The 243,092-nt window shown below is 38.3% G+C and overlaps 12 protein-coding genes, 5 long non-coding RNA genes, 1 other non-coding gene and 1 pseudogene across 25 annotated transcripts; 11 read left to right on the forward strand and 8 right to left on the reverse strand.

Moving 5' to 3' along the window:
- Positions 1–17,182: 17,182 nt before the first annotated feature.
- Positions 17,183–21,118, reverse strand: LOC148844969 (uncharacterized). The gene is made up of 5 exons (XM_088954295.1): positions 21,044–21,118; positions 19,986–20,337; positions 19,368–19,459; positions 18,491–18,917; positions 17,183–17,433 (listed from the first exon to the last, which is right to left on the reverse strand). Exons 2-5 carry the CDS (start codon positions 20,230–20,232, stop codon positions 17,183–17,185), a joined length of 1,017 nt encoding a protein of 338 aa, XP_088810421.1. The 5' UTR covers positions 20,233–20,337; positions 21,044–21,118.
- A 7,769-nt stretch (positions 21,119–28,887) lies between these two features.
- Positions 28,888–44,696, reverse strand: LOC148844970 (B3 domain-containing protein Os01g0723500-like). The gene is made up of 4 exons (XM_088953243.1): positions 44,098–44,696; positions 29,576–29,909; positions 29,303–29,448; positions 28,888–29,204 (listed from the first exon to the last, which is right to left on the reverse strand). The coding sequence occupies exons 1-4, from the start codon at positions 44,209–44,211 to the stop codon at positions 28,977–28,979; spliced, it is 822 nt and encodes a 273-aa protein (XP_088809369.1). The 5' UTR covers positions 44,212–44,696; the 3' UTR covers positions 28,888–28,976.
- Positions 44,697–58,858: 14,162 nt separating this feature from the next.
- Positions 58,859–65,864, forward strand: LOC148844971 (uncharacterized). Of its 2 annotated transcripts, XM_088953455.1 has the most exons (6): positions 58,859–58,996; positions 59,311–59,524; positions 61,233–61,287; positions 61,426–61,494; positions 61,610–61,956; positions 64,635–65,864. In XM_088953455.1, exons 3-6 carry the CDS (start codon positions 61,251–61,253, stop codon positions 65,514–65,516), a joined length of 1,335 nt encoding a protein of 444 aa, XP_088809581.1. In that variant the 5' UTR covers positions 58,859–58,996; positions 59,311–59,524; positions 61,233–61,250; the 3' UTR covers positions 65,517–65,864. The 2 variants fall into 2 exon arrangements, with proteins under 2 accessions (XP_088809581.1, XP_088809582.1); XM_088953456.1 differs by lacking the exon at positions 58,859–58,996 and having other exon boundaries at positions 59,403–59,540.
- Positions 65,865–66,986: 1,122 nt separating this feature from the next.
- TRNAC-GCA (transfer RNA cysteine (anticodon GCA)) lies at positions 66,987–67,058 on the forward strand. Its single transcript has one exon. It is a non-coding gene; the product is annotated as a tRNA-Cys (tRNA).
- A 377-nt stretch (positions 67,059–67,435) lies between these two features.
- On the forward strand, positions 67,436–70,662 carry LOC148844973 (uncharacterized). Its single transcript, XR_016102571.1, has 3 exons — positions 67,436–67,592; positions 69,236–69,316; positions 70,250–70,662. It is a non-coding gene; the product is annotated as an uncharacterized LOC148844973 (long non-coding RNA).
- A 2,385-nt stretch (positions 70,663–73,047) lies between these two features.
- LOC148844974 (uncharacterized) lies at positions 73,048–74,248 on the forward strand. Its single transcript, XR_016102193.1, has 2 exons — positions 73,048–73,505; positions 73,653–74,248. It is a non-coding gene; the product is annotated as an uncharacterized LOC148844974 (long non-coding RNA).
- A 3,600-nt stretch (positions 74,249–77,848) lies between these two features.
- Positions 77,849–79,762, reverse strand: LOC148844975 (uncharacterized). 3 transcript variants are annotated; one of them, XR_016102195.1, is made up of 4 exons: positions 79,649–79,741; positions 78,936–79,053; positions 78,185–78,273; positions 77,849–78,075 (listed from the first exon to the last, which is right to left on the reverse strand). It is a non-coding gene; the product is annotated as an uncharacterized LOC148844975 (long non-coding RNA). The 3 variants fall into 3 exon arrangements; XR_016102194.1 differs by having other exon boundaries at positions 78,411–79,053; positions 79,649–79,734; XR_016102196.1 differs by lacking the exon at positions 78,936–79,053 and having other exon boundaries at positions 79,649–79,762.
- Positions 79,672–96,180, forward strand: LOC148844976 (Saccharopine dehydrogenase). The gene is made up of 14 exons (XM_088954743.1): positions 79,672–80,174; positions 81,151–81,248; positions 82,085–82,167; positions 82,494–82,620; positions 83,080–83,143; positions 84,203–84,300; positions 84,402–84,486; positions 88,672–88,795; positions 94,843–94,944; positions 95,132–95,196; positions 95,369–95,450; positions 95,541–95,620; positions 95,697–95,826; positions 95,924–96,180. The coding sequence occupies exons 1-13, from the start codon at positions 79,966–79,968 to the stop codon at positions 95,752–95,754; spliced, it is 1,275 nt and encodes a 424-aa protein (XP_088810869.1). The 5' UTR covers positions 79,672–79,965; the 3' UTR covers positions 95,755–95,826; positions 95,924–96,180.
- A 1,881-nt stretch (positions 96,181–98,061) lies between these two features.
- On the reverse strand, positions 98,062–114,966 carry LOC148844977 (putative glycerol-3-phosphate dehydrogenase [NAD(+)] 1, cytosolic). The gene is made up of 5 exons (XM_088956365.1): positions 112,994–114,966; positions 111,573–111,794; positions 100,115–100,362; positions 98,574–98,713; positions 98,062–98,365 (listed from the first exon to the last, which is right to left on the reverse strand). The coding sequence occupies exons 1-5, from the start codon at positions 113,646–113,648 to the stop codon at positions 98,242–98,244; spliced, it is 1,389 nt and encodes a 462-aa protein (XP_088812491.1). The 5' UTR covers positions 113,649–114,966; the 3' UTR covers positions 98,062–98,241.
- Positions 114,967–127,520: 12,554 nt separating this feature from the next.
- Positions 127,521–128,955, reverse strand: LOC148844978 (small ribosomal subunit protein eS27y-like). The gene is made up of 4 exons (XM_088955042.1): positions 128,505–128,955; positions 128,192–128,293; positions 127,974–128,002; positions 127,521–127,859 (listed from the first exon to the last, which is right to left on the reverse strand). Exons 1-4 carry the CDS (start codon positions 128,619–128,621, stop codon positions 127,733–127,735), a joined length of 375 nt encoding a protein of 124 aa, XP_088811168.1. The 5' UTR covers positions 128,622–128,955; the 3' UTR covers positions 127,521–127,732.
- Positions 128,956–129,098: 143 nt separating this feature from the next.
- On the forward strand, positions 129,099–132,943 carry LOC148844979 (Pentatricopeptide repeat (PPR) superfamily protein). Of its 2 annotated transcripts, none has more exons than XM_088955040.1 (3): positions 129,099–129,235; positions 129,855–130,137; positions 131,234–132,943. In XM_088955040.1, exon 3 carries the CDS (start codon positions 131,310–131,312, stop codon positions 132,846–132,848), a length of 1,539 nt encoding a protein of 512 aa, XP_088811166.1. In that variant the 5' UTR covers positions 129,099–129,235; positions 129,855–130,137; positions 131,234–131,309; the 3' UTR covers positions 132,849–132,943. The 2 variants fall into 2 exon arrangements, with proteins under 2 accessions (XP_088811166.1, XP_088811167.1); XM_088955041.1 differs by having other exon boundaries at positions 131,239–132,943.
- A 1,303-nt stretch (positions 132,944–134,246) lies between these two features.
- Positions 134,247–149,795, reverse strand: LOC148844980 (chromatin-remodeling ATPase INO80-like). Of its 4 annotated transcripts, XM_088955039.1 has the most exons (22): positions 149,181–149,392; positions 147,996–148,687; positions 147,807–147,904; positions 147,519–147,719; positions 147,306–147,416; positions 145,717–146,147; positions 145,524–145,632; positions 145,354–145,434; positions 145,069–145,241; positions 143,930–144,055; positions 143,391–143,552; positions 143,231–143,288; positions 142,821–143,051; positions 142,519–142,665; positions 141,864–142,424; positions 141,522–141,779; positions 141,320–141,427; positions 137,840–137,934; positions 137,576–137,732; positions 136,158–136,355; positions 135,807–135,959; positions 134,247–134,961 (listed from the first exon to the last, which is right to left on the reverse strand). In XM_088955039.1, the coding sequence occupies exons 3-22, from the start codon at positions 147,870–147,872 to the stop codon at positions 134,650–134,652; spliced, it is 3,738 nt and encodes a 1,245-aa protein (XP_088811165.1). In that variant the 5' UTR covers positions 147,873–147,904; positions 147,996–148,687; positions 149,181–149,392; the 3' UTR covers positions 134,247–134,649. The 4 variants fall into 4 exon arrangements, 3 of the variants coding, with proteins under 3 accessions (XP_088811165.1, XP_088811162.1, XP_088811163.1); XR_016102245.1 differs by having other exon boundaries at positions 135,807–135,977; positions 147,807–148,687; positions 149,181–149,795; XM_088955036.1 differs by having other exon boundaries at positions 147,807–148,687; positions 149,181–149,795.
- A 13,977-nt stretch (positions 149,796–163,772) lies between these two features.
- LOC148844981 (calcium-binding protein CBP-like) lies at positions 163,773–165,478 on the reverse strand. The gene is made up of 5 exons (XM_088952871.1): positions 165,058–165,478; positions 164,895–164,941; positions 164,603–164,778; positions 164,041–164,058; positions 163,773–163,878 (listed from the first exon to the last, which is right to left on the reverse strand). Exons 1-5 carry the CDS (start codon positions 165,476–165,478, stop codon positions 163,773–163,775), a joined length of 768 nt encoding a protein of 255 aa, XP_088808997.1.
- Positions 165,479–170,194: 4,716 nt separating this feature from the next.
- Positions 170,195–172,559, forward strand: LOC148844982 (calcium-binding protein CBP-like). The gene is made up of 5 exons (XM_088956356.1): positions 170,195–170,673; positions 170,783–170,829; positions 170,934–171,103; positions 172,195–172,213; positions 172,338–172,559. The coding sequence occupies exons 1-5, from the start codon at positions 170,250–170,252 to the stop codon at positions 172,440–172,442; spliced, it is 765 nt and encodes a 254-aa protein (XP_088812482.1). The 5' UTR covers positions 170,195–170,249; the 3' UTR covers positions 172,443–172,559.
- A 10,170-nt stretch (positions 172,560–182,729) lies between these two features.
- LOC148844983 (anthocyanidin 3-O-glucosyltransferase UFGT-like) lies at positions 182,730–188,156 on the forward strand (annotated as a pseudogene).
- Positions 188,157–193,956: 5,800 nt separating this feature from the next.
- Positions 193,957–195,228, forward strand: LOC148844984 (uncharacterized). The gene is made up of 2 exons (XR_016102489.1): positions 193,957–194,483; positions 194,640–195,228. It is a non-coding gene; the product is annotated as an uncharacterized LOC148844984 (long non-coding RNA).
- Positions 195,229–199,888: 4,660 nt separating this feature from the next.
- LOC148844985 (calcium-binding protein CBP-like) lies at positions 199,889–202,071 on the forward strand. Its single transcript, XM_088955387.1, has 5 exons — positions 199,889–200,769; positions 201,156–201,202; positions 201,275–201,450; positions 201,640–201,658; positions 201,795–202,071. The coding sequence occupies exons 1-5, from the start codon at positions 200,241–200,243 to the stop codon at positions 201,897–201,899; spliced, it is 876 nt and encodes a 291-aa protein (XP_088811513.1). The 5' UTR covers positions 199,889–200,240; the 3' UTR covers positions 201,900–202,071.
- Positions 202,072–210,734: 8,663 nt separating this feature from the next.
- Positions 210,735–211,693, forward strand: LOC148844986 (uncharacterized). Its single transcript, XR_016102239.1, has 2 exons — positions 210,735–211,206; positions 211,305–211,693. It is a non-coding gene; the product is annotated as an uncharacterized LOC148844986 (long non-coding RNA).
- Positions 211,694–234,973: 23,280 nt separating this feature from the next.
- Positions 234,974–237,302, reverse strand: LOC148844987 (anthocyanidin 3-O-glucosyltransferase UFGT-like). The gene is made up of 2 exons (XM_088956353.1): positions 236,705–237,302; positions 234,974–236,020 (listed from the first exon to the last, which is right to left on the reverse strand). Exons 1-2 carry the CDS (start codon positions 237,219–237,221, stop codon positions 235,149–235,151), a joined length of 1,389 nt encoding a protein of 462 aa, XP_088812479.1. The 5' UTR covers positions 237,222–237,302; the 3' UTR covers positions 234,974–235,148.
- Positions 237,303–243,092: the final 5,790 nt, after the last annotated feature.

The raw sequence follows: 243,092 nt of genomic DNA on the forward strand, positions 1-243,092 counted from the left end.
AGACAATTACCTAGGTATGATTAGCTCTATCTTGTTTTAAGATGTATTGATCTTTTCAATGGGTTGATTTACAATGTGATATAGATTTTGGACGATTTTCTATTCTTTGCTTAAAATGTTTGGAGATGTATTGTTCCAAATGCTTTTGAATCATGCAATAGTTAAAATGCATTCTGCAAGTTCTTTTCAGTTTATGAAAGCTTAATTTAAAAGAATATCACTTTGGATCACGGAACAGTAGGTTTTCTTGTCACCATGTGAATTTGTCGATTCTCTTTTGGAAGGTAGTTTAGTTTCCATAGTATTATGCTCTATTTAGCTTTTAAACAAAGTCATGAATTGTTCACCAAAAGTTACCTAGTTAAATGTAAACAATGGACAATTTTTTTTCATCAAAACTTAATTTAAAGGAAAAGCCTTTTGGATCTTGGAACACATCACCATGAATGATTCTACAAAAACTCATTTTAGATTCGTTTTGAGCAGGTAGTTGAAAGTTCATAGTACAATACTTTGTCTTAGCTTTTAAACAAAGCCATGTGGGGATGCTTATGCTAAATTGAAAAACTGATCCAAAAAAAGTGGTTAACTGAATTGATTATTTCAGTTTTGGTTTGTTTTTTTTCTAAAAAAACCGGTTTTTGGTTTGATTTTAATTAACTTATAAGAAAAACCGGTTGTTAATTGAACTGATCAATATATGTGTTAAAAGAAAATCAAGTTAACTTGGTAGGCTTAGCAACTTTGAAGGTTGTTACTATTTGCAATTTATAGAAGAAGAAATTTGGTCATGACGTAGCATGAAAGGAAAGCTGTAGTGAGGAAGGGAAAATGCTGGGTTGTACTAAGATTAGAGATGATGGGGGATTACATTAATTAGCTAAAGAAGACCAATGTGGAAAAGTTTCAAATGGAAAAGGAAAAAATATTTCAGTAGAACCTAACGAAGAAGAAAAGGGGGAAGGATATGTAGGGGAGAAGAGTGTGAGGCTTATTGCTTAAAGGTCTATGAAATAGAAAGAAAGGATTTATTGATCAAGGCTGTTAACTGAAGATGATAAGTCTAAGGCATCACTTCTTTTTTGGATTTTGAGGGAGTTGGTCATTGGGGTTATGGTTCCCATTGCCTACATTTCCCATGTTCACTTTTCATGTTCATGTAGGTTCCATTGAAAAATGCATATCACTTACCCATGTAAGTGATACCCATCTCCTACGTGGGTAAGTAACTTTCCCACCTTTCTCAAGTCTGGCTAGTATGTGTGATTCTCTTAGGGCAGAATTTATGGCCATGATAGAAGGACTACAAAGGGAAAAACTGTTGAATATCAGGAAACTAATTATTGAAGGAGATTCGAAGTTGTTAGTGGGTTGGTTAACATGTAAAGAGAAATGGAAGTGTTGGCAAAGCAAGGGGTATAGGACTACAACAGTGAAAAGAAAAGGTTTAATTGGTTAACCAAGGACATTGAAGTGAGTGTACAATGGGTATAGAGAAATGCAATCTTCTTTGCAGATGTGTTGGTTGGCAAAGCAAGGGGTGGAAAGAGAAAATATATTCTGGGTGCAACTGTAAAAATTTAATGGGGTGAGATAAGAGAGTTTATCTCCCGGTCTCTGTATTTTACACTGAACACACATTTTTTCATCTTAATGGATCTATAGTTATTGATAGAAAAGAAACTTTCCCACTTGGGGGGAAAGGCTGACAACATGTGTTAAGACAATTTTGCCCACTGACTTTTTTTTGTGGATAAAAGAGTCATTGTATTATTTATCTAAGAATTAAATGAATGTAAGTAATTTCACTTGCCCAAATAAGTGTTTGTAACACTTACCTGGGTAAATAGCTTTCTAAAAAATGAACAAGCCTAAAAGAGGAAGAAGCTGAAGAAAATGAACCAGATGAAGAAGAGGTGCTTTTAGACAGAACTCATGATATTGGAAGATATATAGATTTGTGGAGTTTGCAAGGAAAACCTTCAAGACGTTGGAAGAAGAATTTCCTATGGAAAATGATAGTGGAATGTGAAGTGGAAGTACTTAGGGTAGAGGGAACTCAAGCAGAATGAAAGGTATTTGTCTAGCAAGGGACAATGACGAAGAGGAGGATGAAGAAAAAACTTTTGAAAAAATATGGTTTTAGTTTTCAGAATTATAAGGGATGATCTCAAACCCTACTGATTTTCAGGTTATTTTGAAAGCTCCCAATATAATGAGAAGTTTTAGCCAGGGGTGGAAAGGTATGAGCCTAACATTGTTTCGATATGGAGATTGGAGAAGAAGTTTGAGAGAGCAAGAAGTTCTATCCATTGCCACCCAAAACTCGCTTTGGTGGAGGTGTTAGCATGAAGAAAGAATTCAAGAAACTCAAAACAAAAAGAGAAGTTTCAGCTAGAGGTGGAAAGGTATGAGCCTAACATTGTTTTGGTATGGAGATTGGAGAAGAAGTTTGAGAGAGCAAGAAGTTCTATCCATCGCTACCCAAAACTCGCTTTGGTGGAGGTGCTAGCATGAAGAAAGAATTCAAGAAACTCAAAACAAAAAGAGAAGTTTCTCATTTTAGTTTCTCTTCTTTTGAGGAGGGACTTCTTGGGAGTTAAAGCAAAAGTTAACGAGTTAATGTGAAGTAAACTAATTATGTAGTAATATATATTGTTATTTGTTAGGATGAAAAAAGAATTCAAAAGACTTCAAAAAGAGACGATTAAAATATAGAGTCTTGTCACAAGAAGTGTGAATAGGGTAGCTCATAGTTGGGAGGTAGGTAGGTAAATTAAAATATATAATTAATAATATAAGATATAATTAATTACATTGATTGTAGCCGGAGGGGGATTGGGTTGGGAATCTCGAGTAAGGTAGGAATGCTCGACTGAGTAGGTAAATTCATTAAAAGATATAATTAATAAAATATATATTCAATGATATTTTATATGTAAACTTACAACAGTATACATGTATCGGTGAGCTTGTTTAATCATAGGTTTTTTTAATAAGTTAACCGAAAACGAACTGACAACCTGTTATTTAGAAAAAATAAAAAACTGAAACTGAATTGATCAATTCAACTTATTGGTTTTTCCGGTTTTTCTTGAGCACCCCTACATGGCTTTGTTTAAAAACTAAAACCAATTATAGCACTATATGGAGCTTGAACTATCTAGTTAAAGTGAATCTAAAATGATTTCATAGGTAGAATCAGTCATGGTGATGAGATTACTTATTATTCCATGATCTAAAGGGTTATTTCCTCTAAATTAAGTTTTGTTGAAAAGAATCCATTGTTTACATTTAAAGATTTGTTGAAAAAGAATCCATTGTTTACATTTAAAGATTTGTTGAAAAAGAATCCATTGTTTACATTTAACTTTCTGTGAACAATTCGTGACTTTGTTTGAAAAGTAAAATAGAGCACTGAAATAGAGTATAGTACTATGGAGATTGAACTATCTACCTAAAGCGAATCTAAAATGAATTTATAGAATCAAACAGTGCAAAAATGCCTACTATTCCATGATCCAAAGCAATATTTCTTTCAAATTAAGCTCTCGTAAATTGACAACTACTTGTAAAATATGTTGTAGCTATTACATGATTCAAAGGCACTTGGAGCAGTACATCTCCAAACATTTTAAGCGAAGTATAGTGAATTGTCCAAAATCTATGTCAAAATGTAGACCAATCCATTGATCAATACATCTCAAAACAATATTAAGCTAATCATGCCTTAATAATTATTTAATATTTGATTAAGATGGTGACAATGGATTTAGGTATTCACAATTGCCAATTGTGAACTTCCAAAATAGAACATAATAAATGTTTCAAATCATTTTAACACTAAAGTTAAACTACTCGATCTACATGGATTCATGTTTCAAATCTTTAATTCTCTCCAGGCCATTTGGCATACTCATATCTTTTCTTTCTAGGTTCCAACACCTTATAAGCATTTCAAATGCATACAGAGAAAATGTCTTAATTTAAAAACTTTCTTGTGTCATTTGCATTTCTTTGATTTATGTGGTGCTATTGTTTTCAACTTTTAGCTACGACCTTTATATATCACTAACCTTGAGGCTTCTGCTTCTTTCTTTCCTTTCATTTTGGGAAAAGATTAGTTGGATGTTGTAACTCTTCAGCAGGCCGTGGAACCAATAATAATGTTCCATACCAATAATAAAATACATAGGATTCCTAACCATTTAACTTCTCATCACTATAGGCCCATTGTTTTTCAAAACTGTTGCGGGGTGTTATCATTGGTTCAATGTTCTATTGAACAGTCAACATGTTGATCGGCCCTACTTTATCACCGCTTTGTCTTCCTCTCCTACCCTACCTACTCATGCGTACTCAGCATCTCCAACATTTTTCTCCCCCTCTATTTTTCTTCCTTCTCTACTTGACAAAGAAGGTCTGGATGTAGGGTTAGAAGTTAGACCCCCCCTCTCTCTCTCTCTCCCCTCTTCCTTCTCTTTCTTTTCTCCCTTTTGCTCTCCCAACCCCTAGCGTCACATTTATCCCTTTACCATCTATTATGATCTAAACCCTAGTATTCTCCCTCTCCCTAGCATTCTTCTTTCTCTCTCTTTCAGCCCTTCTCTCTCTCTCTCTCTCTCTCTCTCATTGTTTGGCATCGATGGCTAGGGAGTTGTTTATTTCGATTGAGTAGATCAATTCTCCACTAGACTACAACCCTAGTTTGTTTGATATTTTAATAAAATTAGCTTTTGGAGAGAAAAGAAATGAGAATTTAGAGATGAAAAGGAAGGATATAGTAAGGGTTTTAGCACGGAGGCATAGGGGTTTTGGGTGAGAAAACAAACGAAAGAAGATAGTGTAATTTTACTTAATTTAATTTTGGGTAAATTTCTAAACCCCCCCCCCCCCCCCCCGAAGCATCTGACCATTGCTGAAACCTCCCTTGAAGTTTGGTAAGTATAGTTACCTCCCTTGGACTTTCTAACATAGTTGCGAGTTGATCCCCTTTGCTAGAATCCTGTAAAAACAGACATGGAAATGTCCAAAATATTCATTAGTTACTTTTGACCAAAATATTTATTTTCTAAATTTTCTCCTCGTATGAATGGCTAGCCCCATGGTTTTTGATCCGTCGTTGACCAGAATGGTCGGACCATTCGGCTGTGAGCTGTCCAAGTAACCAGTTTCGTTTTACTCCAAACCCAGTTTTTAGCCAAAAATTGTTGAATCAATCGAGACATTGACTCAGGTGGTCAAACCATCAACCCGTTCAATGGTTTTAATCATTTTTTATTTTAATTTTTTTAGTTTTTTGTTAGAACGGGTCATCTATTTGAACCAAACGGTCGAATCGTTAACCTAGAAACCAGTCGCCAAAATAGTTCCAGTTCGAAGTCATTTTTTAAAACATTGGCTAGCCCAAGCCCTTCAAACCTCTTTTTGAAAATAGATTCATTTTTCAAAATTTCCCTTCATATCAATCACTCAAAGGTAAAACTAAAACTTTAAATTCTCTCTCTCTCTCTCTCTCTCTCTCTCTTTGTTGTTTATAAAGTTTGTAATGTTTTTTCTTATGTAGAAACCAACCTCAATAGTAATTGCATAGATATTTTGGACATTTCATGCCTTTTATTAGGAGTTTGGATCTGCTTCTCACAGAGCGCTCCTCACACTAACCTGACAGCATGTTCCAGCCGTACATCAGGAACATCTCTTGTACTTGTCTGTTATTATTCGTAGGAGGTTTTCCCATTACATGGTGGGATGTGGCTATGAGGTTGGTGTGAGGAGCACTCTGTGAAGAGTAGATCCCAATTCTTTTAGTAGAAGTTCAGGACTGTTATCAGTCTTGAACCCTAATGGATTTCAAGTTCGAAAATAATAAGAAAGGTAAAGAGAAGAGAGGAGGAAGAGGGAGGAGAAGCAGTAGAACATAAGAATTGAAAGGAGGAGCACAAGCTTAATGTTTTGCCGCCGCCACTTTAATTAATATTTATAGGTTATGCTCATTACATGGAAATGTCATATTTTCCTTTAGTCTTTACATAACATAATAGAGCAAATAAGACTGAAATAAATAGCAACTAAAACAACTAAATGACCAACGACTAACCCTAGGAAGACTAGAACACCTTCTACCCCATGAACACAGTGGGACCGTAGCTGTGGGGCCCACATCAGTATTCTCTACACTCCCCCTCAAGTTGGGAATAAATGTTTATCATTCCCAACTTGAATAGATCCGCCTCTAGCTTCTTTCGTGGTACAACTTTGGTGAGGATATCTGCCAGCTGCATGTTGGAGGTGATGTACGGGAGGCACACTTATTGTGATGAGATCCCCTCTTGTACAAAGTGTCGATCAACTTCAATATGTTTAGTTATGTCATGCTGCACCGGGTTGTGTGCTATATTAATAATCGCTTGATTATCACAATACAACATCAGGGGTTTCTCATACTCAATACCCAACTCCTCAAATAGTGATTTCAGCCAAAGAATTTTAGCCACTCCATTAGTTATTGACCTGCACTCAGCTTCAGCACTAGATCGGGAGACAACACTCTGTTTCTTACTCCTCCAAGAGACTAGGTTACCTCCCATAAGAGCACAATATCCAGAGGTAGACCTTCTATCATCAACACTCCCGGCTCAATCGGCATCCGTATAGACCTCCACCTTTATGTGGCCATTGTTCTTGAACAATATACCTTTACCTAGGCATCTCTTCAAGTATGCTAGTATTCTTTCTGTTGCTAGAAGATGCGTGGTTCTAGGAGAATGCATGTACTAACTGACAACACTAACTACATAACTGATATTTGGCCGAGTGTGGCATAGATATAGGAGCTTTCCCACTAACCGCTGAAACATAACCTTGTCTTTAAGCAACTCTCCACTCTCTGCACTAACCCTGCGGTTATGTTCAAATGGGTGTATCCGCAGGTTTGACACCCAGCTTTCCAGTTTTTGCCAACAGATCTAGAACATATTTCCTCTTAGAGACAAAGATCCCCTGTTTAGATCTAGCAATATCAATACCCAAAAAATACCGCAGTGTACCCAGATCTTTCACTTCAAACTCTTGATGAATGAGCTGTTTGAGGGATTCAATCTCATGGCTATCATTTCCTGTCACCACAATATCATCAACATATACTACAAGTAGTGTTAGAGAGGACTCCACCCTCTTGATGAACAGTGTATGATCTGACTGGGCCGGTACATAACCGAACTTCCCAAGGGTTAGTATGAATTTGTTGAACCAAGCTCTAGGTGACTACTTCAAACCATACAATGTCTTATTGAGCCGGCAGACCTTTTTACTTGCCTCTGTATCATAGAATCCAAGAGGCAATTACATGTAAACCTCTTCCTACAAGTCCCCATTCAGGAAGGCATTTTTAACATCCATTTGGTACAAAGGCCAAGTGTGGCTTGCTGCAAAAGATAATAGAACCCGAATGGTGGTCATCTTGGCTACCGGGGCAAATGTCTCCAAGTAATCTATACCATAAGTCTGAGTGAACTCTTTTGCAACTAGCCGAGTTTTGTACCTCTCAATGGAACCGTCCACATTATGCTTCATAGTAAATACCCATCTACATCCAACTAGTTTCTTTCCTTTGGGCAAATCAACTAGCTCCTAGGTATTATTTTTCAACAGGGCATCCATTTCAATTTGCATTGCACCTCTCCACTCCGGGACTGATAGGCTTCTTGCACTATTCTTAGAATAGGGACATTAGCAATGGAAGTGAGATAGGACCTGTAGGAGGGAGATAGGCGATCATAGGACAAAAACTGGGAGATGTAGTGGGTTGTAGATGTGGTGCAATGTCGTTTTTCTTTACGGATGGCAATGGGAAGGTCAAGGTCATCTGTAGGGGGTGAGGTAACAACAATGGAAAGAGCCTCTGTGGGTCCTAGGACTGTAATATTTGAACTTGGAGCTGCAGAAGAGGTTGGAGTTGGTTGGGACTGCTGATGACCGAGATCAACCTGCCTGCATCACTTGTGATAGACTCTCAACTTCCGATCCCCTTGACCACCTTCGCTACTGCAGCCCTCATCACCCAATGGAATAGGTAAAGGAACAGCCCCAAAAGTATTAACCCTACCCTCACTGCACTCCTCCTGAAGAAAATGACCCAAATCTCCACACTCACTACTCTCCCCCTGAGGAGAGACCCGAGAATAGTAGGGTGTCTCCTCAAAGAAAGTGGCATCCATAGATACAAACTTCTTCCCTGAGATAGGATCATAGTAGCAATAACCCTTTTGAGTTTGTGCATAACCAAGAAAGATGCATTTGGAGGCCTTGGGTTCGAACTTGGAGTGATGGAAACCGAGAAGCTGAACAAAACAGGTACAACCAAATGTTTTGAGGGGAATAGTAAACAACTTCTCATTGGGGTATAGAAGTGAAAAAATGAGGTTTCATATCAAGAACCTGGGAAGGAACCCGATTAATAAGATATACCACCGTAAGGATAGCAATACCCAGAAGCGAATATGGACATTGGAGGTAAACATAATACTTTTAGCCACCTCCAAGATGTGCCTATTCTTCCTTTCTACAACCCCATTCTACTGAGGTGTATGAGGGCAAGTGCTCTGGTGGATAACCCCATGATTAAGAAGGTACGATGCCAATGGCTTAGCAAAGTATTCCTTTGCATTATCAGATCTAAGAACTTTGATCATGGCATCAAACTGGGTTAGGATCATTTGGTAGAAGTTTTGGGCCAGGGCAAGAACCTCATCTCGTGAACACATAAGATAAACCCAAGAAAACCGGGTGTGATCATCAACAAATAACAAAAAATATCTGTACCCACCCATAGAAGGAATGTGATATGGCCCCCAAACATCAGTATGCACAATATCAAAAGAACTATTACTCATTTTATTATTCAATGAATAAGAGTTTCTACAATGTTTAGCAAACTCACAACTTTCACATTTCAACTGAGATGACTCAACAGACTCAAACAAAGTAAGAAACAGACTCTTTAAGGAACGAAAAGACAAATAACCCAATCGGTTATGCTTTGGCATAACCGGACTCACAACCTGAGAAACAAGTAACTTCTTATCCACTGACTCTTCCCGACGAGAACTCTCCCTGAGCATATAGATCTCATTCATCTCACGGCCAGTCCCAATCACCTTCTTTGTCTCCAAGTCTTGAAAAACACATCGGTTAGGGAAGAAAGTTACTGAGCAGTTCATATGTTTGGTAATACTACTAACGGAAAAAAGGTTAGTATCATGTTTAGGAACATGCAAGACAGAAGACAAGGAGATAGTATCCGACAGTTTGATGTCACCCTTGCCAGAAATAGGGACAAGAGAGCCATCAATAATAGATACTTTATCCCTACCAGAAGATAAGTGATAAGTAGTAAACAATGAAGGCAAGCGGTGGCATGGTAGGTTGAGGCTCGAGTACCTGAATGTGCAAAGCCGATGTGGCAGGGGCTGATGATGACTACGGTGACTGAGTTGAACTGCCAACTTCCTTTTCCAATTATATTAGAGCAGCCTGAACTACAACTAAGGTCTCTAAGGGTGTGCCTCTTGTACCAAACGGGGATGCTGAATCAGTAGCCACAACCACATGAGCATTAACCCTTTTTGTTTCTCAACTTTGCCGGGATCAAATGTGGATGCAGCTTCCAACATGTTTCTTTTGTGTGTTTAGATTTCTTACAATGCTCACACACCACATCCCTTTTATCTTCCTTCTTTTTGTCCCTCTCTGAATCACCCCATGTTTTGGGTTTGACAACTACCAAGGCAGGTGTAAGCGGCTGAGGTTGCATCATGACTTTCCTCCTAGTCTTTTCACTGTGCACTAAGAAGTATGCCTGAGAGAGGGTCACACTATCTCTGGTCAAAATCTATTGCCTCACAATATCATATTCTAAATTCAGTCCTGCCAGAAACTCAAACACTGTTTGTCTCGATGTGCTTTCTATGGGTCTGAGCATCTTTGGGACTCCCACTCAAGAGTCTCTAAGTGATCAATCTCATGTCACAGGGACTTCAAGGTAGAGAAGTAAACCAAAACCAGTTTCTCTCCTTATTTAAGGGTATTCACCTCACATTTCAATTCATATGCTCTGGCAACATTAAGGGGTTTGGAGTAAGTTTCTTTCATCACATCCCATATCTCCTTGGTTGTCTTTGCCCATAAGTAATTTCGACTAATATGAGGCTACATAGATTTACACAGCCATGTCATAACCAAGTAGTTTTCTTGGACCCACTTGATATACATAGGGTGTCCAGTGGAAGGTTTTGTCACATCTTCCAAGAGATACCCTACATTGCCCCTTCCCCCAATAGCCATCATGGATGATTGGCCCATTCCAAATAGTTTGATCTATCAAATCTTACAGTTGTAATCTGAAAACCTGTCTCAAAACCACCACCATAACTGCTGTTCCCAAAACTATCTTCTGCCTGATTCTTAAACTCCATCTTAGTCAAGAACCAGAAGTCTCAAAATTAGGGTTGCTACAGTCAAAACAACACTTGGACTATCAACCACAATCACAAAATCAGTATAGAACCAATCTGTACTCATAGTAGATGTGCATGAAACATGTATAAAACTGATCTGAAACCAATAACCACACACAACAGCAACAGTCCGAACTGTTTCCACCCCCTTAGAAGAGTTCGAAAACCCCAAAAGAAAACTGAAAAACAGTTTGAAGAACAATCTGATATGCTGAAGCTGAATTGGGGTTTTAATCAGTCCTAAAAGCAAATTCTCAGTCGTACACTCTAGACAGTACCGTACAGATAAGGCTTGTAGTAGGGTTAATATGAAACCCTAAAACTGATCAATGTTGAGGAGAACTATTTGGGTTTATCGTAGTATTAGATCACAAGGTTCAGTCCAGTATTAGGGTTTGCCGTAGGGTTAAGACAAAACCCTAGGGAATAGAAAGATAAAACCCTAGAGTGGTTCGGCCGCTCTTGCTAGATAGGTCCAACCTATCTTCTCTAATATTACTTCTCTCAGAAAATAAAAAAACTTACAATAACATGTTGTTCACTGCCTTCCAAGGTTACCCGAACCCTAGCCTTCTCTGATTCTTCCTGATCACCAACACGCTGCAACTGTGGCAATTCTTCAAATAGCTGCTAAACCCTCTGGAGATCTCCAAGAACCAGTCAACGAACTCTATATTCTCAGCTTCCAGCCTTAGATGGTTCTTATGTGGTTGGCCGGACTAGACTCACATGAGAAACCCTAGCTCTAATACCAAGTAGAAATTCAGGACTATTATCGGTCTTGAACCCTAATGGATTTCAGGTTCGAAAATAAGAATAAAGGTAAAGAGAAAAGAGGAGGAAGAGGGAGGAGAAGCAGTAGAACACAAGAGTTGAAAGGAGGAGCAGAAGCTTAATGTTCTGCAGCCGCCACTTTAATTAATATTTATAGGTTATGCTCATTACATGGAAAGGACAGATCTGCCCTTAGTCTTCACATAACATAATAGAGCAAAATAAGACTGAAATAAATAGCAACTGAAACAACTAAATGACCAGCGGCTAGCCCTAGGAAGACTAGAACACCTTCTACCCTATGAGCACAGTGGGACCGTAGCTGTGGAGCCCACATCAGTGTTCTCTACACTTTTATTATAGGATTCTAACAAAAGGTGTCTACTTGCAATCATGTCAAAAAGTCCAAAGGAGGTGATTTTATGAAACTTCAGGGGAGGTTTCAACAATCGTCAGAAACTTTAGGGGAGGTTTTAGAAATTTATCTTTAACTTTTGATAAATTAAAACAATAAAAAAATATAATGAGATAGACATCCAGTAAACAAGTTCCATTGCTTGGCCCTAGTAAGAATTTAGATGAGTGGCATCCTAGCTAGGAACGGATGACCAAAAAGTCATTTTTTGATGCATTCGTATTAAGATGGGCATTGATGACAATTCCTCTTTCTCGATTATCCAGAAATTAGTGAATTTTGAAAAAATCACCAAAAATTGTCGTTTGGTATCATTTATGTCATGTAAGCAGTTTGTTGGGTACTGATTCTCAAGGGTGATTATTTTTCCTTGGAATAATCTTTTTCTGGGAAACACGTCATTGCCATGTCATCCTCCAAAAAATCAAAATCACCTAAAAATCAGGGAATCATTGAAAATGGCGATCCCTCAAGATGGGCTGATTTCAGGAATCATTCTTCTGTTGATTTCCCAAAAATCTAAAAAAAATCAACCAACCAAAAAGATTACAGTCCTTTATTCCATGCGGCTCCGACGTGGCACAGATTTTTGGAAAATCAACATCGATGCCAAACATCACCTAAATTTTTAGTCTAATAAAAAAACGTTCATTAGAAGTTGCCTTAAGTTTAATCTCGGGTTCAAGGATATGATACAAACCTCTAAATGGCTTTTGACTTCTCATTTGCAAACCCATCTACCTTCATTAGTTCCTTAATTTGTTTAGGCATTGTAGCTAATAACAAATTGAATCAAACATTCAATGTATCATTTGCAGCAGTGGGTTAGATGCCATTGACTGGAATCTGTTCAAGGTTGCCTTTTCTTGATAAGAAGAGGTTTTTGTCCATGCAAACCAAATTAGTAAAAGGATAATAAAGGGAAAAATTGAAAAAAAAAAACTTAAATGGCATATCCCATTCTAAACAAAGAGTTAGCCGATAAAGGGTTTTATCCATTGATGTCATATGAGAGGGAAGGTACAAGTCCAATTTGGAAAATGAAGGAATGTTTCAGTATTTAGGTGAAATATTGGGGGATATGCCATGAAATGAAACTTTACAGGGGTGTAAAATTACCTTTTTCTTCAAACGCTGATGTATTCATATTTCATTGGAGAGAGAGAGATGTATGGTATGATACTATTATCTAGACATGGCAATTGGGTTGGGTGGGTTGGGTCAAGGTATTTCGGGTCGGGTTGAATTTTGGGTTGGGTTGTCAAATGCTAGACCCCAACCTTAAATGTTTGGGTTAGGGTTGATCCATGGGTCAATTCGGATCATTCCAAAAAATAATTAAAATAAAAAAAAAATTAAGAAAAAATTATATGAAAAATGTCAAAATTAAAAGAAATAACCTTAAAATTCTAAATATAAAATAAAAAGCTTGAACATTTAACAATTTAAAGAGTAAACAATAAAAAATAAAGGCTAAATAGAAAAAATTAAAGAGTAGAAATTTCTAACAATGCATAAATAATCCCAATTAAACTTGACAATCGGATCAACGGGTTGATCCATGACCCAACCCAACCTAGTTTTTTTCAGGTTGGGTCGGGTCGGGTCATTTTCACATTCGGGCAGTTAAATATAAGACCCTAACCCTATTTTTTTTGGGTTGGGTTGGGTTGAATCAGGTTCGTATGTTGGGTCAACTTTTTGCCAGGTCTCCCTTCCCCATCTCTTATCCTCTCTCCTCCAAGCCCTAATCTAAGCATCCCGCCGGCCATTCACCACACACGAACGTCCTTGATTGTGGAACGACGACAAGAAATCTGACATTCCAGAAGATACTCTCCCTTATTGTTGATTCGTTCCATTGTACAACACCTAAACCCAGCTCATTCAAGTAGACTCCGCCATTCCTTGGCAGTCCTCTCTTTATCCAAAACAACAACATCATTTCCATGTCCATGACAAGTCTTGTACTTATAAATAATTCATTATCATGGGCCTCCAATGCATTTTCATCATCACTACTATCACCCTCCATCACAGTTTCAACGATTACAGCCTTCTCTCCCCTTTTTGGTAGTGTTTCGAATTAGGGCTGTTCATAATAAGGCCCAACCCGACCAACCTGGACCGATCCAACCCGAATCGACTGGGTTTTCACCAGTACATGTCGGTTTCAGGTTGTGCAAATTCCTAAACCGATGATTTGGGTTAGTTTCGGTTTTCACACAAGAAAACCAAAATTGATCCAAACCGAACTGACTTAGTTCCTAGTTCAAACATGAAGTTCCAAAGTCCATTAGGCCACCTAGTTTTTTAATGGTTGCAAGAAACTTTGGATTAGTGAATAGTGATTAATGAATAACTTTTGTAATTAACTTTTTATTTACAATTTATCATAGGAGATGACTGAAATGATGTTCAATTTATGACTGTTTTTAAAATTAGCAAGGTTTTATCATAGGGATGAACTTAGAACCGAAACCGACCAAATCGATTTTGCTTAACACTGGATCAATTCGGTTTCTATGTTAGGTAACCCAACCAGATCAGGTCGATTAGAAAAACTGCAATAAACCAATCCAACCCGACCCATAAACAGCCCTACTTCGAATCCTTGCACCATTTGAGGATGACTAGACAGTCTTCGTCTCTATAGTTATGGAGGATCCACTGCAAATTAATTAGGAACCAAGAAATTAAGTTAGTTGAGGCATTAAATTAATTAAGAAAGACATATCGAGACGGATATTGCAATAAGCAATTCAAGCAATCTAGGTTGGCATTTTCGACAGGGAGACATGCAGAAAGTCGTGATACTACGATGGGACCCCATGACTATGTATGATGTCTGGGATTCCCAGTTCAATTGCAGACCTCAGAGCAAACGAATCAAAATAGGAGTAGATGTAATTCCATATCTAGGTTGAGCTTGCATTTCCATCTCGTTGCCTTGCCCCATGTCTTTTGGACGGCCACCTGAATTTTACTCTCTAATGGTTATATATTACTTATACGGCCAAATTTTTGCATTGATTGCTTGCACGTGGGTCTGAGCTACCATTTTGTTTAAGACCATGCTCTTGATGGAGTATTGACCGCCGGTTCTTCGATATGTTGAGAAGATAAGAACTACAATAAAATGAGGATACAAAGAAGAAGAAGAAGGAGGAAGTGTATCTACCAGAATGCCGGATTTCTTGCCGCCGTTTCACAGTGCTGGCGTGTGGTGAGTGGCCAACGGAATGTTAGAAGATGAGGGAGGGGAGAATTCGAATAAAGCCCTGCTTTTTGAGTTTTGTCTTTTTGCGGGTGGTTTAATCAGGTTTAGCTGAACACCCGTTAAAGTTGGTTTTTTTCGAAATGCGGACGTGATCGCCTGTGATTGGCGGGTTCACGCATCTAGTGCACCCAAGGGTGCACAGAACGTGAGCCCTGAAAATTAAAGTTTTAATTCAACTTGGACTCCGAATCGGTTTCTAAATTCAAAGTTGAATTGGAAATAAAAAGTTGCCAAAGTTGGGCAAAGTGTTTCTATTTTTATTATTATAAAAAGCCTTTCCTCCTAAATAAACCTAGCTGGCTAAATCAAAATCTTCCAGTCTTTGTTAGTTGCTTCCTTTCATTACTTTAAAGTTTAAACTGTGTTTATACAGGGAATACCATGATCTCTCAGGCACACTCCCATTGTCTATAGCCTACTCAGGGTCAACCATTTCTTCCTTGAATTAGTCTCCCTCTTGACTCGGGCCAACAATCTAGAAGAATCTATGGACTTTACATTTGGTTTAGGGGTGATAAATCTCATTAAAATCTTGTCTGTTATTATTAGAGGATTCTAACAAAAGGGGTTTAATTGCAAGAAGTTCAGGGGAGATGATTTTGTGAAACTTTAGGGGAGGTTTTAGCAATTTATCCTTGGACTTTTGATAAATTAAAACAATAAAAAATATAATGAGATAGACCTCCAGTAAAAAAGTTTCATTGCTTGACCCTAATAAAAATTTAGATGAGTGGCATGCTAGCTATGAATGGATGACCAAAAAGTCATTTTTTGATGCATCCATTTAAGGTGATGTTTTGCATTGATGATGATTCCTTTTTGCCAATTATCCAGAAATTAGTGATTTTTGAAAAATCACCAAAAATTACCGTTTGGTATCATTTATGTCATGTAAGTAGTTTGTTGGGTATTGATTCTCAAGGGTGATTATTTTTCCTTGGAATCATCTTTTTCTGGGAAGCACATCATTGCCATGTCATCCTCCGAAAATGGGAATCACCTAAAAAGCAGGGAATCATTGAAAATGGTGATCCCTCAAGATGGGCTGATTTCAGGAATCATGTTTCTGCTGATTTCTCAAAAATTGCAAGAATCAACCAACCAAACAGTTTGAAAATCACCAGTTCTTTATTCCATGTGGCTTTGACGTGGCACAGATTTTTGGAAAATCAACATCGATGCCAAACATCAACTAAATTTTTAGTCTAATAAAAAACATTCACGAGAAGATGCCTTGAGTTTAATCTAGGATTCAAGGATATGATACAGACCTCTAAATGGCTTTTGACTTCTCATTTGTAAACCCATCTACCTTCATCATTCCTTAATTTGTTTAGGCATTGTAGCTGATAACAAATGAATCAAACATTCAATGTATCATTTGCAGCAGTCGATTAGATGCCATTGACTGGAATCTGTTCAAGGTTGCCTTTTCAATGTTTCATTTGCCTTTTCTTCTACCCATCACTCAATTGGAGGGTTTCTCGATCTTTTTAATTTCTTTGGTGACTTCTATGGCATCTTTTTTTGAGAAAATCATTTCCAATTTTGACATGAGAAGGATTGAATTTGCAGAGAGGTAGTCTTGTATTTGAAGCTTATTTTGGAGCTCATCTAGCTACTTGAAAATCGAACATGGAGCATTAAGTGGAGAAAATTTTCTAGTTTTGTAGCTTCTTTCTCAAATTCAGGAATTGGGTCTATTATAGGATGTGACAAAGGTGATTTTTTTCTTATTATTTGATGATCAAAACCGAAGAGGTTCAACACTTCTCCAACATCCATTAATGGCAGCAAAGAGAACATGGTGAAATGAGTCCTTCGAAGAAGGAACAGAACAGAAGAAATAAAGAATAAGAATCAGTTCCATAGGCGCCTAAATACACTATCTCCCATTAGGCATATGTCACTACTGGGAACTTGTACATGGGGGGATGGCATGATCGCAAATATGACATGGAGGGCCGTGATTGGTTTCATTGCTCTCTCTACAATGATATTTGTTTATATAGCTAATCCAGACTCCAGCCTTTTAGTCCTCTCAAATGGGTAAGAGTGTTCACAGTTCGGTTTTGTGTGGCTTAGAGAAGATCTCAAACCAAATTAGTAAATTACAGTTTGAGAAATTCTCAAATTAAACCAAACTATTTTGGTATGAAAACCAAACTAGACCATACAGTTTGAGAAATTCTCAAATTAAACCAAACATCTAGTCACCCTCCCAGAGGGCAATATTTCTGTGTACATATAATGGTGAAATAGAATAAGAAAATGTATTTCATATACAAATGTAAGAAGAACACTCACCACATAAAACGGCTTGTCGACACAATGTTCTTTCATTTCAACTATGAAATAAGGTTTTTTAAATGTAAAAGCAGCCTCCCATTCTTTTGACCTTGAAATTTCATAGTGCTTAACAGAATTTGGTGATGATTTCCTTTGTCCTGTATCATGAAACAAACAAGAAATGCTAGAAGATTGGATATTATTTTCTCTAATTTCTTTGTGAAATATATGGTAGTTTTCATTAAATTCCAAATTTTTGGATAGAATTAAATGAGGATACTCAGATCAAGGGAAAAATTAGATGCATAGATCTAAAACCAAGAGGTTTTAAGATATGTAAGATAAAAAAAAGGTGTAAAAAATTAGGATTAGAGATCAAGAAATACCTTAAATGATCTCTTTAATAATCTCAGTATAATAACTCAAGATAGAGGAGAGACTTAAGAAGATGTTCCCCATAGAATTAAAGTAGGATGGGTGAAAGGGAGGAATGAATTTAGAGTACTATTCCATTGGAGAATAACATTCATTCTAAAAGAAAAAATTTTACAAAACAACCATAACGATTTTGTATGCTGAATGTGATAGAAACCCAAATGTTGAGATCGATGGATCCAAATTGAAAAGGGTAGAATTTGAAATGGGAATATTATGAGAATTTAATTAGTAGTCCAATAGGTGATAAAATAAGTAAAAGCAGATCAAGATGATTTGCTCATAATAATAAAAGTGCTCTATTGCAAGTTTGAAGAGTCTAAAAAAGCCAGGGTAGCCTAAAAGGGTAGTATGGGTTAAGTAGCTACTGAGAAATGTTTTGAGGTTACATAATTAAGGAATTATATGGAACTAAATAGAGTGGGATGATGCAACAAGATTCTTTTAGCCTACTCCATATATCTGGGATGAAGCTTTATTGAATAGAGCTAAGTTAAATTGTATTGCAGTTATTTGAATTTCACCATTACATCCTCATGGGCATACATATATTAAATATATTAAACATACCCATGGGTTGATCTTGAATTCCTTTGTTCTTACTAAGCAATATGTTAATGGAGGACTTCATGTCAGAAACCAATGGAACCAAGGGTAGTTAACTAGTTTTATATATCCAAAGAATAGAGAAAGTTAATATAAAGAACATGCCAAGAAAACTTCAAAGTATGGATCCATTCAAAGAATATTTGATTCAGTTATGAGAAGCAGAATAGTCACCTTCAGTTCCTTGAAATGAATGGAGAGGGTCATACTGATTTGGATTTTGCAGTCCAAGAAACCTGTTCCTCCAAGGTTTCTCAGCAGTACCATGTTTATTTGTTTCAAAAGACATTGATGGATTACTTCCTGGGTGGTTTGCTACTTGTGAGGAGGGATTATTAACTTCAAATGAATCCTCACGCCAGCATGCACTTTTGTCAAAAATTGTTACACTGAAATGCAAATCACCATTGTATCTGAAAACCAAAAACTCTTCATCCCCTAAGGATTGGTCCCTCAAAAAATTTTCCCAACCATCTTCAATGAACATTCCATCTGCTCTTCTGGATAATTTGGCATGCCATATATCTCCACTGGGACACTCTAAAGTCACTCTTTCAGATGATTTTTCTGAAACGTGCTTGACGAAAGCAGGTGGAATCCGCTACAAGATTACAGAACTGAACTTTATGCAACTAGAATGGTAATAACAAGAACTTTGTGGAGAGATTGAAAAGTAGAATTAACCGAGTATAAAACCAGTATTGACCATTTTCAGGTAAAGCAATCACCAGTTTAGATAAGTTAATTCTAATCCATAGCTCGAGTTTATAATTAACAATTGTTCAGTATTTGTCATATATCATCCTCTAGAAATCAGACTTAGGACCATAAATCAATGAATTTTTTTTTGAAGCAAAGGTAACTTTTTATTGAAGAAGAGAAAAACAGAACTACATAAGAGGATGTACTGAAGCCAAGAGTGGCTTGGCAGGATTTGTTTCAATTTAGAGGATGTAATTCATTGACCATAAATCATTGAATTACATGAATAATTTTGGAAAAGATGCATTTGTTTCAATTTAAAAATTGGCAGAAAACTTTGTTCGCTTACCATCTTCAGCATTATTTGATCTCCAATAATGACCTTGAAGAACTCTGGTTTCACATCTAAGCAATTTGGACAAAGAGTCTCCATCTCTTGCTCTGTTAAACATGGCAACAAGAAGTGAGGTTATATTATTAGCAATAAAATCTTTATCTAAAGAATTAGGAAAGAATCTTTGAAAACACAAGTTGAATCATGATCAATTAAGGTGGCAGTGAATGTCAAGTAAACTTCAAACCTTAAAGTTGTGTTTGGTTTGAAAGAAAAGCAGTGCACCCAAAAACAGCCTAAAGAAAAGGCAAGAACCAATTAATGTGGAAGAGATTCTTACTTTTTCTTTCAAACTAAAAACAGCCTAAAGAAACAAAAAAGCAGTGCACCCAAAAAAAAGAGAAAGGAAAGCAGACTATGTCCAATCAGGGCATATCTTAATCTAATTTATAGCACCAATGGGAAAAGGCAAGAATTTTGTAATCATTTCTTAAGATGAAACTTCTAGTGAAAAGATTAATTTAGTTCTGCTAATATAAGGCAGCGTTTGGTTTGAATCTAATGTATAGGTTTTCCTACCATTTCCTCCAAACCAAATGCAGCCAAAATACCTTCCTTGTTCTCAGTTCTCACCTTGTTTCTCGGTTTTGGAACTCTTTGGTGGCTTGCCACGTTTCCTTCTTCCTTGGACGTAGGGTGATTCTTGTGAAGATTTCACACTGAATGAATCCTCTCGCTTGCAGCATGCGCTTTGACCAAATATGCGAACACTGAAATGCATATCACCTTTGTATTTGAAAATTAAAAACTCTCCTAGCCTTAAGGAGTTGTCTGTTGAAAATTTCTCCCAACCATCTTCAAGGAACAATATTCCATTCATTATTTTGTTTAATTTGACATGCCATATACTATGATTAGGACCCTCCAAAATCACTCTTCCTGATGATTCTTCTGAGATATGCTTGACAAAGGCATATGGGATCCGCTACAAGATACAAAAAACTAGAGTTTAGTTGAGTTGCAATTGCAAAGACTATTGAATGTAAAGTCTGAACTTGAGTGACTAACAAGAGAGCACACACATCAACAATCTGGAACTAGGGACATAAACATTGATAGACAATATAATCTGGAGTTTGTAACTGTATTTGCATTAAAAAATTTTATATATAATGTCAAGGTGAAGGCCTATGAAACCAGAGAGGAAGTTTTCAGAACTAGCTCAGTCAAATCTACAATGTGGAACTCCATCTTCATTAGAATTATAGGGTTTTGGGGTTTGGGGAGGGCTATTGGAACGTAACATAGGGAACCTAATAGTTCATTTTACCAATCCTCGCAAAACAGGGTACCTTTCAGAACACCCACGCCAAATCTAACATCTCTGTGAAGGGAGTTTTCTCAGTTAAAATGGAAATCACTTGAACTCCACAAGTAACATTTCATACATGAAACACAAGATCATATTTATTGTTGCAAAAGAAATCCAACCCAGAAACCCCAACAAGGAAATTAGTCTTTGAGCCCCTACTGATTATCGGTCAACTTAGAAGGTTGAGATGGTTTTGATATTTGACCCAATGAACGACTAATGATTTTGATATTTCCGTGGAAGTGGTTCCATGGAGAAGCAGTGACGACAGGAACTAGCACTATAATATCAAATTTTTTACATGGAGATCAGTACATACCAGTCGCTGCTTAAAGTCCCCGATGAGAGCTTTAAAGAACTCCGGCTTCGGTCTAGAGCAGCTCCGGCAAACAGTCTCCAACTCTCTCTCTCTCTCTCTCTCTCTCTCTCTCTCTCTCTCTCTCTCTCCCTCCCTCCTTGTGTGTGTGTGTGTGTGTGTGAGACGTCTCAACCAAAGATTTAAGAAGAACTACCAACACAGCAACTGGAGCTTGCAGTTGTGTGAGACGTTATATTGTTTTTATAGTTTTCTTCCAAGTGATCGTGCAACAATCCTTTTTGCTCGCCAACGATATACCTTCTTACTGCTAGAAATCAACTGATCAAAAGCCTGCTCCTTTTCGCTTAAAGCTGCTTCAACAGCCCACCTGCCCAGTAGTTCACCCGTAAGAGTTGACTGAAAAATGCTGCTTCCCATGATCTGCTCAATCTCAAAAGCTTCGAGTATCACTGAAAATGTATGCATGTTTTGATGAAGAACAAACTGCCAACTTCCGTTTTTGGTTCTACCAGTACTTCTGTACGCAGCTCTGAACCTATCTGCCCACTTTCCTCTCTTGGTTTCTTATCAATATCCGGTCCATCAAGGTTGACCATCTTATCTTGCTCCGACAACTGAGCCTGACCCCTTTCAACGAAATTACTATTCTCGCCGGAAAAAATAGAAAATAGCTTCCTATTTTATCTGACTTCATTCTTCCTTCTGTAGCTGCTAAGCTATCACCAGATGATTCCGACTCCGCCTCTTTTTCTTATTTATATACTTGTATTAATTCATCTATCCGCGCAGCAGTTAAAATCTAATCTTCGCTTGTTGTCCTCCTCCACTTTTTCCTCACACATTTGTTCTTGAGATGTTAAGAACATCTGAATCGGAATTTATATACTGAATCCGATATGAAAGGGTGCTCACGGATCGGTGGGGCTTTTTTTAGATCCGAACCGCTACTACCGGTTTTTAGAAAAACCGGTAACCGAAACCAGTCTGTTAACCGGTTGACCGCTTCAGTTAACCATTGGTTTAGTTCGTTGATTTTTCAGTTTTTTAATTTTTATAATATATATTATAAAAATATATAATAGAAATTATAAATATATATAAAATATTATATTTTAATTAATAAATAATATATCATATATTATAAATATAGAATCATATATATAATGCATATTTATTAATATAAAATATATAAAAAATATAAAAATACATATAATATACATAAATATATATAAAATATATAGAATATATGTATACCGGTCAGTTCAATTAACCACCGGTTTTTTATATTGGTTAACTAAAACCGAACTGGTACCTTTGGTTTTTAAAAACATCGAATCGAAACCGAACCAATCGATTGGGTTTCGGTTGTTTTGGTTTTTCGGTTTTTTTTTTTTTGCTCACCCCTATATATGATAATATTAATTCCATATTGGTAGCAAGTATATCTAATTCCGATATATAATTATAAATGGAAAATTATAAAACATTTATTGCAGAATTCTAAATTACATTGTAGACCTATAATAATTCAAAATGTCAAATACCCCACCTTAAACACCAATATCCACACTAATATTCGCATCAATTCCAAGCTCGCACCAACCAACTATACTATGGGGCTAAGAATTCTGGCGGTGGGCTCAATTATATAAATCCCCTCTAGGTGGAGCAGATTCAAATTAGGTTATATCTGAATACGATTTAATAATATAAATCCATGAACCAATTGGATTGGATTTTACAAGTAGTTATTTGAATTCAAATCTGTTCAGTGCAATATCCTATTTGATTAATTTCATTTCTAAAAATTTAACAAATTATTAAAAAACATAATAGTTTATATAAAAAAAATAAAAAGCATAAGTATTTTTTCAACTATTTTCATCATATGTATTAATATATACATATATTTTCTATAAAAAATACAAATATATATATACATATATATATATATATATATTACAAAAATACAATAGAATATATATGTCAAATCAATCTAGGGGTTATTTGACATTCATTCCAATCCGAAAATCCGTTAGGGGTTATCAGCATCAAACAAAAATAGGGTTGGATTCAGATTGGATCTGATCCATTTGTGTACCTTTTCAAAATCTATGCATCCCAAAGAGCCATAGGCACCTTGCCCCATCATTTTCACAAAAAAAATCCCCTTTTTTTGCTTCAAATTGCAATTTATAATATTTTTTTATAAATAAAAATTACAAAACATAAATTAAATATAAAATAATTCACATATTACATAGAGAACGTAATTATACAATAAAATACATGTGAGAAGACAATTTCTCATAAAATTTATATTTATCAAAAGAAAAGGTTGCAAGTAGAAGTGGCCAAGGTTTTTAAAACCGAACTGGTCAGGGGTCTGATTCTTGGGTCAAATGGTCCGACTGTTCGAATCGAATAGACAACCCATTCTAACAAAAAAATAAAAAGTAAATAAAAACCGCCAAAGCAGTTGGACAGTTCGAACAGTTCGAATAGTTCGACCGCCTAGGTTAGTGATTTCCTGACCAAATCAACTATTTTTGACAAAATTACGGTTCTAGGATAAAACGGAACCAGTCACTTGATGGGTTCCCGGTTTTTCCAGTCTGACAGTCCGGTCTAGTCCAAATTGACAACCGTGGAAGTGGCAATGATGCCAAACACAACCTTAATTACACAGTGGTCGGCAAAAATTTTCCGTAGATCTGGATCATTTCTTGGAAGACTTTTATCTCTTCCTTCCAACATTCAGATTGAACAAGTCATATTACACTTAGTCCTAGTCCCTTATAAGAATAGAAAGTTAGAAACTGAGGGCTCTACAGCAAAAGTTGAAAGTACCCTTTTTAATGGGTCTTCTGTGTGGAACATCAATGATGCACTCAGAGAACTATGGGTTTTATGTTATCCTGATAGAGAACTCCCATCTCTCAAGTCAAAGGTTGGGAAGGAGATGGGTTGTAAAAGACCTGATCCTTCAACAAATTTTAGGGGCGCTGGATATGTATCATTGGAGAATCCCTTCTTTTTTGCCAAGAAATATATATCCGGTTTCATTTTGCAGGCATCAATGTCTTTTATGTTAGCACAAAACGTTGGAACTACAATCAAGAAAGCTAACTGAATAAAAAATTTCGGTTAATTGAATCGGTGTATTCGAGTTGGTTCAGTTCCAGTTAACCAATATAAAAAATCGACAATTAATTGAATAAACCGGTATATATATATATATTATATCTAAAAAACTGATGAACCAAACCAGTTGGAAACAGAATCGATTAACAATGTGCTTCGATTTGGTTTTAAAAATAGGCCCCCGATTTTCCAAACACCAGAAGTAATGGTTTGATACTTCGGTTTTAAAAATAGCCTCAATTCGATTAATCTAACTATAAACACAACTAGATGAAATGGCATTTGATAATTGCCGTATTTCAAATTCCAAATGCCCATTGGCTTGCAAAGCGTGCATATTATTTGGGATTCAATGAAGTTCTAAAGTTTGCAAAAACACAATTAGAGCATGAATTAGCCTACAAAAAAGTTGGCCTATACTCGCATTTTTATTTACTGTCATAGCACAAAATTTTCCACTAAGACCCTATTCCCTTTTTGGTAAGTTATTTATCTAGATAAGTGTATTTACCTATGTTCTTTTATTTCCCAAGTAAAAAAGGAAATGACCATTTTAACCATAAAAATCCATTATTAAAAGGGGCATTGTTGTCCCATTCAAGTGTTGGAAACTTCCCCCTAGTGGGAAAGTTATTTATTCACCTAGGAGATGGGTATCACTTACCTAGGAAAGTGATATCCAGAAAAATAAACTTCCCTGATCCCCATATTAATCTGAAAAAAGAACATAGGATTCTTGATCAATGGGAACCAAAATCCCATTGACCAGCTTCCCCCTCTCAAAATCCAAAAATAAGAACACCCCATAAAATGTCTAAAGAAATGGATATACTTCTGCTACTAAATTGTGTCAATATAACATATAATGGCAAATAAGACATCTGCAGCTAAAACGGTTTTCTTTAGCGAGGGAAGTTCATCAAAGGGCGGTGGAAACATTTACCACTTATAAAAGCATGAAATTTGTTGCAATTCAGAGTGACCATGGGCCGAGGCTTGGTTCGGCTCAGTTTAAACCGAGCTTTAAACCGAATTCAAATCCAATATATAGGCTTGTTTGCTAATTGAACCAAGCTCGAGCCCAATGAAGCTTGGTTCGTGAGACTCATGAGCCTAGTATTAAATAAATAATTTTTATTATATACATACATACATACATATAATAAATAATTTTATTATATACAATAATATTTTTATTTTTATGTATAATAGTAAAAAATTATAACTCTTAATTTTTTATCTAAAAACTAAAAAGATAATTTTATACATATAATTTTTATTTAAAAAAAAAACTTAGCTTAGAGTTGAACTCGAGTCAAGCCGAACTTAAGTCTTTAACTTGAATAGAGCTCGAGTCTAATACTATTAGGCTCGAATAGCTAAATATTCGATTCGGATCAACTCGAATCCACCTTTAATTGTAATAATTTATATAACAGTGGATAATCTAGCAGTATAGTTCAGAAATAGTGATAAATGTATATGGTATGATGGCATCTATAATTGCCACTAAATGCAGTAAGTAATTCAGCATTTTGAAAACTTATAACGGTGAAATGACTGCCACTATAGATTGTAAATTGTGGTAAATAAACTAAATATAGTGGCTGCTATATTCCTTGCCGAAAACATTTTATTCAATTACAGCGATGAATATATATAACTGCCACTAAAAGCCTAAAAAATTGTGAAACATTAAATAGAAAACACCACTAGAAGTTTGTACCAGCAGTCATAACCTATTCATGCAAAAGGCCATTTTTTTCTATTTTTAAATCAAAATGACTAATAATTCAATAACAAAAGTGAATATATATTTCCTAATTGAGAGTTTTCATACATCCATTATAATAAATGTATTGTAATTGGTTGTCTCATTACATATTAAACAAAAAAAAAAAAGAAAAAAATGATATTTCTTCATCAACCTTACACCCATATGTCAATTGTTGTGTCTTGTATATATCTCAATCTAAAAAATATAAATAAAAAAAAGTTAATGTCAAGTAGTGGACCAAGTTACATATTAAATATCATTTAAAAGCAAGTAATAATTAAAATATCACTTAACACAAATTGATAGTCAAGTGATATTTGTTCTAATGGCATCTTCAATTGTTTTAAAATAACTGTATGGTCGAACAAAAGCTTTCTTGTGCATAACTATTCCTTAATCAAGTAAAATGCCAAATACCCATTGTGACTTGATAGGGTTTTTATGGATGATTAAGGAAGATGTATGTAGTCTTAACTGTGGACTGTGATAAACCATGCAAGTTTAAAGTTTAAACAAAAGTAAAAATACCATGGACTATAAATATACAACTAGAAGAGAGATGGGTTTCTTTTCCCTCTATTTAAATAAATTATAAAGAGAAACCTGAAGGAGAAGAAAGCAAAGAATGTTCTTGATATATGCTATTGTTGAAAGGCCTTTCAAATCTGAAGGTTCTCAAGTGATTTCCTCATGAATTTGCTACTGTGAGTTACTTTTTCAGACCTAAATCTCCCATTTTGGTCAGTATATATGAATCTTGCTTTGTTTGCATTTAAGAAGTACTACTGTTTATACCTTTCAAATATAAAAGTTCTCATGTGATTCCATTTAAGGGTCCATTTGGTTTGCAATCAAATTGGAAATTGCAATTGAAATTGTTTATTCTCAAAATCTGTTTGGTTCAGACAGGAATGTGAATGGAAATTAAAATTAGCAGGAATATGATTTCACTCCCAAGGAGGTGGGGAATAGTCATTCCCTCAAATGGGGGAATGCCATTCCAGCAAGAATGGGAATGGGATTCTGATTCCACCCAATCAAACAGTTGGAATCGGAATAGCCCATTCTGATTTCAATTCCAGACCCCTGTTCCCGTGAACCAAACGGAGCCTCAAAATCTTCCATTTTGCTCTGTAGAATGACTTATCAAAAAGAAAAAGAAAATTTGCTCTGTAGAATGGCCTGCATCTTGCTTTGTTTGCATATAATATATTCTATTATTTAATTGAGCAATCAAATATGAAAATTTTCATGTGATTCCACCATGAATTTGTTATATGAATAAATTTTTTCAGACCTGAAATCTACTATTTTTCTTTGTAGAATGGCCTACAAGGTTTTTAAAACTGGACCGGACAGGGAAAAAAATCCAAAAAACGGCTAAAAACTATTCCCAGGTTGAACGGTTCAACAGTTCAACCACCTGGGTCAGAGATTCGCTAACCAAATCAATGGTTTTTGGCCAAATAGAAGTTTTGAGGGAAAACAGAACTGATCAAGTGACTGATTCCTGGGTTTTCCAATCCAACCATTTGGTTCGGTTTTCAAAACTTTGATGGCCTGAACCTTGTTTTATTTACATATGTTATGTCCTACTATTTATGATTCTCCTTCAATATCTTCAACTAACTCCTACAAAATATATTGCTTTGTAAAACTATGGTAGTGCAAATGATTTGGGTGCAAATCTGAATTATTTTTTAATTCAAAATTTACTTTATTTTGTTTGCTTGAAGTAAAAATGAAGTAAAATAAGACTAAAAGTAGAATAAAGTAAAAACCAAACCATAACCAAAATTTGCATTATTTTCATTTTCACTATCCCATGCATTTGTAGTTTTGTACTAGTGCAAATAAAATTTCATTGCAACCATGGAGAAAGATCTCAAGGCTGCAGAGCAACCAAAACTAGAGCTATAATTAATTCAAAGAAAAACAAAAAACACACAGATCAGAAATAGAAATATAACAGCAGAGAATCTCATTTTTGCTAATCACTTGATATAATCAATTGGGTTATGATCAATGATCAGCCATAAGGTGCTCGGAATCTCATTTTGGCCAAGAAAGTGGCCAATAAGGATACGAGACAACAATTAATGGTGGAACTAGTGAATGGAAGAGACAAGTTGATGCAAGAGATGAGTTTATTTGGTTTTGAAGATTCAATTGTTTTGCCAAAACTATCATGTTTTAGAGCTTTCTTCCTAGAACTCCTTTTGTCCCTTATTTTTTTTTTTAAATTTCCACACCTAGTAGCTATTTATTCCATCCAAGATGGATGCATCTGTTTAAAGCAATGTCAGCCTGGCAACCAGAAGCATGCACATGCACAGGATATTCGAAAACTAGACGCTTGGTTTCAGTGAGTCCAAGCATTCATTTGGTTCTGGAAGTAAAGAGTTTCAGAAAACTCAGACTCACCTAGTATATGTTTGGCATCAATGTTGAATATACAGCACCGTTTTCTCAGATAAAATATAAAAGAAAATTATAAAATTATCACTTTTACTTTTCAACATATTCATTGATGGCTCTTCCATTGAAGAAACTAAAAGGGAAGCTTCGAGCTTATAATATTCTCACCTGAAAACAAGTTTGAATGGTAATGGTTAATGACACACACCCAGCTTAATTAATTAACAATCAGGATGAAGTTGAATTAACTGGGCTTTTCAGCAAAATCCAGGTTAGGTTGGGCAACTTGAACAAGGCACACTAGCTCTAATTTGTTGTTGTGTTGCACTTAAAGATGTTTCCATGTAAAAGGATTTACCAGCTGACAACCTGTTGAGAATATAGGTATACCTACACCATCTTGTATAAAAGTTGTCTATCTATTCTATGGACATTGTTACAGAAATTCAATCAAGATGTGTAGCTTATAGAAAACAGAAAACTATACTGTGTAGCAGAGTGGTGTTACATGAAGAGAAAATAAAAACAAAGAACAAAGACTGTCAAGTAACCTACATTTTTCAAATTGAAATTCGTACTTCCAATTAATATCCATCAACGAAAAATGTAAACCATCATCTCTAATTCATTTACAAGCTCAAATACACAATAATCTCCTTCAATAAGATTGTTGTCGCGGGAAAATGCACTCCATCCACCGTATAAACCCTTATTTCTTTCAGTATAGTAGTAATTCACCTCCCACCTTCCACCTTCTGGAACTCGTAAGACAATCTGTTCTTGATGTTTTGGGAGATACTTTGCAAAAGACCTCTTTATATGCTGTATCAACAACATCTAGTCAATAAATGAAAGAACTAATTCTTGGTAAATTATTAATTCTTAACAAGAGCATACAACAGGGGAGAGAACCAACTCACAAAACAGCATGGCATGCCTACATTGGATGCTTTAATTTCAGCCACAAAATAAGGCTTATGGGAGTGAAATGCATATGCTTTTCCCCTTGCAATTGCTCTTACACTCTCACTAGACTTATCAGGATTCGGTGATGAAGCTTTATCTCCTATATCACAAAAGAAAAAATTCATACATATAATATATATATATATATATATATATATATATATATATATAAAGATAATGAATACATTAAATATAATCACTACTATCAAGTTTAAGAAGCTTCTTACTTGTGGTCTTATTATTTTGTTGTTCAAACCAGTTGGAAGCCAAGTTGTTGGGTGGTTCTTGTGAAGACGTGACAATAAAAGCATGCTCATCCCAACATGCTCTTGTATCAAAGATTCTCACTGTAAAATTCATATTTCCTTCATACCTAAATACCAAAAAGTAACCAACATTCAAGCAATGGTCCTTTGCGAAAATCTCCCAACCATCCTCAAAAAAAACTCGATGTACTTCTATTTTTATTTTCATATGCCATAGCTGACCACTAGGACCCTTTAAAGTAGCTCCTTCAGACCAGTCGCTTGCTATTTGCTCCACAAAGGCGGGTGGAATGCTCTATAAAGAGAGAGAGTTAAGGACAAAAAAAAAAAAGGAAAAAGAAATTTTAATTTCAGCTCTAATAATCAAGTATTAATAAAGGAGTTGAAAGATAATTAAGAATCAATAATGGCAAAAAAGTACTTTTGGCAACAGTATCAATAAACATTGAAATTATGCAGGTGACTACCTTAATAATTTATTTGATCAACATTTGAAATGACTACCTTAATAATTTGGAGTAGTGGGACACTAGTCCTAAGGGATCATCAAACACATACTTCTCACATTGTACTGATTCTTCACAATCAGTACTCCTAAAGATTCATCTGAGAGATCAAACTGCCCCCCACCCCCAGAGATCAAACTAAATATTCACCTAAGCTCCTATCCTAATCTAACCCGTTGAGCTTCAGAAAACTATTTCACTCTTCTTATATGACATTTAACTAGAAATAGATGTCAAATACATTGATGAGATTGTTGTCAAATCTAGGGACGAGGATAGTGAAATATACCCTGGATGGATGGTGTTAACAATCCTACAAGAACTCCAAAAATCATGAAAAAACTGACACAACCTTTACAAATACATCCTACCAAATGATTGCAAAGATCTCATTCACTGAAACAAAATCCACATGCGTTTGAAGACATAATTAAGGATCTTATTTGCAAACTAAGGTATTATAAATATAAGAGGCAAAAAGGATGCTTGTAAGGATGTTTACAATCAGAGAGATCCTAGGCATGGAACGCAAAAGGAATTGTTGCTACTCGGATTAGCTAAGGGCAGAGGGGTAAATTCTCTCCCAAGTTCCAAAAGCAGGCTTAAGACTTTGAGGGCTCTGAAGAGAGTAAGCCGAGGCCGAAGATCGTAGGCCGAGGTGAGGTGCTCCCTTTGAGGAAGGTAGAAGCTAAGGATTGTAAGTTGTCGTTTTGGTAAAGAGGTTCCTAGAGATGGCTTAGATCTCACTAGGTCCAGACGAGGCCTCAATGGTGGTCCTCAGGTGCATTGGGTCCCCAGAAGTAAATGCTAAGGAAGTGAAGTAGGTGCTGGAAGTAAATGAGAGAGTTGTACCAGAATTCTGGAATCTGGATCCCTTGTCAAGGGAGAGTTACCTCATATTTATACTTGAGCGAGCTGGAGGTAAGTGGAGATGAACGCACCAGATGAGGGTCGTACGAAGTCAGGCAACAGGTCATTGCGGATACACCTAACTACTCCGCGGTTGGCTCCGTACGAAGGCAGCGGGGCTTCCCCCCTACTGTGGCTGGTGCTGTTAGGCGTTAGTGGGTTGGGCCTCCCAGCTCATAATGGGCTGGGCCTGGCTAGCCCACATCACTTGCCCCCCACTCCCGAGGCCGAGGCGAGGTCTTGGCTTCGGTTGGTAATGAAGATGATAGTTTGGGTAAGGCCTCGACTTTGGTCGTTGGGAGTAGCAATCGCTATGCCTTCGGATTTGTCAGTCGAGGGGTAGCATGCAGTGGTGTCGTTTTCACTTTGTGTGTGTCTTCCCTCCTCATTGGTTTGGAGATGCATGTGGTGTGGATGACTTGGTTTAGCGGAGATGTTCCATATCACGTACGGTCAGGCCACGTCAAGGGCCTACCGTGTGGAGGATGGTCACCCAGATAGGTGCACGTTTGTTGGGTTGAGCAGTCTGCCCGGTGGTTCACAATGGGCAAGCCTTGCGGGCTGTGGCAGGCGAACCTCGCGGTTCACCCAGCATTGTTTCATCTTTTGAGGGCACACGCTGAAAGTTGCGGTATAACTGGTTTGTAGAAGCAGAGGGTTCTTGTGACCGTTGGATCTATGGTGATCCGAGCCATTGCTTGGGAGTCGTTTCACCTTCCGATGATGAGCGTCGGGTGGCGCATTATGGCTGGATGGTGGAAGTGGAGGTTCCTCAGCCGTCGGATCTAGTGAGATCTAAGCCATCCATTTTCCTTTAAATAGGGGCCCCAATGGTGACTTTCCCCATCATTTGAACTTAGACACCCTTGTTATTGAGTGAACTCAGCTCTCAAGCTCTTGATCCTTCAGGACTTTCCCAGGTTCTCCATCCTTCGGGACACCTCGTCTTCACCTCCTTCTATTTAGGTAATTCACTATGTCATTCTCAGACTCCAGCCCTGAATGCCATGAACTCCTGAACACCTCGGGAGGGAGCTCTCCTGAAACCCCTTCTCCTCTCTCCTCCCTATGTTCTTTATCCGTAGACCCCCTATGATTGGAGGTGGCCGTACTAAGAGAAAGGGTAGCCTTGGGGGGTGCCGTGGGCTACCATCGGGGTAATAACTCTCCCCATGAAAGTGTCATGTCAGCATCACCAAGGGAGCCCAAAGGGTCTCCTCTCTCTAAGGAGGAAGATGTCGTGGAGGTTGTCGTCGGACAGGTGGAAGGAAATGTTGCCCGAAGGGTGGCTGACGTTGGTTTACCACGCTCAGAGTTTGATAGCTCCTTGGATGTGAGCCAGGTCGAATCCTTGGCAAGATGTAGGTGATTGGCCGTGGACCCCCGAGGAGGGGGAAATCTGTGTCTACCAACATTTTTTAGAGTCTAGCCTTAGGTTTTCCCTCCCTTCTTTAATCTCTGAGTTGCTGGAGTGGTATGGTATCACTATCAGTCAACTCATCCCCAATGCCCTTAGGACCATCATAGCAATGTTAGTATGGGCTCGGCTTTGGGATTTGGAGCTGACATTAAGGATGTTTCGCGCCATGTTCGCACCAAGGAAGCACGCTTCTGAGGCCAACATGTATTACTTCCACCCTTAGAGGGGGAAGCCAGTGCACAACCCCTCCTCTCATCCGTCCATGGGTGGAAGGACAAGTTCTTCTATGTCTCCTGTCCCAAAGGCTGAAGGTTTAGGTCTGACTGGGGGGAGGCTTGTGTAATCATCAAGAGATGTCCCCCTCCGGTCCGAGACAAAGTGGCTATAGCCATAGCTCATCTTCTAGTGATGGGGACATTCCAGGCAAATCCGTTGGTGGAGGAGGAGGTCCCCCTAGTCTTCGTTGGGATTAGCCCTGCCCCCCTTGATAGGAGAGGCTTTATAGTTACTTAGCACGTCTTCCATGTTTTTGCCTTGGTGTACTAACCGCTTTCTTTTGCTATTTCGTAGAAGCGTCCATGGATGCCAAGCAACAATTGCTCGATAAGGCCCGAGCAAAGTAGGTCGGGAAGAAGGCCGGAGGACAAACACCGAAGTGACCCGGTGAAGAGGTTGCCCCCTGTCCCGGCAAAGGGGGGGAAATTAGTAGGTCCCCACTAAGGGGAAACAACCAATGTTGGCACCTCGGGAGATTACCAGTAGGGTGAAGAGCCCTTAGAAGGGGCCAAGAAGTCAACGGAGGTGCCGAAGAAGCCAATTCATAGGGCCGAGGTGCCGAAGAGGCCCACCGTAGATATGCCAAGGGAGGAGCCGCCGCGGAAGGTGGCCAACACGGAGTGCCAGGCAGAGGAGGTGGTGAGGAGGTCCATGCTCGGGGAGCACCCATCTTTTCCTTCTTCAACTTTGCCATTAGTACAGGGGCTCCCTAAGAGAGCCGAGGGGGCTGAGAAGATCTTTCGTCCACAGTGACAACTCCAAAAAGGGGACTCCATCTAGGACGAGGGGGTCAACCAGGTCCTGGTGAGACGGCGATCTTACCAAGGGACCGCTACCATTTTCTGCAAAGGTAAGACGCACACATTTTTGTTTTGTATTTCCTTCTCTTCCTGCTCTTTCATTCACCAGCTAGTTCTATTATAGGCCTGCCTACACTTCATCGGCTTGGGGGACCGGACAAGGCTGGCGATGTCCTGTATCGACAAGGTGGAGAAGGAGAAGAAAACCGTCGAGGAGAAGCTCCAAAAGGAATGGGAAAAGTTCCAAAAGACAGTTGCCGCTTAGGAAGGCGTTATTAGACAAGTAGTCAATTCGGGAGCGCCTTGAAATTCAATTGAAGGAGGTGCGACAAGGTCTTTCCAAGGAATAGGTGGAAAGAGTTCGGCTGGAGAGCATTGTCTCTGAGGTAGAGAGACGGGCAGCCAAAGCTAAAAGAAGTGCTACCAAGGCCATGGTGTCAGTGGAGCAGTCTAGGAAAGTAGCAGCCGAAGCGGTGGAGGCACACAAGAAGTCCTTCGATTATTAGGATGCGCTCGTGGAGTATTGAAGACACAAAGAAGGCACTCCTATTGGTGATGTCAGATTTTGACGTCGAGGGGCTGTAGGTGATCCCCGATGCTCCAAGCGAAGCCCAGCCTACCGATAACTCTCTTCCTCCTCCTACCGGTGGCAAGGCTTAGGCGTTGATCTCCCCCCTCCCCCCTTCTTTTTGTTTAGCTATTGTTTTTGTTGTTCTTCTTCTCTCTTTTTTCTGTGTGAATGTACATATACTTGGCCTACGAGGCCTTGAAAAACTTTTTGTAAAGGCAATACAAAAGATTAACGATGAATGAAGCCATTTTTTGTATGCGTTGTGCCTTGTGTATGTTGTGTCTTTCTCCTTTTTCTTCTTTCTTCTTTTTTTCTTCTTCTTTGAGAGGTCCTTGCCCCTCCGAACAACGGGACCACAACACACCATGCATGCACGGTTCACTCATAGTACACATACTTGTTTGCATGCTTGCTTTAAGTAATTAGGGCATTGAGAGCCAAGGCGGGGGCCACACATCTGAAGTGAGGCTCACCCGGCTCTAGAATTCCTTAAGCGTAAACTTAGACAAGGCCGAGGTGACCTGGCACTGTAGCTGAGGTCGTTGGCCGAGGTACTAGGGAAGATGAGGAGTAGGGGTGGAGCAGCACTATCGGGGTGTAGTTCACCTGGCTTGTTTCTCACCAAGTGTTCCCTCAAGGGAGGCCGAGGCATCCCACCGACGAAGTCGGGGGCTCGAGCTCGCTATTTTCATTGCGCTAAGTATAGGTAGCCGAGGGGGACACCATACTTGAAGGTGGCGAGGTGTGTAGGGTTCTCTTTTGTCCTAGCATGCCGAGGGGGCCACCGTCCATCGAGGAGGTGATGAGGTGTAAAAGGCCTCGCTCGCCCTGGCGTGTGTGCTCTTAGCGAGGTGCTCGTCCTAGGGTCATCATAGTTTTCCACATTGGTCCGTGCCGAGGGCTCATCCCTCGGAAGGGGGTTTCGCGCTTCAGCAGGTCGCGAAGCTGTAGGTTTTTTAGGACTAAGGACACATATTTATTCAACATCTGAGGCAAAGAGGAAATTTTTGCTTCATTCATTCGTCACTTACCCAAAAGCAACTACATTCATTGGAAGTACATTTAGAGGTTCTCCGAGTTCCATATCCGGGGGACGGGTCTTCCATCCAAGTGTTCCAAGTGAAATGTTCTGAGACCGAGGACTCGCTTGACTGCCCAACTTTCCTACTCCTGGTTCAGGGACCATGACATTTCTAAGGGCGAGGTCCCCTTCTTGAAAGTGTCTTTCTTTTACTTTTGAGTTATAGTAGTGGACTACGCATTGCTGGTAGGAAGCTACCCTGATCTGCGCCTGCTCCCGGGCTTGCTCTAGCAGATCCATGTTAGGTTTGAGGGCTTCGCTATTCTTTTCATTCGGTTGGTCGATCACTGTTGGTATTACTCTTCGGTAACGTAGGTCAGGCCGAAGGGAGTTTCTCCCATGGCCATCCAAGGTGTGGTTCGGTATGCCTAGAGTATGTTGTTCAGTTCGTTGGCCCATAGTCCTTTAGCTTAGTTTATCCTTCTTTTAGTCTGTCTAGGATGGTTTTGTTGGTGACCTCGGCTAGGCAATTTGTTTGGGGGTAGCCCATTGAGGTGTATTGCTATTTGATGCCAAGGAAGGCACACCATTCTCGAAACTTGGCGTTATCGAACTGCTTCCCATTGTCGGTGACTAAAATGTGAGGGAGGCCGAAGCAACATATGTTGTTTTTTTAGAAGAAGATCTAGATTGCCCGAGCTGTCATAGTGGCTAAGGGCTTGGCTTCAACCCACTTCGTGAAGTAGTCCATAGCGACGACGAGGTACTTTTTTCCCTCGTTGCTTGTGGAAAAGGGCCAAGGAGGTCCATTCCCCATTTAGCGAAGGGCCAGGGGCCGTTGAGGGCTAAGAGGGTTGTCGCAAGCTAATGGCTTATGTTGGCATGCCTCTAGCATTGATCACATCTTCGCACAAGTTTGGATACATCTTTGTGAAGTGTTGGCCAAAAATATCCATGCCTCGATGTCTTCTAGGCGAGGGCCCTTCCACTGAGGTGGTTTCCGCAGATGCCTTCTGAATTTCTCTAAGCATGTACTCCCCCTCCTCAGGACGAAGGCATCAGAGGTAGGGCAAAGTGAAGGATCTTCTATAAAATTTTCCTTTGAGCAAGGTATAGTGGGCTGCCTGACGCCGAAGTTGTCTAGCCTCGTTCCTATCATCTGCAGCTATTCCGTAAGGAGGAAGTTGATGATGGGGTCCATCCATGATGGCTTGGCTTCTATTGGTAGTACTTGAGCTTCTTCAATGGTCGGAAGAAGTAGCTTCTCCACACGAACGGTATGGCCAAGGACCATGCCCGAGGTGCTTGCCAGCTTGGATAGGGCATTAGCCCTCGTGTTTTCGACTCGCGGGACTTGGTGTAGGGTAAAGCGCTGGAAATGGTGGGCTAGCTCTTGGACTTTGGCGAAATACTTGGACAAGCTTTGCTCTTTGGCTTCATACTCACCGTTCAAGTAGTTGACCGCCAATTGAGTCATTGAAGGCTTTGATATATGAGGAGTCAAGGTCCTTTGCCAGTTGCAATCTGGTGAGGAGGGCCCCGTACTCGATTTTGTTGTTGGATGCTAGGAAGTCAAACCTCAACGCATATTCGATGGTTGAGTTATCTAGGGTGAGAAGGATAAGCCTAGCGTCACTTTCTTTGGCATTGGATGACCCATCTACAAAAAGCTAAGGATAAGTCCAGCGCTGCTTCCTTTGGCATTGGATGACCCATCTACAAAAAGCTTCCAACAAGGGGGAGCATCTCCAACGGGGCACCCTTCTCCCAGTTCATCTTCCAGGGGCCGGGGGAGAGCTCGGTTGAAGGTGCACTCAGTCATAAAATTTGCGAGGGTTTGTGCTTTGATGGCGGGCCTCAGCTGGTACTGTATGTCAAATTCGGAAAGCTCGATGGCCTATTTGATCAGATGCCCTAAGGTCTTGGGCTTGGCGAGGACAACTCTGAGGGGCTGATTTGTTAACACCGTAATGGTGTGAGTTTGGAAGTATGGCTTAAGCTTTATGGCTGAAACCACGAGAGCGAAGGCCAGTTTCTCCACTTTGGGGTACTTGGTTTCGGCATCGCATAGTACTTTACTGACATAGTATATCAGTTTCTGTGCTCTGTCTTCTTTAATCAAGACTGAGCTGACTGTTTCATCCCCGACTGATAGGTATAGGTATAGAGTTTCTCCTAGGATCGGGTGGGCCAGGAGGGGAGGCGAGGCGAGGTACTCCTTGAGTTCATTGAAAGCTTGTTGACATTCCCCCGTCCATTGAAAGTCTTTCAGCTTTTTGATGGCTCGAAAGGAGGGAAGACATCAGTTAGTTGACTTTGACATGAAGCGGTCAAGTGCCGCCACATGGCCAGTGAGCTTATGGGTTTCTTTCATCGACCGAGGAGATGCCATATCCAATATGGCCTATATCTTCTAAGGGTTGGCCTCGATACCTCGTTAAGTGATGATGAAGCTTAGAAACTTGCCCGAAGTGACGCCAAAGGCACATTTGTTGGGGTTTAACTTCATATTAAACTTCCGCAAGGTGTCGAAGATCTCAGCCAGGTCCGAAGTGTGGGCCTCGGATTTCAGGCTCTTCACCACCATATCATCTACATAGGCTTCAACGTTCCTCTCATATGATCCTTGAACACTTTATTAACAAGACGCTGGTAGGTAGCTCCTACATTTTTAAGCCCAAAGGGCATCACCTTGTAGCAATACGTACCATGTTTGGTGGTGAACAATGTCTTCTCTTCGTCTTTGGGATGCATCTTTATTTGATTGTATCCAGAAAAGGCATCCATAAAACTAAGCAATTCATATCCTGCAGTGGCATTGACAAGGTGGTCTATTCTTGGCAAAGGAAAACTTCCTTAGGGCAGGCTTGGTTCAGGTCTGTAAAGTGAATACAAATTCACCATTTTCCATTATCTATCTTAACCAAAACCACATTCGACTGCTCGTTAGGATAGTATACCTCTCAAATGAATTCAGCGTTGAGTAGCTTGTCAACTTCCTCCCCTATGGCCTTCCATCGCTCTGGTGCAAAGTTTCTCTTCTTCTACTGAACCAGCCTAGAGCTAGGGTCCACACTTAGCCTGTGAGTAATGACCGAATGGTCAATTCCGAGCATGTTAGTGGCGGACCAAGCGAAGACGTTGGCGTTAGTTTTAAGAAAATTTAATAGTTCGGATAGGCTCTCTAGGGGAAGGTTGGACCCGACACAAACTGTCTTCTCAAGATTGTGCTTTGATGGTGGGCCTCAGCTTGCCAGTTCCTCCCTGAGGTCAAGGCCCTCAAGTGGCAAGGCTTCTTTATTATTGCTTTTCAGCACCGCCACATAGCACTGACGGGCGACATGCTGATCCCCCCGAACGACTCTAATGCCATGCTCGGTTAGGAATTTGAGGGCGAGGCGGTAGGAGAACATGGTGACTCGTAGTGCGTGAAGGGTCGGTATCCCCATGATTGCGTTGTATGGAAATCCAATCCTCACAACAAGGAACTCCATCATCCTCATCACCTGCCGAGGCACGGTTCCTACCGTGATTGGTAGGGTGATCTTTCCTTCCAACCTAACAACATTGTCAAAGAAGCCAACAAGTGGGACATTGGTAGGCTGAAGATGCTCTGGCTCTATTTTCATCTTTTCAAAAGTTTCATAGAAGAGGATATCTGTCGAGGAGCCACTATCGACGAGAATCCTCTTGACTAGGAAGTTTGCTACTATGACTGAAATTACCAACGCATCATCATGGGGGACTGTAATCCCATTAAGGTCCTCATCCATAAAGGAGAGGTCATCGTGTTGCTTTGGCCTTTTGGGAGCTAGCCCCTAGATGTTCAACTGCCTAGCGTAGGATTTGCAGGCCAAAGCTGAGGCTCCACTTGAGGCTGACCCCCAACGATGACGCCAATGGCTCTGATGACTTGCTGCTGGTGCTGCTGCTGTTGTTGTTGCTATTGGGAGGATGAAGCGCTGGCTTCACCTCCGACGAACTACTTCAGGTGTCCATGGAGGATGAGAGACTCTATTTTATTCTTCAATTCATAACAGTCCTCAGTGTCGTGGCCGACGCCGCGGTGAAACTTGCAGTACTTTTTGGGGTTCCTCTTCATCTTTTCTAGCCACTTCACGAATTTCTCCTCGCCTATTTGCATTAGGATCTGGGTCCGAGAGGAGTTGAGTGGTGTTTATTGGCTGTAAGTCGTGGCCAAGGCTGACGACTTCCTGTTATCTTTGTCGCCATCACCGTGGCCATCTTCATTCTTTCTTTTCTTCCTAGACGGCTTGTTGTTGCATTCGGTTTCCTTCTCTTGGTGGTCCCTGTCCAAAGCCTATTCGGCCACGATGTACTTTTGGGCCTTTTTGAGGAATTCTAGCTTCGTCTTCGGCGGGGTCTTGGCAACAGAACACTTGAGGTCGGAGCCAGCTTGGAGTCCGTTGATGGCGGCATGCATTAAGACCATGGGGTCGAGGTCCCTAACCTCGAGCTCCTCTTTTTTAAAGCAGTCAATGTAAGACCACAAGCTCTCACCTGGCTTTTGTTTAATGGACATGAGCGAGACGACGCTCTTCTGGCATTGCTTGCTACTGATGAAGCAAGTGAGGAACATATTGGTGAACTGCTCCCATGAACTGATTGACCTCGGGGGGAGGTTGGAGAACCAGCGGCGCGCTGCCCCCTTGAAGGTGGCCTGGAAAGTTCGGCATGTCAAGGTGTCAGAATACCCGTAGAGTATCATGAGTGCTTGGAAACTCCCCAAGTGGTCATCAGGGTCTGAGGAGTCATCGTACATTTCCAAAGTGGGAGCCTTGAAGTGTGGGGGGAGAGGCTCCAAAATGATTTCCGGGGTGAATGCGTCCATGCGGCCAACAGAGTTGCCGTGACTGGATGAGGCATCGGCTCGACTCTCCTTAACTTGGTGGAGCTCATATTTGACAGCCCCAAGCTTGGCTCGCAATCGGAAAGCCTCGGGTCAATGGGGCATGGGTCCCATTTCTATCTTCACAGAATTAGAGGGTGCCAGTTGGGATTCCCGAGTACTCCAAGGTTGGGTCGTGCACTCCTCTCCGGGTGCGACAATCATTCAGAACATCTTGGAGATTCAAGATAGGTGGTGGAGTGGCGCAGCATCGGCTCAGACATCAGGAGCAAACTCTGGGGTGGCTGAGGTGCCCGTCATCATCCTTGGGAACCTCCTTCTAGGTGGTGCTGCTGCTCCAAAGGCTGGTGATTGTCTTCAGATCGAGTGGGCACTTCTTCCCTTTGGTTGGAAGGTTGGATGTTCCTTCAAGGTGAACTAGGGGGTTGGTTATTGCCCGACTCCAATGTCCCTTTGCTTGCGTCGGCTCTGATCCTTTGACACCCCAACGAGGCGATTGCCTCAAGAGGGACCACCAGCAGGCGGTCCAAACGATCAAGGATAGCCTAAAATTGCTCATAGGTGACCAAGTTCTGGTTAATCCTAGTTCTTCGCACCACAACTTTCGAACTTAGGAGGGTTTAGAGATTATATATTTTTTGTTCTTTAAGGGATCATCTTAGCAACGGTTCCCATAGACGGTGCCAATTGTTGCTGCTTGAATTAGTCGTGGGCAGTGGGATAAATTCACTCACAAATTCTGAAGACAAACCAAAGACTTTGAGGGCTCTGAAGAGGTTAAGCCGAGGCCGAAGACTATAGACCGAGGTGAGGTGCTCCCTTCTGAGGATGGTAGAAGTCAAGGACTTTAGGTCGTTGTCTCAGTAAAGAGATTCCTGGAGATCCGAGGTACTGCAAAACAAGGGATGTCAGAGGCCCTAGGTGGAAACCCGAGGCTGATGCTCCAACGCTCAAGTTAGTATGAGGTGTGAGGTAGGAGAAGGTGTAGATGAGACCTCAATGGTGGTCCTTAGGTGCCCTGAGTCCCTAGGAGTAAATGCTAAGGAAGCGAAGTAGGTGCTGGAAGTAAATGAGAGAGTTGTACCAAAAGTCTGAGATCTGGATCCCTTGTCAAGGACCACCTGCTCGGGGGCAGACTTCTTCAACGCACTAAGGGAGGCAGTCCAAACGATCAAGGATAGCCTAAAATTGCTCATAGGTGACCAGGTTTTGGTTAATCCTGGTTCTTCGCACCATGACTTTCGAACTTAGGAGGGTTTAGAGATTATATATTTTTTGTTCTTTAAGGGATTGTCTTAGCAACGGTTCCCATAGATGGTGCCAATTTTTGCTACTCGAATTAGCCGTGGGCAGCGGGATAAGTTCACTTACAAATTCTGAAGGCAAACCGAAGACTTTGAGGGTTCTGAAGAGGGTAAGCCGAGGCCGAAGACTGTAGGCTGAGGTGAGGTGCTCCCTTCTAAGGATGGTAGAAGCCAACGACTTTAGGTCGTTGTCTTAGTAAAGAGATTCCTAGAGATCCGAGGTACTGCAAAACAAGGGATGTTAGAGGCCCCAGGTGGAAACCTGAGGCTGATGCTCCGACGCTCAAGTTAGTATGAGGTGTGAGGTAGGAGAAGGTGTAGACGAGGCCTCAATGGTGGTCCTTAGGTGCCCTGGGTCCCTAGGAGTAAATGCTAAGGAAGCGAAGTAGGTGCTGCAAGTAAATGAGAGAGTTGTACTAGAATTCTAGGATCTTGATCCCTTGTCAAGGGAGAATTATCTCATATTTATACTTGAGCGAGCTGGAGGTATGTGGAGATGAACACACCAGATGAGGACCGTACAAAGTCAGGCTACAAGTCCTTATGGGTATGCCTAATTGCTTCACGGTTGGCTCCATACGAAGGCTGCAAGGCTTCCCCTGCTGTGGCTGGCGCTGTCAGACATTAGTGGGCTGGGCCCTCCCAGCCCATAATGAGCTGGGCCTGGCTAGCCCACATCAGGAATGCTTTCTGTAATCCATATCTAAGCATCAGAAATGACCTCTAGCACAATACAGGCCAAATAATCTGGGGGATCAATGGACCCAAACACTGCAAACCGAACTTCTAGCTACTACAAAAGCCAAAATATTAGATGTGTCGTGTTTCCTGCTCTACAAACATCAACAGTCTAGGCATTGAACTGTATTATCTCTGGGGACCATTATTTTGGAAAATTATCCAATGGAAAAGATGCTTGTGTGGATCATAAATCATGGGAGTTTCTTTCCCTTAATATTAGAAAATGGGCGAATTCTTCTGTACCAAGCAGTTCAATAATAGGACTTAGCATTAAAAATCAAGTTGATTTCCCAAAAAAAAAAACAAAAAAGAAAAAAAAATCAAGAGAAGCTACTTCAGGAATGGAAATGCCTGAATCAAATGATAAGCTGAGATCCATAGCAAGGTGATAAGAATAAGATGTGGAATGGTAGATAGGGGAAAGTGTAGAGTTCTTGTCATTTTCCAATGCTACTATGAGACTTTCTTACGTGTGGTATATAGCCATCAATCCAAAGATGGCCCGTTGCATTTGCAGCAGAGTTGTCCCCACAGTTTCAACAAAACTAATAATCTGTTTGTCCATTAATGTCTATATATGTTTACAAACTCAGGGTTGAATCCATATTAAGTTTAATAACTTGACTACTAGGAATTTCTGAATAGCATTCTGGTTTGCCAGTTTCATCAAGAATGTGGGCATGAATGTTATTCTGCACCAATTTTGAATCATTACAAAGTTTTTCAACGGGATGTTCATATTGAATCTTTGACCAAAATTCTGATCTTATTTGTGATTATTCCTGATGAGAGATAAAAATCATAGTTACAGTTCTTATATCCTGTGTATTTTACATGTGCAGTCCTTATAAGAATGTGGGCATGAATGTTATTCTGCACCAATTTTGAACCATTACAAAGTTTTTCAATGGGATGTTCATATTGAATCTTTGACCAAAACTCTGATCTTATTTGTGATTATTCCTGATGAGAGATAAAAATCATAGTTACAGTTCTTATATCCTGTGTATTTTACATGTGCAGTCCTTATTGTTGTATTTACATGCCCATGTTAGGCATCAGTATTTGTTGACAAGCTGCTGCTATATTCATAGCTTTAGTTTGAGAGGGAGTGATGAGAGATAATAAATCATACTTGTATAATTATTGTATTCTATTTATTTGCGTGCTTAGTGGTATTCTTTTAATTCCTTTTAAATTTGTAAACCCTTCTCTAAGCGAGAGGCATTGTAAATAAGAGAAGTTTACCCTCTCTCTATCTATCTTTATATGTGTATCCATGTATATATATTAGCCAGGACTTTTGCGATATACGAGTTTTATCAAATTAAATTAAGAAAGAAGGCGCCTTATAACATTCCAACGATTTTCATGTTGAAACAGGAAATACTAACTTGTTTTACAGGAGGAACCCCTAATATGTTTGTAGGGGAAGTCAAATACCATAGGATCTCTAGGGGAGCCATAGGAAGTCAAACACCATACAAGCCATATTTCTTTATAGGGGAAGTCAAATACCATAGGATCTATGAGATTCTAATGCCTTGGCCTCTTGGGTGAGATGGAATGGTCAATGGACATGGGTACAGGATTCAAAGCCAATAAAGGAGGTTTGTATGTTGGCACCCAACACTAAAACTGATGTCAAATTTTTACGGACAGGGATCCTGAAATTGGAGGTATAGGATTCATGTAGCCAGCCTATATACCTGGTACAAGGCTTAGTTGATGTACAGGCTTAATCAATCTTTATTGATGGATTTGTTGGAGTTTGAGCGGGCTAAAGAAGGTGCAGTGAGAAGAGTCTATGACTCGAAAATAATAATAATAATAATAATAATAATAATAACAAATTTGATAACTAGAAAGTAGAAGAGGAGAGCAGGCCCAATGGGTAGCTAAGATGCCGGCCACCGGCCGGAAACATATGGAAACACGTTGAAAGTACTCTAATCTCAACCTCAGGCTCTGATTCACGATGAAAGTATTCTAGTTCATAGTTCACACAGTTCAGTAGCAGAAACAACTGATATATATAGAAAAATAGATTTCATTCTCTTTTTACCAGTCGTTGCATGCAATCGCTCGCAATAAGGACCTTAAAGAACTCCGGCTTCATTGTTGAACGTCTCCCGGTTGGCATCCCATGTTCTGCACAGCGATGAAAACCAGTTTCCATCCTCTCTCTACCGCGTTGAGCCAGAAGACAATCTCTCTCTCTCTCCCAGGTTTGAACCTTGAACGTTGAACTAAAACTTTGAGCCAGAAGACTCTCTCGCTCTCTCTCTCTCCCTCTCTCTCAAGTTTGAACCTTGAACAGTTAGAACTAAAACTTTGAGCAACAAAAGCAAGGAATGAGCTTCCCAAAACAGATATGCAAGTACGAGCTGGCCTCTTAATTACTTGAAACTTGAGAGTAACCCATTCAGTCCTTTTCTTTTCTAACTCGTGTTGAAATTCTTCTGAGTCGAGGACAAAGCCGATTCTGCATGACTGACCAGACAGCTTCTTGCATCTCAACGTCTGTTTTTCTGAATTCCAATTCCATTCATGGGATTGTTTGAGGACCAAATTAATATGAAGCAGGTTTTTCAAGTTTAAGTATGTGTACATTTCAGCCTTGTTCTGGGATTGCTCATCACGCCAACAACCGAGCTCTGTGCCTCTGTACGATGCAAATGGGGACGAGAGAGAACCAGATATTCAGAAGGTGGATCAACAAGTACACAGGTATCTGCCCTTCTGGGGATCCGTGTCGTACTCAGGCAATCAGGCCCAATTGTCCAAGCTCCCCCTAGCCCAACGTCTACTTAAACTGCCCTTACATTTAATTAACAGAGCCAAAAGTTCTAGCCATGAAAATAATTTCCAACTGTCAGCATACGTGGCATTATCTTATTAAAGAATGTTTGCTTTGTCACGTATCGTAAATCATGGTTTTTAAAACCGGACCAGACCGGATGTTAAGATCGAAAAAATGATAACCAGTCAGGTGATTAGTTCTGTTTTACCCAGAATTGTTATTTTATCAAAAACTATTGATTTGATCAACAAACTGCTGATCCAGGCAGTCGAATCGTTCGACCGTTTTAGCCATTTTTATTTTGTCAGAATGAGCCATCCATTCAGTTCGAATGGCCAGACTGTTCGACCTTATCAACCTTATATATTTTTTTTGATTTATTGGGCCCAGTCATTCTTCCTCTTCTTCTTCTTCTTGGCCTTAGTTATTCTGGCTTTTAAAACAATCACCTTAAATTCAAAAGGTATTCTCTATGCAAATGCCATCTGAAATCTTAAACTAACACTAACACTAAAAACACATATTGTATCCACATCTGTTTGTAATTGTGATTTGCACTCCTATTTGATATAATAGTAGTGTAAATTTACATCCCAAAAACTGATGCAAAAATTTGCATCACCTTCCTCCTACCACAATTCTCTCTCATGTAAAATGGAAAACATATCATCTTTCTTCTCCCCCCCCCCCCCCCCCCTTCTCCCAAACAAATAACCCCCCCTTTACCTCCACTCTCTTGCATATAAGATGAGACCACACTACTTTTCAAAAACAAACAACATAAGGTTAAATCTAAAACAAACCAGAATTTACATTGCACTCCCATGCAATACACTAGTGTAGCAACCAATTTTTTTTGTAGGGTAACCTATCCCAAGTCAGTACCTAGTTAGTCAGAGATCCTACCATCTGACCCACCATCAATTGACTCGTCAAGGACAATACTTACATCAAAATTTATAAGTCAGGTGTTATTTTTTTTAATCCATATGGCTCCAATTTACACAGGTTGACAAAAATATAATTTGAAAAGTGAGCATAACTATAATAGCGAGCTGCTTTCCAATTAACAAAGGGGTGTCAATGGACCAATTTTGGGTTGGACCCCATGATTCCATCCAAATCAAAATGAAGTTGAACAAATTAGATGGACCAACAAGATATTGAATTGGACTAGTCCAGATTTAATGGTTCAAAATATTTATTGGATTGAATTAGGCCTAGTCTGACGCAGCGTGGAAGCAATGAGAACCGGAGCTGGCTATGCAAGCACCGGACGTTCGCTAGCACCTAGCGAAAAACACCAATTTCTCTAGGAGAGAGAAAAGGTGGCAAAAATAGGAAGAAGAGAACTTGAAGAAATTCTAAAAATCTGAAGTATGAATTGATGAATAAATTTGGGAAAATAGCAATATTTATAATACATTTGGAAATTGTAAAAGGACTAGGAAAGAACATGAATCTTGATCTTGATCTTGATCCTCTTGGGATGTCTTGATAAGGTCAAACCCTCTTGGATTTCTTGGGCTTGATCTTCCACCGTTCGATCTCCCTGGCTCTCCTTATGCATGAATTTGGGAGTCTTGGATTTCTTGATGCTTCTTGGAGTCTTTGTTGGATCTTGATTGGAGTCTTGAGCTCTTGCTAATCTTGGAAGAGTCTTGATAATCTTGGATTCTTGATAAGTCTTGGAGTCTTGGATTAATTCTTGATGGATCTTGAATTATCCTTTCTTGACTTATCTTGAACTCTTGACCTTATCCTATGGGCAGCAGCCTTGGGATGAGCCTCCATCATTCTCCCCCACTTGGAGAGAACTCGACCCCGAGTCGTGACGAGGATAGGCAAGTGTTATCTTTGGCAGGTACCTGTGAAGGACAGCAACGTTGAAGGTCTTGGATAAACCCATATGATCTGGTAGGTCCACTATATAGGCATTATCATTAATCTTCTTTAGGATCTTGTATGGACCATACTTCCGAGGCTTCAACTTGTTGTAGGTACCTACGGGAATTCTTTCCTTCCTTAAGAAGACCATAACCTCATCACCTACATCAAACACTTGAGGTCGGCGGTGTTTGTCTACGGCCATCTTGTACTTGACGTTGGATTGCTCTAACTTCTACTTCACGGTGTCTTGAACGAACTGGATTTGTTCTACCATTTGCTCTGTTGAGATACTAGCGTTGGGTACCTTGGGTAGTTTCACTAAATCCAGCGCATGGTTAGGGACCTTCATGTACGCGATGGAGAATGGGGATCTGCCTGTAGAACTATGCACTGCATTGTTATAGGCGAACTCAGCCTGGGCTATGGCGAAGTCCCACTGTTTCGGCCGTTCCCGGCATATGCTGCGAATTAAATTCCCTAAGGTTCGATTTACCACTTCTGTTTGTCCATCTGTCTGCGGATGGGCTGTACTGTTGAAATTAAGTGATGAATCAAACAACCTCCACAGGGTCATCCAAAAGTGACTGAGGAACCGTGTGTCACGATCTGAAGTGATGGTCTTGGGTACCCCATGTAAGCGAACAATCTCCCTAAAAAATAATTTGGCTGTTGCGGATGTATCTGTTGTTTTCTTGCATGGGAGGAAGTGAGCCATTTTTGAGAACCTATCAACCACTACAAAGACGGAGTCCATGTTCCTCTGGGTCTTTGGCAAGCCTAGCACAAAATCCATGGACAAGTCTTCCCATATAGCAGTAGGAACGGGTAGGGGCATGTAGAGACCTGTGTTTTGGGTTTGTCCCTTAGTTGTTTGACAAACATAGCACCTGCTTACAATGGTAGACACGTCCATTCTCAATTTCGGCCAGTAATATCGCCCCTTAACAGCTTCTATTGTTTTGTCCCTTCCCAAGTGTCCTGCTAGTCCACCCCCATGCAAATCCCTAATGATTTTTTCGCGGAGGGAGGTGCAAGGGATACACAGTTGTTCCCCTTTCATAAGGAACCCGTCATAAATAAAGAAGTCTTCTGCTGGCTGCTTATTCACACATTTCTCCCATACCTGTTAGAAGTCTTCATCTTGGGCATATAAGTCTTTTAGGCACTCAAATCCCACAATCTCAACGCTGAGGGTCTTGATGAGAGCTATACGCCTACTAAGTGCATCAGCCACTTTATTTTGCTGTCCTGTCTTATACACAATTTTATATGGAAACTTGTCTAGGAAAGCAGACCATCTGGCATGTAAATCACTTCTTAATTGCTTTTGCCCACTAAGATATTTTAGGGCATGGTGGTCAGTATAGAGAACAATTTCTTTTGCAATTAAATAGTGTTCTCATGTTTTCAAGGCTCTTATCACAGCATAAAACTCCTTGTCATAAGTAGACCACTTTCTCCTAGCTTCACATAATTTTTCACTAAAGAAAGCAATGGGTCTTTTCTCTTGGGACAATACAGCCCCTATGCCAACTCCACTGGCGTCACATTCAACTTCAAATAATTTATCGAAATCTAGTAAGGCAAGAACAGGAGTAGTACATAACTTTTCTTTTATGAGAGCAAAACTTTGCTCTTGTTCTTCTCCCCATTGAAATTTCCCCTTTTTCAAGCATTCAATAATGAGAGCCATGATACTACTAAAATTCTTAATAAAACGCTTATAGAAAGTTGCCAACCCATGAAATCGCCTGACATCTGTGACAGTGGATGGGGTCGGCCACTCCCTAATGGCTTTCACCTTTTCCTCATCTACTTTCACACCATCCTTGCTTATAATAAATTCCAGGAATAATAAATTATCATTCATAAAGATGCATTTCTTCAAATTAGCATATAATTTATTTTCCCTCAATGTTTTCAGGACCTCCCTAATATGTCCCACATGCTTAGTGATCGATTTGCTGTATATCAAAATATCATAAAAAAAGACTACCACAAATTTACCAATGAAGGGGCGCAATACCTGGTTCATCAGCCTCATGAAAGTGTTGGGTGCATTGGTTAGTCCAAAGGGCATGACCAACCACTTGAACAAGCCATCTCTAGTCTTGAAGGCTGTCTTTCATTCATCCCCGGAACGGATCCTGATTTGATGATATCCACTCCTGAGATCTATTTTTGAGAAAACTACAGCTCCGCTTAGTTGGTCCAGCATGTCGTCCAGCCTAGGAATGGGAAATTTGTACCTAATGGTGATCTTGTTAATGGCCCTACTGTCGACACACATTCTCCAACTGCCATCCTTCTTAGGTGTTAATAAGGCAGGTACTGCACAAGGACTCATGCTGATTTGAATGTGTCCCTTTTTCAATAATTTTTCTACCTTTTCTCATAAAATTTCATTCTCCTTAGGACTCATCCTGTAATGTGGGAGGTTAGGTAGACTAGCACCTGGAACAAAATCAATATGGTGTTGTATATCTCTCATGGGAGGGAGTTCATTTGGTAACTCCTCTAGAACTACATCATTAAATTCATCCAGTAGTCCCTGTATTTCAGCTGAAATTGTATTTTCATCATTAACATCTCCTTTTACTACTAACAAATGTATCTCATGAGTACCCTTACATTCTTTAACAAATTCAGCATGATGATGGGTGATGATAAGAAAATTTTTCTCATGTGCCTTTGGAGTATTTGTAATACTTTTTTCTCTTATGGGTAACAAAGTATAACGTGTACCTTCTTTTTCAAGTTGGTAGGTATTCTTCCTACCCATGTGCCTTGCATCTGTATCAAATTGCCAATGCCTCCCTAACAAAATATGGCAAGCATCCAAATCTACAATATCACAATATGCTTCATCATGGTACTTACCAATTGAAAAAGGTACCTTGCAGCGTTCTTCCACTCGTACGCCGCCTCCTTCCTTGATCCACCCAATTGTGTATGGGTTGAAATGTTTTTCAGGAATCAGCTGTAATTGTTGGATGACATCCCTGCAAATAATATTTTCCTGACTACCACTGTCAATAATTAAATTAAATAATTTTCCCTTGACAATACATCTGGTACGAAATAATCTGTGCCTTTGAGAAGTATCCTTATTTTTCTGGGACAACATTAATTTTCTTACCACACAAGTATACTCCTCATGTTCATGTGGACCCTCTTCATCCTCCCCATCAGGTCCACAATATACCTCTTCCTCAATATCTTCTTCCTCTTCCCTTTCTACCATATTAACTGCCTTCCTCTTGGGACAGTTACTGGATCTATGTCCAACCTCATTACATTTAAAACATTTAATAGGAGCAGGCCTTGCATAAGGGTTGCTGGGTTTAGGAGGGTTGGAAGGATTACCTCGAGTATGTCCTCCTGTAGTAGCCTTACCGGCGTTACTGGTACTTGCCGGGTGAGAAGGTTGTGCTGCCGAAACTGACTTATTCCTGTCGACAGTTGCCGGTCTGTTGTCGCTTCCGTTGTACCGGCGATAATTATCACTGCGTGCCTTATCCTGGAACATTAATTCTGCTTTCAAGGATAGGTTCCTTGCTTCCTGCACACTAAGAACCATCTGTACCCCAATTTTATCTCTGATAGACGGTCTTAAACCGCTTAGATAATGGGCTGCCTGCTGGTTATCACTTTCAGATATATGATTTCTTTCAGCTAATCTCAAAAATTCAGATGTATATTCATTAACACTACGGGAACCCTGCGCACACCTCTGATAAGATTCAAACATATATTGTTCATAGTCAGGAGGTAAAAATCTACCTCTGATTAATTGTTTCATGCGCCTCCAGGTTCGAACAGGACCCCTTCCTTCTCTCATCCGGGTCTCTCTCATCCGTTCCCACCAAACAGATGCGCCTCCCTTTAATCGGAAAGCTACTAATTTTACCCTTCGTTCCTCTGGTATTTCCATGTAATCAAAGAACCTATCGACTTTTGTGATCCAATCCAAAAGTCCCTCTATACCAAGATCTCCACTAAAAGTAGGAATATCTACCTTGAGTTTAAATTCATCATTATTCCTACGGGGGTTGAAATTACCTTGATTGTGCCAATTTCTATCGTTTCTGTCGTTGCCGGGAAGAGCTGGAGTACCACCAAATTCGAAATCGTCATCACTGTCGTCAAGAACTGGACGTCGAGACGCAGTAGCGACAGGTGGTCTGTCGTAGTCGTCTCCTGCTATCTGCTGTGGATTTTCCCGGATTCGTGGGACAACCTCCCGTAACAAGGTTTGCAGTTGTTCAGTCACCTCTGCCAACTGTCGTTCGATGTTACGTGTAACTGTACACTGCTCTTCGATTGCTCTCCAAATAGCTGGGAACCCCTGATCTCCGTCACGCGGTGGGTTGCGACTGCTACCGTCTGGGTTGGACATGACTGGGTGAATTCCCTGCTCTGATACCACCTGACGCAGCGTGGAAGCAATGAGAACCGGAGCTGGCTATGCAAGCACCGGACGTTCGCTAGCACCTAGCGAAAAACACCAATTTCTCTAGGAGAGAGAAAAGGTGGCAAAAATAGGAAGAAGAGAACTTGAAGAAATTCTAAAAATCTGAAGTATGAATTGATGAATAACTTTGGGAAAATAGCAGTATTTATAATACATTTGGAAATTGTAAAAGGACTAGGAAAGAACATGAATCTTGATCTTGATCTTGATCCTCTTGGGCTGTCTTGATAAGGTCGAACCCTCTTGAATTTCTTGGGCTTGATCTTCTACCGTCCGATCTCCCTGGCTCTCCTTATGCATGAATCTGGGAGTCTTGGATTTCTTGATGCTTCTTGGAGTCTTTGTTGGATCTTGATTGGAGTCTTGAGTTCTTGCTAATATTGGAAGAGTCTTGATAATCTTGGATTCTTGATAAGTCTTGGAGTCTTGGATTATGTATTGATGGATCTTGAATTATCCTTTCTTGACTTATCTTGAACTCTTGACCTTATCTTAGGAGTTGCCGCCCTTAGGGGTGAGAAGGGCCTTGGGATGGGCCTCCATCATAGTCCATCCCTAATGAATTTATATTAGATTAGGTTAGATTGTGGCAATGTCTGATCCATTGATAGAAGATAAGATAATATACGGGTTCAAACTGGTTGGGCCGTCAGATTTTTTTCAAATTATTTTTGTTTTAATTCCCCTTTTCTCGTGACTGGTTATTCAATCAACTCTGTCACATAAATGGGCTTCCAGTGTTGTGGTATAATGGTTAACATCAGAAACGATTATGATCGAGTGAATGAAACCCCTTGACACACATAGAGACGGCAGAATGACCAATCAGCCTAGATCAGAATTTTATAGCCCCAAAGTAGGGGGAATGCATCCTGACCGTGAATTGACGTCAAATTCATGGGCAAGATGTGGTTTATAGGGGAGAGATGGCTAGTAGTAGAGGGGGCCGGAATAATTCTGCATGGCGTGCATCCGTTATTTTTTATTCTGATTCCGTATGCAAGAGAGTACTTCAACACGAGGACATCGGAGAGACACTTTCATGTTAATGGAACAACAAATCTCTGTACTAAAACGTACAGAATTGATTAGGTTTCCTTGGAAGGAAGATACTTTGATCTCCTTCTCTTTTTCAGCTTCTCTGAACTGCTGCTCCGCTACTTGCTATAGCGTATTAACACCTTGTTAATATGGTTTCGGAACCCACAGTGGACTCATGGACCAAGTGCTGGAGCAGAGCAGCAGCAGCAGAAGCGGGGAGAGAGAGAAGGTGATTGACAAAAACAAGGTACAGGAGATTGCTTTTCATCTCTGAGATTTGCTAAGTTAATTTTGTGATTGGCTTATATTTCGGTGCATGATTTGCGTAGATAAACCACCGGTTCTGGGTTGACCTTGGCCAGTGGAATACTTCAGACAGACGTGTCTTCAGACCTTACTTGAAATTGACAACCCAGACTGGTCAAGAGCTCCAGACTAGACCTCATGGTGGTTTGACCACTGGTAACCAAGAGGACATCTGGTTGCTTAATCTGGCCAAACCACTCGCTTCATTTATGCATTTCCTAGCTGTGGGTCAGAACATTTATATCGAGAGTCGAGACCCGACCATGTGTATGAAAATAGTTAGGCAGCAGAAGTGATGCAAATAGGACCAACTGGACTTGAGTTGAATCTTTGTATGATCTTATGTGTTAAAAACTAACCCTAACCTTAATTAAGATTCTCAGCTGCAATTCAACCCAACCATGAAATTGGGTTGGTCGAGTTAAATTTGGATTAAACCCATACAAGACATTATACAGTCATTCTATACCTCCTTTCTCCCTTTCCTCTAGCATAAATATAATTATATGTATATAAATCATTACATAGATTGCATATAATATACACTTCTTCAATTATAAGTGTATTGATCCATGACCATAAGGCTTTGATGATGATTTATAAGTGTATTGATACATCAGGGTTGGGTTGGGCTTGTGAAGGAATCATTCATCTAAGAGCTTGAGGTCCTTAGAAAAGTTTATTCCCTGACACGCCTTTTGTGCAAAAGCCTATTAGGCTTGAAGTTTGAATAAACATTTATAGGTCTATTCATATCTTGTACTGAAATTTAATTAATTATAATATGGGTAAGGGGATTGAAAATCACTTAATCAAACAAACTCTGATACCATGCTAATTAATCATTCAACCTAAAAACTTAAGCCTATGATCCCTGAATAAGATTCTACATTAATCCAACTTGCTGATTCTATTCAGAGTGCCATTTTCAACCCTAGCCCGATTTTCAAGCCAAGCCTAATTTTTTTGGGGTTTTGTGATTGGCTTCACCTCGGATGCATCTCTAGGCAGGGGAAATAATTACGCACAGACCAAATTTGGCCGTAGAATACTAGAATTTGCAGACCTCGAAGGAGCATGGCTTGGTCTAATTAGAAAACCAAAAGTACACAAATCTCAAGCTTTAGAGGTGCTGAAATCACCGGTCTAATTCACCAACAAAAATGTAATCTTGCATCTACTATTTTATCAATCCGTTTCATTTAATACCAGTTAACAGGAAGTAGCCAAACAGGTTTCAGCACTCGGGTCCAACCAGGTCTGACTGGCATTTTTCACTCAAAGACCAGCTCATTGGATCTGGCTCACCCATAATCCAACTAATGTTAAAACTCAAAAGAGAGAAGTAACAAGCAGATGAGGTACGTATGAATCCCATGCTGATGATGGGTCCTAAACATCACATCACTGGATCACAGTACCATGTAGGCATGTAATAAACTAAAAACCATCTAATCCCTTGAACCCGCACCGAAGAACAAATTGGTTTTTCCATAATTTCAAAGGGTAATAACGGCAAAAAAGTACTTTATGGCAACAATATCAATAAATATTGAAATTATGCAGCAAAAAGTACTTCATGGAGAAAAGTGTTATGAGAAATGGAATAAAAAACACAAGAAAGCACATTACAAAGAGCTGCTTCACTTCACACCCTTTGATGATTCATCCCACAATAATCCAAAGTGCCAATGACATCATAATAGACATGAATCAAATGTAAATCATTTGATAGAAGAGGGGGCTGGCCCTCTCCCAATTAGTTACGTTCATAATAACAAATGCATCAAGGTTATATTGCAAGTCCAAGATCCATATATATGAAAAAAACTAAAGACTAGTGATGTTTATAGCCCTTTAATAAGGTCTTGTCACCATAATTAATGTATTTGTGCCAATTATTAAAGTCACTAATTGAATCTAACTCTCTTTGGTTCTTTGCCCCTTGGGTAGTCCCTTCAAGTTATGATAGAGATTCCCTGCTGTATTAAGAAGGGTTGTGTTTGCTTGTTTGTATCTTCTTTTCCCTTTTGTGTATATAATGTGATTGAAACTGACTCAATACTTTCATAAATTGAAGATCAGAAAGCTATTTCATGAAAGTAGCTTTGCTTAATGAAAATAATTTTCATTGTATCATTGTTGATTATTGTACAAAACAGTCTGATCTCTTTATGCAGTCATGTACTGACATAATAGGTTTTAGGAACTTCCATTGAGTGCTAAATGAAAGACGATTTTTTTATTGATTTCATATTCCAAATATATTTTTTGTATAACTTTCCCTGTTCTGTAGAAATCTCTTTAATTTGTGTGTATACAGTATATATACATATACAATTATTTATTAAAAGTACAGAAAAAGAAAAATAAAAGATAAAATCACAAGACCATGTAATTTATTATTACTTTTGTGAATAATATTTTAGTATATAAAATCTACTCTGATATGAAATATGGATTAATTGGAGTTAACATATACTGCTTAATTCATTTGGAAAGGTTTTCCTTGGTAAACAAACCAGCATATCATCACTGTTTCTATAATACTTTACTTACTGATACTAACTTAGGTCTACAACTTAAACAGCCTAAGCACATTAAAAAAAAAAAGAGTGGCACACCATTACTTTAATCTCTTTATGATAAACAGGGAATCTATTAAGAACCCATGAATGACTTGTATATATTATTGATTAATTTGGGTATATTTCTCAGATTCCTAAATGCACTTGGGATAAAAAGAAAAGAAAAAATGTAGTCAAAATACAATTTCAATGGGACCAAGAACAAATTAATAATATATAAAAACATTTAATGGGAATTCAGGGCACGGGAGTAATCTGTAGATTATGTACTATAAATAGTGGGAATACCCTGGATTAGTGTGATCAACTATTTTGCTTAGTTTCAATATGGAAGGAAGAAAAACATATATAGACTAATTAAAGTTCAAAACATAGATTAATATTATATAAATGCTTTGATTAGAGATTCAAGCACAGTAATTACAAATAACAAGCTACAGTCGAGATTACTAATCCTGACACATTTTATTTCCCTTTTTTCTACGTTTCCATGTGTTCAAAAGGGCGGCAGCTGATAAGAGGGCGGACTAAAGGCCTAAGCCAGTGGTCATTGACCGTTTTTCTTGTTGTGGCTCGACTCAAGCCGAACTTAAGTCTCTAGCTTGAATAAAGCTCGAACCTGTGCCATTTTTACGAACTGAGCTCGAATAGCTAAATATTCGGTTCAGTTTAGCCCAAATCCACCCCTAATTGCAATATTCTATATTAAAACGGTCTTGTAGTGGCTCGACTCAAGCCAAACTTAAGTTTCTAACTTGAATAAAGCTCGAACCTGTGCTATTTCTACGAACTGAGCTTAAATAGCCAAATATTCAGTTCAATTTAACCCGAATCCACCCCTAATTGCAATATTCTATATTAAAGCGGATAATCTAGCACTATAGTTCTGAAATAGTGATAAATGTTAATGTTATAATGGCATTTATAATTGCCGCTAAATGCAATAATTCGGCATTTTGAAAACTTATAACGGTGAAATGACTACCACTATAGATTATAATTTGTGGTAAATAAACTAAATATAGTGGCTGCTATATTCCTTGCCGAAAACATTTTATTCAATTATAGCGATAAATATATATAACTACGACTACAAGCCTAAAAAATTGTGAAACGTTAATTAGAAAACACCACTAGAAGATTGTACCAGTAGTCATAACCTATTCATGCAAAAAGGCCATTTTCTCTATTTTTAAATCAAAATGACTAACAATTCAATAACAAAAGTGAATATATATTTTCAAATTTAGAGTTTTCATTCATCCATTATAATAACTGTATTGTAATTGGTTGTCTTATCACATATTAAACAAAAAAAAAAAAAAGAAAAAAAAAATGATATTTCTTCATCAATCTTACACCGATATGTCTATTGTTGTGTCTTGTATGTATGAACTCAATCTAAAAAATAAAAATAAAAACAAAACTAATGTTGAGTAGTGGACCAAGTTACATATGAAATATCATTTAAAGCATCCAAAAGACACTCACCCAGAATATGTTTATTGATTTAGCATTTTCATACATGACCAAAAAATGTCAAGTAGTGGACTAAGTTACATGTATGTTTATTGGTTTCAATGAATCCATTTACCAGGTTCTGGAAGTGTACAGCTTCAGAAAACTTAGACACTTAGCAAGTATATTTTTGGCATCGATGCTGCATATATAACACCATTTTCTCAGACAAAAATATAAAAAAAAAATTACAAAATTACCATTTTTACTTTTCAACATATTCACCGGTGACTCTTCCATTGAAGAAACTAAAAGGGAAGCTTCGGGCTTATAATATTCTCACATGAAAACAAGTTTGAATGGTAATGGTTAATGACACACACCCAACTTAATTAAATTAAGAATCAGGATGAAGTTGAGTTAGCTGGGCTTTTCAGCAAAATCCAGGTTAGGATGGGCAACTTGAACAAGGCACACTAGCTCTAATTTGTTGTTGCATTTGCACTTAAAGATGTTTCCATGTAAAAAGATTTACCAGCTGATAACCTGTTGAGGTATACCCACACCATCTTGTATGAAAGTTGTCTATCTATTCTATGGATTTTGTTATAGAAATTCAGTCAAGATGTGTAGCTTACAGAAAACAGAAAACAATACCGTGTAGCAAAGTAGTGTTACATGTAGAGAAAATAAAAACAAAGAACAAAGGCTGTCAAGTAACCTACATTTTTCAAATTAAAGTTCTTACTTTCAATTAATATCCATCAACGAAAAATGTAAACCATCATCTCTAATTAATTTACAAGCTCAAATACACAATAATATCCTTCAGTGAGATTGTTGTCACAGAAAAATGCACTCCATCCTCCGTATAAATCCTTATTTCTTTCAGTATTGTAGTAATTCACCTCCCACCATCCACCTTCTGGAACTCGTAGGACAACTCGTACTTGATGTTTTGGGAGATGCCTTGCAAAGGACCTCTTTATATGTTGTATCAACATCTAATCAATAAATGAAAGAACTAATTCCTAATAAATTATTAATTTATAACAAGAGCATACACCAGGGGAGAGAACCAACTCACAAAACAGCATGGTATGCCCACATTGGATGCTTTAATTTCAGCCACAAAATAAAGCTTATGGGAGTGAAATGCATATGCTTTTCCCCTTGCAATTGCGGTTACACTCTCACTCGACTTATCAGGATTTGATGGTGAAGCTTTATCTCCTATATCACAAAAGGAAAAAATTCATAAATATATATAAAGATAATGGAGACATTAAATATGATCACTACCATCAAGTTTATGAAGCTTCTTACTTGTGATCTTATTATTTGGTTGTTCAAACTGGTTGGAAGCCAAGCTGTTGGGTGGTTCTTGTGAAGACGTGACAGTAAAAGTATGCTCATTCCAACATGTGCTTGTATTAAAGATTCTCACAGTAAAATTCATATTTCCTTTATATCTAAATACTAAAAAGTTACCAACATTTAAGCAATGGTCCTTTGTGAAAAACTCCCAACCATCCTAAAAAAAAAAGACTCAATTAACTTCTATATTTATTTTGATATGCCATATCTGACCAGTGGGACCCTTTAAAGTAGCTCCTTCAGACCAATCGCTTGTTATTTCCTTCACAAAGACATGTGGAATGCTTTATGAAGAGAGAATTAAGGACAAAAAAAAGGGGGAAAGATACTCCAATTCCGGCTCTAATAATCAAGTGTTGAAAGATAATTAAGAATCGATAATGGCAAAAAAGTACTTTATGGCAACAGTATCAATTAAGACAGTAGAGTAGACCCTCCTGAGTCAGTTGATGACTCGGCTCAATTAAGACAAGATTCAACGATGGAATGGTCCATCCTATCACGTGTTCACACGTGAATCCACAATCTCAGTTCAGTTCAGGTGGTGGAAATCAAATCAGCCTCCCACAAGATTGCCCCGTATAATGTCCCACCGCACATTCCCGCCGTATACTGAAAAGATCTCCCGATGATATACCAAAAATGATAATGTCATCATCGTCGGGAGCCCAATACACAACGGAGATGTGGTGTGGGACGTTGTGGGGGCAATCTTGTGGTGAAGCACGAAGCTTCACATTCACCTCCTTCTATAAAAAGCACGTTTGAAGTTTCGTGCGCGCAAATTACCCGACACTAAGAAATGATTTACACATTGCCATTTTCCTGCACTGAAGCCCGAACACTCGTCGCTTTCGTTGCCGCCCTTTTCCGGCTCCGTTAAACGGACTTTCTCTCTCACAGATTTTCTTTGTGATAGATTTTAGGCCTTTCAAACCATAGAAACCGATGCTTTCTTGGACTCTGAAACAAGAATTCTCACTTTTCCATGATTGTCGTCTCGTTTCGTGGCTTTGCAGAGGGGAAGGTATGGTGTTACTCGTTCTTGCTTTTCTTTTCTATCTTTTTTATGAATTTTCGAGATTAATCTCGTGTTGTTTCCAACTTGATGCTATTTTCTGCACTTGGGAAGTTAGGAGGTGTCTGCAATTGAGTCCGCAGCGAATTTCTATTCTTGTTTTGGTTCTTTGAGCTACATTTCGTTATTGCTTCTTTATTTTTCGGGGCAAGCTGCTGTATGCAGTTCGAAGTTCTATCAGTTTTATTGGTTTTACAAGTTTTGATATAACCTGCATCGGTTACTCATTCTACCTGATTTTATTTCTACCATTTCAATGTTAGTGGGGGTTCGATTCTTTAGGTGGCCAGCGTTTTGTTATTACGTATTGGCTGGGTTAACTATCACGACTTCCGGAATGACACCTGCTGAATTATGAATTCAAGATGATGGGCCCGAAACAGTGGCACCCGGCTGATTAAGGTTGAGACGAGTTGCAATCGCTGTAGCTCTGGTCCATATTTCTTGGTTTGAAGCACAGCATTGATCAGCCCCCAGGTAAGGGAAAAAATAGGTGAGCGACTTGCTTTACCGACTTGCATTGTACTTAGGAGATACTTATAAAAGAATGTAGTTACGAGATGACATTACACTAATGCGTTCAGTAGTTAGTTGGATATTGATGATATAAAAGCCTTTCAACACAATAATTTAATGTGCTTCCATAAATCTTGAATTACTTTACTTAACCAAGTTTTTTTTCCATTGATAAGAAAACGTAAACCCTTTTGTATTCACTGAACATTCAAATTGGCACATCATTGTCAAATAGAAAAGAAAAAATTCCCAATTAGTACCCTGTAATTTGGGCCTAGGGCCACTTGGGTCCCCAAACTTTAAAACGTGATAATTCAGTAACTGAACTTTCAAAATGTGTCAATCCATTGAAAAGACACAAATGCCCTTTGAGTGTCATCTAATTTTCTTTATCAACCATCCACATGTTGATAAAAATGAACAGTCTCAAATCCTTGCCTCTTCTGTTCAAGAAAGTTGGGGTCACCAAAATGCCCACTAAGATATGACCCAACTTTCTTGAGTAGAAGAGGCAAGGATTTGAGACTGTTCATTTTTATAACGTGTGGATGTTGATAAAGAAAATTAGATGACACTCAAAGGGCATTTGTGTCTTTTCAAATGTCATTTAACGGTTGGTTAACGACAGCTAATGGATTGACACATTTTGAAAGTTCGGGTGCTAAATTGTCACGTTTTAAAGTTCAGGGACCAAAGTCGCACTAGGCCCAAAGTACAAGGTACTAATCTTCCCAATAAAAAATGTGTAAAAAAAATTTTGGCCCCGTTTGGCACATCTTAACGCACGGTCTTTTGGCTGTTTACAAACCGGGAAGACCGATTTTTGGTCTATTCCCGTTTGTCTCGCAGAAGATCTAGCCACCAAAAGACGGTGCACCGAAAAGACGTGAGAAGCCCATTTTGGGCTGATTTTGGGAAGCTTCATTTGAAGCTTCCCGTGTCTTTCGTGTTTTAATCTTGCGCGGAAAGACGCGGGCAAACGCATGGAAAGACGCGCGTCTGCCAAACTGTCTTCAGGCTGCCCAAATCTTATGTCAAAAGCTCAATGTGTCTTTTGACTGTCAGAGCTACAAGATCTTCTCAAAAAGACACGCCAAATGGGCCCTTAATCATCCGCAGACAAGATTGATGGGTTAGATGATAATGTGTTAAAATAAGGAAAATACCAAGGCAAGGTGGTCTGGTGTCAACAGACATCCCAGTCTCCAGGTGGAATATGCATTTTTTATTTTTTGGAGCAGGAGCATTCTGCATGATCCCACTTAGGCAGTTAGTATGTGCTCATCCCACCATACACAATCACTGAGTACTTCCTTAGTAGTACTAAATTTAGTATGGTTTAGAAGAAACGGTACATCTGGTATAAAGCTGATCCTGATAGCTGAGACCAGGAATACTCTGATATGGTAGTAATTGGAATGATAAATTCTAGGAAATTACTAAAAATTCCTTAGTAGTATGCTAGTATTTGTTCGATTCTTAGAGTAGAGAATTTTCTCTTCTTTTTGTGGGTTCATAGGAAGGCTGCAGTATTTCAGCCTTGATAACTAAATGAATAAAGCTCATGATTCTGAGTGGAACTCGAATTTCTATCTTTAGCCAATTATATGTAACATTCCCATCTCTTAAATGGATGATAGTATGGTGATATTGATATTGACATTTTCAGGATAAGGTGCAAAAAGTTATGGATTTGAATAACAAGAGTCCACCAGAGAAGCAAGGTTTGTTAATTTTAGTTATATGTTTTACTTGAAGTGCCTTTCTTTTCCATTATCTTTGAGCAAAGTGTGGCTTGAAAGAATGAATTGCCGTATATAATACCTTATACTGTTGTTTCCAATGATGTAACGACTCTTCAGATGAACTAGAATACATGTATTATGTGGGACATGAATGGGAATATGACTTCAACATTGGTTATGGTGCAGGTGATTTGGTTTTACTTGTTTACTTCATTATCTACATATTTAAATCCCTTATTGTCACTTGCACTACTGTTATTTCTAATGGTTCATAATTTTGTTTTTTTTTTTTTTTGGTAAGACTTGCTTGAAGAAGATGTTTTGAATGTGAAATGTTGTCTAGAAGTATTGAGAAGATTGATATCAAAGGCAGATGCTGAAATTGAAGAGTTGGAAGAAGATCTTGTGATACTTCAAACCCAGCTAGAATGGAACGAACAAAATAAACACGAAGATTGTTCTGAGATATGCTGTAATGCTTTGAGAGAAAAGATCCATTTCCTAGAGTTATCAATTCAGTGTCTGAAGGGTGAAGTAATGAGGAAGGATGATAATAGTATTCCATCACAGGACAGAGAACCTGCCAAGAGAATTCTTGAAATAATTAATGCTCTGTTAAAAAATCATATCCATAAGAAAGATGAACAGGTTTGACTCTTAAAGCTCTGAAAGCATTCATTTATCCACATCCAAAATTCTAATTGGCCATCATGTGTCCCTATCTCTTCTTGTTATTTCTCTACTGAAACTGTTCTTGATTGCATTTATATGGGGAAATTACTGGAAATCAGCCTAAAATTTTGTGTATCAGAAATATGTTTGGCTATCTATCTCATTTTGTGTACAATCAACTCTCTCTCTCTCTCTCTCTCTCTCTCTCTCTCTCTCTGCTTTGGTGAATACAAGACTTTCTATAGAATGTTTTAGGATTCCTTGGTCCCTGTTGCTTTTGCTGACATAAAGCTGGATATTGGCATCATAAGATTCCTAATACGGGTCATGTTGGGGCTATAATCTTTAATGATATGAAAACTTGCACTTGACTGTTAAAAATACCCTAGCCAGTGTATGTTGAATGCAGTTCTAAGTTTGTGTTGAAAATATTCTCAATTATATAGCAGGTAGATGAAAAATAAATCCAATAAAAAAGCAGATGAAAACAAAAAAAAAGCAAGCAGATGCTTAAAGCTTTAGGAACTTGTGTTTGAATAAAGGTTCTGCAAACCCAGTTAACAAGCTAGAATTTCATAGATTTCTATTGAAATATTTTATGAGATTTGCGGAGAATGACCATGCTTTGTTTTTGTTACTTAATTCAACAAAGCCTTGTCCCAACTATATGGGGTTGGCATCTTGGTGACATAAATCCCATTCTGCAATTACACTCTGTTCAGTGCCATGTCCGTTGTTAAATTATGGGCTCTCATTTCTCACTATTTTAAACCATGTTCATTTATGCCTGCCCTTATCTTTTCTAGACCTTTCAACCTGTAACAGTTCACTGTTTATAACTCAAGTATTAATTAACAAGTCTTTATTAATGTGTGCCCTTATCTTCATTTTTTTTATATTTTCTTCCATAAATGAAGTGAGTCCATGTCATTCATACTGAATGATTTGTAAGTCTCAGTTTGGAAAGAGTGCAAATACAAGTATGTTCAGTACAAAACCTTGTATGCAGCATGGTTTTTAAAACCGACCCGGAGATCGAACCGGTCAGGGGTCCGGTTACCAGGTCGAACAGTCTGACCGTTCGAACTGAACAGTCGGCCCGTTCTGACAAAAAAATTAAAAAAATAAATGAAAACCGGTCAAAACCATTCGAATGGTTGACTGCCCGAGTCAGCGGTTTGCTGACCAAAATCAGTGGTTTTTATGGAAAATCCGGTTTTTCCAGTCCAACTGTCCGGTCCAATCTGGTTTTGAAAACCATGGTATGCAGTATTTCTGAACCATATATTTTGGCTATTTGCACTGTACATATTTCTATTTGCACTCTTTCCAAAACTGAGCCTAACTTGTTCAAATTGGCAGGTAAAGCAAATATAGAAATTTTGCTCTTGCAGATACTTTGTTCTACATTATATAATATTGTAATTTTATTTCTTTATTGGTGTACAAACAATGCTACTGCTTGGTCTAGAGTTGGAAAATTGTATAGTCACTGAGAACTTGAATTCAAGTTTAACTATCCATGTTTATTTGCTTTACTAGCTTGTTTGATGTTATAACCAAACCTAGCCTGAATGGAATGGAACTGACCTGACCTTGTAAACAACCATTACAAACTTTGCTCTGAACAATGATCATCAGCATAGTTGCCAAGCTGCCAAGGAAAGCTAGGTGATAGGGAGTGCCGAGGCACCTAGGTGATGCATTTTTTTCAACAAAAAAACCTAAATTCTAGGATAGCTCCCTAAGATTCATAGCAGCAGGCAATCATCTTAATCAAATAAGTATAAACTTCATATCAAAACATAGAAAATCAACATATTCATAAGAAGAAAGATAAGAAAGAAAACAAAACTAAGAATTTATAATTATTATAGATAATAAAAATATTATATACCCACAAAATGAATAACTTAGTATAATAACGTGTGTTGTAATATTATAATCTCACAAAATATAAAAATAGAATATGGTGCCTTGTACAAAAACAACTAGGCTTTTGGATGAGGCAACCCTCCATGAGTGCCTTTCTCCTAGGTATCATCACCTTGACAACTATTATAATCAGTTTTGAACCATCACCCAGTCTTTTCTGAATACAGAGGGAAAAACATCTATGGTTATAGAAAACATTGTTCTAAAGTTTTCAGATTCAATAGAGACAAAGCAACCACATTGCCAGTTGAAGTTGTAATTAATGGAGAAGTTTCTGACATCTTCTCCATTCTCTTTGGGACGGACATGTACCTGTATTAAAAATTTCTTGGGCTGGGGGTTTTCCATGTGCTGGAAGTATGACCCTGCCCTATGATTGAAAAAGAATGAAACCCATGTGACAATCCAAATTAACAAATTGTCAAAGTGAAATAGAGAACCCTCATATTCTATTTTCCACCATTTGTCAATAATGAATCATACTTCACATCTTCAAGAGTTCTGTATCATAGGGACACTTGCAACTTTTGTTCACATGAGTACTTATTCTGGAAGTTAAATATGGTGCAAGCTGTAAACAGTGATTTCAATTAGCTGAAACAGTTTCTCTCCTCCAATAAATGAGTGATTAATTGCTTTGCTAATAATAGTTGAAGATGTCACATATAAGCTTAGGGGCCTTGATTAACTGAAACGGTTAATATTTCTTGTATGAACAGCCTGAAGATGTTGCGGTAAATGATTCCAGATCTGATTTTCATGAACTTGGTGATCTTGGTGATCTTCATACAGTGAAAAGGCTAATCAACTCAGATTCCCAGACTTGCTCGGTTGAAGAAGGCAATGAACTTGGTGATCTTCATACAGTGCAGAATTTTGATTTATATTTGCCTGTGAAATCAGATATAGTGACAATGAATAATAATTCAGAAACCGTGAAGGTCCAAAGAACTGGTTGTGTCACCACTGGAAATACTGATTCAGGGTCACCCTTGAACTTGCAGGGTCACTTCACTGAAGATGCAACAATCAAGTCAGAGGCAAAGGAGATGCAAGCATGTGGGACCTCTGTTACTGACAACGATGATAATGTGAGATTGTCTTTAGAGTTGCGAGAATGGAAAAGTAAATCACAGTCCGAACAAATAATGGCCCAAGTATCTGCTCTTGTTCCTCCTTTAGAGAGCAATTTTGCCATGTTTTCACAGTCAGAAGGGAAGCAAAAACAACCCGGAATTCCTCCTTACCACCTGTCAAATCCTAGATATCCCGGTAAGAAGGGTAGGAGAACAGACCAGCCAATTCCCTCTGTGGCCGAAATGCTCAATTGTGTGGCATACAGTGGTAGCAAGATCAGCTTAAATCGACCGTCAATATCACAGGTTAAGAGAAGTAAGTGTGCAATTTTTCCACCCAGAGGAGAGGAAGAAGAACCTAATGCCAACACTGGGCCATTGCCTGTTCCTGGAGTTAATGACCCAAACTCATTGACGGTAGACCAGTTGAAGAAATATGCAAAGCATCAAGGATTAAAGCGCTATTCAAAACTGTCAAAAGCTAGTCTCATCGATTATCTCAGAAAAATGGGTTATCTGGGTTGATATACCATGTTCAGTTCATGCATTTTTGTTCTCCTCCTTGTCCTCTTTGCATCATACAGCGTCATACTCCTCTTGTAAAGTTGTAATGAATACATCAGGTATACCATATACAAGTGCTTATCAAATGTCCGATTTTTTCGGTCCTCTTAGACCATCCTTAGCTGTTGAATAAGTCAACTTCTATGATGCCGGAAGATGATGAATACATACCAAATTGAATTGTGTGAGTGTGTGTTTCTACGGGATACAAATTTGTAATTGACAAGTGAATATGTCTAAATATTTGGATACGTTCTGTTGTCAATGGCGCATATTCTGGGGTTGCCAGAAGGACAGAAGTTTCATTTTGCTTCGCAAATCCTAACTGGGTGCAAAATTTGTACCTAATTCAGTTTTGGCTTTTGTTTGTTTGTAATTATGACTCCATTACTACCTGATAAAAAATTTACACATTTTGTCTCGTATGCACTCACTGACAATATAAATTTTCCATACCAAAACTGATACAAAATTTGCACCACCTTTTCCCACTTCTATTCTTTCTCATAGAAAGTGGGGACTGCATCATCTTGTATCCTATCTTATGTTTTCTAGACAGATAACCTCCTCTCCTACATTCCTTTTCATTTAAAGTGGAAATTACTTTATTATACTTCCTATTTTACTTTTCACAAATAAAAAAAAAGTCAAATATGAAACAAAAAATAAAGCAGAATTTTCACTAATCCTTTGCACTCTTATACATCCACATGAGTGCAAATGGAATTTGTAGTGCAACCAAACACAGCCATTGGAACATTGCAACATTTGCAAAATGCATTCTTGGATACTGAAGGGATGACAAAATGGCTGCAATTTAAAGCAATTGAATGATCTCTACAAATTAAACTCCTGAAGAGCTGGTTATTGACCTCATGGCTGGATGAAGTTGGAATACAGAGATGGTGCAGCCCCGTCCAACCTACCCGGAAGTCGGAACTGTTGGCAAAATGGAGGGACAAATTCTCTGGGTTCGGATTCCATACTTCGAATCCATCTCTGTAACAGAATTCGATGGTGGATTGGGTCTATCTCAGCAACATAACAGAATTGGGCGGTGGAGTTGTATAACCGGATTTACATTTCCCGATGGGATGGTTGAACTAATGAATCTGGATCTGTTCCTCACATGCGCCTCACATGCACATCCTACCATGTATTGGGAACATCTCTCGTACTTATAAGTTATTATTCACGGAAGATATTCTTAATGCACGGTGGATGTACATGTGAGGCGCCCAAACGTGAGGAGCAGATCCCGTCTCATTGGGATGTAGCTGTGAGGAGAACAACGAACTATAAAATGCTTTTCAATGGGTTATATATATGGCTCTATGAGCCCATGATCTATGATCCAGAAACACTTCGTTAAGCCCATAATCAAGGATCTTGTAAATAAGTAATTAATAAGATATGAATTAACACCTCGTTGGGTCCATAGTTCAGTGGTAGAGCATTTGACTGCAGATCAAGAGGTCACCGGTTCGAGCCCGGTTGGGCCCTCAGAAGTTTTCAATATTTTTTTTGTTTTTCCTCATTTTTCGTGACTGGTCATTCAATCAATTCTGTCACATAAATGGGCCTCCAGTGTTGTCGGATCGGGTATAATGGTTAACATCAGAAACGATTATGATCGAGTGAATGAAGCCCCCTGACACACACAGAGGCCGTACTAATCTCAAGCTGTTTGGTTCGGAAACCATTGACCTTTTTTTCTTTTTATTCTGATTCCGCATGCACCAGAGTACTTCAACACGAGGACATCAGAAAGACACTTTCACGTTAATGGAACAACAAATCTCTGTACTAAAACGTACAGAATTGATTGGGTTTCCTTGGAAGGAAGATTCTCTGATCACCTTCTCTTTTTCAGTTTCTCTGAACTGCTGCTCCTCTACTTGCTACAGCGTATTAACACCTTATTAATATGGTTTCAGAACCCACAGTGGACTCATGGACTGAGTGCTGATGCAGAGCAGCAGCAGCAGCAGCAGCAGCAGAAGCAGAGAGAGAGAGAAGGTGATTGACAAAAACAAGGTATGTGAGATTGTTTTTCATCTCTGAGATTTGCTAAGTTAATTTTGTTATTGGCTTATATTTTGGTGCATGATTTGCGTAGATAAACCACCAGTTCTGGGTTGGCCAGTGGAATACTTCACATAGACATGTCTTCAGACCTTACTTGAAATTTGCAACCCAGACTGTTCCCGAGCTCCAGACTAGACCTCATGGTGGTTTGACCACTTGTAACCAAGAGGACATCTGGTTGCTTAATCTGGCCAAACCACTCGCTTCATTTATGCATTTCCTAGCTGTGGGTCAGGCCATTTATATCGAGAGTCGAGACCCGACCATGTGTGTATGAAGTAAATAGCTAGGCAGCAGAAGTTCTGCAAATAGGACCAACTTGACTTGGGTTGAGTTTAATCTTTGTAGGCTCTCATGTGTTAAAACCTAACCCTAACCTTAATTAAGATTCTCAACTGTAATTCAACCGTAACCATGAAATTGGTTTGGTCGGGTTAGATTTGGGTTAAACCCATATAATAGCAACATTATACAGTCATTCTATACCTCGTTTCTCCCTTTCCTCTAACATAAATATAATTATATGTATATAAATCATTACATAGATTATATACAATATACACTTCTCCAATTATAAGTGTATTGATCCATGACCATAAGGCTTTGATGATGATTTATAAGTGTATTGATGCATCAGGGTTAGGTTGGGCTTGTGACTGAATCAGTCCTCTAAGAGCTTGAGGTCCTTAGATAAGTTTTTATTCTCTGACACGCCTTCTGCGCAAGAGCCTATTAGGCTTGAAGTTTAAACAAACATAAGCCCACTTATACCTTCTACTGAATTATAATTAATTATAATGTGGGCAAGGGGAGATTGAAGATCACTTGATCAAACAAACTCTGATACCATGTCAAGTATTCATTCAACCTAAAAGCTTTAGGATTTTATATTAATCCAAGTTGCTGATTCTATTCATGTTGGCATTTTCAACCCTACCCAGTTATCAAGCCAAGCCTAATTCTTTTGGGGTTTTGGGATTGGCTTCACCTCAGACGCATCTCTAGGCAGGAGAAATAATTACACAGACCAAATTTGGCCGTAGAATACTAGAATTTCCTGACCTCGAAGGAGCATGGCTTGGTCTAATTAGAAAACTAAGTACACAAATCTCAAGCTTTAGAGGTGCTGAAATCACCGGTCTAATTCACCAACAAAAATTGTCATCTTATATCTACTACTTTACCAATCCGTTTCATTTAATACCAGTTAACAGGAAGTACCCAAACAGGTTTCAGCACTCTGGTCCAACCAGGTCTGACTGGCATTTTTCACTCTCAAAGACCAGGTCATTGGATCTGGCTCACCCATAATCCAACTAATGTTAAAACTCAAAAGAGAAGTAACTAGCAGATCAGGTACGTATGAATCCCATGTCGATGGGTCCTAAACATCACATCACTGGATCACAGTACCATGTAGGCATGTAAAAAACTTAAAGCCATCTAATCCCTTGAACCCGCACCGACAAACGGGGGCAGTACTGTATGAACCATGAAGAACAAATTGGTTTTTCCATAATTTCGAAGGATATACCCTTCTCTAACCCATATATATACACCTAAACTGAACTCTTCTGAGTCTTTTGTTTCAGGATTTCACTAGGTTGGAACCCGGAACACTGCAATGGAGGGCAAAATCTCAACCTCAATAGATCTTCCACTTCCACTTCCAGGTCTCTCTCTCTCTCTCTCTCTCATACACACACACACACACTTAGTCTGATTAAAAATAAGTGCAACGCTTAACATTGTCCAGGAAGAGGGGTGGTTTCCACGAAATACTACATTATCTTGGAAGGGGTGGTAACATGGGGCCAGGTGTTTGCCACGTCACCGTTCCTTAATCCTCTATGCATGTGATATGTTCTACCCAAGGGCCTCATTGCCAGGTGGCAAAGGAGGAAAGCTGTTTTGGCATTTTCTTTTTTCTTCTTCTTAACTTTGGATCTTCAATTCCTTTGGTCTTTGGTAGTAGAAAGCACTACTGTTAACTCTCAAGAGGAACACTTGATTTTGGTGTCCTAGAAGAATTTGGCCAGGTTCTAAGTCTATCAAGCCACACACACTCACACAGGATCAAGCTTTACTTTGCAAAAAGACATGCTATTTAAGCCAAAACTTAGCTTTCTGCTTAAACCCATTTAACCCCAGAACTAGCTTGAGTCTTATCCAACAATTCCAACCCAACTAAACCAAGATCTTGTCTCACTTCTTCAACCCATGTCCTGTATTTGACTTTTCCATGTCTTTCCGTATGCATGTTAAATAGTCCCAATGTTCCCTTTATGATGTGATCCTAAGCAATGAAGTATGGAACTTTTGAGGCTCTGCTTTTATACCCAGGTACTAACTGTCCAACCCAATTATGATCAGTACCCAGAATATCATAGAGATATGAGCAGTCCATGTGCTGGCCCAGACAGTCATTTTCCGTTAGTAATCTCAGCTACCAATGGGGTTTTATTGTTGACAAATGACAACTGACTGATAACAGTTCTGCTTGCTTTAGTGCTACTGTCATCACTACTGTTTCCATGTTAGAACTGTTATCTTGTTCTCTTGGCCTCTTTGACAAACTAGTAATGCTACATACAAATCTCTGCTAGGAAATTCGAACAGAAAGTTGTCCGAGTTGGAAAGGCTACAGAAACAGTTGGAGGACAAGGAAACCATGATTGAAGATCTGAAGCGTGAAGTTGAATCAATGGAACTTCGTTTAAGGGATAGCATGCAAGAAATCCCTGAGGCAAAGAAGGTGGCTTTCAGAACCCTGAAAGAGCAATATAACAGGCTTCACAATGAGTATAATGCATTATTGGCTGAAAATTTTGAGAAACCAGAAGAATAGTTGTTTTGGTCAAATGTCTCTATGTTTGTGTTTGAGGGAAAGAGTGTCAATTCATAGACATTTAGCTTTCTTCTTCTTCTTCTTCTTTGGTCATTGAGATCATGGCTACATAATTCAGGGTGTAGTGTGGTAATGCAATGTGATCTTGAGTTTGTCTGGTTTGTTCATTAATTCCTTCCTAATGATTAATACACAATTAGGCTCAGTTTAGGAGTACTAATACAAATATGTACAGTGCAAACACATACAAAATGCATGGTTTTGCACTCTACAAATTTGTATTTGTACTCTTTCCAAACTGAGCCTTAGGAACCTAACTAAAATTTATGAGGGAATACTAAGGTGACATGTTAACTAATGTGTATTGCCAACACATCACCTCCCATCGTTGATATGGAATATTGCCATTCATAACAGGAATTATTTAGCCATGTGTGACCCACCAATAAGAATTTCTTTAAATCCAAAGTTCAAACTAGTTAATAGGGGTGATCGTGGGCCGGGCTAATGTATGCATGCCGCACCGGGCCTCAAGGGTAGGTTGCCCAGAAATGGTCAGTCCCTACCTGTACTAATTTGGGCCGGCCTAATATGTAGACTCGAATCATTTAGGCTGGCCTTTACCCCCTCCTCCCCCCTTTCAGAAAAAAAAAAGAATCATTTAGGCTGGGCTAGGACACTAAATTAGGTTTGATTTGTAATTAAAAAACAATCTTTATGGGGCCTAGAATTAGTAGACTCATAGGATTTGATTTGTGATGAGAAGGGTATGAACCAATAATATGGTTAGAGCTGAAGTAGGACCCATGCTACTTTTTTGCCTTTCTAGGGGGAGACCGGATCTGCTCCTCACACCTGGCGCCTCATGCGTACATCCTACCATGCATTAGGAATATCTCCCATACTTATTAGTTATTAACTTATTATTCACGGGAGATATTCCCAATGCATGATGAATGTGCCTGTGAAGCGCCCATTTGTGAGGAGCAGATCCCGGCTCTTTTTGGGGGGTTGGGGGGTAGACATGAGGACATTGCTTGATGGAATCCTCCTCATAGAAGCATGATCCCGTAAAAGGGGGTCAACTTAATCTAACAAACAAGGCTAGAGCTTAAATGTTTAGGAAAGAAAAAACTCATAAATTTCACAAATGCACCAATATGCAATAATACATTCAATACTAAATCTAATCTAAGGTTCAAATGAGCATTAATAAAGTGTAACCATATGATAAACACATATTTTTATTAGTTTATGTGAAGTATGAACGACTAATATGATATATTTAGGGAAGATTGAGAAATGGAAGAATGATTAAAATATGCACGAATATCTTAGGATACTGATTTAAATTTCAATTCATTAACACTTAAAAATATTAATTTTAAAGTGATTAAATTTGGGTTAATAGTTAAAACTTAAAACCCATGTCATGTTAACATTTATAGTGCAATGTTATGATGAGATTTTTGTTTCTTATGTGGGTGACCCGGATTTATATTTTTTACACATCAGTATCATACAAAAAGGTTAAAGATGCATAGGCTTAGAGATTTGAATTTAAAGATGTGACGATAGGAAATAATTAATGAATTAGAGTGTAGAGAGGAACAGTGTAAATCAAGTATCCATATGCCCGATATTCAAAGTTGGTATTAGTAGTGTATATGGATATAGCTGATGTTTCATTTTTTTTTTATAAGGATTATAGGATACATAGTTTTAAAACTTTTAAAAGTTGTATGCATCAGTATATCCATTCATATTTGGGTGCACTAATATATAGGATTTGACATCTGATTCGATTATATTTTTATTAATTTTAATATATAAATACTATATAATTATATTAAAAATTATAAAAATATATTATATATAATATTATATTTGAATTTATAAATATAATAAATTTAGTATCTTATATTTATATTATATAAATTTTAAAAAGTAATTAAATTTTTATTTTTTTTTGTGAAGGGAGGACTTGATTTCAGGTCTCTACTGCAATCAGGTAGAGATTTCACCAGCAAGTTAATTTGCCTTCAACCATTATACATGTCTAGGGGTGGATTCGAGCTGAGCCGAGCTGAACAGTACGAGACTCGAGCTCAACTCGCCTTGGAAGTACAAGGCTTGAGCTCAAGTTCAAACTCGGTTCTGCTCGAGCTTGATTTGAGAAAAATGTTTTATAAAAATAAAAAATTATATATAAAAATATTTTTTTTATATTTAAAAAATTAAGAATTATAATATTTTTATTATATATATATATATATATATATATATTCAAGCTCGACTCGAAGCTCAGTTAAAACTGAGCCAAACCGAACTCAAATAACTCATAAAGAGCTTAGCTCGTAGCCACCCCTATTGAAATTTTCAACAACTTCAACTTTTCAAGCTTGGGTTAGGTTTTAAATCTGTTACAAATTTAAATTTTCAATCATGTTTCAAAGTATTAATACATTCCATACTCTTTTTTTTTTTTCTTTTTTGAGTAAGAGAGTGTTTTCAGGACAATACGTATCACAGGTATGTTACAATATTTTGAACCTTATTTTCAATTCAACCCAACCCATGTTAGACTGCTAAAGTTAAATTGTTAATGATTATGGAATTAGGTATTTTACTGCATGTTTGACTAATACCTCAAAAGCTTTAAGATTATTGGAATGCATCAAACCAAGCCCTTTAACATTTAGACCATAGCCTATTACCATGCTTTTGCACCTGACATTTAGGCCACTTCATATTTAGGTAGCTTTCTGGCAGACCATGCCCCTCTTAACATTTAAGACCGTAAAATACTCCAATCCTATTGTCCTGTATCCGAACGTTTAGGCTCTTGGCATGAGACGGGCAGGGCTGATACTTTGAATCTTCTTGACAAGCCAAACGGGGGAACAAAGCTAAATCACTTCATTCGTTCTGGTCCAAAAAAGGAATAAAAAAGGAAGTTCTAGGCCAACCATCTCCACACCTTTGTCCAGTCGGTATCGCAAACAAAAAGACAGGTAATGTTCTAGATCTTAATCTTGCAGTGATTTGTGGAGGTCTGGCGTGGACTGGAACCACCAAGTTTTCCGGCACATTCTTCTCCTCCGAACGTATGCTGATTGTTCGACGAAATTCTTCACCCAAAAGCTTGTTCTTATTTGCAGGTTTTTATCATGACGAAACTATCCAGTGCCCAGAAATTTCTGAAGAAAATAGGGTTGGGGAAGGAGGATTACTACTTCTGGAAACAAATTGGGAAAGCTCTACTCTGTACCTACACAGTTTTCGGTGTGGCTTGGTTGTGGAATGAAACATCTCCACTCGGTTGGTGGACGCTGAAGCCTCGACCCAAAGAAGAGAAAGAGATGGCCCACCTGTACGAGCGTCGCAGGTTCCCATATCCAGGCGACAAAGAGGCAGTGGAAGAGTTCATTGCGAGTGGGGGTGCACTCGGCACCACCATTGGTCCAAAAGGGTTTATTGAATCGAGCAAGGACTCCGACAATTTCCAGAAGAAATTACAATCAAAAAAGTTCGAGCAAGAAGCCCTGAAGCTATGGATGAGGATGAAGAACGAAGTCATATCGGAGCTTCAGGAGAAAGGGTACGACGTTGAGTGACCGTCTGCATTACCCTCTATCTGAAATGAATGCTGTTAATTAGACTGCTATTGTTACTATCTTGTCCAGTCTCACTAGCATGTAATCAAATTATTTGGACGACAAAGAACAAGTTACCTGGAAACAAAGTTCACTTGTTACTTGTTGGGGTTGTTTGGGTAGTCCGAAAATTTGGTTCTCGTTGTTACTTGCAGGAATCCAAGTTCTGGGCCGTCCCTACTCCTAAGAGTTAAGACAGATGTGAAGTGGGAAATAGGAAGCAATAAATAAGGTTGCTGGTAAGATCCTGGTTGTTATCAGAGACTTGGGATCGAATCCCACCTTTGCCGGAGGTAGGGGGTCTTGGGGTTGCTTTAAGGAGGTTTTTGCAGAGGTTAAACTACAGTATTTTACCCAAAAGCAAATAAATACAGAGAGAATAGAAGGAAAAACAAACAGCCTATCGGCTATCACCCCCTAGCTAAACAACATTGAATATGTTAAAATCTCATGATTTAATGCATTAATGTTTAAGGATTGAACAAATATTTGTAATTTCTGTGGGAATGCTAATCAAACTATCAAGTGTCAATGCCATTATGTAACTACAGCTAGTGCATTGGTCTCTCCAATCTTGCAGTCTCCCTCCCTCAGTGACCGAACCAGATGGATTATTCGATACTGGAGCTTTGTATTTTCAGCTGTAAGCTTTTCTATCTCCCTTGCAGCCTACACATTATGAAGAAAGGTTACTTTTCTTCATGGTTTGCAGAAAGGTTAACCTTGCAGCCCCACCTCTCGCCCTGATATTGCTCTGCTTTTACATCTTCTAACCCTGACTGGAGTTCACTTACAAGCTTTGATAGTAATTTATTTCCAACATCTGGATCAAATAACAAAACTAAATAAGCCTGTTTTTATTTGCCAAGACAGAATTTAGTTGCATGAATGGGCTTGGGGCTTACCTCTCTGATCTTGACACCTTTTCAATTCTTGCTACACATTGCTTTAGTGAAAACAAAATACTAGTCTGACAGGAGATGGGGCTCATTTTCTCTATAGAGAAATTGATACAGATAATGGAAAAGAAAACTGATGCAACTGTTGTGTTAGCCACATTAATTGCATGGTCTTCACAGGAAAAGTTGCATGCATGCTTAACCAAACTCATTTAACCACATTTGAGTCCGGATCTGTTCCTCACAGAGCATGCCTCACACTGACCTCACAGCATGTCCTGGCCATATATCGGGAACATCTCCCATACTTGTATTTATTATTCATGGGGAGATGTTCCCAATACTGGGTGGAATGTGGTTGTGAGGTCGGTGTGAGGCAGTGAGAAGCAGATCCCAATTCCACATTTACGTTATTATTAGCAGAAAACAAACCTACCTGAAAATTACAAACTAGATATCAGCAGAGCAGGGCTCCTCCTAAAGAGTCGGTAGATATTTACGTTATTACAAACTAGATATCCCAATCACAAGATGCATTAAGAACCTATTTTTTTGGTAAATAATGCACTAAGAACCTCACTGTGGAAGTATAATTACTCTTAACAAAAAATTCGATTACCCCACTTGCAAAATACCTAATCCTGTAAATTTAAACTGCAGATGACAGTTACCCGAAAGTATCAACTAACTGATACACTCCATGGTTCGACCACAATCAAATTTCTTTACAATTATGATGTAACATGGCAATGACTAGAAATTAAGAAGGGAAGCCCAGTTTTGTACTGAAAAATAAAATGCAATATGAATGCAAAAGAAAAATTGGCAATGTCTTCCTCCATTTTTTCCCCTTAATAAAACTTCTTTTTATTTATTACCGAAAAACAAAAGAAAGTTAGTAATGGACTAATTGACGGTGTTAAAACAATATAATTTATAGTATGAGCAAAATATTCAGTTAAACCCGCATTATAGAAAATCTCCACCATTGAATGGCAATGCATGAACAACCACTTGTACGAATAAAATAAGTTTTAAATGAAACATTTGATTGTTTACTTGCTACATCTCGTAGCTCATCAAAGCAAAATAAAGGTTCAAATAGTGGATCAGCTGAGAAAAAGAAACCTCTAATAAGAGTGACAGAGTCAGAAATTAAAGCCACTGCGACATTGTTTGGAGCATATTTTGCAACTCCAAGCCAATTGAAGCAAAATAAAAGTTCAAGTAGGGGACATACGAGAAAATTATGCATGGAAGGTCATAAGCCACTAGAACATTGCTTGGAGCCTATCTTACAACAGATGGAAGGTCATAAGCATCCAAGTATTTATTGATCACATGAACCATTAAGGCCTTGTACGGTTCATGAAATGTTAAGTCCAGTTCAAGAAGTAAGGTCAGATTTCCCTGAGTCCAGATTTCCTACCCATGACAACGCTGCCCACATCTACCCACATAACATTGCAGTCACACACAGGGAACATCTCATCCCCTTACATGTTATTATGCACAAGGAGATGTTCCCAATGCACGGAGGTAGTGTTTTGTGGGCAGGCATGGGTAGAGTTTTTGTGGGTAGGAGATCCAGAGTCGATTTCCCTTTCTTCCCTTTAGTAAACTTAATCTTTAGTTTTTCTTTCTTTTTTTAATCAGTTATCTTTAGATAGAACTCTCTATTTTTCACTTTACCTAAAACTAGTCCAGGCAGTAGCTGTTTTTATTCAGATCCTTTTTACCATTTTGAACCTATTAAAAAGCCAGTCTATTATATATATGTTTTTTGATCAATAAGCCAATCTATTGTATTCAAAATCCAATAACCCTCTTCACGTTGTAGCCCCTTCAGATTTCAAGTGTCATCAAGAAAGTCCAGCAAGAATAAGTTGGTTATCCATTTTAACCCTAACAATCTCTGCAGAGTTGATTTGCATGATTCCTAAAATAGTCTAGCTTGTCCTATGTAATTACAAGTAAGAACAGGTTTCGCAAAAATGAATATAATTGTTGTTATTATCCAACTAGTGTTAACTGTATCATTGTGCAATATAAATCATTACATAAAGGAGAGCTTAAAAGACAAGTAAAAGGACAATTATGCAGCATGAAACTTGAGAAAGATTGGCAAGACAAAATGGAAACAAAGAGCATGAAACCCTGAATATGCCAATAGAAAATCTGTCAAAACAGGTAAGTTGCCTAGTTAGCAGAATGAATCCAATATAGTCTAATAAAATATACAATTTATGCTTCAAACTATCTTTAGACATCACGATAAATAGTCATGCATATAGAAGAATTGTAGACAACATCAGAATCTGAAGGGGAAAAGCATATGCTGATATTTGGCATCATTGGGCAACCATGCATCTGGAGGGTATGGGAGTCCACACTTGATCTTAGCTAAAAGGCTGAGAAAAGTAGGGAAGGCTACTTCTAGGACTTGTCCCTTAAAATGTACCTTCTTTTTTTTTTTTAGTTTCTTTCTCTTATGTTGCCTTTTCTTTCCCCACAACCTTCAACCTATTTATACTTCCATAGTTTTCAAAACAAGCAGAGTTCTTTCAGGGAGTCATCAGGGAAAGAGGTGGTTGTGAATCTTTGACTGCAATGTACTACGGAAATTTGTTTCAGTAGCAAAAGGAGATCTCAATCCTAAGTTATTTCTGGTCAAGTGACTTATGAGACACAATCAACAAAAGAACACCATGAAATACATGTTGAGAGTTGAGAGATAACACTCTTGGAACTGTCATAATTGATTGTTTGTTAGCTCTGCATGCAAGTCTTAGAGCATAGAAATGAAGGAATGAATGGCATTTCTTACATTTTCAATTTTGCATTGAATTAGCCTAAATTAGGCTGAAACTTCTAGTCAGAACTCAAAAAGAAACGAGATAGGAAAAAATAAATTTCTATTCCTCAAAATTGTTCATCGGTATTAGTACAAAAGAAAATACCCCCAATAACATAGTCGCAAAAATTTGTTTTCTAGGGTTTGCACTAGATTGAAAGTGGTACTGGAAATCCTGCAACAAATTAATGCATAACAGCCTTGTTTTATTATATGTGTCTTAAAGCTGTTAATCTTGAAACTCAGTAGGGAAGACGAAAATCAGTTGGAGTACATTCACTTACCACTTAGGCATGAACATGAGCATACCCCTGGATCTCCCTTGTCACCATTTCCCAGCTTTTGTTAGTGTATATTCCGTTTATCCCTTTTTCTTTGATAAGAAACAACATTTTAATTGTTAATTGAATTAAAAAGAAGAATGTAAGCATAAAAGAAAGGACAAAAGGCATAAGGTTCACAGAAATGACAAAAAGAAAAGACATCTAAATGCTTTAAATTGTTTCTTACCATGTAGGCAAGAAAAGCCATTAGTTAGCAGCAAAGTTGGTGAAGACGGAATTGAAAATACAGGTTGTGCTAAGTATATCGATAAGTCAATAACCTCATGCTCTAAGCAAACTGGCATCCTTATTGGGTTAAATACATATGGGTGGTTCAATTTCCTGTTTCTTTGGAAGAAAACTGATGAGGGGTGATTTGGGCCGACACGTGGATGTGACCTGATGACTGGACATCAACTCAGCACTTTCTACCACCTCAGCAGGACAGGTCACCTCGGTTAGGACCAAAGTCCGAGCAGCTCGTAGTGCCCTGAACTACCAAGGTGATACATAGCCAATTTCTAAAAGCATGCCAGCTGTCTCTTCGGGATCACACCGCATGACTGTGGGTTTTATCCTTATCCCACCCGAATGAGACAGACATGATAAGCTTTATCGACTAGTACAATATCCACCTCCAGGTGCAGAACAGACTAGGCTGAGGATCTCGGAGGTATTTCGTAAAATAAAATCCGCGTGATTTAATGCTTACTAGCTCTTATACTCTCAAGCTTTCAGTTGTTAGTAAACACGCAGGATTAGCCACCCCTGATTCTCTTATCCTTCTTGTCTTGCAGTTCCACGGGTTAGCTAGGCAACCTACGTCCAAACTGCCATCCAAATTACCATTCAAATAGGAGCAATCAGATCGCGCATCATCAGGCAACAAAAAAATCTATTAGGAAACCAAACTGGGCAACTTCCACTCTTTTTAAAAAACAAGCGACTTTCTAACATGAAGTCATGAACAAGAAAAGAAAAAAGCAGTTCTGCATTACATAAGAAAAAAATATATATTTTCCAAAACAGTTGCCAACACTATAATAAAGTTTTCTTCCAAGAGAACCTAGTAGAAGCATTTTCGCTTTGCCCCGTTATGATCAGAACGACCAAAATTTTTCTCGTTTTCTAGATTTTTTTTTGTCTATCGTGTTGCGTAAAATACAAATCCTAGTCTCCAGCGACATGAACACCCACTACTCCATCTCCAGTGGTTCAGTCAATCATTCCGTCACCAAGTTAAAAAATAAAAAAAAGGAAAATGAAATACAAATAATCCACTTGTTGCAGAAAACGCCACTTGTGGGTCTTTAGACGCAAATTCAACAACAAAACAAAACCCCAAAATATTGCCAGTACAAACAGAAAATAATAATATCCATAAAAGGAAAACAAGGGACTAGACCGAAGATTGAATTCTCTAACCTCAGCTTCTGAGCACCTCTAATGAAATGGTTTCAATTCAACAACTCCTTCAAACCGTTCGGTTTCTCGGTTTCCGCCATCGTCGATGCCCTTGAAACCTTTGGACCAGATTATCCTTTTAAAGTGTGGTCAAAGCCCGGCCCATTTGGATAAAAAAATGCGGCCCATTAACATAACTGAATCCGTCCACGTCATCGAGAACGAGATGCGAACACGTCAGCGGAATGCGGGAAACGATAGCACTGGATAAAATATGAAACAACGACAAAGCAAAACAATGGTGGAGGGAAGAAGCGGTGGCAGAGAAAGCGAGAGATATGGCGCGAGCTCCCCTTCATTTGAAGTTAAATCGGAGTATCGTCGCCTGTGCAAAGGAAACTGAACCAAGGGTTCATCTACCAAACAAGACTCCTCTGAATTCTCGGGTTTTGGTTCTCGGAGGAACTGGAAGAGTTGGCGGATCTACTGCTACAGCTCTTTCTAAACTCTGTCCTGATCTCCGAATCGTCGTCGGAGGTAGAAATAGGTGATTCTGAGAAATCCTAGTGTTTTTCTTTACTTTCTCAAAATGCCTTCTGTTTCTCGTACCAATATGGTTGGTGTATGTTGTTAATAATCTGAAATTGTAATTAGCATAGGTTTGGCATAGAAGTGTTGATTACATGAAATGTTGGTGGAATCAAAATTAACTCTTAGAATTTAAGGTGACTGATGTAATTCTGTCCTAAGATTGAAAAATCTACTTCTGCGAGCTATTTTTCTCTGCAATTAGTGCAACAGAACTGGTCAACAAAGAAATAGATGTATAAAAGTTCCAAGTTGAAGAATGTCAGTACCCCTTGCTGTTCTGAAACTTATCTGACTTATTTCCTTCGTTTTTTCATTATTTGTTTGCTTGTCTATGAAATATAATTTCATTTTTTCAGTTAGAAGGTGCGGAATCATGAATTGAGAATGGGCGCATGATATGATACTCGATTTTGTGTTTCGACACTATAAGGAGAAACTTGTGTTTTATTCGTCACTGATAGGACAAAAAGATATTGTTGGACATTCCGTTTGGTTGGATGCGGATATTCCACTTTAAGATCTAAACTCAGATAAAATATGGAACTAGTCAAATGAAACATATCCACTGTTAGGTTGTTATACTGAATGCTACAGGATCATGAGGGGGGGGGGCGATAAATTGTTCATGTATGGACTTAATTAATTGTTCAGTTTCATTGAGATTGTTTTTCTTCCTCTCCACATGCATGACCCATTTATCATTAAGTACTGTGCAGTTTGATTGTGGTTTGTATTGATTTTTATGACTGCTGGAAGAAGAAATAAAAGATGCTGTTAAGTTAAACTTAGATGATTATCATAAAGTGCCACCCTCAGTGAGTTCTGTTCTGATACTGAGTTCACTAATGATTGTTTAAGTTTTAAATAAAATAAAAATATAATTCAGAATTTTCTTTCCATTATCCAAATGCATAAGTTGTGTCTCTTGATAGGGAGAAAGGTGCTGCTCTAGTGGCTATGCTTGGTGAAAACTCTGAGTTTGCAGAAGTCAATATTGACAATATAAAATCATTGGAAGCAGCTTTAAAAGGTACATGAACTTTTCTAGTAATCTTGGATTTTCAACAATCAACATAAATATCTTATAGCCTAAAGCTCTAAATCCCATATTCTTTACTTCTGTATTTATAGTTATTTTATATATAAAAACTTTAGTGAGATTTTTTTTTTTCGGCGAGAAAATTTTCAGTGAGATTTCCTTTCCTTGGTTCAGTTGGTTGGAGTATATTATTTATTTTTTTGGCATCTATTAAGAACAAATCATTGGTACTATATTTCCTCATTTTGACAACTACATGTACACATTTTTTTTTTCTTCTGTAACACCGCTGTACATGGGATCTGGTTTTCAGGATTACCATGTCTGTTATGTTTTCTCCAAGTTACCTTTTTTGTTTTCAAAAAAAAAAAAAAAAAAGGATGTGATCTCTTTAGTCAACATTGTCAGTTTTTCTGTCAATACAGGTTCTTGGGTGAGAGGTTTATCTAATAAACTAAGTCCATCTGTTATCTCTAGCTCAGGATTTCCCAAGATGTGTTTCATGTGTCACCAGTTTTACATTGCTACTATCTTTTCTTTTTTTTCTCTTTATAGAAATACTTCTTAGTTCTTCCATTGGCTATCTGAGTCGAAATCCCATCTGTCGAAGGATTTCAAGTGTTGATTCTGGATGTTCTTTATCAGTTTCTTATGCTGAAATTATGATAAACATTTTAATTTGGAAATGCCAGAATATTATCTATGTTGAAATTTAGATAAGTTGGGGATTAATGAAAATGGTTGCTAAGACTTCCCAAAAGAAGAATGGGAAAAGGGGGGAATCCTAAGAGCATGTCTTTTAGTTCACCACACCTTTTCTACTGCAGATGTGGATCTTGTAATTCATGCAGCAGGACCCTTTCAGCAGACGGAGACATGCACTGTACTAGAAGCTGCCATATCTACCAAGGTAAACATTGGACTTTCAATTTCCTGCCCACTTGAAAGAGTTAATTTATTTATGGTATTATTTTATTGCCCATTGTTATGTACTGTAAGGGCCATTGCTTGGTGCTATGGTAAAATCTCAGGCTGACAAGCTTGAGAACTTGGGTTAGAGTCTAAGAACAGCCACTTTGTGCAAGAAAATGCCAAAGGTTAGGTCTGTATCCAGTTCACCCCTCATAAGACCCTAGGTAGCTGGGAACAACGTTGGGTAATTGCTAATTGTCATGTCTTGTATTTACATCTCATGTGTATAACCATGTTCTAATGTATGCTCTCTTTCTAAAACAGACAGCATATGTGGATGTCTGTGATGATACAAGCTATGCATTGCGAGCAAAATCTTTTCACAAGAAAGCAGTAGCTGCCAACATTCCAGCCATAACAACTGCTGGAATTTACCCTGGAGTGAGCAATGGTGCTACTATATACATTCATGATCAGTCTGCACTCCATGCTCACATAAAAATACATGCAACACATTCAGAAGAAGATAAAATTAACTGTCCTCTCTTTTTGTTGTGAGAACTTTAGGCATTGCATGCACATTAACTTTTAGAATTCAAATGTCTGTTATGAATGACATGGATTGTTATATCAACTTCAAAAACCAATTGAGTAACATCTGTCAGAAGACCTTTTAGGTATTTAATCTTTAACGTCATTTTCATAAAAGATTGTGAATATAATACAGAATCCATTTTCATCACATAACTGTTCTCTCCCTAACCTTGTTTCTCTTCAATTTTCTGAATTTTAAGTATTACTAGGAAGCAAAAACTCCTTTGTTTTCTGTTTTCTCGTTCTTTTCTGAAAAATTATGTTTAACATTCTCTGAATATTTCTGAAGTCTTAATTCTTCCCATTATCATGACAGTGATGGCAGCTGAGTTGGTTCGTGCTTCTAGAGGTGATGGTAGAGGTGAGCCTGAAAGGCTAAGGTAACTTTACTAAACCACTTATAAGTTTGTTTTCTATGCTTTTAAAGTTTAGAGAAAAAGCTCAACTTCAAACCCTCAGCCGAACCAATCAGCAAGAACTTAAAGATCATCCCTAGATAGTGGCATTTAGCAAACTAACCTAGACTCTAATTGGACAATATTTCGATCATGGTAGAAATTCAATCGATGTTATTTTTTTATTTACAATACAATCACTTAATTGGCTCTTTCCCACCCACTTTCTAGTTGTATCGCCTTTCCATTTTTTTTTTTTCTCTTTTTTGGATTGGTATGCTTCCCATTGAATTTCTCATTTCAATCCCAATAAAATGTTCATACTTCTAAAAGAAACAAAGAAAACAAAATCTAAATCTAAGTTCTACTGTTGTGTGTGTGTGTACAGGAAATTTTAAAAAAATAATCTAAGTTTTAATTTTACTCCAACTTCAATACCACTGGCTGGTGGCTATTATGTAAACAATATAAGACCTCGTTTGCAGTGTTTGGCAGGCTATTGTAACCTGGATCTTGTCTTAGATCACTAGTCAATTCATTTGGCTTGTAAAAGAGCTTAAAGCATCTCCTGCATCACATGTATTGTTGGGTCTTCAACAGAAACAACAAGAATAAAGAGGAACAAATTGATCTTACTAACAGAGGCAAAGTGATGATAGAGGCCTTAGCTTTACATCTCCCTCTACAGTGTGGGTTCTGTAAATTGTTGCTTTCCTATTTGATAGTAGGGCTGGCATGGCTTATTTAGATAAAATACAGGGACTCTTAATTATTCATGCTTAGGTTTCACTGAACAATAAAAAAAGGCCATTACCCATTGTTAGCTGGGGTCTTGGGAGGGGTAGACTGGTTATGGTCAAATCTGCATTCTCATGATGGAAGCCCGAGATTTTTCCATTAAACAAGTAATAGGTTTTACTGAATAATAATGTAAAAAATTAATTTTGCTTTTATGAATTCAACTAGACATTGTAAAGATGCTCTATAATCATATCTATTTCCAAGCATATTTAACTGACTATAATGCTAACATACCTTCTTCAGATTTTTCTACTACACAGCAGGTTCTGGTGGTGCCGGTCCAACAATTTTAGCAACCAGCTTTTTGCTTCTTGGAGAAGATGTGATTGTTTACAATAAAGGTTAGTTATTTACATTGTTCTCTCATCAAGTTTTTTTTTTGGTTCTGAACAAGGTTTGATCTTTTACTGTGATTCCTCTCTCTTATTGATCTTTTGACCAGGAGAAAAAATCAAATTAAAGCCTTATAGTGGAATGCTCACCATTGACTTTGGAAAAGGGATTGGAAAGAGAGATGTTTATTTGTTGTAAGTTCCATGAACAAGAATAGAATAAAAAGAAATCAAGGATTCTCAAAATCATAAAATGCATTTTTATGAGTATATTTCTCATGTAATAAGAGGAACTTTCTTCTTTGTACATGGGTGTATTTACCAAGGGAGACTGCACTTTTGAAGGAATTCTCAACATTTTTTTGGATCCTCTGGAGAAGTTATATTAACTTGGTCCATGGATTTCTATCCAACTTTACATATAAATGGTACTTTTAATCTTTTATCAAAATCCTTATTCGACATACTAGTCAAGAATTGTCTTTTCATTTCGTAGCATACCAAACCCATAATGTGCACCTTAATGTTATCAAGTCAACCTAAAACAGCAATTCAATTTTCAAGACCGGTGTTTATTAAGTTGTTAGCTACAGAACAGATACCCACTTGTGTTTGTCCCTCTAGCATAATTGGTTGATGCATACATCATACTTGAAGTTTCATGATTTAGTTCACCTTACATAACTAACCATAAAAAAAGGAAAAAAAAAGAAAAACAAACTAAAAAACAATAACATTAAAACATAAGCCTAAAAAACAGAAATAGGACAGTTTAGAAAAAAACAAAAAAAAGAAAGATGATCGCTTAACATTATCAAGGGCAGTTGTTTGCTATTGTTCATTTTTTCTGATACTAGCATACAAATAAAAGAAATTTCCAATGTACATTAATGAATTGTAATCTCCATCTTTCCTATCATTTTTCTCCCCTGCCCCCCCCCCCAAGAAAAGAAAATAATAATAAAAAAGGTACTAGTGAATATGGTTAACATATTTGTGCATGTATTCAACCTTGTTTTCTAAGACATTATTTTGTTTCTCCAGTACTGTCAAGAATTTCAAACGCCATCATGTCTTCTTTTCCTCTTATACAATGTAACAAAAAGATAAGGAAGAAAAATGCAATCCATCAAAAAAAAAGAGATAAGGAATGAAAAATGAAGAACTGTGAAGTTTTGGCTAATAAAGTGGTAATGAGAATGGCAATCTACTATTCCACTCTTAAACTTTGTAAGGCTGATGCACCAAATGCCACTGGGACCTTTAGTGTTCTGTTTAGACCATTTTTAATGGAGGCAAAGAGCTAAAGTGGCTTAGCTGAAAGAGGGGGACAGGAATACTCACTATTTTCACAAAATGGCAAATGCCAGAGCTAGAGCTTCTGTAATTACCAGGCTGGAGGGAGAGGGCAGGGTAGGTATCACTGAGACTAATATGAAGCTAGTGGCAACTAGCTTCTATAAAAAGATGTACAAGGAGTCTTGGTCCTTCAGACCTTTTCCTATATCCCTTTCTTTTAATCAGTTGAGTGATGAGCAGTCATCCCTTATTGAGAGACCTTTCTCATAGGAGGAAATAAAAGAAGCTATTAAGTTGTTGGCTGATGAGAAATCTCCAGGGCCTGATGGCCTTACAAATCTTTTCTATATTAAATGTTGGGATGTGGTGAGATAGGACATTCTGAATGTCTTCCAGGATTTCTTTGAAAGGGATTCTTTGCAAAGAAGTCTGAACACTACCTTCATAACCCTCATTCCAAAGATTGAAGGTGCAGTGAATATTAAGGACTTCAGGCCGATTATTGTTCTGCATAGATTCTACAAAATCCTTGCTAAAGTGCTTGCTGAGAGAATGAAAGTAGTCCTTGGTAGTGTTATCTCAAATAACCAAAGTGCTTTTGTTCTGGGTAGGCAGATGCTGGACTCTGTTCTCATTGCCAATGACCTCATTCATTCTAGGAAAAAAGAAGGTTCCCCAGGGTTGATTTGTAAACATGATACTGAAAAGGCCTATGATCATGTTAACTGGAGATGTATTGATCTTGTGTTACATCAGATGAATTTTGGGCAGAAATGGAGGAATTGCGTTAAAGTCTGTATTACCTCTCCAAAGTTCTCAGTCTTGGTTAATGGACAGTCTACAAGTTTCTTTGATAGTTCCAGGGGTCTTAGACAGGGAGACCCCCTATCTCCTCTTCTATTTATATGTGTAATGGAGATCCTCACTCTGTTCTGTAAGAAGGTTGCAGTTTCAAGTGGGTGGGGAAGGTTTTGCAATTGTGCCGGGGGGAGAGAAGGTGAATATTCTTCAATTTGCAAATGATATGTTGTGCTTTGTGGATGCCTCTCCCTCTCAATAGGCCATGTCTCCAACTTAGCAGAGTGTGCTGGTATTTTGGCTTGTCGGACTGAGTCCCTTCTAGTCAAATATTTGGGAGTCCCTCTGGGGGTGAGTGGTGGTTCTTCTGCAATTTGGGACCCGGTTATTGAGAGATTGGAAAGGAAATTGGCCTCTTGGAAGGCAAAATACCTCTCATTTGGGGGTAGGGTGACTTTGATTAAGAGTACTCTCTCCAATTTACCTACCTACTTCCTGTCTCTATTCTCTATTCCTAACAAGGTTGCAAATCAGATTGAAAAGCTTCAGACATGTTTTCTTTGGAGAGGCTGGGAGGAGGAGAAAAAAGTGCACTTGGTGAGTTGGGAGCAAGTTTGCCTCCCCAAAGTTGAAGGGGGGTTAGGTATAAGGAAGCTGAAATCTTTTAATTCTGCTCTCCTCTGTAAGTGGATTTGGAGATTTGCTGCAGAAAATGATGCATGGTGGAGATCTCTCATTGCCAGCAAATATGGTGTGAATTGGGGCAATTGGAGAACTAGGGACTCTCCTCCCAATTGGGGTAACTCTCTGTGGAAAGGGATAATGAAGAAATTTTCAGCTTTGGCCATGGGGTCTCAATTAGGGTTGGTGCTCAGATGAACCTCTTGCTGAGTCCTTCCCCCTCCTCTTCCAGTGTGCTTCGGATCAAGAGGCCTCAGTTGTAGAGTGCTATAGTATTTCTGGTGGTTCAGTTCTTTGGACTCCCTCATTTGTTTTGATTGGGAGGTAGAAGAGGTTTTGAATCTGTTGACCTGCCTTCAAAACCAAGAGTTGGATTACAGTTCGGAGGATAAGTGGCATTGGAAGTGGAACTCTGATTGAGTGTTCTCTGTTAAATCTATGGCTGCTAATCTCAGTAGGAGGGGTGTTCCTGAATTCCCAGATCGGCAAGTGTGGAATCTCAACAGCCCAACAAAAGCCAACTTCCTAGTTTGGACTATGGCTCTTAATAAATGTCTTTCTAAGGAGAACCTAGTGAGAAGGGGAATTCAGGTTTCGGACTCGTCTTGCAGTCTATGTGGGAGCAGTACTTAATCTACTGATCATTTGTGTATCCATTGTCCGTATTCTGCTCAGTTGTGAAACCATTTCCTCAGCTCCTTGAAGGTATGTTGGGTGATGTCGAGGTTGGTAAAAGAGCTGTTGTGTTGCTGGCAGCTTATGGGTTTAGCAAGAAAAAGAAGACTGTCTGGAAGATAGTTCCAGTTGCTGTAATTTGGTCCATCTGGATCAAGAGGAATAGAAGGATTTTCAGTAACAAGACTAAGTCCGGAAGAGTTAATTCAGAAATCAGTGGGCAAGCTGATTTCTTGGGTGTCTGGCTGTGGACTTTAGAAACTGTAATGTGTCAGATGTATTTCTTTCTAGCTCTTGATGGAAAGTGCATTTGCTGATTTGATCAGTCAACCTGTTCTGGGACTGATCTCAGCCTCCAGTGTGTAATTTCTTATCAATAAACATTACTTTACCTTTTTCCAAAAAAAAGAAATTAATGAAAAATAAAGACCTTCAAGTTGTGGGAAATGCAGGGTTCCCACATCTCTACTCTGCATTATTTAACATGTCCAAGTGAGAGCTGCTAGGAACAGTTATTCAAAACTTGTTGGAACTACATGATAGAAGAACAACTACCATCCAAGATCAAAACAAGGGAACTTATTTCTTTCTAAAAAGTAATTTAAAAATTTCTAGCTAAATCTATTCTAAGACATTTTGGCAGGAAGTCCTTATAGCCCCTGCAATGTCAATTTGTGCCAAATTAAATATCCTAAAAAGTTTCTCACCCTACGCAACTATAGTAAATTTTATAACAAATGTGATGCTATGGAACAATTTAGGGAATAATTATCTTCCACCTTGACTTAAATATTTTGAGTAACCTTTTAATGATATTAATGATATAGTTCTTACAACCAAGGCAATCTATATGTATTACTTGGCTTGGATCCAACCACTACTGCAAACACAATGGAGCTGTTTCATACTTGATATTTTATGTTTCAGAAACTTGCCTGAAGTAAGAAGTGCTTATGAAATCTTGGGGGTACCTACTGTTAGTGCTCGATTTGGCACTGCTCCTTTCTTTTGGAATTGGGGAATGGTTGCCATGACAAGTCTTCTTCCTGCGGTATGTTATAATATTTTTTTCACATTTGGTTATTGGTTCAGTTTCAAAATCTCATTACAACATTGAGGATGGATTGTTCAATAAACCTGTATTAACAGTCACATCAAATTGGTGAATGGAGATTCATTGATAATCTTTGTTAGAATGTTAGAGTGATGTTCGGCTGATAAGAGTTCTTATTAGCCCATTCGTATGTTTAACTTATCTTGTAATTGGGCTTGTGTTAATGGGCCTGGGCCTAATCCTGTTTAATAATTTAAGTCATCTGGGTGTCCCATCACTAATCAGGGGCATCCCAGTAATTTCTTGTACTTTGTACCATATTCATCTATAAATAAAGGACTGGTCGACTGGATAGAACAGTTCGACATTCTCTTCAGTTCTGTGGTTCTCTTCTCCTCCTTGCTACTTCGAGTATAGCTCTTCAAATTACATGGTATCAGAGCATTAGCTCCTTCATGGTTTCAGCAGGCGCACTCTTTTCTCTTGCTGTCCTTTCATCTTCTCTCTTCCTTTTCTGGGTTGCTGCAGTGAAGACCTAGGAGTGTAAGAGAGTAAAGCAAGTTCGAACCTAGGGTTTCTCTTGGTTGTAGGACTCAAGAGAAGTAAGACCCAGAAGTAGATGTCCTACTAGATTACACCAGCAAGTAGTAGCTATTGGGCTACTAAGAGAGGTCTGTATAGGACAGACCTGGTTGAGGGCTGATTCAGCAGTCCTAGCACTAGCCGAGAGGGGGAGAACTTCCTCTACAGTTGTAGCTTCGTGCTCCAGCAAGACTTGTGCAGAACAAGTGGTAAAGACTTAGCTCCTTCAACTTCAGTTGCAGTTTCGGTGCATCAGCTTCTACAGTTGTAGTCTTGGTGCATCAGCAAGACTCTTACAGAACTGCGGCAACTTCAGTTACAGACTTTCTTCAGGTCGGTTATCAGCCCTACTCTTGGACTGAACTGGTTCAGTTACAGACCTTTACCTTTTACCAGAACTGCGACAACTTTTGCACCACACAGTTGCAGCCTTAAACTTTTACCAACACTGTGAACTGGTTCAGTTACAGACCTCTACTTGCTTCTGTACCCGTATTGTGAACACAGTGACCGATTTGGCCAGTCCTTAACAGAATCACCTATAGTACTGTGAACAACTCTTGGACTGAAGTCAGGATGTCCTCACTATCTGGTGAAGTTTCCTCTAGAGATAACAGACCTGTTACAAGGTCCTCAAACCTGGAAAACCCTAATCTGCACAGCTTGCAGATTACAAGTGTGCTGCTAGATGAGTATAACTTCAAAGAGTGGTATGTCACAGCAATGTTGTTCATTACCTCTCGTGACCTCACAGGCTATTTGGATGGAGACAAGAAACAACCCGAAATTGGCAGTCCTGAATACACCGTGTGGCGCAAGGAAAATGCCACAGTCATGTCTTGGTTGCTGGCCTCTATGACTCCTAGGGTGGCCAGAACTGTTCATCACTTCCCCACAGCTGCTAAAATTTGGGTGAAAGTATCTAAGACATATGGCCAGAAAAAGAACAATGCTAGAATCTACAAGCTGAACCAAGACATTGCAGCCCTAAGGCAAGGAGACATGTCCGTGGCAACCTACTTTGCAACACTGGAAGGCCTCTGGGAAGAGCTTGGCCACCATTTGATCTTGGATTGGGAAAATGCTAATGATAAGGGGAGGCATGATAAGCAGATTGAGGAGGGCAGGGCCTTCAAGTTTCTGGCGGGTCTTGACCCTGTATATGAAGGTATAAGGTCACAGATTCTAGGGAGAGATGAATTACCTGAGCTTCACCATGTCTACTACCTGGTGAGGAATGAAGAAGTAAGGAGAAAGGAGATGCAAGTTGACTTCCAGACACAGTCAACAGAACTACCTAGAGAACATTCAGCCTTAGTCTCCACTAAGGGGAATAAATTTTCAGACAAGAAGTCCCTCAAGTGTACACATTGTGGTGGTGAGAAACACACAAAGGAGAAATGTTGGGTCCTGTACCCTCATCTGAAGCCAGCTGCTCTGAGAAAGGACAAAAGGCAACATAAGGGCCACACAACAAGTGGGAATCTTGCCACCAACAACAGTAGTGACAACTCACAGAGTATTCAGACAGTGTCATCTTCCACCGCAAGGCTTGCTACCGACTCCTCTGGACCAAATACTTTGGGCTTCACAACTAGTGAGGTAAGGTTCTCAGCCGGGCATTAGCCCGTCTGAAGAACAATTCTTTAGCTTCCACCTCTCTTGCCAAATCAGGTACAACCTCTGCATTTAGTGCATCTAGTTCCATTAATTCTACCTCTTGGGTGATTGATTCAGGAGCCACTGACCATATGACACATATGTCCTCCTTATTCTCCACATATCATCTGTTGTCTGGCCAGGATAAGATGAGAGTAGCTGATGGGTCCCTCTCCACCATCTCTGGAAAGGGGGTGGTTGACCTAAGCAAGGATCTCTCTCTTAAACCAGTCCTACATGTTCCTAGTCTTACCTCAAATCTGTTGTCTGTTTCAAAGCTTACAAAAAACTTGAACTGTAGTATAACTTTCTTTCCTTCTCATTGTGTCTTCCAGGACAGATTGACGAGGAGAACGATTGGGAGTGGTCATGAGTATGGGGGCCTCTACTATTTTGATGAAGATGTCAGCTCAGCTTTGCAAGCTTCTACTACTAGTCCGGAAAGTGTGGAGTCAATAGCTAGGCTGCACTTGTGGCATGCTAGGCTAGGTCATTTGTCTTTTTCTTCCTTAGCAATGTTGTTTCCCGAATTATGTAAGGGCATTCTGAGTCAGAGTTTAATTTGTGATGTGTGTCAAATGTCAAAACAATGTAGATCAATGTATCCAATTTCTAGTAATGAAATTCAAGCCCCTTTTGATTTGGTTCATTCTGATGTTTGGGGTCCTTCACCCATTGTTTCCATTGATGGCTTCTGTTACTTTATCAGTTTTATTGACCATTATTCTCGGTGCACTTGGATTTATCTGTTGAAAGGACGTGAAGAAGTTCCCCGGATAACTATGATGTTTTGCAAGATGGTTGAAACACAATTTGATAAAAAGATCAAGCAATTCCGTTCAGACAATGTAGTTGAATACTTTGAAAGATCCCTGAACTCATTCATGGAAGATGCAGGCATGTTACATCAATCATCATGTGCTTACACCCCTCAGCAAAATGGGGTTGCTGAGCGCAAGAACAGGCATCTATTGGAGACAGCTCGAGCCCTTCTTTTTCAACACAATGTGCCCAAGCAATATTGGTCTCAAGTTGTTCTTACTGCATCTTACCTGATAAATCGGATGCCATCTGAGGTACTGGGTATGAAGACCCCTTTCTCTGTTTTGTGTCCCACTCTTCCAGAATTTCCTCTTCCCCCGCAGGTTTTTGGTTGTACATGCTTCATACATGTGAAAGATCCAAAGAAGACCAATCTGGATCCTAAGGCTACAAAGGGAATATTTTTAGGGTACTCTCCTACGCAGAAGGGGTATAAGTGTTATGATCCTGTCTCCAAGAAAAAATATGTCACTAAGGATGTAGTCTTTTTTGAGTCTCAACCCTATTTCCAGTCTTATCAGAATCCTCTTCAGGGGGAGAGTAGTGGGTTGGAAGAGGATTCTCATTCTCCCTTCTTTTTTGTTCCCATTTCATCACCTTCCACTACTACTAGCTGTAACATTCCGGGTCAACCTAGTGAGACTTCCACTGTGCCAGTTGCTTCTCCAGATTCGGCTGATGCTCCTGAAGGTTCCAGTAAACAAGAAAAAGAGATACTTACATACAGTAGAAGGAAGAAGGCCCCTCAACCTCATGATTGCAACCAGTTGAACTCAGATCAATCTGTCTCTGCAATCCAAGGTAATTCTGATTCACTCAATTCAGATTTGGATCTTCCTATTGCTCTCTGTAAGCCTGTTCGTTCTTGTACCACTCGGCATCCCATAGCCGATTATGTTTCTTACTCACACTTATCCCCTGCCTATCATTCCTTTGTATCTGCCCTTTCCTCTGTATGTGTCCCTTCCAGGTATTCAGAGGTGGCATCTGATCCGAGGTGGAAAGAAGCCATGAATGAGGAGATGAAAGCCCTAATGAAAGCAAGGACATGGGAATTGGTGGACCTGCCAGAAGGGAAAGGCACTGTTGGGTGCAAGTGGGTATTCACAGTAAAGCACAGGGAAGATGGGTCAATTGAGAGGTACAAGGCCAGACTTGTGGCAAAGGGATTTACACAAAAGGAAGGAATTGACTACAAGGAAACCTTTGCCCCAGTAGCAAAGCTCAACACAATCAGGGTTCTACTGTCACTAGCAGCAAAATTCTCTTGGGAACTTCATCAGCTGGATGTGAAGAATGCCTTCCTAAATGGTGATCTTCATGAAGAGGTATTCATGGAACCCCCACCTGGATATGATGTTGGAAAGAAGGTATGTAAACTAAGGAAAGCATTATATGGTTTGAAGCAATCTCCCCGGGCATGGTTTGAGAGACTTTGTTTGGCCATGAAGAAAGTAGGGTACACTCAGAGCAGTGCAGATCATACATTGTTTACAAGGAGACAGGATGACAAACTTACAGCACTCATTGTGTATGTGGATGATATGGTGATTACTGGAAATGATGTGAAAGAGATGAAGAGGCTGAAGGAGTTCTTAGCTTCAGAATTTGAGATCAAAGACCTGGGAAATCTGAGATACTTTCTTGGAATTGAAGTTGCTAGATCAAGAGAAGGAATCTACATATGTCAAAGAAAGTATGTGCTAGATCTCCTAGAAGAAACAGGCATGATGGGGTGCAGGCCAGCAGACACTCCAGTAGAACCAAGCCATCGATTACAAGAATCAATGGGTGAGGAATACTGTGATAAGGAAAGGTACCAAAAGTTGGTAGGAAAACTGATATACTTATCCCTTACTCGGCCAGATATTGCCTATGCAGTGCATGTTGTCAGTCAATTCATGCACTCACCAAAGGCCCCTCATATGAGAGCAGTGGAAAGAATCCTCAGATACTTGAAAACTTGCCCAGGGAAAGGAATTCTATTCAGAAAAAACAGCAGACTTGAAATTGAAGCCTACACTGATGCTGATTGGGCTGGGTCCGTTGGAGACAGAAAATCAACCTCAGGTTACTGTACATTCTTGGGAGGAAACCTAGTCACATGGCATAGTAAGAAGCAGAATGTTGTGGCTAGATCAAGTGCAGAAGCAGAATACCGGGCTATGGCACACGGGGTTGCTGAACTCTTATGGCTCAGGACTCTCCTTAATGAGCTTGGTATCAAGACTGAGGGTCCTCTCAAGCTGTATTGTGATAATAAAGCTGCTATCAACATTGCCAACAATCATGTGCCAGCATGACAGGACAAAACATATTGAAATTGATCGACACTTTGTTAGAGAGAGAATTATTTCAGGAGAACTTTGTGTGCCTTATACTCCATCAAAGGTGCAGATTGCAGATGTATTAACTAAAGGGCTGGCATCAACGAAGTTCATGGACATACTTGGCAAGCTAAACATGATTAATATTCATGCTTAGCTTGAGGGGGAGTGTTAGAATGTTAGAGTGATGTTCGGCTGATAAGAGTTCTTATTTAGCCCATTCTTATGTTTAACTTATCTTGTAACTGGGCTTGTGTTAATGGGCCTGGGCCTAATCCTGTTTAATGATTTAAGTCATCTGGGTGTCCCATCACTAATCAGGGGCATCCCAGTAATTTCTTGTACTTTGTACCATATTCATCTATAAATAAAGGACTGGTCGACTGGATAGAACAGTTCGACATTCTCTTCAGTTCTGTGGTTCTCTTCTCCTCCTTGCTACTTCGAGTATAGCTCTTCAGATTACAATCTTCAAATCCATTTACATGTCCAATATGAAGTTGCCAATAGCATCCTTTTCCTATTCCACATTGAACATGCAGGACTATGAGATATACCTGGTATAAACTAAAGATAGCTTTCTAATGTGAATAATTTTTCACTTGCTCCTATCACCTGTTGACATGACTATCAAAGATATAAAAATTCCTGCAGGAGTTTTTAAGAGACAGGAGCAAAGTACAGAAGTTAGTTGAATTGTTTGATCCACTAGTCCGAGGTATTGATGGGATTGCAGGAGAGCGTGTGTCAATGAGGGTAAGAAACCACAAAATTAGAAATAAAGCAATTTTATATATTTAAGTTCTGGTGTGGTGTTGTTTTTCCAATATTATGCACTTTCATGAGTGAGGGAGAGTAAATGAAAGCATGAATCTAGTTCATTCATGTTTAAAAAATCTTGAATGACATGGATTATTTTGTCCTTTCTCCCTTTCGGGGACAGGTGGATTTAGAGTGCTCAAAAGGACGCAGTGCAATAGGTATATTCAGTCACAGAAGCCTTTCCGTGTAAGTCTTGGCTTTTTAGAAATTTATACGACATTCCTCACTAAACCATGCATCATCTGATTTTACATTTTCTTCTCTTTGTTTTGCCTTTGTTATCCTTTATATTTTCACTGTTGGGGCTGTTGACTGTGATCATAAATTAGACATCTTATTCTAGAGTCATGATCTACAGATCAGTGGGAACTGCCACAGCTGCATTTGCAATGGCTGTTCTCGAGGGAAGCACACAATCTGGGGTTTGGTTTCCGGAAGAGGTATGTGCTTGAGGTGTTCATGTGAATGATATAGAGATACAAAATGTAAAGCTACCCTATACTCAAACTTCTTTCTCATTCTCCATATAGCCCGAAGGAATTGCAATTGAGGCAAGAGAGGTGCTTCTCAAACGTGCAGCACAAGGAACAATAAATTTTGTTATGAACAAGTAAGAATTTTGTTCCTGGATTCAAGTCTTTCATTCCACTTATTGCTATTGTGTTTACTTAAGTTTCTTTCAACAGGCCTCCATGGATGGTGGAGACCGACCCAAAAGAGATCGGGTTAGGAATATATGTTTGAGGATACTCAAATTCAAAGCCTAAGCACCGCTAGATTTAGCTTCAGCAGCTACCTTTTTGCAATATCAGAGAGGTAACTCTTAAGAGCATTCTCTGTTAAGTAGAATCAATCTGAGCAGGCCATCTGGATACTGTTGCAGTGTCACTAACTTAGGTATTTAACCTCACAGGTGTCAAAAGCTGCATGGTCTGTGGAGTGGATTGTGAAGTTTGCCTTTAGTGTAGGATCATGCATTACGGAGAAATTAGTGAACACCACTAGTTCATTGGTCTAATATTCCCCTGGTATTTGGATGAAGCATATAATACACATTTATAATTGTCTAAAGCAGTCATCAGAAACATAATTAAAATTGTCATTCTTTTTTTTATAAAATTTTGATTCTTTTAAGCGAAATAAATCAAAACAACCCTTATAATATTGGCACCATCAGGTTTATGATTCTTCATTTGTTCAAGAAAAACAAATTTAAATACCTCTGATCAATTGACATGAAAACATTTTTAATATCAAGTTTAGTCAGATTATGTGTTGACTATTCCCTTATTAAGGTTGGACTGGGATTGGTCTTAGGTCGGTGTACACAAGGTCCGAAGTATCAGAAAACAACTTTAAGAGATGTACCAAGATGTGCTTCGAATATGAATGGTTTTCAGTAGAAAAATTAAAATACACATGCTAGGAAATTCGAATTGCCATCTTCATCATCATTATCTAGTCCTAATCCCAACTATGGGGTCAGCTACATGAATCCTGGTGTTATCATTCTGTTCTGTTTAATACCGTATCTATTGGTAAATTATGTGCTTAAATCATTTATTACGACCCATGTCCCAAAATTCATTAATTACACTACATCTTTTTTGGCATCAATTACACTTAGATCCATGGTATGGATAAACTATAAGAAAGGTACATATAATATACACACTTTAAAGTCCATTGTAACCTGGGTGACAAGTTCAAATCTTGCTGTCTCTCTGTGTATTTGCAAGGGCTAGGCTGCATATATCTGTCCCTCCCCAGACTGCATTGATGGCAGCCTTGTGCACTGAGCTACCCTTTATCACACTCGAGGTTTAAAGTATCTAGCCAAAAAGAAAAATTGTTTAAAGTATTTCATATGTATGTACATGTATTAGTATTAGGTTATTAGCAAGCATCATGGGTGGAATAGCCAAAACTCCATTCTATTCCACTTTATCCACACTGATACAGACTTCATATGGCCCGATACAAGTATCAGTGTGTTCTGAATCATGTGTCGATTTGCTAATAAATGTTAAAATTTATTAGTAAAAATTTATATATCTATAATAGCACAAGCTATAATGGTTTTTGAAAATTGGGTCATACTCAACATACATGCATATTTCGTATTTCAGTTCTTCCATCTTTTTTTTTTTTTTACATTTACCAACCCTCATAGTTCACATTGCATACAACTGTGTTTCCTTTGTGTATATAGCTAATTTTTTATAATCCAAAACTCATGTTTAGTGTTACTAACATATTTTTTGAGAGTTATTTGAAGTTTTTCCTTTGTATCCATGTATGTTTTAAAGTTTTTCACCGTATCTATGCATATCCAAAGGTCAAAGCATTTCATGATCATGGTTCAAAGTACCAATATATATTATACTGTATTGTATGATACATATTAATAATTCTATATACCAAGGATTAAAATATTGATATGCACTACCCGATACATATTATATGTATTGTATTATACTCATTTTTTTTATTTTTTTAATTTATAATGATTAGGGGTTTGGAAAAGTGACCTGAGACCATTTAAATATTTTAAAACACTTTTATATCGTGTATCCATGTGCATCTCAAATTCTCGATGAAACGATACAGATATGATATGCCCGATACCAATTCTACCAAAAAAAGGCTATATACTAGGATGTAAGAGGTTTTTATATGTTCAAACTTTAAACATTAAAAACCCTCTCTGAAATAGTCAGAATGAAAAAATGAGAAAAAAGCGAGTCACTGCTTGAAAATTTGAGATACGCGATTTTTGCATATATTTATACTTGAATCATGATTATGACACATCGTTTTCGATATTTTGAGCCTTGATCATACTTGGCCAAACCAGACAAATTCGTCCTGATTCAGCATGAACGGGGTGGAGGCATAGAACCATAAAGATATGTACTAGCACAATGAAGCTCCAAGAATTGTACCGGAAGACCACATCATCGTATGACCTCTAATCCATGCGGAAACTAGCCCCACAATATGAAAGAAGATACCATGGAGAGAAATTTATATATGCTAATAAGCCTAATATAAAATAACAAACAATTGAATGAATTGAGATACATTATCCATTACAAAACCCTAATCTCATTAATCATGCAGCTCCACACTTCCACGGTCCACACAATTCAAGCTTTTTAAAGCTATTTTATCCCCCCCCCCCCCCAAATCATCTCGTATCATTTCAAAACAACCATAATGCTATGTTAATCAAGGCTGCCCAAGAAGTGAAGGTCTGTAGAAAGCATGGCTTTGAGCTATCTCAATGCGATCCCGGGGATCATTCATGGCTTCATCCCTCAATGCTTGTAGAATAGCCTGTGATGGGAGTTCCCTGCACACACAAAGAGGTCAATAATTAGATGGTAGGATGGGCCATTAAACATGGCCAACCTTGGACGGCCAGTTTAACAAGAAAGATCTTCGAAACACTAGACAAATCTGAAAGCATCAACCATTTTTTCTGGGTGGTTTTCTTTTTTTCTTATGGGGGAGAGAAGGTGGTCTTGACCATCTGCAAAGAGGGTAATGGGATTATATACCTTTTTATTAGAATTTTATATAGTGTCTTCAAGATGGGACAAAGCTCAACAGGAGCGACAGATCTGTTTTCATCTGGATGTAATACACTTAAGCTGGACTGACTTAGCAACTCATAAAATGCTCCCACAGCAGAGACTCCCTGAGAAATTCAAGACAGTGAGAATTCTTACTGATTATGCAAGTATAAAAAAGAAAAATCATGATGGGGCATTTATAAATTTGGATCAGTTCAAAGATTTACAGTTTCTTGGATGTGCTTAACCAAAATATCCAACCTCATGGGGAAAATTTTATTCTACATTATGTTAATATGCTGGAAGGTGTGTATCAGGTGTTTCGATCACACACCTCCCATTTTTTTGTTTTATGTTTTTCAAAAATAGGTCAGGGGTTTGGTCTTAGGCCTGCCTACCCCCTGAAACTGATCAAAACCCCAAAGTCAATTTATTAAAAGTATCAAGGGCTTGCCAATATGAGGCATATTGTATTGAAATTTTGAACCTTGATTGCAGGTCATTCATCTCATTTATTCCCCAAACAGATTCATTCAGGCAAGTCACAAGACAGTTGAGTCACAAACTATGATTTTAACTTGTTATCTGTCATCAGAATTTTCATGTCTATAAGTCCAATCAGGTGTGCAGACACTGCAAGGGCTAAGGTGGTGGCTACTTAAAGGTTCCAGGATTACAAAAAGAATACAGCCCCTCTTGCCTTCAGTTTGTAGTGACTGGAAATGCAGTCAGGCAGTAAAATAAATAGGCTCAAACTTGTGGAGAGATACTGATCTCAGTGAGATTACAGACAACCTGAACGCTATTACTCTTATGGCCTTGAGATTGATCCCTAAAATTCCAGATTTCATATATAATTGTCTAGCTAAAAAGGGGTTATTGCTTGGTGTACTGGCAAAATCGTGGGTTGAAAACATGAGAATGCAGGTTCAAGTTTGAGAGTGTTCACTTTGTTGGGTGGGGGTGGACCCAAATAGCTGGGACAGATTTTAGGTAATGGCTACTTTCTAGCTAAAACAGGTGATGGCATTTTAGTTTAGAACATTCTCTTATGTGTGTATTTCCCATTCATTCTTCTGATACCCAAATCACAGATTCACTACTAGAAAATTCAGAAGCTATTTTGTAGAACAACAATAACCAAAAAGCTTATCAAGAAAATATATAAATGCAGAAGGTAGATAGTTTATGCAACAAAAAAGCCAAAAACTGCATCAAATTGGGCATACCACATATGTGAGAGAATCACAAGGTATCCATTTTTGGTATTCCAACAAAATATACCACCTTGCCTTATACCAATAATCTGTCCTTAACTAATCTTAACCATTAATACCAGTTAAACTGAATATGGTAACATTAAGCCAGAATGAGCATGCAATCTTTATGGTTGAGATGCAGTACTGAAACAAGGTGCAGTAAAATGTATATTCTTTGTCAGACATGTAGAGTTATAAGTCCCAAGAGTTGCAGTTGAATGGATACGGAAAATTATTCAATCCAGGGAAACACTAGAATCTATATACCTGAATCATTCCTTTGCCCTTGATATTATCCCCCATATCAAGGCTCAGCTCACCCTTGGCTAACATGTGGCCGTACCATGCATTACGACCTTTTAACAGGGTTACATATGTATCAGCAAGCAAAGGACCAGCAAGCTTCTCTGGTTCTTCTGCCAATAGATGAGTAATAAATATCATTTCTGATGTACAGTGAGCAAAATATACTGCTTTGCTGGTAGCACTCTCATTGGTTAGAGCTGCTGTCATTCCTGTGGAAACCAAATTGATAAAGTAATTATGTAAACATTCCAATTCTGAATCTAAATATTTTCAAGACAAGCTAATTTGTTAATTCAAACACCAATTCAAACTTTCAACATCTTGTTTGGTAAACACAATTTTACAGGTCATTATTCTCGACAAAAATTCTACATAGATGACATATGCACATGTTCATATGGCTTGTATCAAACCCTTTAGTAGTAAGGGTATAGATGTATACAAGTGGTGACAACTAAGCAATAGGTGAGTTAATTTAATCCAATCACTGGGTTAATTATTATATTGATTAATAGAACTTATATTCAATACAGCAGAGCCCCTGTACAAAAGATGATGTACAAAGGGAATACACAAAACAAAGAAGTCCATGATTATCCGTTCACAAAAAGAGTTTCAAAATCAAAAAAGATGTATGTTACCACCCTGAACCTCTTGTGAACCAACACCATGAAAATATCATACCAAAAACCTTTGTAAGCAGCATATCTTCTGTGAATGCATTGTTATCAAATATTCTACCATCTTTTTCAGCCCAAATGACCCACATAATACCCGGGGCGGGGAGTTTTTTTGGCAATAAAATAGAATTATTAAAAACAAAAAAGAAAATTACAAGGAAAGTGACCAGAAGTCACCTGAGAGAGAAAAAGAAAAAGCACACCAAAACCCAGACACAATTCCTTACCCAAATAGACCAACCAAATAACCAAGAAAAAACATAACCTGATTCCCAAAATTTTAAGCTTCCATATAGCAAAAACAATTCAAACATCAACCCCTCTCAATAGTCAATAAAAGACAAACAAAAACAAATGCTGAACTTCCAGCAACTCAAGAAAATCAGACTAGGATTAGAAATCACTACTTTTCCCTTAGAATTTTCCTTGATTTCATCATCTTCTTGTTTGGCCCTAGCCCAAAAGACCCCCACTTAATCTATCGAACGCTTTTGACACCAAGACATTTGCGATGCTTTCTCTGACTTCTGAATCTTCTAACTGCAATAGTAGCCTTCCTGATATCTTTCAGATCCTTAGAATCCTCATTAATCCTTTCCAATTCCAAGACTGTGTTCTTCTCAAGAAAAAAAAAAACTGATTTGCACCCACTTCTTCACCCTTTTCAAGAGCATCCCCTACCGGTCTTACTAAACTCCAAGCCTCACAACTATATTCACTTTTTGAATAATTTCCAGCTGTATCATTTCATTCATAAAACAGAAAAGAACCTTTGTACAGCTGTACATTGGGGATGTACAACAAGAAAAGAAAAAACAAAAGATTTGGACCACAATGCCATCTGTATTTACAAAAAAGGTTTCCAAAATCAAAAAGAGAACTGTAATTTGATCTGTCCAAGTTTAGCCGAGTTGTTGACCCAGGAGAACAGCTTGCCCACTATTTTCTGCCACAAGTTGACAACCTTTTTTTCTCATCAGCAAATAAGACTTCTATTAATTTCAAAGATAATAATATAGGTACAATAATTGAATTTCAGCACTGCAGCATCCCAAAATACAAACAATTACAGTTTGGCTTTGTTTTGGAATACCCTTAAACTCCTTTCCTGCCATGCAATCCAAAATACTGCTCCTGGAATCATTTGCCAAATGGCTTTTCCTCTTTGGACAAGTCCATCTGAACCTGCATCAGAGTTTCTGATAGGCATCGGAAATTTCTCTTAATTGAACATCTTTCTAGTGCTTTCCTTCCTCCTATGAAAACAAGTCCCAATGACTTACTCACTTCCTCTGTTTAGTACCTTTTCCATATCAACTGACCATTCAATTATATGAGTTTCATTGGCATGAATTTCATCTTCGCTTAACTCACTTAAATTACCCTCGACCTCAAGTGCTTCACTGTCAAGCCCTGTGATATTGCGATCTTACAATGGCCTTGTCCTTTAACCCTTTTTCTCCACCACAAACTTGCTTCATTTCCATTCCTTCCTTCCCACTAATATAACTTCTAATTGTTTCACCATTATCTTCTAAGAGTTCACAAACAATTTTCCTTCATTCCAGCATAGAACCTAACACCTCTTTCTCCTCTAATGAAGTTTTCTGCTCAAACCCTTTAACATGCAAACCTCCTGCAATTTACAGACAATGAGAACCAATATTCTCTTCCACCCCTTGCCCATAATTTTCAAGGCATCTAGGCGATTCTGGGCGACACTGTGGTACCTAGTTGCCTAGTCGCCTAGGCGATAAAAATTTTATAATATAAAAAACTGACTTTTGGCTAGTTTCCTAGTTTTATATACCATTCAGTATGTATGTTAATTGAAAAAATAGCAAATTCTCTTTATTAAGAACATTAAATTTCCTCTAAAAATGTGGCAAATCATCACATCTGAAAGAAAAAAAAAAAAAAAACCTTTCACAGCATTCGGCGTCCCTCCCCTTGGTGTTTTCTGGGCCCACGACCAAGAGGGGAGAGGAAGAATCACACAACAAGCCTCCTCACGTCAACCAGAAGTCCCTTTTCTTTGATTCGATCACCAATGGACAAAGAAAGCAGCTGGAGAAAGAAAAGGACTGATTGCACTACTACTAAGACTTGACCTGTTGCTCTGATACCATGTTTTCTTGGTAAACACGCAGCAGGATCTCAGAATAGTGAGAGAAGAGGGAGAAGAGAGAAGAGAGAAAAAAGAAAAAAAGGTTTTGGAGATAAAAACCTCAGCTGGTGGTGCCAGCCTTTTTGATATTTATATTAGGGCAATCACTCAAATAATAAAACAATGTAAAATTACATGTGTGCCCTTGCAGCACTAAACTAAAGTAAGACTAGCTTATTCAACAGTAACCATCAGAAACAAAACTAAGCTTCTTTACTTCAGCATCGTTCTTCAAACTCCGACTTTCACTCACATCGGGGGCATTCATTGGTAACAAATAACACAAATAGGAGATTTTCCCTAGAGAAAGGCAAGGACATTCCAGCAGTGAGCCTCAGTAGGGCATTGGAGATCCTCCATGAGAACTCAAACCAAAGCTAAAGCATGAGAGAAGAAAGAAAGGAGAGAACCAGAAGTAAGACTTAAGTTAGACCATATGACATGTACCACTGCACAACAAAATGATTAAGTGTGACTGCGAGTGCCAAACTTGTTCTTAATCTAAATGTCTTCCTTGGGAAATGGATCTGGAGGTTTGGAATGGAAAGAAAAGAATGGTGGAGGACTCTAATGACAGCCAAATATAATACTGACAGTGGGGATTGGATCACTAGCTCATCTTTCAATTCTCTTGGCTGTTCAATTTTTTAAAAAATCATGGATACTCTTCCTGTCTTTGGCAGAGGACTGAGACCAAAGCTGGGGAAAGGGGATAGATTGCTTTTTTGGAAGGATCCTTGGTGTGGGAAATCCACTCTCTCAAATCAATTCCCACAGCTTTTCGAGATTGCAGAACCCCAGGATGCGTTTATCTGGGAGTGTAATGAAATTAATGAAGGATCTGTAATTAGGTGCCCTTCCTTCAGAAGGAATTTTCAAGATTGGGAGATTGAAAGCTTCACCAAGCTTCTGGAACTGATTTACCTTCAGTCCCTGGATCGGCTTGTGGAGGATAGTTGGGTATGGAGTTGGAGTTCAGATGACCAGTTCTCTGTCAGACCTTTTGTTCGACATTTGTCGAACCTCAGTCCAGTGGATTTTCCGGATGCAAAAGTTTGGAATGCTGTAGCCCCCTCAAAGGTTAATGCTTTAGTTTGGGCTGTTTCTTTAGACAGATGTTTAGCTAAAACACATTTGTTAAAAAGAGGTATGTGGGCAAAAACAAGAAGACAGCAGCCATCTGTTAATCCACTGCTCAGTCTCAACAAAAATCTGGAATCACTTTCTTTCAGCACTGGGTATTAGTTGGGTCATGCCAAGCACTGTGAAGGAGCTGCTGAATTGCTGGGAACTGCAGGGACTGTCAAAGCTTGCAAGAAGTATCTGGGAGACCATTCCGGCTGCTGTTATTAGCTCTATATGGACAGAGAGAAACAAAAGTATTTTCTGTAACTCATACAAAGATTCAGAAGATCTTATTGCTTTTGTCTTTGAAAAACTCCTGTCTTGGGTCTCAGCTGTCAAGGGGTTTCAGACCACCCAATTGGGGGCTAGGTTGGGTTCTGGGAATTTCAGGAATTTGTAATGGCTTGAATCCCATGTTGTCTTGTCCCAAAAGATAATTTTGGGGGGACCCTCTTGTATTATTATCTCTGATTTAATAAAATTTTGCCTTATCTTTAGTAAAAAAAAAAGTGAACAGATGGGAGTTCCACCAATTAGATTGATTAAAAAAAAAAAGGTAAAACCATTTTACCTTCTGGCTTTCTTAAGGATTGCACTCAAAGTTCAGTGACTAATAGAAAAGGTCTGAAACTAAATCAAAAAGCATATTTTACCAAGTTTCCTTTTGCTGAAAAGAAAGTTATTTCAGAGTATGACTAAAGGAACACCTAACATAAAAAGATTAAGAAGACTTTTTTCTATTGATGCAAAAAGTAAAAAAATAAAAAAAAAAAACATTTTAACAAAGAAAGTAAGTTGGGAAAGAAATACCATTTTGATGGTGTTGGTCAACACCTATTTACTAGTAAAAAATACAGCTTTTAAAAACAGAGTACCTCTACGTAGTATGTACTATCATAAAAATTGGCTATTTATTGTCTTTCCACTGGTGATATTCCCAATTTATCAGTCCAAATGAGTCCTCTAAAGGGAGAGAGAGAGAGAACAAAGCTACAGACTCCAAAAGAAACAATAAACCAAGATACTAAATACAACTACATTGCAATGGACTTTTTCCAAATCACACATAATCAGGTGACAACAGTCTTCACAAAAAGACCATTTTTATAGGAAACTACAACTTTCATTAATTAAGAGATTTCAAAGTGTTAGAATTCAGCCTGCTTTTGAGTTTTGTTAGTCTGATAACAGTCAAGAAGAGAGAGGAAGAAAGAGGGAAGAAAGAGAGAGAAAAGAGGAGAAAAAGAGAGAAGAAAAATCTGGTTCGAATTAGGGTAAAAGTTACTCCCCCATTCGGCCAAACATGTTTTTATATTATTAACAGAATGGAAAAGACACATGTGCCCTTATTTAAGTGAGAGGCACTAGTTCTAAGTATAAAGACAGAAAGACCCCTACACTAACACTCCCCTCAAGCTGGTGAGTATATATCATACAATCCCAACTTGTTACATATGTAGTCCACTCTTCCCCGACTCAACCCTTTTGTAAATAAGTCTGCCCACCGGTTCCCTGTATTAACGTATGCAGTGTCTATCACTCCATTCAGCACCTTCTCTCTCACAAAGTATTCATTCATGAAACACCGGATTAGAAGAAATATGAACTGCAGCCTGATTGTCACAATAGAGCTTCAATGGAGTATTAATGTTGTATCCTATCTCTGTAGAAGGCTCCTTAGCCACACTAATTCACAAGCAAAATGTGCCATAGCTCTATATTCTGCCTCTGCACTGCTTCTTGCCACGACTGTTTGCTTCTTACTTTTCCATGTCACCAGATTACCCCCCAGAAAAGTACAATAACCTATGGTAGACCGCTTATCAGACATAGAACCAACCCAGTCAGCATCAATATACCCTTCTATTTCAAGTGTTCCACCACCTTTGTATATCAAACCACAACTAGGAGCCCCTTTTAAATACCTCACAATTCTTAGAACCGCATTCCAATTTGGAACCAAAGGTTTTTGCATGAACTAACTTACCACACTAACCGCAAATGAAATATCTGGCCGAGTAATGGTTAGGTAGTTTAGTTTACCTACAAGTCGTCGGTATCTGCCAGGGTCTTCAAACACTTCACCCATATCACTGCTAAGCTTAGTATTTGTTTCCATAAGTGTTTCAGTTGGTTTAGCACCTAACATACTTGTTTCCTCCAACAAATCAAGCACATATTTCCTCTGACACAAATTAATACCATGCTTAGACCTTGCTACTTCTATCCCCAAGAAATATTTCAATTTACCAAGGTCCTTTGTTTGAAAATGTTCTTGTAGAAAAGTCTTCAACCTGTCAATGCCCATTTTATCATTCCCGGTAATAACAATATCATCTACACACACCACCAATAGTATTTTTCCTGCCGGAGAGTCATGACTGAAGACGGAATGATCAACTTGGCACTGTTTCATACCAAACTTCTTTACCACCTCACTGAACCTACCAAACCATGCTCGAGACTATTTAAGCCCATATATAGCCTTCTTGAGTCTGCATACCTTGAGCAACAAACCCTGGAGGTTGCTCCATGTAGACCTCCTCGAGCAAATCACCATGCAAAAAGGCATTCTTGATATCAAGCTGATATAGGGGCCAATCATACATAGCTGCAAGAGAGATCACAACACGAACTGACCCTATCTTAGCAACTGGGGAGAAGGTCTCTGTGTAATCAATACCATAGGTTTTGGAGTACCCCTTTGCAACCAATTGAGCTTTCAGGCGCTCAACACTACCATCAGGCAAATACTTAACAGTATAAATCCACTTACAACCGACAACCTGCTTCCTAGGAGGAAGAGCGGTGAGTTCCCAAGTATGATTATGAAGTAGAGCTGAGAGCTCTTCTTCCATTGCATGACACCACCCTGGAGAGGCAAGGGCTTCCTGGACATCCTTAGAAACAACAACTGAGGATAACAAAGAAATAAACTGGCGATGGGAAGCAAAAAGGTGAGTGAGTGAAACATTATTAGAAATAGGATGAAGGGTGCAAGTGCGTTTACCTTTCCGCAAGGCAATGGGAAGATCAAGATCAAATACTGGGTTTGGGGTTGGTGTGGAGACAACTGTCAGATTTGTCGACGGTGATGGAGCCAGAGGAGTAGTAGCCGATACACGTGGGCGATGTGTATACACTTGACGGATAGGTGGGCGTTCAACAAGTGGTGGCACCGGAGGCAAGGACTTGGTCACTACTGGAACAAGGGGAACAAAATCAGCAACTAAAAGTGGAAGAGAGGGAGATGATGAGGAGGAAGAAGCATCATCGGACCCCAAGAAAAACGGAGTAGACTCAAAGAAGGTAACATCAGCACACACAAAGGAACGTCGAGAACTAGGATGGTAACACTTATACCCTTTTTGGGTCCGAGAATAGCCAAGGAAGATGCACTTAAGGGATCGTGCATCTAACTTGTCGTTCCCAGGGTCCAAATTATGGACGAAGCAGACACACCCAAATACCCGGGGAGAAAGAGGAAATGGAAACAAGGTGGGAAACAAGGTAGTAAATGGGGAATGACCAATAAGGATAGATGTGGGCATCCAATTAATCAAGAAGCAAAAAGTAAGCACCGCATCACTCCAAAAGGGTTTGGGAACATTCATGTGATGCATGATGGATTAGGCTATTTCCAAGAGATGATGATTCTTTCTCTCAGCCGCCCCATTTTGTTGTGGAGTGTAGGTACATGAGGTCTGATGTATAATGCCATGTTGGTCCAAGTATTCTTGAAATGATGAAGACAAATATTCACGGCCATTATCGGAACGAAAAATTTTAATATAAACACCAAATTGATTGCGAATCTCAGCATAAAATTTTTTGAAGATGGTAAAACAATTCACTTCTTTCTTTAATTAAATAGAGCCACGCCATTCTTAAAAAATCATCAACAAAAATGAAAAAATATCTATATCCATTGTATGACATCACTTTATAAGAACCCCAAACATCCGAGTGAATCAAAGAAAAAGGACTTGACACACGATTATCAACTCTAGAACTAAAGGGAACACGATGGTGTTTCCCAAACTGACATGACTCAATCTAAAACAGAAAGTTGGCTCAACGAATGAACCAAAGATTTCAAAACTTTCAGCGAAGGATGACCAAATCGACAGTGCCACTGGAGAGGAGAGAGAGATGATTAGAGAGTTGTTGATGTTCTTCCACCACCGTCAAGATAATACAATCTACCAGCTTCATGCCCTCCACCAATCTTCATCCCCGTCTTGAGATCCTAAAAAACACACATAGAAGGATAAAAGGTAATGGAACAATTAAGTGACTTGGTCAGCTTACTAACAAACATAAGGTTAAACGGAAATTTAGGGACATACAAAACTAAGGATAGGGATACAGGGTCCAAGTCAACATTACCAACACCACAAATGGAGGATGTGGAACCATTAGCAAGGGAAACAAATTGTGATGTTGAACAATGAGAGAGGGAAGAAAACACACCTGGAGTTCCAGTCATGTGATCGGAGGCTCCAGAGTCAATAATCCAGAGATTGGGTGTGGATGCCAAACAAGCCATACCTAAGCGTGCAAAGGTAGTCGTGTTCTATTGAGATGTGGATTGGACAAACCTCTCATACTCATCATGTGGAACACTCACCATCACCTTCGCAGAACCATCTGTGGATGTAAGAGGCATCTGATTAGCTGAACGATTCTCCTGTCTGGAACTGGAACTGGTGTCACTAGTCATGGCATGATTGGCCCAGGTTGAGGGTGGACCATGCAAGTCATGGCAATAATTAATAGTATGTCCATCCATACCACAATGAGTACACCTCCTCGGACCTGAGCCACGTCCTCTACCACGGGCTCCCCTTGAATCTCTACCTCCAGTACGACCACTACCACGGTTATATGTAGGTCCACCACCACCACCACTCCGGCCATATACCAGACCACTGCTACCACCACAGCCAAACTGAGCTCCCCGAGCTCCACCTCTAACACCATGGCCCCTCACTGCAAAGGCTTATCTATCTGAGACATTAGAGTTCTCAGTAGATCCAATAGAAGTCTTCCGAAGTCGAGCAAACACCTCTTCTAAAGAAGGGAGAGCTGACCCTCCTAGTATCTGAGCTCGTACTGGTTCAGACTCAGACTTCAGCCCCACCAAAAATTGAGTCACATCAAGTTGTTCTCGATGTTGTTGCTGAATTTTGACATCAAAAGTGAGGGGTGATAAACATTCAACTCATTACAGATGTTTCTCATACTAGCATAGTACTCCTCAAGACTCTGATTGCCTGTTGCAGATTAAAGTATTCCTAATACAACTGATATACTCTGATTGTATTGTCTTGACCAGAATACAACTTCTTAGCATGATCCCACACATCTTTGGCAGTGTCAAGAAACATGAAATTTACACTAATCTTGGGTTCCATACTATTCCATAGCCATGCGATAATCTATGCATCATCTTGTTCCCAGTCTTCATACTCATGAGAATCAGTGGAGGGATTCTCCTCCCTTATGTGTTTCACCTTCTTCTTTGCCTTCAGAAAAACTTCTACAGATTTAGCCCAAGGTACATAATTCTCTCCATTCAGTTTAATGGAGGTCATTTGAACATTCAGATAGTCAATAGGTATCATCACATTAGATTTTCTATCGCTGTTATCTCCCATTGTTGAATTTTGTTATCACTGAATTCGGCACACTGCACACTGTTTGAGCACACTGATCACACTGGTTTCAGCACTTGTTATTGCTGAAAACTGTACTCTTTACACCACAAACCCTACCCTACAACTACCTGAAATCTCACCACTGTATGAGCACCACTCCTCCTTCGAATCACACAAAAAATAGCATAAACCCTAGCACACTATAGTCTGAAATTCCATCATATGATCCGAAACATAATTCCTATTTGATTCATAACAGAAAATATGCACAAAAATCTCTTACATCATCACTTGAAAGACAAACCACACGAGAAGAAAATCAGTCCACACAAGACACCTACTGCACCACACGAATCAGCCCTCTTCTCTTCATCGATTAGGGGAGGGCTTCTTAGAAACCACAACAACCGACCACACAAGACACAACTGGAGGCATAGAAACCTCCAAGGGAAGAGGGCGACCACTCCTTTTCAGCCCTTTCCCTTATCTCCAATCGATGGCAGAGAAATCAAGGGAAAACCCTAGATTGAGTGTGCAGAGAACAGAAATCTAGGCAGATCCGAGTTGCTTAGTTAGCTCTGATACCATGTTAGAATTCGGCCTACCTTTGAGTTCTGTTAGTCTGATAACAGTCAAGAAGAGAAAGGAAGAAAGAGGGAAGAAAGAGAGAGAGAGAAGATGAGAAAAAGAGAGAAGAAAAGTCTGGTTCGAATTAGGGTAAAAGTTACTCCCCCATTCGGCCAGACATGTTTTTATATTATTAACAGAATGGAAAAAATACATGTGCCCTTATTTAAGTGAGGGACACTAGTTCTAATATAATATTACAGATCAACAACCTCAACATAAGTATAAAGATAGAAATACCCCTACACTAACACGAAGTACAACTATCAACCACAAAAAAGACCATTTGCAAGCATAGACATAAAGAAAGACTGGTAATTCTTTAGCATTGCCCTACATGATGCGATCTTTTCTCTCTTGGATAAAAATGCATTGTTTCTACCTAAGAGAAAAGGACAAGGAGAATTATACAGGTTGAATATTAAGATACAACCACACAAAATGTCCCATGCTATGAGGAAAATCTCACTGTTATAGATCTGTTCATTGATTTGATTGGATAAACTGATTTAGTCACAAAAAAGACAAGGAGAATGAAGCAGTTGACTAAGCACTATTCTCTTCTCTAGCGCTTCCTTTCTAGATTAGAAAGTTCCAGTTGCAAAACTAGTGTTCAAAAATAGATGTTACATTAATGCTCAGAGAACATTGACATTCAGATCAATATTTTTAGCTGTGTTCCCAAACATTTTGAATGTTTACTTCCATTTCAGATTCCTTTTCCTTCTCAAAATTGGTTGCATGTTACAAAGAGAGACTTCAAATCCTTGGTAATTTGACACGACTGGAAACCCAGCAAGACAAATCCTGTCCCACCACTCCACTCTGTCAACAAGCTTTCCATTGGCTGCGAAGTTTCAAGCCCTCAAATATTTCATCATGTTACTTCAGAATGAAAGAACCTAGGTCAAGGCACTAGCAAAATACCCTATTTTCAACATTTTAGTATTAACCCTGTAGCTCAATCAGTACGTTATTTCTTTCTTTTTCCTTTTTTTATTTTCTTTTCAACAGCCCTAAAGCTATCAATTTTAAATATCAGAAATTACCTACTGAAAGAACAAGCAAATGAGGATCTTACACAGAAACAATCCAATTCTCAGATTCTGTTTCACAGATTAGATCCTACTAACAACATACCGATCCACTAAAAACTTACCAGCTCCAATGGCATAAACATTCTTCAAGCCCCCCATAACTTCATGAGTGACAAGGTCACTGTTATCCCATACAATGAAATGGGGCTGCCTCAAGAACTTTGCTAGAGGTTTCCTCCACTTATCAGATCCACATATCCGAGCATTAGCATACTCCTTGTTGTAAATCTCCGAGGCAATATTTGGTCCTCCAAGGTAAAGAATATTCTCCATGGAAACACCAGCTGCCAGGCACATAAATCATTTAGGCTTAGAAGGGAAAAACTGGAAGGTACAAAATAAAAAAAGTAAGTATTATCAACCAAGGAAAGAAATGTCTAAGTCCATTTTTTCATGAAGAATAATAAGCAGAGAGTGAAAAGATAGACTGGAGATAGTTACAGGAAAATCATGCTTTGTGGGGTGGGATATGGGGGAAAGAATTTTCTTTTTTCCTTTTTTTTTTTTTTTGATAAATGAAGTGTTGTCTAATAACTGAAGAGAAGAAATGGTTTAAACTTATACTGCTATTTTCACCACAACAAGTCATTGCAGGCATCTGTGTTATAGTTAGTTTTGGGTTGCTGACATAAGAGTTCATACATCTATCCCATCATAGATAAGCAAAACTGCTATCATAAATCCTAACTGTCAAAAATATTGCCGATAAGGAAAAAAACAAATGAATAAAAAAAAATCATGTATGTGTCAGTATGTCCAGAAATATGAAGATTGTGGATTGTTTACCATCATTTTAATGAATTTATACCATCCTATGACAAAGGGGGGAATCATTTTAATAACAATTAAAAAGAGGAAGAAAGATGGTTTATCATGAAATCAATAAAGCTGGCTAGTTGTGAATAAGTTAAATCAGAAGATTTTGAAAGACTGCCAACTATGCCTGCACTGCAGGATATAACAATCATGAAATACACGGATATCTGAGAAAATTTTCCAGTAGCACCTGATATCCTCTTTAAATACACAATACTTGTTATGATAACATTTCTGCACAAGGTTAAGTTCCCGAGCACTCCATGCTTGTGATTCTAACCTCCTATGCAAGGTTAAGCCCCTAAATAGAGCTACCAAAGCTTCCATTTCTCAATTCTCACACAGCACCCCTGATTACCAGAACTATGATTCTACCATTGCTACTCAACTGTTCCACTACCAGTGCCTTTCATCACTTCTGATTCTCAAAATCCTAAGCTTAGAACAAGACATTCTATTATTATACAAAGATAAAGATAAATTATCAAATTCTACACCTTTACTTAAGCTGAAGATGTTAACCTCTCCTGCATTCTTGAAAAGAACCAGCAATAGAATCTTTAGTTCAAGCTATAGGAAACAACATATACACAAGGCATGCGAAGCAAAAAAAAAAAACAAGTGATCCGGAAGTTGAAATGAACGAAAACATAAAGAAAAGTCTTACTTGCCCGACTAATCATTTGTGTAGGAGTGATTATATGGGGGACGGGATCCAATGCAGCTTCTATACCCTTCGCCAAAGAGATGATGATGGGAGTAGTCCGTCTCTCCTTCCAATACCTGCTAATCTCTTCAAAAACCTCACGAGTTTCCGTCGATGGCAAGCCATTGATAACAATATCAGCATCCCAAACAGCCTCCTGTAAATTGGTGACGACCTTCAAAGGGCAGAGTGGCGTGTCAATCATGTTCAAGCAGAACCCATCTCGCAAAATCTCATCAGCATACAGCGTCCGATCGCCTAGCCGCGCTTCAACGTATTTCAAGTATGCACAGCGCCTGATCAGGCGCCTCAATACATCCTCCCTCGAATTGATCACTTCAAACAGGTGCTCAGCCGTGGCTCTGTCAACGGTCCTTCCGGGCCTTCTCCATATCCTGATCTGAACTTTTTCTCGGTAATGACCATAGCTGTCTTGCAGCAGAGCTGCAAAAACACTACCCCAAGCACCAGCCCCAACACCGACAATCTTCAGCAGGTCGCCGTCAGCTTTGCCCAAAAGGCGACGGAGTTCGTCAAGCTTCTCCTCCGTGACATTACCATTATGAATGGAGCCATTTGAATACCCATTCTGGACTACTTCTGCACTTCCAACCATCCTTTTCAGTAATAGCCAACCTAGAATATTTAGAAATTATACTCGATCACCACTAAATAAGACAGATCCAAATCCTCACACGTATCAAAAGATTCTTCTTTGTGGGTTTTAACAATAAGATGCAAAGCTTTCAGCAGTGTTGATTCGTATCGACCTATCAGCATCAAATTCGTTGAACCCTTGACACTTCTAGCTACCCAAGTCCGATTCTTATATGGGTTTGCTCCTTCCACGCCTCAAGCCCCCACGACACTCAAACCGTTGCAGTAACCAACAAATTTACGCTTCCAAATACTCAGAAAGGGCAAAAAAGCATGCTTTTATTGGTGGGTTTTTTCACCAAAACCAGGGCTAATACATACGATATCAGATTTTTCTTTGATTCTCATTAAAAATCTAGACGAAATTTGAAAGAAAATGAAAAGGTGTTCCACATGGGTCGGTATCTGCTTTCTTCAATTCCCACCAGAACGCATGAATTCAATCGTTCAACAACAGCAACCCTCTGTTTTTCGGTGAGCTACCCAACCAAACCATCCAAAAGAGAATCAAAGAAAACTAAGAAAATAAGAAAATATATATAGAACCTTTCGTGACGCAACTCTTGAGTTTTGACGCGTATTTGGGTGTTTGATTTTTCTTCAATTGGTCTTTAGCCAAAGGGACCAAAACCGAGAAAAGGCTTGAAGATTGCAAATCCGAGAGCCGGCATTACTCAATGCTATAAGTTGTTGCCAGACCAGTTTCTTCAAGTTTTTGCTGAAAACCGAAAGAAAATAATAAAGAGAAGTCCAATTGAGGGACAATTCTGTTGATCTGTCTTTGTGAGGAAAAAGGCAACCTTTGGAGAGAGAAACAGAGACTGTCACAGAGGGGAGACGACACGGCTTCGCACGGACACGAGAAATGCATGCAATCGAGAAAGCGAAAGAGGGGCTCGAATTTGTGTTTATCTGTTCTGGTTCTTCGTGCTTTAAAGTTGATGAGAGAGAGAGAGAGAGGGGGGGGGAGGGGGGCCGCTGGCCGCTGGGACTTGAATTGGGTGCCCGGGATGCAGTGATGTTGCAGTTGCACCACTGTTACGTTTCTTTCAAATCCTTTCGGAAGGAGAAAAATCTTGCACTGTTACTCTCTTCGTTTCTACAAATTGATCCCAATTCTCATTCATTTCAACAAATTCGTTTTTGTATGAACCGATTTCAAGTTTCAACACATTTTTAATACAAATACCCAAAAAAAACACATTTTTATTTTTTTAATACCTACTTGAATGTAAAAAAAAGAAGAAAAAGATTTTGATGAAGAATGGTAGCAAGCCAACAGTATTGTATATCAGACCTTAATCAATACATCAATTTGCTTGTCCAAAATAAATAAATAAATAAAATCAATACATCCATTTGACATCATTATGATCTGGGTTTTGGCAAAGGCAATTGTTCAAGCAAGACAAATTTTGCCTGTTTTTCAAGGAGAAAGAAAACATACATGGTTTGAGCCTTGAGGTCAAAACCTTTGAAAACTTCCTTTTAAAACTTTAAACCGTCAAAACATGAAAAACATTTGTTAAGTACATTATAAATATGCTTCCAACAAAAAAAAAACATTTTTTTTTCTTTTTGTTACCGAAATCCTAACCAACAAGAAAGTTAAACAAAAGCTTCAATTAACTTCTTTCCTCCATAGTCATGTTGAATGAATTTGCTTGTATTTCATGAAAAAAGAGTAAACTGTATAAAGACCCCTGTACCATGGAATCAATGACAAATACTGCTGTAATTTTATTTGCAATAAAGGCATAAAGACTCTGAACTTTTGTGTGCGTCAAATACATCTCTAACCCTTAAATCTGAAAATGTGAAATGTAATTTGGCGTTAAATTATAAAATACCCTCTTCTTAATTTTGAAAATGTGAAATGTAATTTGGCAAAATCCATTCATCTATGCCTTGCCCATTTTCTAATTTTCTATCAAACCCTAACCTACATAAATACATTGTGGAAAACCATTTGATGAAGAAAAAACTTATGTATATATATGTCATGCTAGTTATTTTAACCATATGAGAACCATTATGTATATAAATTGTTGGGTTATCAAAGTGTATGTGAAAGGGTAAAATCATTTGAGCAAATAGTCAAATGAAAATCTTTTTAGAAATTAACTGAGAATATTAAAAGAGGGGGTCTTGGATCTTTGTTGCAAGGTAAAAGTTTGAGGGTCTTTTGTCACAAATAAAAGGACAAGAGGGTATTTATGGCTGACTCCATGTGAGGGGGTCTTTGTAATTTACCTAGCTAGTAAAAGGACAAGATTGTATTTTATGTTCTCTCTCGTATGTTTTGTAAAGTTTTTCTTTCCTTTTCTTTTCTTTCTTTCAAACCAAACATAACCCAATGCATCAACTGGTTAATATTTGAAGTACAATAAGATTGCGTTTGTTAGACGTGTTAATACAAAACTCCATCAATAGAAATAAAAAATGCTCAATGTATCACGGTAAAAAAACCGGCCGAATGCATGTTTTACACTCTTATATGTTTGGCAAAATGGTGTAAAATCATCGGCGTACAAGTATTGAAGAAGCCATTTCAGGAGCCATTGGAGACAAGAAGGGAAGGGAGGAGGTTGAGCAGATTTTTCTGGAATTTGTTGTCGGAGGTATATAGGCGATGGGCGATGGGACAATGAGATGCCTTGATCGTCTGAGCGTCCTCACAGAGATGGAGAAGAAGGCGTTTGAACCTCGAACTTGGCACAATGAGAACAAAGAGAGAGAGAGAAGAGGGTCATAGGAGGATTGAAACCATGGCAAAAACAGGAGAGTTCCAACAAAGATTGAAACCACGATGTTGAGGGTTATACATTTCTGGCGAAGATTGAAACCATGCCAGACCCGGTAATGAAGCTTCTGCTGAACCAGTTCTATTTCTGCCTTTGTTCCCAAGCGAAGGAGGCAGATGGTTGTCGGAGCTGGTGATGAAGCTTCTGCCTCTGTTCTCATGGAACTGTTTCTACTGAGCCGGTGATGGTTTCCATTGAGAATGTAGGTGGGTTCAGATTTGTCGCTTGCAGCGGCGGTAGCGGACAAAAAGAAGAAGGGAGGAAGAAGAAGAAAAGGAGAAGAAAGAGAGAAAGAGAGAGATGTAATTCAACAGTAATTTTCGATGTAAAATTATATATTTACCAAATGCTTGCAAAATGAACCGGGGTGTAAAATTTACCCCGGTTCGATTTCACACCTCTACCAAAGGCAGCGTAAAGGAAAAATTACAAATAAATACTCTATGCTTTGATAGTGACAGTTAAGGGCCTCAACTTTCAAGTGCCACGACTAAGAACTTTGAACTTTCGTAAATCAACACTTAAGGCCAGCACATTAACCAACATTACAATGAGTGAAAAAATTAGCAAACTGCCCATCTTAAATTCCTTCCATACAGCTTTGATAAAGAATTTGTTGATCTGGTTTTGAATATTGAAAATTTGATGCAAGTTCACTTTGATATAACTCAAAAAGAGTCGCTAGGCTTTTGAAATATTTGAAGGCACACATGACATCACATGCTTCAATAATTAATGAAATGCGGCGGGACTTGAGTATAGATTTTTGAAAGTTCATCAATACTTGAAGCCCTTTACCTCACAAACTAAAAGATACTTATCAGTAAATGCTGCCAAACAGTACTTATCAGTAAATGCTCCCATTTACTGGATAGTGGAGATGCATGCTGATTGAGTGTTTAATTTTTTGGTTCTATTTTTTAAATATTTTTTACTATAATAAAGATATGATATTTTCCCTTTTCAAACTTTAATGTATCACATCACATTGGTGATTCAAGAAAATCATTTTTGATGATTCTAGAAACCCAATCCCCTCACGAAACCCAAGGCAAATAATTGCATCAATATGTTTTCAAAGATAGTCTACAAAATGCAACTTAATTAACAATGTTTCCATTTTATCTAGCCTAGCAAATTGATGAAACATAATACTTTTAAGGTCCTGTTCGCTTTTCTTTAAGTTATTTATCCGGGTAAATGTAATTACTTGGTTAAGTTTTTCTTGGGAAGCACTTACTCAGGTAAGTGTATTTATCCATATTCTTTTATTTCCCAAGTTAAAAAGAAAATGACCATTTTAGCCATAAAAATCTATTATTAAATGGGGTTTTTTTGTCACATTTTAAGTGTTGGAATTTTTTCCCCCCAAGTGGGAAATTTATTTACCCACCTAGGAGATGGGTATCACTTACTTGGGAAAGTGGTACTCAAAAAAATAAATTTTCCTTGATCCCCACATTAATCTGAAAAAAGAACATGATATTCTTGAACAGCGGGAATCAAAATCCCATTGACCAACTTTCCCCCCTCTCAAAATCCAAAAAAAAGAACACCCCCTAAAAGACATCATGACAAACAAAACCTATATTCATCATTGGTTGCTTAGGTATTGCAAAGGAAGGATAAATGTTATCTAGGAACTACAAACAAATAAAGATTATCCATTATTACTATATAAAGCATATATTTGTCTTAGGGTCCATGCGGGTCGTAAAAATTAAATATATATGATTAATACTTGCACACATGCACAATACATGCTTAGTTTGAATTCTTTGCAAGTTCTAAGGCCTCATTCACTTTTTAGTAAGTTATTTACCCAGGTAAATGTAATTACCTAGGTCAGTTTTTGTTGGGAAACATTTATTCGGGTAAGTGTATTCACCCATGTTCTTTTATTTCCCAAGTAAATAATGCAATGACCATTTAACCATAAAAATCTATTATTAAAAGGGGCATTTTTGTCCCATTCAAGTGTTGACAGTGGAAAAGTTATTTACCCACTTAGGGGATGGGTATCACTTATCCACAAAAATAAATCTTCCCTAGTCCCCACATAAATATGAAAAAAGAACATGGGATTCTTGGTCAATGAAAACCAAAATTCATTGACCAACTTTCCCCCTATCAAAAATCTCAAAAAAGAATGCCCCCTAAAAGTTAAATCCAAATACCATTTGTTATGCATGGTCAATATTTTATTGTACTAAGACCATATAAAGCGAATACTATTGCCTTAGTTATGGTGCAACTGATAAAAGTTAAATCACATAAGGTTTTCTTATATTTTATCTTTTATATGTATGAAAAAACATATTATAACTATATATTTTTTAATTAAAAAATTTCTATTAATATGATCAATAATTTATGGTTTGAACTATTTTAAAAATAAACATGAACATAAATTTGAGCAAGTTTTATTGAGAAAACGTTTTGGAGTCAAAATACATTTTCTATTTCTTTTTTAACATTTTTGGGCTCTAAATTCTTAAACCAAGAACTAATTCCTATTTTACATATTTTTGTCAACTCAGGTCTTGTTAAAGTGGGTATGCTTTCTGGACAAAACCACTGTTGTTAAACTCTAACAGGACCAGTGGTGCAAAATTGCCTTTACTAGACTTGGAGGGTTGATGATCAAACTTCAAGAAAGAAATTTGGCTCAAAATAGAGATGAGATTTGTTTTTGTTTTCCACTCCCTGACAGACCAGTCAGAAGTCAGAACAAGTGGTGAAAACAATGATACCGATGTATCCATCAAGAAAAACTGCTCAATACATAAAATATAACCGCTTACCCAAGTCATATAAAGAACCATCTTTGAATATTCTTAATCTGCAATTCTATCTTGTACCACAGCTAGGAGTCTGAACAGCTTCAGTGGCCCATAGATAAAACTGGATTACCATTTATTAATGGAACCCAAAATGAGAGAAACACAACAACTTGTATCTGTTGTACCCATTACCTTTAATTATTCGAAAGACCAAATTTTGGTCAGATTGTATCTGCATTTTAAAGGGAAAAAGAGAATTAGCTGTTTAAAATTCTTTAATCTTAGTCATACAATAGAGGTGATTTTTTCTACATGATTGTCTCTTTAAAGGGCATAAAATTTTATCAATGGAACAGTACATAAAAAAAAAAAAGAAAAGAAAAAAAAAACCACAACCAAAGAACAGATCCTGTAAAAGGGCAACGGCAACTGGGGCTGTCAATTATAGGTGATCATGGGTTGGACTGGGGCCGGGCTTTTCAGGCCAGGTTGGGCCTAAAGTGTTCGGCCCAGGCCCATGCCCAGCCCAAAATTTTTCAGGCCGGGCTTAACCGAACTGACCCCATATAGGATTTGGTTTTTGCATTAATGTCCCAATTATAAATTGTGTTGGTTTTGGGTTGAAACCAGATTTTAAGATACTTCTGATATAGTATCTGTGTTTCTCATAATTTTCTTGGATAAGACAATAAAGACAGAGCCCTTTGATGGCAGCTGAAGTGGCTTAACTGAATAACGAGACATTGAAGGGTGTAATAATCAGATTCAAATTTCAAACCCCAACATCAGCTTCGGCCCTTAGTTTCTCATGAAAAGTCTCTGGTTAACTGAATAACGAGACAATAAAGATGTATCTGTGTTTCTCATAATTTCAAACCCCAACATGCTCTCATTGCAGCAGCCCCTCGGATCAAGTGTTGGCAATAAATGTGGATAGTTGGAAGGCCACATAATTGAAGGGAAAGGTGGTAAGCGCATTGGGCCATTTGGGCCGGCCCTGATCTCCTGTCTACGAGAACCTTGCCCACGTTTATTACAGTAGTATATGGATCCTCTGTATAGTATTATGCAGAGGGAGATATTCCTAATTCACAGGGGTGGTGTATTGTGGATAGGTATGGACAGGGTTCTCGGGGACAGGAAACCCGGAGTCATTTGGGCCACCTCAAGCCTGTCACATTCAACATGCTTAAATTTATCTGTTGGAGATAAGTTATGATAAATGCAATATAATTAAGATGGACCCTAACGAGTAAGTTAAAATGTTCATAAATCCACCTACTTGTAACAATATCAATGGGTCAAGTGGTACTAAGTCCAACTCAAATTATTTTTGGGTTACGTGTTGTTAAATAAATTCGTGTTAATTTTTATTTTTATCTTATTTTTCTGTTTTTATTACATTTTATTACTCTTAAATGCAATGCATATATAGTCTTTGTTAAATGACACTTAGATAGCAGTCTTAGGACGTTTTTAATTAATTAGGCAAACTAAACTCTATCCACCTTAGCATTATTAATCTTTGGGTTATGTATTGCCTAATAAATTTAAAATATAAAAAATCTACAAGAGATTAGAGAGTGGGAGAGTTACTTTTTTATTAAATTAAATTAAAAAATAATGTTTTATTGATTTTAATTAAATTATGTTTTATTAATCTATATTGGTTGTCACTAATAAACTAATCTTAGAGTAAGTTAATAAAATTAAGATATATAATTTATTTAGTTAATAAATTAATCATGTAAAGCAAGGTGCTAACTTTTTATTTTCCATTGTTTACATTTTCTATTACTCTTTAATTTTAATATTATATCAATAAATATTACTTTTAATATTTTTAATTAAAATTATCTTATTTTATTAGTTAATTAATTAAGTTTCAAATTTTTTGTTATATTGTTTTTTTTTTATTTTCCTTATTTTATAGGTTTTTCTGTTAATTAACAAAATTGTTATAATTTTTAAGTTATCCTCCCTTTTTTGATATTTTTCTAATTAATAAAATTAATTTTAGTAAAAATTTCTTTTATTTGCTCTTTTTGTTTTCAGAATTGCATAATCGGGTTGACCAATCAAATTAGATTAATCCAATTTAGTATGAACCGGCAATTGAAGCTAGAAATTAAAGGGTTTTTAGGTATTCAAATAACCCAATCCATAAACTTCACCTTCTTGATGCGTAGTAATTTTTGAGCCTTTGATTCATTTCTTCTTTTGCATTTTTATTCTCCTAAAAAATTGGAAAAAATTTAGGAAAACAACCCAATTCATTTGATCTACAACTCAATGTTTCCAAAACTTAAGTTTGCCATCTTAATGGAGTTATAAGATAAATGAGACAATTCATGTTCATAGAAAATATTTTTAGAAAATCAGTAGTGGAATTTCACATATTTATAAAAAAAAAATGGAAAAATTTTAAAAGATTTTTTGAAAATATAACAGAAAAATATTTTATTCAAAACTTAATTAATAGTGAAACTAATGTTTTAACAACAACATGTAAATCAATAGTGAAATTAATAGTGTTTTTTAATATTTATTTTCTAAAAATTTATGAAGTAGATTTGGCAAACCAAATTGGATCAATCAAGATTTGTTCAAATTGGTAACTAAAAATTTATATTTTCTTGACCCATCTTCTTGCTATACTAATTTCCAAATTTAAGCATCAATATAAATCATGGTGTGTGGGGCCCAAAATGTCCCATGGAAAGAGGTATAGATTTTATAATGACAATATAAAAATATTATTTATAATTATAATAAAATTTTAATTAATCATTAAATTTATTACTTTACTTCTATTATTTGTCTTATTGTATTATCTATTTTTTTCTCTTATTATTAATATTTTAAATATTTTTTAACCAATCTTATTTCAATATTTAAGTTTTAACTTAAAATATGTTTAAAAAGTTTTAATGTAAACATTAATGTTTTAATACATTGATGAAAAATTAAATACATATATTTAGAAGGTGGAAAGAGGTGGAGAGAGAGGGGGGGGGGAGTGAAAGAGACCTTAGAATTAGATGGTATATTGGGCATGTGATATAGATTAGGATATGCTTTAGGAGAAAATTTTAAGTGGGGGAGATAGTTTAGGAGAGGAGATTATTTAGGTGCTTGAGAGGAAGAGAGAGATGGGGGAGGGAAAGAGATGTTAGAATTAGATGGTATATTGGGCATGTGATAATTTAGGAGGAAATTTTAAGTGGAGGAGATAGTTTAGGAGAGGAGATTATTTAGGTGCTTGAGAGAGAGAGAAAAGAGAGAGAGAGAGAGAGAGAGAGAGAGAGAGAGAGAGAGAGAGAGAGAGAGAGAGAGAGAGAGAGATTTTTAAGATTTGAATTGTTGAAAAGAAGGATGGTGTGCCCTAATAAGATAGGATAAGCCCTAGTTACTTGACTTAATGGAATGACTGAGAAGAGGGAATGGATGAAGAAGAGAAAATTAAGGGAGAAGGGAGAAAGGAGAGCAAAGAGTGATTATATATATATATGCATAAATCAATTACAATTAGTATAATACACGTAATATATAAATATACAGGATGCATTGGATTGGATTTTCCAAAGACGTTCCTAAATTTGTTTGTCATTATCATAATTATTATGTAAGGTCAATATTTTCATTTGCATCGATACATATAGTCCATAATAGTTAAATCAGAATGTTTTTTATAGTATTGGTACAATCTCAATGTTTGTAAAAAGTAGTTCAAATATTTTAATATTTAAATTTAACCTAAATGGCTTTTCATCTCTTCACCCTTTTATCTTTATTTATACACGTGCATGTGCCTGCTCATGCCCTTGCACCAATATAATTAAGGCTTGACATGAATTTATTTTGAAACATATTTAGTATGTACTATGGGCATAATTTTGAAACATATATAAATATTAGAGACCACTTTGTAATCATTAAAAAAATCGAGTCTTAATTTTGTATTATTCTAAAATTTCTAATCTTATTTGAGAGATAGAGATTAGAGATTGAAATTTATTGGCCTTAAAAGGTTGCTAGAAGGCCTTACATTTGCTTTTATTGCCTCTTTTTCTGGTGTGTGGGTCAATTTTCTCTAAATAGCTTTCATTGTATTGAATGCTGACGCAAAAGAATTCAAGTGGAAATTTATTTCATTTCAATTAATAGCATTCATTAAATGCTACCACAAAAATCTTGGGTTCAGTTGAAAATTTTCGGTGCTTTATTTCAATTGTTGCTCGTACCAATCCATCCTTGTCTACTTGGTGGCTTTTGCCATTGTGATCCCTTGGCTATTCAAATTGGCAATTTTTTTTTTTTTTTTTCTTATCAAAAGAATACTCCTCCAATAGAATAATGTAAAGATTTGAGACTTTGGGTGCCTTTTGTTAGGATCTGCTTATCACACCATCCTTACAGCGCGTCCCAGCCATGCATTTGGAACATTGTCCCATGAATGATAATTATAAGAGATGTTCCCAATGCATGCCTGTGATGCACTTTGATGTTGGTGTGAGGCACGCTTGCTCTATGACTATTCCTCTAACAAATTGGCTATTCAATTCAACTGCCCAAGTCAATGACATGATAAACACACACAAAAAAAAAAAAAAAAACTTATTATGACTATTTTTACCGATGCAAAGTTCTCCTTGGTCAACTTTTAAGCTCCCTGTCATCTTAGTGCCTGGATCTGATCCAACAAAATGTCCCAACAAGCCACTGCAGCCATATATCAACAAAATGTTCTTGATGTGCGGCTGTAGTGGCTTGTTGGGATCAAATCTGAATTCTGTTTTCTCACTTCTTGTCAAGACATGCTATAAAATTTTGGAAGGGTACCACTAAGATTAATGAATTTCCTTTGTTGCTTCTCAATTATGTGGTAAACCCATACTATGTAATGAAACTTGCCGAAAAGATTTCTTAAAAATAAATAAATAAAATTAAATGAATAAACGATAAATTATTTATCCCTCAATAGTCATTCATAACTCTTCGCTTTAGTGGAGGTGATCATGGGCCGGGCTGGGTTGAGCCAGGCTTTGGGCCTAAACCATTAAAATACATTTGATTTAGTATATAATGTTTTATATCATACATATAACATAGGTATAACATATATTATAATTTATACAAATATAAAATATTATGTGTCATTTATAATATATATAATTAAACATATATCGCAGGCCAAACCTGAATTATTGAGCGCCCAAGCCCAAGTTCCATAAATTTGTAAGGGGGCCAAGCTTGGAATTTCTGGGCCAAGTTAGTCAAAATGATCATCATTGGATTTACCTATAAACTTATACTCCCTTTGGTCAGATGAATTTGTTAAGAAATAGAGAGAATTTAAAGGTAAATTAGTTCAACATATTATCTAAAATTCACCATGAATTTTTCACATTTGTATTCACCGTTACTTTTGAAAACCTCCAAAGACCCCATGTCAGTGACCTATTGTTAATAGATTAAAGGTCTGATCAGACTTCTCATACTACCCCTCAATGCCTCATGATGTCCCCTACAACCAAACAAAAGGTGCTGCTCTCTCTCTCCCTCTTCATATAAAGATGTAGATTGCAGAGGACTCGATTGATGCTGGAAAGACATGATCGATTGATGCTGGAAAGACATGATAGCTAGAAAGACATGATTACTGGAAAATCTATGATGCTGGAAAGACATGATAACTACTCACAAAGGGAACGAAGCAAAGTATTGGACGTTAATCACTAACACTAACACTACTTGGATTCTTATATTCTGCTCTTCTGCTTCCCTACCTCCTCGTTGCCTCTCATCCTATTTGTGCCATCTTCCATCAAATGCTCTAAAATGGTATTTACAAGTTTGAGGACTAGGCTTTGATAAAGATGAGTGGACAATTGGACATTTGCATGACAATGAAGAATTAATAAAAACTCTACTCTCATAAGTGAAGCTTTGGCAACAAAAACTGTGACAGGGGGCTGTGGTGCTTATGAAAAGTTGCGATGAACTTAAGAAAAATGCAAAAAAAAAACAATCATGAAAAATTATAGATAATATCCTGAAAATATATAAATGGATTTCTTTCACAATAATAATAATAATAATAATAATAATAATAACTCTCGAGTCTGAGCGATAGTTGAGGGATCTTGCTTGGAAATAGAAACAGACACGATTCATGGCCGGCTGAAGTTTTATTTTTCTTTTTTTTCTGACGCAGAAGAGCAAATTTTAGAACACAACATGCTCACTACAATCATTGTAGTTTGCAGTACACAGCAGGGTATTCCCACCCCCCACTCTCCCACACGCACACATTCGGCAAGAAACATAATAGCAAAATCTAGGACACCGGAACATTGCATCAAGAGTTAGGATCTCCAAAATCTACAGATATTCCATTTCCTAAGATATCACATGATTGTTTCATCGAAGCATCAACGCAGTAGAAAGTGAGACATCTAATACAAAGATTCCAAGTATGATTACTTAACAAATTAATCAGTGCAGTTTAGCGGGAAGGAAAACACTGACAAGTTTAAGCACAATCAATAAAAAAGTGAACAAAATTTTCTAGTCTAATTGGCGCGAATAATCACCATGAACACATTTTTCCAGTGTAACTGGTTGCAAACAGAGTGCAAAATGAGCACGGCATGCCATTACCCGACTAATTTGGGGGCTTGAGACGGGTATGCTGATTATATACAAGTATAGAATCCGAATCTTCGAAACATAATCAACGACTGTAAGGATGAATCCGACCATAGAATTGGTCAAGTGATTGAAAACAGAGCGCAAAAGAGCACGGTATGCCAATGAAAACATTCGACAAGCCACCCCTTTTTATAGCAATTTTGACTACACTAGATCATTGAAGGAAATCCTTATAGAGGTACATACCTAGATTCAATGTACAGCAAGCCATCTTTTTTGTTTAATATTGTAAAGAAACTTGAAAAAAAAAGCTTCTATGATATTCCATTAGATTTTGAATCCAAAAAGGATCTCTATTCTATGCAAGCTAAAGAACCTAGGCAATCCAAAGACAAACTTGTAGCTACCAAGCTTTAATCAAAACTCACTTATCAACCCCATTCAAAATTCAATGCCAACTACTAAAAACTTATCACCATGAGACAATATTTTACCCATACAAAGTCCACTTCAACCCATAAATAATACCACAAGACATCTCAACAGCAACACGAAAGAAAACTTGGCAAAGAAAAAGGTAAACAATATCAGCCCGGTCATGATGAAAAAATGAATGGATTTGTTGTGCACAGAAAAAAGGATGGGGCGTATTATAACATCTGAAGTAGTTGAAATGAAAGGCTTAGCAGTTTGTCTTTCTAGTGAATAAGATCCAGGAAGTAGTGAGCTCCTCAATGACTAAAGGCTAAAGCTTAAGTTGGGTTGATTAAAGACCCTTGAACATTTTGACCACTACCAACACAAAGCGATAAGCCATTCAGTTCAGCCACTTTTAACTGTTAAAAACAGATCCTACACGGTGTAAGATGTCAACTGGCTTGCTGCTGGAAAAATCTAGTTCCATTCATGACACTAAACTTTGAGTCGATTTTAGCTACAGCAGAGTACACCAAAAAATGGTCACCAAATACCAAATAGAGGCAAACATTAACGATTACACCTAATGCTTAAAAACACTACATTAATGTTACAATAAAAAAATACTTGAGTTCGGGATGGACAAACCATGACTGTTTTGATGAACACTTCCTAACACAAGAAAAAATAGTAATGCAATTAACTAGACCCGTAGGAAAGAAGTTATCATTCAAAATAGGCAGAAACTTCAAAAGACACATGAAACCATGGAACATTAAACATGCGAGATTGGAAAAAACTTCAAATCTCAGTCTTGCACAAATGTGGAGATGATGATGACACTGATTAACTACCAGAACAATATAAACATAGTAAAAACCTAAACTGTTGTGTTACTGTGTCTTTGGATCAAGCTTCACATACCGTTTACGATTGAGGGTTGATATGGTGCACACCAGAAGAAAAGAACAATCTATTATGTACATATGGAACACTACCACTTCGGATAGAGGCCACCTTTGATGAGGAAAAGCACAACAGTGAATGAAGTTCCATTAATTTTTCACATATAGACAAGATGCAGCAGAATATAAACATTAATCAAACTCAACAAAATAACGTAGCGAAAACAAATTACGTAAACAAATATCATACCATAACCGACGAGGCAACTAAAGATAACCGGAGTTGTGACAATATATATTAACATAGTTCCAAATAAAATCAAATTCCATAAAAAAAGTAAAGAAACATACAGTCGGTAGTAATCTCGGTCACAAATGTTCTCCTAACAAAATTATATCATAGAAACAAAAAACAAAACCGCCTCTTTTTGCAATGAACGCTAAGCCAATACGAATCCTAACAACATTTAGTGATCACCCTCAGTCTCCCTTCCTCCTGAAGGAGCATCCCTCGGTAAGTCTAGCACGCCCTCCCGTCGGCTGACACAATACCGTCTGACAGTTCCCACACACCACAACGGTTTGCGAATGGCTGAAAACAGTAGTTCTGCATTCACAACACACCCATAAATTGCAAAACCAATAACCCAGCTAATTACAAAATGAAAAAACAAAAAAACAAAACGAAGAGACACAGCAGATAACAAATTACAGAACTCACATGTTGAAACAGCCTTGGCACTTCACGTCCTGCATTAACAAGATGGAACAATTAGAGAAAAGATAACTCGAAAGGTTAAAGCAAAAGATGGAAGAAATCAACCCACAAAACCAAATAATCGAGGAACAGAAAATTGAAATATTATATAAATAAATGAAAATGTATACAAAATAGTAATTAGCTTCAGGCAATCTACGAATTTGGATATGTATGATTACCATAAAGAATGAGTTCGGTGATTGCACAAGACGCTTGAGCTTGTGCCTCCTCTTCTCAAGCTCGGCCGGAGGGTTGAGCAAATCAATATCGTTGGGAAGAACCTAACACCATTAAAACCTCTCTCAAAAGGTCATAACCAACTAAAATCTAAAATATGTAAAAAGATAGAAAGCTGTAAAACCTAATGAAAACACAGATGCAGAAAATAGAGGACAAATAACGATCTGTAAAGAATAAACGGAACCCAGAACCGAACAACCAAGATCGTAGCAAACAAGGTACGGACACTTCCAGGTATCAGATTGAACTCACCATTTTGGCGGAAACCCTAGCAGAACCAGAAACCCTAGATAAGCCTCCGAACAGCGAGAGATGTTGCAGGCTCGCAGCTAGTAGACGAATGGGAGAGGAAGAGACTGAAGTAAACATGGTACTTATAAGGAAGATTTAAATAATTGTTAGCCATTGGATGAATAAGTTGTCGATCGTGGCCTTTCGTTCGGAACCCTCTCAAGGCTCTACTCTAGGGAGGTAGGAATGGGTGCTTTTCCGGTTATACCATAAGACATATATCCATTACCAATTACATTCTCCAAATGCAGCCGGCCATGTCAGCGGTTCCGTTTAAGGCCCAACCCGTTCTTTAAAAAAACCGCTGATTCGAACGGTGGAACCGTCAAACCGTTCGACCCGGGTAACAGTTCGCGGGTTGTATAAAACCAAAATAATAGAAAACCCTTTATCCTTTCTCTTTCGTTTTCCCTTCATCTTCCCTCTGCAACTCTGATCTTCTTTCATCTTTTTCACTTTTTTTATGCCTTTTTTTTTCTCTGTCAATCCCATTGTCCCTTAGTCACCAAACCGACTCTTCTTATCTTCTTCTCCTCTTTAATCATCTTGAGTGGTGGTGAAATACGAACAAATGGCGACCAACCTCCGCTGCAACCACTGTCTTGAGTCTTGAGCAAAGAGTTGTTGCAGGCTTTCAGCGGTGAACGGAATCAGCGAGGCATCAGCCAAAATCGAAAAGAAAAAACATTCAGGTACTTATCAGAAATTTACGTTTTTTTTTTTTTTTTGAGTTTTCTCATACATTTGTTTGAACCATTCGTCTTTTTCTTCATGTTTGAATGTTTGATTTATAACTTATTACAATTCCCTGATTCTCTGACTAAACGGAGAATCAACTAGTTGATTTGGTTAAACGAGATTCACTACATAATTAACAGATATTGGGAAAAATATATATTGTTCTTTTAAAGTTTCTTTGGTTTAAAGTCACTATTTGATTTATAACTTGTTACAATTCCTTGATTCTCTGACTAAACGAGATTCACTATTTGATTTGATTTAAAGTCTCTTTGGTTTTCCTGAACTAAAATCTTCAAGTTAAACCAAGGGTTTTTGCCAATAGAAGACAGAGGTATTTTTGTGTCAAATGGTATTTTGAAAATTTGAAGAATAATGAAAGATAAAATAAACATTTCATTGTTTCTGTTAAGATATGATTAATCAATTTGGGAAAACCCAGGGATGCTTTAAGCATTTTACCCAATAAATAAAGGGTCTGTGCTTTGGTAGTATGCATGAAAAATGATTACATAGACACTATTTTTTTGGATCTTTCCTCAATTTGATTTCCCTGGCTGTTCTGTTCCTTAGGTCAAAGAGAGCTGAGATGTCTTACGATGATGTGGAAATCGAAGATATGGAGTGGAAGGAAGAGCTTCAGGCCTTCATGTATCCATGCCCATGTGGAGATTTGTTTCAAATCACCAAAGAGGAGCTGAGATTGGGGGAAGAGATTGCTCGATGTCCTAGCTGTTCACTTTACATCAACGTCAAATATAACATTGAAGATTTCACTGGGGACTCCGGTCGAAATACCAAGAAGAATCTTGAGCCTTAAAAGCAACAACTTATTGCCGTTGCTTAGATATTTCAGGTTAGAGTTCTGAGTTATGGTTTTGTTTTGTTTTTACACGTTTTGTAATCCTTAATCCTTTTTTTTCTACCAGGTTTGTAATCTATATTTGTGAAATTGAGGTTTAATTGAATAATTGCTTATATGAGGATTGAATTTCGGTTTCCCAGTTCACAGTTATCTTGTGCGTCAATTTGTTATTGGCTTTTGGGGCATTATTGTTCAGGCTAATATATGGATTCTTTATTCAAACTTGCTAGAAGGAAGATGGATGTGTGAGCACTGCGATATCTCATGGTAATCCCTCCAGAAAAGGTTAAAAAACTAATAAATGAAAGCAAAAGGAGGGAAAAGGCAAAGAAAGTACCAAAAGAAACAAGTAAAAGGAGCAAGGTGCCAACCAGCTTGTTGGTAAGGTCTCCTGCTGGTCGTAGCGGAGACCTTAGATCAAATTCCACCTGCACCTGGGTTGGGGGATGGAGAGAGAGGGCCTTTTCTTCACTCTTTTCCACCCCTTCCCCAAGCTCTTCTAAACTTAAATTAGAAAATTGGAAGTAGGGTTTCCCTTGCTTTAAGGTTCTTGATGTTTATGGTAGTTCTATATTGATATTGTTGATTATAAGTCAGTAATCATCATTAATTGGATATATTTATGGGCATTTGGTTGCTCAGGTTACTTTGTTAAAATCGGGATCATTCACTCGTGCATTTGAAGCCCTCAAAGGATGCAATTTGTGAATTCCTTTTCAAAATGAAATCTTCACTGTGTTGAAACATTTCGATAAACAGCTAGAAGTAGTAATTTTGTAGGTTTATTTAGATTCTAACTATTCATTCATCCTGTAACTATTGATGTATATTCTAAGTTGTGTACTTAAGGTAATGAAATGTGGAGAACTGGAGATTGATACAAAATAGTTTTTTTTTTTTTTCTGTATATACATTATTGTAAGATGATATTATACGGGACTGTAATCATCATTGTATTAGACCTAGTTTCTGAAAGCACTCCTCATATTGGTAGTATTGTATGTTTTCAATTGTTTCTATGATATGCATAGGGATTACCTTATGTAAGAAAGAGATGTTCATGACCTTGATGTCTTACATGTGGCAGCTCAGTTGGTGACTCAGAAGGAGAATGCCATTCATTGTTTCTGTCTATCATAACCCTCTCCTTTCCTTATCCTGTCATGAAGCTCAGCAGAGTCATTTCGTGTCTATTTAGCATCAACAGTTGCTTAATGACTCCAACAAAGCGACCCTTGGAGAATTTAATCATCAGGCAATATGTGAAGGAGCTCCATACGTACCACATTAGGGATGAAAGTTACAGTGGCCCAGTTCATCAACAACGCTTGCTCTCTCTCTTACTCAAACAGCCAACGAGATGCCAGCGTCTCCAAATCCATTCTCAGTTTATCACAACTGGGTTACACCAATGTAAAATCGACAATACAGGGATGATGATCTGGAATATGTTGCTTAGAGAGTACTCATTGGATAATTTCCCTGAGGAAGCTTTGGAACTCTATAAACAAATGAAAGAAACTTTGGCATCTTCTTATTCTTCAAGCTTGGCTGATAGCTTTACCTATTCTTTCCTGCTCAAGGCATGTGCTAGCTCACACCAACCCATCAAGGGAAATCAAGTGCACGCTCACATTTTCAAAGTGGGCTTTGGATTTCATCTATACGTGCAGACAGCTTTGGTGAATATGTACAGCATTTGTGGTTGTTTGGATGAGGCGAAAAGAGTGTTCTATGAAATGCCTGAAAGGAACTCGGTCAGTTGGAATTCCATGATCACCGGTTTAACAAATTGGGGTGAACTGAATATGGCTCAGGCACTGTTTGATGATATGCCAAACCGAACAGTTGTCTCATGGACTATCATGATTGATGGGTATACCCGGATGAACAGGCCCCTGGAATCTCTCATTTATTTTTGCAAAATGCTGGTAGAAGATGGAATAAAACCAAATGAAATCACAATCTTAGCAATCTTCCCTGCAATTTCAAATCTTGGGTTACTTGAATTTTGTCAATCAATTCATGCTTACAGTGAGAAAAATGGGTTCATGGCATCTGAAATTCGCATTACAAATTCACTTATAGATGCATATGCAAAGTGTGGGTGTATAGAGAGTGCATTCAGAGTGTTTGAGGAGGTCTCAACTGAACGAAGAAGTTTAGTATCTTGGACATCAATCATTTCTGTGTTTGCAATGCATGGGATGGCAGAAGAAGCAGTGAAATGGTTTGAGGAGATGGAGAAGATGGGTTTGCGTCCAAACCGGATCACTTTCTTGGGTGTTTTGAATGCATGCAGCCATGGAGGATTGGTAAATGAAGGGCTCAAGTTTTTCTACAAAATGGTTAGTGAGTATGGAGTTGTTCCTGATATCAAGCACTATGGGTGCTTAATAGACATGTTGGGGAGGGCAGGGAGGTTAGATGAAGCAGAGAAGATGGTTTTGAAGGTGCCCAAAGATGTTATCAATGTGGTGGTTTGGAGGATTCTTTTGGGTGCTTGTAGTTTTCATGGGAATGTGGATATGGGTGAGAGAGTGATGAGAAAGATATTAGAGATGGAGAGAGGCTATGGGGGGGACTATGTGTTATTATCTAACATATTTTCTAGTGTTGGAAGATACGAGGATGCCGAGAGGGTCAGGAGATTGATGGATGAGAGGAATGCCTTCAAAATTCCTGGTCTAAGTTTAATCTGATTTAATATGCATGCTCTTATCTTTATTTTGTTTTCCAGCAAATATATCATTACATTATGGAAATACTATTTGAAGTCTAATGGGTTTGTGGTCAATTCTAAATTCCAATTGAACAGCTTGATGACATGCGGCCACTACCACGCTAGAGAAGGGGCAATGTAGCAGTAAATGAGTTACTGATTCAGGGGATGCATCACATAATGAGTAGGCATCCGAAATTAGGTGGTGAATTTTGGCCAAGACAAACTTTTCCACATTTTTTTTCTAAAAAGAGTAAAAGTTTGAACAGCCAATATCATCATTTCATTTGAGAAGTCCAATATGAGATGGTTTGTGAAGTTGGTGTGGACTGGAAGTGAGGAAAATAACATCCAAAGAGCCTGATTGCCTGGATTTGCTACATGATTTCTTTATATGACACAGAAATAGGTACCTTTATCTTGAGGAAGGCAGGAGAATCCTCAAAGTAAAGCATGATCTATTGGAATAAAAACAAATAAAAACTCCAAGTCAGGTTTTACCAGGAAGATCAAATAAAAACAAGGCCAAATATTAAATAAAAACAAGTCAGGTCTTAGAGATCAGGTTTTGAAGGTTCTTAAAACTCCAAGTCAAAGATTGAAGACCCTCTCTGATATCTGGTTTGGTTCATGAAAAGTTGTGTCAAAGCATTTTCTTGGGACATATCGAACTAAATATGCCTGTGGCATAAATGAGCTTTCTGGGGAAGTGGTTTTATACAAGGATTTTTAGAGTTCTCATGGACTAATGCATTTTGTAACTAGGTGCTCAGTTTTATTTAAATGCCACACTAGGGAAGTGGAAGAATTGGCAAATATATGGCTATATAGTCGAAGGAATTTTCAAAACTTTTATTGAAAATTTTCAGCAGCTTGATACATCACTGGCGTCTATATTTGGCATTAATGGGTGGGCATGGATCTTTGGCCCCCAAGTGTTGATGGAAATATTACTTCGCAGTTTGCACCAACTGTTGATCCAACTTTATGTGGACAATGGACATGCTTTTGATTACCTAGCTTTTGTTTTCAGTCAGTACCTGCCTTTGCACCAATTGCCAACTGTATAAACTGACCCCTGGGGTCAGAAGGCTTTTTCAAACTGTCTGGGTGGCAATAAATATTAAATCTAATTGGGAGGTGAGTTCTTAAAATTTGTCTGACAGATCAATTTTGCCCAACTTCTGGAGTTTGGCAACTTGGGGCTGTGCTACCCTGAGCATTCGAACCCAACCTAAAAGAGGGTTGGGTTGGACTGAGTTGAAGATTGGGAAGTCACATAGGACCAAGCTCATTAAGTCGATTTCTGGGTTATCTTCTTGAAGCAATTCGTGACTTCGTGTAGATCTTATGTTTCATGCACTAACCCTTGAGGTTGTTTGTATTTAAGATGAAACATAATATATTAATATATCAAGCTCCTTGCAATACAATTAACCAATTAGAACGTTCTCCAATAGCGCTGGAATTTGCTAAATGCATGAATTTCCAGATTGCCATTGCTACAGCTATTTCATAATGAGAAATCGATTTTACACGGTACATGCTTCTGGGTTTGCTTGCCTTGATTGGGGGGGGGGGGGGGGATTAGGTCAAAATAATATGCACAAATTATTGTACAGGGTGTGCGCTCTGTTTGCTTGCCTTTGTTTCCTTGTGATGATCACAGCCAAATGCAATCTCTGTAAATTCAAACAGAGAAGCCCAACATCTGGACAATATATGTCCATAATTTTGGGTTTCATTTTTCCTTCTCTTCCCAACTTCTATCAGGTTGGAGACTAGCTAGGAGGTGAGATTCCCCCATCCTCTCCTATAAAACCAGCAGGACTATAATCATATAAAGTGGGGTACTCGGTGGGTTCAGGAGCTACAGTTGTTGCTGTTGTATATACCGGTTCAAGGTTATCATTTACGCTTTTCTTGGGTCTCTTTCGCCTTCTGAGATTCTGATTTTGCAAGCTTGTGGCCCTGACGGGATCATCCCACTCATAGTCCAATGAGTTGGGTTCATTAATCTCTGTATGAGAATCACTGTTCTTGGGAGCCCTCCGTGCTTTTGGGGGAGCATGCTTGTCCAAGCTGTCTTTTCTCTGCAAATAAAGCATTTTAGTGTAAATAAAGCTCTGCAATTTAATAGGTAGCTAAAATCCAATTTTTCTTTAAGATGTGATTTGCTTATTTTTGTGACATTACACAACAATTTAAATAAACATGGCAAATATGGTAGTCATAGGTGAAACAACCAACCAATATTTTCAGCAAGGTATGGGAATCTGCTTAGGAATTGTTTCTGTGGACATTTAAAAGTCTCTACCTCCCTTGGACATTCCATATATCATGGATGCACTCATGCACAATACATGTAGGAATATGGCATCAATTAAGGATTCTAATATAATTCAAACCATATTGATATTCGATAATGTGCTTGTGTGAAGGAAATGTTGCTATTAATGATGTGCAGTCGCATCACATGCTTGGTGTAGATTTATGATACAAAGAGACGTAAGTAAAACTTGGATGGTCAGAATGACCCACCACGTATTGGATGTATGAAACACAAAAGAACGAAGAGACCAAATGATAATTTTCAACCAAGAACCATGGTAGTCAAAGAAACAAGGATTGGTCCGGAGTTACCATGCAAAAAGGTAACGGGAATTCGGAGAACATGATGTCATAGCCAAGGTGGTATCTCACAAATAGATGATACTAATAAGCATGCCAACCCAAAAGAAAAATGTGCATGTAAATAGATGATGGCATAGCCATGGTAGTAGCTCATGGGATGATAAGGAACATCTAGATCATCAAACTCAGAGTTTGGCACTTGGTATTGTATCAATTTACCACCAGGTCCATGACCTTGGCATACAGTCTTTCCTTATTCACTTATTTATTTTGAAGTAAGGTACCAAGGTTTAATTGAACATACCTTTTTATTACTAGTCTTGACACCCTCTAGATCCGAAGTGGGTCCACATCCAGCACTCTGTGATCCAATGTTTGTGAAATCTTCCAAAGATGCATCCCCTTCTGCATCTAGATGTATGGCCTTAGTTCCACATTTCTTCTGCGGATCCTTACCCTAATGGAACAAACACAACTAAAATGGAATGATCTTATGAAGTTTAAATTCTCTGAATTGCAACTGGGGCCCTACCTATAGCTCAGAAAAGATAATGGAAAAACATGCTAAATAGGAATAATCAAAGTGGATTTAATAGAATACAATTAAACAACAAAACTAAGTTTAAAAGTTAAGAAGTGACAATTTAGATCCTACCTGTGGTGGAGCCTCTCTCAATTTTCGCTCCAACTGAGCATCATCAAGAAGTAAAGAAACAACATCTTCAGGTGTCAACAGGTCACCTTGAACATGGCCACCAGTCATAACCAACTGTTGCACAGCATTTTTCTGACTTGCTCTTTGCAGAATCTTCTCTTCAACCGTCTCCTTACAAATCAACCTATACACAGTGACCTGCATAGTATAATATATCCTCTTTAGTTGTAGAAAGTAGTCATCTAAAAACTCCATACACATGAAAGAAACCCAAAAATATGTAAATACATGCACATACATAGAATAAATACTAGAAATACCAACTGCAAATATGAGCAGCATATATTTTAAGGTTTTAGGGTTTTTGTTTGAACTCATTTAAAGGATTAAAAAATTTACAGACAAGATGAGAAAGAAGAGGTTTACTCCAGTGAGAACATTGTACATGCATTATTTTATTATTAATTATTTATGGAGCAAATAATTTTATTTTTCTCACCCAATTGAAAGCTGATAATTTAGAGAGAAGAACTACCTTCTAACAACTAAGTCAAATTTCTTGGTTGGCTATGATGCCCAGACACAGATGTGGAAAAGGGCACAGATATGGTAAACAGAGATAAGACTCACCACTGACAAACCTGAACATGGATTAATGGATGGATACAGGTGCAGGTATCCCATGTAATATGCTTATATCATGGATGCAGTTGAGTTGCTCCATTGCAACCTGGGTGACCGGGGTTCAATTTTTTTTTATTTTTATAGGAAATGGTAACTATCATTGATGATTTTAAATAAAATTACAAATTTACAACCAACAGGATGGGTGGAAACATCAGAACAAAAACCTTACAAACAAGCCCAAAACAAAACCTCCCTAGTAACTCCTTGCTTAGCTAAAGTGTCAGCCAACCAGGGTTCAAATCTTGGAAACAGCTTCTCTGTATGTGCAGGGGTAAGGCTGCGTACACCTGTCCCTCCCCAGATCCCACATTGGCAGGAGCCTAAAAGTCAAATTTTGTTACGAAAATTCCCACGGTCTTTCATAGTTCTTTAATAATATGTTATCTATGACCAATCAGGCCAACCTATATTTGACAAACTGACAAACCCCTAAACCAAGGGGAACTACAAAAACTGTTTGTGTACAATCAAGACCCACCAATACAACAGAACTAGACAATCTCGTCCACTTTCAAATGATATATTTTTAAGTTTCATGCACTGGAGGTGGGGCCTCTTTAAGTCCACAAGTACTGAAGTAGTTGTCAACATCACAAGGTTGCTCCATAGAAGTAGTGAGTAGTGAAATGAAAAGGAACATAAGCAAATGATGAATGAAAGATGGGTGAACCATCAAGCAAATAAGACTGTCCTGTTAGATCCAAGGTATGACAAAAGAAAGATTGACTAACCTCCTTGGTTTGACCTAGACGATGGGCTCTATCCATTGCTTGTAGATCCAGAGTAGGATTCCAATCACTTTCATAGAAGATTACGGTGTCAGCAGCTGTCAAGTTAATACCCAATCCACCAGCTCTGGTACTTAATAGGAATACAAAAATGTCACTCCTACAGCAATAGAGAAGTCACTTTTGGTCATCTCAAATTTGTATGCTTTGACACTTGTTGAGAAAAAAAAAAAAGACGAAAAAAGGGTTCAGAGTAACAATACCCACCGATGTTGGAAATCTCTGACCATGTCTCGACGATCCATGATAGTGGAAGATCCATCAAGTCGAAGATACCGGTATTTCCTATAATTCATATAATCCTGCAAATAAATATATGACATTAACACCAAAACAAACTCCAGGAAAACAGAGGCAGGCTTAAGAAATGAGAATGGAACTATTTGTTGTTTTTTTTTTTTTTTATTGAGAAGAAGGTATTGTATTGAACTTGACAAAAAGTACAAGTGTCAAGTATGCTCCATGTACAGCCAGAAACTATGAAGGGAAGCCACCCAAAAAATCTTGGCTCTCCGAACTAAATACAAAAAATCAGACTGTGGCATTAATTAAACAGAGTGCTATCTCAAAAAACTGATGATGTAGGATGTCTTTGAACAGATTGTTGGCAGATAACCAAGAATGCAAAGTAGCCACAGCCCTAGCCACCACATTATCTATAGGGGGCAGACCATTTTCTTCAGGTTTTGGGCATAACAAACAGCCAAAGGCAGTGGAGCATTAAGGGGTTCTTGGACTGAGTTAGAGCATAGACCTTGTGAAAGAAAAGTATTGTGGTCACACAATACAATTGTCCCAGGAAACTAACATATTCCCAGTATACAAACCATAAAGCATCACTTCCTCTCCCACCGAAGTACTCTTTAGGCTTGTTGGTTAAAAAATGTAACCCTTATCCACCAACCTAAGCCATTTATAAAAAGACTAGCAAAGCTGACATAGGTAAATAGGGAATCAAACCACATAATTAACTCCCAGATGTAAAAACACCATTAGCTATTTTTGCAGGACATGTCCACATTGAACTCTCAAGTAAATTACATCACTGTCAGCACCCAAAAAGTGGACACTTGCCCCCTCTTGCAAATCCTCTTTTAGACACCTTGCACGACTAATCCGACACCCCCTAGGGACTCGAGGTATGCTAAAACCCTCGCCTGTCAAGTTTCATCTCAATGCTCCGCCATTTAACCCTTGATCAAAGCAAAATTCCTTCTTAGCTGTCTTCATTGTTCAAGAACCAGGATCTCGTAAATCCCCTAGATGCAGACCTCTTCAGACCCATTTGACCCCACTAACGAGTTTGGAACCCTTGAAAACCTCACCCCACCAAATTTCGCATAAAAACTCCATTCCTAGCCTTCAAACCAAGCAAGATTCTATTTCACAAGTTGTCATTTGTTTGCACAACCCTCTCATGATATAGCATCAACACAACAACCCTCCTTAAGTAAATCCTTACCACTCAAAAGCTGCTTACCCTTGGATCAGAATATTCCCTTGTTACAGCTTGTGTTAGAACCCCCTCCAAAACTTCAAAATAACCAGCACACCCTTCACACATCTTCCTTCCCAGAATCACCCCCAAATTTACCTCATTTTGACCTTTTTATCCCTGCAAACCATCAAAATACCCCCACACCTTTCTTCCCAAAATGCCCCCAAACTTACACATTTTGGACCTTCTTACCTCTGAAAACCCTCAAAATACCCAAAATGCCCTCACAACACCTTCCTAGAATACCTTCAAACCCACACTTTCGGAATATCTTACCCCTGAAAACTCTCAAAATACCTGGAATACCCTTCATACCCAGAAATTCTCTTCTTTTGGACCTTTCTACCCCTACAAGCATCAAAAATGCCTAAACTACCCCTGCTTGATCCCTATAAATAGAGGATGGTGGGAGGGACCCAAGGCATGAAATCAGCCTAGAAAACAGGCCCTCCCCCTCATTCAAATTTGCTTGCCACATCAGCCGAATCTAATTTCTCTTTTTATTTTAAAATCCTTTCCTTTTTACCCAAAAAAGGAAAGGAGAGAGTTTTCTATTTCGAGCCTCTCTCTTCTTCGTTCTTCCCAGAAATGGCAAGGGAGAAAGAGCTCGGTGTTGCAGAGAAGGGTGGTCGCCGTTAACCAGATTCGACTACTCCAGTTGCGGCTCTTCCACCTTTAACCAACACTGCTCACGATCTCCGGCGCTCGGATTCTGGTGTGCTAGAAGCTCCCAAGTCTGGCGTCTCAAGAGAAGTTCAGAGTTCCTTTCGAAACCCTTGGAGTTCACGGCGGGGTTCTTCTGAAAAATCAAAAGTTCCTTTCGAAACCTTTGGTGGTATTCACGGCGTTGTCCTTCTGAAATCTCTTGGGTGAAGCACTTTCTGTGAATCCTCTAGGCACAAAGGTAAGCTCCATTCGTTCTCTTTCATTTCTCTTTATTTTATTTTTCCTGTTATCGCCTGAAATGAATTGCCAGGATGGTTTGGGGCAATAGACACCAAGGTTCCCGTTCTCCCCAAGTAGGCTATTGACTTCAGGAAAGGTGTGACGGGAAATTACCAGTACCACCCCATTCACTGAAGCTCAGCATGAAGGAGAATGGAGCCCTGGTCTCAATGAGCTCCCAAGCCTGTAATTCTGGAATCCGAACTCACCCCATTCTCTTCCCTCCCCTTTCTTAAGACATTGAGCGGTAGATGTTCTGGTGCCAAGAGAAGCATGAAGGGGGGAACCCCCAGTATTGCACACTCATTGGCTTCCAACGCGAACAATTAGAAATAGGTGAGGAGAGAAAATGGTACCCTGAGTTCAATTAGCTTCTGCAGTTGAATTTTAAGACATAAATCTTATGAAATAAAAAAAAAAGGAAAAACAGTGGCTAGAAGCCGAGTAAACCATTACTGAATGTAGCAGTACATGTTTTTCTTATGCCATTTAGGACCTTTTCCTCACTGTCAAATCTTTTGTTAAGAGGCCTGTTGCCTGCTCGCATGGCATTTCGACTCAGAGGAAGCGGCATTCGCACTAACAAGGGAGAGGGGTGCCTAACACCTTCCCTCTCTCCATCCCAACTTACCTGGATTGCCTTATCCTGATGATTGAGTCACCATAATCAAAAGTTATTTTACTAAGAAATAACATAATCATGTCTAACTACATGCTCCTGGTTAACACGACCATGAATGTTGAACTTCCAAACATCAAACATGTCATGGACTCCCCATTCTTTATGTATTCATATCAAACAAATATTTCTCAGGGAATTTATCAGTCACTTTAGCTATCATTATTGTGGACAAAATTCTATTTCAGGTAAAAGTTGATCGACCATGGTACGGTAGTTATTATTAGCAAGTTGCTTACCTTGACCTACCCAATCAGTAATGCAAAGACAGGTTATCCATTTCTAGATGAGATACTCACACAACTTGAACCAACTATGCTTACCATGGCCTCTATGGTCCCCCTCATGAGGAGAGGAAACACAAAAATAAAAAGGACTAAAAACAGTGACAAAAAAAGGTTCAATGATTCAGCTGTGTCAAGTGTCACTAGTGGTACATGCATGAGTGCAACTCAAGGTAAAGTTGATAATGGATGTGACAGTGACTTGGCCAGATTGAGGCCAATTCTATAGTTTGTAGTGCCACAACATGACTAGGAAAATAGAAAAAAAAAACTACAAATACCTCAAGAATATTCAACATCTTTGTCATTTGTGCAAACAACAGCACACGATGATTCTCAGCTCGCAGGCGCTTCAATAAAATATCCAGTGTTTGAAGTTTCCCAGAATCCTGAATAGAGGTAAAGCCACAATCTTAATAAAACAAAGCTTTCATATATAAAAAACAAGACAAGCTGGCAATAGAAAAGAGGAAATAGCTTTACTGTAAGCATCTTTGCAGAGTCAAAGCTTCGCATAGGAGGAGAAGATCCAAATATTTTGTATGTGAGCTGAAGAATAGGTTGTTCAACAGGTACTTCAGAATCAATTACTTGTATCAAATGATGAGGACCATTGGGCATTCTAGGTCCATTACACTCTGATGTACGCGCAAAACCAAAGAAAAGCCTCTTAACCCATGGGTGGTGTAGTTCTTCTACCATTTTGTATGCAAAGTTTCTATTGGAGCAGTGAACATTAATCTGTCAAGACGAGAAGTATGAGTCATAAAGATAGTTGATGACCAATCTGTTCCTGCAGTAAATTAAAAAATAAATCAAGCTTACAGGGGGAGCTCTGACTCGTGGGATGAAAACATATGTTGAATGAAGGAGCCCGGTATTGAATACAAGCCTGTCCTGATGACAGACAATTAAGGCTTCATATGGGGCATGGCCAGGACCAGTTGCAATCTTCCTTCTAAGCAAACTAGACTTACATCTAGATGGCATCAGTAACATCCTTGTAACAGCTCTCACTGTCCCCCTCTCAAGGTGACCATATTCAGATTCATCAGCCTCAGATTCCATGAAATCCAAGATTTCATCTAAAAATTGTCTGTTCCAAACCATAATGGAATATAACAGCCTTTCCATGAAGGAACCTTTTGCAAGAAAAACAACCTCCCCTGGTGACAAACCCATCAAGTGCGTAAAACCAAATGTTCCACTTTTAAGAGGATAAGACTCATCTGATATTTTATCTTGTGGGAGCACAGACTGATAAACATTCTCTGGAGAGAATATATTGAAAAGCTTCTGAAATAGTTCTTGTTGAACACCATGACAGAAGATTGAACAAGGCATTTCAGAACTTTCAATTGTTTCTTGATGAACCAACTTCGGAACCTAAAGAAAAAAAAATGGTCCACCATGATCAATTCAGGAAGTATGAAAGAATATCCATATGCAATGGTCACAAAGGACAACTTGAAGGAAGTACCTTATATGTTATTGGATTCCAACCCCCTGCATAATGTATGTCCTCCAATTCCCCAAAGGGAGGAGGCAGAAGAGAATTTGGGATCATACCAAAGTACAGGTATGTGGTCCCCTCATTCCTTTCAAACAACTCTGGGTGGTTGCACACCTACCAGAACATACATAAATTAAAAAAAAAAACACACCGTTCGTATTCAACATGGAAGGGAACATTACAGACAGATTGACAACAAAGGAAAGCCACTCTTTTGTGCAAATATCTACTAAAAGAACAGATAGGAAGCCAGAGCAAGACCAAGGTACCTTCCTCAGCTGGATAACAATATTCATCAGATTGAGAATTTTCTTTTCATTGAGATGCCCTCGGCTTCCGTCAAACAACTCAGCAAGAGATATCTTATTCTTTATAGCTTGATAAAATGCTTGCTGTCTAGAACTCAACTTACAATGCACTGTTATCTCTGTTTTTCCAGTCATCTCTGTTATCACATCTTTTTTGACTCGCCGCAACATAAAGGGCTTAAGTACTGCATGCTGTCAAAAGAATAAGAAGCAACAAATCAGACAGGAATCAATTGCATAAGGTAATTTAACCAATACCCCAGGTAAAAAAGGATCTTTTAGGCATGTGATATTATCCCTTGATATTGAGTCATTCAACTTCTCAAGCAATATTCTCAGTGAAATTATCAGAACTGAAAACCTCCACTCACCAGTCTGTTGAGTTGGTGTTCGTTCAAGGTTCCTCCATGTTCTGCATGATTTTCAATGCTGATAATATACAAGGACAAAGAATGAGTAATGGAACCTTGACAGCTATAATGCTTACAAGAATTAAAGGATTAAAAAACAAACTGGCAACAGACAATATACCCTTTCGAAAACCACTCATTGAACTGCTCATGGCTGTCAAATAAGGTAGGCATTATAAAATGAAGAAGGGACCACAGCTCCGCCATGTTATTCTGTATGGGTGTACCAGTCAGAAGCAAGCGATTTCTACAATTGAAACTGAGCAATGTCTTCCACCTTATACTGCAAAACCAATATATTCATCACAACCATCAAGAACATAGGAAATCATGGAGTAAGGGTTATATTTAATGCATATAATGGCAAAGAACTGATGATTGTGATTGGACGTACTTACTAGATTGGAACCTAACTAATTCTTACCTGTGAATAATTTGCTCATTAACATGTAATAAGTTTACTGTGCATACTAACACATAGAGCTAAATAAAACTCATATTTAGATAATAATAAGAACCTGATTAAATTTTAAGTATCAACAAAAAAGAAACAAATCCTGCACCAAGACAATCAGGTGAAATTTATCTGCTAATGCACTATAGAAAGGTTATGAAATTAAAATAATCAGAAGCACATCAATCTGGAAGATGAAGTTAAACCTGTTTGAACTTTTAATAGCCTGGGCTTCGTCTAAAACCATATATTGCCATTTCACACGCCGGAAATACTTCTCGTCGGATACCAGCAGTTGGTAGCTGGTAATCAATACGTGGAATGTGGACTCCCTATAGGGAAAAATAAGAGAAAAGATGAAATAACCAATAAATACATTTTCCACAAGAAAAGGTACGGTACTGATCAAATGCTCCAATTAAGAAGACAACATTAATAAATAAATAAATTTACTGCACAGAAAGTGAAATACAAAATTGAATAAAAATTCTTGACATCCTTGCATAGCCACAAAACTAAATAGTAGCACTGAAGATGGATGCCCAGACAGTTGCAGTATTTGATCGAAGTTAAATATTTTGTTCTGCTGCATTAGAGATTGGAATTTTTGAAGTGCTTGGTTGGTAGGTTCATCAATGCTAATCCTGAGGAGCAAGTGGTGTTGGCAAGAATACTAAATAGTAGCACTGGAGAAGTTTACAAAATTAGGATTGTAACAGAAGGGGAGGATTTGGTAATTGAGAGCCATGATTTGGGAAGAGATGACATGAGAATGTAGCTGAAAGGCAGTGGGGGATATATAAGATACAAGACTGGCAGTGATACCGATATGCATTTTCATTACGGTCAAGTGGTTAAAAATGATAAGATGGGTGGAGGGGCAGAAAAGAAATTTCATCACTTTGGTAAGAAAAAAAGGTAGAACATGGATTTTAGGAAGGGAGATATGGACAGAGAAATGAAGTACCTTGATAATACAGTTGTCTTGCTTAGATGGTAATGTGGGAACAAGAGGTAAATTTTTAGGAGCACTTTCAGATTTTGTTACAGAGAAAGGTACCACATGTTCAATAGAATGTATCAGGAGCCAATGTTCTGAAAAGCCTCCCAACTTTGGAACTGAAAGCATCCTTGTTGTACAGCATAAATTGTATAGCCGTATAGGGGCATATTTTCTATACACTCACAGGCACATCTCCTGCTTCTTCTAATAAATCACTTACTTTTTCCCTAAAAATACATCCAGGAAAGCCTTTTCTATATCTTCTAATTTTGTTCCAAATATGAAAATCATGTGGTTATCCAGAAAGAAGGTGAAAAGAACATTGCTCAGGCAGAAAATTACCTTCTATACAGATGCTTTGGGTTGATGTTTTTCCTCAGAATCACCCTTTCATTAATTCCACCCCAGTATGGAAGTGCTTTCAAGTCAGGACAGAAACGACTAATTTCATCGGCCCAATTGTTCAAGACAGAAGCAGGTGCAACAACAAGAAATGGTCCCCATATGTTTTTCTCCTATACAGAACAGAATTTCCAGGTAAATACAAAAGAGCAATTTTCCCCCTTTTCTGGATAAGCAAAGGATCACAATAATCAAGCAAACACTATTTAATGAAGTATCAACTACCTCAGCTAAATGACCCAAGAATGCCATGGCTTGGATGGTCTTTCCCAAACCCATCTCATCAGCAAGTATACCATTCAAACCCTGAAGCACAAAAAGAGAAATTCCAAAGTTAAAACCAAAAACCATGTAAGGTAGATGAAAAGAAAGTTTATTTAGAAATCACCTACAACCTGCTCATAACAATTAACAAGCCACTGCAGGCCCTTTAGCTGATATTCTTTCAGGCAACCTTTAAACATTTCTGGTGTTTGCACCAATGACATAACAGGCATAGTTGAGCTGAGAGGATGGATAGTAAATTTTAAAGTCATAATCAGGCCAATTTGGGGAAAATTTATTATTAGCAAGAGAAAAGACACTCACGGATGAAGGAGATCTATATTGCTAGATCCTGAAATTGAGGTATCCTTTGGAGGGCCTTCAATATCAGCTGCTTGGCGCAGCTTTAGACATTCACTGTCAAATGCACTTGTTATTTTTCTCTGCTGGAAGACTGCATGTTGAGCGGCTCTAAGTGCCTCCTTTTTTAATTCAGCCTCCTCAGGATCTTCTTCCTCTCCAAGTTTAATTTCTGCAGAGCCCAAAGCTGCTTCTTGGTCATTCAATTCTCCATCACCCATGGGTAAAGCTTCTGATGGGTGTGAAATTGACTTATTTTGCATGAAATGACTATACAGCTCTGTTTGTGACAATAAGAAATTGAATCTCTGCTGTTGTCTCTTTGCTTCACGGAGCTCCTCTTCACGTTTCAAAGCTTCTGCAGCTTCTCTTTCCTCCTTCTTCCTCAGTTCTGCCTGCAAGCGAATAGCAGGGAAAGTGTAATGCACCTTATCAAATTATTCCAATCAAGTTCTTTATTATCTTACATATTCTTATTTAAAACCACAAAGAATTCCATGTATAAATTATTTATATCAAACAGATGACAGAAAGGAAATAAGATATTCAAAACAAAACAATCATTTATTTTCTTGTTTGCAGATATATTTATGTACAAATATAGGAGGCCTGTGAAATGCATCAGGGTTTAGTTAGCAACCAACCTCTCTGCCTATTACTCTGTCCAAACGAGAGAGTTTTAGTTTTTCAAAAATAAACTTTTGCAGATGCTGTTACCTCTAGACATAAAGAGATTATAAAAATCAAATCACCCCCCCTTGTTCACAAATTTATAAGGTTTTACTGCATTATTAATTCTCTAGATACCTTTTATTCCATGCTAGTATAGGCACATAAGCAACAGAACAATGAGTCATTTAAGATTACCAAACTACTTTACAACATGTTGAATGTTGAAATTATAATTTATAATACCAACTCAAAGCCAGATTATTTAATTAACATGTCACATCTGTTTAGTGCCCCTAAACAGCCTAGTAATCAGATGCCAAACCTGCTTGGTAAAGATCAAATGGGGGTGTTCCAGATTTTAGGCTTTGTCAGTAGAAATGCAGCTCAGCCATTAAATGGTTCAGATTGATGAAGTCAACTGTGCATATGACTCAGTATCTAGCACTCAAGAGGATGATGTGACCCAAATGTTGAAATAAGCCCGTAGTAGGACCCAGCTCTTACCAATTTAACAAGTTGGCATCTTAAAACTTTTTGGAGTCTCAACCAGCTAAGCCCGTTTCCAAGTATTGGTAACACTTCCTAGTAGCACACTAAATGCACCTTGAGATAAATGTGGTGTTGTACTTCAATTTTAGATCTTGAGCCTCCAAGTGCACAGAGCTCCCTAATCTATAAAGATTTAGGGTCTAAGAAAGATGATTACATTAAGGTCCAATATGCATATACACATATATTGACCATTACTATTAATTATTAAACATTTTTTTGTCTTGTGATTCTTGTTCTTGGGAGAGAATCCATACAGTAACCATGCTGAACCAAAAACACATCATGTCAAAACATGACCTATGAAATTCCACAAAGAAGAATAATTGCACCTGCTCCTTATCCACTCTTTTCCAGAACACCATCATATCTCTAGCCAGTTTTCTAGTTCGGTTTGTTGCTCCCCTCATCAGTTTAAATGACCTACTCACCTTCAATTTCACCTGGTAACAAGTATCAACTGTCAGTGGTTTTCCAAGCACTAGACAAATTATAAACAACTTTGGTGACAATTACAAATAGAGTGTTAATAAAAATCTACATGCCTCTCTTTGACAGGTTTCAGAACACCTCTTGGCATCAGCTAGCTGCTTCCTGTGGAAATTTGAGAAAATTTTGTGATATTTTGGTATGTCTTTTCTCACAATGTTTACCCAAACCTTCCCAATCTTCTCGAACTCTTCTTTCACAATCATGGTTGGATCTTTCTTCATTGTTTGCTTCTTTGGTAGGCTGCGTTCAATGATCTATTCCCCAAAGTGATAAAACTGAATAAGAAAATAACAATAAAGGAAATAAGATCCAAATAGCTATAGTTCAAGCCAAATACTGACCTCATATGTGTCTCCTTTCTCCAAAACCTTCACATAGTAAACCTGCAAGGTACCTGCCTCAGACATAATTGACCGTTGTATTCCTCCAACTGCCCCCTCTGGGATGGAAGATGAATCCAACCCAATATTAGATACTTGAAGATTGAACTTTTGGACAGAATTAGAAGCAGGTAAGGCTTTTAATCTTGCCTGAAGTGATTCATACTGGGGCTGCAGCTCACCAATTCCTGTCCGCCTTTGAGGCCCAAATCTTCCATCAGAGGCTACTATTACAGCTAAGGAACCCAAATCCAGTGTACCCTTTAAGTAATACTCCTCCACCTGAATGTCTGAAAAGCTTGGCAAGTTCAAGGAAGCTGCCAGTATATCATAAGTTGGAGGAATCCTATAAGCGATCCCTTCCCCAAGATCCAAATAAGCAGAATCAGCAGCTGAAGAGAACCTATCAGTCCCATATTCTGATGTGAGTTCATAGTAACTTCCAGTCTTACGAGGATTAATGTCATTAAGATAATCTGATGGCGTTTCCATCCCATGCGGCACTCTATCCTCAGCACCCAACTTCTGACCCTTGAAACCAAGATTACGCTTCAGAACTGGCATTCCCATTTGGATGGATGCTGGACGAGAGGAGTCTTTGAACCTACCCCTCCTGTACTTTTGAATGTGTTCCCCAAGCATTGACCGGTACCACTCCTCTGAAATGTGTCTCCCGTACTCCCTGTCTTCCTCCTCATCGTCACTGCGGTCAGCGCCTCTCCTACTTGAAGAATTTGAACCAGCCTCAGCCTCAATTGCCCGCCTGTTCTTCTTCCTTCGTCCCAACTCAGAGGATCTCTTTAACAAACTCCCATTCATATGGTCCCTCATGGTTCCTCTACCTGTTCAAACCAACAATGTACATATAAGTTAAAATTGTCTACTCAACGGTGGGTATTAATGATGAAAGAAAAGGCAGGAATTTGCAAATTATGAATGCGTCTTCAGGCCTAGAACCGAAATGAACAATTCTGATTGTGACTCAAAATCTCAGAACGAAAATCCAAAATAGAACAAAAAAAATAGAAAAACAACATTTTAGAATTAATAGTGCCTACCTTGGCTACCTCTGGTCTCTTTCTGACTACTATTCCCATAATTATCAAAATCATCATCTTGTTGGGGAAATTGAAAGTTCATCAAATACCACAATACAGCAATCCAAAAACAAAAAACCAAGAATAGAAATACATAACGTAAACCACAAATTAAACCCTACTTTTTCACAAACTCGTCACGTCCCAAAGACAAAGCTCCCCCTCTCCCCATAAATACCTTGTTCGGATTAAAAAACAAGTAGAACCCATTTGAGAATACCAAAAACCCATCACTAACCTCGAGGTTAAACAGATTGGAGTACGACAAATTCCTTCCTCGAGTGTCGCTTGTGCTCCATCAATTAGGGTTGCGGCCTCTGCAAAAGCAACCCTAAAAACCAAAACCTTAATTGCCGACGGAACATAGAATGTGATATTCTTGAACTTGTTTAGGAAAGAAAAAGGAGAGCTTTCAGGAAAAAGAACATGTGAAACCGCATGGCGCTGTGCGTCTGCGCATGATGAGCAAGAGTAGAAGAAGTAAAGGAAGAGGAGAGAGAGAAAGAGACGAATTGAAGAGACAGACGGTGAACAGGAAAGCATCTCGAATGTGCTAGTGTGCGCCGCTGGGTTATGTTTCTTAACGTGTACTACGTGTTTCATTCGTTCGATAGCCAATTGCCCAATTCGCCACCGAGCTCCACTTCTGTCTCGGTCTCAGACACAGAAACGCAGAGCTTCATTCGAAATACTTCTCCGATACGATACGGCTATGATCTATCATGAGAGGTGGGTCCTCATTAGTTTCAGGATGGAAGGGTACCAATTCAAAAATCCAGACCGTTAAAACTGGTGGGGACTTGCAGAAAATTAGACGTACACAATAATATTAACTTCTGATCTACGTACAGAGCTGAAAAAGTCAAAACTGGTAAGATCAGGGGGCAAAAAAAATCTGGGAAATTTTCCTACAAAAACTAACCTATTTTCAGTATTTTGTTTCAGAGCTTAATGGTGTATAATGTTCATTTTATTTTTCAGACAACTAATGGTGTATAATGTTCATGGAATCGAGTTGCAGGAGCACCAACAACTTGAATTCGCCATGACCATACCTATTGGTAATTGGTTTATAGAAGCTACTATTTTATTATTCAAGTGCTTACCAGAAAACAAAGTTCTTGTTTTTCTACAAAGTTTTTTTTTTTTTCCTTTTCTTCTGAAAGTATTCGCAAGGAAGAAAAAAAAGAAGAAGAAAGAACCGTAACTAAATACATCAAACTAGAAATTTTACCTACTTCTCTGCAAATACAGCTGGAAAGCAGGAGGAAAGGAAGGGTTGTAATTGGGCATTCTCAAACGTCCATGGGAGAACTGGATTATAACTTCAGAATGTGTTTTAATGCATATGGCAATATTCTGGATGGAAAGTGTTGAATTCTATGGAAAATCATTTTTTTCCTTGTTTCTTTAACATGTCATTACAGGGAAATAATCTTTTTCCTTGTAATTGCAGAGAAATAACTGTCTTAAAACAATTAACTGAATTTCTGTTTCATTTGTTCATAAGTAAATAAAGATTCATTTCTCTTTCATTTGTTCATAGGTAAATAAAGATTGCATACAAACTGGTTGAGCTAAGACCCGTTTCAGACCAATACTTAATAAGCTTGCCCAGTTTGGGTTCACTGTTAGGCTCAGCTCGGGTGGAGTACAAATATAAATATATAGAGTACAAAATCCTGTATTTTATATGTATTTATACTGTACATATTTATATTTATATTCTTTTTAAATTGAGCCTTAATACGTTATCAGAGCTGCAAATGGATGGAATTGAATTGGATTGTAATTGGATATTATTAAATAGTATTAATAAAATAAACTTTCTCTCAGAAACTAAATTAAACTAAAAATAATTTTCATTCTTCTTTTATGCTTCCCGGGCTCTTACAAGATTATGCTCTGTTTTGGACAAAGATACATATAACTCAGTTTTTTAATGGTTATTTACTTATTTTACTTTTCTCTCCAATAAAAGGTAGATAAAAAGGATATGGGTAAAAGTAATAAAAAAATTATTTAATTTATCTAAGATCATAGCTAGCGAGGGAGAGCCCTGCCAGCCGAGTCAAGAACTAAACACATGCAACAGGTCTCAGGGATGGTAAGCGCTCCACATTGCCTTGTTCACAAGCCAGTATGCAGCCACATTACCTTTGTGATGGGTGTGATTGTAGGAGATCTCTGATATAGAAGAACACTTATGTTTGGTTTGAAGGAAAAAGGTAAGGATTGGAAGGGAAAGCTAGGGAAATCTTTACAAACACAGCTAATGGTTTTGCAATCCTTCAGAAGAGATAGGCACTTCCACGGGGGATTGATTTGCTCCTTCAGCATTGATGTAGGCGCACATGGCAGGCTCTATGGTGCGTGGACACATGACGTCCACAGATGGTAATGCGCAGCACAAGGCAAATCGCATCCTAACCGTTTGCTTGTAACTAACTCCAAGTAGGTGGAGTCACTCCCTAGGTAACCTGTCTTGGCATTTATTGCTCTCAGCTCTCCAGCTTCTTGGTGACCTCGTTTGAGTTATCCTATTCAAGCCTCGTCCATCCTCTTTGCTACATCCTTACTAACTTGACTGTCAGAGTCTCCACCCCTAAAATAACACCCGAGGCCTTCTTCTTTCATAGGTCAAACTTACAGGCCCTCGACTTCACCAGCCCTTGGACTCTTCAACTAGCCCTTGTCTCAGAAGTAAAGTTGCATTGTAGCCCTCGGCCCATTTTAGGTAGCAACAAGCATTTTGATTATGAGTTGAGAATTGTTGGGAAATGGGGTCACTAAAACTTGGAGGAGAAGTTCTGAGGCGCGTCTGAAGACACCATCTTTAAAACGTTATTTGCCCCCATTCAGTTTCACTAAGTTTGCTATTGGGTTACAGGCAAATCTGTTCCTATGATACAACAGAGCCTTGGGTGAGAATCTATAACCAGTAAAGTTGAAGAGTTTTCGAAGAAACTTTCTCCGAGACTGTAGCAGAACTGGACTGAGAGAGAGAGAGAGAGAGTAAGTGATTTTTGATTTTTTTTTTGTAAAATGCTTGATTCACACTCCTTAAATAGTTTTTGAAGAATTGTAAAAAAGATGAAGGTGTTGATTCAAAGAAAGACACATTGAATAGTCACAATTTTAAACATTGTGACTAAGGTTCAAAATATCAATACAATACGACTTTCAACCTATCATATCGGCACTTAGAAATGGTCGAAACTCTTTTTTTTTTTAGTTTTTTTTTTCAAATTTTGGCTTTTTGGAAAGCTTATAACCTGTTTTTTATTATTAAAAAAATTGGGGGTTCAAAACATACTTTGAATTGTGCCCATTAAAAAAATTGGACCATGACTGTGACTATTTAAAAGGTAGTTAACAATTAATGATTGTTAATTTTGAATTGTGCCTCTTGATCACACTCGATCGAATCGTGGTCGTTGATTATATCAACGGTCAGCATCGCACCAAAAAGACAAAGTTGCCTTTCACGAGCAAAGTGCACCTCATTGCGCCATACATGCATGTGCATGCGTAATGCTACCTAAAGAGTATAAATCAACTCCTATTAAAAGACCCAAAACAAAACTTGTAATTTTTCAATGTGGGACAAGTTAAAAACTGATTTTAATAAGAGAAAGGCTATTTTTCAAAACATGTGTGCAAGTGAAAATTCTCATGTAATTGACCAATCAAACCCATTGGATTTAATGTCTAATGAGATTAAAATCCAACAAGAATCACCTTCTATGATGATCTACGAGTAATCCATTTGCATGGCCAGCTTATGAGCCTCGAATGCAGAGCCAACACAATTGAAGTTGTACCCAAGCTGTCCATTTTTGCATTCACACTTGACCCTTAGGCTGTGTTTGGTTGCTGTGCAATTTTATTTGCACTAATACTAAGGCATGGAAGTGCAAATGAAAAAAAATGAAAATTCTTGTTTAATTTTATTTTTTTGATTTGACTTTATTCTGCTTCATGTCTTAATTTACTTTATTAGTACTGCAATCAAATAAAATAAGTTAAAATTGGAAAGAAAAAATAGGTCAGAATTTACATTCAAATCATTTGCACCGCCATAGTTTTGTATCAATGCAAATTTATTTGCACTGCAACCAAACACAGCCTTATGATTTCTCGCTATGGCATCAAAGGCACATCTTCCATCTGACTTTGTTGAAACATCTAAGTTAATTTCCATGACTCTTGGACTTAACAGTGTCCATTTTATCCAGCTTAAAGCTTTTAGGGGTAGAACTTGGATCAGTATGGAGGTTATTGGCCTCAGAAAACTCCTCTAACCTAGTTACAGCCTTCACTGCAATCTCCTCCGGGGTTCGGGGTTAAAGCCCGGTATTTAAAAACTGTTTCATTTCTATTTTTCCATAAGAATCAGAGGATGAATAACGATGTTGTCTCTTAGTATTTGGCATTCAGTCCTAACAATCTCGTAGCTTCATGGCTTTTATTTTTTTTGTCAATCCCTATATTTACTTTTTATCAGTCATCTTTTACTTTCAATCTAGAGAGAGATGAATGAGATACTAAATATGGAGAGAAGCTGTTGTCGATAAAACAAAAAGAGAGAGAACAATAATATATATATATATATATTATAAATGCAAATACATGATATATATCGGTTATAGTCAGTTTTATATCAGGTTACAAAAAGTACAACGGGAACCAAATAAGGGCATCAGGTTTTGTCATCTTTTAAATAGAGACCAATCGAACTATTTAAAAAACCGACCATCTCGGATCAAGTTGATTGGTTTATAACATCTTGTGATTTGTGAACAACCCTCGCCTAGAAGCCTCTCCGATATAAGTGGGGTGTCTAGTTTATACAGTGATAGGTGGTGTTTTCATTCATGTATCACTATGGTCATACAAGTATAGATAGATGGTGTAAGGGAAGTATTTAAGGCAATGCTGGCCAATTGATTGGTTCTAGTTACAACAATTACAACACCAGCCATATTGCATTGACATGTAATTGCAGGTACATTAATTAATTTCAGTATCTACCCAAAAAGCTACAAAGCACCTTGAATTTTAACACAACACAAATAAAAACAATGTTAGTTGGATATTCAGTTTTCATCACATCAATCTCTTAGGTCATAGTGAGATATGGCATGGTGCAATGTTACCAGGGAAAGTCCAAATTATGTTTAGATATCTCAGAGATAGAGAAGAAGAAAAAAAAAAAAAAAAACATAAAATGATCTTAAGCCCCCCCCCCTCTCTCTCTCTCTCTACCGTATCTCTATCTACGTGTTTGTGGGAGTTGGGATATTTTCAATTCAATTTGTTAATAAAATCAATCCGAGCCGAACTATATCCACTATAACCCCATCTCATATTTTATTTATTAAATTAACCAAAGTGTCACCTTCAACCTTTTATAAGTCCAAAGTTCAATTTCCAATCTTCTCTCTTCGTTGGTTTTGTGGTTTTTCATTGGTTCTGAGATTTTGGTCTCAATTCCTCTGCCTTTAATTTCCATTAGTATTCCATTTGTCTGTTTTTAATTTCTAGATCTCACTTCTGTTACAACTGTAACAGAAGTGGGCAAATCATTGTAGCAATTAAACAATGCAGATCCAGTGTCGCTTGTAATAGAAATGAGGCCTCTCAGCAAACACCGGTGCTTCTTCCTTCTCTACCCTTCCTTTCGGTAGGCTCCTTATGACTTTTTGATTTAGAAAGAGGATATAGGGAAAAGCTTTAATTCCCTTTTTAATTTCTTTTTTTCTCCACCCTTCCTTATAAGGCCCCTTATGACCTTCCTTTTGTTTTAGTAAGAGGATATAGGACAAACCTTTCCTATTTGCACGACCAGCAAACACACCAAAGAAACATAAGAGATTTCTTCTCATCAGTGTGAGGCGTTCATACTTTCTTCATATTACACTTCCATCAATTCATCCACCAGTGAAGTTTAGGGTCCTTGAATGGTAAAGTCAAAAACAACAAAAGCTCAAAAGCCGTTCTAATTAATAAAGTCAACAATATAGACGGGGGTTGCATGAAAGTAAATACTTGGCTCTTACTTAGATGGAAGAGATGTGTCCGACCAAAGCCCTTTTACACACTGATTTTAGGGTTTAAGTTAAGGGTTTGAAATTTGGATTTTAGAGTTTAAGGGTTAAGAATATAGGATTTAAGGATTTAGAGTTTAGATTTGAAAATCAAGAGGTGATTGGATGCTTTCATCATCATATTGGATATTAGGTTTACATTTCTCCTTAATCTCTTATATCATCATATTGTATATCTGGTTTTCCTTTGCATCGCATGGTAAACCATTTTTTATTTTTTTTATATTTTTATTTGCAATAAAAGAGTTTGACTATAACACCAGAAAAACTTACAGCCGGTCAATTAGTATCATAAAAAAAGTGACCAAATTCGCAGGGTGCTTTCATTCAATACCATGTCTTTCTTGTATCATAGATGCTCCCATTAAAAGGTTTAATTCGTCCCATTTGTTTTTCAAGAGGCCACTTACTTAGGTAAGTGAACTTATCTGGGTTCAATGTATCAATACAGTACACCCCTCTTATTCGCTGTACCATACTGTATTCACGGAGTTTCGAAACACCTATTTAAAGGTGTTTTCAAGACCCATTTATTTTATTTCTTAAATAATATAAAAATAATTTTTGAAAAAAAAGTCAAAATCAATTTTGAAAAAAAAATAAAAAGAACATATTTTAAACAGCCAATACACTCCTATTAGTACATTTGAGTGTATTGATACTTTAAACCACTGGTAATTAAGCACATGCATTGCACGTGAAAATTTTTTCTTCATATTAATTAATTGAATTTTAGATATATCATAGTTAAGATAGAAATTGAGAGTTAACAAAAGTAACAATATGATTAAAAATAAAGTTAAATGCTTGTAGTAAATAACAATTATTATTGTTGTTATTATTATTCAATTTTTTATTCTATTTCTATCATAAATAAAAATAGCTTCTATTTTAACAACTATTTTTGTTTAATATAATGAATATATAACATTAGAAATGCTCTCAAATATTTTTGACAAAATTCTGTACATTTTCAGTTTAGTTTGGTGCTTTATAGTTTTTTTAAATATTTATTATTCAATTATGACATCATGGGCTTCTTTGAAAAGTTGGATCATTGACCCACCATCTAGATAAAAAAATAACTTGATTGTACAAGTGGTGTAAGTGTGTAAGAAAAATAAAAAAGGGACGATTAATACAAAATTTTATCAAATTGGTATCATTACACCGATTTGATAAAAATTCACCAGAAACTCTTGACTATGAAATTTACACCAACTTGATAGAATTTTATAACTTGATTGTATAAGTGGTTGGTCCCTTTAGTTCTTTTATACAGTCTTATTAATATTATATAAGTTTGTAAGAAAAATAAAAAAGAAAAGAACAAAAGAGGGAGTGGGATAAAGACTAGGGGAGAATGATAGAGATTGAGGGAGAATGATATATATATATATATATATATATATATATATAAGAGAGAGAGAGAGAGAGAGAGAGAGAGAGAGAGAGATAAAGGTTTTGATTTGGCTACATACCAAAGCTGAGAGAGAATGGAAAAGACAAAGGGAGCAGCAGATCAAGACATGACTATGAGAGTGAGAGAGAAGGGAGGGAAATTGAGAGACAAAGGGAGAAGGAGAGAAATTGAAAACCTATTTTCTGTATAAGCTTTTTGTTGTGTCCAATTAAGAGCCCCATGTTGGCAACAACCACATAAAGCCTCCAATGTCATGGTAGGGGTTTTTATAATTTGAAATGTAGAGCTGGTTGTCAGATTTTTGTTGGTTTTTGGGTCATCCTACAATATAAATAATTTTTACTTGTTACACTTAATTTTTGTTTGTCTATGATATCATTTGACCAAAACCACTAACCACCACCCAAAAAGAAAAATAGTTTGATTTCTAGGTAGACATTAAATTTTGTATTACATTTTTATCATTGATAAAATTATTTATTATATGTAATACGTATTTTTCTTCAATATAATGAATGCATAATATTATATATGTACCTAATATTTTATTTTTTATAAATATATAACATTAGATATGCACACAAAATTTTCCCTTTTTTTTGTGATCCTTTGTATTGGCTATTTTTTTAAAATTTTATTATGATATCATTTCATTTGTAGGTAGTTTTTAAATTTGACATTCCATTTTCATCATTAATAAAAATACTTTTTACATTTCATACTTATTTATTATTTAATTATGACATTATTTATTAATTCATTTGACCCCAAATGGTTGAATTTCTTGCCCATCACCTGAAGGGAAGAAAATGCTTTTGTTTTCAAATTACTTTTCAAAATATTTATTTTTACACTACTAAAATTAATATTGTGGATTTAATTACAAGAATTTAATGATGAGAAAAATATATCTTAAATATAGGATTTAATGAGAGAGAATAGGAAAATATTTTATTTCTTATTGGTTTTAAATTTTATATTCCATTTCCATCATTACTAAAAACATTTCTTATTTATCATACTTATTATTGTTTAACATGTATGTTAAAAATGTTCCCAAATTTTTTTTAATTTCTATTTTTTCATTTTATTATTTAATCATGTTAATATGGATTGACCCATTTGACCCAAAATGGTTTAATTTCTTACCACTACCTTGATGAAAACACTATTTTTTTTCAGGTAGATTTTAAAAGTATAAGCTTTTATGTTATTGAAACTATTAATTTATTAAGTATAGATTTAATTAATTGAACTTAATGATGAGAAGAAACAAAAATGACTTAAATATACGATTCAATGAACATGAATGCAAGTTAATAACTTAAATGTTGAATTTAATGAGAGGAAATTGAATGATTGAATATCTAAAAATTACCTCTTTTCAATTCATTTAATATCAGTAACTGATTACCCTATTTGTCCTCATTTCTTATCAATAAATTTAAATATAGAGGGGTAAATTTTGTCCTAAAAAATCCAGAAATATTATTGAGGCCATTCATGCTTTTTAAAGTAATATAGATGTACGTTATACAATGACTTTTTTACCCATAAAAAAGATATTGTCAAAATGGACAAATTTGTCTTATAATGTTTTGTAAACTTCCCTAAGTGGTAAATTACTTACCCACCTTTTTTAAGGGCTACACAACGAAGAATAGCTCATCCCCTAACCCATAAACCCCCCAACCCAGTTGCAGGTGGGATTCAATCCCAAGTCTCTGCTGGACCTTACCAACCAGCTGGTTGGCACCTTGCACTTACCCACCTTATTGTTGGGCACACAACTTATTGAAAAAAAGAACACAATACAATTATTCAACAAGAAAGTTTTCGTTGACCAACTTTCCCCTCCTATTTCCTTGTAAACAAAGTGCAAAAATAGATTTTCTTAAAGCAAAATTTTACCGTCAAGTCATCACATTATTGGATGTATCATATATGGGAAAAATATATGGTGATGAAAAGACATCATATGAAAAGGCTTTCACCAATCACAATCTTCCCCGAATTTTGATGAAAATCCACCTCATTGTTTCCTACTTTTATGACATGGGTTGATTGATTGTAAGTTTTGCTGGTATAATGTCTTTGTGGCATCTAGGACCAACATTTTTGAACCGCCCTTGACCCGGATGGTCGGACCATTTGGCCCAAGAACCATCGAGGCAATTGATTCCGTTTTACCCAAAACCTGAAATCTGGTAAAAAATCGTTGAAAAAGTCAACCAACCATTGACCCGGGCAGTTGAACCGTCAACCCATTCAATGATTTTTTACCATTTTTTTATTTTTTAATTATTTTTAATTTTGCTGTCAGAATGGGCCGTCCGTTTGAATCGAACAATCGGACCATTAACCCGAAAACCAATGGCCAAAATGGTTCCATTTCCAGGTCATTTTTTAAAACGTTGTGTAGAACCCATCATATATGATTCCACGTATATAACCTTCATTGGTCATTAATGCATATCAATTTTCTATTCGCTCATATTTTCAAAAAGCTTTGGGAAATGCAGTTGAAATATCCATGATTGATAGGTCAGGATAAGAAAATAGGTGAAACCAATGTTTTGAAAGCCAACCTGGAAATGGAACCATTTTCCCCTCCAGGTAACAGGTTAATGGTTCACCATCCGGGTCAACGGTTTAACCTGTAGTTGCGTTATGGGTTAGATCTAGGTTTCCTGGGTTAAAAGGGAAAACAAGATGGAAAGAAAGGGAGGAGAGGTCTATTTGGTAGATGGTATAAGGGGGAAAAAAGGGAGGGGGAAAAATTCAAGCAGCCACAGCCGGTAGGCTGAAAGTAGCTCTCTTGCTCTCCGCTTAGAGACATCTACCTAGAGGGTGAAGATCCATCTGTTCAGACTTTAGAGACATCTCTACTGAAAAATACACTCTTAGGGTTCATTTGGTTCACAGTCAGAAGTGAAATCAGAATCGAATTCCTTTAGAATCAAAATCGCTTTGGTTCCGATTAAAATCAGTAGGAATGGAATTTCATTTCCAAGAAAAGGGTAGGGAATGGCCATTCCCTCAAATGGAGTAATGCCGTTCCAATAAAAATGAGAATGAGATTCCGATTTCGTTCAACCAAACAGTTGAACCATTCTGATTCTGATTCTAAATCTCTATTCCTGCGAACCAAACAAGACCTTCTTAGCTTATTGTTGTAGAGGAATAGTGGTGGCACAATACAGATCTACGGTGGTCATAACTTGTAAAGCATTGATGGTGGCAAAAGGTCTCTAGCGGCATTGAATGGCACCACATAAAGCGGATTTGAGAAAAAAAATGCAAAAGAATAAGAGGGAATAAGAAAATGAGTCAAAAGATTTAGGGTTAGCTCTTATATACATGGTTTAACTGTGACCCGCCAACGGTTCAAATTGTTCACCGGTTTGACCATCCAGGTCAACAGTCTTGACCAAATTCAATTATTTTGGCAAGCACCGGGTTTAATGTGAAACAGACTCACTTTTTTGTCCGGTTGGTGGTCAAACGGTCCAACCGGATGGATCAACGACAGTTTAAAATCTTTATGTGAAATCACAAGGTAGGGTTTGTGGAAACAGTTCGGATGAACTGGAGACAAAATTATAAAGACCCGGCTGAACTACCTATCACCCTTGAACACACCAATGTTTACTATGGACCCCATCTGGACCCAGCTGTACTGAACACTGGCGTGTCCAATGCGATAGATAATTCAGCCGGATGTATATGTTTTTGTTTCCAGCTAATCCGCCCCACAAAACACGAGCAGAAGAAGCAAAAGCTTGAGAAAAAAAGAAACAAGGAGGTTTTCCTATGTGGATTTGTTTGGGACATGGTTTTGGCATTCCGAATTAGGCCTCACACTGAAACATGAGAAGCTATATTTGGCGAAAATCCAGAAAGCCCGAATCAGTGTTCTAAATACCATTTAAGAGATTAAAACATGAAGCTACTCTGAATGGTTTATCCAAAACATGGATGCTCAACATGAGCCGCTTCTTTGTATGCAGAAGCCCTCTCAAACAGGCTTTTATTGCTTCATAGAATTGATCTTTTTCGAAGATTAATTAAGCTGGTTAACCTTAGATGATTCAATGGGATATGTCTAACAAAGAATAATTTCTAATTCCCATAACTTGAGAAAGAAAAACTTTTCTTTTTTTCGTTTAAGGCTCCATTATATTTGGGAAGAGTGTGAATACGAATATATATATAGAATATAAATCCTTGTATTTTGTATTATTTTATATGTATTTGTACTATACATATTTGTATTTATACTTTTTCAAACTGAGCCTAAGTATTAATTTATGTATTTAATCACAAATAGCTTATAAATGTTGTGAAGAGAAATGGAAAGAAACAAAAAAAAAATACAAATACTTGGCGTTTTATGCCTACATCCATGAAAATATCTTTGCAAAATACACTGTTCTCAATAATTAAAATATATGCCAAAAATATTGCTCTCCGTTATATATATATATATATATATATATATATATATATATTCCTTTGACATTTTTAACATTGGACACCATACATCAATAAATTTTATGAATCACTCATACCATAATTTGGAGTAGGCCCTTTGACCGTTTGTAATATTTCAAAGAAAAACACCATGGGTGTTAGAAAATAAAAACTTATTCAAAAACCTCACTTGACAGTTTATACTTTTAGGTTAAATGGTAATTAAATTTCAACATAAGATATGAATGTTAGAGAATAAAAACCTTATCTAGAGACCTCATCAAATAGCTTAAGCTTTTAGGTTGAAAGTTTCTTTGAGAACAAGAGAACATTGTAAAGGTTCCACTGAACATTATCAAATGCTGCGCTTACTATTCCAAATGCTGCGCTTACTATTCCCTACCTAGTTTTGGCAGTTCCTTCATCCTAAAACCCATTTCAATGATTTGATCAAGTTAGGAAAGAATGTCTTTTTATCTCCAAATATTTATTTGGTGATCTTTATACAAAATGCTCAATTTTCATAACTTAAAAAGTACTCTTATCATAGCTTCAATTATCCATTGCCTTCCAATGCAGTTGACTATGGTATATGACCTAACCTTTGGCTTTTTTACAAAATGTTTGTTATTAAATTCAAACAGATCCACACACACACACACAGAAAGAGAGATGAACTATAAAATGGTTGACATTTTTGCTTATTTAGGAGAACATGAGTAGGGGTGGCCACGAGCCAAGCTTTTCACGAACTATTCAAGCTTAGCTCGTGAAAATCTTGGCTCGGATCGGTTTAAACCGAGTTTCGAGCTAAGCTCAAGCCCGAGATATAGGCTCATTTGCTAATCAAGCTGAGTTCGAGCCTAGTAAAGCTTGGTTCGTGAGGCTCACAAGCCTAATCGAGCCTAGTATAATAAATAAATAATTTTTATTACATAAATACATACATATGCATATATAAATATATATAATGAATTATTTTTATTATATAATAATATTTTTATTTTTTATGTATAATAGTAAATACTTTTTATAATTCTTATTTTTTGTATGTAAAATAAAAACATTTTTATATGTATTTTTTTATATGTATAATAATAAATAATTTTTACAATTCTTATTTTTTGTATGTAAAATAAAAAATATATTTTTATATGTATAATTTTTATTTTTTAGGAAAAAACTTGTTTTGCAGTTGAGCTCAAGCCGAGTTGAGCTCGAACTTGCGAGCTTTGAACTGAGTTGAGCTTGAGCTCGAGCTCGAACTCGAGCCTAATGTAGTTTTAGTGAGCCGAGCTCGAATAGCCAAGTATTTAGCTAGCCTCGTCTCGACTCTAATCCACCCCTAAACATGAGAAGTCGAGTAGGAAGAGAAATTATGCAATAAAACTCCTACAACGTGCAATATGTTGAAAAATTAATCTTATATGATGCCTAAAAGCCCAATTGAAAAAGCAAAAGGGAAAAAAGAAATTTGAGCAATTGAACTCTTTAGGGGGTTTACAACATGGTTTGGTTTAGGGGTGTAAATAGTATTCAAAAATTTGATTTCGAATTCGATATTCGATATAATCGAATCGAATTCAGATAATTTGAATATCTAATTGGTCGAATTCAGATATCCTATTCATACTGAATACTTAATCGGATTCAAATTCGGATATGACCCAATTCGATTCGATAAATATCTGAATTCGACTGATTATTTAATTCTTATATATAATATATAAAATATTTTATATAATTTATATATAATAATTAAGTTATATAAATATTTTATATATTTATATACTTTATATCAATAAAATATTTATTAATTATCTAAAATAATTAATTAATCAAATTCGAGTCGAATCGAATATTTGGATATTTAATCGGACTCAAATTCGGATATTTCCTAATCTGATTCGAATTCGATCCGTTTACACCCCTAGTTTGGTTTTTATTTTCAAAATCAAAATCAACCATGTTGTCGAACACTCCTTTAGTGTTCCATTTGAATGGTAACACACCAAACTAGCTACCAGGTAGAGAAGTATGATTCAATAACATTCAATAAGTACAATGTTACTACAGGAAGTATAGCATCACAACATGTTAGTAGGGGTGTTAAATGGATTAGGTTTGGTCTAATCCAATTTGGTCCAAAATGAGTCTATTACAGATGGACCTGACCTAATCTAATATGATGAATACTCTGGGCCATTTTGGATCAGTCCAATTCAATGTGTGGACCATTCAATCTGTTCAAATTGGTTTTAATTTACATTTGTTCCAATTCAAACCTGATCCATTAACACCTGTATTCTTATTTTCTACCAATGGACCAGACCAGATTTATATTCAATCCGACCCAATCCAATAAAATTCTATTATGGATGGATCTGGTCCAATCCAATCCAATAAATACTTTAGATCATTAAGTCTGGACCGGTCCAATTCAATACGTATTATTGATCCATCCAATCTGTCCAAATTGATTTTGGTACATTACATCCCTGCGTGTTAGATAGAATCATTATTGTATTGTTAAATTGTCAATTACATAATACTCCCAAGTCATAATATAGAATTGAAACCTTAGTGGTAGTGGTGCTATTTTATTACTCTTGCTGATGAGGTGAAAAAAAATAATGAAATACAAACCCAGCCCTCAAAAAGCCTAAAGAAACTTGGGGGAAACAGACATTACAACTACAAGTTATTCATACTCTCTTTCTGTCATTGAAACTCCAAAAGAACAAAAATATAGAAAATTAAGAAAAAAAAAAAGACTATATGGAGAACAAATATAGTGCTAACAAATCAACATCTCAGGTTCCTCTCATGCAATAAGGAAAGGCAACACAGTCAACATGAACATGTCGTAAGTGAAAGTTGCAGAACCGTTGAACATGGTGTCTCTTTCCTTGAATTTCTCTGTAGGCCCTGCACATCACCATCAAAAATAAGTTTTTATTTTTTATTTTGTAGTTAAGCTAACTACACAGTTCTAAATAAACAAAAAAATTGAAAACTTGTTTGGTTGCCATGTCAAATGAGATCATTTTAAGTGAAATAAAACACTTTATGTACGAAAAATAATCTGTACCTTAACTGTTAGGCAGCACCTGCATTATCAACAAAAAGAAGATAACAATAATTAATTAATTGGCATTTGAGAAAAACTTAGGGACATGAAATAAATAAAATAAGTAAACAAATTAAAAAAAAAATCCTAACCTCTAATGCACCCCTAATAACAAGAAATCACAAACCAATATAAAAAACCCTTGAACTTGTATAGAGATTTGTTAGCCTCTGAACCAGGCGGGTCCAACTTGTATACATAATATTTCTCCAAGAGGGATGACTGGATGAGTACCATAAATGATACTAATATGTCCAATGCAAATACAAGAATGTAGCACATGCAAATACCCATGCAAATTAATGTATTTGTATTTAAAATGAGAACAAATTGGATGCAAATTTTTGCACTCAAAGTCAGTCAATGTAAGAGTTGTAGATTCCAATTTCAGAATTCATGTTTAGGGCCATCACAGCTAAAAATCGTTCGACAAAAGTATGAAATTATCGTTGGAAAACTAAATCAATTTTGCATTTTTATGAATCAAACATATTTGTCTTTATACTATTGGAAATAAAACATACTCAACGAAATTGTCGTATTCAATCGCCTTCATTTTACCGCCTTTCCTATCAAACTTAGCGACGAGCAAATCCAAGACCGTCGAAGAAACAGCAAACCCAAGGCTGAGAAGCGCCTCTCGCAGCTCTGAGGAGTCAATCTTCCCGCTTTGATCTCTGTCGAACCCTTGGAAGGTTGCCTGATTATTCATGAAGATAATTAAGTAAACAACTTCAGAATTATAAGCAAAGATAAGTTCGATCTGGATATGAACTCAAATCGTTTTAAATTTCTAGCACCAAGCTTATTGCTCACCCTCCAGTTCTGAAGGCTATAAAACACTGTAGTGAACTCCTTTGGCCCTGCATTTGGTAGACAAAAAGCAAAAGATAAAAAATTTAGAACAGAAGTTCTAGCACCAACCCCGTCAACTTGACCCGAAGACAAATATGAAACGCATCGATCGAAAACAGCTTACCAATGTTGTAGGTGTTGGTGCCGGTGAAGAGGTACATGAGGAGGCGAACGGTTCTGATGCGAAAGCTCTGGCTGTACGTAGAGAGTGCTCGCTGCAGCTCCTTATCGTCTATGAATCCACTACCGTCGTTGTCAGCGGCCTGGAAGCACGCCACCAGGGCTGGGTCCGTCCCAGGTGGGAAAGCCGATGGCATCAGAGCGGTAAACGGGTTAGCATATGGTGGTGGTGGCGCCACTGCCGGTGGGTATCCTCCTCCCGCTGCCATCGCATTGTTCTTGTCCTTGGGAGGCTTCTCGGTTGGCGCCCCACCGTAAGGAGCGGCCGGGGCGTATGGTTGTGCTGGTGGCGCACCGTAGGGGGCCGACCCGTTTGGCTGGGGCTGGGGCGCTCCATAGCCGTACCCCGGTGGGTAACCTGCCATTATCTCTGCAAGAGAAAGCTGCTGCTGCTGAGAGAGAGAGAGAGAGAGAGGCTTCTTACCGGCTATGGATTCTGAAACCTGGGAGGTCGTGGATTTTTATAGCTTGTAATTTGCAGAATTATTTATTTTATTATTATTTTAAAATAATTTACTATCTTAACGTAATTCCTAGAAATGTGACTACCAAAAACTCCTAAAAATCATTAAACCGCACTGTACGGTGAGATTAAAGAATTTTGAACTGAACTGATAAATCATTCTTCCTATTTATAATTCATACTACAAATTTATTTATTAAAAAACAAATTTCATTTCTCAACTATGTAGAAAGATGAGATGTTGGAGGACAGGAAATCTGGACTCATTGCAACCATGGTAGTTTTTATTTATTTATTTATTTTTTTTTAAATCAACCACGGTAGTTATTTCACGGTTTAAAGGTAGAGATATTGGAGGAGGAGATGAATCTGGGGAGGAAGGAGTGGAGGATGTTGAAGTAGTAGGGTTATGTTCTTCGTCTTCACAATCACTTTTGTCTGTGTAGCCCTGCAGTAGATCCATGGAAGATTTAATGGGCAAATTACAGGTGAAGGAGAAAGCCCCCTAAAAGGTGAAATAAGATTGATCCTTATTCCGTATGAGCTGAAAGATCATACAAAAACCAAATGTTAGGTTTGCTTAAAAGATATAGAGATAATGCAAATACATCTAAGAATGCTTGTGTCAAAAAAAAAATAGAAATTTTAGCTCTACAGATATTGTGTCCATCAAATACCTAGTAGCTAATGCAAATGAAAAATCCATGCCAGAAGGATGTAAGTAAATCGTTGGATGTCAGAGATAAAGATTTCCAGTTTTAGTTAGGCTTTTGTTGAACAGAGAAAGAAAGAACCTAAATAAGCCTATCCAGTTTACTTTCTTTTTTTCAGTAGTAGAAGGGATCACAGAGCTAGCACTAAGAGGAATTGACATATGCACCTCACAAATGCCCTACAGCATATCCTAATCATGTATTGGGAACATCTATTACTGATAACTTCTGAAAATATTCCTAATGCACGCTGAAATGTGTATGTGGGGCATTTTTGGGGCACAGATGTAATCTCCACTAAGAGAGGACACAAACTGTCAATTCCAGATCCTTCCCCAACACAAGGATGGGAAAAATTTTCTATTTAATTAACCGGAGAGAATTGATAGAAATCCAAGGAGATGCCAGGAGAGGAGGAGGAATCCACAAACCGAGTGACAAGGATGAAGAGTAAAATAAAAATTCAAATTTCTTTATTTGAAATTCACTTAAAGCCCTACTTTGTCAAACAAACCAAAAAATAAACCTAAATCAACACTAAAAACCCAGCAACCAAATTATCACACACCATCCACGTAAATATATCTTAGTCTATGTTTGGTTTGAAGGAAAAGGTAGGGAAAGGAAGGGAAATGTAGGGAGTGGCAATTGAGCGGTTTTGGATTGAACTTCAACTCAAATCCGTATGAGAGAAGAGGAAACCAAGAAGAGTCAAGACTAGGGATGAGCAAATGCGTAGCTTCTACTTGGAATCGACCACATGAATCGGTCTTGGACCAACTCTACCCAATCTGTTATTGATTTGGTTCAAAATTCTTGAAACCAATCCTCATTCAGGCCTATTTTAGGATATAGGGGTTTATCCTATATGAATCAATCCAGAGAACTGGTTTTAATTGGCCTTGGTGGAATCAGACTTGTAACCAAACTTCCCAAAATCCTTTGAGGATCTAAAGATTTGGACCTAAGCACTCATGCTTACAAAAACCATGGTCTCATTTGACCATTTAGTCATTCAAGTAATTTGATCATTTTTCTTCAATTTAATATTTAAATGTATAAAATGATATAAAAGGTCATATTTATAAATTTTAAACTATAACGATAACTTTCAAACTATATATTAATATATTATAATAATCTATAGATTAAATTAAAGAACTTAATCAATTTAGCCAATGAAGAGAATATAAGTTCTGAATATTATTATTATTATTATTATTATTATTATTATTATTATTATTAAAAATTAAGTTTTTAAAGAAAAAATTCCATTTTTAGGGAGCTTAGATTTCATACAAGCAATTGCTCACATGACATCTAGCTTTACATTGGGAATATCTCCCAAATAAAGAAAGAGCATGTTTCATAAGATAATCCCTATAATTGACCCTAGAATCACCGAGGCCATAATCCCTTGGAACCAATCTTGAGAGGGTAGGTTTCGATTCCAAAAATCTAACCCCTACATGGTAGGTTGCTCAAGTTCTACCTTGGAGTTGAACCAAACCAACCCATGCTCATACATAGTTAAGAGATGGCCAATGGGGTGGGGTGGGGTGGGGGGATCAGGGAAGGTTTTGTAAATTCTAGTCCCTAATTGCCTCCCTACACCTCCCAACCTGTACTCGCCACAAAACCTATAATGAGTTGGATTTTCAACCCTTCCCACAAATGAAAATTCAAAATCCTTCCAACCCTACCCTCCTTACATTTGAGGTGGGTAACATCTAGTTTCCTATTATTTTCTATTATATATAAGCAATAAATAAGTAAAATAGTGGGAATAAACACCAAAATTTCCAATTATTTGATTAAAACATGTAGAAAACATATGAACTATTAATTATCCTTCACATAAAATTCAGAATATTATTAAGTTCAACACCTAATACATAAGTTCATGTGCCTTCCAACAATATGCGGGTTAGGGAAGGTTGGGTTAAGCATAATACCATCTCCTACCTTATTCATATGGGTTGTAAAATTTCAAAACCCACTCTACACCTAAATCCACTTTTCAAGAAAATAACCTGTTCCATTAGAGTGGAATCCCACTAGATAGGATAGAAATTGCCATCCCTAAGATAGCCTCACGCTTTCTAACCCAACCCACCCTAACCCTAATGGGTCACTCGATCCATATTGAATGCTATTTAAATGGATGAGTTGGGTGTGCTGGGTCAAATGGGTTAGTTATAAAAATAAAATGGATTGGGATCAAAATTGTCAACTCAATATCAAAGTATAATGCATTATTCTTTGTATTTATATTCTTTAGGTAAATTAGAGCCAACCACTTTGTACTTAGGCCTCGTTCGCTTTTGGGTAAGTTACTCACCCGGGTAAATGCATTTACCCATGTTTTTTTTTTAATTTTTCAGGTAAACAAAATAATGACCATTTTAGCCATTAGAATTTCATTATAAAAAGGGGCATCTTTGTCTCATTCATGTGTTGACATTTGGCAGTTTCTCAATATGGAAAAGTTAATTTACTCACATAGAATATGGGTATCATTTACCCGGGTAAGTGATACCCAAGAAAATGAACTTTCCCTAATCTGCATATAAACCTGAAAAAAGAACATGAGATTCTTGGTCAATGAAAACCAAAATCTCATTGTCTAATTTTCCCCCTCTCAAAATCTCAAAAACAAACACCCCCTTAAGGGCTTAAATATCCCTCTAAATACTTTACCCCTATTGTACCATGGAATTTGTATTAAAAACAAGAGCGCTAGAGAATAGAGTCAAAGATGAATTGGATTGAGATGTGAGAAATGTCAAACACTTACATGATAAGCACGCAGTATTTGATGGGTCCTGCCTAGATCATTTTGTGCATTAGAATCAGTAAACTCAGATTATTAATTATGCACCGCAGTATTAGTTGATTGTTTGTAGAGTAGTCCTGATGGTTTTATGTATTTTTATTCTACTTAAAATAAAGATTAAGTGAACTAGACGAAAAGATTGCAAGAAAAGCCAATAGTGCAAAAGCACCCATTTCTACAGAAAATCCCAGATGGCCCGATCCATGAAAGCAGGACTGATGTACTGTTTCACTTCACACCTTTGGGCTTTGGCATAGCTTTCCGGTCGGTGTTACTTTCGAGATAGGCAAAGCCACATATTTTGTAATAAGAAAAGTTTCCAAGCCTGGCTTTAACGACTTTCCAGGTTTTTCGGCTCACGTAATACCAGAAGCGCTCTGCATCTGCATAAAAAACTTTACCAAACGGGCAGTAAGAGATTGGTCATCTCTGAATTAGACCTCAATTAAGAGACTGAATACCCAAAAGAAACCAATGTGGTCAGATGATTATTTATTTTTGCATGCAATGTGCTTCCACAGTTCCAGTGCATGGTTACATATACAATATGCATGAAAATTAAATATATATGATTGTGCATCCATCATTGAATCCACCTCAGACTCAGATTAAGAGACTGACTCGGCCCAAATCAACCCACTCCCACCACTGGATCTGGATGGACCTCATTGACTCATTAAAATGAAATCAACGCGTACTCACCATTGAAATGGACTTCAAAATGGGCTTGGCGTTATGCTAACACCGCGTGGGCTGTTGTACCAAGCTAGGAGCAACACTTTCGTAGCTCTTTGTATGTTGTTGATCTCATTTGATCTAGTCCCCATACAGAAATAAACCACGTACGGGACACACCATGTTTGGTCTAATACTTGAGACGAGACAAACGGTATTAGTATTAACAACCACAAATCAGACATTCATTTATTCTTAATCAATTATCCTTCATTGATGATCTTAGAATAGTTCATTAGTTTATTATCAGGATCAACGTAATCTGATCAGCTATAAAAGTCCCTGACATCCCGTCATCCCCCACTCTTCAAAGCACAAAAGCCTCCACTTACAACTCGATCGGAGTGTCCTCTAAAGCTGCTCTCTCTATTCTTTCTCTGTGGAAAACAATGGCAGGATTTCCACCAGGAGCGCCTGGGTTCGGCTTCGGGGCGCCCCTGCCGCCCCAGGGCTCGGACCCCTTTGGTGGGTCTCCCTATATACATGGCCATTTGTTGCCAGGTGGCAAGCCTCCAAAGGACATGAACCACCACCACCACCATGCGATGATGGGAATGGGAGGAATATATCCACCGGCGGCATCACCTTCATCATGGCATGCTAACCCTTTTGCAGCCCTGTTGCCCTCGTCGTTCGCACCAGGGACGGACCCAACCCTGGTTGCGTGCTTTCAGATGGCCGACCATGACGGTAGTGGCTTCATAGACGATAAGGAGCTGCAGAGGGCACTCTCTACTTACAGCCATGCTTTCAGCCTCAGAACCGTTCGCCTCCTCATGTACCTCTTCACCGGCAGCAATATTTACAGGATCGGTGAGCCTTCTTTGAGCTAACTTTCAGTTGCACCAGTCATCACTCTGTGACTTCTTCATGAATTCAGTACTGATCCATCTTTTTCTTTTCTTCTACTCATCAAATGCAGGACCCAAGGAATTCAATTTGGTGTTCTACAGCCTTCAGAACTGGAGGGTATGTATTATATTAGAGTTTAGTTAATTGATTATTGTTTGATCGATCAACATTTAACAATTGTTTATTTAATTATCCCCCCACTGCATGCCACATGATATTAGGCCATCTTCCTCAAGTTCGACAGGGATAACAGTGGGAAGATCGACTCGTCAGAACTGCGAGAGGCGCTTCTCAGCCTTGGTTTCTCTGTTTCTCCATTTGTCTTGGATATGCTCGTCTCCAAGTACGACCGAACTGGTAGAAGGGCGATCGAATACGATAATTTCATCGAGTATGTTGAGTTTCCTAAAAGTTTTTTATTTTAGGTACCGGTGTGGCAAGTCTTTTTGGAACAACTTTTCATAGCCCATATGAGTCATTTAACTTTCCATGGTCTTGCTTTAAGGCCTTGTTTGCCTTTTTAGTAAGTTACTTAGGATAAATGAATTTATCCATGTTCTTTTATTTTTTAAGTAAATAAGATAATGGCCATACAAGCGGTAATTTTGTTCCATTCAAGTGTTATCAACTTTTACCTTGGTGGGAAAGTTATTTATTCAGGAAAATAAACTTTTACTGAACATGGGATTCTTGATCAATAAAAATCAAAATCCCATTGACCAACTTTTCTCTTAAAAATCCAAAAAAAGAATGCCCCCTCATCTTTTACTAAGGGGGCGTTTGACAAATCTTCTGGTGGCTTTTTAAAATTTGGAAGACCAAAATTTTGGTCTTTCTCAGCTATAAAAGATAGTAAGTCAAAAAGACCTATGCCTTGGAAAAAACTCATATAAGACCAAAATGGCAAAAATTCTTGAAGATTCATTTAACTGTTTTGTAGACACTATGATACTTATCAAATGATCTAGATTTTTAAAGACAAGACCCTAAAAGATCATTACATCTTTGGCCATTTAAGCTATCAGAAGATCTTCCTAAAAAGCCTTTTCAAATCTCACATAGTCTATAAAACTATTAAACAGAAAAATTTGGAAGCAGAAAGACGGGTTTGGTTTTCTGTAAACTTTTTTGCTTTTTATCTTTCATTGCCAAATTAAAAATGACCAGATTTTGATCTTCCGATCTTTGAAAAGCACAAAAGACTGCACGAAAAGATTTTTCAAACGCCCCCTTTAAATTTCCAATAATAAATTACATACTTTTGCTACTATGCATGTAATTAACAAAATCAAACGGAGACTAAGCCTGACCGATCCGACTATCTCCGGTCAGCATTCAAACCAGCAGGTTCATCCTTGTTTAGAGACACTATAATAGTCATGGTTCTTTTCTTGGTTTAAAATTCTTATTTTTCTACTTGTTTACTTGTTTTCTGTGGCCCTCCACTAATTTTCTTGTCTTTTTTATTTTATTTCCAAACAGGTGCTGCCTAACGATTAAGGTAATACTAGTGGGAATAAGTTTGTTAATTTATGTTTTAATTCCTTTTGCCAGTTTAATTATCTATTTTTCCTTAATTTATTGGATTTTATGTTAAAAATTTTATTTGTGATAATAATGTGCAGGGACTTACAGAAAAATTCAAGGAGAGAGACACCATGTTCAATGGTTCTGCAACTTTCACTTATGACATGTTCATGTTCTCCGTTTTGCCCTTCCTCATTGCATGAAAAAATATACTTGAATGGATGCTTGTTTTTTATGTGTGACTAGATCAGTTTTTTTTTTTTTTAATAAAAATGTGTGTTTCGTTTATTCTTTCCTTTTTTTTTGTGACCTTCTCTGGAAGGGGGAAGTCTGCGTTTGTATCTCATTATTAGATCAAATTTGTTGAATTTGGCAATTGTCACAACATTCTAATTAAATGAAATACGAAGAATATCAATTCTATAGCATGAAAGCTTTATGTGTCGTTTGGCAAGTTGTTTCAGAAAGAAGACATTTAGAGGCTCACTCTATTGGGCTTTTAAAAACACATTTAGAGGCTATATATCACACAGAAAGACTACAAAACTTCATTTAAAGCTTCCCAAAATTCAATATTTTTAGTCTTTTCAAGCGTCTGTTTGACATCCTTGTTGTTGCTCCAAAAAATGGTGATACATCAATGTCATGTCGAAAAAGACGGTGTTCTAGGAAACATTTGTTTGTTTGGAACTGTTTTTCCATAAAAAGCGGTGCTCCAAGACACACCTTGGAAATCGAGAAGGTGTGGTTTGGAGCAATGCCAAATTTTGCATTTCTTGGAGCTGTAGATCATTGTTGTCAATAGGGTCATGATGTGGCACTGGATAATAGGTACCAATGCTGAAAACGTTTCCTAGAGCATTGGTACCAAACAAAAAACGTTGTTGTTGCTATAGGAAACGTCCTACCTGGCAGCAACGTTTACAAACAAAAAAAAAACCACTGTTTTCTCAGAAAGTGGTGCTTTCAACCCACACATCAAAACATTATTTCATACAAATCAGCACCATTAATGACTCAAATTGGATGGTGGCAAACCGTTAATGATTCAAATTGAGAATATCTGGAGTCCCCTTTTTTACTTTTTTACTTTTTTACTATATGGTTCTCTTTGAAACTTTGAAAAAAAAATGATAAAGGGTAAAAACGTTTTTATGGCCACAAGGTATATTTAAGCCTATTTGAAAAAAATCAAGGTAAGTTAATGATGTAGCGCAATCTGGTCGGTCCTAGCTGTCAACGATTTTGCCTCTGACTGGAGCAAAAGGTGCTTGAAACGGGGAAGAAAGCGAGTAGTCTCCGGGGAGGAACCCGGTGAGATTGCTCCGAAGCTCAAGTTAGTATTTTCTCAAAGGCAAGATCAAAACCAGATAGTGCAGAATTATCACCTACCTCCTTCTTGGGGGAAGAGAGCCTTTTATAACCACTTTGCGCACTTACTCCCAAGCTCCTGTCAGGTCGGGTATCATTACCTCTCCACTTCTGCTAATTCGGGTGTCATCACCTCTGCTGGGGCAGGCAACCGCCACTGCTCTCTTTGTCGGAGCCGTCTCTGTGACTAGAGGTGGCTGTGGTAGGTGGCCGTTGAAGTGCAACTGTCAAGCGTCAGATCCTAAGTCAGTCAGATGCGCTGCCTCAGGGTACGGACTCCTTTGGTGTCAGGTACGTTTGTTCAGTTCGGCGGCCTGGAGACGAAGTGCTGGAGTGGTGTGCGAGGTGGTCTTGAGTTCAGATAGAGGTGTGGCATGAACTGCCCTAAGGTGGGCCAATTCGTGTTGTTGCCCTTTGCGCTCCTTGTAAGGCTCAGGGTCAAAGGGAGAGTTCAGGCTCCTTTTAGGGAGCTCGGGCTGCGAAGTGCAATGGGGTGGCCATTCCAAACCGGGTGGGGGATGGCTGCCCCCGATCCTGATGTTATGCTAGATAGGGAGACGACGAAGGGACTCCAGGAATGGGCCCGCCTTGGGCTAAAATGCCACCATTATCTGATGGAGGCCAAGCTCATCCAGGCCGGCCTGAGTTCGGGTAGGTTCCTTGCTCAAAGGCTTGCCTTTTGTTTTGCTTTCCGTTCTTTCGTTTTCCTGATGTCGAGCTCTTTGTACAAGTGTGATGGACGCAGAAAAGACTCACAGTGGGAACCTGTTTCATGCCATGAAGAGGAGGAAGCGAGTTGCCAAACGGAGTCGTGTCGAACTGCCCCGAGATGTGGAGCCCGAGGTACCGAGCTACCCACGAGTGGATCCACCCAGGGAGCCCGAGATGGCCCCTCCTGTACAAGAAGCGGCGGAGGCCCCTTATTTCGAGGCTGCTTATACGGGGGCTCCTCCATACACTGGGACTGCTTATACGAAGGCTCCTCCATATACCGAGACTGCATATATGCGAGCTGGGCCTTCAGGCTCGGGAGGCCAAGGCGAGTTCAGGAGCGTGTTGTCGCTAAAACACGCTCTTCAAAAAAGTAGGGAGGCCGTTTACCCTAAGGAGGTCACGGCGTGGACCGAGCTTCCTTTGAACCATGTAGTCGGGCGTGCTGCCTCTTATGCCATGGTGGTAAGTCAGCGACTTCTTGTTGGGCTCCTTGTCATTACCTTTCTTGCTATTGTTCTTTGAACATTCTCGTTATTTTTCCTTTTGGTAGGTGAACTCCTCCATCCAAAGAGGTTTCCCGCGTTGCCGAAGCGGCTTCTCGCGCTGCACAGGCAGGCTAGCGAGGTCTCAGAGAGACACCGAGGCCATGGGAGTGGTGGTGAAGCACATGGCGGGCCTGAGGCTGGACTTGCAGCATCAGGTCAAATACCTTCAAGAGAACATTTAGGAGAGGACCGAGATCTTTTCTCAGGGCATCGAGGATGCCAAGAAGAAGGCTGTTGAAGACTATATCGTGTCGCCATGCTTTGACGACCTGATGGTGGGCTCGTACGGAAGGGGTTTTAAACTGAGCCAGTGGATGATCCAGAATACGTACCCCGAGCTCGATATTAGTGCCATAACAACTTCGCGCATTACTCAGGAGATGGCCGACGTTGTTGACGGTGAACCAGACTCTGAGGATGAGGCAGGACCTTCGAGTATTGTTGAAGTGCCTTTCGATGGTGAAGAAGTACCTCCGGGCCTGTGAGCTCACTTCTGTTGTTGTTTTTTTTTTTGGAATGTAAACAAAGTATCTTGCAATGGAATGTTCTTCTTTTGGTTAAGTGTTGTTGTCACTCTTTCTTCCGAACTGACCATATGCCCAATCCATTTTTTGGCCGGGTTATTGCACTTGTGCGACCTGTTTTGGTGTCAACACTTGGCCTCTGAGATGCCGATGTCCTTATTAGTTCGCTGTTAGCACTTTGTTTGCCCATGCCAAGGTCCTTGTTAGCTCGGTATTCTAGCCCTTAGGCTCTAGTAGCGATTTTAGTCTACTTCGCTTGATGATTTATATGTAGTATCGTCTCAAGTTAACAACGTTCCAAGCTCGGGGTACTTGTTTGCCTTCTAAAGATTCGAGCTCGTATGCTCCTCCGAGCGCTCTCTTTACTCAGTAGGGCCCTTCCTAGTTCGGTCTGAGTTTGCCGACACCGGGCTCGGTTGCCATGATCTTACGGAGAACTAAGTCACCAACGTGGAAGTTCCATTTTTTTACTCTGGCATTGTAGTACCCAGCTACTCTTTGCTGGTAAGCTGCAGTCCGGATGTATGCGAGATCTCTTACCTCGTCGAGTAGATCAAGGTTGGTATGTAGTTCTTCTCCGTTAGTCTACTCGTCGTATGCTTCTAGTCACGGTGTGGGTACTTCGATCTCCGCTGGTATTACTGCTTCGGTGCCGTAGGTGAGGTTAAAGGGGGTTTCTCCCATGGCGGTTTTTTTTGTAGTTCGATGAGCCCATAGAACACTTGGAAACTCATCTGCTCACAACCCTTTAGCTCGGTCTAGTCGCGCTTTCAGTCCACGGAGGATAGCTCTGTTCATAACTTCTATTTGACCGTTTGCCTACGGGTGTGCGACCAATGTGAAGTTCTGCCAAATCCCCATATATTGGCACCATTCCTGAAATTTGATGTCCTCGAACTGCTTGCCATTGTCGGAGATCAGTACCCGAGGTAACCCGAGGCGACATACTATGCTCTTCCAAAAGAAATTCTAGACGTTTCGAGATGCGATTGTTACAAGAGGTTCGGCTTCTACTCACTTCGTGAAGTAATCCACCGCCACTACTAGGAATTTCCTCCCACCTGTTGCTGGCGGGAATGGTCCTATTAGGTCGATGCCCCACTGTGCAAAGGGCCACAGACTAGTGAGGTACTTGAGGTTGGCGGCAGGCTGATGGTGAATGTTGGCGTGCCTTTGGCACTTGTCGCATTTTCTGACGAGCTCAGTGGCCTCGGCCTTCATTGTTGGCCATTTGTACCCTTGTCGAAGTGCCTTCTGGGCGAGAGCCCTGCCCCCTAATTGTCCACTGCACAGACCCTCATGGGTGTCACGTAGTACGAGCTCGACCTCGGTAGGTCACAAGCAACGCAGATAGGGGAGCGTGTAGGATCGTCGGTACAACCGTCCGTCTATTATGACATACTTTGCTGCCTGGCACTGCACCCTTCTGGCTGTGTTGCGATCTAGAGGGAGAATTTCGTGTAGCAGGAAGATTGCGAGTGGGTCAATCCAGCTTGGCTCTGCCTCAAGGACGGGAGCGACCTCCTCTGCCCCCCTGAGAATACTAGGCCGAGGTAAGTCCTCTATATACACCGTTCTCATGGTGCCACTGGTGCTAGCTAACCAGGACAGGGCATCGACCTCAGTGTTTTTAGACCTCAGGATTTGCATGATGAAGAGTGACTGGAAGTTGAGGAGAGCCTCCTTTACCTTTGCTAAGTAGGCGATCACGGTTGACTCGCGGGCTTCATATTCGCCGACGACCTAGTTGACCATGAGTTGGGAATCACTGCAAACGACTATGTGCTTCACTCTTACTTCTTATGCTAGGGCTAGCTCGGCTATCGGTGCTTCATATTCCGCCTCATTGTTGGATGCCGCAAACTCAAAGCGTAGCGTATACTCCAGTTTTATGCCACTTGGGCCGCGAAGAAGTACACCGGCTCCGCTGCCCTACTGATTCGAGGAACCATCCACGTGAAGGATTCAGGGCTCCTCATCCCAGTTCACACTTGGCCTAACTAAGAGAGATGCCAATCTGGGTATGACCTCACAGTACTCAGACTTGAATTTCCCGAAAGCACCGAGCTCACCTGAACTGGGAGCCTCATGCTCGGCCCAACCAGGAGTCTCGGAGCGAAACGTGCATTCTACAACGAAGTCTGCCAAGGATTAGGCTCTGATGGCAGTTTGGGGCTTGAACTGGAGGTCGTATTCATTGAGTTCGATGGTCCACTTCGTCAATCGTCCAGAGACCTCAGGTCTAAGTAATACTTTCCTTAGGGGTTTGTTAGTGAGGACGACGATGGTATGGGCTTGGAAATACGGGTGGAGTTTGCGGGCCGCGATGACCAGCGCATAGGCTAGCTTTTCTATCTCTGGATGTCTTGTTTCTGCTCCCTGCAATATCTTGCTAACATAGTAGATGGGTCGTTGGACCCGATCTGCTTCCTTTATTAGTACCAAATTGATCACTTCATCGCTTGCCGAGAGGTACAGTTCTAAAACGTTGCCCTCTTTGGGATGGGTCAATACTGGGATGCTGGTGAGGTATCTTTTGAGCTCGTCAAATGCGAGCTGGCAGTTCGTGTTCCACTAGAACCCTTTGCCTTTTATTGCCTTGAAGAAGGGCAGGCAGCGGTCTGCTAATTTAGACATGAAATGACTCAGAGCGACTATCCTATCGTTTAGCCTCTGAACCTCTTTTACTTTTCGTGGTGGTTTAATATCTAAGATGGCCTTTATTTTGTTCGGGTTGGCCTCAATACTGCATTGGTTGACGATGTACCCTAGGAACTTACCCGAGGTGACACCGAAGACACACTTATTTGGGTTTAGTTTCTTGTTAAATTGTCGAAGTATTTGGAAGACATAATGCAAGTCTTGTACTAATTCATGCGGAAATTGTGTCTTGACGACCATGTCGTCTACATAACATTCTATCTTCGTGCCAATTATGGAGTGAAACATCTTATTCACGAGTCTTTGGAAGGTCGCCCTGGCATTCTTCAGTCCGAAGGGAATGACCTTGTAGCAGTATAGGCCGAACTCGGTTATGAAGGTTGTTTTTTCCTCATCGATTGGGTCCATCCTGATTTGGTTGTAGCCCGAGTAGGTGTCTAGGAAGCTTAGCAACTCGTGTCCCGAGGTCGCATCTACTAGGCGATCAATCTTGGGGAGGGGGAAGCAATCTTTCGGGCAAGCTCGGTTCAGGTCGATGTAGTCGACGCACATGCGACATTTGTCGTTTGCCTTTTTTACCAGTACTGGGTTGGCTACCTAGCTCGGGTAATGAGCTTCCCTGATGAAGTCTGCTTTGAGGAGCTTCTCAACCTCCTCATCGACTGCCCTCTAGCGTTCTAGGGCTAGGTTGCGTTTCTTCTGTCTAATGGGTCTGACTACGGGGTCAGTATTGAGCTTGTGAGTTATGAGCATAGGGTCTATGCCAGGCATTTCTGTCGTGGACCAAGCAAAAACATCTAAATTTTGAAGTAAGAAACTTACCGATTCGGATTGTAGAGGTTCCTAGATGGAAGCACCAATCTATAGCGTCCGAGCTGGGCCTGTCGTCGAAGATGGGATCGTGATTGTTTCTTCCATGGGCACAACTCACTCTTCGCCTTGCTCTGTAGAGGGTTCCAGTTCGAGTTCATCGGCCACCTTGATTTTTCCCTTTAAAGTAGCCACATAGCATTTGCGGGACTCGAGTTGGTCACCCCGCGCTATTCCAACACCAAAGTCCGTGGGGAACTTCACCGCCAAATAGTAGGTGGAGACCACCGCCCGTAAGACATGGATGATTGGCCGCCCTACTATGGCGTTGTATGGGAAGGGGGTCGCGACCACCAGGAAGTCGTGGTTGAGTCTGACCGCACAGGGCCGCGTGCCGACCTTGACGGGTACTGTTACTTTCCCAAGGGACCAGACTTCTTCCCCACTGAAGCCCACCAAAGGAGTGTTCGCGGGCTTCAAGTCACTTCCCTGCAGCTGGAGTTGGTCAAATGCCGATTTGAATAGAATGTCTGTCGAGCTGCCTGAGTCAACAAGCACGCGCCTGACTTCGAAGTCGTTGATCCTCAGCTTTATCACAAGTGCATCGTCTTGAGGGTAGTGGACCCTTCGCGCATCATCTTCTGTGAAAAGAATTGGCTCTTCTGTCTTCGGCCTCTTTGGAGGATTTTGGTCTTCTCGGGCAGCTTCGCGAACTGACATCCGGGCCGTTTCCGAAGTGCACCCTGCTACAACCGAACCTCCCACTATGACGTGGATGGTCCCCCGAACTGGCCTGCCTTACTATTATTATTATTATTGTTACTATGCTATACAAAATTTCTTAAGTACTTGCGGCGAATGAGTTCCTCTATCTCGTCGTGGAGATTATTACAATTTTCGGTACTATGACCGTGATCTCTATGGAAACTGCAGTACAGGTTTTTGTTCCTCTCATTTGGGTTCCCTTTTAGACGAGGTGGCCACTTTATGTATGGGATGTCCTTGATCGTCATTAAGATCTCAACCCACTTTGTGTTCAAGGGCGTATAGTTTGTCCGACCCGCTACGGGAGCTCAGAACGGTTGGCTCGATTTCGTCGCCCGAGATGGATCCTTTCGGCTGTCTCCTTGGCTAGGGAGTTCTTCTCTCTTTCTTTTTTCAAACCTGCCCCCAGTCCTTTGATGGATCTCCTCTTCCATCTGCATGAACTTGTCCACGAGATAAACGAATTCGGCGATGGTCGTGGGCTGGTTGTCCTCTCCCATCTTTGCCGCCGTGAGCTGAACTGCGGGGTCCAGGCGTGGGATCTGTAGGCATGTGTCGTTAAATCGCTTGATGCAGCTGCGGATGGGCTCTCCTTCCTTTTGGACCACGTCGAGGAGGCTCCCCTCGGTTCGGGGGCACTATTTGCTGGTTACGAAGTACGCGGTGAAGACTTGTACGAACTGAGCCTAGCTCCTTATTGACCCGGGGCCCAGGTTCCTATACTAGGTGTGAGACACTCCTCTGAAGGTGGTGGTGAAGGCTACGCACATATAGGACTCGCTGGCTCTCGCCAGGTGCATCTGGGACTGGAAGGAATTAACATAGTCGCTGGGACAAAGGACCCGTCGTACTTGTCAAGTGGGGGGAGTTTGAAGTCTCTGGGCATGGGGACTGCAAGGAGTCCTGATGACAGGGAGAAAGGGACTGAGAGGGCAGGGGTATCTCGTCCAAGCTCACTTCTTCTTTGCCTCAGAGCCTGGGTAGGACGCGGGTTGCAGTTCGGCGACTTCGCCAGTGGCGCCTCTGTTGCTTGGAAGGCCCAGCGCTGGCACTGCTTGCCTCGGTGTTCCCGAGCTCGATGGGCCTGAACTGTTGGGGGTAGTCTGTGGCTAAGGCATTGAACCGGTTCTCGGTGTGAAGGAGCCTGTCTTGAGGGTGCCGAGGTGATGTTGTTTTGACATATTGGGTTCCTGACTTGTCGGTGTGTGGCGAGGTAGGGGCCGCAGCTCGCTCTCTCCTACCAGTGGATGAGGCCTGGCTCCTGGAGGGGCTCCGATGCTGGGAGGCCCGAGCTTGGGAAGCCTCCTGGTGGGGGCGCCCGCCTTGAGAGGAGGGCTTGGGTCGCCTAACGGTGGGGTGCTGAGGTGGGAGCTGCGGTTGACTTTAAAGTAGTTGGGGGAACTGCTGCTGGTAGTGGTACTGGGAGACATGGTGTAGCATCTGCTGCTGGTGAATTTTCTGTTGTTGAAGCTACTGCACCTAGGCTTGGATGGCCCGCATGCCATGTATCAGGTCATCGAATTGGTTCTGGCTAGTTGCCGGGGGAACAATGGTAGGTTTAGCAAAGGTGGTTCCAACAGAGGGAAGGAGAACGCTCACGGAGGGAAGATTCATAGGTGCCACCATTCGCAGCGTACTTAGGCTGGGTATCCCATCCACCAGAAGGGGGATGGTGAACTGTTCGATGCACACCATGGGGACTTGAAGTTGTTCCCTGGTGGCGTTCATCTCCGTGCTACGTTTGGCATTACTAGAAGAAGCCATGGGTGTTGGGGTTTCTTGGAAAAAAGGCGGTTATGAGAGTTTTAGAGGGAGGCTTTTAGAAGTGTTTCCCATAGATGACACCAAATGATGTAGCGCAATCCGGTCGGTCCTAGCTGTCAACGATCTTGCCTCTGATTGGAGCAAAAGTTGACTAAAACGGGGAAGAAAGCGAGTAGTCTCCGGGGAGGAACCTGGTGAGATTGCTTCGAAGCTCAAGTTAGTATTTTCTCAAAGGCAAGATCAAAACCAGATAGCGCAGAATTATCACCTGCCTCCTTCTTGGGGGGGGGGGGGGGAAGAGAGCCTTTTATAACCACTTCGTGCACTCACTCCCAAGCTCCTATCAGGTCGGGTATCATTACCTTTGCACTTCTGCCAGTTCGGGTGTCATCACCTCTGCTGGGTCTGGCAACCGCCACTGCTCTCTTTGTCGGAGCCGTCTCTACGACTAGAGGTGGCGGTGGCAGGTGGGCGTTGAAGTGCGGCTGTCAAGCGTCAGATCCTAAGTCAGTCAGGTGCATCGCCTCAAGGTACGGACTCCTTTGGTGTCAGGTACGTTTGTTCAGTTTGGCAGCCTGGAGACGAAGTGCTGGAGTGGTGTGCGAGGTGGCCTTGAGTTCGGATAGAGGTGTGGCTCGAACTGCCCTGGGGTGGGCCAGTTCGGGTTGTTGCTCTTTGCGCTCCTGGTAAGGCTCAGGTTTGAAGGGAGAGTTCGGGCTCCTTTTGGGGAGCTCAGACCGCTAGTTCCTCCTCTCGGAGCTCGCGCCTTGAGCGTACTGCCGTGCCGAGTTGTTGCTTCTGCCACGTGTTGGGTGATCAAGAGGTCGGGCCAAATCTTCCTTCATCAGTTAATTTATAAAAGCTTAGGGTATATTTAAGTCTTTTACCCTTATTTTTATTGATTTAAAGACTAATTAAATTCCAATTAGAAGTAATTAAATGAAATAGTTAGTAAAATTAATAAAACTTACTAATTTAAAAATTTGTTTTTATTAACTTAAAATCCATTTAAAATAATTGCATGAATAAATTTTTAAAATTAATTCTAAATTTTTATTAATAAACAAATTAAGAGACAATGATTTATACAAATTTATTATTTTTTAAAATTGATTTTTATTTGGCTAGGCATAACCCAAAAAATAATGCTTCAGTTGGAAACTAATTGCAAATTTAGCTGTGATTCATGCTTGGCTATGCTCACAAAGTCACAGCACTAACAGTTTAGTTAAGTGCTCCATTCATTCTCTATGATCCAATCTGCTTGTTAAAATTTCTGAATAGATTTAAACTTGGAAAAGAAATATATCAAATTTATTGAAATGCCATAGCTTCCCAAGGATTGCATAGGTTTTTGGTTCTGATGACATGTGGGCCTTTTAGGTCTTAGTGCAATGGCCAATATTGAAATGCCGTACCTACTCAACCACTCTTCCATCATAGATATTGAGGTTAAAGAGGTGATCGCTTCAAATGATGGGAACATCCATCCTATGAAATATTTCTCACAGAATAGATGGAAAGAACTTACAACTGTAGAAATATTTTCTAACACCATTCTACTTAGTGCCTCTCAACCGGACTTGTCAAAATTCCTCCTTTAGTCAAACCCTCCTGAGAGTTGCCACCAAATACAGATTGTAGTTGTTGGCTCTCTTCCTCCCTCTTCTAAAAACAGTACGTACACAGTCATGCAGAGACAATGAAAGCAAAATCAAGACCAACCAACAAAAATTAATCAAACTGGGTTTTAAATAGTACCAAATGACATCGATCGACCTTCTCCCATCGAGGTAGTTTTCACCGTCTAGCCAGTTGGGTTTAAGGATCCCCGACCACTTCGAAATGGTGACTCCACCAGTAGCACTTCTGGATGATGTTGAAGTTGCAGAGGATTGAGTGGAATTGGGTCTGTTACTCTGGTTGAGGGGTTCCTCTGGATGGGTGACGTGGCTAATTCAACCCAAGTCTTTGTTACTCGCGATGATGGGTGTTGCGGTTACAAGGTGTGGCTGTGCCATCATCTTCCCTTGCGTTTCGTGGATAAAAGCCCCCTTCCCTCTCTTTCCTAAACATGCGCATTATTTTCCCCCTTAACATACGCACGCTCTTGCTTCTTTTATTTCTTTCCCTCTCAAGTCTCTAGTCTCAACTCTCAATAATGGGTGAAGTCGATCACAGTTGCTGCAGCAGCAACAGCAATTCCACCAACCCAACCCTCCACATCGCCGTAATGGCGTTCCCGTTCGGCACCCACGCGGCTCCTCTCCTCAACATCACGCGCAGGTTAGCGGCGGCCGCCCCTGAGGCAACGTTCTCATTCTTCAGCACGGCGAAGTCGAACCGTTCCGTCTTCTCATCCAGCGGAGATGCTCTACTACTACGACTACATAACGTGAAAGCCTATGATATCACAGACGAAATCCCCGATGGCTACCACTTTACGGGGAGACCTCAGGAGAGTATAGAGTTATTCCTGGAGGCAACGCCGGGAAACTTCAAGGAGGGGTTCGAAGAGGCGGTAGCGGAGATGGGGAAGAAGACCACCTGCGTGTTGAGCGACGCTTTCCTGTGGTTCGCGGCTGTCATGGCGGACGAGCTTCGGCGTCCCGTGTGTTCCCATTTGGTTGTCTGCGCTTTGCTCTCTGTCCACCCACCTCCACACTGATCTCATCCGCCACAGGATTGGTGTTAGCCCCAACGGTATGTTAGCAAGCAACCGGCTGCAGTGCAATTCGATCAATTTAGGGCTTGTTTGGTCTGTGGTTGAATTCTGTAGAGTGTGTTAGGCACAATAAATGATATATTGTACATCATGGTGTGTTTTTAATAGGATAAAATGTGGTGATGCGTGATACATATGTAACATAAATTGGAGCCATACCCATTGATCATGCATCCATACATATTAATTTATACAAACAAAACATCATAATAAAAATAATTACTAAATATAGTAAAAATAATTATTAAAAAATATTAAAAGTAATAAAAAACTAATTTAAGTAAATTTAATATATAGATATATAATATGAGGAAATCTAATATATATATATATATATATATATATATATATATATATATTTTGGTGTCGTTAGGCTAGTATGAGAGTTTGTGTTTCAGAATCAGCCTAAGCTCGTTTTGGAATGAGCCACACTCATAAATGAAATTGTTTTTTGAACTAGTTTAAACATGATAAAACCATGCTGCTGAACACTGCCTTATATTAGATCCATTCACATGATAAACTGGGTTTGGAATCGAGCCACACTTTGCCTCTTTGTTAACAAACCACATTTAGGTCCGACCCCGAACCCAGTCCTACTATAGGTGTAGATATTGAGATTGAGCCCAACCCTCATATAAAGTCCAAATTTCGACCTAGAAATTAGTCAAGAAAAAAATTTATTGTTTTTACTTGAAATAAAATTGATTTAATTGTATTAAACTGCAACAAACTCAAAAATACTGCAAAAATCTCACTATTATTTAGAAGAAAATAGGAACAAAAAATATATATTTTGTATTATGTATTATCAGGTTGGACTCGAGCTTGTGCCTAACTTATTCGAAAAAGCTCGAGCCCGGCCCAAAAAAAGTGCCCGAACCCAAGCCAACAGGTCTAAAAAGTCATATCTTAACCCAAGAAATAATGGGCCGAGCTGGGTCGGCCCAATGGGCTAGTTTACTCTAAACCGTTGAACGTTGATGAACCGGTTCCTTGAAAGAGTTTAACCATCTGGTTATGTTTTGATGTGAACACAGGTATTGCTGAGCGTAAGGATGAGCTACTTGATTTTATACCCGGGATGTCCAAACATCGTCTCTGGGATTTGCAAGAAGGGATACTCATCGGAAACCTAGAATCACCCTTCTACCGGATGTTACATCGGATGGGTCAGATGCTTCCACGTGACGTGGCGGTTTTCATCAACTCTTTTGAAGAGCTGGAGCCTGCCACCATGGAGATTGGAGCATATGCCTAGCGTGGCTGGATCGCCAAAAGCCGTGCTCCATGGTTTATGTGGGCTTTGGCTCAGTGGTCACACCTCCGCCTCCAGAGCTAATTGCCCTTGCAGAAGGGTTAGAGGCGAGTGGTGCACCATTTCTGTGGTCCCTCGGAGACGACGTGAAGGCGCAGGCCAGTTAGGCTTGTAGAAAGAACACAGGAGAGGGGAATGCTGGTTTTATGGGTCCCACAGAGGTGTGTGCTGGACCATCCGGCGGTCGCCGTGTTAATAACGCATGGTGGATGGAATTCAGTTGTGGAGAGTATATCCAGTGGGGTGCCGCTGATCAGCCGTCCATTTTTTGGAGATCAGAAGATGAACGCACGATTGGTATCCGGAGTATGGGGGATTGGGGTAACAATTAGGGTGGGGTCTTTAGCAGGGAGGGTGTGATGGACGCTCTGGATTTGGTTTTGTCGGAAGGAAAGAACATGAGGGAGAAAAGTGGGACTCTACGAGAGTTTGCAAGAAATGAAGGGATAGGAAATCCATCATACGGACGCCCAAGATTGCGGAATAAAGGGGGCGAATTTCAAAAATTTTTCTTTCCCTTTAACCGGGAATCGAATTCTCTATTTAAAAAATCATATTTTCAAGCATCATTCTTGAACCATAAACCGAATCAGATTTGAACCAAAAGGAGGAGAGAGAGATAATACCTGATACAAAGAAATAATATCTCTCAATGGAGGTGTTCACGACAAAAGTAGAAACCAAAAACTGCTCCCACTAAAGATGGCGCAGTGCAGGGTGGAGCAAAATCAGTAGTGTCCTTCCTAAGAACTTGATTCTTCCCAAGAATCACCTGGACGGCTTGTGAATACAACTCCTACCAATCTTTTTTGCAAAAGATTGGAATCAAAATCTAATCTTGATTTTTCCCAAGCAATGGAGATCAAACTGCTATAGGTGGCAGCTGCAAGAAGGAGGCAGCTAGAGAGAATTTGCAGGGTGCAGAATTCTCTCCTTTGTAATCTCAGTTCTGAAGACTAGACTTGTGTCTGTTGGATGTCTAAAAGCTGCTGCCACCTCTTCCTTTTATAGACTTAAAGGGATCAGCTCCTAATCCCATTAGGAATTGCTAACCCAAATCACATATGGATTAGAAGTTCCTTTAAAATAAGGGATAATCCTTATCTTATCTGCAGATTAGATCAGCTAGCTCCTAATCTAATTAGGAAGTTTCCAAATCTAAATCTCATTTAGATCTTGGACTCTCTGAGTCCCATTAGGAATTGCTAACCCAAATCACATATGGATTAGAAGTTCCTTTAAAATAAGGGATAATCCTTATCTTATCTGCAGATTAGATCAGCTAGCTCCTAATCTAATTAGGAAGTTTCCAAATCTAAATCTCATTTAGATCTTGGACTCTCTGAGTGGATAGGGTGTGGGCCCAATCCTATCAACTAATCTTATCTCAGAATTCGCCCCTTAAAGACTAATCAAATTAGCCCAGTTCGAAATGGGCTTAAGGCTCATTTAGGGTTATGTATTCATCAAGCATTCCAAACTACTGCCCAGTTGGGCTTCCTTGTATGGCGTGGGACCCAAACATTGATCTACACATCAGCCACATGGGTTCAACCCAGCCTTTGTTACAAGGCCTGGCCGAATACACTGTTGTGGACAATGCAACCCCTGAAACCCATCAGATGGGCTCTATGGGCCCAACACTTACCCTAAGTGGTCCCTGGGCCAAGCCACCTTGTAACACCCAGGGACTGTGGGCAGATGCAAAATTAGTCCATCAGGTATTATCGTTAATGGCCTTACACTTAACCTCTCAGCCCATAATGATCATACATTGCCCGATAAGAGAGGACCTCTCCCTCGGTTGCAAGGAACAGTGTTGCACTCTCTCAAGTACGGATCCCGGGAATTAAAACCTTTTGCAAATCATTTCGAAACCATAATATATATACTTTTATATCTCATATAAAATATATTTTGCAAAACAAATCTCAACAATTGAAATCGGCTACCGATAGTCTTGGTTTCCATCAGTGAGAGTGCATCCCCGATCATTACCTTTGTCTGACAAAGGGGCTGATCCTGTCACTATGATCACCCACTCAGATGAATTCTCAAACTGTCCCAACATACCCAGGTTTTGACCCCCGCTAAGGATCTCACTGATTGATACATTAAAGATAGCCCAATCCGACACCTAGTGCAATATCATAATCAAGTCTAGGGGTCGGGTATAATTTTTCAGTTTTGCCCATCAATCTCCAAGGTCCAGGGCAATACTGGAAATCTGGTCCAATTCAAAGATTCAATTAATCCCACACTGTATGTGCCTAGGGTCTCACCCTGGTAGCTGAGACAAGCCACCCCAACCGATTTGGTGGCACCACAGTGTCAGCCTTGTCAGGATAGGTCTCCCCAGACCGACCCACTAGCTGTGAACATTCTAAACTAACACGAGTCTCATTAAGTGTCTAGTTTAAGGGTATTACATAGAAACATACCAAGGGAACATGAATCAAATATGCACTTTTATTCATTTACAATAAATTCATAAAGTACATCATTTTGATTGAAGCTAAGGGCATGCAAAACTGTCTAACAAGAAAAGCAGTTGGACTGGAAGGGAACAATACACTACACTTCACTACTTTATCGGAGACAGTTTGCAGAAGATAAAGGGGCAGACTGAGCAGTATGTTATACTTGCACTCTTCAATCAATCATTAAACATTCTTGCAAAATGCAAATACAAGGTTTTTGCACTGAACAAGTTTACATAAAGGGAGCCTTTGGTTTAATTTGCATTGCAAATTCTATACTGTTGTAAATGCATAGGACTGTAAATTCTTCCTCACTTTATGAGAAATAAATAAGTAAACGAAACAAATAAATAATCTCCATTTTGTATTTGAAGTTAATGGACCTGACTTTACTTTGGGTTGGGTTAGGGTTGATCCCTTAGTCAATCTGATTCAATCCGAACCTGACTTTATAATATATGTCATATATAAATATATATTATGTGTAACATATAACATACATTGATTTGTTTAGATGCATGATATTTGTATAGCCCCCACCACATAGTATTATGTATTTCTTTTAAGATAATCATTTCACTTAATCCTAATTAGAAAGACTAAAACCTTAATAATATTATTTTATGTTTTTTGAAAATTTTATTCTTCATCTCTTCTATATTGTTTGTCGCCTAAGAAAGATCTATTGTAAGTCATAACTCATAATAAATTATAGTCGTTTCTAACACTTGTTTTTCTTAATTTTGTACTAAAAGAACAAAACAAATAACGTCAACAAACAAATACTAATGAAACATATGATTAATATATGTAGTGAAAGCCCAATCCAAAAAAATTGGGTTGGGTTGGGTCGGGTTGATGTTTGGGTTGAAATTCATGAATCTGACTTTACTTCGGGAGGGGTTAGGGTTGACCCCTTAGCCAACCCAACCCAACCTGAACCCGACTCTATAGTACATGTCATATATAACTATATGTTATATGTGATGATGCGCAATCCGGCCACTCCTAGCTAGAGGCGATTGAGCTCCTACCTGGTGACGGGCAAGAGATATCTGCGTGAAGAGAGATGAAGGTACCCGGGGTTGTTGACCCGACGGGAACACTCTGATGCTTAAGTTAGTACTCAGTTGCGAGATGGAAGAAAATGAGTTTGCAAGAAGATGAGAAAGCTAGAGAGTGGTGAATATGTGATACCTTGGCCCCTAGGGGGTTGAAGTTTTTATATACTAACATTCTAGTAGGTTTGGAGGGGTTGATCCCAAATCTCTGCCATAGCGATCTGTTGCCAGGTAACAACCTTGGAGTGATTGGTTGTTATCGTCAGGACTGGGGAGCAGGTGGGTTAATGCGACCGTTGTAGGGTATGGTCCCGCTAGGTAGGAGACAACCTCCGGGGTTGGCAGGCACGATACCACCAGGTGAGAGACAATGAGTGCAGCCCTCAGAGTTGGCAGATGCTGCTTTGCCAGGCAAGGGACGTGGGTGCAGCTTTCAGGGTTGACAGGTATGGTTGTCAGATAGGAAGCTTCTCGCGGGGCTCAGGGCTACCTGATAACGAACCTTGTAGCGAGCTACCTTGTGGCGAGCTACTTGTGTCGAGTTGCTGGTGGCATGCCAAGGTGATTCTTCTCGAGGTGAGTCATCTCCAAGGTGGCCCATTTGCCTAGGTTTAGACTGTCGTGAACTCGGTTGTTTTAGTCCACGAACGGGGATGGACTCAACCCGAAGTACCTTCAGCTTGAGACATTATTGTACCCGAGCTCATTCTGAGGTGAGCTGATACTTCCCAAGTCATCATCTACGTTGATTCATGCCCACGTGCCAATCTGCTCATGTCGAGTTGTTATTCATGTCAAGTCACGTATACGTGTCACCCGTTTATGATGTCGGGCCAAATCACCCTTCATCAATATGTAATATGTAACGTACATTGATTTGTTTAGATTCATGATATTTGTATAGCCCCCATCGTATAGTATCATGTATTTCTTTTAAGATAATCACTTTGCTTAATCCTAATAAAAAAGACTAAAACTTTAATAACATTATTTTATGTTTTTTTTATTTTATTTTATTCTTCATCTCCTCTATCTCCTTTATGTTGTTTGCCTTCCAAGAAAGATCTATCATAAGCTATATCTCATAATAAACCATAGTCATTTCTAACACTTGTTTTTCTGAATTGTGTACTAAAAGAACAAAAAAAAAAGCGTGAACAAACAAATACTAATGAAACAAATGATTAATATATGTAGTGAAAGTTGAGATCTAAAATCGAGAAATTTATGAGTTTTTAAGGGATGGAAAGAAGGTTGGGAAGGGCCCAACCTGAGCCCAACCAAACCTGAAATTAACTTCGGGTTGAGTTGGGCTGGGTTAGGGTTAGGGTTGGGGTTTAGAACTTAGGGTTGGGCTAGGATTGGCCTCAACCTGACCTAACCCGGTCCGACTTGCAGCCCTAGTCCTCATGGATTATTCCTCACATCTTTTTGCAATCATGCATTGGGAACATCTCTGTATTTGTATGTTTTTATTTTTTGGAAGATATTCCGAATGCATAATTGCGAGGGATTAAGGACCAAATTCAATTTCGTGTGTTACAATGGCATTTTTAATGTTATTAAAGTCTTGATGAAAAGTATATATTGTGAAACATGAACCAATGAAAATTATTGGACTATGTGACATCTTTATCATCTTTAACATGATTGATGAAAAGTATCCATTAATGCATGGTAGTTTGACTCCCAAAACCATCCAAACCAAATCTTTTATCCCTTATTGCATATTCACCATTGTTTTATATTGTGGTAAGGCCAGAGGCCTATGCCTTGAGGCAAGGCCGAAAAAAAAAGCCTAGCTTTGATAGCCTTAGACCCCACTAAAAAGGCTTATCCTTGAGTTGTTTGAGGCTTATGCCTTTCAGCATTTGGCTTTGTAATTAGGGTCGTTAATGGATTATATCCAAATAGAACCGAAACCAACCCAATAAAAAATATTAAGGACTTAAAACTATCGGATCTGCAATTTTAAACCTAGAACTAAATTGATTGATTTTTGAGACAATCGAATCTATCCCGATAGACCCGATTATAATAAACCTGCTGAAAAAGGATCAAATTGCTCTTCCTCTGTAAACCACTACAAAATTTATCTCTGGATTTTTCTTAACTAGATTTGGAGCCGTCCATGAAGTGGATTACAACAAAGAATTCAACACACAACACAACAAAAACATTAGTAGCGGGTTTAGAAGTTTTTTCTTTTTTTTTTCACAAAAGAACAAATCAAATGTTAGATTATGAGTATTGACCATATTGTGCATCTTGTAGTGCCAGGCCTAAACGGCCTAGACGGAAAGAATTACGCTTGGATTCCTAAATATAATGGGTTTCTTTCTTTACAGCCATACTTTTGGGCCTTCATAGGTTAGGAGATTCAAAGTATCACCCAATATCTTATGCCCGAAAGATCATGGGATACAAATCCATTGGTGCATCTGTTGCATTATGCAACAAAAGACATGATTGATTGGACATGATAAGTAAATTTTGTAAAATATGAAAGTATAAAAATACATTTATAAAAGATGAATCAATGAAAAGTAAGTAGACTTAACTCTAACCAATATTTAGTGAATGAATGGTAATTTAACCCTACAATTAAAGTTCGTTGGGTTAAGATATTGAACATTTAATACTCATATCCATGGTTTTTAGCGGTTCGAAGAGTCCGATCGTTCGACTTGAATGATCGGCCCATTCTAACAAAAAAAAATCAAAAAGCAATTAAAACCATTCCGGTCGATTCAATGGTTTATTGACCAAAATCAATGATTTTGAGGAAAAACAAAACCAATCAGGTGACCGATTCCCAATTTTTCTGGTCCGATCTGATTTTGAAAATAATACCATGAATCACAGTAAATGAAATGTGTGACAGCAAGTATGGAAATGTGTGAAACTCTTTTTTACAGTTTAATCATTTGGAAATTTTGTAAGCGAAACCACCGGGCACCATCTATAGCATGTTAGGCACATCGTCAATCAGTCGCGTCTGGTTGGGGACAAACCGATTTTTAATGGGGATAAAATGATACATCCAGTACCCACTTGATTATTTATGGGATAATTGGATCTGACCGAATTATAGTGATATCTGTAATTATTTAAGTTAGTAACAATTTAAACCTTTATTGTTGATAATATAATTTTAATAAAAATGATAATAAAATAATACATTGCTTATATGTTAATAAATATTCAAGTCTTTTTAATCAAAATTATCTTATATATTATCTATCAGATTTACTTTATAATAGACATTACAACAATACTAGGAAATCTTTATATATATTATTAACTTAATAATTGATTCGGAACAAGTAAGAACCAGATTTAAATAACAGAATCAGAACTGGTATAATCAGTTAAATCAGTTTGGTTTGGTTGGATAGAACTGACACATTAACAGCCCTATGCACTGGTTGAGGCTTTTGTGTCTTTCATCTATTAATTATAAAGTTAATTAAAAACACATATTTGCATAGGTTCTGTTTCTCAATGTGTATTTTATTATTCATGCAATTAGGTAGACAAAATATTCATGAAAAACCAAGGCCTCATTAGGTTTACAGGAATTCCATTCTCATTCATGCTGAAATAAAAAATCCATTCCTGTTAAATCTAATGAAAATCCATTCCTGTTAATTTTAATTTCTATCTTTATTTTTTTTTTGTTTGAATAAAAAAGATTATAGAAATGGTCCATTCTAATTCCGATTTTAGAGAATTCCAACTACGAACCAGACCCTAATTCTTAAAAGCATAATGATCATCAAGAATTAATTAATCTCTTAGGTATTTTGGTGGTGAAGATCGATCTATAAAGAATTAATTAAGCAGTTATAAGAAAAATTGAACACTAAAAATGAACCACAATATTAAAATAATGAAAGATGAGCGATTTAGAATCCATTTATAAATAGAAGCCAACAAACCCCAAAGATCAATTGTGTTACCTACCGGTCTTCATTGAATATGAAGCTCAAGGTGATAAAGCCAAAGCATGATGTTAGTCCATTATCCCGCCGACAGAAAAAAGGATGTTCTCACATTCATCATTTCATCTCTATAGAAAGCTAAATTTCAATGGATATCGAGGAACTTAACGCCCATTGGAACCAGGAGATGCCACAACCAGGCCATAACCCCCTTGGATTTGGTGAAGAATTATATCCGTTAACGCAACATGGTCCGGGTTGACCTAATACCAAGTACCAACCACACAGTTGGATTGGGTTGGAGGTTAGGTAAGGGTTAAGGTAAAAATCATGCTTTTTAAAAACGAATCGGTGACAGTTATCGGTTTCAACGGTCTGGCTGTTCAATCCGAATGTTTGGTTGTTCTGACAAAAAAATTAAAAATTTATAAAACGGTCAAAACCATTCAAATGATTCGAACGATTAATCGGCCGATTCAACAGTATACTGACTAAAATCAACAGTTTAAAAAAAAAATGGTTTTGGAGGAAAAGAGAGACCGATTGCCAGTTTTTCCAGCCCGACCGTCCGATCCGGTCCGGTTTTAAAAACAGTGGTAAAAATTATAAATCCTTTAACAATCATGAAAACCTCTCCTGAACTTTCTAACTATCATTTCCGTTTGTGCAAGTAGACAAGATCTGCCTCCCTATCCCCACCATCTTAGACCCGAAAGAATCATCTGGGTTTTCTGCAGAAGGCTCCGCAGATGAAGAACAACATTGGCAGCTACCCGTCTTCATGGTTCCAATCAATCCGTCGAACAAGCTGAGGCTGAGGTTTTTCAAAGTTGACCCGTCTCGATCTCTCCTCCTGTCAACTTCGGCTATGACGCAAGTCTCTTCCAATCGATGTACTTACACGTAGGAGTGGACACGTACCAGTACGAAATCTAAGCAACCGGCACATGTCTGTGTTAACCTTTAACCAGCAGGTGTCCATCATTTTTATACGTGGCGAACTTTGGTTCATGAGCCAACATGTTGACTGAATTCCGCGTTCTCACCACAGTGGGCTTTTTAGAATTTTAAGATGGAGGCTTTGAGAGAAACTCTGGGGAGCTTGGATGTTTCGGTCCTTAAATCGTCGACTCCGTTCGATTACTTGTAATGTTGCTCATCGTTATACGACAATCTCAGTCCGCAGAGGGTGAGAGAGTGGATTGCCTACTATGTGAGGCTGTTCCGACCAAAATCCCATTTCGTGATACGCGACGCTGGTGGGGTCCATCCGGGTGTTCTCGACGTTCTAAAGCCATGTATGGAGAAAGGGTATGTAATATGCAGGACATCAGAGAGAGAAGGAACGATTTGATGGCTACTATCACAACCAGTTTCTCCTGGTGAATGACTGCTTGCATCGGTATCGCTTCATTGCAAGTGGATGTTCTTCTTCGATGGGGATGAATACGTTTACGTCCCGCCAAAAAGCACCATTAAATTGGTTCTGGATTCCCTATCGGATTATACCCAGTTCACGATTGAACAGATGCCCAAGCAGAGGACGCTAGAAAAACTTATAGGTACCTCTTCGCAACCTAACCACCTTCTCACTCTGTTTTCCAATTTCACTTAAAACTGAAAATTCAAGAATTTCGTATAATTAAAAACTTCAATATTTTAGAGCAGGGTGAGAAATTAAGAGCACTGATTTGATGATTTCTACTGTGCATTTGCAGTTATGTTTGGGATTGAACAACTGGGTTTTAAGTTTCAACATCACAAATCAATGTAAAATGTCCATTAAATATCCGTTTTAGTCGTAACCTCGGATACTCTAGAGTTTAACCATACTGTTGTGAAGTTGTTAGCATGTCAAATGAGAGTGATACAGACGTGGGCACCTTTGCTTCTTTGGATGGAGACTGATACAGAGTGGTCCGTCCGTGCCCACACCATCGATCTGGTGTTGCAAAGCGAGATGGTGTACTGGATCATCTCTGATGTGAATTCGATGGGTACCGAATATGTGATGTGTCTGGAAGGGGGGAGTGCATCGCCATTCAGCCGCTGTGCGTCTTGAGAAAGAATATGAACAATGTTCGAGGGAGTATGGAGTTTTTCACAAATAGAAGGAAAATTTTTGTTGAATTTTCATTAACGGATGGGAGGTATTTGTTGAATTTTTCACAAATAGAAGGAAATTTTTTGCTGGAAGGTTTACATGATTGTCAGAAACTTGAGATGAGGATTTTTATTTTATCCTTATATTTATTATGTATGCATGTATGACATTTATTTATGTACATATGCATTGATATTTTTAACTATTAAATTTGGGTTTTTTTTTTTTTTTTTCCAAATGTGACTTTAGAGTAAAGTGCTCCTTAAGGCTGTGTTTGTTTATAGAGCAAATTTATTTGCATTGATATAAAATTATAGTAGCACAAATGATTTAGGCGCAAATTCATTTCATTTTGTTTTAAAATTATCTTATTTTGTTTAATTGTAGTATAAATAAAGTAAAACAATAGGTAAAGTAGAATGAAGCAAAACCCAAAACAATATTAAACTATAATTTACATTCTTTTCATTTGCACTCCTATACATTTGTGTAAATACAAATAAATTTGCACTACCATGCATTATAACTTAATTTATTGGTACATTAAGCTAATAAACCCTAAATCACGGGTCAATCAAAAGTCTAATAAGATGTCATTGGTTTGAGTTAGAGTTGGGATTGGAGGTTAACAAATGGGATGAGGCTAAGGTTTAACCAAACCAACCAAATGTAATAGATAAGTGGAAATTTCAAAATCCTTTTCTAACTACTCCCAAAGTTTTCTTTAGTTTTTTAACTTAAAATACTCATCATTTATTTTATTTTCTTTGGTATCCATATACTCTATTTAGTCTTACATTAAGGCTATGTTTGGTTTGAAAGAAAAAGTAGGAAAAAAAAAAAGAAGGAAAGGTATGAAAATTTATACAAGATTTTTTAAGGCTTTCCTAACTTTCCATTTCTTTTCCTATTTTTTCCTTCAAACCAAACATAGCTTAAAAGTAGTATTCTCTCTCTTTCAATAATGGTCACAGACAATGAGAAGATAAATTTCAGTAGCAGTGGCCCCATTTTTATTTCTTTCCTCATCTCATCAATTTCTTGTGTCTCCTTGCCCCATGTATCTATTTGGTGCAAAGAGGAATCTCTAAAGCAGCCATACCAAATGGCAAATTTCGGTTTTGTCATGGAAGCTCATGCAAACTACAACTGTAATGCAAGAATAAGCATGGTTTTTAAAAACAAATTGGTGACCGAACCGATTAGGGGTTCGGTTATCAGTTCGAATGGTTAATCGACGGGTTCAATGGTTTGTTGATCAAAATCAATTATTAAAAAAAAAAAAAAACGGTTTTAAAGAAAAATGGAATCGGTCCGGTTTTGAAAACAGTGGGAACAAGTTAAAGCCGCATCAATTTTCAAACGCTAGTCATTGACTGTATTTCTACCCTGACCACAAGAAGATTAGAGGTTTCTGGATCATTCGAATTTTGTCTTCCCAAAATTGGTCATTACACTGTCGTCAAGTGAAAACATACAAGTATAGGGATGTTTCTGCTGCACCGCTTGTAACTTGTAAGGATGTGTGAGAACCAATTTTGTGAGGATAAAATCCAACTGGAATCTTCCATCCAAAAGGCAGACGGTGATGCTGTCTCATGCCTGCTTTGGCAATTTTGGGGTTGATCGATCACAATCCATTATTTATGCATTTAACAGTTATTTCACAATCCATTATCCATTAATATCTAACCGCAGATAAGTCAAACCAAATAAGGAGTAGAACCTTTGATGCGATTTGCTGAGATTATTCACTCTATTCTCTTGCTTTGTTCTGAAATACGATTTTTTTTCTTCTTATTATTCAAGAATTATAGACGCGTTTGGCAATTTGTTCCTTAAGAATAGGCTTTTGTTGTATGGAAACAAAAATAGTGTTTGGATAGCAATTATTTCTTGCCTGTGTTTTGAATTGTAAATTTTTCATCATTCCATTTTAAGGTAAAGAGTAGAAGTGAATAACATAACTACAAATATAAAATAAATAAAATGGAAATAATTCGGTCACTCCTAACAAATGTAATTAGTTTTGATGAATGATTGGTGTTGCTTTTTTGGAATTTGGAAACAGTAGCGTATTTGCGTAAGAAAATAGTAGAATTAACAATAGAAATAAGTTGTAATTAGTTCTGATGAATGATTGGTGTTGCTTTTTTGGAATTTAGAAACAGTAGCGTATTTGTGTAAGAAAATAGTAGAATTAACAATAGAAATAAGTTGTAAACACTAGAATATCTAGCGCATATTCAGGAAGCTGGAAAGTCAACAGTGGTGTTTCTGGTCTTGTTTAGGTGTTTAGGGGTCGTGCTTGGTTAGTCTTTAGTTGCAGTGTGCTTACTGCTTAGTCCTTAGCCTGTAGTCTTTGTCAAGTGTTTCTTGTGGGTCTATTTTGCTCTGTGTGTATGTGTGTTTTTCTTTTTTTCTTTTTTCTTTTTTTTATATTCTACCATTTCCATTCTCAACTATCAATATATAATTAATGGCAGATTTTTAATGAACTCACATAAAACTATTGCATGACTCTCCCAACTACCAAGCAATAGAAGTCTTATAAATCAATATTGCAAACAAATTTCCTTGTAATTAACATCTAAAGAATTTCTATTAAATTTTCCAAAAAGAAAAACTATTACATACCTCATTTAAAAGACTTTAGGTTGAATTTGCCAAACAAATTAAACAAAGAAGGCCATCAGAAACCTTTCAGCTGAGCTTCCTTTACCTCCAAAACCACGGATTAATCAGCCATGGAAAGGCGATAATTGACAATTTCCCTAAACTTGGGTACACTTTTTAGGTCTACCTTGGTCCCATCCTTCAATGTAATATCTCCCCATTCACCAGTTAAACACGGCACCACTTGAACTTCCTTAATCACTGTCGTAGAAATCGCTCATGTCTTGTCCCGTTGGTAATGCGTTTGCTTTTGCTATTTGTACATGTTGGTTTAGAGAGGAAGTTGGTGGAGGATAGTTTGGTGGACAGATTAGAGGAGATTTGCAGGTAGCTCATTTCTTTCGTTTTATTTTTATCAAACATGTTTCTTTCTGTTCCACAAGAACGTTTGAAATAGCAGAAACACTCTCACGAAACATTGTCAAACAGGTCCTAAGTGTTAGCTCGAGTTGGACTTTGTCTTTTTTTCCTATCATATCAATGTAGACACAACACATCCATATTCTAGTCCAATTATAAATTAAGTCGATCTTTTATAAAAAAAAAAAATCAATCATTTAACATTCATAATGGATATATTTATATTTGGAGACAAAGAGACAATTCAATGTGATCCTTTAAAACACCCTGGTTTAATAATTCGTAACAATAACAAAGAAATTGAGGAAGACGCCACTTAAATCATAATAGTAGGTTGAGCAAAATAGCGGAGGTGTATCTAGATTTTTATGTGATAGGTAAATACAATTTATAAAGCAGTTACAAAGGTAGCTATTGTCATAAACAACGTGTTGGGTAGTAAGAAACATGTCTGAAGCGTAACTTTTTGGAGCACTCGTGATTTCTTACTCACTTTTCCTACAGAAAATCTGGGCATTACGTCAAGAAACATGTCTAAAACATAACCAAGCTTGGGTTAAAGAGAAAAAGAGGTTCGCCATGACCAAGCTTGGGCTCCCGAATGTTTAGTTGGTAATCGCCAAAACAGGGTGGCCCGATGTCGGAGACATCGACTAGATCGGGCGCAAAGTTCGACGGAGAGGAGTAGAAAAGGATTGCGGTGGAGAAAAGGGTTGCGGCGGCGTTCGACGATGTAGCTCGGGCTCATCTTTGCAACAGCAGCCATAGTGAGCACTTGGCGGAGAGGAGCTTGAACGGCGTCGGCGGACATCTTCTTTTCCCGTTCGAAGGGTAACTCCAGCACTCCATTTTGCGACAGCAGCGTTCGACGACACCATGAACGCCATGAACGGCTAATCTGAGTTGGCTTCAAGGATCTCATAGAGAATAACTCAGAAGCCGCATGTTAGGTTCGGATGGTTATTCAGATACCAGTCTAGAGCAAAATGACTGAGAAAAACAAAGCAGAGAATACGGAAAATAACATAGCAAGATGCGGTAATAATCAGGCTTACCTGATCTTATTTTTGTCCTAAAGAACAACAAAGGGGAATACGTCTAGGTCGTTAGTTTCACCTTTCAGATTGCCTGTCTAAGTGCCGGTTTGGTTCGATGGACGAGGAGATGTAGAGACTCGACTATACTAGATTTCAATCTGCACTCAATAGGCCAAACAAGGGAGTCTCAGCCTGTTTCGGTAGCTGACCACTTAAGAAAATAACTCAGAAGCAGTCCGAAGGAATCTATTGAAGAAAAACGAATTTTCAAGCTTGAGTTCATGGAGCTGATGAGCGGAATGTCCGTTGGAGCTAACACGACGTACCACTGTTTTTTCTCTCTCCTCCGGTAGGAATTATGAATAAAGGACTGGTGATTAGGGAGTGGAAAAAGATGAATAGAAGGAATGGCGAATGATGTCTGGGGAGTAGGAAAAAACAAGGAGGACAGATTTCTTGCCGTCTCTATTCTGTTTTTCGCCTCAAGGTGCGAGACGATGAATAGTAACTCTTTGTTAATTTCATTGGAGAAAATGGGAGAACATGGGAGGGAGATGTGGAAAAACGATGAGAGGATCGGAGGTGGAGGAGACTGCCGCTGCCGCTACTGTGTGTCGAAGGCCGAAGAAGATGAACAATGCTCTCTAGAAGGTGAAGAAGATCAAGAGGAGTTTTCAATTTAACCTAAGGGCTAAATGGGCATTTCAGCCCTACTGTTAATATTTTCGATATCATTAGACAATAATCAAGCAATAAGTCTAAATCAATTAACCAAACCATAAGATAGTTTAAAAAATTTACCTATGTTTTAATGGTTATTCTTATCTGGATGGTCCAGCCCGGTCGGGTCATCGGTCAAAAACTATATACTTCGGCAGCCGGCTGCTTCCATAATTAGAAAATCAGAACATGGGATCTATTGACATTATTTTCGAATCGTGAGTTACTAATCCAGCGGTTAAGATATCCTCAGTCCTCACCATGTGGGGGACCCTCATTGAATCCTGAGCAGAAACAGTTGGGTTGTTATTAAAAGGGGTAGATGACCTTGACCTCTCTCGGATCTCAAAAGCAGAAGCCAAAGGTTTCAATTTTCAAACCAAGAGTCTTCCTTTCGCAATAAGTACAAAACTAGAGAATCAATGGCAGGTTATCCGCCGGGGTATCCAGTTCCAGGGTACGGCTACGGTGCGCCACCGGCCCAGCCGTATGGAACGGCCACTCCCTACGGAGCGCCACCGGCGCAACCCTACGCTGCGCCTTCTGCGCCCTACGCTCCCGACCACACGCCAGGGGACAAGCCTTCCAAGGACAAGCACAAACACAAGCCCCATGGAAGTGGAAGCAGCTCGAGTGGTGCTCCCCCTCCTTACTCCGCCTATCAACTGTCTTCGGCACCACCAACCTCTGGCTATCCACCGGCTTCCGCCCCACCGCTTTCCGGCTACCAACCGTATGGAAGCCCGTTTGTCTCTCTGGTGCCGTCGGCGTTCTCTCCGGGAACTGATCCCAACATTGTCGCTTGCTTTCAGGCGGCCGATCAGGACGGAAGTGGGTTCATAGACGATAGGGAGCTGCAGGGCGCTCTATCGTCTTACCACCAGAGCTTCAGCATCCGAACCGTCCGTCTCCTCATGTATCACTTCACCAACTCCAACACCCGAAAGATCGGTAAGCCCTCTCTGAACAATTCTCTTCGCTTTCAGATCGAAATTGCGCACTTTAGCACTAGTTTTTGGCCACTAAGATGCGTACGATAGCAAAATCTTCTCCAGGTGGATATTTCCTTTCGATTTTCAACGAAAGACTCGTTTTCCGTTACCGATGACTGGTTTTTCACGTGTCAAATATTTTTTGCCGTGCCCCGAGCAGTTCATTCCGCGTTTCTCTCATACCTATTTTTCAAATTCCTGAAATGCCCTCGCCAATTTTATTTTTCTTCTTAGATTCTACTGATTTTTTTGCTACTTATATTAGTTATTTTCATTAATGCATTTTCTGTACTGAATTACTAAGATGGCCTTCTGTTTCATTTTAATTACGGAATAAAACAACAGGACCTAAGGAGTTCACATCGGTGTTCTACAGTCTCCAGAACTGGAGGGTATGTCTTTTCTAGATTTTTGTTTTCGCTTTTGATGGAAATTTATATTCATATTCGGGGTATATTTGGCAGTCAAACTTTGAGAGGTTTGATAGAGATCGGAGCGGGAAGATCGACGCGTCGGAGCTGCGAGAGGCGCTCCTGAGCCTTGGATTCGCGGTTTCTCCGACCGTATTGGATTTACTCGTCTCCAAGTTCGACAAGAGCGGCGGTAAAAATAAAGCCATCGAATACGACCATTTCATCGAGTACGTTTCATCTCTTAACCCTATTGCCATTGCCACTAAACTGAAGCAAAAGTACACTACAATTTACACTGTGCCTATTTTGCACTTTCATGCATTTACACCGCTGCAAATTAATTTGCACTATAAACAAAGAGCCTTAATTTATGATATATTTAATAAATTTGTTTTTTTTTCTTAAATTAAATGCAGGTGCTGCCTTACAGTTAAGGTAATAATACCTGCTTCTCTTTTTGTTTTTATCAAAAATAAATAAATAAATACTTGCAAATGTCTTTGTTAATTAATTAATTTATTTTAATTCCCTCCATTAATTAATATTATTGTTTGTGATTGGATTGGTGCAGGGGCTCACGGAGAAGTTCAAAGAGATGGATAAATCATACAATGGTACAGCAACATTCACGTATGATAATTTCTTGTTGACCGTTTTGCCCTTTCTTATTGCATAAACTACAACAAGGAGAAAGCGGAAAGCTTTGGGTAGGGGTCCTGTTTGTTGATATTTGATACTATTTTGCACTTCTTGTTTCAGCCCAATTGAGTGTTTAATCTGTACATTTTTGTTTCTTTCTTTCAATTTTACTACTAATAAAAATGGTGATGGTGATAATAATTGGTTAATTGAATTGTTTTTAAATACAATCTATCTATGTACTGCACCAATGGAAATCAAGCAAATTAAAGGGTCAAAAGGAAATGAAAAAAAAAACCCAACTGTGGACCAATCATATCTTTTATTGCACTATGCATCAGATGGACATTTTCCAAAAAAAAAAACAAAAATAATGAGAAATGGGGTTGGTCTATACAATATCTGCTAGAAGGATGTGTTTACTCATTCTTTGATTCTTGACTAATGACGTAGATGAATTGGATAGAGCTCCTAAATAGCCTGGACAAAATGCAATGAGACTTATTATTTTGTATTATAAATAGTCAAATCAAATATCTGTTGAAGATAAACTTTGACGGAAGTTGAAGCAAAGTCTAATGAAAATTATTATTATTATTATTTATTATTATTATAATATTATGAATAAAATATAAAAAAAATGACTAAAAGGTCAACATTGATTTCAAAGAGTTAAATCATGCAAGCTAATGCCATTAAGTAATATGATATATTACTTTCTTGCATCAAATATTAGGCTCCCGTACCTAGATATCCTACTAAGACATTTTGATCCAATAAACACGTTGGTTGGAATCAGGGACCACAATGGAAACCGCGGCTGTATCTCTTTAAAAAAAACAAGTTGATTGGTAAGAGTAAATACTCTAAATGAGCTCAACTCTGCAACCATGGTTTCGACATTTTTCTTCTTTGGACCGCCAACAAAACATATAAACAATTTCCATTTGTTTTAAATTCAAAATGCTGACGTGGTATTCTACAATTTACAAAGCAAATGGTATTGTCTTCATTTACTTTTAAAATTGCCACTTTATATAAAATAAAAAGAACAATATCATGTTCTTGAATTGTGTTTTTGTTTTGAAAAGTGAAATAACTTTGTTTTATACTAAAATAAAAAAATAATTCATGTTTTTGAAATCATCAAGAATTCAAGATGATGGCTTTTAAAACGAAAACAATTTTTTTTGCATAGATACCGTATGAGTGGTTTGCTTCAACATAGGGACAGATTCGATTCCCGCAACCAGTGACTTTGGAGAGGGAGGCTATTAATGTGATGCATAGTACCAATATATAAAAAAAAGTTTTTGTTCTATGAATCAATTTGTTTTTAAACCAGATGGGTTTGATTTGGTTTTGAAACTCTCCACAAGGAAAACATTTCACATGGGAGAACACCCCAAGTGATCTTCATTGCTAGCATATTCGGGTTTTATTGGGTGGTTGTGAAGAAAGTAGTTTAAATATGGTCTCAGCCGATAGAAATTCAGATAAAAGTAAATACCTCACTTTCTTCAACAATCTCTTGGTCTAGAAAGAAACAACTCCCGTATGGGTCAAGTAAACAGTTAACCTAATTAACTTAACAATTATTCAAATGAAAAATAATTGCATTATTGTTTTGAGTAAATCAACCCAATCAAAAACTTGGCTTCTTCCATCCAAGAATGTCTGATGTCAAAGATACAACCCATTCGATATTGAGTTTGTCGTAACGCAACCCTCGTATTGAGAATTCATGGATTCAAACCACGGAAAGGTAAGAGCACATTGGCTCCCTATACATGCCCCACCACAATACATCTCATCCATGTATTAGGCTTCATATACATCCCGTCATTAATCCACTGATTCGGTCTAGTCTGAATTTGCATTTAATCCTTACAAAACTGTTCTCACAGCTTTTTGCAACTGTGCATTGATAACTTCTTATTACTGTATGTTCTTATTCAAGTTCACATCTCCGCCCATATGAATAGATATTTCCCCTAATGAAAGATACATGCATTTATGGAGATACAAGAGAAGATTCAAAGGATTTAAGGCTCTTATTAGATGTCCACCAATCTACTGCACTTATTTGTCTTTTAATTACAATAGAGCCGTGCTTAGTCTGAATCTATTTCCAGAAAAATTTCGTCTAAGAAGCTAGCTTACCTAACAAATTAAATCTGAAATCTACCAGTCATGCATCTGGTGGAAGTGGAATGGTTATGCATAATTATGATGGATGTATCAGACAAAAATTCTCTCTCTCTCTCTTTCTCAAATCTACCGGTCATGATTGTGATGCCTGTATTGTACACAATGAACTAAAGAATGTTTCTATGTACTGGGATCTTATGTGGACAAGATGAGCTTAGCGGATCTAGGCATAGAACCCACCTTTTCAAATTCTGTTATGTTTTCTTTATTTAAAAAAAAAAAAAACTAGATGAAGCTTAGAAACGTTTTGCCTAATTTTTCTCTTTAATCCTTATAATTTTTTTCTATACTTTTCAAAGATAAAGGTTTCATGTGCCATTTAGGAATTATGAAAGATTTAATTTTTTAATGAAAGTTGCTTTCTTACATTTTGTATTACATGATTTTTTTCCAAAGACAAACAAAAAAAAAAGCTCCTGTTTATAAATATTTATATCTATATATATTATAATATATGATTAATAAAAAAAGTATATATTAATGGTTATGCCAAAAAAACGTGATGTCAGAAAAACTTATGATCAATCAACCAGCATCATAAAAGTGGTGACCAATCAGGTGGGTTTTCATCAAAATTTATAGGGATTTGATTGATCAATTCTTTCCGATATCATGTCTTTCTTACATCATAGTTTTTTTTTTTTTTATATATATTAATAATCTTATATAGATTGGTTTGATTTGGTTAATTGCCAGTTTTTCTTGTAGGTTAATCGAAACCAAACTAAAAACTAATTATTTTGGAATTGGACCAAACCGAATCCAAACTGATTGGTTTAGTTATCAGCATTTTTTGGTTTGGTTTTTTCCGTTTTTCATGAACACCCTTAGAACACCAGCACTTGCACTAGATTCAAGGCATCACATCAATAAAATTTTATTTCGAGTACCGATGTGTTTGCTTTTCACTGGGGCTTGCATGCAATATGGTCACAAGAAATGTTCTCTATTTCTTGTAAGCCCCCTCCCATCCTCCTCCAATCAAATACAAATATTCTTTTGTTTAAAATTAGGCTAAATTATAGATAGGTACCTTATACTTTGGGATAGTACACTTAAAGGACATGGACTTTCAAGTGTGACTTTGAAGTACCTTAAGCTTTTAGAAATATGCACTTGAGTCCAACTTTGTTAAATTGATATGCTAAGTCCCCTTTGCCTTCCAATGAAATGCAAATATTCTTTTGTTTTAAACTAGGATAAATTATAGATACGTACCTGTACTTTGGGGAATTACACTTAAGGAAACAAACTTTCAAATGCACGTTTTTAGTACCCTGAAAGAAATATACACGAGTCCAACTTTGTTAAAATTGATATGTTGCGGTGCAAAAAACAGTCCCCTTTCGATTGTGACATGGTTGCAATAGACGTGATGTCAATCTTTCAAATTTTTGGTTTGATTACTTTCATCTCTTTGTTGGGCCAATGACCCAGTTGTCAATATGGTCATTTAGCACTGTCCACACCCCCAAATATCAGCAATGGGTATTTATTGTGGAAGGGCTCAGTCCGTAGTTTACTTTTGATATTGTGTTTCATATTCACAATCGAAACCTTGCATTTTACCGTTAACCTCTCCACCACCGAAGCGCTCTGCCACTATGCTCTCTACTGGAAAGGGAGGTCTCCTCCACTGAAGCGCTCCTCCAGGCTTTCTCCGTCTTCTTTTTCCTTTGTTTCTATTGTTGATATTGATTCCGGTGGTGTTGCTCCCTCTTTTTCCACTAACGTTTCTTTTTCTTTCCAATTCTTCTTCATCTCTTGCGGTTCTTGTCTTGAACACCCCCACTGAAATACAACTTATAGTCTCCAAGTTCTGCAACCTTTTCGTCTAGAGGCACAATCAATAACACCTTTCCAATTCCAGAAGTCAGAGTTGAATCCTTTGAAGAGAACTCTTATTTGAAAGGCAATCCTCTACTAATGATCCATCACATTAGTAGAGAAGCTTCATGTTATGAAAGAATAATCAAAGAACAATTGCAATTTTATTCATGTTGATTGTTTATGGATAGATGTTGCTTTTCCTTGAAAAGAGAAAAAAAAAAAGGTGATGGGCATTATGAATGAGGTTAGGGAAAACTAAGAAAAACCTGGATTTTAGAAGTGAGAAAAAGATTTGATAGATCTCATGTTTTGTTTTCATTAGTTAATAGAAGATATGTCCCTAGATTGTGCTGAATTGAGGAATAGGACTTCTGCCACTTACACCACTTAGGTAAGATTCAACATGAGTTGTGGTAGACAAGGCGACCAATTTCCATTCAAGTAGAAATTTTAATTCTTCAGAATGAAAAGTTTCATCAGAAATTCTGAGGAGAAACATCAGGGAAAATAGAATGCTTTCTAAAACTTAAAAATTTGTTAACATGTGCAAATTAAATACTTAAAAATACTTAAAAATACTTAAAAACTAACACCAAACAGTAGTCAAGGCAAGTGTCTTTATTAAAGGGTAAATAGAAGATAAAATAATATTTTTATTTTTTTAGATTATTTTATTACAATTTTTGTTGAAATTAAAATAGAAAGCTTTCTAAAACTTAAAAATTTGTTAACATGTGCAAATTAAATACTTAAAAATACTTAAAAACTAACACCAAACAGTAGTCAAGGCAAGTGTCTTTATTAAAGGGTAAATAGAAGATAAAATAATATTTTTATTTTTTTAGATTATTTTATTACTATTTTTGTTGAAATTAAAATAGAATGCTTTCTAAAACTTAAAAATTTGTTAACATGTGCAAATTAAATACTTAAAAATACTTAAAAACTAACACCAAACAGTAGTCAAGGCAAGTGTCTTTATTAAAGGGTAAATAGAAGATAAAATAATATTTTTATTTTTTTAGATTATTTTATTACTATTTTTGTTGAAATTAATATTCAATTATCAAAGTTTTTTTTCAATTTATTTATCATATAAATTTAAAAATTAGACATTTACGATCAACTATGTAGATTACTTCATAAATTGTATATGCAATATGTGGAATAAAAAAAGTGTGGCATAGATTGGTCCACACCATGCCTACAAAATGCCACTATGGGTGTGGACCGGTCCAGCCCACACAATTTGTTCACAATTCAATACAATTGTGAATTGTGGTATGCTGTGGAGTAGTCCACACCACCCAATTTCTTATCTACACTGCAGAACACTCCCTAAGAGGCTCTTTGTGTATGGCTTCTTGTGCACCATGTTTTGTCCCACCTCGGATTCCCCTGTAATGTGTAATATGTAAAGCCAAAAGGAAAAGACAAAAAATATCGTCTTTGTTGGTTTCCATGTCAGAATACATCATAGAGTTGTGCCAAGATTTTACAATATAGCATGTTTAATTTTAAAATTCTTTCTTATGTACTTTATTTTGTATTTCTTCTATTCCATTTTGACAATGTTTTGACATCTTTCTTAAATAAAACAACTCATGATGATGGTTCCATTACAAAGAGAATACCACACCCTTATTGTTTTCATTGATTCTCTTGAAAACCTAAGGGGTATTTCAATTGTCAACACAAGTTTCTCGTCTATAAACGAAAGACAGAAAATGATGACAAATATCAATTCTTTGATATTTAGTAAAATGGAATACAATTCTCTAAGATTTAATATCTTTACAAGGAATAAAAAACTCTCATTCTTTTCTTTAAAGATTCAACTTGAGGGATTGAAAAGTTTGTTCTCCGATGAATTTGGAAGTATGTAGGAATCTTGAATTGGTGCTTGTAGATCTTGTAGTAGTTGTACTTTACAGGCCTCTTGTATAGAAACATTAAAGAATCCTTTGAGTTGGTGAAGAACTTTAAGGCTTTTGTTGATGAAGAACTTTGGATGTTTCTTGTAGATGGAAATCTCTGGAGCTCTCTTCTTGTTCTCCCAAAGATTTCTTGTAAGTTAGAGAAAAGGTCATTTCATTGTAAATGAGAACATTTTTATAGAGGCATGTTGAGAGGGTCTTAATTAATTGGTCTCAATCTTGTTGGTGCAAGCTTATCTGTTAAACTTTCAACTAATCACCATCAACTTATGGGACCCATGTGATTTGTGGATAAGATTTTCTCTTTAACCATAGAGTTAATGCTAGAGTAACCATCTTGAATAGGGTTTACTTAAGTTTATCATTTTATTCAGATTTTTTTTTTCTAAATAATTTGGGAAGTTTAGGGACTCTTTTAGTGGGTCTCATTTGAGTTATTGAAATTAGACTTTGTATTGTAGAATTGGGCTTGGCCAAGGCCCGTTTAGTTTGTAATTTAGTTATTTGTTAGTTTGAGCTTCCATCTTGAATTTGTAGATACAACCCATTTGTATTGTGGACACATGACTCAAAATTTTTTATGCATATATTGAGAATATGGTTGGTTTTGATTTTGAAAACAAAAACAACTGGTACATCAGTAACAACAATTTAATTTTACTATTGTGGCAATTGTTTTTGTTTCCAAAACAAAACCAACCATGTTGTCAAACTCCCCTATGGGTTCTACGACATCAATGTTTTTGTTTTCATTTGTTTTATAAATCACCACGTCAAGAAAAAACATGTTTTTGATCTTTATAAAGGTAAAAACAACTTTTTTTTTCCAAAAAATAATATAGGTTTTGGGAACCATCAAAATAATGTTTTTTTTTTTCTTTTTTGAAAAGGTAAAATAAGAATTTATAAAAAAAAAGAAAAAAAAATACAAGGACAAAAGCATTTATCAAAACAAGTTTATTTTATTCTAGTGTAGAAATTATATGATTTATTTAACATGCTATTAAATAATCAAATGAAAACGTGTTGAACTAGAAATTCAAGAATAGGTATTTATTTTAGTTTTGGAAAAATAAACACATGCAACCAAGAATACGTTTTTTGAGATTTTGTTTTAAAAACCAATATGTTTTCAAATCAGCTGGTTGTTTTTTATGTTTGGCATTGGCAATAAGAAAAGCGTTTCACATTGCATAACAACCCTAACATATTCATTTTTTTTTTTCATTTTCAAATGGGAACAAATTCCCTTAAAATGGAATTATTATATACCGGTTTTTCTGAAGGAATTATGCCAATTCTTTTAGCTTTAATGATAGTTTGTTTTCTTTCTTGCTATGAGCGTTTTCTAAAAATCTTTGTTTTACAAATTATTTGTTAAACGAAATTTAGTACGACTATAATCTGTTGATTACCCTAAAGAAGGAAGAACAAAGGAGATGATGAAGTATTGGGTTACTTTGATACCTGATCATGATTTTGAAGTGGAAAAGAGAAAAAGATTAGTAGGGGCCATGCGATGCACGGGATGAAGCACCCCTTCTTGTCTATCGCCCCATAAGTTAACTCTACCCCCGCTCCAAGTGGCGGGGCAGGTTCGGGGCGAGGCACCCATTTCCCATCAGGGATGGGGAATCTTCAAATTTTCCCCACCCTAAGAACATGGTTTTTAAAACCGACTCGGAGACTAAATCGGTCATGGGTCCGGTTACCAGGTCGAATGGTCCGACCGTTCGAACTGAATGGTCAATCCATTTTGACAAAAAATAAAATAAAAATGATCAAAACCGTTCGAACGATTAACCGCCCGGGTCAGCAATTTGCTGACCAAAATCAGTGGTTTTTGAAGAAAATCCGGTTTTGGGGAAAACCAAAATAGGTCACCTGCTGACCTGTTTTGGTTTTCCTGGTCTGATCATCCGGTCTAGTCTGGTTTTGAAAACTATACCTGAGACAATCATCTAAAAAAATCCAATTTATGGATATCTTATAAATAACATTATAACAATTTAGAGATATTTTATAAATAAAATTATCAAATCCTAAGATTATAAGAATATGAGAAAAACTTGAACCCATCCCACTCAAAAGCTTCATTTAAGAGTATGAATGCGAATCCACAGCTTGTATTGGGTTAGAGTTGGCCTCAATCCACTTAACTTGCATCCCTAATCATGGGAGATCAAACATCCTTTCCATTTCAAAACTATGTGGATGATGGTGGGGAATGCCGTCTATGAGGATGTGATCTCTAGTGCCTGATACAGCCCCTCGGCATTTTTTTAATCTTTCCCATTATATATTTGTTTTGGGACTCAACAATCTCTGATAGTGTCCTCATTGTTCAGCTTTTAACCATCACAAAAGTAAGAAAACAGAGTAAATTTTAAAATTTTTGATATATGTACTTAATTTGAAAGATATTATGACTGGTTTGGGATTCTATTCAGTTCTGTTTGACAGTGTTGAAATGTTTTACTCTTGATTTCTAGTCAATTCTAATTATTGGGGTACGAGCCATTCATCCACATTAAACAGAAGCTATTCACCTCCAGAGCGCTCTCTCTCTCACTTTCCTTGTCATAGAATTGAACCTCTCTATGAAATTGCCAAAAGAGCATATATATTGGCAGTTTTGGCTTTTTGGGCTTTTGGCTGTCATCTCCACAAACCAGATGGCTAAAATTTAAAAGTCTTGATATTACACAGAGCTTGTCATTTAGCTAAAACGGAAGAATGACTTAAAAATGAAATCTGCTTTACAAAGTATGGGTGTGACAGTTGTTTTCAAAGCTGGAATGACCACCAGCCAAATGTCAGCGAAGTGGTCCCTAATGCGGAACCCAACGAAACTCCAGGAATAATTTATAATATAAAATATAAAAGGAAAGCCCCTCTTTCTCTCTCAGGTTCTTCCTCTTCATCTGTTCTCTGTGCTTCTTTCTTGTATTCTCAAACTCAAATTCAACAGACCCAGTTCCAAATCCAACCCCAACTCCATGGCCTCCCCAATTCCACTCAATCCTCCTAGTCAATTACAGCGGATCCCTCGAGATTATCGATCTCTGGTACGACTGGCCCAATGGCCGCAACTTCAACATCATCCAGGACCAGCTGGGAAGACTGCTTTACGACCTCGAATGGAACAACGGAACTTCTTTCTACTACACCTTGGATTCTTCCAAGGTGTGCTGGACTCACCATTTCGAAGTGGGGATCCTTAAACCCAATTGGCTTGACGGTGCAAACTACCTCGGCCAGAAATACGCTGATGGGTTCCTCTGTAATGTCTGGGAGAAGGTCGATTTCATTTGGTACTACGAGGATGTTGCCACCAAGAGGCCCGTTCATTGGCTCTTCTAACAGGTAAATACATTATGTCTGTATTATTTAAACCCAGTTTTATTAATTTTCTTGAACTAAGCTGTTGATTGGTCTTGATTTTGCTCTCATTGTTTCTGCAGGACGATCTGTTCACGTTATGACTTTCGAGGTGGGAGCAGTACTCGAGGATGCAAAATGGCAAGCCCCTGTATACTGTTTTGAGAAGGAGGAAGAAAACCAACAACTACAATCTGTGTTTGTGGGCAACTCTCAGGAGGGTTTGATGAAAGGAGGAATTTTGAGAAGTTCAGTGCAGTGGCACTGACTAGAGTGGTGCCAAAATGTTTCTGCAGTTGTAAGTTCTACTTTTTCCCATCTTTTCTGTGAAAAAATGTTAGATTGGATGGATGCCCCAACCAAATAGGAACACAAAACATGTAATAAATTAAGTATGAAGCGATCACCTCTTTAACCTGAATATCCAAATTATGATGGAAGATAGGTTGAGGAGACCATGATTAACTTGGTAGATCTTGACTTGTATATAGGAAGTAAGTTTCAGCGATCTAAAAATTCAAGAATACTTTTTAAGATATAATGAATGTAAAGTAGATATATGACAAATATCGGTCATTGTAAGACCTAAAAAGGCCCACATATCAATAGAATCACCAAATGATACAATCCTTGGGAAGCTTTGGCATTTGAACAAACTTGGTTAAACATTTGGCTGGTTTTCTGTTCCCTAGCCATGTAATTTTCCATGTCCATCCAGGTGATATATTTATTTTCCTTGTTTAAAACTACTTAGAAACTTTAACAGTTTAACAAGCAATTAGGATCCATCAAAGGTAAATTTCCATTACCCAACATTGGGTAATGGCCTTTTATTTTAAGAATTTGACAGCACTTAACTGTCAAAATTATTAACTCCCAAGAAAGATACAACTTTTTTTTGGTATTCAGAAAAATCAATAAGACAAAGCCAAGACACAACAGAGAAAGACAACAGGAGAAGAAAGAGAACAAGACACCCACAACAAGAAAAGGAGCAAAAAAAGAAAAAATAAACAAGGAAAAGAGAAGAAGCATAGAGCCAAACTTAGCAGCCACACAAAGACCATCACCATCTCTTAACAAAAAAACGAAGGAAGCTTTTCTGCGATTAAAAAAGCCACCAGAACCTGGTGGGCAACAAAATGGAGTCATCTTGGGCTCAACAGATTTACTTGAACAGCCTTCCAACCTCAGATGCCAGGTCTGAGATTTCTCCACGATTGCCCTACGGATGTTACCAATTACCAGAAATGGATTAGAAGATTCATTCTCAACATAAGCAACATTTCTATCTTTCCAAATTTCCCACATGCAAATGGCACAATTAGCAAGGGTAGTCAAATTGTCTTTCCCCAACTCTTCAATCAAATTACCTCCAGCAGAGGGATCTAGACGAGTACCAACCCCTGATCCAAACGATTACATCTCGCCCTATCACAAGCAACCAAAGCATGAAACACAGATTTGCACCTTTCACCAGAAGGATCCTGCACAAATTTTCTTTTAAATAGGTTTTCTTTGACTGCAGCACCGTTAAGGCAGCATCTCCAAAGGAAATGCTTTACCCTACGCTCATCTGGAATCTTCCTTAACAGATTCCAATCATTCTTTTCTAAGCACTGGCTTAACCAACAACTCCCTTCCTGATTTAAAATACTTGTCACACTAGAATCAATCCCCAGGGATGGCCTAGGTTCCATAGGTTTGAAACCATCTAACCCAGGTATCCAGGGGTCATTCCACATATCTACACTCTGCCCCTTTATTAACTTTCCATAACATTCCCTTTTCAATGACCCTTTCTCCAGCTAATACACTTCTCCAACCCCAAGAATGATAACCTTTACTCTGAGCTTTGAGGAAGGAAACTCTAGGAAAATATTTTGCCTTTAGAAGTCTAGGCCACAAGCTGGAAGAATCTTTACAGAGCCTTTAAGCTAGCTTAATCAGCAGAGCTAAGTTGAAAGCTTGAGGGTTTCTGAATCCAAGACCCCTTTCTGCTTTAGGGTTACAGATTTGAGACCAAGGAACCCATCTTATCTTTGTTTGCTCACCATTTCATCCCAAACCTTTTCTGGTATTCCTTCTGCTGTTTGTTAGGGCATTTGAAAGGAAATGAAAGAGAAGAGTTTTTTTATATAACCAAGCTCCATGCAAACTCCCTTTGGATAAGTACTAAGAAGTAAGAACCACAATTTTGGAAGCGTGTCGTTAAATTGGATCAAGCTTGTGCTAAGAATTCCCATTTTTTGCATGCTAATTATGATTAGGGTCATGAAGGGGTTTTTAAGAAGATTTTATCAAGGAGATCCTCCTAACCCACCTTCTATTTATATTATACTAGCAAAGGGTGCACGGGCATATATACAGAAAACAATTAATGATGCTGGGGTAATAAATTCTGTTCTAAAGGAAAACAATTAATGATGCTGGGGTAATAAATTCTGTTCTAAAGGAAAACTATTAAAAAAAAAGAGAATAAAAGGAAAATTTAATTAATTTCTTTATAGTAAATTAAATTACATAAATAAGTATGCATTTTCAAGTCCCATTCAACACAATTATGACCTAAGGAATATCTAAGTACCGCATAAATTAAAGGGAGAATGACGGTTCAGCCCAATGTCCGAATTCATAGGCCCAAGTAGATGCCATTCATGGGCAGGCATTGGAGCATAGGGTGGGGGTAATTGACATTTTGAAATGTTGTAGGTCTACAGTGGAAATCAGAATTCTGCAGTTTCGCAAATTAAAATTGTGTCAAAAAATGGTCAAATGTTACCCATCTACAACACCGAGTTGGATTAATTTACGGCCTATTTGGTTCATAGGAATAGGGGTTTGGAATTGGAATTGGAACGGTTCATATCAATTCTAACTGTTAGGTTGGGTGGAATTGGAATCTCATCTCCATTTTTTGTGGAATGGCATTCCTCCATTTGAGGGAATAGCCATTCCTTCCCCCTCTCTTAGGAATAAAATTTCATTCCAAATGATTCTATTTCCCATTCCTATTTCTATTCAAACCAAACATACTATTGGGAATAAACCATTCCGACAAAGGGATAGTGGTTGTGATTCCGATTCCAATTTCAATTCCAATTATGAACCAAACAGAATAACATTGACAAAGTATCGTGAGAATCTTGATGAGCAAAGGAATAACGTTTTGCCAATATTATCATCCACTTTGAGTTTATGGTTAAATCTGTTGGGGAATATGGGGTCACTGTAACTTAAGAGGAGAAGCTTTGAGGCGCGTCTGAAGACACTGTCTTTAGAATGTTATTTGCCCCCACTCAATTTTACTGAGTTTGCCGTTGTGTTATAGGCAAATTCGTTCCCAGGATACAACAGAGCCTTGGGCGAGAATCTGCAACCAACAAAGTTGAAGAGTCTCCAAAGAAACCTTCTATGAAATTATAACAGACCGGACTGAGAGAGAGAGAGAGAGAGAGATAGTGAATTTTGAAATTGTGTGTTTTGGAGTCTGATTCATGCTCCTTAAATAATTTGTGAAGAGATATGAGGAAAATGTAGGTGTTGGTTTAGAAAAGGCACATTGAACAGTCACAATTTCAACCATTGTGACTGTTTAAAAAGTTGTTAACAGTTGGTGACTGCTAACTTTGAATTGTGCCTCTTGATAACACCTGATCGAATCGTGACCGTTGATCTCATCAACGGTGATCAACGGTCATCAATGCACCAAAACCAAAGCCACCCATCGCAAGCCACGCGAGTGCGAGCAAAGTGCGCCTCATTGCACCACACACACATGTGCACACGCGTGCACACAGTATCGAATCCCCATACTCTCCTCTATTAATTCTAAGGAGTGCAAATCAGCTCCTATTGAAATACTAAAAACAAACCTTGTAATTATCCAATGTGGGACAAGTTCAAAACTGGTTTTTTTTTTTTTTTTGTAAGAGAAAAACTGATTTTCCAACCAAGTGTGCAAGTGCAATTTCTCATGTAATTGACCAATCAAACCCATTGAATTTAATCTCTTATGAGATTAAAACCCAACAAAATCATTCTTAGCGCCAGTTTGGATCATGAACAAAAAAAAATGAATTACTTTGGATCATGAACAAAAAAAGAAAATAAGGCTGAAACATTAAACTTATTGCAACCATTTTATTGAATTGAAATTAGTGCCAAGGGAATCTTTGAGTTTCTTCAATAAAAAATGATTTTTTGAGGAAAAAAATCTTGTAATTCTATTTTAATTTTAAATGAAATAAACAAGAATGATTTTTTCACTAGTCCCTGAATTCGTCACATGTGACTCCAAGAAGAAGTCTCAAGTATGTCCACAGCGCCCACCCACCACCTCAGCAGCCATTCAACTTTGTTGATCAATGTCACAAGGTAGCTTTGTTTGGAAAACCCTGCTATTCCTTGAATTCCATACAAATTATCTAAGAGAAAAACGCAAGTTTTTCTACAAATTTCTAATGAATAAAGAGCTTACGATATAGAGCATTCTTACAACATCCCCCGGGTTCATCTAGGTAAAGATGAGAGTGAGAGGTAAGGAGAATAAGCTTATCCAAATTCATTAGGAGGAAGAAATGGGAAATAGGTTGTGCAATGGATTTATTTAGGAGGAGAAGCATTAATTGAGCTTAATTAATCAATGCTTGAAAATTTGATAGACTTATTTATTATCATGTTGCTTATTTATAAAAGCCATTGTTGGCCATCCACAAGAAAAGGAGTCAAGCATTCTTAGGTAGGTATTTATTTTCTTCATCGATCTTCTCTTCTAATACACACACAAAAAAAAAAAAAGATTAACCCCAACTTCTTCCTTCTTTTCTGATGATTATTTAATTATTCTTTTTCCCTCATCCCCTTACATAGTATTATATAGGTATGTAGGGGAGATGTTCCCAATTCATGGAGGTAGTGTGTTGTGGGTAGATGTGGGTAGAATTCTCATGGACAGGAGATCCGGAGTCATCTATGACACAACATAATGCTTCATAAATTAATATCTTGCAACAGATATGCTGGCAATGTATCTAAACAGTACTTCATCTATCAGCCTATGATTTAAAAAAATAAAATAAAAAGGCAGTGTATCTCTTCACAAATATGATTGAATAGAAATATTGGGGTTCTTTTGACAAATTACAACAAAGGTTATCTTGATCATTCAACTACCATTATTTAGTCACTGTCAAAGTATTCTCAAGGCTCATCAAATCTCATTCCTTTTAAACAAATATAAATGTGTGAAATGGCTCCTGCCATTGGCAAGTTAGCAGCCGGAATCAAACCTTATTCATTCGATTGAAGAGATTTCAAGTCTCTTGATCACTTATGTACATTAAGCATAATAAAATATAACCTACGCGCTAAAACTTTGAGAATTGAATTCTCAGTCATTGAAAACATTAAATAGAACAAAACCTTATTTTGTATTGTTTTGTATGTATTTGTACTATAAACAAATTCCCTTGAAAGAATAAATATATTATATAAATAACTTTTACAAAACAAAATGCATTATGATAACATGGTTTGTAAGTATCAGGAGGAATTATGTGCACTTGAAATTTTTGTAGAGATCATATGGAGGAATTAAGGCTGTGTTTGGTTTGAAGGAAAAATTAGGGAAAAGAAAGGAAGGGTAGGGAAATCCATACAAGGTTTGTAAAGGTTTTCCTACCTTTTCTTTTCTTTCCCTACCTTTTTCCTTTAAACCAAACATAACCTTAACAGAGAAAGTGATCTAGATATTGATTATTTTAGAAATAAAGTATATGTATCTTTTTAAATTTCTTTCTCCTTTTTTCTTTTATCTTCTTTTCTTCATGTTGCTTAGCAAGACTAAACCATGTTGGTTATGTAATCTTGTAGTATTTACAATTGAGAAAATCGGGTGTAACCTTGGGCTCAGGCCTTAAGCCCAAATTTTAGGAACAGGCCTAGGTTGAGTATAAATCCGGCCTAAACCGCCCGATTTGCACCCCTATTGACCCCCATTGATAATACAGTCAAATGTGAACTTGGGATATTAATCATTCAATTTTTGGTATTTTCTGGTCTGTTGTTGTGCCTTGAGGGGGTCATGGATCATGAGGAGTTGCCAAAACTAGCATCCACTGTGTAAGACTTGTACACAAGAGATGAACACCATTTACAACCTAAAAGCCTAAGCTATTGAGTTATGGGTCACTCTTGTATATAAGTCCATTGCATTTCTTGTGTCTTTCCAATGTGGTATTCTCTTTCACTCCTCATTCCATACACCTACTCACATGTGCATCCCAACAATCTCCCCCTCACATGGGAGTTTCTTTAACCCTCGAATGGAAGTTGATCACTAAGCTTGACATGTACCGTATTGCACAGCATGCACAACACCAAGAGCCCTTGCTCAAGTCATAGAGAGCCTACTACCTACAGCTGCCTATCTAAGCACAAGTTACCATGGATGGTTTCATGGGAACTACATACACGCTCTTGAAAGCCACTCACCAACTGCTCTTGCCCAACCCATTTGACCATGGGGAACCAGTAGAGCCATGAGAGCCATCACATGCAAACTACTCGACCATGGGGAAAGGGAACAAAGCCATGGGAGTCACCATGTTCATCTGTCAATGCTTGCACCCAGCCAAACCTTTGGCTCTAATACCACTGTTGTGCCATGAGGGGGTCATGGACCATGAGGAGTTGCCAAAACCAGGGGTCCGTACATTTATCCACTGCGTAAGACTTGTACACAATAGAAGAGCACCACTTACAAAGCCTATGCTATTGGGTTATGGGCCACTCTTGTATATAAGTCCCATGCAATTCTTGTGTCTTTCCAATGTGAATACGGATTATCTCAGGTAACCGGTTTCAAAAACAACCATTTAAGTCACATTTCAGAAAAGAAATTCATTTCAAGATAAGAAAGACGTTAACGTCTTCATCATTAAACGTCACCCTCCCCCTTCTCTCTTTCTCTCCAAATTCCAACCGCCATGCCCTGCGTGGCTGCACCATTCTCCCATGGTGGTTGTTTCTATTTAGATTCCTATTTTGATTCCATATTTTCAGGCAAATGAAATTGCTCAGTAGGATTTAATTGCTCAACTAGAGAAGCATTGTGAAAAGCCTGAATAGTTACTTGAAGACTTTGAGAGCTAATTAGCTGAGTTCTAAAAGTTTGAATATGACAATGCAATTAAAATTTTCCTTCAACATCATCCGTCTCATAGATCTGCTTCTTTATAGGTACCCCCATTCTCTTTCATAAATGTTCAGCTACTTAATAGGTAACTCTGTTTGAATCTTCTGCCTGGAATTTTTTTATTTGAATACATTTCAACTCAATGGAGTCAATTAGCAGTTTAGCATTGTTTTGTTGTTATTTGACATTCTATTCATTTTGACAGTCTTCTTTTGAAGGGATAGGAAATCCACCACATGGACGCCCAAGATTGCGGAATAAAGGGGACAAATTTCAAAATTTTTATTTCCCTTCAACTGGGAATCGAATTCTCTATTTAGAAAATCATATTTTCAATGATCATTCTTGAATCATAAACTGAACCAGATATGAACCAAAAGGAGGAAAGAGAGATAATACCCGATACAGAGAAACAATATCTCTCAATGGAGGTGTTCACGCCCAGGGTAGAAACCAAAATCTGCTCTCACTGAAGATGGCACAGTGCAAGGTGGAGCATAATCAACAGTGTCCTTCCTAAGAACTTGATTCTTCCCAAGAATCACCTGGACGGCTAGTGAATACAATTCCTACCAATCTTTTCTCCAAAAGATTGGAATCAAGATCCAATCTTGATTTCTCTCAAGCAATGGAGATCGAACTGCTATAGGCGGCGGCTGCAAGAAAGAGGCGGCTAGAGAGAATTTGTAGGGTGCAGAATTCTCTCCTCTGTGATCTCAGCTTTGAAGACTAGACTTGTGTCTATTGGATGTTGTGTCTAAAGGCTGCCGCCCCCTCTTCCTTTTATAGACTTAAAGGGATCAACTCCTAATCCCATTAGGAGTTGCTAACCCAAATCACATATGGATTAGAAGTCCCTTTAAGATAAGGGATAATCCTTATCTTATCTGTAGATTAGATCAACCAGCTTCTAATCTAATTAGGAAGTTTCCAAATCTAAATCTCATTTAGATCTTGGACACTCTGAGTGGATAGGGTGTGGGTCCAATCCTATCAGCTGATCTTATCTCAGAATTCGCTCCTTAAAGACTAATCAAATTAGCCCAGTTCGAAATGGGCTTAAGGCCCATTTAGGGTTATGTATTCATTAAGCCTTCCAAACTGCTATCCAGTTGGGCTTCCTTGTATGGCGTGGGACCCAAACATTGATCTACACATCAGCCACATGGGTTCAACCCAGCCTTTGTTACAAGGCCTGGCCGAATACACTATTATGGACAATGCACCCCCTAAAACCCATCAGATGGGCTCTATGGGCCCAACACTTACCCTAAGTGGTCCTTGGGCCAAGCCACCTTGTAACACCCAGGGACTGTGGGCAGATGCAAGATTAGCCCATCAGGTATTATCCTCAATGGCCTTACACTTAACCTCTCAGCCCATAATGATCATACACTGCCCGACAAGAGTGGACCTCTCCCTCGGCTGCAAGGAACAGTGTTGCACTCTCTCATTTATGGATCCCGGGAATTAAAACCTTTTGCAAATCAGTTCGAAACCACAATTTATATACTTTTATATCTCATATAAAATATATTTTGCAAAACAAATCTCAACGATTGAAATCAGCTGCCAGTAGTCTTGGTTTCCATCAGTGAGAGTGCATCCCCGATCATTACCTTTGTCCGACAAAGGGGCTGATCCTGTCACTATGATCACCAACTCAGATGAATTCTCAGATTGTCCCAACATACCCAGGTTTTGACCCCCGCTAAGGATCTCACTGATTGGTACATCAAAGACAGCCCAATCCGACACCTAGTGCAGTATCATAATTGAGTCTAGGGGTCGGGTGTAACTTTCCATTTTTTGCCCATCAATTTCCAAGGTCCAGGGCAATACTGGAATTCTGGTCCAGTTCAAAGATTCAATTAATCCCACGCTGTGTGTGCCTAGGGTCTCACCCTAGTAGCTAAGACAAGCCACCCCAACCGACTTGGTGGCATCACAGTGTCAGCCTTGTCAGGATAGGTCTCCCTAGACCGACCCACTGGCTGTGAACATTCTAAACTAACACGAGTCTCATTAAGTGTCCGGTTTAAGGGTATTACACAGAAACATACCAAGGGAACATGAATCAAATATGCACTTTTATTCATTTACAATAAATTCATAAAATACATAATTTTGATTAAGGCTAAGGGCATACAAAACTGTCTAACAGCTCCCACTTGCACTTAGGTCCAATCAGGTACTAGTCGGAGTCCCAGACTTTCCATGTGTTTCATAAACATTTTCTGTGTTAGTGGCCTAGTCAATGGGTCTACCACATTCTCCGCTGATGCTACCTATTACTATCATCCTCCTGTAGGTCCAGTGTTGTCATACAACAATGGAATGAGTGATGTGATGAATTCCAAATTCAAGAATGCACTTTCATTCATAAGGCAACCTCACTTATGGCTATGCACTCGACTTGGGTTGTGGACTATTAATTTGCAACTTAGGACTATCGTGAAAACATATCTAGATGTAGACTTTCTATCATCTGGATCCGACTGGAAATTGGCATCCGTATACCCTTGGATCTGTAGTGAGCTACCATCAAATACTAGACAAAACTCTTTTGTCCTTCGAAGGTACTTAAGTATGTTTTTCACAGCAGTCCAGTGCTCCTGCCCTAGGTTGGCCTGAAATCTGCTTACTGCACTCACTGCCTGAGCAATGTCAGGGCGAGTGCATAGCATGACATACATGATGCTCCCTACGGCAGAGGCATAGAGAACGTTTTTCATGCCATCAATCTCCTCAGAAATCTTGGGAGACATCTTCTTGGAGAGAGTGACTCCGTGCCTGAAAGGAGCATTTCCTTTCTTGGAGTTTTCCATGTTGTATCTTTTGACTATTTTGTCAATGTAGGTAGATTGAGATAATCCTATTATCCGCTTCGATCTATCTCTATAGAGTCGAAGACCCAGTATATAGGAGGCTTCTCCAAGATCTTTCATGGAGAATTGCTGTGAAAGCCATACTTTCACCGTAGTCAACATTCCTACATCATTCTCAATGAGTAGAGTGTCATCTACATACAGAACCAAGAAGGTAACCTTATCTCCACTGTATTTTCTGTAAACACAGGGTTCATCCGGATTCTGCTCGAAGTTAAACGATTTCACAGCAAAATCAAAACGGATGTTCCAACTTCTAGAAGTTTGCTTAAGTCCATAAATGGATCTATTAAGTTTACATACCATGTTTTCCTGACTCGCAGCTATGAAGCCTTGCGACTGCTGCATATAGATATCTTCAGTAAGATTTCCATTCAGGAATGCAGTTTTGACATCCATTTGCCAAATCTCATAATCATGGCATATAATTGGCTTTTCTTTTCTACCTTATTTCAAATAACCTTGTTGGTACTCACTCAACCAAAGCAAATCTTCTCTAAATGACCAAGACTAGAGATAGAATGAAAACTAATGTTGTAATTAGGTCTTTGTGTGGACTGGGTTCTTGTACACAGTTTAAATATATGAATAGAGGGGATTTGAGAGATGGGTTGTGGAACACATTCGAATTTTATGGGTTACTTTGGAGGTTCTTGTTCTAATTTTGTATGTTTGAACTAAGATTGATAAGCTGATATGTGGATATCCAATGAAAACACTTCAACTATGGGATAGGAACATCAGTGACAGAACCACCACCTTCCTACTAACCATCAGGAAATTGCCAATTGGATCACTTACTATTTATTTTGAAATTTAAAAATACTCTAGTAGCTTCTTAGTTTTTAGTTATTTAATTGATTAAAAAAACTTATCTATAGTGGAGTCAAATTAAAAAAAAAAAAACTTTTCAGCAAAAAAAAAAAGGCATTTTACTTTTGATCCAAACTCAAACTTACAAATAATGTAAGTACCTTCTAGGAAATTCCACTACTATGTTGCAGTTTTGGTTGGGTAATAGGAGATTAAAGATTTTCTTTCGGCTCTGAAATTAGTTTAGGAAAGCAATAAAATACAGTAGTTTTATGGGTATGCATATCAGTCTTGGAGCCATGCATAAACTAAACAGGTTCAATCAGGTCCAGATTCAATCCTATTCTCGAATGAAAAAAGTTGAATAAATAAAAAGTGAAATTGTTCACAAACATGTATGATCCAAAACACTAATTAGGAAACACAAAAATACAATTTCAGTCACCTATGGCTATATGTGCAAACCAAAAGAACAGCTATAGATTTAAATCAAAATCAGGGAAGGTACTTACCTTCTTTATATCACCTTGGGTTTGATGTTATGGCAAGAAAACCAAGCCAATGGGAGCATGCAACAGCAATCGGAGGAGCTTATTAAGTTCAAGAAAAAAAATCTATCAGAAATAAAGAGATGGAATCAATTGCCGAGGGTAATTGAGAAGGGAGAGGAAATAAAAAAGAAGAAGAATAAGAAATACCTATAGAATAAGAGAGATGATTAAGTCCAATACTGATCCAATGCATTATTGATTGACTATGAGAAATTTGGCCAGAAGAAAAGATCGAAAGAAGATGAGTGCGAGTAACATGAATCAACTAATTAGTTTTTTTTTAATATTTTAAATTTTAATTAACTATAAAATGATTAATGACCGATTATTAAAATAAATCCGATAATTGCTGTAAACATGACATTGCTAGAGATTTTAGATACGATATGATTTTTCATATCATAGTAGGACCCCTACCCCTGAAAATGCCCAAATTCCCAAGCCCCCTTCATTTCCTGTATTAGAGCCCCACCGATGTAATACAGGCGTATCTTATGGACACTTTGAACCTTTCTCTAATGGCAGCCATCCTTGGCCCCTAGCCTTTATGATGGATAGTTCAACTGTTTTGGGTTTTGTTGATAAGGCAACTTTAGTTTTGTAATATAGTGGGTTAAAAAGTACATCTGAATTATGATCAAATCACTGGTCTGAGTGGTTAAAGGACCAAAAGATTGAAAACACGTTTTCTTTCAGTACTTTTATTCAGGCTGTGACAAGTGCCGCCCTAAGAAACTCTGCTGTGTGCACGGCTGACATAGAACAGGCTAAATCACAAGTGAATATGCAAGTGTTCCCTAAACAGTAATACAATGGTAGTGATAGCAATTTCTATCCTACCTACTTGGTGGTAGGGGTGTCAAGGAGTGCCATTTGGTCCGAACCGATGCTGTCCAATCCAATGTGAATCCATTACAAATGGATCAGCTACAATTCAATCCAACAATTCAGTGAATATTTTGGACCAGTCCTATTTAATGTTTTGTTATTTAAATTTATTTTAATTTAGATTGGTTTCAACCCAAATTTGGTTCATTGAGACGTATATATTTATCTTATATTAATAAACCAGATATTGACTTAATCTAACCCAATCCAATATAAATTTATTATGGATGGACCAGGTCCAATCCAATCTAATAAAAAAAACGTCCAATCTAATATGTCTTGTTAGTTTGTCCAATTTGTCCAAATTGATTTTGGACTGGACAGGTCCATTGACACCCTTACCTACTCGGTACTCATCCCTACCTGCCTTGATGGCAGGGATGGATTTTGGGATTCTACAACTTGTATGGATATGTATAGGATACGGTATTAGGTTAAACCTGGCCCTCTTTGACCCATATATTGTTGGAAAGTATGTGAATTTTATATATTAGGTATTGAATTTAATGATTTTTTTTTTAATTTTATGCAAAGGATAATTGATAGTTTATTTGTTTTTTACATATCTTAATCAAATAATTAGAAGTTTGTTCACATTATTTTATTGTTTGTTCATTTTTCAGATTTTGAGAAAGGGGAAATTGTTCCCTTTGACCAAGATACTCATGTTCTTTTTTCATATTTATATGGGGAGAAGTTATCGACACTTTGATGAGACAAAGTTACCCTTTTTTAATAATGACTTTTTATAGCTAAAATGGTCATTTTCTTATTTACCTAGAAAATTAAAAAACATGGGTAAATAACTTCTCAGAAAATGAACAAAATCTTTGTTTTAAATCTGTTGGGAGAGTTATCAATGATCCATACCATATATTATGCCCAATATAAAATATATCATGTCAGAATTTTAAACCTTGAATATAAACATATTTATTTATTTAAACATAATTAATTAATGAAATGTATTTATTTATTTATTTAAGCTTAATCAAATTAATCTGCAAAAGTCGAATCACCTTTTACTGGACCTGTCGGGCAAACTGATAGAGTTGAAAATGAAAAAGAAAATACATCAGCGGCATTCTCTGAATATATATGGTAATTAATTAGTACAAATTTAACAGGAACAAGGAGATCTCACAGCTTCATCAATATCAGTTTTTAGGAGTCAGGAGCAATGCCATACTTTCAACAGACTGGTTTTCATTCATGAAGACTCGCCGGCCGATTCCACATCCAATGTATGAGAATCCTGATCATCGCCTTTAGTTTTCCCTTGCTTATCTTAACTTCCTCCAAGCTCCTAGCCAAGCTACTCAGGCTTGCCTTCCCCTCTCTCATGCTTTTGTCAGCCATTCGGAGAATGTCGCCATTGGTTTGAGCTTGTTAGGGGGTGTTCTGTAGTGTGGATGAGAAATTGATGAGTGTGGATTGGTCCACATCACACCCTGTGATAGAGACCGATCCACACCAACAATAATTCATAAATGTTTTGAACTATGGATAAATTGTGTGGATTGGATCAGTCCACACCCACGGTGGCATTCTGTAGGCATGGTGTGGAATAGTCCATACCACACATTTTTATTCCATGTATCTCATATACATTTATGAATAATCAACATCACCTTAAAAAATGACCCGGAAACAGAACCATTCTGACCATCGATTTCTAGGTCGACGGTCCAATCCTCTAGTTTAAACAGACAGCCTGTTTTGACAAACAAATTAAAAAAATAATTAAAAATAAAAAATGGTAAAAAACCAACGGTTCAATGGGTTGACGGTTTGACTGCCCGGGTCAATGGGTTGTTGAATTTTTCAATGTTTTGTGATAAAAAACTAGGTTTGGGGTAAAACGGAACCGCTTGCTTGGACGGTTCTCAAACCGAACAGTCCGACCATCCGGGTCAATGGCAGTTTGAAAACCTTGATCTATATAGTTATCATAAATATCTAATTTTTGCATTTTATATGATAAATATATTGAAAAACACATCAATGAATTGATATTAACCAATAAATATTAATTTTTTCATAAAAACAATAGTAAAATAATTAAAATTTTAAAAATATATTTAAATATTTATAATATTATTTTATTGATAAAACATTAACATTAAAAAAATAAATAAAATAATTAATATTTAATTAACAGAAATATTAAAATGTGAAACAAACAATAGGGTTTCAGCATTTGAGGGAAAGTGTGAAGTAGGGAATCAAAACTCAAGTGTGGACGGTCTCTAACCACGAGATTTTGCCGTGGATGAGAAATTGAGGTGTGGACAGGACCGGTCCATGATATAGCGTGGACCAGTCCTGTCCACAGCCTGCAAAGCGGATGTCAATCCCGTGGACGGGACCAAAATCCCCTTAATTAATGAATGAATAAATAAGTTGGTTGTGTAACCTAACCCAATTGGCCAACCCGAATTGCAATGGACAAATAAAACGAAACGGTCCCAAAAACATCGCCTTGGACAAATAAACTGTAGGTTGTGTAACCCAACCCAATTGGCCAACCCAAATTGAAGTCCATCATATAGGATAGGCCGAGGGCAGGCTTGAAGTGATTGGTCCAAATTCCGGTCCAGAATTTCCAGGCTTGACGTGGGCCCAAGCCAGTGGGTTTCTGGGCTGGTCCATGAATGATCACCCCAAAGCCTTGGTTTACAATTTAGACTCAGGGTGTCGGCCGGGCCCAAATCTAGCTTAAAGCACTTATCGTTGGTGCTAAATTTGGCCTAACCTGACCCATGATTACCCCTAAACCCAACTTTCATCCCAACTTCACCACCCTTTGGACAATCATCCATAATGACCCAGCTGAGACCAATATGACGCAATTGGACCCAAGCCAAATCAATAATGTAACCCAATCCAACCCCTGTGCCACCATGTATGCATAACATGTAGATGTGATGCGTGTAAAAAGACAAATGTTGAGGTAGAAAGGAAAAGAAACGGAGAGACAAAGAGGTAGAGAGATGCCGCCAAGAACAGCCAAAACAGAAAGACCATGCGAATGCGAGTACATTATATTCAAAAAAGAGAAGAGGCAATGTCACCCACTTCTTTTGCAACGAGAACCTATGTCTACGCTTGGCAGGCTTACGTTAGGGATATGTCCGTCATTTTCGCCTGTAAGATTTTTGAGAGAACTGATGTCATTTTCAGGCAGACCACCAGAAGCTTAACATACTCTTTGAGGAGGGGTGCTCAACCTCCTTGGGTGCCTAACCTTGGCACTCCTAGACCTTCATCCCCTTGCGGGGCGGCCCTGATTAACGGCTAGCACGGCTACCAGGGTTCCTCATGGGCGCACACTTGCTCATGGGGATAGTGTTGGATCGGCACTGCGCTACCGATACTCAAGGGAGGCTTGGCATGTGGGCTTGGCTCAAGCACGTCCCTTCACCACGCCAGTCCCTTTCCCAAGCTGAGTGAGCTACCCCGTCGCCTTTGGCGCACGGGTGTGTTCTGACCCAGGCGGTTGCCTATCATCATGGCACACAGGTGCCTGTCATCATCGGCATACATTAGACCCATCACATCGGTGCCAAGTCACCTCATCGGCGCATGGTCGCCTTGCATTATGGTTGTCCCCCTTTAGCACGTAAGTGGCGCCTCCCATGGATCGGTCTGAGCCAGGAGAGTGCCCCGGCCGTTGGACTTGAGGTCATGATCCAGTGCTACTGACTTTGGTGGAGACATCCCATCGAGCAACTCCTAGCCTCTATGCGCTATAAAGGCTTGTTCTGGCCTGCCTTGGCTAGGACACCGCACGGGTTCTTCCACTGTAGAACTACCCCCGTGATAGTTGGTCTCAGAGCAAGTTGGCCAATTGCAGCCGCAGTTGGTTCTCAGCAGATTAGTCAAGAGCCAGTTGAAGCGGTCATTCCGACAAGCAGCATTTTGGGGGGTGCGGTCCCTAGGCACTTCCACCAAGGATCGAGCAGAATTCAGATCAGGCCTGGAAAGAGGCCATTTCAGTGTTCGTGTCCCCATTCCAATGACACTAAAACAGCATCCCTTGCGGGGGCAGACGCATTGGTTATTGCCCTCATACGGGGGCAGACGCATTGGTTGTTGCCCTCAGTGTTCGTGTCCATTTCAGTGCCATGGACCTTGCAAATACATTCTAAATTTTTAATTAAAAAACTTACCAACTGAGAACGTAGTGGTTCCTCGATCGGTGAGCCGATCTGGAGAGCTCTTGTTGGATCTTCTTTTGAGACCGGGATGTGGACCATCTCTTCAATTGGCGTAACTCGCTCCTCGGGATACTCCACAAGTCGCTCGAGCTTGATATCAGCCGCTAGCTTGGCCTTCCCCTTGAGAGCGGCGACATGGCACTTGTGAGACTTGAGCTAGTTGCCTCATACTACCCCTACTCCATAGTTCGTAGGGAACTTCATGGCCAGGTACTAGGTGGAAACCATTGCGCGAAGTGTGTGTGTAATAGGCCGACCTACTATGACGTTGTACGGGGAGGGAGTCGCGACCACCAAGAATGTATGCTCGAACCTCGCAATGTTAGGCCACGTGCCGACCTATACGGGCACTGAGACTCGCCCTAGTGGTCTGACCTCTTCGCTGCTGAAGCCCATCAAGGGTGTATTTGTCGGCTTGAGATCGCCTTCCTAGAGCTGGAGCTTATCGAAGGCATCCCTGAATTCTCCGAATCTACTAGGATGCGCTTTACCTCGAAGTCATTCAGCTAGATTTTTATTACTATGGCATCGTCATGGGGATACTGAACCTCGCGCGCATCGTCCTCTGTAAAAAATATAGGGCCTTCGAGCCTAGGTCGCTTCGGTGGATTTTGCTCCTCATGTTCCAGTTTGCGAACCGAGGCTTTCCCTGCTGCTGAGGTGCAGCCCGCGACGATGGACCCGCCAGTAATCATATTGATTACTCCACGGATCGGTCTCTCTTCCGGCAATTGTCTCTGTGGTTGCTCACTCTGCCTATTGCTGGACTCGAGAGTATTTCTCTTTTGTTCCCCCTGTGACGCAGCGTGGAAGCAATGAGAACCGGAGCTGGCTATGCAAGCACTGGGCATCCGCTAGCACCTAGCGAAAAACACCGATTTCTCTAGGAGAGAGAAAAAGGTAGCGAAAATAGGAAAAAGAGAACTTGAAGAAATTCTGAAAATCTGAAGTATGAATTGATTAATAATTCTAGGAAATAGTAGTATTTATAATACATTGAGAAATTATAAAAGAACTAGGAAAAGAAATTAGATTTGATCTAAACATCTCAAACTTGTAGATAGGATCGAACTCTTCTTGACTGGATCTCCCCCGTCCGATCTCCCTTTATCTTATCCATGCATGAATCTTGGATTATCTAGAATTCTTGAATTCTTGATGAGTCTTGGATTCTTTGGATTCTTGATGAGTCTTGGATTCTTTGAATTCTTGAATTCTTGATGAGTCTTGAATTCTTGAATTCTTGATGGATCTTGAACTCTTGAATTTTGATAATTCTTGAATTATTGAATTATCTTGGACTCTTGGCCTTATCCTAGGAGCTGCCGCCCCTAGGGGTGAGATGGGACTGGGATGGGCCTCCTTCACCCTGTCGATCTGTTTGGTTTTTATTTTCTTTTTGTGCAAAATTTTTTAAGTATCCGTGACGGGTGAGCTCTTCGATCAAGTCGCGGACATTTCAACAGTTTTTGGTACTATGACCGTGATCCTTATGTAAATGACTATAATTTTTGTTTCTAGTGGCAGGATCTCCCCTCAACCGAGGTGGCCACTTCACATACGAGGCATCCTTGATCGCCATAGGAATTTCTCCCCGCATGGTGTTGAGGGGCGTGTAGCTCATCCTTTCAACCGAAGGAGTTTGAGAACGCCGATATGACTTGTTTCCTCCCCCGGTTGGGGACTTGCTTTTTCTTCATTTGCTGCCACCATTGTTCGGGTTGTCATCTTCTCTTTTTCTCTTCTCCACTAGGGCTTCATTCTTCTGGTTCATCTCCTCTTCGGTCTTGATTAATTGATCAGCAAGCTTGAGGAATTCAAGTATGTCTTTGGGCTTGTTTGCCACTACGTGCCATTTGAATTCCCCGTGGGTAATACCCTTCTTTGTGCCATGAGTCTTACAACAGGATCCAGGTCAGGAATCTATAAACAAGTGTCGTTGAAGCATTTGATGTAGCTTCAGATCAACTCCCCTTCTCTCTGGACTATGCTGAGGAGGCTTTCTTGTGACCTCGGGCACTTCTTGCTGGTGATGAAGTGCGAGGTGAACATCTACACGAACTGCGCCCAACTTTTGAGCGTCCTAGGCGTGAGGTTCCTGTACCATGTGCGAGCTACTCCTTTGAAGGTCGTAGAGAAGGCAAAACGCATGCAGTATTCGTCAGCCCCAGCTAGATGCATCTGGGACTGGAACGAGTCTACATGATCATTTGGAACGAGTCTACATGATCATTCGGGGTCGCAGGAGCTCGGAGGACAAAGGAGATGACCCGGAGAGAAGGGGAGAGGTCTTTGTGGCTTCCGAGCCCGCCTCCTCTTTACCTTTAGGCTGCTCGGACTGACTAGGTCCGGCGAGTTGGCTTAGAACTACAGTTCGACGTGCCTTAGGACGCCACCTCTGCTGCTTCTTGGCTAGCTCTACATTTGTGCTGCTGACCTCAGTGTGGTCGGGTAATGTCTTGGCACGGAGAGGTTCGGACTGCTGACGTTGGCTACTGTGAACGGAGGAGCCTTGCCTGGAGTTCGCGGCCAGAACCCCAAACCGGTTCCCTACGAGCAAACCTTCATGTGTCGAGGGCTGAGGTGAAGTAGCTCTGGTGGGCTGAGTGTCTCCAGACCTGTTCACGTGCTGCGAGGTGGGAGGAGTAACTTTCCTTTCCCTCTTGTCGCAGGATGAGACCTAGCTCTCGAGAGGATGCTGAATCTGGGAAGTCTCTCCCCGGCGAGGAGGGCGAGTGTTCTAATGATGGGACTTATTCTGTTGTGCTGTCGGATGCCGAGGTGGAACCGGCTGTTGATTTTGCCGCAGCGGTGGGAACTACTGCTGGTAAATGTGGTGTAAAACCTGTTGCTTGCAGTGCTAAAATTATTGGACCTATTGCATTTGGGCTTGAATAGCCTGCACTCAATGTACCAGGTCGTCGAGTTGATGTTGTCTGACTCCAGGGGAACCACAGATGGTTCAGCAAAAGTCGCACCCACTACAAGAGAGAGTGGGGCATTCACTGGCATAGTTGCTTGAGGCACGATCAGCGTCCGGACCCTACCCGCGGAGAGCAGTATGGTGAACTGACCGATGCACACAGTCGGGGTCTGAGGTTGTCCCCCAGAGACATTCATCTCATTATTCTGTCCGGCATTGCTGGAGGATGCCATGGATTATGGGTTTGTGATTTTTGGTGGAAAGAGGCTTCTCGTAGCGATTCCCACAAACGACGCCAATTGATGTAGCGCGATCTAGCTGCTCCCACCTAGAGGTGATCTGGCTTCCAGATGGACGGTAGACTAAACCTGCAAGGATATCAGAGAACCCAGGGGTGCTAACCCGACGAGGTCGCTCCGATGCTTAAGTTAGTAGGCTAGTAGCGAGCTAAAATTGCTTTTGAAAGTAGAGAGCTTGAGAGCAGGAAAATCACGCATACCTTACACCCCCGAGGGGTAGAGCCTTTATATAATGGAGCCCCCGCGGGTTTTGCGGAGTGGTTTCGAGATCCTCATCACGATGAGATCCGATTCCGTGATAATGGGGATAACTGATAGGACTTATCGAGTTTGCCCAAACCGGATGGGAAGGAGATAAGGCTTACCGTTACGAGACGTGATCTCACGAGGCTCAGAATCTGATGGCGAGATCTTTGGGGTTGCCATGTAGTGGTCCGTCAATATTACCCGAGCTACTGCTCTTTAGATCCGACCTGGGGCGAACGCTATGTTTTGTTTCAAGGAAAAAAGTAGGAAAAATGAGGGAAACTCAAGCTATGTTTGGTTTGAACGAAAATGAAGGGAAAAGTAAGAAAACCGTTATAAACTTTGAATAAATTTTTCTGTCTTTCTCTTCCTTTTCCTGCCTTTTTCTTCATACCAAACATAGCATTAGGGAAACATATATAAGGTTTGTTCTTATATTTCCCTTCCTTTCCCTACTTTGTCCTTCAAACCAAACACAGCCTAAACGCCCACAAAACCAAATCAATAAAGCCCCATGTATAGTTATGTTGTCTTATCAAAAAAAAAAATCATACATATCTTCAAAATTACCAATAATTGATACCATGTACCGTTCCAATTAAATGGAGAGAGAAATTGAATGCGAGTTATTCATAATTTCACAAAACCCCATATACCGAGAATATGCCAATTCATTCAAAATTGGGCTAAAAGTACAAAACCAAAAAATGATGAATGGCAAAAAATAGTTATCCTAGATAAGAGAATTCATTGGAAAACAATAAATGAAGAAAATAATTATTTGAAAATAGTCACTTGATAATGAATCCATTTTCTTTTTTTGGCTTTTATTGTGACGATTGCCAACCTACCCAAACTTTACGGCACTCCCAAGTCTAACATACCTGACTTTGCTGCTTTGGTTGCAAACCTTTTGGTCCATATCTTTGAAAATCCAAAAGAGGAAAGTAGCCTACATCACTTTGGCCAAAAAGCGTACAAATAAAGGTTGCCCTCTAATCAAATCATTCCTTCTATATCACAATTAGACTTATTCATGGGTTGGGCCGGGTTGAGTTTGGGCTGGGTTTTTACTCTTCACTAATGAAAATATGTTAGGCCCGAGTCCAAGTCCAGTCCGACCAACTGGTCTATAACATGGGCCCGAGCCCGGCGCTGATAAAAAGTTTGAAGCCCGAGCCGAGCCTAAAGCCTGACCTAATAAAAAAATTAGAATTTTTCCCTATTCAATAATCAATATAAATTAGAATTCATTTATATTAAAAAAATAGTATAAATTCAAAATTTATTTACATTAAGAAAAGAATATAAAGAAGGGAAAAAGGATGTGGAGAAGAAGGTTTCGGCTGGAAAAATAATGGAAAGAGGTGAAAAAAAGAGGGGTATTCGACTAGGTGGAAGGATACAAGTTGTTTAGGATAAAAGAATAAGAATCAAAGCTATAAAAAAACTAATCTCTCTCCGCTTCATGCAATGGATGTACTCTTACAATATTGAACAAAGAAATGAAATAGAAGAGAGAAACTTCGGAATATGGAAGGGGAGAAAATAAAGAGGAGAAGAGAGAATCCAAAGGGGTCTTCGACGAACAAATGCTTAAGACAGACATTTTTTTTTTTCTCACTACGGTGGTGTTGTTTCTGTGTGACCCCAAATATATCCCAACTTTTGAGAAAGTGTGTCCCCCTATTTTCGTGTATCTTACAAAACAAACATGGAAAATGGATATTTTTAGAAATATTCCATCTTTCCCACCATATTTTGGGAAAATATAATTTTGTTATTGGCTTTGTTTAGAGGTACAAAATATACAATGGATATAAAACCTAGAACAGGTATGTAAGGAAGTTCTGATCAAGAACATCATTTTCTTCCTCAAAAAGTTTATGGGGATCTGATTTCTGAGCCCCAGGAAAATGGTCAAAGAAGGGTTACAATTGCAACTAACAAACAACAACATATTTTTAGTCGAACCAGAAACATGAACCAAGGAAGGGTTCAATATAGTAACATGAGTAATATCAAAGTGTATTTAACTCTCGCAGTGTTTTAGAAACTTCCAATGGAGTTCACATCTCTGCCCCCATAACGCCTCACAGCACATATTCATCATGTATTATGAACATCTACCGATGATAGTACCACTCTTGATGATGTCATCATCAGGAGATGTTTTCAATACATGGCGGGGATGTGCTGTGAGGTGTTGTTGGATGGTTCCTTGTGGGGCGGAGATGTGATCTCCTCCCAATGGTCTAAACCATTTTCTTGAAAAAAAAAACTATAAACCTTGAAGAGTCCAGTCAATGCCCCGAACAAAAATAGGATCCCCATTTTGCCGGGAAAGAAAATGAAGGCATGCTTGACAACCAGACTTGGAGTAACAATTATAGTAGCAAAATACAATTCTCTGAAATGCAAAATAGTAAAAGAATCTTACTTGAAATATCAAGCTAATTCCTTAAGATTGATGTTTAACTAGAAGTGAGAAGGGGTAATTTGGCTAACCAATTATTATGAAGAAACACGTGGTGAATCTCAACCATTTGCTGACACTTCGACACCATGTAGGACAGGTTGAGTGAAGTTGAGATGACCTAAACCGATTTACTTGGCCTATATCTTGACTTGAGAAAGACTAGCAGGTTGCTTCGTGATAGGGCGGCACATATCACCTTAGGAGGACAAGTTGATGGCCTCCGAGGTTGGCATGATCTCGACCTGGGTATATAGTACAAATACATACAAAATAATACAAAATAAAAGGTTTTGTACTCTATGCATTTATATTTGTACTCTTTTCGAAATGAGAGTAAGGTTGTGTTTGATTGCAATTTAAATAAATACAAATGTTTTGAATGTAAATTCAGACCTATTTTTATTTCAAAATTTGACTTATTTTGTTTGACTGCAGTGCAAATGAAGTAAATTAAGACATGAAGCAAAACAAAATAAAATTAAACAATAATTTATATTTTTTATATTTACACTCCCTTGCATTTATACTAATACAAATAAATTTGCACTGCAATCACACACACACAAACTTAAATTCCATGAAACCACATTTCTCTCGGTCTGTTACTCATCTAATCAAATGAATTAATAATATAGACGAGTAAAGGTCCAATTTGTGAGTCAAATTAATCGAGGTAGTGATGACGACATTTTCCGGGTTTTGATAATGGAACAACAGCCATTAATTGAATTGTTGGAATTTTTGCAAGGCCTTCGGATGATCAGATCTCTTCATGTGACATATATGAAATATGTCTGCAACCAATGTTTGACATTATGTATGATATTGGTAAGCTTGAACATGAATTCTATAGCAATATCTATACTATCTAAAGAGCGAATGCCTTATTTTTTTTAGAATTTTTATTGGACATTTTCTATTCCTCTTATCTAAGCATATAGTGGACACAGAGAGAACATATATGTCCTTTATTCTCACTTCGGAAACTGTCCACTTATAACCATTCAGAAATTATCACGAGCAAATGCATACACATGTTTACTAATATTTTAGATATATATAAATACATGAATAAAATTTTATTAATCTTATAATACTAAATTTAAATTAAAGTTATAGATTAACATTAATCCAAATTGAATCATATGCAACTCTGAAAATGATCATGATCACTCTATAAGCCCGGTTAAGATGAATCAAGATCAAGTTCATGATCATAATGATAGTTCAACATTTAATCATCAGGATTTGAGGCCTCAGTCTAAGACTGTTGAATGCATTTTATTCATACGCCTGAGCAAGAAGATTAACAAAATACACTAAAGAGCCATTATTTAATGGTAGGTAATTCACACTGCAAATTAAACCAAACTAGATCTACCTTGAGGGTCTCTCATTTGCTTGCAAGAAGAGGGTTTATCATTACGTGTTGCAAACTATCTCCAATAAAGCATTGAAATACAGCGTACTGCTCCCCTCTGGTCCAACCGCTTTTCTCGCAAGCTCTCGTAGGGTCCCACCTCCCTCCCTCATTTTCTTTCCTTCGTCCTTTGATAAAATCAAATCCAGAGCGTCCATCAGACCCTCCCTCGTAAACACCCCACCCCTAATTGTTACCCCAATTCCCCATACTCCCGATACCAATCGTGCGTTCAACCTTTGATCTCCAAAAAATGGACGGCAGATCAGCGGCACCGCGCTGGAAATACTCTCCACAACGGAATTCCATCCACCATGCGATATAAATACGGCAACCGCCGCATGGTCCAGCACACGCCTCTGTGGGGCCCATGAAACCAGCATTCCCCTGTCTTGTGTTCTCTCAATAAACCCAACTGGCAATTGGGCCTTTACGTTGTCTCCAATGGACCACAGAAATGGTGCACCACTGGCCTCTAGCCCTTCTGCAAGGACGGTCAGCTCAGGAGGCCGAGGTGTGATCACTGATCCAAAGCCCAAATAAACCACGGATCGGGGCTTTTGACGGTCCAGCCACGCTAGGCAGCCGGTCTCGTCCGGACCGGATGGAGGTGGAGCCAAGATGGTAAACGGCCCCACAGTGAAACACTTTTTCAGCTTTGACTTCATATCCTCCATGGTGGCGGGTTCCAGCTCTTCAAAAGAGTTGATGAAAACCGCCGCGGCACGTGGAAGCATCTGACCCATTCGATGTAACATCCGGTTGAAGGGTGATTCCAAGTTTCCGATAAGGATCCCTTCCTGCAAATCCCAGAGACGGTATTTAGACATCCCGGGAATAAAATCAAGTTGCTCGTCCTCACGGTCTGCAATACCTGCGCTCACATCAAAACATAACCTGTGTTAAAACTTAAAACTCTCACTCTCTCACCAGGGTAGGGTTTGGTGGTGTTTTGCCTAACTCGAATGAAAATAAGCCCGACCCGACCCGACCCAATTGAATGGACAGGAGATATCGATTATCGAACCTGCCCGGCTTCATACATAGTTGATAGTACCGGTTCGTAGTAATCCAAACCTAAATCCGAACCTAACCCAATATAGTCGGGTCAGTACATGTTAAGGTTTATCTCCTAACTCAATTCAACATCCCACAGCACACTCCTACCGTATATTGGAAATATCTCTGGACAATGATATCAAAATAATGATATCATGATCGGAAGATGTTTACAATATATGCTGTGAGACGTAGTAGGGGGCTGATTTGAACTCAATCAACTGACATCGGTTTCAATCAGTGCAAAACTGGCGCACAGCGGTGTTTTATTTAAGTTTATAAAGATTGTTGGAACGCGCTTGCACTGACTGAATCTGGATCCCTCTGATTTCCCTCTCTCTCAAAGAGGAATTGGGATCTGCTCCTTGCAGTGTAAGTCTCACGTCCCACCCTGTATTGGAAACATAGGGGATCCGATGTGAGAGCAGATCCGGACTCCTCACAGAGCATTAATGATCGAAATGCTGCATACATGCAGCCGGTTGCTTTGTTAGCATACCATTGGGGCTAATGCCAATCCTGTGGCGGATGAGATCAGTGTAGAAATGGGTGGATAGAGAGGAAAGGGTAGACGTCCAAAACGGGACCCACGGGACGCCGAGCTCGTCCGCCATGTCAGCCGCGAACAACAGGAAAGCGTCGCTCAAAACGCAAGTGATATTCTTCCCCGTCTTCGCTACCGCCCTTTCGAACCCCTCCTTGAAGTTTCCCGGCGTTGCTTCCAGGAACAGCTCTATACTCTCCTGAGGTCTCCCCGTAAAGTGGTAGCCATCGGGGATTCCGTCTGAGATATTATAGGCTTTTACGTTATGTAGTAGTAGAGCATCTCCGCTGGATGGGAAGACGGAACGGTTGGACTCCGCCGTGCCGAAGAATGAGAACGTTGCCTCAGCGGCGGCCGCCGCTAACCTGCGCGTGATGTTGAGGAGAGGAGCCGCGTGGGTGCCGAACGGGAACGCCATTACGGCGATGTGGGGGGGAAGGTTTGAATTGTCGTTGCTGCCGACTTCGCCCATTGCTGAGACCTGAGAGTGAAAGGTGCGAAAGTTACAGAGCGAGATGGCAAAGAGGGGGGAGGGTTCTTATGCACGCAAGACGCAACGCAAGGGAAGATAACCCACGAGTTAACCCCCCTTGTGGTCGTTAGAATCACGTGCGAGGGTAATGAAACTTGCCAAATACATATTTAAATTCTGCAGAGCCTCAAAGAAAAAATATTTTTTAAATAACCTTCAATTTTTTACCCCTTACTTGCATCATGCAATCAATTGTCCTTCATGGAATCAATCAACCCCCTACTGGCCATGATTCCTTTCTCATTTGTCAGATGTTGCTTCATGTTGCATTCCCACCTTCCATTCTCCCTTTTTAACTATGGGGTGGTTGAGCTGGAGCTCCATGGTCGTGTCTCCACCGTCCGTCCTAACCTAAGCTCCGTTTGGTAAACAATTTTGATTCTTTATGTTGGATTTTAATCTCATAACAGATTAAACTTAATAGATTTGATTGGTAAATTACATGAAAAATTTCTCCTACATATTTCATTCAAAAATTAATTTTTATCTTATAAAATCAAGTTTTGAATTTGTCCCATATTGAAAAATTATACTTTGTTTTCATTATTTTAATATGAAATGATTTATACTCCTTAAAAATAGTAGAGGAGAGTATGGGGGTTTGATATCACGTAATGCGTACACACGTGTGTGCAATGCAATGAGATACTTTAGAGGTGCACTTGGCTCGTGAAAGATGCCTTTAGTTTTGGTGCCTTAACAGTCACTAACTATTAACTACTTTTTAAACAGTTACAATGTTTAAAATTATGACCATTCAAGGTGCCTTCTCTAAACCAACACCTACATTTTCTTCATACATCTTTATAAATTATTTAAGGAGAATGAATCAAACTTTAAAAACACACATTTTCGAAATCCACTTTCTCTCTCTCTCTCTCTCTCTCTCTCTCTCTGTCCAGTCTGCTACAATCTCACAAAAGGTTTCTTCAGAGATTCTTCAACTTTGCTGGTTGCAGATTCTCGCCCAAGGCTTTGTTGTATCCTGGGAACGGATTTGCCTGCAAACTCGGTAAAACTGAGTAGGGGAAAATAATGTTGTAAAGAAAATGTCTTCAGATGCGCCTCAAAGCTTCTTCTCCAAAGTTACAATGACCTCATTTTCCAAAACTTTCAACAAAAACCAAGTCGCGCAAAATCAAATTGACGCTATAGTGTATATATCCCAACACCAACACCAACACCAACTGACTGTTTGAGGTAGCTCTTTTAGTGGAATCCATGACATGTTCTCTATGCAAAGTGACTTCAACCTGACGCTGCTCAACCACCTCATCGCTAAACTATACTTCAACCTCATTGGGTGTTGCAATGAGCTCAATGCTAGTAAGATATACTTTTGATCTAAGTGGGTTGGGGCTTCTGCCATCACTTTCAAGTTTCACTATTGGTGGGCACATTGTCCTCAACGACATAGTTCGTAGGCCCAATTCTAACAATTAATTATGGACAATTTACAAAGGGTTTAAATTTGCGTATGGAAAAACTTCTGTTCCTCGAGTCCTTATTACAAAGGGTTCAAATTTACAAAGGGCTTGTGCCACCCTGCAACATTCATCACTTTTAACGGGCAAAGGCATTCTGGAGTAACTGGTTTAAATTTTGCATGAAACCAAAAGACAATACTTCAAGGCTTTGTTTGTTAAATCTTTAAGCCTTAATAATTCTGTCGCACTTATCTTTAATTCATAGCTTAGCTCAGTCAATAGGTTCAACCATGCCAATTGGAGTTTGTAATTTTAGTTGTTTCTTTGGGTTTATGTTTCCTACAAACTTAGTTGTTTAATTGATGTAAGAAGTTGGACCCAAATAACAGTTTAACCACTGCTTCTATCTGTGTATATCTTTTTATTGTGGCTTTGATAGGCTCACTTCCTGGTTTATATTTCCTACAATGCTTCAAGGTTTATGTTTCCTACAAACTGATTAAATGTCAATTCACTCAGTTATGGCATGAGAAAATCATAAAATTCTCTAATCTTTGCTTTGACGGACATTTGAAGCCAATATTTAAAAAAAAAATTAAACAGTCCATGCTAGCATGTCTTTCCTTTGAGAGGTTATTTATCTATTTTCTCAATTTTTTGTATTCTTTTGTATTTTCTTTTGTTTTAAAAATATAAAAAAGTAATCATTGCTTATCTTGATTAGATTAATAAAATTGTACATTATTACATAGAGATCTTTGTGTTTTCCAATGCCTCTTATTTTAATGCATATTATTGTTATATTTAAAAAAGAATTAAAGACATTTAAGAGAGAGCGAGAGGGAGGGAGGGAAGGAGGGAGTAGTAATAATAATTAATATACTTTAAAATTTATACTATTAATAATAATTACTATACTTAAAATTTATACTATTAGTAATAATTACAAGATTTTTAATAATCAATAGCATTTTTATTAATTAACAATATTATCCATATTTATTAAAAATAATATATTTATTAATTAATATAATGTAAGTTATAATTCAATAAAAATAGTATTAACAATTACAATATTTATTAATTAATATTAATTAAATAATTAAACTATTTTATTAATTCACAGTATTAACTATACTTTTAATTAATATAGTAATTTTAATAATTACAATATTTTTAATTAATCTAAAGTATTTAGTAATTAATAGTATTTTTGAATAATGTAGTACTTTTAATAATTACATTATTTTAATTAATTAACAATATTTATTAAAAACAATGTATTTTTTATTAATACTATTTTTAATAATTTCAGTTTTAATAATTAACCATATTTTACAGTATTTTCAATAATTGCAGTATTGTTAATTAAGTATTTATTAATTATAAATGTTTATTAAAATACTGTATTTTACAATATTAATATTATTTATTAACCGTATTTTACATTATTAATATTTTAAAATTGTTAATTAATGTAAGCTATAATTTAAATTGTAATTTAAATATTATTTAAATTATGTTTGTAATTGTAAGTAAAATAATTACATTTTTAAACAGTAATCGATAGTAATTATATTTAAATTGTTTAATGAACAGAAAATATAAAAAATGGATTAACATGGTTTCTAATAAATATAACCATTAAAATTATTTTTTTAGAGAAGCTATTTATCTATTTTCTCATTTTTTTCATTTTTCTTTTTTTTTTGTTTTAAAAATAAAAAGAGTAATCATTGCTTATCTTGATTAGATTAATAAAACTGCACACAATTAGAGAGAGAGAGAGACCTTTGTGTTTTCAAATGCCTCTTATTTTAATGCATGTTATTAATACACTTCAAAAAGACATTTAAGAGAAAGAGAGGAGAGAGAGGAGAGAGAGAGGGAGGGAGTAGTAATAATAATTAATGTATTTTAAAATTTACAGCATTAATAATAATTACAATATTTTTAAAAATTAAGAGTAATTTTGTAATTAACTGTATTAACCGTATTTATTAATTAACAGTATTTTTAATAATTATAGTATTTTTTAAATAATTATTAGTATTTATTCAAAAACAGTATTAACAATTACAGTATTTATTAATTAACAGTAATTAAATAATTATAGTATTTTATTTATTAACAGTATTAATTAATACATTATTTTTAATAATTATAATATTATTAATTAATTAAAAGTATTTATTGAAATACTGAGTTTATTAATGAACAATATTTTTAATTAATATAGTACTTATTAATATAGTATTTATTCAAAAACAGTATTAACAATTACAGCATTTATTAATTAACAGTAATTAAATAATTATAGTATTTTATTTATTAACAGTATTAATTAATACATTATTTTTAATAATTATAATATTATTAATTAATTAAAAGTATTTATTGAAATACTGAGTTTATTAATGAACAATATTTTTCATTAATATAGTACTTTTCATATTTATAGTATTTTAGTTAATTAACATTATTTATTAAAACTGGTCCTACCATGTTCTCATATTTATTAAATAATTAACATTATTTATAGTATTAGTATTTACTCAAAAACAGTATTAACAATTACAGTATTTATTAATTAACAGTAATTAAATAATTATAGTATTTTATTCATTAACAGTATTAATTAATACATTATTTTTAATAATTATAATATTATTAATTAATTAAAAGTATTCATTGAAATACTGAGTTTCTTAATGAACAATATTTTTAATTAATATAGTACTTTTCATATTTATAGTATTTTAGTTAATTAACATTATTTTATAGTAAATAAAATCCGGTTCTCAATTGATTTAACATAAGATATGGATGATGAATCCTATCTGTTCAATCGTGACGTGGGGATAAGGTGGAAACCCATGGCGCATGAGCTAACTGCTTGGACAATAGAGGGAAAATCTGTGAACTATGAATATCATATGATATGGGAAGAGTTTTGTTTTTTTCGAAGCACACTCTGAATATCATGTCTTTTCGGTATCATAGTCCAAACTTAAGGGGAGGAATATAAGAAAATTTAGTGCAACTCCTTGCGGCAATGTTGTCCCACCATCTTGGTGGTATTCCTATAAGCATTATGCAATGGTTTGCATGCGAACAAAACCTGATGTTCTTTGTAATCACGCCTTTGTTGTAACTTCAACACTTTAAACCACGTCTTGAGTCTAAATGGTTTAAACATTTAAACAGGAGGATTAGGCCTCAAGCATTGGCAACCCTTGAATAAAGCCTTATTTTGGAAGCAAGTCTGGAGATTAAGGTGGTTTTCGGTACTGTATTCATCTCGTGGGGTCCACGCCACGGGCTGAGCACAAAGTTCGATTTGGTGTGGACGGGACCAGTCCACAATATATCGTGGACCGGCCCTGTCCATGTCTCAGTAACTCGTCAACGCATTTTCTTACCCTACAACATTTTACCGTTGCTATTCTCTACCACTTATGTTGTTGTGCTCTTCGTTGAAGCTCTTTGCTGTTGTGCTCTGCTGGAAGGAAGAAGACAATTATCGGCCGATTTGCTCCATCAACCGGTATGTCATCTCCCTCTTTCTCCTTCGTCTTTCTCATGTTTTTTACCTTCACCATTCCAAATTAAACATTCTTCGTCTCTCTCATGTTTTCTTCTTCTTCTTTGTTTTTACCTTTTCTGTTGTTTTTTTTTTTTTCATTTGAATGTTGAAACAAACAGACTCGTTGTCGTACCTATTTATGGATGCTATAATAGATCCTGTTTTTTTTTTTTTCATTCATTTTTACCCTCTTCTCCTTTTGCTATGCTATTTGTGGATGTGTGTATGTTATCACTCGAAAGCAATATCTTCTCCATTATTTTTCATCTGAAAAGAATTGCAAAATGCTTGATCAATATATAATCTCTATTGTTTAATGACTTGTTCATATTTCTTGGTGTTTGTTTATTTCCACCTCACATTCTTATTCCTCTAGATTTTCAATTATATCCCTTGATCGCGACTTTCCATCCATTTTCTCAATCACTTGTATCTCTGTAAACACAAATTCATTATATATTTGTGTCGTCACATTCCCTGTTCTTTTGACCCAATGCTATGTTGCTCCTTTGACATAATGGCAAAACGGAGCTAAAGATGTTAGCAATAAACCAACAAGTCCTCTGAATAAAAATTTGGTTTGATTATTACTACAACTTCACACTCAATCTGTGCTTAATTAAGTCCTAGCATGTGAGGTTGTTAAAGATGCATGTATAATTTATATCTAGTCTTTTGGCATGCAAGTGAACTTGTCCCTACACAATACCAATTGCACAAAGCCTTTAAATACCCATTTATTCCTATGAACTAGAAAATCAATATCAACATTTGTGGGGCAGATAGGATTATTTGATA

This window comes from Nelumbo lutea, chromosome 7 (assembly GCF_056320005.1).
Source record: "Nelumbo lutea isolate HS-2025 chromosome 7, American lotus-T2T, whole genome shotgun sequence".
NCBI classification, from domain to species: Eukaryota; Viridiplantae; Streptophyta; class Magnoliopsida; order Proteales; family Nelumbonaceae; genus Nelumbo; species Nelumbo lutea.

Coding starts and splice junctions, on each gene's coding strand:
- LOC148844980 (XM_088955036.1), bottom strand. CDS start 148,676: ATGAGGGACCATATGAATGGGAGTTTGTTAAAGAGATCCTCTGAGTTG. Junction 145,435..145,523: donor TTGTTAATTGTTATGAGCAG/GTTGTAGGTGAT, acceptor TTTGTGCTTCAG/GGTTTGAATGGTATACTTGC. Junction 141,780..141,863: donor CACGAGTCAGAGCTCCCCCT/GTAAGCTTGATT, acceptor TCGTCTTGACAG/ATTAATGTTCACTGCTCCAA.
- LOC148844970 (XM_088953243.1), bottom strand. CDS start 44,211: ATGGAAACTGGTTTTCATCGCTGTGCAGAACATGGGATGCCAACCGGG. Junction 29,910..44,097: donor GCGATTGCATGCAACGACTG/GTAAAAAGAGAA, acceptor CTCTCTTTATAG/AGCATTCCACCCGCCTTTGT. Junction 29,449..29,575: donor ACAAAATAATAAGACCACAA/GTAAGAAGCTTC, acceptor TTTGTGATATAG/GAGATAAAGCTTCATCACCG.
- LOC148844977 (XM_088956365.1), bottom strand. CDS start 113,648: ATGGTTGGAAGTGCAGAAGTAGTCCAGAATGGGTATTCAAATGGCTCC. Junction 111,795..112,993: donor ACAAATGATTAGTCGGGCAA/GTAAGACTTTTC, acceptor TGTGCCTGGCAG/CTGGTGTTTCCATGGAGAAT. Junction 100,363..111,572: donor TGTTTATGCCATTGGAGCTG/GTAAGTTTTTAG, acceptor TGGTTTCCACAG/GAATGACAGCAGCTCTAACC.
- LOC148844981 (XM_088952871.1), bottom strand. CDS start 165,478: ATGGCAGGTTACCCACCGGGGTACGGCTATGGAGCGCCCCAGCCCCAG. Junction 164,942..165,057: donor CACCAACACCTACAACATTG/GTAAGCTGTTTT, acceptor TACCAAATGCAG/GGCCAAAGGAGTTCACTACA. Junction 164,779..164,894: donor ATAGCCTTCAGAACTGGAGG/GTGAGCAATAAG, acceptor ATGAATAATCAG/GCAACCTTCCAAGGGTTCGA.
- LOC148844978 (XM_088955042.1), bottom strand. CDS start 128,621: ATGTTTACTTCAGTCTCTTCCTCTCCCATTCGTCTACTAGCTGCGAGC. Junction 128,294..128,504: donor CTAGGGTTTCCGCCAAAATG/GTGAGTTCAATC, acceptor TAATGGTGTTAG/GTTCTTCCCAACGATATTGA. Junction 127,860..127,973: donor TGCCAAGGCTGTTTCAACAT/GTGAGTTCTGTA, acceptor TTGTGAATGCAG/AACTACTGTTTTCAGCCATT.
- LOC148844985 (XM_088955387.1), top strand. CDS start 200,241: ATGGCAGGTTATCCGCCGGGGTATCCAGTTCCAGGGTACGGCTACGGT. Junction 200,770..201,155: donor CTCCAACACCCGAAAGATCG/GTAAGCCCTCTC, acceptor ATAAAACAACAG/GACCTAAGGAGTTCACATCG. Junction 201,203..201,274: donor ACAGTCTCCAGAACTGGAGG/GTATGTCTTTTC, acceptor TATATTTGGCAG/TCAAACTTTGAGAGGTTTGA.
- LOC148844982 (XM_088956356.1), top strand. CDS start 170,250: ATGGCAGGATTTCCACCAGGAGCGCCTGGGTTCGGCTTCGGGGCGCCC. Junction 170,674..170,782: donor CAGCAATATTTACAGGATCG/GTGAGCCTTCTT, acceptor CATCAAATGCAG/GACCCAAGGAATTCAATTTG. Junction 170,830..170,933: donor ACAGCCTTCAGAACTGGAGG/GTATGTATTATA, acceptor ACATGATATTAG/GCCATCTTCCTCAAGTTCGA.
- LOC148844969 (XM_088954295.1), bottom strand. CDS start 20,232: ATGAATGGAATATTGTTCCTTGAAGATGGTTGGGAGAAATTTTCAACA. Junction 19,460..19,985: donor TTCCAAAACCGAGAAACAAG/GTGAGAACTGAG, acceptor CATGTTTAACAG/AGCAAGAGATGGAGACTCTT. Junction 17,434..18,490: donor TTCATTTCAAGGAACTGAAG/GTGACTATTCTG, acceptor TTCATGATACAG/GACAAAGGAAATCATCACCA.
- LOC148844987 (XM_088956353.1), bottom strand. CDS start 237,221: ATGGGCGAAGTCGGCAGCAACGACAATTCAAACCTTCCCCCCCACATC. Junction 236,021..236,704: donor GATTGGCATTAGCCCCAATG/GTATGCTAACAA, acceptor ATGTGAGCGCAG/GTATTGCAGACCGTGAGGAC.
- LOC148844976 (XM_088954743.1), top strand. CDS start 79,966: ATGGCGCGAGCTCCCCTTCATTTGAAGTTAAATCGGAGTATCGTCGCC. Junction 80,175..81,150: donor GTCGTCGGAGGTAGAAATAG/GTGATTCTGAGA, acceptor GTCTCTTGATAG/GGAGAAAGGTGCTGCTCTAG. Junction 82,621..83,079: donor TTACCCTGGAGTGAGCAATG/GTGCTACTATAT, acceptor TTATCATGACAG/TGATGGCAGCTGAGTTGGTT.
- LOC148844979 (XM_088955040.1), top strand. CDS start 131,310: ATGAAGCTCAGCAGAGTCATTTCGTGTCTATTTAGCATCAACAGTTGC.
- LOC148844971 (XM_088953455.1), top strand. CDS start 61,251: ATGGATTTGAATAACAAGAGTCCACCAGAGAAGCAAG. Junction 61,288..61,425: donor GAGTCCACCAGAGAAGCAAG/GTTTGTTAATTT, acceptor ACGACTCTTCAG/ATGAACTAGAATACATGTAT. Junction 61,495..61,609: donor CAACATTGGTTATGGTGCAG/GTGATTTGGTTT, acceptor TTTTTTGGTAAG/ACTTGCTTGAAGAAGATGTT.